The sequence below is a fragment of the Sceloporus occidentalis genome, unplaced genomic scaffold, assembly GCF_023333645.1.
Source record: "Sceloporus occidentalis isolate IW3139 unplaced genomic scaffold, rSceOcc1.0.p SCAF_2, whole genome shotgun sequence".
NCBI lineage: Eukaryota > Metazoa > Chordata > Lepidosauria > Squamata > Phrynosomatidae > Sceloporus > Sceloporus occidentalis.
Genome location: NW_028316982.1, coordinates 49,508,116 through 49,796,473, shown reverse-complemented (window position 1 = coordinate 49,796,473; position 288,358 = coordinate 49,508,116). Strand labels below are relative to the sequence as shown.

Genomic DNA, 288,358 nt, shown 5'->3' with positions numbered 1-288,358 from the left:
CATACACAAATGTCTTATTCAAAATCTTCAAAGCCCGATTCTTTTTGGGGCGCCTCTGAGGGGAAGCACTAAAGAGCTGTCACCACATTTTTCCCGCCCAGGCATTCAAACAGGCCAGAAGTGCTGCTGTGGCAGAGTGTAGAGTGGGTTGGAGCTTCTTTTAGGATGGACTAAGCTCTCACCTTTCAACACTTGACCCAGAGAAGGCTCTTTTTTTGATCAGAGTTAAAGTACAGTACTTACATCGAACCTTACAATCAATGTACATTGATAAGTCAACTGAAGTTTTTTGAGTCAATGTTTTGACTAAAAATTCTAAACTTATACATGAGTATATACAGTAATTCATTTTGGGGAGGGGTGTTGAATTTGAAGAAAACAGATATGAGGATGACCTATGAAGCCATAGAAATCTCCTTTCCTCTCTCTTCCTCAGATTCTCACATAGTAGGAACCACCTGACTTCAGCACGCTGAAGAGTCCACTCTGTTGCTGATAGGAGGAAGGATGGCTCCCCCCCAGCTCCACAAGAACTGTGTCTTGAATCCATCACCATCTCTGCTGTTGGATGTTAACATTGTGCTATGGATTCCCAGACATTTCAGAGCCTTTGTATGTGTGTGTTTTTGTGACCACCCAAGATGGGATTCGCAACACAAATTATCATGGACTACTTTACAGAGCCCTAGAAGGGTAATTTCTACAGTGTATTTCATGGAGGTTTTTAATTGTATCCAATTTTTCTCAGGTCAGAACTCGTTTCAGAGCAAAATCCTGACTGCTGGAAAATGGAAATTCATAGATAAACACATTCCAAAAGGGAAGTAGGACTGTGGTAGTTCCGTTGCTCTTGCCAGAGATAAAGTGTATTTGAGGTTATTGATAAGTGAGGAGGAACTATCACCATGCTGGTGCTAATCCAAGAGAGCCTTGTAATGTGTTCCTCCATAGCTAAGAGAAGATTGGGCTAGCAGTTGCTGAGACAGGTGAAGTTTGCCTTCTCCTTCTCCTATCTGTCTACTTGTTCCTTTTGTGGGGTAGGTTTGACTGCTGCTGTACTCTGCACTAGCCCATTCACTGAAAACAGCTTGGAGCTGATGCTCTCCTCCCCAAGGCCTTTTGCTGCTACTTTGTACCTTACAGATGAACACTCACTCAGTTAAAATATTTTGGCAGAGTATTATGTACTTTTCAAAAAACGGAGGGAAACTAAATGCTTAGTTGCTACTGCAGTTTAGTGAAGGAGTGAGCGTCTACACAAAGTCCTCAAGTTTTGTAGAGGTTTATGATTGTATTAAATTTGGTTTGAGATTTTCAGTTAATTGAAAAATGTGTGGTGCCAACAGCTGGAAGAAGTCCTACCTGACATTCCCCAAACATATTCTGTGTTGTTCCTCCACTGCTCAGAATTAATATATTAAGCATGTCAGATTCCAACTAGCTCTTCCTCTCCAGTGGTAATGTAGGAGACCAAGAGCAGCCACACATATTAAAGATTGCCAGTATGAAGTGTCAGTTCCTGAAAGTGTAGAGGCCTTTAGTGACTGACAGCAATTTTGAGGACTGGCTCTGAGAAGAGCATGTGACTGTTTAATTTTGGGTGGAAGGAAGACTTTTTGGCATATCTTCCATTTATAGTATGAGAAATGTTAATGGAGAAGACTGTATTCATGGTATTTATAGAGTATGCTGGAACAATATCTTAAGAACTGTAGTTGTTAAGTAACCCAGGCAGGAAGATAAAGAATATTTTTCCTTTACTATTATCCCCAGGACTGCTTATGAAGTAGATGGGGTTATTTAGAAGAGGAAAATAAGAAGTTGCTACTTTGTGCTATTCATAAAAGGTACCTTATAGTAACTTACACAGTGTCACCAGAAAAAGTTTTCAAAAGTGTCTCCAATAATTAGAGCAACAAAGACTTAATTTTAAAATGAGCAGTGAAAGGGATCTGCCACTTCCAATAAAATTAACTTGTCAAGTAAATATATGACATTGTGCTTATTTATGCATTAATACCAGAAACACCAAAGCAAGAATAATGTTCCTCCAAAGGGACAAAAACAGTTATTGGTTTTATCTAATATATTGCAAGATTTCAGTTACACTGAACAAAGGCCAGTGATATCTGCTACAGGGCTCATATAGACACCTGCCCCAAGAGTGATATTTTGCTCAGGTTTATGACCTGGATTTAATTGTAGATCACTCATGGCACACTTACAGCTATAGGTAAGTTAAAAAGCTTTTGTTACGGTTATGATCTGCATAGTTATGTATCAGAACCTTAAGAATAAGCCAGACTAGAGTGAGTGCAGGTAGATATTTCTTAGAGAGCTGGAGCACTTTTTTGAAATGAATATTCTCAGTAGGCTATGACAATTATTAGAGTGCCATATATAAAGGTCTACAATAGTTTTATTTCCAAAAACAGGACAACTAATAAATAAAAAAATACATTTAACTTACATTGAATGGCCATTACAATAGAAGTCTTTAGCATTTTGCAGCTTATCAATGAAGACGTCAAACGATAAACACTGTCTTCCCTTTAAGTTCTATGTGGGCACCCACCCCTAACATTTTACCTAGAAGACTGATTCAGACCCATACAATGTTTGGATCAATCTTAGGAATAATGAAGGGACCGGAATCTGAACTTTCCCTATCACTCCCTTAGTCTCCCATACTACAAAAAGCAATGTTAAATATATAAATATTTTTCATCCCAGCCTGTTTCCTTTAAAATACACTACCCAACACCACATTGTTGTTCAATATAGCATAACATGTTAATTAAACTTTGATTTAAGATCAACCATCATCAAACCACCAAGCTACTTTCCACTGCTATCCAAGGGCAACATTGTCTTAATAAAGGTATTGTCCAAAGGTGTATTCTGGATTTCTTTTTCCTGGGCTGACACCACTGTATTTTTTAAAATGACTTATGTTGATGTTTGCCATGGAAGATTTCACATCTTAACAGAAAATTCAGTATACTGTCTGCCATGATGCTTGGTGCCATTGCCCTAAGTTATAGGAGAGATTTATATGACCAGATTTTATCCCTGCTTTGCAGAGGTATATTAACAGATTTCAACAAGCCATGTTACTTTCTGAAGTGTGTTTGTCTGCTTTGGGAAAATAAAAAGGGTGAAGCTTTCAGGAAGACTAATATTAATGTGAACATAAGTTGCAGCATGCAAGGCATGTCTGGCTGGTAGGCTGCCAGAACAAGTTGCACAAGGACTGTTTAGCTAGAGTTCAGCATTAACATAGGAAGCCACTTGAAAGCCATCAAACTTTACAGTCAGCCAGACACCATCACCAAATGCTATTCATTTAAGTTTTAAAGACATATGTCATATAAATTCATCAGCCACAATTTTTCCATGGCAACCAACTTGGCCACAGTAATAGCAGATAACTTCTTTTTTATTACTCTCAGGCTCAGACTTCTGCCCCCTTTCTGCCATGCTTACAGAAAATTAACATATAACAGAGACCCAGCTCTGGTGCTTTCAGTTTGTGGTCTTTCCTTTTTCATCCTTTGGGATGAGGAGACTTGACCTTCCAGGAGAACTTGTGGCTCTCTTTATCACTTCCATCCACCTGATGAGAGAACAGAACACAAGAGCTTAGCTACCTGCCAATTATTCTTTGAACAAGTTATGCAAAATTATTTTCGGTTACACAAAATTATTTTTGGTGAGGATATTAACCCTTTCTACTATTTTTTTGGTATTGTAAGCATTAATAATTTGCTGTGTTCATGATACAAGTAGATTAAAGTGAGAATACTCCTTATCTATATACCAGGGGACTGTCAGTTGATACCCCTTCTCTTCCATTGCTTAGTGTAAAGCATGTACCAGATCACCCCTCAAAAGGAGTCATAGAATAAAGTGAAGCTGCTCTACCTCCGGTTCTCTGTAAATATCACACAATTGTTCTGTCTCACCCAGCCCAGAAAGAACAGGTAAATCAACAAGCTGCCTATTAGTGAATTTGAACAGTGGCATATTGTATTTATGCTGCACCACCCTTCAGGTCTGGCGTATCGATCAAATGTATATTCCCAAGAATCTTGTGGGCATAACTGACCACCAGGTGAAGATACTTAGTTCACATCCCTCTGCACCTACATAGCACAGCCTTGTCAGTTGACTTTATCCTCAATGAAACCCAGTGTAAAACATGTTCTTTAGACTGGATCTGCTGATGTGTGTGATAGAAGGAACTGGCAAAATGCTGAACTTCTAGCAACCCTAGCTAGCATATTCAGTGCTAAGGAACTGCAGTCCAACTACATTTAGGGAGTTTCACTTTTACTGCACCTGTATTATAACATGATAATTAACCCTGACAGCGGTGGGATAATCTGAAAACAATAACTGTAGAGCTGTAGTCCACTTGGAAGATGTACACTGAAAACTGACCTATACACCATTCAAGAACTGTTCTCCATATCCTTTTCCCTTCCTACTTCAATTAGCAATATCAACAAATACTGCTCTTGGCATTTATCCTATATCTTCATGAAGATAAAGCTTGAACAGGATGCTTCTATTCTATTGCCTGTGAAAATAATGTCATTGGTTGGATTCTGTGTGGCAGTTTCTTTGAGGGAAGATCTGAATGTAATGAATGGTCTCTTACTATAAAGATGCAGTAATTCAGATTTACTCATGAAGAGTCCGGTTGACATTTCCAAAAATGTTGAAGACATTGAGGCAGGGATAGTTCTTCCTTAGTTTTTTCAGAAATAAATGGATATTTTATCCTTATCAGTTCTAAGCTTATGGTACTACTTTAAAAACAATCAATCAATCTTTATTAATGCTTAAGCCAAAGGCCTGAGAAGGTTACTTTCCAAACTAGAGGCATTTTGTTCCAAGGAAAAGCTTGTTATCAACTATAATAAAACAAAGGTAATGGTTTTTGGGAAAAGACACTCTGATTTTCGTTGTTCTATTAACGGTCATCAGATTGAACAATGCCGAGAATTTAAGTATCTTGGCATTTACTTCACAGAAAACCTCTCCTGGAAGTCCCACATAGAAGCTAGTAGAGCAGTAGCTGTGAGATCAATTGGAGCAATCCTTAGATTCTATAACCAGGCAGGGGGTCATCTAGTTGCACCTGCTGTAAAAATATTTCAGAGTAAAGTTATAACCCACATTCTTTATGGCGCTGCTGTGTGGGGTTGGGATGATTCCCAATTGGTCAAACTGGAGGCCATCCAGAATACATTTCTCAGGAAATTGCTCCTACTCCCACCCGGCACGCCTGCAGCCTTGGTCCGCGCTGAGGTTGGCCTCCCTCCCATTAGAGCTCGCATTCATTTTACTTTACTTAATTACTGGAGATCTGTTAAAGATTCTACGGTTAAGGTTTTTCCTAAGTTGTGTTTTCAATATTTACCAAGCTGCAAAGTCTGTAGCTCAAGACACCAGAGGCTGCTTGAATCATAGCCTGCTCTAATTGAAAATTCTTCCAGTTGGAATTCAAGAGAGAAGCTCCGTGAATATATTTTTAACCATGATGTGCATCTGGATAGACTGGCTATTAACAATTCGAAATTTTCCAAATGGTTTAGATTATATAAATTGGACCATCAGATGGCTGTTTACCTAGGGAATCTTACATTTCTAAAGCTTAGACAGGCTTTTACAGCTCTCCGCTTTCAAACAATGCCCTCAGCCATGATTGATGGCAGATATTCACATACACCTAAGGATTCCCGTTTATGTATTTGTGGAGCCCCAGAAATTGAGGATTTGCCTCATTATGTTTTTTTGCTCGCTATATACTGGTCCAAGAACTAAATTTATGGGATCTATTCTGTCCAATTTACAGTCTAATACCATTTCTGAAAAGATTTATTATCTCTTGTCTGATATTGATTTTAAGGTAACTTATAAGGTGTCACTGTTTGCCTCAGTAGCAATCAAAATTCGGGCAAGGGTAATGGCAGACATTGCAGTTGATTGTCAGGGGGATGACCTTATCTAAACTTTGAAGTTGTTTTTTTTAAAAAAAAGTTTTAACGATTGTTAGGTGGATGATCTTATCTAAACCTTGAAGTGGTTTTTTAATGTTCTCTTATTTAATTGACAGGAAGTATATTATGTATTAAATTTGGATGTTATTTGATGGAATATTTTATAATTCTGAATTGCTGTCATTGGTTTTATATTTTATCACGCGAATGGCCTTTGGCTTAAGCATTAATAAAGATTGATTGGATTGATTACTTTAAAAACAAAATGCTTCATGTATATAACACATAAACTTGCACTGTTTGAAATAATTTTCTCCTGCTCCCTGCAGTACTGCCTACTGAAAAACAAACCAAATTTTGTACTCCATCTTTGCATATGCTTGGCATCAAATCATCCCTGAATCATCTGGGTTGTGAGTAGCAATTTCTCATATGTGAAATACCGCTATTTGAACTATTTTTGTATAAAGTTCATGCATTAATTGGTTTGAGATAGATTTATACATTATTTGAGTTCACCAACTACTTTGCTCATCAGTGATGTCCACAGAAAGCATACTTCCACTCAAATTCTACAGAATTTTTAGTTGGCTAGCAGGCAGTGAGCAGAATACTACCAAAATACAAACTGGGTCTATGTAGCACATTACCTCTCAAAGGTGTACTTGCTTTCAGCCCTGAAGAAATACACATGGGATTTAAACTGCAATTTGAAGACATAATCCTTCTGAATTCCATCTGCTTCCACAGGGATGCTGACTGCATAGCCAAGAAGTGGCAAACTAGCCAATGGATAGTCATCCTGAGAACAGCAAAGTTTCTTGTTTGTATTACCATTTAACAAATGTTTCTAAAGTTACAAATAAATATCACATACATTTAAAAAGTCTTCCTTCCATAACATCATTACATTGTTTTAAAATGATTCTGTATTACCAAATAAATGGTACCATATATTTTCAACCAGCACACACCTGTCAGTCACAGAGAACAAAACAGTCCTGTTAACACTTCACTGGATAGCCTAATTCATGCCACAGTAGAGAAAACCTGCCTTTCTCTGGACAGATGCAATGGACTACTGGCAATTTTGTCCAATTAGGTGCCTTTAGAGAATTTGCTTTTATTCATCAGTTAAAGAAAGTATACTGTTCATATTATGATCAGTATTGGTTTTCTGTTGGTATAGCACTGGAAAGAACCTTACCTTAGGTGAAAATTACACTTGCCCCATCTAGTTTGCCAAGGTGGTATAAAGGACACTTATGTAAATTAAAGTAAGAAACAGAATGTATTCATAAGATGTGTGTAAATACTAACATGAGCCTAACTGCATCCCAAAGGTTTTTTTTTTACCTGGTGTGTTTTGTAGAAGAACAGACAGAAGTTTGTGAAAACCACCCATAATTTCTGCCATCCGTTGCTGTTTTTGAATTTCCTTAGTAGATATCCCGACAGCTGGTTCTACACAGCATAGAGAGAAATATGGTGTGAGTTGAGGTCATTTTCCCCCATAGCTCAACAAACATCTATTGGTACTGCATATTTAAAAACAAATTGCTGTAGGGTGTGACTCTTTCTAAGTTGAGAAATGCCGCATGGCACTTGCTGTTTCAAAGTGACTTTGCACGATTAGATCCTTTGTGTAATAAATACACACACCAGGCAGCTCTGGTGGCAACATTCATCAAAATAACATATCCTCTGCTTTAAGAATGTCCCTTATTTCCTCCACATATGCCTGTGTGCCATGTAGAACATGGGTGTGTTAGAAAAACCTTGTGAATAAATCTCTCTTACAGAATTAGTGATATATAGCAATATAAATCCAACTTTCCCCTCTCCCAAGTATTGGCATCATTTTAAACCATTTAATCTCTTTCTCAGCTCTTTATAACTTTGTCCTCTCTCATGAAGCTTCCACAATGGAGTGTTCATCCAGCATTTTTGTTTTTTATTGTAATTATTATGTTTTCTAATAATTGGTTAAGTTTTCTTTAATGCAAATTCACATCCATCCAGGTTTTTAGAAGGAAAGAGGGCTGAAAGAACAGCAAACTTATCTCCAATCCAAGCGAGGTACCTCTTTTCCAGTTTGTATAACTCAAATAGCATTGTACTGTTTCAAAGCAGGCTTGTGGAAGTATTACACAAAGAATAAAATATGTAATGCTTTAAGACTAATGTAATTCCTAGTCACAACCACTATTCATACTCCTTTTTGACAGAGTGATCAATTTCCATGTAACTACATACATTTGACATCTTTTTGGGTAAGGTACAGCAATTGTGGATTACCTCTCTGGTAAAATCACAGACCTTAATATACTTGCTAAATCCCCCACCTCACTTTAATGCAAGTGTGTCATCTGCTCCCCAAAACATGGTAGCAATTAGCAACATGTAAAATCTGAATTTGGTTAATGAGACAAGACAACAAAAACAAGGCAAGAAAGAAAAATGCAGGGTCATGGAAGTAAGTGAGAGCAAGGTTCTGAAGAGCACTTAGCAATAATGTTACACTGAAACACCTGATAAACTAAAGCTTGAGCACTACTGAGTGGGTAGTCTGCTATGATTAAATCTACAGGAAAAATTAAATTTAAAACAGGTGTGAAAAATATCTGGCTATCCAGATATTGTTGAATGTACCTCCTAGTATTCATTTGCTGTGCTGATTAAAGCTGCTTAGAGTTGCCATTCAACAACATATGGATAGTAACATTCCCACCTCTGATCTAAATGCTAGAAATGGCAATGTATATTAAGGGGTCTTTTTTGGTTGTTCTTTTTTGATATGACCCATTTTGTTGTATCAGATCCTTGTTTCTGCACACTAGAGCCACTGTGATGGTGATGACACAAGTAAAAAATACATGGTTTACACCAGGGCTGGGCAAAGTGCAGCTGCCCAGATACTGCTTAATTGGAAATCTCAGCAAGTCCTCACTATCATAATCCATGTCAGGAAGAGGTTGGTTTATACAGATCAAGCCTAACAATATTGAGAATGGAAGAGGCAAATTTACCTGAATCATGCACAGATAATCAGACAATGACAGGCTTTGATTGCGGTACCAGCAAACATGGGTGATAGTGTTGGGCCGCTGGGTCTGGCCCAGCAAATAGCGAGGAGGAAGTTCTGGAGAAACAGCAAGGGAGTAGAAAACTGAGCAGAAAAAAAGAGCACAGGGCAGAAAAGAGAAAAAAGATTTAGAGAAAGAAAGGACAGTAACTTGAAAAGGTTTGTTAAAAGAAATAGCATGAACAAAACCAATAGCAGTGACAAAAAGATACGTAGATGCCATAAGGTCCAGGATTTTTAAGTCCTAATATCAGCAATGCAAAGGATCACAGAGCTTTGGGAAGAAAATATGAAGATTATTTTTTTTTTTTACTGAAAGTAGTACACGGGAATTAGTCACAGGCAAGAACACAAATTTTATAGCAGTTTTTGGTGCTTATACTCACTTAATGCTTTTAAGTGCTTATACTCACTTAGGCATAATCAGCAGTTAAGTAAAGAATGAAGGCAGAGATAGGCATTACTTCTTTGGCAGCTTTAAGTGGCCTCCATTCTTACCATTTCCTTTCTCACCTAGCTCAGCAGGGTCTAAAATCCAAACCTTGGTGCTAAACCAATATACATGTGAGCCTCTAGTCCCAGAATAAAAGGATGTTTAATACATTGGTGGAATACAAAGCTGTGTGTTCATAGTAGCAGAATGTACTGGAATACACTTCCACATGGTGTGCAAGCTGTCCTGTTCTGTTTCTGCCTGATATGGTTTCAGTGGTGGTTGGGAGGCTACATTTAGGTTCAGTGCTTCTTCTGTGAACATAGCCAGTCTATTTTTTCCTAAATGTTCAGATCCCATGAAAATCACACAGCTGGCTTTGTCCTTCAAAGCCAATAAAGTGATGATGTGTGATAAAACACTGATCAAGCACGTTCTTACTCTGAGTGCTACACTGCTGAACCCATCTTTCTACATGCAAGTGTGCTCCTTTTGAACTCGGGGGATTGCAAAGATACACATAGGTGTACCTATCCCCTCCATCAGCACCAGCTTAGCAGGGAGGGTTTGAGGTACCCCCCTCCTCCCACTAGCAGATTCTAGCTCTGTATCTTCTGCTTGGGAGACCATATCACAGTTGCTATCTCTCATAAAAATTCTATGAAGATGAGCCTATCAAAACGAGCAGGTACTGTGGAGTGGGGGAAGCCCGCAAAAAGCTAGGCACAACTGGGACCAGGCTGTCTTAAGGTTTCTCACCTTGGTTTTAGTCACCTGCAAGTTTGTAAAAATATAATAGTGCCAGGTTCATTAAGTTACATCCCCCAAAATGACACCATGTAAATACCATGATGTAGCAGAGAGCATCTTTTTAAAACAACAAGAACGTGAGCAGTATAAAAGAGGAGAACCCCAGATAAATACAGACTTTACAGTCCAAACATAAGCGACAGAACAGAAGAATATGCAAAAATGGAGCAATGGCATTTCTTCAGGGGAGAAATTTGGGATCTTGGGCACTAAAAGATTTTGGGATTGTTCTTTCTCAAACGTATTTTTCAAAGCATCCTATAGCTGAGAAAATGATGGAAACATGTAGATAACACACAAAGAATATGTTCAGACATCTTGTAGTCACTCTTTCATTTGCTCTCTCTCACACAGCCAGTGAAATCAATGAAGGCAATGATGAAGATGGGAGTGAAAACCGCACGGATGTATACAGTGCAGAGAAACCAGCAACCAAGACAGACAGAGTGGCAAGTGAAAGTGATGTGTACTCTGCTGCTGGGTACCTCGACGGCCACACTGTGATCAGTCATGGAGACACTGGTGTTGCGGTACCAGCAGACATGCATGGTAGTGTTGGCACGGTGGTGGCTCTGTCTGTCCAGGGAGCTACGAGAAGAATGTATGTCCTCTTCGGACTCCTGTTCTAGAGAAACCTCATCTGAGGATCCTGAGGGAGGAGAAGGGAGCAGACATTTAACAGACTGTGGCACATCAACACTGCTGGTGGCATGGATCCTTCAAGGATATGAGCACCTTCCTCTCAAAAAAGGAAAGAGCATGCATATGTTATTCTACTCCTGGCAGTCATAGCCCACAAAATGTGGAACTTCTATGGATACAGTGTTTCACAACCACTACAGTTAGCCCCCACTTATCTGACAGGTTAGGGACCGCAAGACTGACAGAAAGTGGGATGGGTTGAAAAGCTGAACCCAATTTTTTTAGCCTGCATTTTGGCTGCTGAAAAATGTAACATACCGTATATCACGTTTGAATGCATGCAAAAAGCTAAATTAACATACTATATAAATTAAATAAATCAACACACTATATTTCTTGGTTGCAGGGTTCAGTCTAGATGACCCTTAGATTTGTTTCCTGAAAGGATCAGATTACGTAATCCTTAGATTCCTTTCCTGCAGAGGTTGAGGGCAGGGAATTGTCTAATTAAAAAAACCTGTAAACTGCTCTGAAAGCCTTTGTAGCTGAAAAGCAGGGTATAAATAAAATAAATAAATAAATAAATAGTGAGCTTCAGATTCCTTTCCTGAAGGGGTCAGGCTAGATTACTGTCAGGGGTAAAGGGAAGAGGGAAATCCTGCCCTTGCTGTGGGGGAAACAGGGCTCACCCCCATTCCCTGTAGCTCCCAGGGCTTTAGTCATGACATGTTCCTACAAAAAGGCCCCCAGAGGAAGAAGCTGGCAGGCTGGTGGAGGAGGAGGCAGATGGAAGGCAAAGTAAAAGGAGCCATGCCGCTTGCTCCCAGCCACTTTCCTGCCTTCCCAACCCTCCCTCCTTCAATACAACAGGGCTGGAGGAGAAAGGGAAGAACAGGAGAATGGATGAGCAGTCCATAGGAAGAACTGAGGAAAGTCCATTCTTTCTACACTTGTAAATTACACAAACAAGTCTCATTAATCCAAGGAGAGGCTGTAGACAACTGATGTTGAATTAATGGAACTTGTCTGCTGTTTGACACTGTTGAAAGAGCAAGGTGTCAAATATCAAGGCATCAAAAACCAGTGGATGCCTGTACACAACTACAGTTGGCCCTCCTTATCCATGGATTTTTAATATACGGATTCAAGCATCCACGACTTGAAAATATTCAAACAAAAATTATATATTTCAAGTATCAAACATTGATTTTTCCATTTTATATAAGGGACACCATTTTGCTATGCCATTGTATTTAATGGGACGTGAGCATACACAGATTTTGTTATTCACGGGGGTTCCTGGAACCAAACCCAAGCAAATAAAAAGGGTGCACTGTACCGTATAATGTTTCTGTCTAGAATCATCTCACCTCGATCTGATTTGTAGTGAGGGAAGGGGAAACTAGAAAATATTTTTTTAAAAAAACCCATGAGCAGTTTATAGCAGGGGTTCCCAAGCTTTTTGATTTGCGGAGCCCTTTTTAGAATCACTTTCTATGGCAAAGCCCCTAAGAGGCCTACCCTATCTCTTACAAATTAATGGTGTTTAGTAGTAGTGTTACTTTTTGCTTCGTATTCTTTGATTTAATTCAATGTTTATTTCTTGCATTTTCCTGGAGTAGCCGCAGAGCACCTGGGAAGTGCACGCGAAGCCCTAAGGGCTCCTCAGAGCACAGGTTGGGTAATGCTGCTTTATGGCGTTCTAGGGGACATATGGCAGAGATGAACCCCAGAGATACAGGAAGCCAGTCAGGAGAACACAGAACCTGAAATTTTATTTAATGGCTTCCCTAGATATGAATGTGAGCAGTAGTTTACAGGGATGGATATTTTCCAATGGTATAAAGAGTAAAAAAGAAGATCATACAATGCAAAATTTATTACTATTACTTTAATTGTTGAAGTTTCTTATTTGCCAGACCTGAAATATCTGGAACATCAGAGAAGGAATGGAAGTTTATGAAACCAGAATACTGATAGGCTATGTAATCTAAACTTTTTCTTTCCCAATGAAACATGCAACATACATAATTAACCAAGGCCCAGTACAGATGGACAAGAAGAAACAGTGAGATGGCGCCCCTTTCTGCCCCGGATCATTGCCGCGCCAACTGCATGGGCACAGCAACGATCCGTCCCAAAAAGGAGCTGAGAAAAGTAGCTCCGTTCCATGCCGCTGCCAAGGTGCCATTAGTGCCCTGGAACAGCGCGGTGACATCTTTTGTGTGTCGTCCTATTTGGCCATGGTGCACAAAATACGGCATCAGTGCATGCAGATGCGCGCGTGCCCAAAACGGTGCTGGGAGAGCGCAGAGCGCTCCCCAGCCCTAATTATGGCCCCAGGCCGCCGCAAAGTGGTGGTCTGTACTGGGCCCAAGAGTCATAAATCAGAAGTGACAGAGGCTACTTACTGTTAGAACGATTGCAGAGGGAATTTTCCAGAAACATATCTGATTTCTCAGTGATTTTCTTTGCCATTTCAATTGCCATGTTCAGATCTTCCATCCACTTCCCCATTTCCAGGCGAGTGCTGAAAAACAAACAGTAACTATAATGCTTCCAGAGCTGTGTGTGATTTATGGAACAAGGAAAACACTGCTTGACAAATATTCAGACCAATTTCATGAATTTTCATCAATCCCATATATAGTTATTTTTGTTTGATGCTACTATGATGGCTCCATCGTAAGGAATCGATGGGTTTATTGTTAGATTAAGTTTTATTAATTTTTAAAACATACATTCTGGGCCATTTCTGAAAGTTTATTTGGGGTAAATACCATCTATACATCATCATATATAAGCTTTCTTTTAAATCACAGCACAAAGTAAATTTTATGTCTTTGGACCATATTTTCCCCCATACATCCATATGGATATTATGCCCCAAAATTTGGCCCACCTTATCATGTACTCTTTTACAGGCTCATCTTTTGTCTTTAAGTTTAGAAGCCATTTATACACTTTTAAAATTATATTGTCATTGTCTTTACACAACTCTACATAAATCTCATTTTCTCTAACCTCTATGGCTGCATTTCTCTTGTCATAATTAAATCTGTCCTTAATTTGCATGTAAAGCAAATAAGATCTTCCTTAAGAATATTTTTCTAAATTTAAGCTTCTAGCTAACTTGTTGAAAATACAAAAAGTCATCATAGTGCAACCATCCCCAATTTTAACCCATTCTTTCCTTTAAAAAAATATTTCCTTCAAATCTTAGGGAAAAGTCTGTTTATACTTATACCAAACTTGTAGGAGAGCCTTTCTAATACTATGATTTTTAAATTCAGCATGTGTCTTATCTTTATGGGGAAGGAAGGAACTGATTCGGCCAGGAAAGGGGCGGGATTGATGCATGCACGCTTCCTGGCTGCTCCTTCCTGCGCTTTTTCCTCCCGGGGAAAAGCCGAGGAGGAGGAATGCGCATGCACATGGTGGCCTGACCTCGCTCCTTTGATCTTACTAAATACCTTTATGAACAATCCCATTCCAATCACTCAGGCTAGTCAGATTTTGTAAATGTAGTTCAGATGCTTTTCTTAATATATTTTCATAGAATGCTGATTTCTCATTATACAGGAATCCAGGGATTTACAGTTTAGTGAGGTACTTACTATCCTTGTCTGGAGAGCTCTAGTGCACTCCCCTGAACTATTTTTCCTAAAATATACTAAGAAGAGTGTATGAGGATTATTAAACTCTCCCTTCATCCACCATCTTGAGGGAGAGAGAGGCAGGCCAGCTCTAACAGGCCTGCCAGGAAGAAGATTAACCATCCATTAAGAAGCCAAGTCCTCCCTCTGGTCCATCTGCCTTGGTTCAGGCCTCGGAGGTAGAGAAGAACTACTGGACCTCATCCCCTTCCCCACCACCACTCCCTTCTCCTTTTGGGTCATGTCTTTTTAGATTGTAAGCCCGAGGGCAGGGAACCATCTAATTAAAAAGATTGTGTAAATTTACAGTGCTTTCTAAATAAAGGTTAATAATAACAACAACAACAACAACAATAACAATAACATCCTGGGAAGCGAAGTTCAAGAAGAACTGACATAACTATGTAGTAAGATATCCTAAAGTCTGCAATCAAATTCAGCAGTGTGGTAAATGCAGAAGCTTGTTTCACCATTTGTATATTCCATATACATTCAAATTTTAAAAAACTATGTAACAGTGCAGAAACATCCTCTATTACTCTTGAGATTTGAAGCCCTATGAGGATGAAAGGAAACAGCATGCTAGTATGCACTGACATACCTTAACAATAAAATTGCATGGTGCCACTGTCTTTCCCTGATCTTGGTTGGGAGCCACACAACAGACTAATCATGTGAAAGGAAAGAAGGAAAACAACAGACTAATGGGTACAGACTTAGAAGTGAATCGTCTCCAGCTCTCTTTCTCTCTGCTTAGCTTGAAGCAGAGGTGGCAAGATGCATGTGTGATGATACTGACAGATTTTACCACCCTGCTTTACTCACACCTTTTCATCGCTGAGGGGTCAGGAACTGCTTACCTCGCTGCCACCACTATGGTCTTCTGAGCCGAATAGATTGTAAAGCAATGAGGTACAGACCATTCATTTTCACTCTCTTCCACCTGCAACAAGAGAAACTTGCTTCGTCATTCAGTGAGCAATAGTATAAACATCTATAATTGTGAGTAGAAAGTAATAGCCTGACAACTGTGACAAATCTGCACATCAGCTACTTTTAAAAGCACTGGCAATCCACATCTAATTAGCCTCTAGTGGAAAAACTATCAGCTACAATTACATTGCCACATCAATAGGTGGTAAACAGGGTAGCCATTCTGTGCATTAGCTTATTACTCACCGGAGGATCCAGCACTATCAACTGAAAAAGTAAACACATACACAAAAAAAAAAAATCATTAAGGAGTGAGAGTACATGCAGTGTTTTGGGTAGAAGCAATATAATAATAAAATGGTTAGCAGCCCAGGGGGGACCGGCGGTAACATTATTGTTACGCCGGATAATTAATTCATCTTTGAGGGATGGGCAATTTCCATCGGATCTTAAATTGGCCATCGTAAAACCGATCCTAAAAAAGCCCTCCCTCGACCCCCTGGTACATAATAATTATCGGCCAGTTTCGCTGCTACCATTTCTGGGAAAGGTGATCGAGAGGGCGGTTGCTATCCAGCTTCAGGCGGTCTTGGATGAAACGGATTATCTGGACCCATTTCAAACTGGCTTCCGGGCGGGTTACGGGGTTGAGACGGCCATGGTCGCCTTGGTCGATGATCTCCGTCTGGGCATCGACAGGGGAAGCGTGTCCCTGTTGGTGCTCTTGGACATCTCAGCGGCTTTCGATACCATAGACCATGGTATCCTTCTGGGACGCCTGGCAGAGGTGGGAATTGGGGGCACTGCGCTCCAGTGGTTCCGCTCCTACCTCTCTGGGAGGTCCCAGATGGTGCAGCTGGGAGACGTGTGCTCCGACGAGAGGCCCCTTAAAACTGGGGTCCCTCAAGGAGCCATTCTGTCTCCCATGCTATTTAACATTTACATGAAACCGCTGGGAGAGATCATCCGGAGACATGGGGCGCGGGGTTATCAGTACGCTGATGACACCCAAATAATCTTCTCTATGTCTCCGACTGATGCAGTGACTGGGGATGGCGTCTCTCCTCTCGTGGCCTGTCTGGAGTCAGTAATGGGCTGGATGAGGGAAAACCGACTCAAGCTGAATCCAGAGAAAACGGAGGTACTTGTGGTAGGTTCTTCTGGTCCGGGGATGGCGGTGGTTCCACCTGTCCTGAACGGGGTCACGCTCCCTGTGAAGGACTCCGTGCGCAGTCTGGGGGTGCTCCTTGATTCGTCGCTTCACCTGACTGCTCAGGTGAATGCGACGGTCAGGAGCACCTGTCATCAGCTTCGGCTGATTCGCCAGCTGCGCCCATACCTGGCCCAGAGGGACCTAGAAACTGTTGTACACGCTCTGGTAACTTCGAGATTGGATTTCTGCAACGTACTCTACATGGGGCAACCCTTATACCAAACTCGGAAACTGCAGATGGTGCAGAACATGGCTGCTCGGCTGGTCACTGGCGCTTCCAGGACCAGCCATATAACACCAGTCTTAAAGGACCTCCATTGGCTGCCCATCCGTTTCCGAGCTCAATATAAGGCGTTGGTAATTACCTATAAAGCCCTAAATGGCTTGGGCCCAGGATACCTAAAGGACCGCCTCTCCCCGTATATTCCGCCTCGCACCCTCAGATCGACTGGGCAGCAGCTACTGAAGGTGCCTGGGGCTAGGTTAGCCTCCACTTCGCGGAGGACGTTTTCCACAGCTGCCCCAGCCCTTTGGAACGAGCTGCCCATAGAGCTCCGCTCGTCTACCACCCTGGCCCAATTCAGGAAGGACTTAAAAACCTTCCTGTTTCAACAGGCATTCCCCGAATAGTTATCCTGCGGGCCTCCCTCCTCTTTTCGTGGCCATGAGGTTGGGTCATGGGGTTTTCTTTTGACTTTTTTTTCTATTTGTTGGATTTAAGCTGTTTATGGTGTATTGGATGTTTTTATTGTATTTTTATGGTAATTTTTTATCGATCTGTATTTTAAAATTGTCTGTTTTTACTGTTGTGAGCCGCCCTGATCGAAGGAAGGGCGGCATACAAATAAAATTTATTATTATTATTATTATGCTAATACCTGGCTGCTGTACACTTACCAGCATTCCATGCAGAGGAAGATGACCATGAATTTTGAACTGATTTGTTCCTGTTACTCCTTTGCTTGTGTAGAGCAACATATCTGAAAACTGAAGCAGGAAAGATTGTCAAATTCAAGTTTATGACACTTTAAAAATATTTGCAACTAACCTCTCCCATCATTGTCACTTTATTTGTATACTGCTTTCCCATCTACACTGAGATCAAAATATTCCATAACATTCAGTGACAAAAATAATCAAGAAGTACATACAATATCATTCACTATTTGTACCATTCATTGCTTAAAAACAACATTTGTTTAGTTGCCCTCAAGCCTTCTGCATTATTTCTTTAATGTAACTCAGCATTAATACTGCTTTTAAAAATCAAGCCCACTTCCCTACAGTAATACAGGATTTTATAAATTATTATAATGATTTGTCACTACAACAGTATTGGTTAACAAAATGATTTTAAAGTAATATTGAATTCATATACAGTCCCCCCCCCACACACAAACAAACAAATGTGGGTTTGACATTTGTGGTTTTGGTTATTCTCGAATGTCTCAGACCCCTTCCAACCAGGAATAACTTGAGAGACATTTCTCTCGAGCCTTTTCAGGGAACTGGCTGCTGCGTGGGGGGAGCGTGGGTGGGTTATTCACAGTTTTCCACATTCGTGGGAGTTTTGTTCCCCTAACTCCCATGAATGGAGAGTACTGACTGTACAGTTATGAAGAGCCCTTCTGAATCAAGAAGAAATACTTGCACTTTTTGGTTCATAATGAAGGATGGGGTATAAATACCATAAATAAATAAAAATAATTAAAAAGAAAGTGTCTAAAATGGCTGGAAGTAATTACTTTGTTAAGCCCCCCCCCCCCCCAAAATGGTTTCCCAGGAAGTGACCATTCATTTTTAATTGTCCACATCAGAAAACGGCTCACATTATATTCAAAAGAATATCTTTGTATTAAAAAGTTTCACATAAACAACCCTGTAGGAGAAGATCTACAGGAAGCTAACTTTTAGAAATACCAGCCCTCACTCTACTGTAGCAAGACAGCATTATCATCAATTACAATCTTGAACAAAGATCAAACTCACCAGAAAGAACATCCTTTGCTGTAAACCCTTTTTTGTTAGCTTGTATAAGCAACCTTCCCGGATAAATTCCTGTAGAAAAAGGATAAAAGTATTTTCTTTGCTCAGAGCGTTTCTTTATTTGTATCGTAGGGCCTGTACAGACAGGCTAAAATAAAGCTGCTTCGGGTCACTTTGGAGGTATGCTTTTAAATGATGCATGTGTCCTAAGAGTCCGGAAACCACGCCAAAGCCACTCTCCAGTCCTTAGGATTGGAGTATGGTTTTGGCATGGCTTCCGGACTCTTAGGATGCATGCATCATTTAAACAGCATACCTCCAAAGTGACCCGAAGCAGCTTTATTTTGGCCTGTCTGTATGGGGCCTTAAATGCCTTTTTTCAGGGCAACTTACAAGGAAAATCAAATCTGGTGGCTCTTCAGTTTCCTAAAATTTATAGTACCCTCCAGCTGTTTCCATCCCCATTCTCAGATGAAAGTAAAACTATGGTTAAGATTTTATTTGACTTGTAGTGGAGAGCCTAGATCTTGACCCCATTACAAGATCATTGGTGCACAAGAGCAACCAGACAGCTCCTGGGCAAAGTTCTTTCCATCTACTAAATGGCTGTTGTCGTGTTCTGCATCTATAGAAGGAAACACTACTGTAGCCTTCCAGGGTATCCTTTCCTCCCTGGTGCGAAACGGCACATGGATGGCACCCATGCAGCCAATGAGTGGCTGAAGCAGCTGTGCCCAGGAACCATCTGGTTTACCTTGTACACCTAGGGTAAACAACTACACAAGTATATACAGGATGTGTCCTTCTGCAACACTTTAAAAAGTACTTGGCATATCTAGGGGTTATACCAGCGTAAGTCAGTGAAAGAATCCTGGCCTATTATACAAAATGAAACAGTTCCATGATGTAAGGGGTCAGTTTGAGATTTAGTTTAAAAATCCAGCATGCCTTTATAGGGAGCATATAACCCTTGTTAAAACAGTTTCACTGGCCAACAACAGTTCATTTCTGGGCACAATTCAAAGTGCTGGTTGGGACCTATAAAGCCCTATATGGCTTAAATCCAGGCGATCTGAAAGAGTGTTTCTCCCCATATGAACTCCATTATGAGTCCTAAGCTCTATAGGAGAAGACTTTCTCAGTCTTACCACCATAAGAGGTTCGCTTGGTGAGGACACAAGATATAGCCCACAGAATATGGCTATTTGACATTGCTGGGCTTTAGCGAGCTGGCTACTGAACAACTTCTTTATTACTACCAAGAATAACTAGGTTCATCATAGATTATGTGACTTCTATTTTCTTTACTGATGTAGCATAGAAGTCGGAGTGCTGCGAGTATCCCCATAAGGGAATAGGTAGTAAGATTCCCTCTGTTAAGAAAGACTGCACAATATTGTGCTAATTAGTGTCACCTGTGTGATTGAAAACAGGGAAACAATAACCCTTCAAAGAACCATTTTTCTTTGTGGTTTTTAAAAATTTCACTTTAAAATCTGTGCTAGCAAAACCATATATGCAAGTTTCAAAGATGAAATACATTTTGGCAGGAAGAGTGCAGTATTTGCTAGCCCTAGAGTAAAGCAATAAAACCTCTAAAGCCATCATCTATACTGGAATTAAACAAACAGTACAAATAATAGGAAAGTTCATACATGTTGTTTAAAGCACAAAAGGTTTACATCTAAACTGAAAAAAACTGCTTACTCTGCCAGCTGCAACAAGGTTATCAATGCCAAGCAGGTCATGCTGTAATTCTGTCAACTTCTGGAAATTTTCCAAACGGATCAGGCTGTTTTGAAGATGTGATGTCATTTCTGTGATTTCCTTCAGTGCACCTGCAGAAAAGAATTACAAAAAAGAAAAACACACTACAGACCTTAGTTTACTACCACTTCAAATATAACAGAAATGTTAAAACAATTCAGACATTATCCTGAATTAAAGTAACACCCAAATATAAAGGATACGAGGAAACAGCTGAAAAAACAATTTCTAATTGGAGATGTGATGTTGTTTTATTACTCAGTAATTGCCACTTGGATATCCAAAATTAGTTTCCGGGTTAACTAAGCGCAGGCCTGGGGCCGATTTTAGGGCTCAGGAGAGCAGAGCATCTGCATGCTCCTGAGTCCTACTGTGCCGTCCAGGTGCCGATGGCATGCCATCCAAATGGCATGGTACACAAGGGACATCACTGTGCTGCTCCAGGACGCTAATGGCACCTCAGCAGCAGCGGAGAAAGGAGCCGCATTTTGCGTCTCCTTTTTCTGGGCGCATCGTTGCTGCAACTTGGGTTGCCGCAGCAACATTCCACAAGAGAAAAGGGCGCCGTCTTGCCACCCCTTTCTATCCCTCTGTATCCTCCCTATCATTTCAGCAGAAGCCTCAGATGCCAAAGTCCCAGTGCACTGGCTCTCTCTTCCTGTGTGACAGCTAAAATGCAGTATTTTGAAATCCAAAAAAAATATCTAGGGGTAGCCATGTTGGCCAAATAACAAATCCAATAACATCCAAACAACAATACCTTTATCGGGACAACCAAAATGCACAATACATGTTGCACGCTTTCGAAGTCACACTGACTTCTTCATCAGGCAAACACATCTGATGTTTCTGCCTCCAACAAAGGTAAAGCATTTTTTCCGAATATTGGCACTGTTTGGCATGCTTTCCCGCTACATCACCTAAAGTGTTCCTGATACAAAACTTCAGTGTTCTCTACCTACATAGGAGCCTGTGGCTTCACAAAGGAAGGAGACATGCTGGATTCCAATGAAACGTCTTTGAACTGCAAATGGATATTAAATTTCCTTGATTTTGAAAATCTACCAGTGACCACATGGCCAAACGGGGAAGTGCCAGCCTGCACATAGCCCTCCCCACCATCTGAGCTAGGACCAGAAACAGATCATGCAGGCCCATGACTAATATCTTCAATTTCTTTCTTCTGTTTGCCTGATGAAGAAGCCAGTGTGACTTCGAAAGCTTGTAATAAGTAATTGTGCATTTTGGTATAATTGTTTGGTTGTTATTCGAATAGGGATTCAGTATGAATTCACACTTGTTTATAACTTAGTGACAGCTGTCATCAAAGATCAAATTCAAAAGTCAATACTTTCCAATGGAAGCTGCTCATGTGCTCACTTGAGTAATAACCCACTCAGTGAAGTACAAGAATGTGTAAATCTGCCACCCCTAAATGTCACTCCACTCAAAGAATGCAGCGCCAAATAAATAAATAAATAAATAAATAAATAAATAAATAAATAAATATATAAATAAAGCTCAAGCAATTTTATAGTTGAAACGTTAGATATTTAGTCACAGTTTTGAGGTCCTGAGACAAATTCCAGCAACCTAATAATTTGTAACAGGAAACTTTATAATCTGTTTTAGTTTCTTGTGAAAGCCTAGAGGCCAAAAACAATTAAATCCTATGAAATACTTTTGTGATGAATGCTATCCCCACCAAGACAACTCAAGTGCTGACAACCAGCACCAGAAAACAAGAAAGTAAAAATGTCAGCTAAAGGCTTTGCAGCTATTTGCTTGATCCACCACTCACTTCTGCAGTCTGCATAGTCCCGGTGATCTGGCGTGTAGTGCTTGCAAAGTCTCCCCAGGATCAGTTTGTAGTGCATTAACCTCTGAATGGGTTTGAGTAGGAAAGTGTTGAGTGGCAAATAACAAACTTTCTGGAGTTCAAATTCCTTATAAACCATTTCCAGTTTCTTAATACGCTTAGTTGCTTTCTCCAATTCGGTTAAGACTTCATCATGCTTCTGCAGGTAGCTGGTAAACTCCTATGGGATCACAGAAGATACATTCATGAGCAGACATAATATTTTCCACACATTGTTGTTTAACATTTTACACACAGTTTTCTAAGGAGATAAAGCTGTTGATCCAGTCTTAGGTTATCTGCAAAACTGGACCAATTTCTGAGGGGAAAAGGCTCAGTTGACCAGTAACAGAAACTCCTTTGCCAGCCAGGTTTGGCTTACATTATGTAGAAACCTTATAATAAAAATGTGTTTGTATGTGTGTGTGCATGCGAGTGTGTGTATTGGTGTTTAATCACTGCCTAAGCTGATCCTTACAAGGGACATTCTGATTCCCAGCTATACCCAATCTGAGAGGCAGAGAGCCACAGAGCAGTCTTAGGGCCCAAACAAACAGGCCAAAATAAAGCGGCTTTCAGTTACTTTGGAGGTATCTTAAGAGGCCAGAACCTGCACTCCAGTCCTTAGGACTGGAGCATGGCTTTGGTGCGGCTTCCGGCTTTTTAGGATGCATGCATCATTTAAACAGGAGACATATATTTAGTTGAGATTATATTAGGCTTTCTATGTATCAGTTTAGGAGGGGAAATAGAAATCTACAGCTTTAAGAAAGACAAAGATTGTGGGAAATCCCAGGGTCTTATGCTGTTTCCCTCTAATTAGTTTCAGTGTATAGTAAGATTTCAGCCAAGTCAGACCTGGAGAGAGTATTTTCCTTTGACAAAAAGATAAGTCCACAGAAGAAGAAAGATAAACCCACCAAGAAGAGAGAGCAAGGTATTTGAAAAGGACTGTTGAGAAAAAGGAGATCAGTTTCGTGTTTTTGTGTTATAACCAGTAAAGCTTTTGAAAACTTAAGAAATTTGTGGACAAGTCTTTTGTTCAGGCTGTGTTCCCGAGAGCCAGAGACCTTACTACACCCAAAGTCCATAGCATTGCTCTTGGGACAAAACATGGGTAGAAGAATACCAGATGAAAAATAAAAGTAACATGGGAGTTGATCTATCAAAGTCCTTCTTTGCTTTTGTTTTTTAAATATTTCAACCTGAAATCATGTATGTATGTATAAGATATATATATGGCTATGGTTAGGATTTGCACACAACAAATCTTAGACTGTTTCTTGTGACTTGAGAACTCAAGAGATAATTGATGATTATTGGCTGGCACATAAATGTGAATATTATCACTGCTCTGGACACATCAGAAGATTAACATTGTTGCTCTGGACATAGTCTTTTGACACTCTTGTCAACTGGTAGCAATATTTGACTGTTAATAGAAATTTATGTCAGAACTTCCACAAAGAGAAATTGGCAATCATTTGTGGCCTAGACAAGATTTACCATTACAAAAAGGAAATAAAAATACTTCAGATAAAAATGTTAGGTGTATATTAGTGAAATACTGAAAATGGAAGTGCATGCAGGTTCTTGGGAGTTATTCATATTTCCATACCTTTAGTGTGTGCATGTTTTTCAGCATGACATCGCCAATCCGTTGATAATCTCCTTTTGCAGAAGCACTGGAACGTCCCTCCCTTAAATTGAGAGTAAGAAGTTATGCTGTACAGAAAGCTGATCCCTAAAATTATTCTCCAGAGACAGCACCCCACCAAAAGCTGTTTTCCAGAAAGCAAAGGTTACCAAAGTATGCAAAGGTTATCAAAGTGTAGTAAACCAGAATTGTATTTTTTTTAATTGTCTTACCATGACCAAGCATGTTGGTGCATCCTTATAGAAAGGCAGATCAAGGAATAGAGATTAAGCCTGTGTTGGATGTGGTTACACTCCCCGTGAAGATGCAGGTCAACAGCATTTGCACAGTGCTAGTTTTGATGGATATGCCTTAGGTTCAGGTTATTTCAAGGACAATATTCTGCCTTATGAACCAGCATATGCTTTGAGATCTTCTGGGGAGACCTTTCCCTCTGTCCCACCACTCTCACAGGTACATCTAACAAAAACATGGGAGAGGGCCTTCTCAGTGGCTGCCTCCATGCTCTGGAACACCCTTCCCAGAGAGGTTATGCTGGCACACACACACCTTTTCTTTTCACAGACAAGCAAAGACTTTTCTGTTTAGACAGGCATTTGATTAAGTACTTTATAAGGCCTGTCTTACCTAAACACTGAGCTGGATTTTGCTAACTGTTGTGCTGGTTGTTGGAAGCAAAAAGGCATCAACACTTGTATTTAGTAATCAGGGACAGAGGGAGCTCTAAAATACATGCCTGGCTTTTAGTTTTCATCTTTCTGTTCTTTGATCTATTATAGTCAATATCACACTACACTGCTATAACCCATTATTCCATTTTTTTTACTGTTATGGCGGCCTCCAGTGGAATTCTGGAGTTTGTAGTTTAGTGAGGCCTAAGACCTCTCTGGCTGAGAATTCTAAATGCCCCTCTCTAAACTACAAATCCCAGAATTCCACAGGAGGCAGGCACTGCTATAAAAGTGGAATAACAGCACTATAACAGTGATATTCAGTTATGTGTTCAGGCCTTTTCTGTTTCCTGTCTCACTAGAAACATAGAATCATAGAATCATCCAGTCCAACCCCTTGCCATGCAGAAACTCTCAATCAAAGAATACCCGACATACGGCCATCAAGCTTCTGTTTAAAGATATCCAGGGAAAGAGACTCCACTACACTCCGAGGGAGTGTGTTCCACTGTCAAACAGCCCTTACTATCAGGAGGTTGCTCCTAATGTTGAGGTGGAATCTCTTTTCCTGTAGCTTGAATCCATTGTTCTGGGTCCTGTTCTCTGGAGCAGCAGAAAACAAGCTTTCTCCCTCCTCAATATGACATCCCTTCAAATATTTAAACAGGGCTATCATATCACCTCTTAACCTTCTCTTCTCCAGGCTAAACATCCCCAGCTCCCTAAGTCATTCCTCATAGAGCATGGTTTCCAGACCCTTCACTATTTTAGTTGCCCTCCTTTGGACACGCTCCAGTTTCTCAACATCCTTTTTGAATTGGGGTGCCCAGAACTGGACACAGTATTCTAGGTGGGCCTGACCAGAGCAGAATACAGTGGCATTATTACTTCCCTTGAACTAGACACTATACTTTTATTGATGTAACCTAAAATTGCATTAGCCTTTTTAGCTGCCGCATCACACTGTTGACTCATGTTCAACTTGTGGTCTACTTGGACTCCTAGATCCCTTTCACATGTAGTCTCATTCAGCCAGGTGTCACCCATCTTATATCTGTGCATTTCATTTTTCCACCCTAACTGCAGTACCTTACATTTCTCTGTGTTGAATTTCAAAGGTCATTTCCCCCTTCTTGCAGAGTTAGTCTTTTTACAACGCTTTGTGTGGAAGGGAGCATCCATGAGGCTTCTGCTTAGGATGGCTTACACCCACACACACCAGCTTTTATTGGCTCTTCTGCTAAAATATAAATCTTTTTTTCTATCCCAGGTGGATTTTCTGTAACAATAAATGTAAATTTTACTTTTTAACCTCACCAGAGCAACTTGCATATTTCTATCCTGTTGTCTATCACAAGCTCACATGTACTACACTGGCTATGCTGCACTCTGCTTAATATAAATACCAAATATCCCTACACTGGTTTGTGTGTGTGTTTAATTATGTATGTTTTAACCTACTTTTAATATGTTTATTGTTTAATTTCCTTTTAACTTTTGTATCTTGTGAACTTTTAATGATCTATTTTTAATTTGTTGTAAAGCACTTTGAGTCTGAAACTGGGAAAAAGGTGAGATACAAATTAATAACAACAACAACAACAACAACAACAACAACAACAACAACAGGGATTATTCTCCCTGGGTTCCTCTACCCAGCAGAACTGTCCAAACAATCTGGGGACTCTCCATCCATGGTTTGCTTAGTATGATGTCCAGATCTTGATCTCTGCCATCTTCAAACCAGAGAAACAAGCCAAAGTTTTGAGTATGGACAGTTGCCACTGGCAAGAGGATCCTAGCAGGAATCTAGAAGAATGCATTAGTATGCTTGCTCACTCATAGGAAGCCAGATTATTATTCTTTTAATATTGATTTGTTTTAACATTCAAATAAGCCCAGTAACAATGGCTTGGACTGAGTTGGAAACATTCATTAATGTTGTCAGAGGATCTAGTTAGCCCTTCCCTAGCCTTCGTGTTTCCTCGAGATCGGCTGCAGAAGACTGTGAAGCCCTCTACAGCAGAGTTTGAATGGTACAGAAGGTTGGGGCAGGGAAAGGAAAAGAATATTTAGTTTGAGGTCATGTGAATTAGGAGGCATGCTGATATACAAATCTTCTATATACAAAAAAAAATCTGAGTATTTGGCTAATAAAGTGCAATTTTAAGTTACACTGCATGAATGATAGGAAGTTTCATCAGCTAACAAGAGAATGCCATGAATCAAATGTTCACAATGTTGTGAAAACTCACCACAGTGCTACACGCTGCTCAAGCTCTTTCAGGAAACCACTGTGAAACTCATAGATAGGGTCTATATTAGAGAAGAACAAGGACATGAGTCCTTCTGGCATGGCATTCTCCTTAACAACTGCACTGCGGAACCACTGTAGAGGAAAGAAAAGTAATATGAAAAATAGGAAATAAAGCTTTCTCTTCCTACTATAAGCAACTTGAAAACTATGAAAAACCCAGAAAACTGGTGGAAGACATTTAAAAATAAAATTAAAACAAAGTCTTTGTCATTGGATACACTCATTAAATGAGATGCATAAAAGGTTGCTTACAATTATGCCAACTTTGAAATTTCAATTTGTAACATTTATCCAAAGGCTAAGAGAATGCAACAACGTGTATCTTTGACCCTTAAATTTTTTTCTTCGAGAAGGTCACTACCATTTCCATTTTATAGACAGGAAATAGAGTGAGACATTCAACCAGGTTATATTGGAATGAATTTGGAATTAATAAAAACAAGATCCACACACACACACTTTTCAGAAACCCAAACTCAGCCGATTCCATTCTTCATGCAAATTGTTGAACAAGCAAAGGAACGCAGATAAACAGAGCTTTTTCTGAAAGACTGAACCAGGAAATTATGGCCAATGGCTGACAAATCTGAATATGAACTGGATGCTCAATATGGCTTCTGCATACAGACTTGTTTGGAAGCCACTCACTATGGCTTCCCAGTCTGGATGTGCAAGGGAACTATGTTTAATTGCAATTCTTGGCTTGTTTGCCTACTGGAACGAAAGAAAGAATGAAGCTGCTACATTTGGGTGCCTATCTTGGCTTATTAAGCGAAGGTCTTAACCATCTAAATGGGGCCCACCTAAGAAATAACTTGCCATATCCAGCCACGCAAAAGATCTGGGTTCAGGGTCTTTCAAGGGTGTGTTTATTTCAAATTTTAAAGCAATCACTAGGGATTATAATTTGGAATGGGAATGCAGTTCTGAAGAAAGAGGGAGCTCAGTCATATCCACTAACACTGTTTCCCCAGTTTAAATCCTTCCCTGTAGCTGAACAAAAGCAGGTGTGGGTTAATTCCCCTCTATAGCACACATAGACTTCATATGATGTTCCCAATGAAAAAAAAACACAGATTTATAGACCAATATAAAATTTGACCCTAAAAACAACACATGCTTTTGATTATCAATAGACCTAAAAAAGTTCCAAAAGATATGTTTACTCATAAAAGGAATACTTTAGAATTAAATGTATCTGCAAGGAGACCTTGAGAGAACAAATATTATTGACATACATATTTTGAAAGTATGCAAAATTCATATTTTCTTTCAAATAAAAATGCAGGTGCTAAATAATCATTAGAAGAGAAGAACCTTGATATGAGATGATTAGCCATGTTTGCAGTAGCAAATGGTGAGAGATTTTAGGTGAAAGTGTCCATCAAAACAAAACCACTAAAACAAAATAAAAGTTGCTGGGAAGATGAAGGGAAAAACTCAAGAAGAAGAAACAGGAAATTTTGATCCCATTCTAGCAAATGAAAAGCATGGGATTGCATGAAAACATGGCTGATTAAGGCAATGACTTGTAAACTGATTAAGACAACCTTTTGGGAGAACAAGAGGCCATAGCAGTTTTAATTTACTTACTACAGTTAGTACTTCTAGGTCCTTCAAATAAGTTCGTTCAGTAGCAAGAATTTCCTTTGCAATGAAATATGCTTTGTCTGTTGGATATCTCTACAAGATACAAGCAAATCCCAAATAAATGAAACTGAAAATGCTTCTTATTAAAAAACAAACTTGCTACAGTAAGACTCCTTGAAATGTCCAGATGTAGCAATACAGCAGACAGCTGAAACCATGACCTCCTGCTGCGAATGGCTTTAAACTGTTTTTAAATGAAAATTTGAAGCATCTATGCTTCAGAATTAAACCTGAATCTGAGTTGCATACAGGAGTTACTAAACCACATTTTGGTTCTGATCCAGATATAGGGTTTTTTTTGGTAATAAACTGTTTCCTGTGTCCAACTATCATTGTCATAACCCTACTTCTGGGGGAGTCTGGAGAGGTTGAGGGTCAGAAAAAACAAATTGGGGTGGTGGTGTATGAAGTGTATGTCTATGCAAAGTTATATTGCTTTGAATGGCTTCCATTTCTTAAAAAACACAGACCATGCAGAAACAGGAATAACATGAACACTGGAAGCCACAGGTTCCCCCCCCCCCCCATTATATACTGATTTTTCAATATGATACCAGACCACAGTCCTGCAATGCTGTATATGATTTTTAACAAAAACAATATTTGCACAGAAGTCACATTTCTAATGGGGGTGGGGGGAAAGAGAGACTCCTAGATCTAAAGGTTATTTCTCTCATATGACCTCAGAACTTTGATTTTTGTTCTGGGCAGTTTCACAGTCATTATGACCGAATCACCAGCAGCAATCAATATTGTTATTAATAAATATTTGTATTGTTAATTAAGGATTGAATGAACTTGGGAGACAAACAGCAAACGTGTCATCATCCCATTTTTTAAAAGAAACACGCTTTAAAAATATAATGTTTTTGAAAAGGAATGGCCAAATATTGGACTGTAATATGGTATCTCAGAGATTCAAAGACGGCTGGATTTAAGCCATTTTGTTAAACTATCTTTTATATTACACCATGCCTCCACAGGTAATTTAGGATACAGTTGATGTTCCCAAGATAACATTTAATTTGCATTTAGCTGTGACATGGACTACTTTCTTAGCAGTTTAATGGGCTGCATAAAGTAGGGTAATCATTCTTTGATAGAAAAGATGAATTGGTTGGAAAGCCATGCAGGAAAGGCATTATGCATAATATGGTTCTTTGGAAAACAAACTACAATATAGCACAGAAGTACTTACATTGTACTAATATGCAACATAGAAATAGCAACAGAAGCGGAGAATCATGCAATGGGCAGAAACAGAAATTGCATCTTTTATTAATTAGAGTCCATTTATCAGAAAATTATCAGAGAAATTATCAGAAAATATGAAATATAACTCAAAACAACAAAATCAAAGACCCTTTCAGGAAAAATGGTCTCGCCTTATAAATTATATTAATACAAATTTTATATCCGTTTCTCCTCCATCTAGCCACTGTTCTCTATGGTCAGATTTATTTTAAATAATTTGAACTGTGTAAAACCTTAATAAGGAATACCTTATTAATTTTAATAAGGAAGGATTTTCAATGATTTGAAATTCTTTATACCATTGTTTTATGATTGCAAGATTTTGTATGATATAGTTTGAATAAATTTTATAAGAAGGAAAAAAAGGGTCCATTTCCCTCTGCTTTACCTTCCGCTTTGTTTCATCCTCTTCCTCTACTCTGGCACCACCAACATCACTCAGAACAGGACTCAAAAGAGGAGATGAGCCCTGGCCAGATATATTCATATTCACTTGAAATGGGGGATTTAAGGTCATTGGACTCTTCATTTTAAAAGAAGCCAGCTGAGTACCTAAGCATCATATAAGGAAGGAAATGAGGAGAGAAGTTAGACTAATTTTGTTTACCTCACACATATGAAATCCCCACTCCACTTTCAAGCAGTTTCTATCAAGCCTATTCACTTTTAAAGGCTGTCAACCAGTCTTTGAACACAACCAGAACTTCCTGCAATTCAGCCTGGTATTGGCTGCAAATAAGGTCTTTTGAACAAAATGCACTACAAAATAATAGCCATAGTCCAGTTTCCTCTATTCTGTTTAAATCTATCAAGGGGTTGTCTGCATGGGTCAAAAGGGCCAGGTTTCCCCCACAGGCCAAAATCCCAGAGGCAGGAGCAAACCTGATACAACCTGTCCAGATGTGGATCTGGAGGAACCAACCTGACCCCGGGGTAAATGGCTTTTACCCCAGGATAATTTACCCCTGGTTTTCCATGGAGTTTCTAGGAAATTCCACAGAAAACTGGGCTTTTTATACCACCCCCTGGTGCTCCTTACCTTGTCGGCTGACACTTTTACTTAGAAGACCCCCATCGCTGCATCTGATATAGAAAATGTTAACCTGACTGCACTTGTTTGCATCAGATGCAGTGACTGGAGGGGGGGTCTTCTGAGTGAAAGCGATGGGCATCAAGATAAGGAACATGTGCTGGTCCAAGGTCAGCATGGAGATGGGTGAATGAATACCCACCTATCACTGCACCAACCCTGGGACTGATTTGGGTGATCAGCAGTGCCAGAAAAGCACAGATTCAGCTCGTGTTTCCTTGCTCATCTGTCCACCCCCCAAGAGAACAGTATATGGCTTTAATATAATCCCATTGGATAAGTACAGTTCTGTTTAACTCCTGAAGAGGGGCAGGAAATGCACAAAACCCATGTCTGAGTTAGAGAGACCACAAAGTCATGTTTTCAGAGCACAACTGATTTCAAAAGCTACATGGACATGGACAGGAAACATCTTTCTAGAAATACAGAGAGTACACACTGAATTCCATGTCTCACAGAGTGCAGAGCCAGGGGTCCTAGCTATATAGGAATTAAATTATCCACATTACATACAATTTCCTCCACTGGTGACAAACTACATTGCATTATTCATTGGGTGCACATAGGTTTTCCGTTTGTCAAGAAGCTTTTGTGAACATGCTTAGAAGGTCATGGCAACAAGGTGATTGTCCTGTACCAAGGATCATAGGAGGAAGGCCAAGGAGATTGTCAAGACAATATTTTAACTCAATTAGAGTTTCTAAGCTAAAGTTTCATATTTCTTTTGTAGCTTTCCTATGGAACAATCTAGGGAGTAAAATACAAAGTGATTTTCTTTATACAGGTGATCTCTCATTTTTTAATGCATGGAGCAATAACTTCTGAATTCCTCATTTTCCAAGCAAATGGAATGTGCAGTTTGGCATACTGGTGTTACAAATAGCTTCTACAAAACAGCAAACCAGTAAGATAGATTAAAAAATGGCACTTTAAATATTTCTGGTGCCCTAACAAGTAGTATTTGCTTCTTGGAGCATAAAATTTTGTCTTAGGTTGCTCCTCTCATTCAAAACAAAACAGAACAGCTTCATTACAGATGAATTTTGAAACTTACTTATAAAGCTGTTTTGCAAAGGACCGTAGCACAGTTGGCTCCTACGCTGACAATAGTAAACTGCTCCTAAAGATACATTGCCACTCCCACGCCAAATTCCATTCTCTAAAGTCTCAAGAAAAAGCAGAAATCTTTGTGGTCTTGCCAACATTTATTCTTCATTCCACAATTTATAATTTTTAAAAAATTTACACCAAACTGTCCAGAAATATCTACCCAAAGATATCTTATGGACACAGTAATAAATAGACATAGAATAATTTTATGCTTATTTTACAAGCAGGGATTAAGAAGCTGGAAGAGAGCCAGTAGTAGGCATTATCAACAAGTATTCAAGTGCTGGTCTTTTGACTCAGGAAGAAAAGCCTTTTAAAAATCATGAGTGTGCAAGGAAGAGGGAAGCAGCATTAAAAAAGGGAAGGAAGTTTTAATGCATGTGTTCAGAGTGACTTAGTCAGGAAGCTAAACAATGTTACACTTAGTCACCTGGAAGAGATTCGGACTATAGAGGATGAAGTTAACTATTAACAGGCCAAACAACTATATCAGTTCATGTGGTCCCTGCTTTGCTTCTGACTTTTTGATAGTTCTATAATCCACAGTAAAAGAATTTGTTGGCATTTGTCCCTTAAAGGGAAAAATGTTAAATCAGTTTTAACATGTAATTTAAATACAAAGAAAAGGAGCAAGCAAATGAGTGCCCCACATATTTACACTTTCAGTATTCTGCATGTTCTCTCCAACAGAAAATACTTCTCTTTCAATTGCTATCTAAACTTTCAAAGCTGAACATGTATGTGGGTATGTGAGGACATCGAACATAGTATAGCATGTTGCATATTGTTGCTAAAACGATGGGAAGTTCTCCAATGACAAAACCTCTCCCTTCTGAAAGTGCACTAATTCTGCCACTAAAAAGTGTGGCACACATTTCACACTAGCTGTATTCAACTGAATATTTGTATGGCAGTTGAATACAGCTACACTTTGTAACAAAGGACAGTTTTGAAACTTGATAAAAATCAAAATGAAAGTTTAAATCAATTAAAAATGTATGTTCTCAGAACTAATCAGGTGCTGTCAAATGTCTTCTGTTACAAAGAAGTCAATCAATGGAAGTATTTTGCAGTCTATCCTGACAGAAATTGAATATGAGAGCATTTTGAAGGAAATTTAGAAGGGACATAATTTCTTTAGTTTTGATTATGGCCCAAAGTCTCCTTTCCCAGGGAGAAAAAGTGTGCTTGGAATCCACTGACATGATGGCCCACTAGCTGTTACAGAAGCTAGTGTTTCTGCTTCAAACTTCAGCCTCACAATTTGGTGGGCCTTTTAGTACGTCTCAGTGTTGTCTGTGTGTGAGGAAAATTCCCTTTTGTCACTAAATCCAATTTCTGTCCTTTCACAGAAGGCTGCACTTTGAAGCAGGTGTTTCATGTGGTTTTTCAGGCATATGCTTATAAAAGCAAACACAAATATTGTCAGAGAAGTGAGAAAATAACGAAAAAGGAGTTAGAGTGCAGAACCTTCAGTTTAACATATTTTAATCCATACTTAAAAGGAACAAAGAGAACTATGTGTCTTAGTTCTTGTTTCCTGATATATATCCCTATTAACATTTCCCCCACTAAAATACTGGGAGAAGATAAACTTTTGCTAAATGAACTCTTTATCTTTTAAAGCTGGTTCATTAGTACCACAGACTAACAACACATTTACAAAAGATTAAAAATCGCCAGGATGTGAACACTCCCCAAAGGCTTGCTATTCCAGTACACTAAGAATTGAGAAGACTTCTGCATTAAAAGTTGCAGTAAAGCAAATTTTATTTTCAACATGAATACTACGCTCTCAAGAGATGACACTGGATGAATACTTAAGCAACATGCTCCACCATTTCACTCTTCTCCTCCCTCCAAATTTGCCCTGGAGAGCTGCACAACACTCTAGTGTGGATTAGGGGCTTGAGAGTTTGAGCAAGGGGAGGGGAATCCATTCTAGCAATGGTGTCCATTCTACTGGCGGACAAACATCAAACCTCATTTTTTTTTAAAAAAAAATACTTTAGAGTACTAGATAAAGCCCTTGGCAGGTCTTGACTACAACTGCACAAATGATGTACCCACAAAGAACAAGTGGCTCAGCTACAAAGAAAAGCTGAGTAGCTGTTTATTATATATGTACAATTTCTTTTCAAAATGAAATGTAATCGCTTGTCAAAAATATGGAGTTAGCATTCCAGACCCACACATTGCTTTCAAAATATCAAACCATATCCCATGCTGCACATATGAACCACTGTGGCCAGAACAGCTAGTTTGTAAGATATGTCTGAACAAAAATCTATTTCATAAAAGTTTAGCTAAAGGTTAGCTTCCATCTAACCTTTAGCTAAAGGTTTAGCTAAAGGTTAGCTTAGATGGAAGAGTAAAGAGACACAGAGATGCATGAATTTAAACATTTAGAACATCTTTTAAGTTTATAATGGATATAATATTCTGTCTACACTAGAAATTTTGTCTGCAGAACTTACTGAAGTGCTGCTGTGATCTATTGGTTAGAAGTCTCCAAGTCTTTGCATCAATAGTAGCTCTCCCACTAACTTTACTACATTACCTTATAAAACTCACATTCCCACAGCTTCATCTTCTAACTGTAAAGTAGGGATATGATGAGCCTAATTATTGTGTATTTTGAAGGACGGCTAAGGTATTACACCAAATGCCCCATTAACCTTCAAATTTAAAGAAATTTCAAAGTCCAGGAATACAAAAACACAGCTGTCTCAAAACTATATAGTTTTACTATTACGGAACAATGGATATGCACATTTGATTCCCCTGAAAAATATTCGAAGGTCTCATTCCCTGGCTCTTAAAGTAGTAGTTGTAGGTTCTGATTAAAATAAAGAACCAATCTTTATAATAAAGGACTAATTTAGAACTTGCTATCATTTATAAATATCTTACTATCGATGCAAAAAGCTGTTATTTGGTTTTCTCACCTAAGTGGTATCTGATGAAGTGGGGCTGGAGATCACAAATGCTTATGCTAGAAATGTTTTTTTTTCTCAGTCTCAAAGGTGCTACACAATTTCTTTGTATCTAAGTGATATATGTTCATTATACACTAAAAACTTAAACAAAACATATGGTGTATGTAAAAATGCTATGGGAAACATTTTACTTAGAATCATAGAGTTGGAAGAGACCGCAAGGGCCATCCAGTCCAACCCCTTGCCATGCAGGAAATCTCAATCAAAGCATCCCCAGCAGATGACATTTTAGCCTCTGCTTAAAGACCTCCAAGGAAGGAGACTCCACTACACTCCGAGGGAGTGTGTTCCACTGTTGAACAGCCCTTACTGTCAGGAAGTTCTTCCTAATGTTGAGGTGGAATCTCTTTTCCTGTAGCTTGCATCCATTGTTCCGGGTCCTGTTCTCTGGAGCAGCAGAAAACAAGCTTGCTCCCTCCTCAATATGACATCCTTTCAAATATTTAACCAGGGCTATCATATCACCTCTTAACCTTCTCTTCTCCAGGCTAAACATCCCCAGCTCCCTGAGTCGTTCCTCATAGGACATGGTTTCCAGCTCTTTCACCATTTTAGTCGCCCTCCTCTGGACACGCTCGAGTTTCTCAATGTCCTTTTTGAATTGTGGTGCCCAGAACTGGACACAATATTCCAGGTGGGGCCTGACCAGAGCAGAATACAGTGGCACTATTACTTCTCTTGATCTAGACACTATACTTTTATTGATGCAGCCTAAAATTGCATTGGCCTTTTTAGCTGCCGCATCGCACTGTTGACTCATATTCAACTTGTGGTCTACTTGGACTCCCAGATCCCTTTCACATGTAGTTTCATTCAGCCAGGTGTCCCCCATCCTATATCTGTGCATTTCATTTTTCTGCCCTAAGTACTTACCTGTTAACAATAGTTCCTTAAGAACTAGTTCTGTACATCAAACATTCACAGAACACAGCCATGTAGTATGGGCCAACCTCTTGTTAACAAAAGCTTTCATAAAAGCTCTCAAAGAACAGATCTAACATTGTGTTAAGGTGAAATGCCATTTTTTAAATGTAACATCATTATAAAGAGAACCTATGGTGTATTTCATTTCCCAAATCAAGACAGATCTGTTGTTTTTCCCTCATTTTTTCATATGTGAAGTTATATATAAAACTGCCTAAAAATATGACAAGCTCTTGATAATGTGACAGACAGTGAAATCAGCTATGCTACGGTGACTTCTGTTTCTCCCCTAAGGATTCAGCTTCTGGAGAATCACACCTTCAAACAGTATTAGTGTTATTTATATCAAAGAGGTTGTACCACTATAGCGATATGTTCTTTCTTACATCAGGATATGCTTTAAGAATATAAAATTAAATAAGTAGGACAATTATTTTCTTGATTCACAAAAATGGTAAGTTATGATACCAGTGAAGTGAAGCAAAGTTAATTGAGACCAAGGGCCTGAATAAAATAAATATATTTATTACCTGTATTCTTATTCTCACCGAGAGATCCCTTGAAAGATCTCCTCAGATATCAAAATAAATTGAACAGTCTAGGTTATTATGTTCCTTAGGGACAGAGGTGTCATTTGTCATTCTACCTCAGGCACCAGAACTGTGTGTGTCCTGCCTGGATCTCAGGGCCTCACCAGTAAGAAAGTGGGCACTAAAGCATGTAGATTACTATGCAAATTAAACAAGCAATTAAAATAAGTACAAATGACAGTATGTGTGGAGGACAAAAGGGACAACTTTAAATAAGACAGGGCACAAAAATGTCAGGATCTGCAGAACTCCTTATTGGTACATTCATTTGGAGAGCACATTTAGAATTTTGGGAGAATTCACCAGCTAAGCTAAATGCAGATCACTTTTAAAGACCTATCTGCACTAACAAAGGCTAAGATCATGCAGCAAACATCTACCTATCTCACTGAGCTACCCTTTAACTCCCCATCTGATCCTTGAAACCTGCCTTAAAAGCAATCCTGAGCGATGGAGATCTACATTGCTGCTGAGTGGGGTGCTTCAGGATGACATGACCAGCCCCCTCCCACCAGTAATGAGGCTGAAAGAAGCAGAAACAGGGAGCCCAATGGTCATCTGTTACAACACTCTGCTGGCTAGCAGGAGGGGATTGGTCATGTCAGCCTTAAGTGCCCCACCTGTCAGTACCACAGACCTCCGCTGCTCCAGAAGGCTAACTGGCTTTTAACGTGGGTTAGGGGGTCATTTGCTTTCGTGGCAACAGTGTCACAATCGCAAAGGAGAATACAAAACAGTTATGATGTCCTAAGTCTAACTTAAGACATCACGACTGACTAAAAGGATGCCATCCAAAGTAAGCAAATTTCTACAAGTGTTTATGTACAGATTTTAATAATACAAAAATAACAACTGATGGTCAAAGCTGGCTTATTACAAAAATAGTATCACATAGCAAAAAGACTCAAGAAAAAAACCTGTGTTGTATTCTGTGCTGATTGAAATGGCTTCTACTTTTCTAGACATCATACAGGAAGCTGGAAAAGGGCAATCTTTTTTAAAATAAATTTGTAAACAAGGAAAAAAAAGCTAAAGCATATAGTATAATTCATAATGAATACCTTCTCATTTTATTGTATAAACAATTTCAAAACTATTAGTACAAATTCATAGATATATCATTAAGGCAATTTCAACAGAAAACAAAAGTGTATATAAAAAAAAACAGTTTGAATATGAAAATTATAGAATAATGTATTTAGATATTCCAGTCCAAGAAATATACTTGTCTCTTGAATATGTATGCACTAAGTGACTAATTAACTAAATGCTAATATCAAGGCACAAAACATTTGGTGCATAAAACTTTAATATTCATGTCTTGTATGTTCTGAAGGTTATCCTTCACAATTTGCTACCAGTACATATGATCTGAGTTTTTTGATGTGCTGCATAAACAGAAGTTATGACCTGAATCTGAATATGGCACTTTTGTAGGTAACATTTATTTCACTCATATTCATTTTAATTTAATTGTACATCTGATAGCTAAAATGGTTCTTGGTTACAGATTAAGGCAAGCATGAAGAGCTGCAAAAACCCCACAATATGAATTAGTTCATCCTAATATTGTACCTTAAATTTGCTACAAAAGAGATTTAGTATTTTAAAAAAGTAAAGTGGGAATCAATAGTAAGATTCCTGATGTAGAATTTTTAATATTAAATGTAATACCTGTAAAACAAAGACTTTGCAAAATGACAACAATGGGAATGAATTACCAACAGGTTTTTAGCTAATGCCCTCCTAAAAAGTAAAACCACATAGAGCACCTATTAAGAATATACCTGATGGGAGGTTAATTACTGTTTAAAAGTTTGAAAAGTCTAGAAGTCAAATTGAATGCATAGTACCCCATCCAAAATAACTAACCAATTCAAGTGGCAAATATAAATAATTATTAGAAAATGAGATTACTATAATAACTAATTATATATTTAATTCTACAAAGGGTGCATTATTACAGTTACTGTATATGTAGGCAGTTCTGCTGATGCTTAACTGTTTACAGTTCCAGAAAACCATAATTCCATCCATCAGCTGTTCTTAGCCTTTTAACTGGGCCAAAATAAATATATTTAAATACAGAATGAATATAGACCTAAAATAATGTTTTAAAAAGATTGTTTAGAGTATATCTGATTAAATTCTGAAGTATTTAATACTACCTTCCTATGTACCATAAAGTGCAAATGAATTGTACTATGGAGCAAAACTCATTTCTACAGCTGTTGCTATAACTATAAAAATAGTTAGATATCAGACACATATTATTCACCTCCCCTGGCTACCTCATGTCTCTTCATGTCTGAGAAATACTCTCTGTTAATTTTGCCTCTGCCTGACCCTGAGGCAACCAGCCACCACTTACTATAACAGGCTGCTGCTCACATTCAGATGTTGTTTTTAAGTGAAACAAAGAACACCAAACCAAACAAAACAGGAATTCTACACCATCTGTTCCTTTCAAAAATCAGGTCTGTATTTTTTAAAAGTTGCAAATAAATGAAATAAGTTTCAACATTTACAAACTTAGCAGAATTAAAGAAAATATTGCAAGATGCTATTGGAATTAAGAGGCATCACTTTGTATGCATAGAAGGTTTAAGGCTTAAATAGCTATTGAAGCATAAATTTCATAGAACAAGCTTCCCCAGTCCTCCACATAGAACAGAATAAAATCGGCACCCTTTGATATACCCATATATGTTGGAGGCCTTCATGAGGTCTGCTCGTAAAAGAGATTGAACCTCTGGTTTTTTGCATCATCCAGATCAGGAATTTATTGCCCAATCCTCTAGCTACATCTTCTATTCTTTAAAAAGGAGGAGGAGGAGGTGAAACAAGTTGTCCAATGCTTTTCCATTGAGTTCTGCATATCAGTTCTTATTTAGACCAAAATGATCTCACTAATCTTATGTTTCATAGCTTTTGAGATTAGACAGAAGCTGGGTAACATGTTGTGAAAGTAGCATTTTAATAATATTTTACATAGTACAGTACTATAAAAATTATACTTCCAATAAAGCGTAGGAGCTAAGAATCTAGTTTCTAACTGATAATGGGAGTACAGACAATCTGATATGTTAACAGTAAAAAAATATTACATTGTTGTTATAAAAAGGCATTATTTTTAAATGCCAGAAAGTCAAGAAAAATTAGTCTCAAAGAAAATGGTTCTGAGAATACATTCCTGTGGCCAATCAGAAATCCTCCATCCAAATGAGGTCACTGATGAGGTTAGAGAAATATATCTGATCTTGGATCCCTTCAAGACCTGCTCAACCATCATGAAGATTACTGCATTTTCTTCTGAAGCTAGGATCTTCAGCCTAACAAAGGATTGAAAAAATGTGTTGGAGGTAGATTCACTTAGAGACATAGCGTCTCAGACCCTGACCACATTTCCAAGATATAGATAAATTTAGACCAGAATATATCTAACTCTGTAATGGGAGAAATTTGTTTGATTAAAAAGGGGAAGGGGGCCCTATGGAAGAAGAAACAGCTCTAAGCTGCTCTGTCACTATTTCTATCCTGTTGAATTCAAAGCATTTCCTCTTTCCCTTTAGGATCCAAATCCCTATAAATGGACTGTTTGGGAAGGGTGCAGCTTCAAAAATCTTCTAGAAAATATACTTCTATTAAAAGGCAATAAACGTAAGCTTTAATTGCCATTAGACAGGTCTGTGGAATATTTGCAAAGGGCAATATTACTGGGCCAATTTGGAAAATGTATCCACGTCAATAAACCTCAGTAGTGCTATTTTATGTGAAATCTTTATACAGTTATTGAACAATATATGGGGATGGAAAAGAGATGGCTCATTCCTACCAATTGAACCAACAAAACTGGTTACTTTTAAAAGGTAAGGCAAAATAGCACCTTTATGCTAAGAATTTAGAAGTGAATTGTTGTATGCATCTAGCTCATGAGAAGAAATACAGCTGTTTCATGTTATCATTTAGCAACAGACCTATTTACAAAAACTAAGGCGTGTTACACACGCGCACAAAGTACGCGCTCCGTGCGTACTAGGGTTAGGAAGGGGCGTGCTAGGGTTAGGAAGGGTCTTACCTTCCTAACCAGCCCTGTCCCTGGTACGTGCGGAGCGCATAGTAAATGGCGGCACCTGTCTACATGGGGGCCACCATTTTGACGTCTCGGATGCACAGCGTCTGGACGTCATGTGGCGGAAGTGACGCCGCGAGTGCACGCCTCACGACGCCACTTCCGGGTAGCAAAAAGAAGCGCCATTTCAGCGCTTCTTTTTAGCTGCGCCGGGAAGCCTCGTGCTCTGGCCGCTGGGGCTTCTCAGCACAGCTAATGACGACGGCGGCAGACCGCCCGCTTTTGGGTGGTCTGTAACGCGCCTAAGTATGTATCAGTCTGTGGATCACAGCCCTTATTTTTAAGAATTCCTAGTTTGCATCTCCAAAGCTGCACATATTTCTCCAATAAGTAAGCCCTTTCTAAATAATGATTGGTCAAAAATAAATAAAAATAAATGACTAGCTCCAGTCTAGTATTACAACTTTTAAATTCTTTTTTCTTTCAGCAATTTTGTGGTATTACCAATACAGATACAAAAGAAGCAATCCAAGAATTAAAACCTATGTTCAATATGGACTATGAAAAGCCATGTGGAGAGTACATTCCTGCTCTCCAGTACATAGCTCACGTTGGCTCTATACAGCCCTGGCATCTATTTTGAAGAAATTACTAGAGGGCAAAGATGTTAGAATTATAAATATAATATTTGGGATTGTATTCTACGTTATGTACTATTTTAAGGTGCTACTCCCTCAAACTAATATAATTCTTGCTGATATAATATTTGAAGGAAAGGAGACTATCATCATAGCTACTATAAAAATGCTTTAAAAATTAGAAAAAATAAGTATTTGGAAAACTCAGAAACAAAAAGCAAACTAATAGGTAGGCCAAAGATAATCATTCAGTTGATCCAAGCAACAAACACATAAAATTCATGTAATAAAAAAGTGGTTAGGCAGGCTAAAGTAGTGGTTTAAAAGTGTGATAACAAGTCCAGAGGGAACATTACTTAATTTACCACAGGTTATAAAAAAGTCAGCACTATTCTGTAAATCTTAAAGGAAATATGATAAATTCATATGCTGTATGGTTTTTCCTTTTATATAAACAGGAATTAAGTTCATAGACCAGCAGCTTGGTGTGACCTCTGTCTGTTCCAGTCCCAGTCAGCCCCTGATTAGCATGGGACCACAGAGACCAGAAGGCCTGCTCTGAAAGTGGCCTGCTGCCGTGGTCCCCATTGGGACACTGGCAAAGAGTGGGCCTTCCCTGCTCCTTTTAGTGCCAGCTTTCCCAGCCAGGGGCGCTCCCTGTGCAACCTCCAACCACTGGGGGGGGGTCGTCTGCATGCCCCGCCCCCAAAACTGTTGGAAGCCACTCTTTCCTGCCCCTATGTTTCGGGCCAAAGATACACAAGCCTAATTAACCTTAAGAAGCAGTCCTTTCAGAATTATCCATAATAGTATTCTTGTTTTTTTATTCTTGCATTCATGCTCTGCAACACAAAATCTAGTCTCACATACATATCAGGAGACCAAGTCTGCCAACTCTTTATCACCGTAATACATTCTTCTAGTGCCACATTAATCTGAATAATTTTATGTGCTTCTTTTGGACTAAGATTTGTTTATTTATATTTTTCCAGCAGTCATAATGCCTTTTTTTGAAAAGCACAATTTTCAAATCAAAGCAACAGCAATCAGTTCTCCCATATTTTATTCCTAGTTGTCACAAAGCTAGACTCAAGAAAGTGATTGGCTTCTCTTAGCAGTGTAACTTACTACATTATGATAAAACAGCTACAAGAAACTACAAAATAAGCTAAGTGCCTTTTCTAAACACTGACTCCCCAACTGTTGAAAAAAAAATATTTACAAAATTCTGTACCTAGGTTCAGAACCCACAAAGATGCCCTACATGCAATGAATACCTGTTTGTAAATTCTCTTAAAAATCATCCCTACTTTGATTCTTGGAAGGATGGAGATTTTTCTTGCACAACACTGATATATTTCACTGTCTCTTATATTCAGTTTATATCTGTCTTGATTTCAAACATGGCCACTCTGCAAGACAACCATTTGTGTTTTATGGTAGTTAATATCAGTCCATAGGACACTTGTCATATGATATCTGAGACAACTGTTGGCTTTGACAGATTTTGTTCAACAAAGCCAGGTGCAGTCAATATCAGCTATGGTGCATTATCCCTCACTATAGATGGCCCATCTATCTTCTGAGGCTGAAAACATATAGTGCATTAATAATGTTACAGTGATGTCCATGTACCATTAACACCTACCTATCAACTTGAAAACTTATTTATGATGCCTTAAGAAAAATGAGAAAATGTGAGTATAAAGAGAAGGTGAGCTGCAATATGTAAATTTAAAATCCAATCACAGGAATGAATGAGGTCAGAAACAGTATATATATTCTCTCTCTCTTTTAAAACCTGATTCTAAATAGCATGAATGAATGTGCTATATATTAATGACTTGTCTGTGTATTTTCTGTTTTGTCTTCTTGGGTGAGATTTTTAAGATTATTCTGAAAGTCAAGGGTGAAATTCTCTCCAGCAGCCAGAGCAAAGGGATTGCTGAAAAAGAGGTTTACATCTAATGGGGCCACAGTTTCAGAATCCCATGAGTCATCAGTACTACTTGAGTCTTCTGTAGTGGTAGGAGGATAGCTCAGTTGTTCCAACTGGTCAATAATGTCAGTAAACTGAAAAGCTGAGCTTGACTCAGAACGAACAGAATATGCTGGGAAATTCACCATAGAGCTAGCTTCAGAATGATTAGCAGAACTGTAAGTATGTAAAAATGACATGCCATTTAAGGTTAAATTGTTAAGAGAACTACTTTCAGAGCGATTGTTAATTAGTGAACTAGTTTCAGAAGGGCTCAGAAGACTTTGCATTCTGCTTGCCTGAGCTTTGACTTCAAACAGTTCTGAGGTATCTGATGGCTGCTCGTTTCCATTGAAATCACTCTCTCGTTCAAATTCAAACTCATCATCTATGTTCATATCTACTGCTTCTATGGAGTACCTGTCAGGACTTGACTGACAAGACACAGTATTTTCCTGCAAAATTTGTTTCGTTAAAGCAGTTGAATTTGAGAGACACTTAGATAGATCTGACTCCTGTAAATCTAAATCACCATACAAATAAGAAAATGCTTCAGATCCTCCACCAAAAAAGGACATTTCAGCTGGATCGTCATCAATATATTCTTCTGAAACCTGAAGCTGGGAACTAACAAGTTTCAGAAATGGGGCACCCCTACCTTGAGGCTCATGACATTTGGGAGCAACAGTCACACCTGTGGTAAAATCATCCTCATCATTGTCATTTTTACAAGCAAGCTTACTTTCTTTGCCACACTTTTCTACAGCCACATCTAAACCACAGCTATTCTCAATAACAGCACAAGAGGGCCTGCAGTCTCCTGCAACATTACAAAACCCAACACCTTGGAATGACTGGAGAACTGGTGATCCAGGCTCCTGTATCACATTCTTCCCAGTTTCTTCTGATATTCCACTATTTCCTCCTGCTGACAAGCTCCTTGTATGTGACATTCTGGGCTCCAAAAAGTAAGGATTTCTGTCTGTGAAAGCGGGCAAGCTGGCAACATTTGTAGACATTACATTATCCGAATGTAAGGAGGCATATGTACATGTATTAAACCCAGGGGTTCTTACCCCATCTGTAAACGAGAGACTCTGAGGAGAAAAGAAGAGAGATTTATATTAGATACCTATTTCAGCTGTTACCTAAGCATGTCAGCAGGAACATGTAAACATGCTCTAAGCAAGTATGCTCAGATCCTGGGTCCACAAGACCATAAATAGTACAAAACATACTCAGTGACACTTGAGTCAGGAATTTGTTCAAGATAACTGGTGTGAGCCAACAGTGAGGGCCTGAAGATTCATTCTTGTCCTTTTTCCAAGAAGTACATGCCTACATGGTCGTGCGTGAATGTGCTTGCGCATGTGGTGCAATGGAAAGATTATTATATTGTATTTTCTATAGAAATGTAAGAGCTGGTTTTATCATTTCAGTACTCTCCCTGCATTTAAGTAACTCAGATTACTCTTGCATGTTTAGTCTAAAGGCAGTATTGCCACCTAAATTACAGTAAAGATTTTCAAGATTCTTGCTGCAACCATCCAAACAAGGGCAGATAAAAGTGGCTGATTGGTTCTGTCACTGTGTCCTAATATTGCTTCAGTTCTTTTTTATTTTCACACGCCAAAATCTATATTTTAAAATGTCTGTTACTTAAAGTCTATTAGGGTACTTTCAATAAGAAAGACACAATATGACATTGCTATACGAGTTGGTCATAAATTTATGGTACAGTAGCACCTAAGTCATCATTACTCCAAGTACAAAGTTTTGTTCTGAAGTTTGCAAGCTTCCACGCATGTACATATATTTATGTGGTTTTACAGTTTGAAGATAGGTAAAAGTCTTAAAGCCAAATTAGTTACATGATTCCTGGCTAAAGAATTATCATAGATTCCCCTCACCTTGCTTATCCAAACTGATGTCTTCCAAATGTGCTGGAGAACAGCTCCTATCATCTCACGTACCAAACTTAGACTAATTTTTTGTCAAGAGATATAGGACAAGAAAAGGCTTAGTCCAGGGTGGGAAAATGGATTGGCTCCTGGAATCTGTCTTGTCTTCTGGAACCTATCCATGAGGGCTTGATGATGCCATGGGATAGGTCTTTTGCCCAAAGTACTATTTCCTGGCATGGTCCTTGAGAAAGCTTTGAATGAGACTTGGGGGTGCATGATAAATGGGAGTCCTTCCCATTAATCTTCTTTAGCCTTCTTCCCAAATAACAAAGGGTTAAATGCGGGCAGAGGTACAGTTACATTTTAATGAGGCTCAGCATCACAGAGGGGACAAAAGAGCAATTGTCCAGTGACAAAACATGTTGGGCAGAAGCAAGAACCTTTGAGATGATTCTGAGCAGAAGTTATAAAAAACCTGCAGAACCATGAGGTTCTTTGTGAAGTCGAAGGCTTTCATGGCTGGCATCCATAGTTTTTGTGGGTTTTTCAGGCTATGTGGCCATGTTCTAGAAGAATTTCTTCCTGACGTTTCGCCGGCATCTGTGGATGGCATCTCTGAAGATGCCAGCCACAGATGGTGGCGAAACGTCAAGAAGAAACTCTTCTAGAACATGGCCACATAGCCCGAAAAGCCCACAAAAAACCATGAGGTTCTTTGTCTCTCACCCTGCCTTAACAGACCACGAAGAACTGAAACCAAGGAATATCTGGAGTGAGGCTCCATTTTGGGAAACCTGGTGGAAGCTGCACAATGGAGTCCTGACTCTCAACTATCCCATGAACATCAGACTACAAATCACATCTGATATGTAAGTAAGATTAGGAGAATCTACTAGCTAGTCACATTAGGAGTTTTTAAATTCTTTTTCCTGATTTGGCTGAAACAATCTATCCTGTAACTTGCAATTTCTAATCTTTGCCTATAGGAACATTTCTTTCATGTGAGAGATATCCTTTTGCTAGAGTTTCCTTACTTTAAAAAAAGCCTTTTCTTTAAAAGTACTCTTTCTCTATCATACAGCCTTTTGGATGTGCCTTGGCTCGGCAAGACCTAGCTCCTTCCCAGAACTGGAGGGAGAGAGAAGCATCTCTGCAAGGAAAATGCCAGTGGAATCTCAAGCAACATCCCTCTGTGTTCCCAAATGGGGAGGAGTCAAATCATCTGGTGGTGGTAGTGATGAATTCTTTACATAAAAAGATGGTCTCAAGGGATTCCATCCATCTCAGACAAAAGCAGGAGCAGGAGGGGGACTCAAAGATCCATCACACAGTGTATAATACAGTAAGGGCTAAAGGAATGACACCGCCACACACCACCTGAACACTTTCCTCCATAAAGACAGAAACACAGTGTCTCCTTTCTGCAGGGAAAAATGAAAAATAGGATGGGCCAGAAGATGGGACAATGCTTTGGGTAAAGGCCATAGTCCCTAATATCTAGCCCTTTGGATTGGTTTCAGGAAGGAGACAATCTGACTTCCTTACCATAGAATCATAAAGTTGGAAGAGACCGCAACGGCCATCCAGTCCAACCCCTTGCCATGCAGGAAATCTCAATCAAAGCATCCCCGACAGATGGCCATCCAGCCTCTGTTTAAAGACCTCTAAGGAAGGAGACTCCACTACACTCCGAAGGAGTTTGTTCCACTGTCGAACAGCCCTGACTGTCAGGAAGTTCTTCCTAACGTTGAGGTGGAATCTCTTTTCCTGTAGCTTGCATCCATTGCTCCGGGTCCTAGTCTCTGGAGCAGCAGAAAACAAGTTTGCTCCCTCCTCAATATCCTTTTCCAATATCTTCTGATAACCACTGTTAATCTGATGTTTGAGTTAAGAAATAAAAGTCTTTTTTCTTTAAAAAAATTAGCATAAATAATGAACTGCAACTCCTACCAGTCTGAGTCAGCATAGGCAATGGTGAAGAATTTCAGGAACATCTGGGAGGCTACAATATTCCCACCCCTTTTAAAACCATTTAGTAACTTGCCCGCCATTAAAGCCTTCAACTTTACATTTAATAACTGCTTTATTAGGGCATGGTGTTTCTTAAGAAATACCTACTTTTTCAAATCTTTGTGGGACAAAAAATGTTTTTGTATATTGTAAAATGTATTGGTATTGTGTAAATATGCACACAGCAAAAGAGACACAGTGGTGAATGAGTATCAACATGAGGGAAAAGTAACCAAACACAGATTCCAGTAGTGGCCTTGTGCTATGTGGACTCCATAGATGACTTGCATTTGCTAATGTGTCAAAATATAAATACAATTCAAACACAAAATGAAAGGATCATCATGCTATTGAGAGACACCTACATTCCTTACTGAAACCATTTAATAATACAGTATTAACATCAAGACACCCAAGCAGTTTGGACAGCTTAGCCATTTGCTTCTGAGTACTTTTAACGTTTGATCTGTTTTTCTTTATACATTCCTTTATTTGGAAGCATCTCTGGTTGAGCTTTATGTAGAGGTAGAGGATATTATTGGGAGATGATTATGTTTATCAGATGATATGGAGGCAAATGACCCTTTCATACTAGAGCTAGCGAAGTCACCCACAAACATGCTACCATTGTAGACAAATGGGGACAGCTGGCATGGGAGTTGGGTAGGGTGGCTGTCCTATGCCCTCCTGTTGCAAGAGCCACTGCTAACAGCAAACAGCCATTTCAGGTTATGAAGGTCAAGGCTTCATGGAAAACCTTCCTGCTAAGACCTACATGAGACCTAAAATAGTTTAAAATTCTATACTCAGGAACTAACAAGTTTATTCAATATATGGCTGGGCTCATTGTAACACTGTAATCATGTAGACTGTATTTGCTCTTGAAAAGCTTGTTTACAGAAAAGCCTATCATAGCAGAGAAAAGCATTATTTTATATATACTGATATGTCATGCCCATAATAAATTAAATTTTTTACTAATAAGAGATATCATGAAATGTTTAAGATTAAATCTTGACCTGAATACAAACAATGATATAACTCCATGTGTCAAAATGAGGAATTTTGTTAAAAGTTTGTATTTCTAAAATTATAAAATTCTGAAGGTACAGAGAGTTTCATAAGTTTGTGATAATGGCATGGAGGTCTGGCACTGAAAAAAAGGGAGGGAAGGGGTTAGAACATTCCGTTGGTCATGCTACCAATGCAAGCTTCCTTTATAATGGTGCACAAAGTATACAACTGTGAGTAATTTCAGTAACATCATTAGCCAAATTGAAAATATTAATTTAAAAATAATACATTATTAAAAATGTAAAAAGGTATATCCAAATAATTTCACTTTTTCTTATCTTTCTGATCATGATACTTAAGACATTTTCATTTCAAGACTAACTTGTTTAGCTGCATCAGCATTCAAGGTGTGAGCAGACATTCTGGTTTTGCTGTGCCTCCTGAAAACAAAAAAATATTATGTAAGAGGATAAGAAATAATCTAAATATTTAATCTGTTAACCTATTTTCCAAGGGGGGAAAATTAAAAGGGGACCTTTTTGCAAGATGTTATCACTCAGCCTCATGTACTTTACCAGCTGTTGCAAGTTCAAATTAATAAGTGGTATAAAAATTAATGACAAAAGTAAATGCTTCTTAGAAGTTTGTCATCAACGATTCCCTCAATTAGAAGCAAATCTTGATTTCATATCCTAACTGTAACTAAAAATAGTAATGTTTTCAATCTATACATATATATTCATACAGATACTGGCTACATTGTTGTTGTTGATGTGTGCCTTTAAATCATTTCCATTCTGTAGTAACCCTAAGGCAAACCTATCACATAGTTTTCTTGGCAGGATTTGTTTTATGGTTTATCACCATCTTCCTCTAAGGTTGAGAGAGTATTACTTGCCCAAGGTCACCCAGTTGGTTTCCATGCCCAAATGGGGATTTGAGCCCTGGCCTCCAGAACTGCAACAATCCAACAATCAACAACTACACCATAATGGCTACACTTTTTACATGTAAAATAAATTTATTTATAAAAAATATCTACAAGTTGCTTTGCTGCCAAAAAACTGAACATGATAAACAACTCAAATGCATGAACAATGAAATTAAAAACAGAGTACTGTATATATTCGTGTATAAGTCTAGAAAAACCTGAGTCATCTTATCCACAGGTCAGTGTAAATACTGTACTGTACCTTTAATTCTTATTGAAAAAGGAACAATTCCCTGGTAAAAAGCAAGAGTGTCATTTATTTTGGAAGCACTCACACCTCCTTTATATTCTCTTATAAATGAAGCCTTTAGTATGAGTACAAACAGTTATGCCTAATCGAATTTTGTAAGTTTTCTGGCACTGTTTTCCTTTACTTCATCCTTTGCATCCTTTGTTATATACCCTATGTTTTACTCTCAACTTATCTACAAGTCATTTCAAAACCCATAATTTTGGCCCCAAAACCTGGCCTTGATTTATACATGAGGCTGACTTATAGTTGAGTATATATGGTAAACAATAATTAAAACATCCAAGAATTGGAGTAAAACTGAAATCGTAAACAAATGTGTTTACAACTTGTCTAAAACAACACAAACCTGGGTACAATTTGACCTCTTTAGGAAGAGAGTTTCATAACAGGGTTGTTACTGCAGAAATGTCTCTATGTGCTTACCCACTAAAAAGAGCCTTTTAAGTAGGAGTGGGCAAAGTGTGGCTATGGAGCTGCAAATGGGCCCCAAAAGCTGTTTTTGTAGCCTTTGGCTCCTCCAGCTCCCTGAACTGCCAATAGGGTGGATTTTCTTCCTACGACCCTCCAGGAGACAGAATCCACCCTTCAAATTGGCTGCAGGCTCTCTCTGCACTGTTTAAACATCAGATACGCCCTTTTTTCAAAAGTGAAGTTGACTTCCATTTTTGTCCTTTTGTACCATTTTTGGGAGTCCCATGTGGTCTCTGGAAGATGTCAAGGAGAGAAAATTTCTTCCTGGACCCACCACAGTAACCCAGTCCTGCTCTAAAATGGTCAATTATAGGCAGGTTATATGAGAAAAGATAGTCTTTCTAATACTGTTGCCTCAAATGTATGAGATGATTCAAGGGTTGCTTTTTGTGCTCCCTGTTTCAAATACAGGAGAAATGAGACCAGTATCAGATGCCTGCAACTGTCATTATAATTGCAATAAAAGTGGAGTTTAAAACAATCCTTTTGTTCTCTTGTCTTTTGGGCTAAATAACCTGCATAAAATGTTTTGATAGCAAACTATTGCTCCTTGCAGTCCAAGATAATTCCCAGTGTCAAGAATCAAGAATCAAACTGAAGCTAAAATAAACCAGAAAGAGTTTAACAGATTAAACCTTGGGGTGGAGTGGGGTAGTTTGCTCTGCACAGCAATGAATTAGACAAACAAAAATTCATTATTACAGAATAGTTTTAAAAGCACAGGATGACCTATAAAGGAACAATAAAAGTTCTTCATTCAAAAAATAGCTTGTTACCTTTCATATGGAATTTTTTTCAACCCACTCTCTTTAACATAATCCACTAATTGTTTCTGTGTACGCCCACTGTAAAGCCAAAAAAAGAAAATGTAGAATTGTTACCAAAATGTCTTCATGAGAAATACATATAACTCTAGGCTCATAGCAAAGATATTTTGTACTCCAAGAATAAAATCCTAGATCTTTAATTTAAAGGAATTATGTGAATAATTTGTCTTTAGTTCTTTTTCTTGGAGCAATCTGAATATAATTATATCACACCTGTATCTGAAAGACGATCCTCTGCTGAAGAAGACTGCTTTTGACTTTGGTTTTGGCTGATCAAATAACCTGAAGAAAGTGTGATACTCAACACATATTTTCCAGAAGTTCTTGCATTCATCTCTACTTCCTAAAAGAAATTCCAGAGTATCCTGATACGGGCCCTAGAATTGAAACACAATGAAGCTCAAGCATGCTACCATCGCTCACATACAGACAGACAGACTGTCAGAGTTCAACACAAGGTTTAAGAATTTGCTTTAGAACATACAGTAAATCACTAGCAAGAGGATAAAACTGTTAGAGATACTGAGCAACTCTTCCTCATTTCTTTCTATCACAGGTTAGATAAAACAGAATAGGTAATCTAGGCTAGTACATGTCAAAAGTATAACTGAACAAAAAATTAGTATGCAAAGCAGCCTTGCAGCAACTTTGAAACTAACTGAAAGAAAGACCCCATGCATCTGAGGAAGTAGACTAAAGTCTATGAAAGCTCATTCTACCAGCTTCTTTTCTTCAGTTAGTATGAAGGGTGCTATAAGATCCCTTTGCACGCTGACTTTTCAGACTAACATGGCTGTGTCTTTGAACTGAATAAAAGATTAAGATACACTTTAAAAGGAGAAAGTTATTGACTATTATGTGAGTCGATCAACAGCAAGAGTGAAACAAATGAGCCCACAAAAGTTATTTGCCCACAGCCATTCTTATTAGTCCACCAGTTCATCCATACTTACTTGTGGTGCACTAATTTTAGGAAAGCTCCAGGAACACAGTAACACTCTTCCTATTTATAAAAGCTTGCATATTTGGCTGATTTGAGATTATTCTTACTAGACTTTTGGATAAAAAAGGTGCCAAAAAGGATGAAAAAATTAAGCAAGGAACTAGAGCTAACAGTTACAATGACTTAGTCTGTTTATATTTGAAAAAAGCAAGTTAGAAAAGATATGACAAACTTGTGTAAAATTATGGATACTGCACAGAAAGTATATAAGGAGAGCTTTCTCCCTATCTTAAGGGTACTAGAACCCAGCACCGTGCACTGAAGCTAAATGGTGAAAGACAGGGGAATGAAAAGTAATTTTAAATATGGAATTCATTATCCAGGATATATTTATAAGGATAAACATAGGATATATTTATTTATATTTATGTAATATATATGTACTACAACAGATCTTATGCACTGGTAATACTGAAAATTACATCTGTGTAAAGATTATATGTAAACAAAACAGGAAAGAGTATATAGGCATTTGTGTCCGCTAATTGCTAGACCTGAGGCAAAAGGATTAAGTGAAAAATAATAGCCACTGAGAGGCAGCGAGATGTAGTGGTTTGAGTGTTGGTCTAAGACTTGGGGAGGGCAGGACTCAAATTCCTGCTCAACCACTGAAACCACTGGGTGACCTTGAGTAAGTCACACTCTCTCAGCTTCAGAAGAAGGCAGTGGCAAAAACCCTTTGAAAAAATCTTGCCAAGAAAGCCCCATGGTAGATTTGTCTTGCTAACGAACCTATACCACTTCACATGAACAGCAGAGATGGAAGTGGGCCACTCAGAAACATCCCATGATTTCTCCAATTGGGTCTTAAGAATCTTGGGGGAACTTCCTTTGTGCCACATGGACTGAAAAACCAGAAGCAATCAGGGCCACTGAAGACTGAGGGGGTAAAGACCCACAGCCCATCTGAGAATTTGTCAGTGGCTGATAGGGCTTGCTCAAGCTGAAAGTCCAGAACAAAGCCAAATCAATATCCATATGAGAGAAGCCAAAAAACCATCCAAGAAATCAGAAAACTAACTGAAAATAGCACACAGTACCTTCAATGCTGCTACTGTGGAGAACAAAAAGGATCTGCGAGTTTAAGTAGGAGGCATGCTGGATAGCTGTGTGGAGGGGGGTGAAGCTATCACCAAAAACTTTACATCATAGCTCTAGAAGGTTCTAAATGGTGCACTACATAGGCGCAGATAACCCCATCTGTGTGAGTCACAGAGACCAAGAAGGTGGGTTGGCTCCATCATTTTTAAGCTTCCAGTGTGCAGCCAAAATAGTGCTGTTCCACATGGCATTCAGTGTGTGAAACTGCTGTTTTGACCGTATCAAAGCTGGATTCTAGGATTGTTTTTAGACTCCTTTTAAGAATTTTAAGAGTATTTCAATTTGTTTTTTAAATGGTTTTTAGTATTGTTTTAATTGGTTTTTATTTGTTCATTGCCTTAGGAGATCTTATGGGTTGGGAGGCAATATAGAAATACTTTATAAAACTATTAGCCCCATACAGACAGGTCAAAATAAAGCTGCTTGTGGCACTTTGAAGGTATGCTTTTTAAATGAAGCATGTGTCCTAAGAGTCCGGAAGCCATGCCAAAGCCATGCTCCAGTCCTTAGGACTGGAGCGTGGCTTCTGGACTCTTGGGGCGCATGCATCACTTAAACAGCATACCTCCAAAGTGACCTGAAGCAGCTTTATTTTGGACTGTCTGTATGGGGCCTATAAATACTTGTTTTTTTAAAGACCAAGCAAGAAGACTTGGACTTTAGTTTAGTTGCACAGTTACACAATTTGTCTAAAACTCATTTTGTCAAATGCAAAATGCACTTTATGACTGCATGTGAGGAGGGGAAAAATCAGTTTGTTTTCAGCATGTGAGAATGAGACAAATAGGAATTCACATCCTTAGCTGAAAGTTCTAAAATCCATGTGACTTCCTTTCCCTTTAACTGAACTGGTTCTACAGAACACTGGTGTTTTTTTTTCATTCTAAACATTCCTCTCTAATATTGGCTGTGTCTACAATAATCTAATGTTCTACAAACTTTATAATATACCACAGTACCTGTAAATGGGTTAGGTTACGAACTTATGAATTCATTCTTAATTAATATAAAAAATTGCAAGACCTAGGAATATCTTGCGCAAATAAAACTATGTGTTTACACTCATAGTTAAAAACTGTGGAAGAAACATAATGGTATTTTACTTACATGAACCTCTGGGTGAAGCTTAATCAGGAATCGTTTTCTCTTGAAGCTTATTTTTCGGATTTTGGACCAGTTAAAAGTATTGATTTTTGTATTACCCTATATTAAAGGTAATATAAAACAATGGAAGAAATGTACCTAATATGCATGGTTTGAACAGAATAAAAGCATGTATAGGCCTATATTATCCACTATCCAATCTATCTTCTAACTAGATTCTATGCTTTAAATAAAGATTAGTTCTTCATAATTAAAACAATACGGTATTTCAAAAACTTTACAATGTATTCAAGGAGTGCATAACTTAAAAGTTAAATTATCAAAAATGCTTAGAAGTTACTGGTTTGACCATTTCTCAAATAACAATAAACCTCAGTAAGAAGAATCCTGGACTGATGAGAATTTCTGCAGTTCAGGACTTCAAAGTCTAGGCAAAATCCACACATGATTGTTTTGTGTAGAAAACAACATTTTCTGTGCACCAACCTTCATGGGCAAAAATATTATTTCTTATGTGGAAAATGCTGTTCACTGCATATAGTTTGTTTATTTGAATTGGCTATAGTACCACACTCTGTATATTTTGTTAATAAATCAAACCATGGTTAAAGCTTAGCTGTAATCATCCAAGAGGATTCGGAACAACTTACAGTATCTCATCCACAGGTTTCAGACCTCTTATACAAACTATAGCTCTACATATAGCTATGGTGGCAGCTAACTACTGTATATACTCATGTATAAGTCTAGAAATTTTAGTCAAAAAACTGACTCAAAAAACTGAGTCGACTTATCCACAAGTCAATGTAAGTACTGTACTTTAACTCTTATTTTAAAAAAAGAGAAAAAAGGAATTATCCCCCAGCGAAAGGTCAGAGTGCAATCTGTCATGGAAGCACTAATCCCCTCTATTCGCTCATCTATCTAGCATTTAGCATGAACATAAACATTTATGCCTGCAGGAATTTTGTAAGTTCTTTGGCACTGTTTTCCTTTGTTTCCTCTTTTACATCCTTTGTTACATGCCCCTAGGTTTTACCCTCAACTTTTCCACGAGTCATATTAAAATCCATCATTTTGCCCCAAAGCATGCCCTTGACTTATACATGAGATCCACTTCTAGTTGATTATATATGGTATGCATTGGGACTATTCTATTGCAGGTTTAATTTCATGATAAAAGAAGGCAGTTAAATTGTTCAGTAAATAGTGGCATTCCTTGTAATACCAATGCATAGCAGGTTACAGGGGGAAAGAATCAGAACCAAAATATTTTTTAACATTGTTTTTGCCTTTGCTAGTCCAAGCTCACATATTAAGAATCTTGTCAAATCCTAGATCAATATACTTGTACTTTTGTCTACAAAGAAAAAAAACAAAGTGATGGCTACAAAATGACAGCAAATGAAGATATTACTGCCAATGTTATGAGTATCCCTTTATAAGGGCTGAAACAGACAGCCCTGAAAGGGCGGCCTGATGCTGCCCTTCTGATCGCCAGATTGGGGCCATGGCAATCACATGCTGTGGCCCCAATCTAGCTTTTTGCTAGCCCAAAAAGAAGCATTTCAGCTGGCAAAAAAGCCAGCTTTGTGGCATATAAACATGATGCTGCCAGAGCACTACAAAACTACTCACCACGTGGTTGGGTGGGCAGCTTCACGGTGGCTTCCTGCTGGCTTGGGGGTGTGTGTCATCTAAATGACACACCCCCAAGCGACTGGGAAGCCACCACAAAGGGGCCGACTGTTTTGACTCCTAGTCTTTCTTCTTCAGAGTAATAAACAACAACAGCCTCAGCAGCTGCTTGATTACAACTGTTGGCCATTTAAGGCAAAGAAATCTGGCCACAGGTATGCTGGAGTTTTCCCTCCTCATTAGGTACTTTAACATTGCTTCTCAGCCTTTCAGGGTGGGAAAGAAGATATGAAAGGGCCAGGAGGAGGAGGAGGAGGAGGAGATACAATAATACCCCAGAGCCTTTAAGGCCTCCATCTGCCAGTGATGCCTCTCTCTTAGCTGTAAAGATCCCTGGGCTATAGAGATTGCAGTAGCAAGGAGGAAGTTGGACGATTCATACAGATACAGTTGCTAGACCTAAATCAGATTTGTGACTATTCATACCTTTAAGATAAATCAAAAGTATTGTTGGTGGAACTACCAAAAAGTTATCATATTAAATAATTCTTTCCTACCTGAAATACCAGAACACCCAAATGTGAAACAGCCAAGTTAATTTTTGTCCCCTCACGGTCAGAAGCCAAGTGAAACCTCATGCCATACATCTCTAACTTCCGAGCTATTTCAAGTACTTGGAAATCTGATTCAGCAGGAGTTTGGCCACTATGGTAATCAGAATAAAAATAAAGAAACAATTAATTAATTAATTATTAACAGGAATTAGGAAATTTTAGATGAAAACCCTGACATACTGCCCCAACCATGGCAACAAAACACTAATGAATAATACACTAATTTAAATTCACTGTGCCAGACAAAAGGAGAAAATCTTTACAATCCTATTTATAAATATGATGCAAATGGTAAAGCACAAGGCAATCTATTTGTTTATTTTGAGGACTGATAGTCTACCCATCATTAAAATGATTCTCAAAGTGGGATTCAAGGAACAAATATGCACAAGAAACTCAAACATACAATCTCACAACTCAGCAACCCATGGAAGATAAAGGATGAAAGAGTAAGTTTCCTTTGGGTTCTGCAGTCTTTGGGGAACTGGAACATGGGATGAAATGCTCATTATGGCTGGAAGAGAGGGAGGAAAACTTTCTGCACCTGGTGCTTCTTCTGCTAACTGATGAAGCTGCCACCAGTGCCTAAAATCCCTCCGACACTGACACAGTAGCACATCCTTGATTTATTACATCTGAACATCATTTAATATTTTCCATGGTCACAACAGCAGAGAAAAACCTTATCTCACACTAATACCCTCTCACATTGGGCCCTCTGTATCTATTAAGGTTTGTTTCCAGGACCCCATTTGGATACCAAAATCCATGAATGCTCATGTCGCATTATAGATAGTGGCATAGTAAAATGACATGCCTTATATAAAACATTAATGTTTGCTTTTTGGAATTTTTGTGTGTGTGAATATATTCAAACTGTCCTGGGTTGAATCCATGGATGCAAAATCCATGGATATCGAAGGCTGAGTGTAACTCATTGCTCCATACTTAACACTGATGGACATCGGCCTGTCTTCTGAATGACAAAGACCATACCTGAACTCTTGTGGTTTGCATGCATCAGGTTACGTTGCAGTGTGTTAAATAATATCTGGCAACACTTCATCAGTGCAGTCTTTTATGGATCAGTTGCACTCTTTGTCTAACTTTTTTTTTTTTTTGGCCTGTCTTAGCACCTACAGCAAATACTTCTATAGATTTCTTGTTGCCTTTTACTGTTCTTTTACCAAGGAGTGAAGTATTTGATTTCATCACCTTTCATACCCACCAATATCAGTTTAAAAGTGGAAACAAAAGGATCCCGCTTCCTCCCTCTGGCCTGCTAAAGGGTAGAAGGGAGTACACAAGCTGGGTATTCATGGTTTCCCACTGCATCTGAGTCGCCCCAATATGTAGCCATAAATATCACACTTCTAAGTTGCATAGCTATTTATTGACGTTTCTATCCTATTTTTGTGATATAAAGAATTCAGTACACATGCTTGCCAAACAAGAAAGTGGTTTATATTAACCTTTCTTGAATCTTCAAAAGATACTGTTGGTTAGAAAAATGGTTTAAGTTAGAAGATGAAAGATTACTATCTCTAGAAGGTAATGATTTGAGATTTGGTCTACACACTTTCCTCTGGTATAACAAAGTAAGAGAAAACAGAGATTTTGAACATCACTTCATAAGATCTTTATTGTTGATAGGGAACAACGTAAAACCTCTGTTATATAGACAAATGCCTAAATGGGTGTCTCCTCAAGAAGCATTTCAACAAAGGTCCAAAATCTGTAATAGGACCTGGCTTAGATATTCTGATATTGTTTTCCGGGAAAATGATAGAATGATCTCCTTATAAACAAGGGAACAATTGGAATTTGAGAATATTATAATAGATTGGTTTAGTTACTTTCAAATAGCGGAAAGATTTAAATCAGATTGTGTTAATTTTGGAACTACCATGGAATCTAATGAATTGGATAAGATTATAGAAAATAAAGAGAAAGGACATCTTTCAAGATATTATAGGATTCTGAAAGGTAGAGATCTTGAGGATGAAATAATAAAGAATTGCATGGTGAAATGGTCGCAAGATTTAGGAAAAAATATAGACTTGGAATTATGGGAAAGATCATGGAGAGTGACTAGAAAATTTACTTTATGTCAAAACTTTAAGGAGAACTATATTAAGATGATGTATCAACGGCATATGACTCATGTTAAATTTTATAGGATATATAAAACTGTGAAGAAAACATGTTGGAAATGTGATAAGCATGAAGGTGATTATCTCCATTTATGGTGGTCCTGCATCAAAGCCAGGGAATATTGGAGATCTATACGATTATTGATGATTAGTTTTTTACAATTAGATATCCCACTTAACCCTCGACTGTTTTTGTTAAATATGACTGGAATTTTGGAAAACAAAAAGGCAAAGGAAGCCTCACGTTTAATTTTGTATATGATCACCACGGCCAGAATTTTGTATGCCCAATTTTGGAGAAAAATCTAGATATACTTATCGCCAGCCTGGGAAATAAAAATGTTGATATGGTTAAGGAAGAATGGAATTGTCTAAATATATATGATGGAATGAAAGCAGTGTAATTAGGGAGTTAGATGAAATATAGCATATATATAATAATTAATATTCAATAAAGAGATTAAAATATAGGATCTTTTTTCTTTTCTCTGGCTTAAACGATTGACTGGATATAACTGAAGGGAAAATATATTTTTATAATTTTATATGAATTTTACCCTTTACTCTTATTTCTTTTCCCCATATGGATATTGTAAAGGATATATGTACTAATACAGTTTTTTCTTTTTTCTTGTAGTATTTGCTATAAACTAAAAAAGAGGGATACCAATTGGCTTCCTGGAAGTCATGGAAGTGTTTAGCTTTAGAGAATTACTGATAATCTGTATAATATGTATAGGTATATGTACGTAATGTCTATTTGTAAAATGCTTGTTAGTTTGTTATTATGTGTCATTATTTGTTATTCGTGTTTTAATTAAATAAAATGGAGGAAAAAAACCCCAAAAGATACTGTCTTTCTTAAGTGGGGAGAAAACCAGGAATTATTCCAACTGGTCCACACTATGCAAACAAATGTTTACAAGCATAAAGCAGTTTCAGAGTAATTATCTTCAGATGTTTTCAGTTGACTAATCCTCGCAGACTGGCCTGAAAACAATCTGGTCTAATTTCATTATCTGCTAAACAGATAAATCTGCTTAGCCATCCTACTCCCAGTGAATTGCCATTTAGAGACTTTTCACAAGAAGAAATATATTCCTGCAATAGATTTTAATAGATAAAATGCTGTTGTTTTTAAAATGAGTTTTGTTCTTACATGGTAACCAAGTATTTGAATATTGCTGTAATATTCTATCAATAATGAGGATCAAACAGATGGCAGATACCCTGAGAATACCACAAGAGTCAACTGACCATTATGTATTTTTAACTTGGATAGCTGGAAAATATTGTAAAAGCACATATTGTAAAAGAACACAGGTGAGCAGGATACAACCACTTCATATGTATTCCTAGAGATTCATGCATTCTATGATAGAGAAGTAATGTTTGGCAATGACAGAATAAGCAGAGCCAAGAAGGATGCTCTTTTAGAGGAAATGGGTGGGAAGCTATAACTGCTTAATTCTTTTTTTAAAAATGCCCTCCCCCAGGTTCATTTATCCACTAGCTTCTATTTAAACAAAGGACTTAATTATGTCCACAAGAAAGCATACCTTGTATTAAACAAGGAGTACACAACACTTTTAATTTCACTGTTATTTTGATTATGTTTTATTTCCAATTTAACAAATAGTTAGAAATAATGAACTTTTAAAGCACTATTTTTAAAATGATTTAAAAAAAATATCTGTTTTTCTGAAAGCTCAGAACAGCAGCAAGGGATGCTGATATTAACTTTTAGCTGTTATATGCAAGCAATATGGTTTGAGTAGCACCTTGCTTGCATGTGTTTGTGTGTCTGTGTTACACCATTCTGTATTGCATATCATGTTTATACTTTTTTAAAAAAACTGTACCCAATTTTTAATTTGATAGAACTCCAAAGTCTGTCAGATATCACTGTCAAATAAAGAAACAGATAAAAATGTTATCGGTGGTCCCATTGGATACGGTGTACAGTAAAATTCAAAGACATAGCTGTGTTGTCTGGATCAGTATGCAGACTATTACCCCAGCCCCTGGAGTAATTTTGAAAGTCCCCCATAAGCGATAGGTTCAGATTTCTTGAAAGAATAGCATGGGATGGGTGGGAGGGATTGGTGAAAAAGGCAAAGCTACCAACAGATGGATGGCTCCAGGCAGTGAAGACCCCCTGTAGAATGTAAAGGAGGAGCATCTACTTGTGACCCTGAGTGGATGACCTGCTGAGGTTGTTAGCCATGGTGTTGTCTATTCCAGGAACATGTACAGAAGGACCTCAAATGCTTTTGGTATGGCAAAGAGTTCCAAGATGTTGATATGACATTTTTTATCAAAGGTAGACAAGGCTTCCTTCACAGAGTATGATCTCAGGTGGGCCCCCCTCTGTCCAATGATGTGTCAGTGGCGACAATCCGAGTCAGAGATCTGAGAAGCAAGGGAACTCCTCAAAGGAGATTCCTTCGGTTTGTCCACTAAATGAGGGATTGACAGGTTTTGGCTTGAAGATGGGGGATCTTGAAGGTTTTTTGTCCATCTGTGACTGAAATACTGACACAAATCAGAAATGGAAGAGGGTGCATCCATAGCCTGGCAAAATATGTTACTTTTGTAATGACTGTGATGAGTCCCACAAGTCCCTGAATCATCTGCACCTGAAATAGGAAAAATCCTCATCATATCTTTGCAGTACAAATTCTTGTTGGTACTGGTACTAATCATGGTATCAGTCCCAGTTAGAGGGAGGATCTGGCTAGTATTCTCCATGATATGTTGTGTGTGGGTCTTATCAAGGATGTCTGTCCCTAGCATAAAAGATATGGTTGCTGATGGCATAGCCTGTCGGTTGCCACCTCCTCGGGTAATGGCTGCAGAGGATATTTGACTGACTGGAGAGCGATCAATCCAAGGCTATGGTGCTGCAGAGTTTCAAGGTCTGACGATACACATGGGAGAGTTGATGGCTGTTCAATCACCTTCCTTCCTGAGTATGCACCCAGGCACTGGCATCAGTAGTTTCATTTTTAGATAGAAGGTCTTCTTCAAGGTACTCCAGAATAGATTCCAGAGACCTCTGTGGATTTACAAATTCTGGAGCCATGCATGATGGAAGGTGAGGACCAAAGTATTGTGGTAGGATAGCAACAGATGAATTGGTCATCTTCAGTGTATAGAGCAATTGAGTTCTTACCAATAGACTTCTGCTTCTTCTCAGCACCAAGCAAGTATCTTTGGTCTTCTTTCACGTCTTAGCTTTCCTTGAAGGATCTGTTTATTTATTTATTTATTTATTTACAGTATTTATACCCCGCCCTTCAGCCCTAAAGGCTCTCAGAGCGGCTTACAATTATTATTATTTTTAATAAGACAATTTACCTGGTGTCGGGGGTGGGGGGATGTTGTGGAGGATGAAGCACCTAGGCAGGTTTCCGTATCTGACTGAAGATGGACATCGGGTTGGGCAACAGCAGAGCATCTTGAAGCATCTGACACAGAATCACCCTGTATTTATGCTAAGTGTGTGGTACCATGTTTCATCTGGACAGTATAGAACAGATGGTACTTGAAGACATGTAAAGAAGCTTATTTTGTGCAGTGGATACAAAGGCCTTAATAACTGACCCCTAAAGATGGGCTTTGAATCTGAAAAACCTAGTTGCAATGGGCTTGTTGAGAGAAAGTCCAGATAAGTGTACACACTTATCTATCATACAGGCCTCCCTAAGACAGTAGCCATCTAGAATGGCAGTCAGCCTGGGGAATTTTCTTTACTGCACTTTTAAAGAAAGCCTTCAATGCCATAAGGCTGCAGGTGGGCAGGAAGAGAACAGAAGGCTGCTTAGTTTTTTAAGTTCCCAAAGATGGACTGCACAAGGGCAGATGATCCCATAGTTGTGAATCACAGAGGCCATGAAGAAGATGATCATATCATTCATCAGATTAACATTATATATGCCAAATTTCATGTAACATTTTGTTTACATTTCAGCACGTCAAAAATGAGGCAACTTAACATGAACCAAGAAAATCTTCGTTATAGCATTACTGTAAGGATAATTTTTTCCATAATGTATAACAATGTGCTGTATAACAGAAATAGGACATTGTTTTTCACTCACATGTGTTTCCTGTGAAATTCAAGTATTTTTCCTTGCAGTCTATCCTGGTTTGGAAAATACTGATTATTTTTAAGGTGTTCTCGGTCTCCTGATTCATCAAAGTCTCCAATCTCCGCTGTGATTGAAGAGAAAAATATATACAAAATAAACTGTTCCTTAATACTCAATTCCACAGACTCAGCAAACAAATCTTTGAAACCACTTTCATTTACAAGAACTATTAATTGCTCACATCAACCAGTCCCCATTTCTTGGTTTCCCCCCAGAAATAGGAATACTATAGTCTTGTGGAATTTTCATTTAATAAAATTAGTGTATTCTGTTTTAACCTGTTATGAGACACTTTCGGTTTCATACCGAGACAAAGGCAGGAAGTAAATAAGTAAGTGTGGAGCTAGCACAGTGTAGTGGTTTGAGTGCTGGACTACAACTCTGGAGACCAGGGTCAAAACCCCCCTTGGCCATGAAAACCCACTGGGTGACCTTAGGCAAGTCACACACCCTCATCCCTCAGAAAACCTTGATAGGTTCACCATAAGATTTACATAAGTTGGAAATGACTTGAAAGCACACCACCACAGTAATTAAATAAACAAACCTTGTGAGATGAATAACATAAAGTGTTTTAGGCTATGCATATGATCTGTGTCTAAATGTGAGTCTAGTGTGTTCACATTTTCATGTAGACATCTGCCTACCAGCTTTTCATACAACTGTCACTGGTGATTTTTTAAAAGAAAGGAGAAGAGCTGTAGCTCAGTAGCTGAGTACATGTACTGCATACCAAACATCTGAGATTCGATACCTGGCCTCTTCTAATAGGAAGAGGAAAGAATCCTTCCTGAAATGCTGGAGAGATACTGCCAGTGTTGTGTCAAACAATTCTCTGATTCATTATAAAGCAGCTTGCTATATTAAGATCTTCATTACACACAATTTATAGATGTAATTAAGTTTTCTAGGGCATGTTTTGTCATGGAATCACCTAGAGACAAGGTAACATAGTTCCTAGTGGTGCCCACAATCTGGCACATAATTAAATGTTGCTGAACTATGCAGGAACTGCAAGCACAATGCTGTCAATTCTACTTGGTGATGAAGTTGCCCAAAACACATAGTTCTAGATGACAATATCTAATTAAAGAAAATGCAATCTTACAAAACATGAGAAACAAATTAAAATGGTTTGAAAGAGAGAAAAAACTAAATATCTTCCAGAAAGTGAGTGCTATTTTAGCCTGTATTAGTAGAAGCATAGTTTCCAAAAGGGGGAATTAATAGTCCCATTATATTCTGAGCTGGTGAGGCCTCATCTGGAGTACTGTGCTCAGTTCTGGGAGTCTTGTTTTGAGAAGGATATAAACACATTGCAGCAGGTTCAGAAAAGGTCAATGAGGATCATAAGGGTTATGGAGAACAAAACATATGAAGAAATGTTGAAGGAGCTGGGCATGTTCAGTTTGGTGAAGAAAAGACTGTGGGGTGACATGATTGCACTCTTTAAATATCTCAAAGGCTGTCACAGAAAAGAGGGAACAAACCTGTGCCCTGCTGTCTCAGAAGGTAAGACTAGGTCTAAAGTTTGAAGTTACAGAAAAGCAGATTTCAAATGAACATTAGAAGTAACTTCTTGACATTAGAAATGGTTTGGCAATGGAACCAAGTGCCTACATAGGTGGTGGGGTCTCCTTCTCTAGATGTCTTCAAAAAGAGGTTGGACAGCTACCTACTGGGGATGCTTTATCTAGAGAACCTGAACGGAGCAGGTGGCCCATAGACTTGATGGCCTATGAGGCCCCTTCCAATTCTATGCTTCTACATGGCAATTATTTGAATCTATGAAAATATAAATTTGGGCTTTTAAAAAAATTTCAAGTGTTCTCAGCTGGTTCTAAGGGTTACATCTTTACGAGGCAATGAACAAGAAAGGCAAGAAGATAATCCTGCTACATAAGCAAATGTATAGGATACACTGAGAAACTGCTCTCAAATATTATTGACAATCTCTAATTAAAAGAAGCACTGAAATGCCTCACTAAACGCCAGCACAGAACAGGTAAGGCATGAGTTAAATAGTTTTGTCCACAGTTTTGGCTTCATCAAGAAAGCCCTCTCGTGAACATATTAGTTGGACCAATCTTAATGGCAGACACTCAAGAATTATTTTTGACACAAATATAGGCAAGACTGTAGATGATCCCATAGCAACATGATCCCAAACTACTTAGAGCTTTAAAGGTTAAAAGCAACACTCTCAACTGGCAAAACTGGAGCTGACACTGAATAAGAGTTACTTTTTCAGACTTCCTAGTCTGTACCAACATCCAAATACCTACACTTCATATGGAATGCAATTTCTAGACAGTCCTCAGAAGCAGCCCCAAGGAAGCTGTGTGGAGGCCTCTCTAGGCATTATTTTTTGACCAGGGAAATACCCTCAAACACCCTCTAGTAAGCACCGGGGGGAGTTTTGCCATGTATTTGGTTCTCCTGGGCCATTTTAAGCCCAGGAGAGGACTTTTTGAAAACAAGAAGTTAACAGGAAGTGACATTAGAGACATCTGACTGTTGTTGACTCAAACTCTCCTTATTGCTTCAATAAGGTTGGCTGAATCACATATAGTCAGAGTCCATGCCAACATAATACCAAAATCTTAATTTCTTAGTGTTTTCGATATACTGAGGTGTAGTAACTTTACGTCCCCACAGGCCACATTGCATACTAACATTGCAGAAGGTGAGATATGAGGAGTGCTGCTGTGTTATCATTGCAGGTAAGGCGTTCCTCTGCTAGGTCTCTCTTGATTTGTAATGCAAATAGATACCTAAAAAGAAGAATCAACAGTTTAACATTTGTCAGTTGAAACTATTCATTCTGGCAGAAAAAAGAAGTTTAAATATTAGCTCTAGCCAAGGACAGCAGCAACATGTGTTCATGTTATATGGTCCATGCTATATACTATGGTTGTGTATCTACACAGAGATGACATTGCTTCCAATACCTTAGACTGCTAACCAACAGGAAGTGTATCACCACCATCAACCTGGCAGTTGCTGCGATGTAACAGTTATCAATTACTATTATATCTTCTCAGTGTTTTTTCCTGGCATGACCAGCATACCTGGCATAACCAGCAAAAGTTTGGGAAATTAACCAGCATCAAGTCATACAACTGTGTTATGTCTAAGGATATTGAGCTTTAATCCAAAAGTGGCTAGGAGTTGGGATCCAGCAAGAACCAGAGGGACAGAGACTACAAACTGTATCTTGGAACACATAGTCTAAATTCTCTGCCAAGAAGAATAGAACACATACATTCCTTCATTTGGGTTGCCTTGGCAGAGACAATGAAAGAGACATTTTTCTCCAAACGCTATCATCTCCCATTGACTCTCAAGTCATCCACAGAAGTAATTTAGAAGTTTCAACGAACTGAGAAAAGTGAGACAACAATGGGAAGCTGGCTAGAAAAACAGGATTGAAATTCACTGATAAGATAATATGTACAGGTGGAGTGAAGCAAAGTATACTAGAAACACAAAGCACAGCTTGACAGAAAATTTAGTATGAGCAGCATGGAATTACATAGATCTGCTCAAGTATGTTTCATGGAGTCTCAGGAAGGACACAGAAGACAAAAATATTCCCTAAATACTTCCCGCTCATAACATGCATAGGAAAACAATGGCATAACAAGATAAACTGGATAAACCAACCTAGAATCGGTGAGGCACAATTACATGAACTGACATTAACAGAATAATATACAGACTTTTGCTTAGCTATTACATAGAACTAGTGCTGGGAACAATCAGCTCAATCCTATCCATGTTTACTAAGAAGTAAGTAACAGCAAGTCCACACTATGTGTACACAGAATGACAGCCTCAATTTTCTTCCCAAGGAAACAATGTTACTTAAACAATTTTGTCCCCCTAGAAGTGGCTACTTTTATCCATTTTTGTAGCATGTAAATTATGTTTGTATCTTCCTGAAGCATCTTCTCTTTTACTAGATTAGATTAGGGGGGGAAATTGTTATTCAAAGCAAAACAAAACTAGGGCCAATACTATCATGGGAAATTGATTTCTCAGACCTCTTGCACCCTGTTCATGTTTCTATTGAAAATAATTTATAAATTAACAGTTATTCTTTACCTGGTATACTCCTCTTGCAGCTGACCAGGATCAGGAGGAAAGAATTTTACAGCTAGACGAAGCATTGCATTCTTTGGTCCTATGGGAAAGTCAATACATTTTATTACATTTTTACCTTCATATTTTAACATTCATATTAATGACTGCTGAATTTCAAAAAGAAGGTCATGGGAATTAGCCATTTATGTTGTCAATGGGTTTCTACTGATCAATCTTATGACCTGGAAGTGGCTGCAATCTCAGGCCTTCTCAAGCCTTTGTATAGTGCCAAAAACCGACATATCACTGACATATGATGCATTGTACAGGTGTATTTTGATGCAGCAGCCAGTCTACAACAGATGAAACCAGTTACATTCTTTTAGCTAATGGGTTCCAGAATCTCCTCAGCGAAAGTGTAGAATTGGACTACCAAATAACAAGTTCTATCCAGATCAACCCAGGACCAAGCCTGAAATTCTGCATGGCTGGATAACAGGTCCTTTGGGCTGGGGGGCATCCCTGCCAAGGTAAGGCAGGTGGAAGATAGATTTCTAATGTTTTACAGGGCAGTTTAGTTTACAAAAGGAACTAAATCACATAGGTGTTACCTATATCTCATCCTAACAGAAATGAGAACACTACAAACAAGTTGTCAAGAGGAAGGTTTATTCCTCTTTCTGTTCTCAATGTCTCTATATCCTTCAACTGCCAGATTAAAGCATAAACTATGAAGCAGAACCTACTAAATACAAAATAACCCTTCTTATGTCACTGCACAGCTTCTTAACGTTCGGCCATGATGCCAATAAGGATTCTAGAACCTTGGGGCCACACCCACTACAACCAGTTTTCTTCCCTAGGGCGGCCACAGCTTAAGAGACATCTGCACTGAATACTTCATACCTAAGTACTTGCATTGCACCTGCTTGTCAAATATGGTCAATAGGAAGATTTTCATGGTGCTATAAACTGTATGAATCAACAAAGAAAATGATGTAGTGTTATATTTGTTTAGTAGTTGTGAAATGTCTGATTGGTGTCAATGATCAGGAGGGGAGGAGACACAACATTAAATATACAACGAATAGTGGACAAGTTATACTAATAGCATTTTTGTTATTGAGAACATGACTAAAGCAAGTTGAAGGCACATATGTGCTCATACATGTGCGCACACACAGAGAGAGTAATAGTCAACAGTATTTTATTAATTTTCTACAGTGTTGTTCGCTCTGAGCTGAGAACTCTAAATGAGAGACATAGCTTTCATCTCCTTTCAAAGGAATTAAAGACAAAATAATTCTGAATAACGACATTTATTTCATGTGCTATCAAAGTTTAATAATATACACATATTGGTTGAATCATCACAGAACATTAAATCAAGATATAGTGGGAACATTTGACCACAACTGCTTACTGTACCACAAATGAATACCAGCATGTGAATTATCTCAAGAAAAGACTCAGTGTTTCTGGTCAATCTAGATTTTAAAACCACATATAATTTTCATATATGTTATCTGTAGTCTTTCACAAGACAATAATTTCACTGAAATATAGGACAAATATATTGGAGCAAAAGCCTAGTTACTAGTAACTCCAACAGAAGATTATTCTCCCACAAGCCCAAGGCATAATTTGCAATTCATCTAAAAACTGGTATGTTGTTTCTGCTCCCCCCCCCTTGTGAAATCAGGTTTATCAAGCTCTAATTAAAACCCAACCATTAGCATAATCTTGTAAAAGAGTCATACTGTAAAAAAATACAATAATATAAAATCTACTGAGAATTTATTCTTAGCTAGCTGCAGTGCATCTTAGTACAAAAGAAAAAGATACTGTATATGCAATGGATACTGTCATGCCCCACACAATGTGGGTTGATTTAGGGTTGGTGCAGGCCAGCATGAAAAGCCGACTTCCAGCCGGCTTGGGCGCATGCAGTATATGCACAATACATGCCCCCAAGATGCCCGGAAGCCAACTTCATGTCACCCAGCTGCCCACCTGACAGCCAGCTTCAGGGTGTTCTGGCGGCGCAGCGTTTACATGCCACACAAGCACCGTAAAGCCACATCAGGGAGGGAAAGGCCAGGTTTTGTTTTTTGTTTGTTTAAAAAATTATTAATTAAAATAACATGCTATAAATCATCTCAGTCATACCAATCAAGCAAGTTACATAATCTAAACAAAGATTCAACATGAATACAAGAGCAGGGCATTTTGTGACCTTTTCCCATTTCCCCCCTATAGATCCTCTCCTTCCCTCTCTTGTAAACTTAACGTCAATTTACCATTCCAAAACTTCTTTCTCTCCATACCTTCTCTTATCTTTATTTCAACTTTCTTAAACTTCCTTACACCCTCTTCACTAACATTCTTTATCTTTCATTTCATCTTCTTTCCCACTCATACCTTCCATATAACCTACTTAAACCTTCAACCACAACTCCTATCATCCTATCTTCCTACTCAACTATTTACAGTTTTTCCCCTTCTGATCTAACTGTATTTCCATCATATTCTTTCTTATATAACTTGCTTTTATATCATCTTATTAACATTTCCATTTATTTATTAACAACTTTGCTATTGTATCTTCAAAATATGTCTTTCTGAATCTTCCAATATGTAGAGTATTGACTATTCTCAACTCTTGACACTCCATTATTGACATACTCTCCCCCTCCCTCCCTTCTCCCCACCTTATGTGTTTAATTGCAAAGGACATACTCTTATTGTTTCTATACTAATCGTTGTGGTATCTTCATATCAAAGGGGTCTCTTTCTGCATTGTTTTTTCTTCTTCTCTCTTCCAGATATGCCAAATCTGGTTTCTATTCTTCTTGTACATCCTCCAAGGGTTTTGTTGACAGTTTCTGAGATAGAATGTCCATTTCTAATGTGTCATACAACTTTATCAACCAATCTTCTTCTTTAGGGAGTTCAGCTTCAAGCCGCCCCTTTGGGGTAGTCTGTTTCACCTCTAAGAAAACATCTTCCACATATTTTCTATTTCTCATTATTTTGGCATTCTTTAGCATTGTATCAAAAGGGTGATACACTTCAAGTTACCAGCAGGCATAGAGTACTAGCAATGCTTCTCCTCAAGTTATATTGCCTATTGGTAATGGCTATTTAAAGAAGAAAAAAGAAATTCCCAAAAACTTGTAATACAATTAATTCCTTTGACGTAAAATATAAATTCAGTTACTGTGGGTTCTTACAATGGGTACTTGAGGCCTCTATCATCCCATAGTCAGATGTTATATACAACAGTCAAAGCCAATCACATGCTAAAACTAAGGAAATAACGCATACAGAGAGATTGAGTTTGACTACTAACAGTTCTCACTAAGGCAAATGAAATTGAGGTTTCTTAGCACGTCTCACAATTCCTTACAAGAAACAAATGATCTGCTCAATATGAAAGCACCAATTAGTTTCTGAATAAAAAAAGCAAAGCTGTTACACTAAAAATATTAATAAGCTAATAGTGTAAATCTTTAAATTGGTAAAGCAAATCATGCAAAGAAAAAAAATGCCTTAGTATGAGGTCACTGTATGAACGTTTAGGTAATTATTCAAAGGCTTTGAACTCTGAACATTTCAAACTCCATCCTCCCAGAATGAATGCTACTTTTCAGAATGAAAGGAATACTGATTAAATCTTAAAGATGTAGCTGTACTATACATTGTAACTGACATCCACCAGATGCCTCCAGCCATCAGCACATATACAGAATTCCTGATCACATGTTTACAGCAGGAGTGGTAAAGTGTGGCCTACAGGCTGCATGTAGTCCCCCAAGTCATTTTTGAGGACACCAAGGGCTCATTCCACAACATTCCTCATGTTCCCTGAATATAGGATTAATGTCACTATGTTCCCTCTACTCTTGGGAAGTTTAAAAACTGAAAGAAGTAAAATAGAAATTGACTGAGGGAGACATTGAGGCACTTTATATTAACAACTGTTTTGGAAATTAAAATAAATCAGGAGGAGTAGGTGTGGCTCTCCAGGGACCATCTGGGGGCTAACCCACTCTTGGTTATTTCCTATGTGTGCTTTACACTGCATAGGAGATATAGAACACTGGAACATATACTAACCAAGGTGCCACTAGCATGTGAATGGTGGAAACTGCCAACTGGCTGAAGGCAAAGGATAAAAAGAAGTAACTAATAGGAAATAAAGGATTAAATGGAGTGTGCAAACGTCAACAGTGAAGAGGTCACACTGTCCCCCCAAAAGACCTAAAAGAGCTGCCTCCCCGGCTGCCCACTCTCCTACAAAAAAATAAAAAAATAAAAATGTAAAAACTTTTTTTGCACCTAAATGGTCCCGTATGCCCTGCATGGGAGCCACTCTGTCACTTTTCCACCTTCTCCTGAGATGTTTTGTTTTTAAAAAGCTTCTCCTGGGCCTAAAAGGACCGAAGGAGTAGGGGACCAAAAACCTGGTGAAAATGCCCCACACCCTCTACCAGATGTTTGGAAGTATAATATTATTATTTCTTTCACTTGGGGATTGAGGGGAGTTTTGAAGAATAATCTTCAGGGTTGCTTTCAGCTCATGGTGCACACGTGCCCTCCCCTAAATTTTAAAAAGCTAGAGGAATACAAAATCAAAAAAATACAGTTTGCCTTTGAGTGTAGGAGGTACACAGAAGCACAAATATGGGCTTTATGAAACTCATAAAAGAATATAAGTTCTAAGCCTGAAAAAGAGATGTTGGTTTGTAAAATATGATGATTTTTAAACTGTATTTACAACATATGTTTAAATATTATCTTTAATTTTGTTGCATTTTTATTTTCATTGTAGATTATTATTAGAATAATAAATGTAAGAAGCTAACCCCAAAACATGGGTGTGAATTATCGAATTAGCAAGTGGGAATTCTATTTGTAAACTGCCTTAAAATAGTTTCAGTCTTTTTTGGCTTTTTCATATGTGGAAATGACACCTCTGGCCATTGATTAAACTACCTAGAATAAGTTTGTGTGGCATGCATACTAAGTGACCTACCTTCACGTCTTTGGAAAACAGGAGCTATTAATAACAGCACTAAATAGGTGTATTACCCATTTCCACTTTAATTCTAAAAGGTAATTATTTGAGATAGATACTGTATGTACTTACTTCGTATCTGCTTAATGGTGGGTTTCATAGGCTCAATCCAAATCTAAATAAAAAAATAAAAAAATTAGGTAAACAAGGAAACTAATTGTTTTGACAACTAAAAAGCAAAACTTCCTCCATTAGAGGTTTTAATCACTATCTATGCTTAGCAGTAAGCCTCAACCTAAGCTTGTAAATAATCATTACAAAAGTATAATGGGGCATAAGGACAAAGGAATGGTTTCCTGAAGTTAACAAAGGGAAGGCCACTGGATTCATACCATACAGATGCATAGCATATTTTGCATGAATCTGGGAAGGGGAACTATTTATACAGAAACCTGTACCATATTGTTCATGGAACAAGCAAACTGTGAACTTTCTCTGGAAATGTCAAACAGGAAACTGGGTGAAATCAACTCAGGACAGTTAGGATATTGGGAACTCAGACACTGTCAAAGACCAGAATAAATAACTCTTAAGACCCTTTCTAATGCATATATTTACATGCAAACTTCACAAACAACTTTAGAGGCTTTTTCACCCACAAAGAAAGCAGCTGGCATATCACTAATCACATAAATCCCTCTGATAAATCTTGAAAAATGTGTAGCATGAGTTGGAAACTATAGGGCAATACAGATCAGCACAATATGCTGGCTTCCCAGCGGTATGGGGAATATGGCATATGGATAGGGTTGCCATAATTGTCCACTATTACCAGGGACAAAATGTGGAACAAATTTGAGACCAAACTGTAGGACAACTGCAGGACAAAACTCAGCCCAAAATGTAGGACATTTGGGCTGAGTTTTGTCCTGCAGTTGTCCTACAGTTTGGTCTCAAATTTGTCCTACATTTTGTCCCTGGTAATAGTGGACAATTATGGCAACCCTACATATGGACGATGCATGCCCCGAAGCAGGCGTCACTTTGCCCACCCACCCAGATGGTGGGCTGCGTTGCAGCGCTCTGGCAGTGTGGTCGAAAAGCCTCTTTTTTCTGGTGCAAAAAGAAGCAGCATTTTGCCTCCTCTTTTTGCACCAGAAAAAAGCCAGAGTGGGGCCACGGCATGCACCCACCCAGCTCTTTCAGGGGCACTGTCACGTCACCCCTTTGAGCTGGTCTGTTTCAGCCCTATATACATTGTAAATAGCTACACCGAGACATGCAAATTCTGCCATCAAATTAAGTGCACTCTGTCTGCAAGATTTCTTAAAATCCTACAAACTTCAAACTTTCATTTGATTGTAAAATGTTGAGTTGGAGACAAATCTGACTGATTTGTACATTCAAAAACATACAGATTTTAACTCTCCCTGCCAAAAATGGAAGGGGCATTCAGCAATTTTGAGAGACTATTGGGGTATTCAGATGGTAAAAATAATCCAGGTAGAATCTGGGTTGAATCTTTGCTGTTCATGTATGCTTCAAATGCATCCAATTAACTTAATCCAGGATAATCGATGTTGGATTCCCCCCCCCCCCCGAGTTTTCCTAAAAGATTCAGATTCTCAGACGCACTGGTGGCATAATAGTTAAATGTGGGTACTGCAGTCATTCACAGCCACAATGTTGTGAGTTTGATCCCAGGCAGGGCTCCAAGGTCCGCCAGCCTTCCATCCTTTCGTAAAATGAGTTCCCAGCTTGTTGAGAGCAATTGGCTTACACACTGTAAACCACTTAGGGAATGCTAGTTCACTGATACGTGGTACAGAAATGGAAGAGCCCTCCCTCCAATCCATCTGCCTTGGTCCAGGCCTCAGAGGGAGAGAAGAACCACTGGACCTCATCCCCTTTCCCTCCACCATTCCCTTCTCCTTTTGTGTCGTGTCTTTTAGATTGTAAGCCTGAGGGCAGGGAACTGTCTGATTAAAAATAATAATTGTAAGCCGCCCTGAGAGCCATTAGGGCTGAAGGGCGGGATATAAATACCTAAATAAATAAATAAATAAATAAATAAATAAAATAAAAACTTGCTATTGCTATGAATAACCAATATGAATAGACCCAGGACAAACCAGGATAAAACTGCATGCCTTGAACATGCTTCCAATACATTTGTACCATCAACTCCATCTTTATTCAAGTGTGGACATGTGTGAGCAGTGGAACATGCAGAGATGGACATAGATGAGGTCCCACTGTATGAATAACAAGCCCAAAATGCATGAGTGAAATTATTCACATAACTGCACTAAAAACACAAACTGAAAGAAAATCCATTAAAAAGCTTTTACACTCAGACAACTACGTGTTACATACCCAATATGACTGTGTATTCTGGAACTCAATCCCAAAGTAGTCAGACTCAACCAAATTCAGATGATTAAATACTTCTGTCAGCAGTTTCTGGCCATAACATTTTGACTGGGAAAGTAAGTAAAAATGAGAGCTACCGTTAGTTACAATTCAGGAACAAAATATATTAACTCTTGAAATGAAATGACTCATGCTAGTTTTAAAGTTTCATCATAAAATAAACAAAAACTCCAAACAGTTAATGTCAGTTAAAACTATTTCAGTGAAAATATCCACCACCATAATGTATCAGAAGTTTTTCTTTACATTACTTGCCATTTCTGTTGCTTGCATTCCCAAAGTCAGTGTGATTTCTTGTACTTGTGTTTCTCTGAGAGGTCATCTGTGCAGTTACACATATGGGGGTGCATCTGTTTAGGATCTATTTCAGGAACCTTCTATAGCAAAGGTGCATTCCAGACCAAGAACTGGACTGTATTCCTAGTAACCCGCTAGGGGACTGGATGATGCCTGGGAGTAGAATCCTCCTAAACTCTGTCTGCCTCCTCTCATATCACAGGGGTCCCTTTCTCCACAAAATGGGAGACAAAACAATCACTGCATGTCTCTTTGTTCAGGAAAAAATGGACTGTCCCTTTCTCTCTGCTGAGAAAAGAACAGGATGGCTGCTATGCAGAGAACAGCACAGACAATCCCCTTCAGTGCTAGAGAAAGATAGTCTCTCTCTGCTCAGCACTGGAATATGGCTTTCTCTAGTAATGGAAGAGGAAATCCCACTCATTTCTAATTAGTGATAGAAGATGCAAGTTGGATTTCCTCTACTATTAACACAGGAAGACTTCTCTTCGCTAATCTTGGAAGAAAGGTGAAAGACAGAGAGAACTCCTTGGATTGGTTTTGGCCCACAGGCTATATAGCAAGCGTGGCCAACCTTTTTTAACATTAAGAGCCACATATGATGTTTAACAGTCAGAAGACATGAACTAGTATTACACACATGTTATTACTGTTACAGGTAACATTTTGTAACAGAAATATATAATAAATACACTGGACTCTGGATATCTGTGGGCTTGTCATCTGCAGATTTAAAAAGCTATGGACTGCAAGCCCTGTTGCTTTCAATGGGAGTGTGTGCATGCAGCCACATTAGTGACCACACACATATCGCGTCTGCAACTGAAGACAATGGGACTTGAGGTCTCGCATTTTTCCTTATCCACAGGAGAGGTGGTCCAGAACAGACCTCCTGTGGATAAGAAGGGCGGACTGTATTAAGAAATACACATACATAATAATATTTAATCATTTATATGTAGTTTTTAAACTGTTAATTTGTATTAGTTTCAATAATAACAAAGTGCACACACACGCGCGCACACACACCAAATGTTTTCAAAGTCCTGACTGAATAATGTTTTAATTATATTAAGTATACTGAATATAGTAATGAACTATGGAAACATCTAGGAAAAATATGAAAATTTGTGTGTCATTAACATGAAACAAAAGAGGTAAAAACAGATATTTGTAATATTTATTTGTATTAGTAAACAGCCAATCAAAACACAGAGAAAAATATGTAAACCAATAGTAAGCCTTTGTTGTTATTGCTATGTGCCTTCAAGTTGTTTTCTTTTCAAGGTTTGTTCTGAGGGGGTTGGCCTTCTCCTTTCTGAGGCTTAGAGACTATGTGACTTGACTAAGGTCACCCAGTGGGTTTCCATGGCCAAGCTGGGAGTCAAATTCAGTTCCCCAAAATTGTTTTCCAATGCTCAAACCGCCACCCCCCACAATTTTCTTTAATCCCTGACTATATAGATATACAGAGGTAACTTGGAGATGGGAACCAAGTCCAAACATGAAATTAATCTATGTTTTGTATACAGCTTATATACATATGTTTGTGTACACTGAACCATCACAAAGCAAAGGTGTCACTATCTCAGCCACCCATGGAAAAGGTTTTTGAATATTCTGGATTTTGGAATTCTGGATAAGGGTCACATAACCTTCCTAGGAAAATATAGTAAAAAGAAACAACATGCAAAGAATTGAATTTCTTCAATATTCTGAAACTTTTTGAGCTTAACGCCAATAAATGTGAACACCTATATCAGCTTCTAGTTATTTTAAGTCATGTAAGTTACTTTCTGTTATTTCCTAACAGAAATTCCTAACAGAACTCCTATTTTTATGAGTCAAAAATCATAAACATAAGTATCCTTTATCAGTCACTGAAATTCTGTAAAACTATGAATCTAATGAAGGAACAATAAATAGTAGAATGTGTTAGCAAGGTTAAGTACCCTAAGCAGAATTCATATTATAATTATAACTACCACATAGATGTCTGCTTCATAAGCATCAGATTTTTAAATTCCCCGAAGAAATACTGAAAGAAGAGTATATGAAGAACCTGTAATATCTGATTTACTCAGTCCAAATTGCATCATCCTTTCCACAGTCTCCTCAAGCAGGTTTCAAGTCCTTAATTCTCATGTTTGCTGACTTTACAGACGGATCAGTAGTTTCACAGTCAGCAAGAAATATTGTCCCTGTACTTAAATTGGTAAAGCTTTGCTGCTCATCTAGTAATGTAAATAGCTATCAACACTGAATTTCCACATGTGCACTATCTGAAGTATTTTCAAATACAGTATAGAACAAAAAATATTGCATTGAAATATAAATAGCCATGTAATTAGGCTACAGCTTTGTCAGAAACATCATGTAGAGACCACTTCTTATTGCAGAATGTCTATTTTAAAACTGATTTCACAAATCTAAGTTGTGAGAACTAAAATAAATTAGCCCATGGAACCATCTATTATGATATATATGCCAAAACTAATACATGTATATATTCACCACACTACATTTAATTTTATTTCCTCAAAGTAGCAGACATAGATTTAAAGATAAAATGCAATCATAACATAGATGTATTTATGAAGAGTGAAAATAAATGTGTACTGGCAAGAATGTCAGGTGCTGTAGGGCATGCTGCAGAGGAAGGAACCGGCAAAGTCACTTCTCAGTACTCCTTGTCTAACAAAACCCTAAGAAATTCATGGGGTTGCCATAAGTCAACAGGAGACTTGAAGGCACACACACACACACAATAATAATAATAATAATAATAATAATAATAATAATAATAATAATAATAATACTTCTATTTCTACCCCGTTTTTCTGTAGCAAGACAATCAAAAAAAATATTTCTGGACTCTCCAGAGCAGTAAGAAAATAATGTACTTCAGCAAGCTGTTTGTTGAACTCTTAATGTTTCTACAATATTTCTATAGTACTTCTCTTACCAAGCTATAACTTCATGTAAAGGGCTACTGTCCTTTCACAAATCAGGAAAACTGATATTATACTCTCAGTTTAATGTTGCGTTTCTTTGCATACCAGCTAAATAAAGCAAGAAATCATATTTTACTACATGGTTATAGTCTTGATGAAAATGCAGAAAGTCCAGAAGCTTCTTTAAAGGTCACATTTCATCAGGAATTTCCTATTTTGGCTCATTTCCCAATCTATTGCTAAGTATTCTTTGTACTGTGCCACCACTGTACAGTTAGTTACAACATTATTACAGTTCTGTCCCTAACATTCCAAAGATTTTACTTTAAATTTAATAAAGTAAGGAGTAGGTAGATGACCAAGATAAGCTTTCAAATTTTAAGATGCCAAAAGCCACTGGAATGCAGGTTTCCTAGAACAGGTTTTCTTTTTAGTCAGAAAAAAGATTTGAAATATAGACATGAAAGCATTCATCTCGTGAACTAAATGATAAATTAAATTGATTACTATAATTAAATTAACACCCAAAATGTACACTTCAACAACAAAAACAAAACCAGTCTCTACTTTCCAATGAACAACAAAATCAATTTTCTGTAGTCAGCATGGTAGCTTAGCAATTTCAAATGTACATTAACTTTGCAGATCACAAAGGTATAGCCTTTAAAGCTTTCACTAGCCCCTCTCCTTTTTCCTCCTGCAAAGCAAACCATTTCCTCTTTGTGCACCTTATTTAAAATTTCTTAAAAAGCCATATTGGTTTAAACTCTCCTTCATGCTTTCTTTTTTTACTGCACTGTCAATTTATCCATCACTCATGTCTCTACATCTCCATGACTCTGGAGCACAGTCTTCCCCAAAATCTTATATCAGAAACCTCTTGCCTTCCTACATTCTACTACCACCTTTAGTCTCTCTATAAAAAAAATTAGAACTGAAATTTCAGAAGACGCAATATTTCCAACATTCTGTTGCTGTTAGTTTCATACAGAAACTCAACTGTCAGCCTGAGGAAGGAAAGAGTGGTATTCAAATTATAAGCAAATAACCTCTTCTACATCTACATATTGTACCTAGATTATCTGAAAGACCAAATTTTCTGTATGATCTTGCCCAGGTTTTAAGATACTCAGGAGGTGGGGGTGGGGGGAGGCTTTCTTTCAGTCTCTCCACTGTCACAGGCATGTCTGTTAAATGAAAGGTCCCTTCTCAGTGGCTACTCCCAGGTTGTGGAATTCTCTTCCAGAGGTTATCCTGGCTCTATCTCTCTTTCTCTCTCTCTCTCTCTCTCTCTCTCTCTCTGTTCTCCTTCAGCTTCAGGAAACAAAAATGTTTTCATTTACAGGGGCTTTTGGCTGTTGATTGATGCAGATGGGTCTTTGAATGGGGAAGGGCTATATTTTTATTTGCATTGTTATGTTTTAAAAGTTTAAACTACATGCATTTTAAATTAGTACTTATTTTTAAAAACTTTGTTGTTTCGCTTTAATTTACATTGTGAGCCATGACTGCCCCCCCCCCCCAAATTTGGAGAAAGATGGAATATTAAATAAATAAACTGATATACAATGGGCCCTCCATATTCACGGATTCGGCATCCATGGATTCAACCATGCATGGGTTGAAAATATTCAACAACAACAAAATTGGAAAAAACAAACCTTGATTTTGCCATTTTACATAAAGGGCATCATTTTACTACACCACTGTATATAATGGGACGAACATCCACAGATTTTGGTATCCCCAGAGGGTCCTGGAACCAAACCCTAGCAGATACCAAGGGCCAACTGTACATAATGAAATGTCTTCTGAATTAACGTTACAAAATGAATATAATAAAAGAACACACATATTTTACTTCTCTAAATATATGACTATGCCTTTGTGTACATCTAGAATCACAGAATCATATAGCTGGAAGAGACTGTGTAGGAATACACAGTCAAAGCATTCCTGACAGATGCTCATCCAGCCTCTGTTTAAAAACCTCCAAAGAAGAAGGCATGCCACTACGCTCTGAGGCAGCATGTTCTACTGTTCTTATCATCAAAAAGTTCTTCTTAATGTTTAGGTGGAATCTCTTTTCTGTTAGCTTCAATCCACTGCTCTGTGTCCTAGTCTCTGAAGCAAGCAGAAAGCAAGCATGCTCCATCCTCAATATGACATTCCTTCAAATATGTAAACACCAATATCATGTTTAGATTAGAAAGCTAAGAAGAAGTGGCACTCAGAGAAATTGTAACGAATAAATTACCAGGAACAGACGATATTCCAGTTGGACTGCTACAATCCACACAAACAGAATCAGCTCTAATGTTAACTAAAATATATCAACAAATATGGAAAACAAAACAACAGCCAACAGATTGGAAACTATTGATATACGTCCCCATCCACAAAAAAAGACTATAGGACCATAGCATTAGCAAAATTCTGCTCAAAATTCTGCGACCATCATATATGGAGAGGGAAATCCCAGTGATGCAAGCCAGATTCAAGAAAGCAAGAGGCATTAGGGATCACACTGCAAATGTGGAATGAATAATGGAGCGCACCAAAGAATTCCAGAAGAAAACAGCATGTGCTTTATAGACTATAGTAAAGCCTTTGACTGCATAAACCACAATAAGCTAAGGAATGCTCTCAATGAAATAGGAGTGTCACTACATTTGATAGTCATGATGAGAAATCTGTACTTAGGATCAGAGGCTGCTGTAAGAAAAGAACATGGAGAAACAGAATGGTTCCCAATTGGCAAACAGGTCAGGTAAGGCTGAATTTTATCATCCTATTAATTTAACTTGTATGCAGAAAATATCAGATGAAGAGCCAGTTTAGAATCAGTAGAAGGAGGGGTGAAGCTAAGTGGACTATCAACAATCTAAGCTATGCAGACAACTACTAGCAAAAAGTATCACAGACTTGGAACAATTATTAAGTTAAAGAAGAAAGTGCAAAGACCGGTTTACTGCTGGACATAAAGAAAACAAAAATAATGCCCACAATGGCTTATATCAGTTCAACCTAGATAAAACTAGGTAACCAAATTAGTTAAAGAATTCCCATACCTTAGATTAAACACTGATCAGAAGAAAGGCTGCAGTCAAGAAATAAGGAGAAGATTCAGAATGAGAAGGGCAGCTATGAAAGAACTAGTAAGGTTGTAAAGTTTAAAGATATACAACTGAATACTAAAGTCAGACTTCTCCAAGTCATTGTATTCCCTATTACCATGTATGGATATAAGAGCTGCACAGCAAAGAAATCAGATAGGATGAAAATCAACTAATTTGAGATGTAGTACTGGAGAGAGTGCTGAGGATACTGTGGATGGCCAAAATGACAAACAAATGGGTCCTAGAACAAATAATGCCTGAACTATCCCAGGAAGCGAAGATAACTAAACTCAGGTGGTCATACTTTGGACACATCATGAGAAGGCATGACTCTTGAGAAAAGACAATAATGCTAGGAAAAGCAGAGGACAGTAGGAAGACCACACACCAGATGGCTAGACTCACTCAGGGAGGTCAGAGGCGTGAATCTCCAGAATCTGAGCAGAGAGGTTGACAATAGGGGATCATTGAGATGTCTCATCCACAATGTCACCATGAGTTGAAATCGACTCGAAGGCAGCTTACAACAACAATCATGCCAACCTTAACTTTGTCTTCTCCAGGCTAAAGATACCCAGCTTCCTAAGTCACTCCTCATAGGGCATGGTTTTCAGACTTTTCACCATTTTGGTCACACTCCTTTGGACACTCTCTAGCTTGTCAGCATCCTTCCTGAACTGTAGTGACCACAACTGGACATAACATTCCCTGGTGAAGTCTAACCAAAGCAGAATAGAATGGTACTTCCCTCAGTCTAGACCAGTGATGGTGAACCTTTTAGAGGCCAAGTGCCCAAACTGCAACCCAAAACCCACTTATTTATTGCAAAGTGCCATGTCCCTCTGGCTTTCTAGTAACAAACTCTGGCAAACTCTGTGCTGGGATGACGGCACATGTGCCCACAGAGAGGGCTCTGAGTGCCACCTCTGGCACGCGTGCCATAGGTTCGCCATCACTGGTCTAGACACTATACTCCTATTGATGCAGTCTAGAATTGCATTGACCTTTTTAGCTGCTGCATCACATTGCCTACTCACGTTTATCTTGTGGTTTAAGACTCTTAGATCCCTTTTACATGTACTGCTGTCAAGCCAGGTATCACCCATCATGTATCTGTCCATTTCATTTTTTACTTCTCGAGTGTATATCCTACATTTCTCCATGTTGAAATTCATTTTATTAATTTTGGACCAGCTTTCTAATCTGTTATTAGCTCATTCAGCTCATTCAACATATGAAGCTCTGTTCTAAATACACCTTCATGCATTCCAAGAACACTTTGCATTCTTTATCAGTGACCCAAATATCTCCACAGCTGTAAACTGTTATTGCTTTAATACTAAAGGAATGTAGTCTGATGTTCACAAATAAAAACTCAAAATGAATAACTGACATGCGATGAACCATTTATCCCAAACTTGAAAGGTCTAGATGGCATTATCCATCTGAATGTCTGCTTAGTTACATATGGAGGTACAGTATAATGTTTCTTCCATCACTTTTCCTGTTGTATTAAATTGTAAAGTGCTATTCTAAATCGTAAAGTGATTTGATGTCTTTGGCAGAAAGGGAGCAAGTATGTAACTAGGAATTGCAATGATTTCAAATCTAAATTGGTAACTTATGTATTAGGATGAGACTGTAACAAAGCTAGTTTGTTTATGCATTTAGCATTATGCATTAGCTGTAACTGTAGTATAATAACCTTCTATAAAGTGGTCATTTGTGGAGTCCCACAAACAAGGTTATCCTGTGACTTCAAGAACAACTGTCCAGTATATGTGCCTCTCCTAAACAAAGGAGGCACCAAGAGTGGCCATCAGAATGAGGAATCATCTGATCATACCTGAGGCACTTCTTTAAAGAAGCTCAAGGAGGCCATAAATTTTCAAGTGGGGAGGAAGAAAATTCTTTCAAGAAGAAGAAGAAGAAAGGAAAAACATAAAAGAAAAAGGATCAAAAAGAAAAAGGACAGAAAAAACAAGCAATATTCTCATGAAATTAGTTCTTGCTCCAAAGAATAAGTTCCTAACGCTGGTGTTAACATGGTGGATGAAAAGGAACTGAGGAGTTTTGGCAGGAAAGGACAAGAAGCATGAGCACTGAGGTAGGTGGGGCTGCTGCCCAAAGGACAGCCTAGCACTAGGAGGTTTCTGAGGATGCAACTGCCCAGGATAACCCTATTTGAGTCACAGAGACCAAACAGACTTCTGCAAATAACACTAACTGGCACCAATGTTACCTGGTTTTCACTGAGATGCTTTGAAAATAACACTTCTTTAGAAAAAATTAAACAGCAAATTGGCAGTGTTGTCTTTTACATTCAGTATAACTTCAAATAATAAACAGGTTGTGTGTTCCCTAGATCAAAAGATCTTTTTTTGGGGGGGGAGGGTTTAAAAGTTAGTGAAGGAAATGAAACCATGGCCTGTTACAGACTGCCAAAATAAAGCTGCTTCGGGTCTCTTTGGAGGTATGCTGTTTAAATGATGCATGGGTCCTAAGAGTCCGGAGGTCGCGCCAAAGCCACACTCCAGTCCTAAGCATCATTTAAACAGCATATCTCCAAAGAGACCTGAAGCAGCTTTATTTTGGCAGTCTGTAACAGGCCCATGTGAACATGAAATGAAATCTGTGGTTGTACTTTGCCTTGTTTAGGAGATAATAGTTTTCACTGTAAGTTTTTTTAAATGAGATCAAGCCTGAAATGTAAGAAAATTACTAAGTCATTTTTTAAGACTTGCTCCTAAATAAGCAGCAGTCATAACAACAACACACAAGTGAAACACATCAGAGATTTATCAGAAATAAAACATTTTTCTGTTTGACCTGATAAGCTTGAGGAGCACAAATATTCACTGGCTGCATCATGGTTGCATCATGAGAACTGCCTATTTACTTCTGTTTGTGAAGGTTACACATGGTTTTTGACTGCATACCCCCATACTACATGGAAAACCTCTTTGAAATTGGGGGAGCTTCCTAAGCCGTTCATATAACAAAGGTATCTGCCACTCAAATAAAGGGAAAAATCCTCCAAAGCCATGGGAACTTCTGAAGTAACTCTTTTTATTCTTTTTACAGCGTGAGTGTACAAAGAACTTTCAGAACTGAGATTTAAAAGGAATATATATATCAAAAATGGAAGAAGTGGGAAATTGCCAAAGAGGAATACAGGCAAATAACTGTAGAGTGAAAGTAAGAAAAGCTACCGGTAATGCTCAGAATGGGGCAAAACAGAGCAGCAGCTTGGAGCGGCCTCTAGCTGCTCCAACCCTGTTTGGCCCCTGATTGGTGTGGAATCTGAAAGTGGGCCGCTACTGCGACCCAAAACAAAACACCAGTACGAGCAACTTTTCGCCGCTCTCTTTTGTGCTGGCTTTTCCCTGCTCAGTGCGCCCATGGCACAGCTTCCAGCTGCTTTGAGGGTATGTGTCATCTGCAAACCCCATGCCCAAAGTGGCCCCAAACAGGTGCTTTTTGTCTGCCTGCTTTGGGCCAATGAGCTCAGGTTCACTAGAGAGGCTAAAAATAGTAAAAAGAGTTTTTTGGCTATGTTCAAAGCAAAAGGAAGAACAAGGAAATGGTAGGACCAGATAGTGAAATGTAAATAGGAGACAGAGATGTCAGAACTGTTTAATACCTTGTTTGCCTCAGTCTTCTCTCAAAAGAATAACAGTGTTCTAACTGGTGAAAATGGAACAAACTGTGTAGAAGGACTGCAGCCCTGAACAGGTTAAAAAAAAGTAATAAAGGAATACCTAGCTACTCTAAATTAATCCAAGTCTTCAAGACCAGATGAGCTGCACCCAAGAGTAGTAAAGGAACTTGAAAACATAATCTAAGAGCTATCGTCAAACATCTTTGAGAATTCAAATAGGTCCCAACAGAACAGACAAGGGAAAATTTTGTCCTCATCCTCAAAAAGGGCAAAAAAGAAGACCCAAGCCACTACTGATCTCAGTGTCAAGACCAAGAAAGGTTCCTGAACAGATCATTAAACAGTCAGTCTGTGCACACTAAGAAAGGAATTCTGTGATTACTACGAGCCACCATGGGTTTCACAGAAACAAGTCAAGCCAAACTAACTTTTTTGTGGAGTTACAAGCTTAGTAGATCAGGGATGTAGTATATCTTGACTTCAGTAAGGCTTTTGACAGGGTTCCCCAGGCAAGCTGAACAGTAGGCTAGACTGTTTAACAGTTAGGTGTATCTGCAATTGGTAGTCAAACCAAATCCAGAGACTACTCACCAATGCTTGCTCTTCATCCTGAAGAAAAGTGATTAGTGGGGTGCCCCAGGGTTCTGTTCTGGGCCTGGTATTATGTAACATTTTTGTAAATGGCTTAGATGATGGAATAGAAGGCATGCAAATCAAATCTGCAGATGACATCAAATGTAGGGAGGTAGCTAACATCCCAGAGGAGAGGAACAGAATGAAATTGACAATTTGGAGAGCTGGGCCAAAACAAATGAATTTCAACAGAGATAAAAGTAAAATACTATATCTACTCGGGAACAATAAAATGCACCCATATAGTATGGGCAATACCTGGTTTGAAAAAGTATAAGGATCTAAGTCCAAACACAAATCAACAGTGTGATGCAATGGTCAAAAAACCAAATAAAATTCTGGGCTGCATCAACAGGACCAGAGTGCCAGACTGAGAGAAACAGCAGCAACACTCTATTCTGCTTTGGTCAGACTTCACCTGGAATACTGTGTCCAATTCTGGGGACCACTGTTCAAGTATAATATTGACGAGCTGGAATGTGTCCTGAAAAGGGAAACGAAGATGATCAAAGGTCTGGAAACCAGGCCTTATGAGGAGTGACTAAGGAAGCTGGTATATTCAGCTTGGGGGAAAGAAGACTAAGCAGTCACATGATAGCTATCTTTAAATATCTGAAGGGATGTTAAAAGATACAGCAAGTATGTTTTCTCATCAATCAATCTTTATTTACAATCAATGGACCTAGCTTGACACACTATAATTTAAAAGTATATAGCATATCGATCCCCAATGCTATTCAACATCTACATGAAAGCTCCGGGAGAGATCATCTGCAGGCATGGGGTGGGATGCTATCAGTATGCTGATGAAACCCAAATATACTTCTCCATCAAGCACCAAACAATTCTGGAAGTTGGTATCCAACACCTTATGCTCTCAAAGCTCATACCCCAATTGTGGCATCCCTATAGCGGTATGGGGAAATCATTTCAGGGAATTTTTTTATATCTGCAACGCTACATCTAGCACCCATGACAGATCTACTGAGCTTCAGTTACAAGGAGCGGCACCCTGGGAACCAGTTATACTTGAAAATGTCACCAATCTTATCTCCTAACTCAAAAACGGCATGGCCCCTGGAAATGACAACATTCCTACTGAACTGATTAAAGTATGCTTTCTGCTGCTATAGACACTAGAACCTGAACCAACCAATTTACAGAAAAACACATTCCACCAAAACATTATGAAGATTTTTTTTACTGTAAGAGCTATTCAACAGTTGAATATATTGCCTTGAAGGAAAGTGGACTCTCCTTCTTTGGAAATGTTTAAACAGAGGTATGAGGTGGTATCTTTCAGAAGTTTTAAAATTGTGTATTCCTGCATGGCAGGGGGTTGCACTAGAAGGCCTTGTGGTCCCTTCCAACTCTATGATTCTATAATTCTATGGACCCTGCCTTTTCATTGTCACATAGCATCCACTTTTCTTTGAAGTGATGTATACATGGGCTTTTCATTGCATTATCGAATGAACTCTGTGAAGTAGACTAGATTGGATATAACTTGTCAATTTAAATTTTAAAAACACAATTTTAAAAGTGTAAATGTACCATTACTGTCTGGACATAACTATCTGTATGCATCACTATGCATAAGTCATAGATAGCTAGTTTACAAAGAAAATTATCTAAACTGAAGTATGGTCACTCACAATGTAATTAATCAAGTTTATTGTCTTGACATGAATAGTATTGAATCTTTTTTAAAAAGACAGTTGGGTTCAAGAGACAAAACACCTCATAGCAAATGAAAACATGCTTCGCACATAAACACAAGATAAATGCTAACTTTTCAACTTGTACTATCAATAAACCACCCATGCACTAGAGCAGTGATGGCGAACCTATGGCACACATGCCAGAGGTGGCACTCGGAGCCCTCTCTGTGGGCACACATGCTGTCGCCCTAGCATAGAGTTTGCCAGAGTTTCTTACTAGAAAGCCAGAGGGATGTGGCACTTTGCAATAAATAAGTGGGGTCTGGGTTGCACTTTCGGCACTTGGTCTGTAAAAGGTTCACCATCACTGCACTAGAGGTCTCATACAAATGAAAGAGTGAGTTTGAAACAATGATCTCCTTCAATGCTACTCAAAGTGGGGGTCTCTGACTGGTGCCCATTCCCCAAGTCATCAACTGCCAGTCCTTCCAGAAAAGAAAGAGTTTTAGTCAACATTTGCAAATATTGTGCTGGTCTCTATCACTCTGGGGGGGGGGGGGGCAACTGCCAACCCTTTGAAGTCAGTCTAAAAAGCACAGTATATTCTGTATCATTCCACATATTGGCATAGAAACAACTTAAACATAACTAGAAGCAATGAAACTCAAAAACAATAATACCCAACAGTATTTGAACATCTGCAGCAAAGAATTTTGCAGCATGAAAATACAGCCCCCTCATTAATTACTAACAGTCCTATTTTGAAGATGGAAGACATAAAGGCTGATAATACAAATAAATCACCTCATATACAGTACAAATACTTGCTGTTGTTGTTGTGTGCCTTCAAGTCACTTTTGATCTATGGTGACTCTAAGAAAATCCAATCAGAGCATTTTCTTGCCAACCTTCTTCAGAGGGGTTTGCCATTGCCATCCTCATAGGCTGAGACAATGTGACTTGTTCGGGTTGCCCAACAAATACTTATCTGATTTTAAATTGTGTATTTATTTGTTTTATGTTGTTTAATCTGTTTAAATAGCTATTTTATTTTGTGTTTTATTTCTTATTACTGTAAGCCATTTTCAGTCCCATCTGATGATATATAAATTCAATAAATAAAGAAATCATCAGACTAAGCATCAGCCTATTTTCAGCAGAACTGTATTCTCTCAGAATTATCAGGAACACCTTTAGGGGGTACTTTTGGATTCATTACTTTCATAGGTGACTGATTGTTAGGAACACTTTTTACCAACTTTAGCCAATTATAATTAAAATTAGAATAAAGCTTTAAAAAGTACACCAAATCAACTGTCATGCCAAAATGCTATCTGAACACGGCTGTAGAATTTATAAACCATGTAAAGAACTAATTTGCACTATTAAGTCTTAATTGACCGGAGACAGAAGAACTCTGGACAAAAAACAGGGACATTGTCATGGAAGAATATAAAAAAGAAAAGCTTCATTGGATAACAGATTAAACTCTTTTTCTTGGTCTATAGTGAACCCATTAGTGCCACACCTACACAAAATAAACTGGACTCAAGTCAGACTGACTTCCTTACATTTCCCGTGATCAAATTCAAATTGGTACAAAAGGGATGAACATTTTTCTTCTTCTCAGCATGCTAAAATCTTTCAACCAACAGCCTCATTGTTTACCTGTCAAACCTGCCAGGTTGCATTAGAATTCATTGCTTCCCCATCCAATCCTCACCCTCCCTTTATGTCTCAGTGAGTGAAAATAAGTAAGGGAAGTCCAAATGTCTCCTTTTCCACCATATTTGTTGATTTTTTTAAAAATGTATTTTCAATGTCTCCTGAAGCGCACACACACAGAGGACAGAAACTGTCCATCTCCTTCACTGTGACTGCCAGCAATGGTGTGCTCTACCCCAGTTGCTGTCGCCCCTCCCCAGCACAACCCCACTGATAAAGCTGTTTTGAACTAATGCAATGGTGAGGGGGTAACCCAATCCACTCTGTCACTGTTGATTTCATGCCTGAGGTCAGCTGGAGAGGGAGCAAGAGCAACCAGGGTAAAGTGCTCCACTACAAGCCATTGCAAAGAAAGAAGATCTGCAGCTTTATTCCCCACACTACATCAGGGCCAATGGCACTGCGCTATCTCCTCCCTCTCCCGCCCCACCTGAGTGAGTGAACGAGCAAATGAGCGAGGGAATACACATGTGGGTGGGCAACCCAACCCCTGCTAATAGGGAGAGACGACTGCATGTCAAAAAAAAAAGTTTATAAAATACTAAATATACCTCCACTTCAGATGTCCTGCTAACCTTCAATTACTATGCCCTTAATGCTTTAAAAAATGGTGACACATGCCAAGCTTGCCAGACTAGTCCCACCCTCCAACTAGCCCACGCTGACATGTGTAAAAATCCAGTTTTTCCTAAAACTGTGAAATAAAAATTGAATTTTTATAATTCATATTAATGCCTAAAAGAAGAGATTTCACTGTGAAACAGGGCAAACATCGTGTTTCTTACAGAACCAGAAATGGAGTGAGCACAATCTTTTCGCCTATGTTGACATGCCCTGTGACACTAATAACCAATTGTAAAAACTATGGTAAAATATATGACTGAATGATAAATCAGGAAAGCTGGCATAAAAAGAAAGGATAGTTCTGGATTAATACTAATGCATAGAGAGTTCCATGCATTGAAAGATACCAGGTAAATAATGGATGGCAGTATTCAAAGACACAGCTAAATCCAAAGACACAGACTAATTAAATTTATTTACATATACTTTTAAACTTCTTTCTCTCAGTTAAATTCAAAGACACAGACTAACTAAAGGAAGGCAATGACAAACCCATCTCTGAACAGATTATTATCAAGGAAATTCCATGGTAAGTTCACACTTAAGTTGCCATAAATCAGAAATGACTTGAATGCACACACAACACCACATGAGTAAGACTAGAATGGTATATTTGGTAAAGTGTTCATAACTCCAAGAATCAACCTCTGTCACACAAATAATTTATGTGCACAAACATGTGCAAAGAACCATGGAAACAGTATCAGATATTCTACAGTGTATTTTTGCCAAATGTCACTGGGCTGGGAAACTTTTGACCATATGGATGTTTTTAATGATACCTCCCACAACCCCTTACCACTGATCACACTGGTTGTGACACCTAGAAGCCTACAAATTCCATCCCTACCCATGACCTAAGCAGAATGTTCCTGGTTAAAATTCCAGCCAGCTATGCCCTATTCCCAGTACTATATGATTTTAAGGGCTGAAGCAAGCCTGTTCATTCTCCCCTCTTAGTTTCCCATTGTTATCAAGGATCATTCAAATCAAACATATCCTTCTAACTAGTATATTACAAATATATCTAGTATGTTACAATTGTATTATCAGTGCCTGGGCTCAGACAGGAAACTTATAATTGTGTAAGCCCCTGTGTGCATTCTAAATTCCTGACTTCTTCCTCCATCTGGCTGAACTCTAGATCAGTGAGTTTTCTAGAAATTTCCCCAGTGCTCCAAACAGTATTACGGCTTGAGTCTCCATTATCCAAAATGCTTGGGACCAGAAGTATTTTTAATTTTGAAGTTTTTTGGATTATGGAATATTTTTATACAGATAATGAGGTACACGTATTTAGAAGATGGGACCCAGATCTATACATAGAATTACAGAATACTAGAGTTGGAAGAGACCAAAAGGGCCATCCAGTCCAACCCCCTGCCATGCAGGAACTCTCAACCAAAGTATATTTCGTATACATCTTATCCACATAGCCTGAAATTATTTATATAATGGGCCCTTCCCTTATGCAGGGGATCCATTCCAGACCCTCCCCCCCCCAACATAAGGCAAAAAATGCATATGCTCAAGCCCCATTGAAAACAACGGGGTTCATACATGTGGTGCAGCATAGCGCACATGCCATTCTTTTTATTACAGCGTATGGCGAGGGCACACTGTGCACAATACTTTTAATAATAATTTTGTGTATGAAACCAAACCTGTATACATTGAACCATCAGAAAGCAAAGCTGTCATTATCTCCCACTATTTTGGAATTCTGGATAAGGGAGACTCAACTTGTATCTGATTTTGCACATTCAGTTTAAATATCACATTTAAACAGATTCAAACATTCAAAGCTGTATGTGGACATTACGTTACTGGAATATTTGTGATAAGGTAGAGAGAACAACTTATATTTCCTTTATATTTAACCAAAAATGACTAAATCTGAAACAATAATATTTTTAAGGTCACATACATAAAGAGAGTTGTACCTGACATATTTTATATCAACTATAACTACAGTACCTTCACCCGTCCACCGTCCACACTACTTATCAGTTCCATTTCAATTGGGGGGGGGCAGCCTGATTCAGTACAAGTACCTGAACATTTTGTTTCACTGAAGGATACAGGTTAATCTGTGGGTATAGGCAATTTACCACATTTTGTCTTGACTACTTGTACTCATGATTGAACGAAAACCAAGAGATTTTGTGAAACAGAAATAAGCTTCATTTGTTAGTCTACTACTCTGTGTACTAGAGCTTGTCAATTTTTTTTCTCCTCAGAAGAGTAACTACAATTTCTTATCCTATATTTAGCCAATCTAACATGACTGACTGACTACAAGAGTCCAGACAACTGTGGATAAATTTTATAGGATGTAAAATTTCAGAAAACAGGGTACTCAAAAAATTTTGCACCACACATCTGACCCAGAGTATAGCATTTCCCCCTATAATAGTGAAATGAGTGTCGTAATGCCAACAGAAATGGAGCTGAAACAGAAACGGATGTGTCAGCATTCTGGGGAAGTATTCTAACTTTGAAGAAGTAAAGAAAATCTGAACCTCCCCACCTCCCAACACACATACCATATACAGCACATTAAACAGTAGACAGGCTCCTTAGATTTAAGAGGGCATGGAAGACAAGAACTAGCTGAAGCCTAAATTCTACTTGTGATGCTCATGGGAGGTAAAATGTTTGTCCTCAAAAACTGTTTGAAAGGAATGGTAGGCCATTAAGAAAAATAACAGGTTTTAACAATACAGTATAGAAGACCAAATAACAGGGAGAATGGAAAGCCTAAATTGCTTTTTAGGAGAACCTGCAATATCCACAGCCATGAATTACTAACTCTCCGTTCTGAGGGCAGATAAAAATAAGCTTAAGACAGTTTACTGGCCATATTTAGAGTATTCAGAATCATGAGAGTCATGACAAACATCTGGCAGTGATTCTTTCTGGAATTATTCTATTTTTTCTCTCTTAGGCAATAGGACACTGTGCTCAACAGCATTTAGATCCTTGTAGTACAGTGTTTAATAGGATTTGAAACAGCCCATCCTCCCACATCCTGCATTTTCAAAGCTGGTAATACTTTTCTCAGTGTAGAGAACAGGCTCTGTGAAATATAAGTATTGCACTGCAAAGGAATGACCAAAGAAAGCATTGGAATTTTTAAAACAAGTGTAGTTTTTTTCCTGTAAGAAAAAAAATCCTTCCTTATAAACACTAGGAATTTGCCAAATGCTGTCCAAAAACTACAACATGTAGAAGACAGATATTGTCAAATAGTAATACTGCAACAGAACTGATTCCTAGAATTTCCAAGTGGTCTGTTAATGAAATTATCTTTATATCTTTTTTTCCTCTGTTGACATCTAACTGTGCAGTTTTGTTTGTATATGTATACCTTTTATATTCCCTCTAGTGAGCAGCTGAATTTTTCTGTAAAACCACAGGAAATAATACGGTGGTGTAAAAACTTCCAATTACTTCCTGTACAGCTAAACTTTAAAAACCTTCTAAAATCCAAAAACAGTTCCTGATTTTTAGGCCTCAGAATGTAGTGAGTCATGATCAACAACACACAGTATAGTTTTCAAGTAAATCAGATGGTGAAACACCAGTTTAAAGCAACTGTATCTAAGAGAGTAAATGTTTATGCCATGCCCATCTGAAGCTGTACAAAATCCATAAAAATGTAGAAACATCTGAATATTTCAATCAAAGGCTGCTGTTCAGAATTAATGCAGTTTGACACAACTTTAATTTTATGTCTTTATCATATAGAATCTTAGGATTTGTAGTTTGTTGTGGCACCAGAGCTCTCTGACAGAGAAGGCTAAATATCTCACAAAACTAGAAATCCCAGAATTCCATAGTATTGATCCATAGCAGAAGTTAACAGAAAAAATAATTTAGAATAAGTATTAAGCCATTTTTAAAAATGTGTTGTATCTGGATGCTATATACAGAATTTCCTCTGACAGAACTAGATAAAAAGTATTTATAATGATGGTTTGGATGCAAATGTGTTTAGTGGAGTTCCACTGTCATGGAGAAAAGGGGGCATGGCAATGATTTTCTTTTGTTCTTCTCTCCTCTTGCAGACCCCAGCAAAACTACCCATGCTGTTGTGAAGGGCTGGGCATATTCTGAAACAAGATAGCACTAAAAGCTGCCACTGGAGAGAAGGATTAGAGGGGGGAAATGTCCTCTTACTTCCTTCTTCCAGTGTAATGCCTCTACAGGATTCAGATTCCGTCTGCAAAAAGGAACCTGTTCCTTTTTGGACGGCCAGATTTGTTCAATCTGGTAAATTTAATCAATTTGAAAAACAATGTGCCCAAAAATAACCTAAAAGTACAGTTCTAATGTGCAATATCTATTGTAAAAATCAGAATAGTTTTTGCACACCATTTGGGAGAAAGTGCTCTTCCATAACGTTCATGTGTAAGGGACTTAGAATCCTAAAAGTATGTCAATATATTTTGTCAATCACCTGAAATACCTCATTCACTGCTGTACACATAGCAGCCCTGCAATTCACTACTCAGAATATTAATTACTCGGAATATGACTAGTTTGCATTTTAATCAGGATTGGTCGTGCTGAATTTAAATATCATTGTATTAGAAAAACTCTCCTACAAGTCTGGTGTAAGTAGAAACAAAGAGTTTTTCCCAAGATAATATTAGCTATGTCAACATAGGAAGCCTTTTAAAGGAAACAATAAGTTAAGCATTAAAAACAGTTGTCCTAGAATGATCTTTTGAACAAGATAGCTGATTCTCAAATAAACAAATATCTTAATTGGTTGGCTTATGTGCAACTTAAGGACAGATTTAATCAAGACAAGAGAAATGCAGTCATAGAGGTTAGAGAAAAAGAGTTTTATTTAGAGCTGTGTAAAGACAATGTGGTATACTGGTTTGAATACTGGGCAACAACTCTGGAGAGCAGGGTTCGATTTCCCGCCCAGCCATGAAACCCATAGGGTGGCCTTGAGCAAGTCAGGGGAAGGCAATGGCAAACCTCCTCTGAACAAAATCTTGTCAAGAAAACCCTGTGATAGGTTTGCCTTAGGGTCACCTTAAGTCAGAAAGGACTTGAAGGCTCACAACAACAAAAAACAACGACCATACAATTTAAAAAGTGTATAAATTGCTTCAGAAACTACCAACAAAAGATGAGCCTGTAAAACAGTAAATGATTACATGGACCCAAAATTTTGGGCATAAAGTCCATAGGGATGTATGGGGGGGAAATGCAAGCCAAAGAAATAAAATTTATTTTGTGCAATAATTTAAAAGAAAACCTATGCAGTATTATATATAGATGGCATCTAATCCGAAATAATCTGTCAAAAATGCTCCAGATGGTTCAAATCAATGTTAGGAATGTCAAGATAAGAAGGACTCATTTTTTCATATGCAGTTGACTTGTGATAAGAGGAAAAGATACTGGTCTAAGATTTATATGTTAATCCAAAAAAGCTAGATTTTGTAATGTTACCATGTTTTTGTTGACCATTATAGATGAAGAATTGGATAGTAAATATGGATTAGTTCTTCAAAATATGACATCATTAAAAAAATATTGTTTGCTCAAACTTGAAAATGGACCGAAGCACTGACAATGGATTGTTAAGGCTGCTGGGTTTGCTCAAATGGACAAATAAATGTGGGTTCGAAAGGATAAGGCAACTGAAGACTTTTTGAAAGACTGGAAATGATTTATGGACTTTTTGCACAAGTAAAATTCTAAAGATGTAATAATCTGTGGCAATAGTTATTAGTAACTTTAACGGGATTATTTAGTTGGATTTGTAATGGTAGAACAATTTTTTCTCTTTTTTCTTTATCTTTTCACTACAATCAGGATTGGGGGGAGAAGTCAGAAACCAACCATGTAGTAATTGTATGTCTCCCCCCCCCTTTCCCTTCTCTCTCTTTCCCCCTCTCTTTTCTTATACTTCTCCCCCCCTTCTTCTTTCTCCTCCACCAGTTTATCCTTGATTGTATATTATTTTGATTACAAATTAGATCATTTTTGTTAAAAATAATTTAAAATTTTTTAAAAATAAGGATTGGTCATGGTAGCATATTCTACTACTGAAATCAGGAAGAAACAGGGGTTCAGGAAGACATGAAAACATACAAAACACAGTCACAGAACACAAATAGTAAATCTCTTCTCTACCACAGCATGTTTGAAAATGTAGGTAACTGATCTACATTAAGTAGTGGAAGTGTCCTTTGGCTTAGCAACCAACCCACATTTTTAATAAAGACTGATCTTTCATCTCATCTCCATACAACCAAAAAATTCTGCACTGCACCTCTTAAAAATGCAATTCTTTAATTATATGTTTATTATTCACTGGATTCATACCCCACACTTCCTTGTAAGAGCTCAGAAAAGTTAATAGAGTCCAGTATTATCTCTTCTTTCCAAGTGAGAATACAAAACATGTTCAGTGGCAAAATTCTTAATATAGAAATCCATCACAATGGATTAGAGCATTACCAATGAATACCAACATGACTCTTATGGAGGAAGAGTCAAAAGGCCCTAACTAAAGAGTATATTCTCTCTGATGTCAAAACCAAGCTGCACTCCTCAACACTCCCTTACAACCATTGCAACATGCAGAGATCTAGCTGCAAATAGGGATGGAGAAACATGTTGCCACATCTTTCTTCCTCCTTATCAGAAATCTGTAAATATAAAAGATCATAAGAAGAACAATATCATTCCTCATCTCCATCCTCCTTGAAATTTCCTTTCTTCATTTTTACATTTCAGAACAGGAACACTAGGCAACACACTATTATACTTAGAACAAAATACCTGTCTGTGCAGCACCTCTGTTTACAAAACTATTTACAAATATATGGCAATGTACATAGGTTTTGAGCATAGTGTTCCATTATTATTTTAATTCCCACATTTAATGGAACTCTAGAGAAGTGACAATTAAGCAAATCAAGCATTTTGTTCAATCTCAGGATTCCTACACAATATCTTCATGTGTGGTTCTTATGTATCTCAGAAGCAGATGTGTCACTGGAACAGCCTGAAATCTTTAATTCATTACAGGAAGCATTTCTTATACAGATCTGCCAGCTGAATCTCTTCTTCAAAAGTTATATTAAGAATTAAAATCAAGCAAAAAAAAATATCCCAAACTTTACTGGAAGCTTACCTCGATATCAAGCACCTCCACAGTATTGTCCAAAAGCTTTATTTTGATCTGTAGAGCCCTCTCATGTGCTTTAGCTGGTGCTGTTGCTATGGCAGAGGAGAGGCTTTGTCCTGGTTCCAGCGTACTCACTCCAGAGTTTTTCTGGACTCCCAAACGAGAACCTGGAGTCTGTAATACTCTGTAAGTACCTTCTATTTCCCCCATTTTCACCTCCAAACAACAATCCAGTGACCTAACAGGGAAAGATATAAATCAATTTTAATTTTTAAAAAATATTATTATACAATTATACAATGACACAACAAAATGCTGGTAATAACCCATTTCTTGCAGTGTCATCTTCAGGTTTACATTTTCCTGAATGTAATCACCTGAGATAGATTTGGCCGTTATAACCATCACACAATCTTTATCCTTCGTTTCCTAAAAACTGCCTGCAGTTAGTTCAATACCATCCAAAAGCACCTGTCTATAAAACACAGATAAGAAGAGTCTAAAAAAGACTATGTGAAACCAGGAATGTGGGGATTCTGTGTAAATACCAGGAATCTCACTGTGTATTTTCATACTATGTAGGAACATATATGAACAGAGACAACCGCATATTGTCATTTGATTTTTACCACATTAAAACATATCAATAAAAATAAGAGGCAGAAAATTCTTGAAACCTCTGAAAAGGTAAGTCCCACTGGGTTCAACAAGGTTTACTCTCAAGTAAGAAGATATATAGCTGCAACCTCAGATATCATTTTGGAACCTCAAAGCATCAAGACCTTCTACACTTTTTAATCATTGTACCAGTATAAATTGCAAGATGAATACAATACATTAAGTCTGCTGTAACACAATACAATGAATTTAAGAGACACCATTTACTGTAGTAACTTGACAAAATATTTTTTCAGCTGTCAGGCATACTGATGAAATTAACACCTAAAATAGAAAATGGACCACTCAATCATAATGTTGATTAGTTATAATATAAATGGGTAAGATTGGTACAAGGAATGGAGAGCTACATAAATGGCCACCTTGCATTTAAAAAGAGGCAAAATGTTTTGTAAGTAGCTATTTCCAACAATGTCTCAAGAGTTTTAAGCCAATGAATTGAGAAAAATGATTAACAGACAACTAGTCTGGAGAAAGTATGTCCTGGTTCATTTTAAAGCCATCTCTTTCTGTTTTTGAAAATGGTAAGTGATTGCTGTCTCATTAAAAAAAACAACAACAGAAAATCTAGACTTTGACAATGAAAACCATGCAATCGTGATTAATGGTGATGTCGTATGAAAATGTTAAAGTGCCATTATCCCAGGACTAAACAGGCAATGAACAGCAACAAATCATTCATGCGGAAATCCCATGAATTATCTGTTGCTGTTTATTGCCTGTTTATTCCCGGGATAATGGCTCTTTAATGGCAATGTGTGTTAAAATGTTAATCGCGATTGTGTGATTTCCACGTGATTTTTACTGTTTAAAGCCTCAATTTTCCATATGCGATAAAATCCATACAAATCAGGACACTAAAATAACCCTCAAGTGTATAGCTTAAAGAAAAACTACAGTTCCACCCTTTCACATTTCAAAATGAAATGAGTTAAACATCATGGTTTCTGTGACATCTTTGCTGACGTTTGAGCTTAGAGATCTCAAAAGCTGGCATATTTTGGTGACATTCACAACTGATCTAAAATGGTATTGCTTTAATTTGGATTTTTTTCCCTTTAAAACACAACTAGCTATTACTTTCTGTTGGAAATGTACTTTGGTCTTTTGTTTGTTGCCTAGATAGCAGAGCCTGGAGCGGACTGAAAGCTGTGTCAGAAGCTCACTTACCATATTGCTATATTAACAGTGCCCAAAGGTCATTATGTTGAGTGAAGGAAAGCAAGGAACAATTTCGGTCCTAGCTTGAAAGACTTTCTCTGGACATAATATGTACCCAATAATAAATATTAAGAGTAAAACCTGTACAGATTTCTCAGCAGGCCGAATCTACCTATCTTGCAACTGCCAATCCCAGCTAGAGTAACCAGTTCAAATTTACATCAGTGTTATTTACCAATCAGCACTGATGAACTGGATCTCCTCTTGCTGGGGCTAGCAATTGGATCTCAACTTTGGTGCTGAGGTTTCCATCTCTCTCAAATATTAAGGCTTTCCCCCTGAAAAAAGCTGTAGACATTTGTACAATTCAGAATTCAAGTAATGTAAAGGTCCTGTTATGTTAGGTGATGTCAGAAGGGGCTGAAAGCAATTTGAGAAACAAAACAAACAGTTCAGACTCATCTAGAAGGTGAAGCTCCAATTAAGTGCCAGACTCCATTGCTCCTCTCTACAGAACATTCATCAATGTATCCAAGATGAAGGAAATCATCCAAGAAACTGGGAACCCTTTTCTTGATGTATCATATGATACAGTTTGGGCAATCTCTATAGAAGATTCCACACACTGAAGATAGATAGATAGATATATATATATATATATATATATATATATATTCTATACAGAAAGAGTGCATAATTTATATGAGGATCAGCAAGAACTACACACCCAGTTGCACAGGTTGTACATCATGCATTGTACAAACTGCCCACAGCTTCACAGTACTGCCATATTCATGACCATTAATAAGTAGCTTATATCCTATAAATGTTTATAAAGGAATGTTTTTTCCAAGCAGTAAACCTCTGATCCACAAGATAGGTTTTAATCACCTCCCATGGGATCTTCACTACAGCTCAATGGTATAAAAGGATGGCTTGTGTGGTAAAGGTATCGTGGCATGAATCATTACAACAAAAGGTTTTGTTCAGACAGTCGCCCAAGTCCAGTTTTTAAGCCTTGTATGTAAATGCTCTAAAAGCCTGCTGGAAAAGGAGGGGGGTTTGAATTCAAGCATACCATTTAAAATCAGCGTCTTGGAAAAACTGACGTGCTGGAACCAAATCCGTCCTAATGATAGCCGCGTGCGCCAGATTTGTCAAAAACCGCAATCAGGAAAGGGCGATCTGCCTTTACTTACTAATTTGGGAACAGACTTGAATGGCTCCAAAGGCTCAGATTCAGAAGCCGACTGACTATGAAGCGCTCTTCACGAAATGTCCCTAAGAGATTTTGGATCAGACCGTATGCTCCTGCCTCCGCACGGCAGAGATGGTCCAGTTTGACACCACTTTTCCTCTAATTGATTTTTTACAATAAAACGCACAAAGTCTGTAGAACAATGACAAACACATACGTTTGAGGCCACTTCAACTGCCCTGGCTCAAGCACTAAGGAATCCTGGGGAAACTGTAGTTCGTTGTGGCACCAGAGCTCTCTGACAGAGAAGGCTAAATGCCTCCCAAAATGACAACGCACAGCACTGAGCCAGGACAGTTAAAGTGGTGCCAACGTGGGTCATTTCTGCAACACAGACGCAGCCTCTATGGTGCCACAATAACAACAGCGCTTTTGTTATGGGACTTGTGGCAGAGCTCTGGTGCCACAACAAACTGCCATTCCCAGGATTCCACAGCACTCAGCGATCGCAGTTACAGAAGCAGCATCAAACTGGATTGTTTCTGCCGTGCGGATGCAGCCCAAGGTTTTAGTAGCAAGAAACACAAAGCGCCAGTGCAGCTACAGAAACTCCATTCAGGACCTATAGAGAGGAGGAAAAAGGGAGACGATGGCACTTCTCTTGCCTTGGGAGCCACAAAGGAGGACAACAGAAGGGAAAGCAGCATTTTAACCCCATATAACTGTTATTATTATTATATCCATATTAATTGATATCACATAACTAGAGGCACTTACAAATAAACCAGTTTGCGATCCGGATTGACAGATCGATTAGACACTGGAGAAATAACCCGGTTTGACAGCGCTTTAACTCTTTGTCTGGCTCTCTGCTATGGAACTCCAACTCCCAGAATTCCATAGCCTTTGACCCAGACAAAGAGTTAAAGCGCTGTCAAACCGGGTTATTTCTCCAGTGTGGTAGCAGAGAGGCTTTAAAGCGGCCTCACACCGGATTATTTATACAGTGTGGCCTCTCCCTTCCTTCTCTCCCCCTTCCTCACCTCAAACCGATGCCTCAATGGCCCTTGACGCCAATCATCGCGCGCCTAATTCCTGACTCTCCCGCGCCTTCCGCTCCCCTCAGCATCCCCCGCTCTTCTGCTCTTCGCCCGCCTCAGGAGCCCCGCGCCGTCACCGCCTCTTGCCCAACTCGCCCTCTCATTGGCTGACACGACATTCCAGGGGCGGGGCTTCACTAGGGCCCCTCCTCCCAAGAGCACTCGGCTCCGCCTCCTTCGGCGGTGGGCGGAGCTATGTTAACCAGTGTTTTGAGTGACAGCGTTTTGAGTCCCTGTATATTAGTCCTGTTTGGACGCCGCTTTAACGGCTGCGGCTCAGTGCTGTGGGATGCTGGGAAGTGTAGTTTTGTTGTGGACGTTAAAGTGGCCGTCAAACCGCTCTCTGCGGATGGAAATATTCCCCAGTTTCACACCCCCATCTTTTTAACTGCCAGTGCATACTCCCAATTTGATACCGCTTCCTTAACTGCCTTGGCTCCGTGCTGTGGAATTCTGGGAACTCTGTTGCGGCCCCAGAGCAGAGCAGAGCCGTTGAGCCTCGTCGGCCGTTAAAGTGGTGTCAAACGGCCCCGCAGGAACGATTCAGTTTGTCGCCACTTAATTGTCAGTGCTATGGAATCATGGGAATTGTCGTTGTTGTGGCACCAGAGCAGAGCCATTGTGATTGAAAAACACCACTTTAAAGGCCAAGGCTCAATGACTCCGCTCTGGTTCCACAACAAACTGCATTTCCCATGATTCCATAGCACGGAGCCAAGGCAGTAGTTACGAGAAGTCTCAAACCGTAACTACAGAACAGTTTTGAGAGACTTCTTTGAACTGCCTTGGCTCCGTGCTATGGAATCATGGGAAATGTATTTTACAGTGTGTGTTGATTCCATTGCTATGGAATCATGGGAACTGCAGCTTGTTGTGGCGCCAGAGCAGAGACAGTAATAGAGCCATGGCGGGGAGAATTATATGTGTATTGTGATGCGCTATGTAAAGCCTATGGCGCTATACAAATAAACGCAATAATAATAACAATAACAATAATAGCACAGCACCCATGCTCTCTGACTCTGACAGGGAAGGCTCAATGCCCTTCCCTTCCCAACAGCCCTACAGACAGGGGGCCTCTTCCTCCTCCTCCTCAGCCCCTCCAGACCCGCCATTTTCTGCCTCCTCCTCTTCTTCTTCCCACACAGTCCTTGGCGACTAAGGAACACTGAAGGGGCGAAGGCGGAGGAATCCATAATCTTGGTCCAAAACACACTGCAGAAATAACCCAGTTTGAGGTCGCTTTAACTCACTGCCTGGGAATCCTGGGAACTGTAGTGTTTATGAGACATTGTGCCTTCCCTGACAGAGAGCTCTGGGGCCACAATAAACTACTGTCTCCAGGATTCACTATAAGCACTGAGCCAAGGTAGTTAAAACCGCCTCATAACTGTTTTGGTCCTTTAACTGCCCTAGCTCAATGCTAGGGAATCCTGGGAACTGTAGTTTTGTGAGACACTTAGCCTCCTCTGCCAGAGAGTAAACAACCAGTTCCCAGGATTCACTAGCACTGAGACAAGGCAGTTAAAGCAGTCTCAAACTGGATTAAGTTCTGTGTTTTGGTCCTTATTTGCCCTAGCAAATATTCCCCAGTTTCACACCCCCATCTTTTTATCTGCCAGTGCATACTCTCAATTTGATACCACTTCCTTAACTGCCTTGCCTCCGTGCTGTGGAATTCTGGGAACTTAAATATTAACTTAAGAGATAAATTCATAAGAAATAGCTGTCTTTCAGGACGAGATCAGTGGTAATGGCCATATGTTTATGTTTATGTCCTTTATGTTTACACCAGTAAGAATAAATTCCCAATCACATGTTTATCCCTCCAAGAAGGAATGGAGCCATTGTAAAACAGTGCCTCCAAGGACCATCCTGGTGAAGTGGCCCAGAAAGGTACCTTGAGTGATGATGGTATCAAAAGCAGCTGAGGGGTCCAGCAGAAATACCAGAGAAACAGCCCCCCGAATATGCCCTGGCATAGGTCACCAAACAAGATGGGCAAATCTGCTTGTGTCTCGTAACTGGGCTTTATAAAAGACTGAAATGGATAAAGATTAAATGGATAAACAGAAAAAGAAACATGGGCTGACAAGTAGAGCTCCCAAGAGGAAGAGACAGGAGAAACAAAGATGGAATGAGTGTTACCTGTCCCTAGAGGTAGTTTAAACTTTCAGAAGAAAAATGGGCTTCCAGGAACCAAGCTTCCAGAAGTGATTCTAGTATGTACAAATCCACACCTGCAAATCCATCAGTAAGTATGGGAGGAATAATAATACTTAGCATGAAAAATTATTTGGAACGTGTTTTTTTTCTGCAGTGGATGAGTGCTGCCATTTTCTCCAGGTGTCTGACAATGTCTTTTCCTGTTCCTCTTGCATGGGAAATTTGTACTTTTCCAGGGTGGTGGCTTGGTATATTTTAAAAGCTTGTTATTTCCATTCCCGATAGTGCTAAAAAGCCATAAGCATGCTGTGAAGGGTGTAGCCCAGTGTGCGTTCCAGAGAGGGAAGGGCAGAAATCCCAGATAAAAACCAAGCAAGCATAAACTGTATGACTGTTAATCCTGTTTTGAAGAGATACCATCATGCATGTCTTATCCAAACAATTAATATATGATAATTTGGGGAACAAATGTTTTACTCTGAGAAACAGTTTAATACACAATTAGGTTCCAGCAATATGTCTGAAATCAGTTGTCATGAGTGCTGTCTTTTATTTATATCGTTAAAACACAATTATGTCCAGACTAAAATAAATTTGCTATTTAAGTTAATATCTTACAAGAATAGCTTGTTTTCACCATTAACCAGCCAGTAGGCATCCAAAATGATGAGGTCAACGTTGTATATAATCACCTATAAATATTTAGGGATGGAGAGACAGAGAACAATGTTATAAAAGCACAGACAACTTGTTTAAGGATTATTATCTTCTGCTACTTTTGAAACATAAGATGTTTCCAGATCAGACCAAAAGAACTCTCACTTTAGATCACTAGAACTCTCTAGCAGGGAATTCCAAATGACCTTCTTTAAACTGCAAACCCCAAGATTTCTTAGATGGTGCCATGATAGTAAGGTGGAATCATAACACTATAATTGTGTTGTGTGAAAGATCCCCTTGGAGTATTCCAAGTGTGGTCAGATTAATACATCTGAATAGTAGTTTGGGGCTCGACAGATGGCAGGGACGTAGCCAGGATTTTAGGAAGGGGGGGGGGTCCAGACTAAGTGCCACCATTATAATGGGGCTTGGGTACAGCAGCGCAGCAGCACACACCATTCATTTTTCTGATGGAAGGGGGGGGGGGTCCGGACCCCAAGATCCCCCCCTTGGCTACGTCCCTGCAGATGGGCAGCTCCTTCCACCCGTCTTTGCCCCAAGTCAGTGGTGCAGTGGCCGCACGCTGCAGCACCAACACACTGCCAAAAAGAAGCTGCCTAGAGCAGCTTTTTGGCAGTGCCACAAACAGGAAAAGGTGCTGCCATGACACCAATTCCTGTCTGCAACATGCGGACATTGAGCCATCATGGCGTCCCCCGAGTGGACTGGAGCTGGAGGCCAACTTGATGGTGCTGCCAGCGTGCGCTATGGTTCGGGAGCATGTGGTTGCTGCACGCTCCTGAACCCTAGAATTGGCCCGGTTACGGCGCTTCCTGCCCATATGTACCAGGCCTTTGAAACATTAGTATAAAAGGTTTATTATGTTCATAATTAGCGAGCTCAACAATCTAATTCATTTGTTAACATTGGTGGGGTGGGATAACAGATTAAATGAATTTTCCATTTACATTAATATTAGAACATTAACCTTATCAGTTAAGTTGCCATTTACTTTAACATTAGAACACTAAGCCTTATCAGAAAGAAACCCAAAAGTTCCATCCATGGTTTTATTCACTCATTTTTCCCACCTGTTTCTTTTTATAGCTTGTGCAGAGACAGTAAAGTCTTCCAATTAATGCAGTCAAATATTACTGTAGGCTCACATTTAAATCTGCTGGTCAGTGGTGAAGGCAGTGAATAAATCTTACTTCTCCATTCTGTTGCATGCTCTTTATGCTACCCAGTGGAACTTCAATGGGTCACTTTGGGGCTATTACATGCTGGCCAGAATGAGGATGTGGAACTTTCCAGTGTGACTTGTTTGTGTGATCTTTGGAGAATTACATTTCCTGCATCCACCAGAAACTGGAGCCCACTATAACAGCAGGTAAAGTGAGCAATGTATCCAGAATGCTGTCTTGCCCAGTTTTGCTGGCTGAGTTTCAGCTAGTAAGGCTGTATGGGAAATGGATAGATGCAAAAACTCTAATTATAGGCTTGCCTTACAGTTGCCATACGTCAGAAATGACTTGAAGGCACACAACAATAACAACAACAAGTGTGATTACGAGAAACAGTGATGTGTCCAGTTCCCCTCCAAGCTTAAAGCTCTGTATTTCTAGGCTGGTGGGCCTTTGGGCTTGTTTCTCTGCTATGTTTATGTAACACAGAATCATATAACCTTGAAATTTTGGAGTATCTGGCTAGGCAAGACAGCTGCCGTTAACAAGGCACTGATGACCTATGATACTTGTCATAAACGTTGATAAGAGTCAAGTCAGACTATCAAAGCAGGTGTGAATAATTAAGTAGTTGATACAAACTCAAGGAGATTTTTTTTTGTAAAAATGTCTTTTCAGACTCAGAGTGGTGGGCTTTGACATATATTTTGACTGCTGTGGTATCTGTTGGCTAGCAGCTCAGATGTCTCTGTTGTAACATGTTTGGAGCTCCTGACAACAGAAATGTGAAATAAGATATTGTGGACTTAATATGTTTCTTGTATCCTTTGCCTAGCATTTAATAAAAAGATAGATCCTTTCCTATTTGTGTAGTCTTTACCTTTGTAATAACCTCTTACCATATGGCAAAACAAGGCCTGAAGATCATGGATAAGGTAGGTGCTTGGGCAGGTTTGTGTCACTACTTTCTCTTTCTCTCTCTCAATGTATTAACAAATATATATATATATATATATATATATATATATATATATCACCATTCTAGACCCTTACTTTTACTTTCAAAATGTAAGAGAAAATACTCCAAATCTAGTCTGTTCAACTATTGAGTAATAACTTGGAAATCTGCTTTTAGTCTTCTGTATCATAGCTACTGTATATACTCATGTATAAGTCTAGAAATTTAGGATAAAAAATTGACCCAAAAAGCTGAGTCGACTTATCCATGGGTAAGTGTAAGTACTGTATTTTAATTCATACCCACACACATATAAACTCTGTGTGTGTGTGTGGTGAAAGGCAAGAGCTTAATCTGCCCTGGAAGCACTGACCCCCTTCTACTCTCTCATCCATCCAGCCTTTAGTATGCACACAAATAGTCATGCCTGATGGAATTTTGTAAGTTCTTTGCCATTGTTTTCCTTTGCTTCATCCTTTACATCCTCCATTACACCTGCTTAAGTTTTTCCCTTAGCTTATCCATGAGTCATATCAAAATCCATTATTTTGGCCCCAAAACCTGCCCCTTTAAAAAAAATGTTTATTAATATTTCTATAAACAAATATCTCCTACATTGTATTACATTTTAACAGATTATTTTATATACCCCTCAGTGCCCCCCTTCCCCGGAGCCATTTCCATCCTTATATTCCATCCATCCATTTCAGTTCATCTTCTGGAGGTAATCTTCCATCTTCTTTTCTCAGTACTTTCCCAAAACCTGCCCTTGACTTATACATGAGATCAACTTATAGTCAAGTATATATGGTATTCAATTTCAGCACACTGAGGTAATTAATTTTTGAACACGTGGCACTTGTTTTTAATAATTTCCCTTAATCAGACTGAACAACAATTCTAATGCTAAGTGCTTTCTTTAGCCACTCTCTCCCCTAAAATAATTAGTACTTAAAGCCTCTTGGCTGGCTTCAGCTGGCAGTGGTACATTTGCCTCGTTGTATCCTGTGGTTCCTGGCTGATATAGCAGCTTGTGTAATAAAAACTGGTTACTTGCTGAGTCCACAGTCTCAGGCAACTTGTGAACCACTAAGCCAAAAACAACTTACTGGGTATGTACTCTGGGCTGCAAGACGCTTGACAATGGCCCTTGTTTCTGTAATTCCATGCAGGTGGCAAGACATTTTCTGGTATATAAGCTTAAAAGCTGCATTCAGGTTGGTAGGCTGAAAAGTCATGACGGCCAAGATGATTTTTAATTTTACAGAGGACACAAATGCTGCTCCTTTTAAAAAAGTAAGAAGGTAGTCAGATGTACAGTAGCCATTAGAGAAAGTGAAAACTACAGGAATTAGAAAGGGAAAGGGATAGCATTGAAAAGAGAGGTTACTTCTGCCCTTTTATTTTAGGTAATCTGAGAGTAACCAAGAGCGAGAGCCAGGATGTACATTTTCTGGCCATAGCCAAAATTTTATCTTGTATAGACATCAGGACCACATTTGCTATTCTACTTGGTAATATTGATTTTTGACTTGCTAGTTGGCTTGCCAATGATTTTACAAGGAAGTGCCAAATTTTAATCAGTTGCCAGAGGAGAAAGAAACATCATGTCTTGTACCGTTGTAGCATCTGAAACAAAAATGGCATATGGGTTGTCAAAAGTGTGTGTGTTTTTTAAGTTTCTCTTACCCCACCAGACAAGCATCAACGCCCTATAATTTGTGTTGAAGGAAATGCCTTAGTGGTCCTGCCCACATGAACCAATATAATTTTCTTAGTTCAAACAGTATAATAAAAATACTAAATTGGACATTTGGGCACAATGTTAACCGAAGCTAAAACTGTTTGTGACCAAATGTCAAATTTACTATTTTCTAAGGACTTATATGTACAACTGTTCTACGTGTAATGGCAGCTTGCCTTCCCTAACACAGGAACTTTCATTCTTGAGGAATAACCAAGAGCAAAAATCATAGTTTTGTTCACACTGAGGATTCTACAGCAAAGTTTTATTTTTATTTTTAAATAAATAAACAGGCTTATTTATCCCCGCTCTCTTGTTATATATCCATTCTTCCAGGACATTTTTTTTATTAAGAGGTACTAGGATTTATGCCTCCATTTGCAGTCTGTTTGTAGTCTGAGGGCTCTTCATTTGGGGGTACAAAGAGTAGTAGAGCAGCAATGGGATAATTTTATGCAGCCATTAAAGTGTAGCATAAAGAAGTTGGTAGGATAAGTTTGCATAGCCTTGATTTATTTATTAGTTTGTTTCATTTATATGCCACCTTTCCCAGAAGGGACCCAAAGCAGCTCATGTCTACTTTATCAGATTAGACCTAAGTGTATGTAAGTTTTTGCTACCAACCTCTTTCTCGGTGAATCTCAAAGCTGCTACAAGATCCCTTTGCATACTGATCTAGACTAACATGGCTATGGACTTTATCACACGGGAGGAATTTCTCTTAATTTCGAATGAAAAGAAAGTGGGGCCAGAACGCATTCATATGAATTTGCTAGTTCAGCAAATTTACATGAATTTGAATTGTGTTCGAACTGACTTCCCATTGCCCGAAAATAGCTTGCCATTGCCCAAAATTGTGTGTGATTGTCTATCATGCAATAACGTGAAACCCCATGATTGTGTTTGGACTGACTTCCCACTGCCTGAAATTGCGTGTGAAAGTCTATCACACAATAACGTGTAGCCCCATGATTGCATTCAGATTTCCATTGGATTATACTTCCAATTTCCCTTGTCTGATAACTCCTATGTCTTTGAATAAGTCACCTGAGTCTTCAGTGCCAGAGGTAATAATACAAGTAGCAAGGGTTAATTTTGCACACAAAGGCCCATGAACAATAACTACAGCAGCTCATTCTTCCTCTCAGTATGTTGTTGCTGTGTATCTTCAAGGTGACCCAAAGTGGTCCAATAATGGGGTTTTCTTAGCAAAATTTGTTCAGAGGAGGTTTGCCTTTGCCTCCCTCTGAGGCTGAGGTTACCTACTGAGTTTCCATGATCAAGTGGGGATCTGAACCCTATTGTCCAGAGTTGTTGCCCAGTGTGCAAAACAGTCCCATGCTGCCTTTCACTTCTTCTCATTACCACAGAGCAAAACCTGCTACCATCTGAGGAAGTTGCTCCTCCAAAATTAGGAGGCCCAAAAATATGTCTCCTAGAGGGAGCACTGAGGACAAAAATTGAGTTTTTTCTTGCCAGAGTAGGTGCAGTGGGGAAGTGCAGACCTCAAGGTCTCCTGAAGGGCTAATGTGCATCTCAGCTCTAACCACAGATCTCTGTATTATTAGACTGTAGAAATGATGGTCCTTTAAAGGTACATTCAATGTATCTCAGGAGTGAGTAGATGAGATCCTCTTTTATTCGCAAAATAGCTCAGTATCTGCATTAGCTAGTCTGACATCTGAATCAAGGAATCCCAGATCAACAGCAATAGTCTTAAACAATACACTATTATAACAAATAAACAATGGGCAATTTACTTCAAATCACATCAAAACACACCTTTGAAAATAAGGATTACTCTAAACATGCATGCTTTTACAGAAATATATCAGGAACAGGACAGGCTCATAGTTTTTTGTGGATTTTCCAGGATTCAACTTCACACTGGATGGGAGCAGTTGAAAGAATCTGTCTCTAAAACGAGAGAGGATGCAGTTGAAAAGGTGATAAAGTGATACTATGAAAAAGGGAAGGTGAAAGCAACATGGAAGGTTAAAGAACAAAACCTAACTTGTAAAGATGGGAGAGAAAGAAAAGCTGCTTACTACTATAAAGCTTTTTTATATTAAAGTCGTGAAAAAATACTGCTTATTCCTTTTAAGCTGCCATCATGCAACATCCTAAAAGGGCACATAGGAAGGCTATTTTGAAATGCTTTGTGGTGATAACTGCACAATCTAGTGCATCAGAAATGATGTGCATGTATTTTAGAACAATGTAGAATTAATTGTTTTAAAAATATAATTAAATATAGGAAACTGTTACTGTTATATGACTGATTGAATGATTGTATTATTAAAATTAATTTGTTAATTTAATCATACATTTGGACGACATAGAAACAAACTTGCAGTTTCAGCGAGTTTACAATAGAAAATATATTACTCTTCAATTGTACAGTGTTAAAGACATTTGCGAACAAGTTTATGCACATACTTGCTCTACCACTTGTCTTTCAACAGTTTGCTAGTTCAAGCAGGTTGTTACACCCCTAAAGGATCGGTTTACAGAGGAAGAAACTAAGGAAACAAGGCAGGCACCCACCAAAGTAATCAAACCTGGTGACAGTTAATAATGCATAAAGGGTTTATACTGAAGCTAATTCAACAACAAAAGTAGAATGGAATCGGGGGGAAAAAGACTTGTTGCACTTGCAAACTGAAGGCAAAGAAAAGCAAGGCTATGTTGCCCTCTCGTGGGAAGGATTCCTGACTGCAGGATACCAAATTAACTGTACAATCCCTTTGTAGGTTTTCTCAGATTTAATTCTGAAATCCATACTGTGGTAATATCTTTACTAGGTCACAGAATGAGTCAGAATTAAGGCTCATTATGTTTACTGGCACTCTCAGTTATAAGTGCAAAGTCCAATTTTAGTTCTGGATGTATGTAAAATATATTTATTTCAGCTCTTCCTGTCCCTGTCTCCTTTATATGACAACCATGCACCATGAGTTGGAAAAACAAAACCCAAAACAAGAAATTCCTGATTTGAAATTAGGTTGCTACTTACTTGTATATCCTTCAGTATTTGTTTCAGTGTATTGCATAGGTTCCCAGACATGCCTTTGCTGACCAATACATAAATACATGTGACTAAAACAACAACAAAAACACACAGCAGGAGAAAGTGGAAAGGGTTTTGTTTTGTTGCTTTTTTAAAATGCATCCCCTGCTTGGGGGATGGACTGCTCCTTTAGCTTTCCCAGAATGGTAATTCAGGATTAGTATCAACCTCTCATTCTCAGGCTGGCAGGAGCAATCCAGAACTAGTGGGATAGACCCAAGCTTTCACCTCAAGGGTGGGACTGGCTTATAGTATGGCTTGTGAGATAGTTCTTCCAAATGCAGCTGGTCCTGACCTGAATTTATCATCTTTATAATGCCTAAGAAATTTTGACAGTTCCTTCAGTCCCATAGCCGTAAAAAATATCTTCAAATAATGGATACTCTGAATGCTGTGGCTACCATAGATCTTGGAGGAATGCAACCAGACATGATGTGGCTTAAGTATATTAGCATACACACACACACACACACACACACAGACAACCTTTTATTTATGTGGATAACTTTTAAACCTTGTGACCCAATGTCCTTGGGTGAAAGGAAACAAGGCTTCCATACATGCAATGCCCTTTGTTCTTTGTATATATACTTTCACTGTTCTTCTCTAATGAATACCAGTGGTTGGTTTGTTTTTCTCTAGGGAGTGTGTACAGGGTTTGGACAAAACTGAGCAGTTCTAGAGATTTCCAGCTCTGAGATATAAAGTTTTAGAAAGAAAAGATGGGCCAATAGTGATCACCCCTCTGATTCGGTTTCACTAGATGAAACAAATATTTTGTGAAAAAGTCCTTTTGTTGCTGATTCAGGAGCATGTGTCTCAACTGCCAATGGAAACTTTTAATTGCCTTGATCGTGTGTGTGTGTGTGTGGGGGGGGGGGGGCATTATGGCCGTCACAGGGCTTGTTTAGGGTCCTGTGCAGCTGCTGGGCGAGTGGGAAAGTGCCCTTTGTCATTTGCACAGCATCCATGCCAATGTCCGGATATACCGCACCACCTGGTGACACCCTCCTCTGGGGTGTCACTTGGTGCCATCCACACACACCGCACCCCCTAGTGTCTCCACTGTCTGCAATTACATAGTCACAGTCTTCGAGAAGCCTACAGAAACAATGTCATCCATTTGCCATTTCTATTTCTCAGAAGGCAAATGAGGCTCTTTTCTATCTCAATCCATGTCCTGCAGTTTTAGCATTTTTTTGCCTGAATTTGAAACTTTATTTCTAAATCTATTAGCCTTATTTAATTTATAATTTTTAATTAAGCAATTCAAGAATGAGGAAGAGTGTTAGAAAAGCCTGGCTGATTGGCAAGGCAGGAAAATAATGGATTTTGGAACTCCTGCCTCTGTCAGCTGGAGTGAGAGAATAACCACTATTTGCCAATTGCTCCTTCACCCAACCTGAGAAATATGAGGGATGATGTCAAAGATTTGGGCCCCATATAGAGATCTATATTGTGTCACACTGTTCCTGGAAAAGGAAAACCAGCTTTGTTATGCAGATCTCTAGGCCTAGGTGGGTTGGGACAGGCACCTATTAAATTTCCATGTTAGGTTTGTCTTTAGCACTTCAACTGAAGCTATGCCTACTTACTGCCAACTTAAAAGGAACAGATTTGTTGTAGTACAGTTCAAATGCCCCATAGTAGCTAATAGAGAGTAACCAGCATTAATATGCTGAATGTAATGATATCTTAGAATGTGGCAGGCTCTAGTGTTTCAAAGTCTGTTATATACACCAACATTTTGATAATATACACTTCTTTTTTGTTGTTGAAGTTACTGGTAGGTGTGGCATTCAGAAACTAATAAGAACGAGTTACCTTAACTCACATTGTCATCAGTACTATTTACAAAACAAATCTTTAACTTGAGCAGAAACATATATTTTTTTACATTTTACCTACTAGTAGCTGTCCAAAGAATTCAGCAGACACATTCATTATAATATGTTATGTTTATTAATAGTCTTGGCTAATGTTGAGAGTACAGGAAACCAATTTTATGTTAATATTGTTTTATACAAAATTAGCCCTTTTAAGTATCCCAATACAAAACAGTAAAAGTGTTAATAATATACTCAAAATTGTAACTATGTTAACTTTTATTAAAGAAAAGTGTTTGGAATGCTCTGTAGACTGGCAAGTATCCTGAAGGAGGGCAGAAGCTATTCTGATGCCAACTATGTTTTTTAAGGTTGAAGAATGCCTGACAAAACTAGTTATTTCTACATTTCTTCAACACTAAATATTAGAATGTTGCTTACTGCAGAGAAAGGTACTGACAGTTTTTCAAGACTAAGCCAGGCACAGAGTAGGGAAATACTGATCAGTCCCCTGGAACTTACATTTCACTTCAGTACAAATATCATAAAACATCAAATCAAAAGATAAATTCAAAGTAGTAATCCATAAATGTTTCTTATTTTTAAACAGTTTGTGGACACTTACAAGCTAACATAAAAAGCCAAGACACTTCAAAATACAATTCCACAGGCAAAGACCATAGTATGTAATGGAGGTCTATTCACAGCAACCAGGATACAAATACAGAGGTACATATTAGTTCAGAATGTATGTAGGAGTTTCTTAGATATTTAATGAAAACAGATATACTGTAACATAGTTAAGTTTCTACTAATTATTTGGCACACACGTTCAGTTTTCACAGTTTTCCTACAATTGGTAAATTCATTCAGTGCTCTATGGTTTGTTATAATAAATTTATACACAGAATACTAATATTAGTTCAGACATGATCCGGACAAATGAAAAGTTCATGAAGCGTGTTCAAAACAAGTAGTGTAACTTAACCCCTCTCTGTATATGTGATCATATGTAGGACACAAAATACTGTAGTGGCTACTTTTGAGGAAAGGAGAAAAATAAAGAAACATATAGCCCAAAGCTTTATTCCATTTATGATTAGTTTTTGTAATAGTTTGTAATATTTTAATACAAATTTTACTGTTTCTGCCAAGTATATGAAAATTCTGGGTTGAGCCCAGAGATGGGTGGGCAGAACTGTGGTCATTGAACACTGGCTAAGGGAAGAGGGCTGGAAGTTTGTATCAATTTCCTTCTCCCTGCAGCACCATACATCTATCAAAAATCTGTTCTGGAAGGCTGGGAGACTTGCTTGAACAGTGTGCGGTACGACATAAGAGACTACAGAAGAGAGGAGCAACTAGCAAAGATAGTTGTTGTGCCGGCTTTGAAGGTTTTGTTTGATAGCCATCTATCACAATTCTATGTAGAGCCAACCCTGTCTTTATGTACATTTCTTATTATCCTTACTATGGATACTACAGTGGGCCTTTGGTATCCACTGGGGTTTGGTTCCAGGACCCTCCATGGATTAACAAAATCCGTGGATGTTTAATGGATGTTCCATTAAATAGAATGGCACAGTAAAATGGTGTCCCGTATATAAAATGACAAAATGAAGGGTTGCTTTTGGGAATTCATACATTGAAAAAATATTTTCAACTCGTGGATGCTTAAATCTGCGGATAAAAAAATCTGTGGATAGGGAGGGCTGGCTGTATATTATAAGGAAATTTTATTTTTTTCATCTAATAACAAGGTAATTAACAAGGGGCTTATTTTTGCCATTCAAGGTCAGCTATGACAGCTTTTGAGGCAAACCCAGAGTTATTACCTGAGCTTTAAGCTTTAGTTTTAAATTTCAAGTGACAGTAATTAGGAACCCAAGACTGTTGTCTATAGAAGTGAGAATGTACTATATAAAAGGAAGTCTACATAATATAATATTAGAAATGGTTTTATATTCCAAGTACCTGTGCTCAGTTGTTTGGCACTGAGTTGTAAACCGTTTCAATTACAAATTCTACAATAGCAATGATTGAGTTGAACAGATTCTCAAAAAATAGGCAAACATTAAAAAAAAACCCATCAGAATGTTAGCAACCTCTCCCCTACTGCAGTCCTACTGTATATTGTTCTAAAGCAATACAAGATTAGCCCACAAGTGTCTTTTATTGCCACAAAGACAATGAAAAACCAAGCAAGTCTCAAAAGGCAAACACACACCTGTGACCTTCGGATAATTATTACACCTCTAAGGAAACCAGGACTTTGATATAGATATCTATCTATACAGACCTGCTTTCAGAAGGAACATTTTAAATAGCAATTATTTTAGAATTAAAGCTGTTATCTGCCTAAAGAGTAAATTTTTAGACTACCATTAACTTGTTTTGTTGCAGGGAGAAGCATTGTCTTCCTTTATTTTCCTGAACAGCTGTCAAAATACAGTATAAAGACATGAAACACTGTCAGAAAGCAATCAGCATGTAGCAGTGATCAGGAGAATGATGTCAGCACACAACCTGTATACTCTCAGGGATTCTGCATATTACTGAAGATGGAAGACTAAACTATGTGAGAACTCATTTCCTTTCCCCATAGTGCAAATGCCAGTGCCTGAGTAAATCAGAGCCAACTAGTAGCAGCCATTTTCCTGACTATGGCAAAACCTCATCTCTCAGAACAACATATGCCCGATGGTGTATTTTGGTCTTTTTTTTTAAAAGGTTAAATATATAAAAATACATATCCCTGAAGATGTGATAGAAATTGCTTCCTAAATTGTACCATGATTTTAAAAGTTATACTTTTTTTTCTTTTTCTTAGTAAAGACAAAAATTACTTGTGTGGTAGTGACCTGGTAAAATGACACTATAGTCATGGAAATGAATAATAGATCAAGCACTTTAAGAGGCACACAGGACTAATATCCTACTAAATGTATGAAGAAATGGCACTAAAAAAAACCTGTCACTTGCATTGTTGCTAGATAGCCTAAAACCAAAGGATTCAGTCCCAAGGCCCAAATGTTCACTCACAACCTTCTTTATAGTTTTCTGCAGCAAAAGTAGCCAATACTGAACATTCACGTGAGCAAACAAAGTTTGTTATTTCTGGAGATAATGGTTTAATTTTTTTTGTATTTGTACACATATTAGACTACTAGGTTAACAGGAAAGTCTACATAAGAAATGCAAAGCATACATGCAATTTTTGGACCTTTGGGACTATGGTCAGAAGCAGGTGATCCCTTCAGTGCAAACAAAGAATCGCAAAATAGTGGTAGTAATACACATCTTCACATAAACAGTATCAAATTAAGAAATATCTGGAGTATTTGTGTAGCCAGAATAATTTTTAAAAAGCTCAGTAAAAGAGTAAACTATCAAAGTTAATAAATCACCAAGTAACATTGTAGCATTAAAATAATGACCAAGTCTGTTTACAAAAAAGGCATTACAAAAATGACTACAATATACTTCCATGTTGAATGAAATATAATCTTCCAGCTCACACTAAGATAAGAAGCATCTCTTATGATGAAATACACCACTGCATCACATCTCAAATGTCTTTACTTAATGATGGTATCTGAAAAAAAAATTGACACACTAATATTGAATAAAAGATACTTAGAAATTGAAAGCAAGCTGTAGAGCAAATATAAATTTAGATAGGAATGATCCAACTTCTCAGCCACAGATCCATTGTCTTCTCATATACGTTACTTTAGAAAACAGCATTGACATGTGGGCTGGAAAAGATGAAATGCAGAGTTTATCTTGGGCAGGAAACCTGAGTCCAGCCATAGCGACACTGTGTCTGCATCAAATTTGCAGCCAGATGGGGCAATGGATAAAGCATTGAGGGCGGGATACAGACTGCCCAAAAAGGGCAGTCTGCCTGCGCCTTGTTTTGCTGCGCAAGGGAGCTGCAGCGGACAAACCGCGCAGCTGCCTCGCACAGCAAAAAGAAAACCCGCAAAAAGCGGGTTCTTTTTGCAGCAGTGCACCAATGGCACACTTGCAATGTCACAATGGGGGCGCAGCGTGCGGACACTATGCGTCTGTTGCGTCAAAATGGCAGCTCCTGTGTCTACAGGGTGCCGCCATTTTGTCGCCCTTGTCACATGCTGGGGTGAGGCACATATGGGCAGTGCACCCTCGGCCATCCCCTAGCATGTGATGAGGGCGCCGCAAAGGCCCGTCTGGAGAGGGCCGAAATTTCAAACATTTCTGACTGAAGTGACCACAACCAGAAACAGGACCTTAATATAAAGAATCCTGAGGGAGGCTTAGTTAGGGTTATGAATACTTTGTGGAGGTATCAGGGCAAGAACCAAGTGAATCACGGGGGCCAGGCGCTGAAGAAACTGCCCCTCTGAGAAATCTCCTAATGTGAGGATAAGATGAAAGAGAGTAAGATAAAATGGATGCTAGTTATGGTGTTTGGCAGCAAAGTGTGCCAAGAATTGTGAAGTATCCTTAATATTTGCTGTTTGGGGAAAAACAAATTTTCTACAAGATCACTGCAGAAAAGCCTTCCATCTTATCTCATAAATTCAAATGTTGGACTTTTGCCAAGATAGGAGAGTGTTTACAACCCTGTGGGATTAGCCTTGTTTTAAGTATGTTCTATGCGCAACTGGGAGGCAGCTAAGTGGAGCCATTCTAGATCTGGATAGAAAACTGGACCCTGACCTTGAAGATGCAGAAGTGCTGGAGCACTAGCCGTGCGTGAGTGGATAGATCTATGAGACGGAAGAACCAATATTTGGCCAATCTGGGGCCACAAAGACTTCTGACACCTGTCACCCTGAACCTCCTCAGCCCCCTGGATACAGTCCTTGAGGCCAGAGATTCTTCATGGCATCCTGGGCTTTTGTCTTTGGAGAGCAAAATCTGATAAAATACCAGGTTGACCTGAAGGTGGCCAAAGTGTGCCTGCAGTTGGCTGAAAATGTGCAAGTCTATTCCCCTGGTTACAGAGTGTGGCAACTGAGGAAGTCCACCTCTGTGTTCAGGATTCCTTAAATGTGTTAAGATCTTTTCTGCCCAAGACAAGAGAAGGCAAGCCTCCCTGTGAAGTGGGTGAGACTAGGATCCTCTCTGGTTCAGGATGTAGGATTTGGCTGTGTCGATTAGGATGTGAGTGTTTATTCGAACATGTTGTAGTCGAATGAGGGCTAATGTGATGGCCTTTTCCTTTCCCCCTCTCCTTTATGAACGTATTTTAAACATGCAGTGAATGAAAAAAAATACATTACAGCATTTTACATATATTAGTTTTTCTATAAAAAGTAATCTTACCAAATAGCTTAAACTTTATGCCCATGAATCACAGCACTGTCTCCCTCACCACCCTGCCTCTGCATCTGCATCTGCGCTTGCATCCTGGCAATCATCTCTTGCATGCGACGGAGCTAAAAAAGAAAACAAAACCAAATCATTACCATCATATTTTCTCTGAAAACATGGCTTCTCTAAGTATATTGCAAGAGAAGAAAAACAACTGCTTTTACACGCATTCTCTGACATGGTAACATACCAGCCAGAACAGTTAACTTATAGCAAACTGGTGAATTCTTCCCACTCATAAATGATGTACAATGCAGTCTTAAAATACTTGCTCTGAAACTATAGCGAATTCCCTGGAGTCCAGTGAAATGAAATAAAGCAGTTAGAGAACTACAGCCTTAGTTAAGTTAAAGCTACTGTTTAAAGCTTGCCACTTCAAAGACAAGAATGGTGATTAGTTCTTGGCCTGCTCCACCTCCCAAATTCTGTGAGTTAATTTGTCACCGTAGCTTGAAAGAATGGCTTCTTGTATTATTAATTGCTAATATGCAAGATCATGGCTCTAATTTTTTAATTTTTCACATCATTGATAGAACCATATCAATGGAAAGTGGATTTCCAAGTACTGAATTCTAGGTTGTCATGAGTTTCCTGTTACTGCAGAAGAAAAATCCAAAGAAAATCCACAAGTGCATGTTGCAAATGTTGACTGGTACATGTCTATCATATTCAACTGTGAAGAAGTGGTGTACCAACTTTCAGTGTGGAGATTTTAAGACTGAAAATGCAGCAAGGTCTGGGAAGCCTTCAACAATGTCAACTTCTAAAACAGTTGAGCATGTTCATGTCCTGATTTTGGCAGACTAGTGAATCTCTGCTAAAAGAATCGCTGACATAATAGAGATATCCTGGGAACACATTGGGTTTATAATTCATGAGCAGTTGGCTATGCAGAAGCTGTCATTCAAGTGGATGCCGAAATATTTGAATGCTGTCGAGAAATGACATTAAGTGGATACTAATACCAAGTAATCCAAGTTAATTTTGCAGCATTTTGAGTGCTCAAGTGATAATTTTTTTGGAATGACTTGTCACTGCTGAAGAAACATCATATATCACTGTGATCGAGAGACCAAATAGTCTTTGAAGTGGTAGCACTGAAGTTTTCCATGGCAGAAGACATTCAAGATTCAAAGATCAGCAGGAAAGATCATGGTCATACATTTTTGGGATAAGGAAGGTATCTTGATGAGTATCTTCAGAGAGCTAAACAGTTAAGGCAGAATACTACTATGACTTGCTATGCTGATTAAAGGAGGCACTGAAGCTGTGGGAAGCAGGGATGCTGTGGAAAAATTTTCTCTTTTTGTGGGACAATGCACCTGCTCACAGGGCTGGCAAAGATGGATGTTTTGAAGAACTTGAGCTTTGCATTCACAGACCCATTCACCCTACTCAACAGATCTTGCTTCATCTGACTGTCCTGTTTCCAAACCTTACAGTGATCAGACATCAGAATTTTTTCAAATGTTTAAAGAAATGTTAGAAACTATGTGCCAAATATGTCAAACTTTGGGGTGAATACTGTATGTGAGCATGTAAGGCTCTAGGTAATTTCTTACTACTAAAACAAAAATAACGAAGATCTCATTTATGCTTTGTGAAGATAGAGACCTCCCATGTGTGTAACTGCACAGAGATTAAAACAAACAAATGAACAAAAACAAAACAAAACAAAAACCCAAAACAAAATTGTGCCATACACTATAGAATGAATACTCGGCTTATTTCAAGAAATCATAGTAATATTAACCATAGTTTGCCAGATTTGGATGTGATGGTAAACAGCACTTAATCTTGCCCCTACACCAAATGAGAAGGGGACTGTGGAGGAGAATTCCAGCCTAAATCTTGTTGTAGTTCATTCTCATAATACAAAAGTATAGCTTAGCATTATGTATGACAGGATCATTGTTAAATATCAGATAAGACATATACAATTTAAAAAAATTATCTAAATGTCACCAAAAATTACTTTTACTTCAACAGTGTATTTGATTCTTAACCAGGTATCATATTCACAGTTTGCCCAAATATCCTCATTTACCTCAATCTCGATCACCTACTATTTACTCCAGGAGAGTCAGACCCAAAATAAAACAATCTAAAGTTATGTTAATAAGGTACATCAGTTGCAGAAATGGGTGTGCATGGGTGAAAGTATTTGGCATACTGACATTTGGTCATTTGAAACTAGATTGGGAAAAGCAGGTGAAAAGTTTTGATATTCAAGGCTGAAATGTATGGTCACAGATTAATTGCAGATACCATTTTAGTTGGTCTAAAGTAGCAGATCAACTAAATGTTTATCCATTTTCTCTAAAGTATACTTTATATGTGAGGGCTTAGAAGAGCTGCAAAGGAAAAACTGTAAAGCTGTCTGAGGTGTGATGAACTAGTAAACTACTCTGATGGGTGATCATATCTTTGCAACAAACTCAAAATATACATCATCTGTGTCTAGTGTGGTTTTTGCAGGCCATGGCCCCACAAAACTTTTGTTTCCTTGTGCTCTTGATGGAAAACAAAGAAAAACATCTCTTGTAAAATATTAAACATATTTTAAGTAAAAGTAAAATCCTTACTTCAGCTTCCTTTTCCAGTAAGATCTGATCTTTATTAACTTCCTCATCTTCTACTTTCCTATATTGGGGGAAGAGGAGGCATAATTATAACAGGAAAAGAAATTTCCCTTCAGTTCCTTTAGAAAGAAAAGTATCTGCTTACAACACAAAGTAATTAAGAGTATTTCATTAGCATCAGCCACTATTTTTAAATTTATTTTTTAAAAAGTAACAAACCTTCCCCACTTATTTTAAATTTTAATTTTTTAAATTTAAAAGCATTTTAAATTTTAAATAAGCAGGACACTGGAAATACACTTCAGAAAATAAAGTTCTGATCCAATGGATGTAGACTGACTACATAATACATCTTCATATTAATCATATTTTTGTCTCATGATCTTTCCTGATTATGATTTTCTTCCATGATTATTTTGATGCATTATTTTAAAAGTTACTGTATATACTCAACTATAAGTCAAGAAATTTATGCCCCAAAATTGACTCTAAAATTTGGGGTAGACTTATATAAGGATCAATACACCAGTAGTTCTTAGAAAGGTCCTAAAGCAAGCAAGCCTAATGTCCCAGTCTCCACTGAACACCAATTCCTTCCTCCTCCAGTCCTTTTTGCGAGCCCTTGCTTCCTATCGGAAAAGCTCCCCATTTAAAAACACTTGCTTCTTTCTCTGGTACCTTTTGCAAGCCTTTGCTATCTATGGAAAAACTCCATTTTAAATCCATTTGTTTCTTTCTCTGGTCTCTTTTGCAAGCCCTGGCTTAATATGGAAAAACCTCTCCATTTAAATCCTCTTGCTTCTCTCTCTGGTCCCCTTTTGAAAGCCCTGCCTTTGTAAGGAAAAACCTTTCCATTTAAATCTACTTGCTTCTCTCTCTGGTCCATTTTGCAAGCCTTTGCTTCCTATGGCCCCCCCCCCTCCCAATTTAAATCCACTTGCTTCTCTCTCTGGTCCCATTCGCAAGACTTTGCTTTCTATGGAAAAAACTCTCCATTTAAAACCACTTGCTTTCTTTCTCAATCTGATATTAAAACTCTCCTCCAGCACCTGGGAATTGGTTGGGAGAGGTCCAGAGAAGGAGAAGGAGGGACGGAAGTGGTACTTCCCCCTTTCTATCCTTCCTTATAGCCCCGTTTTACCCTAGACTTATCCATGGGTCATATCAAAATCCAGTATTTTGACCCTAAAACCTCCCCCCGATTTATATGAGATCAACTTGTACACAAGTATATATAGTAATCCACTCTGCTCCTTAAAGGTAGAGCAGACCAGAGACTGAATACAGTTACTTCACTTTCAAAGAAAGTGTCAGAAAATGTGGTAAACAAAATAAACTTAGTGAGGGTTTTTTTGTTTGCTTAATATTCAACACTATATGCATGAACAGATTCTTAATCAAAACATGCAGAGGGAAAGCAAAAAAATTAATGAAATTTTGATTCAATGGAGGTACCCACCTGCCACCTTTTTTAAGTCTTTCAGAACGGAAGTTTTCATAGTGAAGGTCTTGAGTAACTTCTTGGAGATCCTGCATGTGGGTGCTAAAACAACAACCAGCCCACATTCATTATTAGTTGATTAATGTCATTTTATCTCCTAACATTTGCTTCTTTCTCTGGTCCCTCCTAACACAGGGCTAGGCAGGGCAAAGGTGGAAGAAAAACAACAGGAATAACAAAACTAAACCTATAAAATTCAACATTCTAAAATACAATTTATTTCCACCAGTACAGTTTAATCTAACTGCACAGGGAATTTCAGCTTTTACAGTTGTGTATCAGATTGAGGTAACCAATTTTAGCTCTGGGACAAACGTTAAATGTGCCTTCAAAATTTCTGATAAATTCTGTCTAGGACTGCCAGGTGGTATAACAGAATGATTTTGGACAGTTTTGTGCTAGGTTCTTTTAGTGACATAAACGATCAGATTTTTCATCCTTGAATGTTCAACAAAACAGATTACAGTTGGCCCTTCTTATACACGGATTTTTTATACACGGATTTAAGCATACACGGTTTGAAAATGTTCCAAAAAGTATAAATTTACCTTGATTTTCCATTTTTTATAAGGGACACCATTTTGCTATTTCATTATATGTAATGGGACTTGAGCATACACGGATTTTGTTATACACAGGAGATCTTGGAACCAAACCCCAGCGTATAACAAGGGTCCATTGTATTATCCCTTTTCAGTGGGAGACAGAACATGGGATGAACTAACACTACATTAAGCAGTACGCAGGTAAAGGCAAAATGCTTACATTAGCATGGTTCTTAGTTTCAGGAAGTCATTATGTTCGGGGTTTTCCACTTCAACAACTCCCCAAGGATAGAGACGACCTCTAACCTTTTTACCTTTGGCTTCAATTAGTTGATTGGATCCCACTACACAGAACGGAATGCTGGTCTGGAATTGAAATCAATAGATGAAGTTTAACAGTATTGTATTATCTGAAGTGGATAACATTTAGAGGGAAGCAACTACTTTATTAGAGATGGAAATTCAGGAACATAGCCCTGGATAAGCAGGTAGTGGGTAGGATTTTAGAATCTAGGAATCTAGAATTTAGGCCTGTGGCAGAGCAAAGACCCCAGCTCAAGATGTTTCATTTACACTCTGAAGACAACTGGGAAGAGTTTAATAAGAGGATAGCATAAAGAATATGATATGTGCAATGAAAACAGTCACCTTCAAAAGCCTGGTCTGTTCTTTAAATTCCTCATCCTCATCTGATTCAGCATCAGGCAAGTGATAAATCTTGATGCTGTGCTCTTCAATTTCATCCAGAATCTGGGGAAAAAAATATGGGTATTATGGACTAAGATCCAAAGACTACAAGCGCAACAGGGCCTCTCTTCTTCTTTCCTCAAAGCAGTTCCTGATGGTCAGGGGTGTCAAAAGCATAAAGGTCTGCACTCTCACACAAGTGCTTTTCAGTATGTGCAAAGGGCTGTTTTCATCTCAGAATTCATACACATATCAACTTTTTCAAGGTGAACAAAGGAGAAGGGGACAGGATGAAAGCATCAAAAAAAGGTCAAAGGGCACACTGGGTTCACAAAGTAGTACCAAGCCAACAATAGTGACCTTAAGATTTAAGAAATGTATTTCATGTCTGTTTGATTGCACCAAATATTATTCATTAGGTATCACATATTTTCCATGTTTCTGTGAAAATAAAAGCTCACCCTTTTCTTCAGCCTTTCCCGTTCTTTCAGAGTAAGAGTGTCAGCTTTTGCAATTACAGGTACAATGTTTACTTTGTTATGGATGGCTTTCATGAACTCAACATCTAAGGGCTTGAGTCTAAAAAAGAAAAGATTAGGTTTTTATGGCATTTGAACCACTTTTCTTCACAAACAAAAAATTATTTATACAGTTAACACAGGAACTTATCTTTCAAAACATAAAAACTACCAGACAAAATATTTTTGCCTTAGATACACAACTAATATAATACCTACCCATGGCCAAATGGCGAAATGAAATAGAAGCAGCAGTGAACTCGATTATCGACAATATGGCGTCTGTTCAAACCACTCTCATCATGAAGATAGCGTTCAAACTGCTCATCAATATAGGAAATAATAGTCCTGAAACTATTATAAATTATGAGTTAAGATTATTGAAACATTCCTTCTTTGATGTTCTTAGAAATAGTTGTTAAACAACTGTTGTTTAAAACAAACAATTCAAAGAGATTTTAAGAAGAGATGATTTTACGACTGAGAACACAAAAACATCCTAAATTCACAAAACAGTGAATAGGGCCAACAAAAGTGGATAAAATATATGATATCTTGTATTTTATGGATTTTGGATGTTATTGTACTTTGTACTTATTCTATAACTAAAGTACCTATTGTACTTTGTTGTATGGCCAACATAGCTTCCCATGGATATGAAAACTGAGTCTGTTAGTATATAAAAATGTCTGTAACTTGATTATTCAAGTCAGCCCAAGAATTTCCCCTAACTGTTTAGAACAGGGTTTTCCCAACCTGGTGTGCAAAACTGAATTTCAGGGACTGTGAAAAAAGTGGCTTGTGTCCTTGAACAATGAGCCACAAGTCATCATTCAGACAGCTAGATGTGTGTCTTGAGAAGTGGTATTAAGTGGCTGTGTTTTGTAGATAGTAGTCTTGTTATTTAATCAAAAGAAAAGAATAACAGAATTAGCATATAAGTAAAGTAAGTAATGTATTGTCAGAGTACTGCTTTTAAAATCATTATAACACAACATCTGGCATAATCATTTAATATTATTTAACTCATAAAATCATGATTGCGAGGGTTCAATGAGTACTTCTCTCAGGGTCTCTCTAGTTGAATTCACTCAGCCAATCCTATGCTTACTGCTGCTTATTGTGCTTCTTTGTAAGTATCTGAAAACAAACACAACTGCAAAGGATGTGATGTAACTGCTGAAAGACCGCTTTGTAAAAAATGATTTAGATATCAAACTCTTTAGTTCTGTGTATACTGTGTACACTGACAGGGCACCGGCAGTACTTGGAAATAAATCTGGCTTTTCTACATTGATAATAAAAGAGATTACAGACTTGCAAGTTACCCATTGGCATGCTTTGGCATCAAAAACACTGACTCCAACTTTAAAGAAAGCCCTTAATACTTGTGAAGATCATCAGCCGGATTAGAGGGCATGCTTTGAATCATCACATCCTCAAATTATTTTTGAGGATCTGAGAAGTGAGCATTCAGTTTTGCTTTTCCATACCAAAGTCTGTTGGCTGTCATGAAGACAAGCTTTAACCCACTTTTTGAACTGCAAGAAGAAATCCAAGTTTTTCTGGAGGAGCATAAATATGATCTGACTGGGGCACTGGAATCACAGGAATTCAACTGTGGACATTTTCACTTTTCAAGTGGACATTTTCACTTGTGTGAATGACCTGAGTGTTACTCTTCAAGGAAAGGAGTTGTGAAAAGTTGAATGCCTTCAAAAAAAGTTACAACTTTGGCATCAAAGGATGGAAATAGGCAACCTCTCAAAGTTTCCTTCACTAGAAGAGATGGTTGATGATGCAGGATCCATAACTCCTACTGTGCATGAAGACACTGTGACTCATTTGGAAAGGCTGTTAGACTTGTTTGAAGGGTATTTCACTCCTGGACAACTGAAGATTTCAGAAGAATGGATCATGAATTCATATTCTGACAATTTGGAGAAAATGTCAGATGATGAAGAGCTGAAGGAGGAACCTATTGATCTGTGTACAACTCAAGCTCTTGAAATACAATTTAAAAGCAAGACTTCTGAAGTGTTACGGTGCGTAGCACTGGATATGTTATCAAGACTTGGTGGAAAAGCATTAAGTATGCATTAACATACTTGTGTGAATCTGGATTCAGTTCTCTTTTGTCAATCAAGACAATATCTAGGATGTTTATCACACTATACTCTTAAAGTGCTACTATTCCACTTTGACTCCTCTAGCTGCTTCCTGTTGCATTCTGGGATTTGCAGTTTTAAGGAGGGGTATTTAGAATTCTCAGGCAGAGGGCCTGAGGGCCTCAGGGTGTGCATCCGGCAAAGCCGGGGCTTGCCCGAGCCGAGTGGAAGTGAGCTCACCCGCTGGCCTGGCCTCTTCCTCGTCCGCCATGGGGGGGGGGGGGGAAGGAGAAGAGAGAAGGGAGAGGAGAAGGGAAGGGAAGAAAGAGAGGTGTTTTTTTTAAATAAGGAACGGAACAAAGAAGGGTCAAGCCAGGCAAGTCTGGGGAGCCAAGGAAAAATCAATGGAAGGAATCCAGAAGAAAAACGTCCTAGCAGGAGCTAGGCAGGAAGAAGACTGAGGTTACTAGGGGTTGCTCCGCCCATGAGGCGGGGTCAGACCCCTGGCCTTTGTTTTTGATTTCCTGCCTACAGGAGCCTTTGCAGGCGGAGCTACCCAAGATCAGGATGCTCGGCCCCTTCTCTGCTAGGAAATAGTTCATTTCTACATTCAATAGGGCTAGGGAATGGCAAGAGCTGTATATTCAATTGTATGAGGGGCAATGAAATATAACAAGAAAATTCATGAACCAGTGTATTTAGCCAGAGAAAACAGAACAGATATTCATCCTGTTTACACAAAGTACACTGCCATGTCCAGTAGTAATCCAGTATTTCCAAAGCAGACTGAAAAATCAGTTTTTAAAGAGTTCAGAAGAGAGAAAAATAGAACTGCTAAACACAGGATTTTTTTTCCTGCACCTGCCTGAAACTGGAATGTATTGTAACACTGAAATGTATTGTAAAATACTATCTTACATTCCCGTGTGTTGCAGCATTTCCACAAAGCACACACATGAAAGTTGAAGGCTTCTAGAAGATTTTCACTAAATACATACCAATCTCGACAATTGATGGCATCACCATATCCTGGTGTGTCCACTACAGTGAGACGGAGTTTCACACCTCTTTCTTCAATTTCAACTGTTGAAGCTTCAATCTGCACAGTTCTTTCAATTTTCTCTGGAAGACAATAAAATCTAATCTCAGAAGACTGATGGTGAAACTTTGAAGCAAGATTTGAGATTAACAGTAACTAAAATTCAACATAATCTGATTAAAATACAGGCAAATGAAAAGAAGACTAGGGCTTGGAAGGGCAGCTATGAACGAATTAGACCAGATGCTGAAGTATAAAGATATATCACTGAATACTAAAGTTAGTATTATCCATACCATTGCATTTCCAATTTATATGTGTAGTTGTGGAAGCTGGACAATGAAGAAAGTTGATAGCAAGAAAATCAACTCCTTTAAAATGAGGCACTGGAGAAAAATTCTATAGATACGGTGGACTGCAAAAAAGACAAGTAAATGGCTCCTAGAACAAATCAAGCGTGAACTCTCCCTAGAAGCAAAGATGACTAAACTTGGACTGTTGTACTTTGGACATATCATGTGAAGACATGACTTAGTAGAAAAGGCAGTAATACATGGTAAGGTAGAAGGTTGTAGAAAAAGAGAAAAACTACCTTACAGGTTGATAAACTCAAGTCAAGGAAGCCCTGACTCTGAGTAGGATTGTTGATGATTGGGTGACCTGGAGGTCTCTCATTCATAGGGTTGACATAAATCAAAGGCAACTTGACAGCAGTTAACAATAAATTAATTATTATACTGCAACATTATGCCTAAAGACCAGATTTTGTGGTTCAGCAAATACATTTAGAGGGCAAAAGCAAGATAGTATTAAACTACAAAAGGGGAGGAGGGAAGACATCAAAACCAATCAAGGTTTAAAATAATCAAAATGAGCACAACTACTATCACTCCTCATCTGGAATACTGCATTAAATTCCTGATCCTAGAATGTGAGAAAAAATCTGTACGTTAAAAAAAGTGATGGAAAATATTACAAAGGAATTCAAATTAACATTTAAATAAATGTTATATTTAAATCATTCAATAATAAAAAAATTTAAGAAGTACTTAATTATTAATCTGCCAATATTGAATATGGACACAGAAGCATGTGTGAAACAGTTTTCAAACCCACAAAATCCTGCAAAAAGCCATAGGTGTTTCCATGACAGTAAAAAAAGTAGCAAGAAATTGGACCCCCCTGTGGATACCAAAATCCATGGATGCCCAAGTCCAATTGACCCCAATGGTGGTGTGGCCACGCACCTGTGCCACCACTGGGGACAATGGGACTGAAGTCCTCCTTCCTGCCTTCCTTCCCCTCCGAGGCCTCTGCCCTGGGGCTGGCTTCAAGGGTGGAGGCTGGAGCCCATTGACTGGAGGGAGCTGGGGCTGAGGCTTGGGTCTTAGAGCTCTCTGTTCCCAGGCCCAACACCCAAGCCCTTATGCTGGCTCTGGCTCCCTCCGGGGCTCCAGTATCCAACCTTCAGGCAAAGCCTGGGGCAGAAGGCTTGGAGGAAGAGGAAGAAGGAATGAAAGAAGGAGGGAAAGCAGGAAGGAGGGCTTTAGTCCCATTGTTCCCAATTGTGGTACAGCTGCGTGCACACGCCACCATTAGGGACAGTGCAGGCTTGCCATCCGCGGATGCTCAAATCCACAGATGGCAAGTCTGTGGATATGGAGGTCCCACTGTCCATTTGAAATGTTAGTATCCATTAATAATTTTATAGCATGAAAACATTAAAATACACAAAATTCTCATTTTACCAGCTGCTCCTGGGATTATCCTTTCTGGGTAGAGATCTGTTAAGAACAGGCTGTTTATCAGAGTAGACTTCCCAAGTCCAGATTCACCTATGAATCAGTATGAAAACAATCATTATGAATCGCTAACATATATAACCTGGTTAAAAATATGTTAATTCATGGCTAAAAGGGATTACATCTGTCTCTATATCCATTGTTACTGACTGCTAATACTGAAATTAAGTTGGCAGAGAAAAGAGTTTACACAGAACATCTTCTAAAAGTAGTTAAGAATTTAGTATTGCCACATAACTATTTATTATGTATTTCTGAATTTCTGAACCCTCAGAATGCTTAATACATTTTTTTACATGAAAGGATGTTTGCGTCAAGAGTCTTCTATTTTCTGCAACTTCATTTACTCTGTAAAACTGTTCAGGTTCAGAAGTCACCACTAACTTTATAATTTTGGCCTGTCATAAATGAGCAGTGAACTCATACGTGCAATTCTGTTGCTCCAACCTGGTTTTGCCTGCCAGTGGTAGTGACTAAACACTCCATGATTGTGCTTTGCCACTGGGCACCCCAATACACGGATGCACTGTAGAGGAGGTGTATCACACGTGTAACCGATCATATATGGGCATGTGTCTTAATGGAATCGTATCTGAGCAGGAAGAGGAAAGTAACTGAGGTCACTGATGGTGTATTTCTATAATGGTGTGCATGCATGCCAGACAGGCAGCAAGAAATAAAATTGTATGGCACAGCCCATGGGTGTTTGGCCCACCTTCGGTGCAGGCAGTGCAGACAGAGGGATTTCAACCCTGCTGATTCTGGCTGATTCAGAGAAACAAGCCACATAATGTGGTTCCGAGGGAGTATGATACTAGGAAATCCTGGGAATTGTAGTTTATTGTGGCACCAGAGCTATCTGACAGAGAAGGCTAAATGTCTCATAAAATTACAGTTCTCAGAATTCCCTAGCATTGAACCAGGGTGGTTAAACTAGATTATTTCTGCAATGCATTTTGGACCCAGGGCAGCCCTATATAAACCATATTAAACCAGTCCAAAATAGATGCAACTAAAGCATGTGTCACCACCATGAACACGCATAGTTAGCATACTAACTTTAACTCTACAAATACATTCTTTGCCACTGCTGAAACCTGGACATTAGTGTCTCAGACTGAACCCAGGAGCACAGCCAGACTACAAGCTGGATCTTCAAGGAGCATGTAGCACAGCCTGAATATTTCCCCCGATCTGCCTTTCACCTGACCAAGACCATCTCTGTCTTGCTTGGATCAAGTTTTAATGTATTTGCCCTCATCTAATTCACTACCAAAATCAGCCACTAATTTCGAACTAGAATTTATACTATGGCTGACAAATGTGGTGTTCTAGAAGTTTTGGGGTCACAACTCCCATCAGCCCTAGCAACCCAACATGACCAATATGGGATTATGGGAGTTGAAGTCCAAAAACAAGGCCACAAATTGCTGCCCACTTTACACAGAAAGGAAAGAAAGATTGGGTATCATTAGCATAATGGTGGCACAGAACCCCTGAACTACAACTGACTTCACTTAACTGTTTCACATATATGTTAAATAAATATAGGGGAACAAAATGGAAAGCTGAGGAACATATATGTTAGGAGCGGACAAGTTGTGAGTACTGGAAAAGCACCACTATCACTTTCAGTAAACTGATGTTCCTGCCATTTAAAAAGTTGGTTTTTTGTTTGTTTGTTTTAGGGTATGAGCGAGCCCCTGAAAGAGCATTCATAGACCAAGCTGTGACACCAGCTGAACAGTGCACTTTTGGCCAATTAAAAAAAGGGGGATCTGGGGATGTAAGAACCCCACATCCTACTCCAAAGGACGACTTGCAGCCTACACAATTCTTATCAGCCACAGAGACCAATAGCATAATCTTCCGAATTGAACTGCAGGAGCTGCCAGAAAGGTTAAGAGCAATGGTTAAATAACGTCTACTCTCTCCATTCGAATTAGGCAACTCAGAAGGATACCATTGTTGACTGTACTAAAAACTGTCAAGAGATCCAGTACAACCAACAGATACTGCTCTGTCTAATTTCTACCACAGACTGTTCAGCGATGTTGTTTTTCTCCCATAATCAGATGCAATTTAAGATATGGAATCTACTTCATCCAGAAACTCCACAATGACAGTGCTCTTTCATTTCAGAGCATTAAAGGGGTTATGTAGAAATTCAGTTATTCATCTACTGATTTCACTTTAAATGCCTGATCTGGAAATGAATTTATACCCATTTTTTTTTAAAAAAATCACACATAAAAAGTTAATACCAAGATCATTTGGCATCTAGAACTAGAGTCCCTTTAACATTTGTCTCCAACACTGCAGCCAAAAGAACAGAAAGACCTAGTTTCAAACTAAACTAAAGACACTTGAAGATTCATCACATATTATGGGACAAGCTTCTGCATTTCCATTTGTTCCATGATAGCTTCTAAGGCCCAGATATCTTGTGATAGATGTTTTAAAAGACCAGGAAACAGGTGAGGGCTCTCTCAGACACTGCTGCTAAGATTCCTGGTGCTTAAAAAAGGATAGAAACAGTCCAAGACTCTCTATGGTACTAATAAAAAGTCATGAATTTAAAAGGCAGGAAGCAGGATAACAGACTGCATGGCTCTCTTTGGGATATCAGGTACACAGTATGCCAATGCTGGGTATACTTCAGCTACTGATGAATGAATCAGGCATGTTTAAATTGCACTACACTGATGATACTTTTTATTGGAGAGAGAAAGATGAAAAGAAAAGCTCTTACCAACCACCATAAGGGTAAACTCAAAACCCTTTTTCACAGACTTTCGATGAACCTGGTTTGGAAGATTTGCAAATCCAACATAACCAGGAGTTTCGGGGTTCGTAAACTTTTCAGTAGGCTGTTGCTGAAAATAAACAGAATTTTAAATTTAAATAACATAATCTTATTAGAGATTAGATACTATCACATACAACAAACCAAAAATGGATATAATTCTCATGTTTCCTGCCCTCTTCTCCATGTCATTCCCCATTGTTCTTCCCCTTGGTTTCACCATGTGTGAGGGGCCCTCAGATCTGATAATATTTATATTATTAATTACTGAGAAGTAATTTAATGTTATAATATTTCATGATAATATTACTTTTGAACAGTTTCAAAGGCCCTAAATTAGCATAACAGTCCACTACAGCAGCTGTTACACACTTTCTCTGCTTTTAGGGAAACAGCAGCGGCAGCAGCCACTTCTGAATGGCTTATTTCCAAATGCCTGGCCTCTAGGAAGTAGGTCTTCAGAGCTAAGTATGGTAGCTTATACAATTCCATAGATCGGAGGAATTCCTAGAAGCCATGCATTTGGAAACAGATTCAAACAATGCTAGGATTTGTATTACCATATGCAGAAGGATTATCTTGCAGTCCTGCCACACTCACAAGTGTGGTTGGTGAGGACTTGTAGAACACCCTCCCATGAGATGCCAGGTTCGCCCCCTCCCACCACTCTTTCTGTCAGCAGGTGAAGACATTCTTATTTAGGCAGGCCTTTTGGATTTTAATTATGGAATTCTATATGTGTATAATGTGGTGTGCTGTATTTTAAAAAATTATATTGAAAACATTTTAAGTATTTTTAATTGTTTTAACCATGTTTTTAAAAATCATACTGCTATTTAATTCTCTTTTAATCTTTATAATACATGGTTTAGCTGTTAATGTTTTTAATCTATTAAAAGCCACTTGCATCCCATTTTGGGAGCAAGGCAGGATATAAATACAATAAAAAAATGAAATACATTTGTCCCTCCACATTTGCGGCTTTGACTTTTGTGGATTTGATTATTCACAGATTTTATAAGTTTGTTCTCTCTAGGAATATCTAGATACTCCAGCACAACTCTATGGTCAACTTTGACCAAAAGTCGCACTGAAGGACCTAGAGATTCCTAGAGAGAATACTCCACTAGGCATTGGTAACTCCTCCACTGCAAATCTATGGTCAAAGTCTCATAGATGTTGACCACTGAGTTGCACTGGAGGACCTAGAGATTCCTAGGGAGAAGTTCTCTCAGGTAAAACATAGTGTTTTTGTTATTTGTGGTTTTTCTACATTCACGGGGGTCCAGTGCCCCTATCCCCAGTGAATGTGGAGGGACGAGTGTAATAAATCAAACCAGGCTAGTCAGAATGAGTAGCCACCTCCTTCTGCAGGAATTTTTTGTGTTTCTGTCATTGCTACACAACACACTGCAGAAATAATCCATTTTGAGACTACTTTAATTGCCTTGGCTCAGTGCTAGGGAATTCTAGGAACTGTAGTTTTGTCAGACATTTAGCTTTCTCTGTCAGAGATAGCTCTGGTGCCACAACTATACCTTTGCTTTCTGGTTGTTCAATGTACAGAAGCTTTGTTTCATGTGCAAAATTATTAACAATATTGTGTAAAAAATTACCTTTAGTCTATGTTTATAAAACAAATGTTATATTTAGGCATAGGTCCCATTTCCAAGATATTTCATTATATATACGCAAATAATCTCAGATCAGAAAAAATCTGAAATCCAAAACATTTCTGGTCCAAAGTATTTCAGAAATTGGAGGCTAAACCTGCAATATTTATTACAGTTAATTCATGTATATTTATGTTATATGTAAGACATCTAAGAATGATTTATATCCTGAAAAGTAGGCTACAAATAATTGTAATAAATAAATATTCTGAAATTAACCAATATACAAAACATGCTTTACCTTTGCCATTTTTATGGAGGTTCACACAATCTGTTAAAAAAAACAACATAACAATGTTCAAAATATTACTAGTTGTAAAAGATACTATAAATATGTCAAGACAATTTGTCTTTAAACCATTGATTAAAATGTATGTAATCAAATAAATTGTGGGATCAGAGAAGACATAATTGAGTTCAGTTCAAAATGCTGTCTGTAGTAAAATCTGGAATTGTAACCCCTGGGAAAAGGTATACAGTATCTGTTGTGTTTAACCTTAGAATACAGTATGGGATGGGGAAAAGGCACATTACACAAATACTTAACTGTGATCCATTTCACAGAAAACTTCAAATTATGGTTTGTCTCAAAACAGTAAAAAAAGTGTTGCACACAAGAAGAAAACAAATGAAATTGGATAGATCTCAATAATAAATGCTGATATTTTTAAAAGGTTCTCTGCCACATAAACTGGAGTTTTACTATTAACATGGGCGGGTTACAGACCGCAGAAAAGCGGCAGCCTGCACCCGCCCCTTTCCCAGCCAGATCGGGGCCTCAGTGGCTAGAGCAGCAGCCGCTGAGGCCCCGATCCGCCGCTTTCCAGGCTGCGGGGAAGCGGCAAAAGGCCCCTTCCCCGCAACCTGGAAAGGGGTGTCCTTGGGGCTTCAAGCCCCAAGGACACCCCACGGCAGCAGGCAGGAGGAGAAAGGGGCCGCTTGGCCCCTTTCTCCTCTGCGTCGCTGGGCGCAGCTGTTTGAAGGCTGCGCCCAGCAACGCAAACGGCAAAAGGAGCTCCGTTTCGGAGCTCCTTTTGTGGCCGGGGAAGGGGCATACTATGCGCCCTGGCGCGGCGTGACAACGTCACGTCCGTGCCGCCCCATATAGAGGCAGCACAGTCGTGACGTCGTAATGGCGGCGGCCGTGTGGAATGGCCGCCGCCATTTTGTGTGCGCTCCGCGCGTGCTATGGTTGGGGGCATCTGGAAAGGACACCCCTTTCTAACCCTAGCACACGCGGAGCACACACTTTTAGGCCTGTTTGTAACGGGCCATGGTTATATTTAGAGTTCTACTACTGTAGGCTTTTCTTTTAAAGCTTATTTATGTATGAAAACGTATGAATTTATGACAGATTATTCTTTGGGAGAAGCAGAGTATTTCATGTACTTGAAATAGCCGTGATATTAAGAACTTCTGGCTGAAATACTTTTAGCATTTGTACCCCCAAAGACGAAGTCTTCATTCATTTCAAATCAAAATGCTTTTATGATAATAGAAATTAACAAACATGCATTTTTGAGAGCCATTATGGTGTAGTGGTTTCAGTGTTGGACAGAAATTAAAACCTCACATGAGAGAACATAGGACTACTGTAATATTTTTAAAAGGTAAAAAACACAGAACAGAACGCGAGATCTTCAGAATACGCCTTAGACAGCAACTTTAAAATTACTAATTGTTCAAAAATTGGTATTTAAAACAATTAAAGCTAAAAAAAGAGGGGGGAATTGCTTAGTGGTCAAACAAAAGGAGATGATTTATGATAAACCACATTCTGAACAATGCAGGCATTTCCATGTTTTTGTTTTTTAACCAGAGAGACAATGCTTTCTGTCTTAATACTTCCCTTTATCCCTGTGTAACAGAACAGAAAGAGGCAGCTTTGTTGCTTCTGAAGCGCTTCCCCCACTCTTTAAAATTCTACACCAGAGGAAACAACACGCTCCAAAGCTGGATCAGCCCAAATCAAGATGGATTTTTCCCTTCATAAAGTACCAGATCATTTATCTATTTGTGCCATTCTAAATGATCTGTCACTTTAAGGGGGGAAATCCCTTTAAAAAAGAGTAGTACCTATTATCCTCCTTATTCTATAGATGCATGCAACTCCAGAGAACTTGGCAACTGTCTCCCTTCAAAAGCTGCTGGACCACAACACCCAAAATTCTTTCGTACTGGTTACGCAGTTGCAGTCTGACAACCTCTGGAAGTCCAGTTATCTACCTATGCCCTGGAGGAGTGACTCCCAAAGTGGGTGGTATTGACACCATGGGAGGATGGAAAGAGGGGGTGTGTGCAGAAAAAGGAGGCAGCAGGCCTTCAGTCAAAGCACTAACACACAAGAAAGACAAGGGGAACCAGCAGCCTTTAAGACCACTGTGGGGACCACAGCTGCATGAAATTTCCCCTTTCAGGGTCAAATAAAACCACCACGTAGCCCCAGAGTGCTTTGCGTGATGGTGTCACATGATGCCATTTTGGAACAAACTGGCTGACTAGAGCAAGGAGTTAAGAGTATGTGGCAGAGCTTTGACTCGACTTGGAGGGCAGATTGGAAAGGCACTGCTCCTCCTGCTTTCTTTCATTAGATAGGCCAAGTGAATTGTAAGCAAAAGAAACAATGCTTAGCTGTGCAAGGATGACTTGAAGCTGTGGGGAAGGAATGTATCTGGGGAAGAGCGGGAGGAATATCTGGGGTCGAATCTTCAACTCTCATAGACCGAGATTCCTTCCTTACCCTTTCTCCCAGTCACCTTGGGAGCAGAAACCAAGAAGCCTCTCACTTGCTACAGCCTTTGCTGCTAAGGCTGACATGGGCAAAAGGCTTCTTGGTTGCTGCTCAGCCAGTTGTTTGGTTGAGCACCCAAGGTGACTGGGTGCAAAGGGAGCAATAACCAAGATTGGTTGTTTTGAATGTGCAGTAGAACACTAGACCTAACATCAAGAAATAGTCATTTGGTGGGTGCTAGGGTTGTTATCCAAGAGGAAAGGGGGTAGTAGCTCAAAAAAGTATGGCAACCTCTGCCCTATAGCAACTGCTATACAGCAGTTTCCTCTGACCTAGTACCTTCTGATGTTTTGGACCTCAATGTCCAGAATTTCTGTCCATAGGCTGTTCTTGCTGCAGACGATGGCCGCTAAAATCCAAAAGGTCTGTCTGGGACCCAGTTGCATTATTACTGCAGGGGAAGAATTTGCACTTTTCCCAACAGTACAAAAACCGAGGGTAGGCAACTGTGGCAGTTGGAGGAGTCAGTTTTCTGCCCCTTGGGACCCTCCAACGGTTAGAGGGATGAGCAAAATTGCCCAAATATGAAAGTGGATTGAAAGCCCACTTGAATTTTTTTTTAACATTAAGTGATGTGTTAAACAATGATTCCCAAACTTTTGTCCTCCAGGTGTTTTGGATTTCAGCTCCCAAAATCCCTGACAGTTGACCAAGATGGCTGGGGCTTATGGCGGTTGAAGTCCAAAACAGCCACAGGACAAAGGCTTGGGAACCACTGCGTTAAGTAATGTGTTTTTTGCTGTGAAGATGTATCTGGAAGGTCTGCAGTTGGTCTGCTGGAGGCTTCTTGTCAAGAAAAGAGTGACCGGAGGAAGCTAGACTGGTTGAGGAGGAGGAGGTCAATGGAGAGGGGGTGCCACCATGAGTTAGTGCACCTGGTGATGCCAACCCTGGCGACGCCACTGCTCACCCGCACCCTGGAGCTAAGGGCTGGGAAATGCTCCCCTCCATTGTGCGTCCTCCCCTCCACATCCTGTATGTAAAAGGAAAACAGACTGGGCTTGAACCTCCTCCTCCTCCTCCTCCTCCTCCGCCAACACATTCCGACCCCCAACCGGAAACCTGTCAGATGCAGCAAGAGAGGCCACAGCTGCTCTGCTCTTCGATGAAAGGGCATTGCTCTCCACTACGGCACATGCCTTCCCCTCTTCTCTTCCAAATGACCCACTTTGGCACCGCTTTAACTTTGTCTGACTCCTTGCTATGGAATTCTGGGAGTTGGAGTTTGTTGTGGGCTCCGCTCTGGGCCCCACAACAAACTCCCAGAATTCCATAGTCTTGAGCCAGAAAAGAGTTAAAGCAGTGCCAAACCGGGTTATTTCTCCAGTGCGGATGCAACCCTTTTGAGGCAACACTTGAATTATCCGAGTGGCCTCTGGAGACCAGAGTGCTGGCCCTAGAGCTCCACTGGGAGGCTCTGGGCGTGTCACACTCTCTCAGCCTCCTCAGGGGATGATGGCCAAGGCAAGCCTCCTCTGGACTCATCTGGCCAAGAAGACCGGCGACAGGATGGCCTCGGGTTCACCGTTAACTCGGAAACAACAGGGAGAAACCTCCCTGCCCCGTTTTGTAGGTAGAACCTGTATCCGTCGGGAGAAAGGCGGGCATAAATAAATTGTATCTATACGCCCGAAAGGCCCCCGCCCGCCGCGGCGCTCATAGCGGTCCAGAGAGAGAGCACGGACAACGTCTTACCTGCCTCCCGCCGCCGCCCCAACTGACTAGTCTTCTTAACCGCCGCCGCCGGCCTTCGTTCGAACACGCCCGATTGCGTCACAGAACCCGACGACAGCGCATGCGCAATAGCTCCATCCCTCTTTAACCGCCCCTCCCGCAGCGTGAAGCGGAAAAACCTCACGCGCAGGCCACGCCCCCAAAACCCTCTGGTAATCCAACCGTGTCACGGAAGCCGACAGCGCATGCGCCGTGGCTCCACACTCGGCCCCTCCCTCCTCCGTCTTTAACAGCCTCACAGCATGAAGCAAAAACTTCCCCCGACTCCTCCTCACGCGCAGGCCACGCCCACAACCCCCTCTGGTAACAAAAGCGCCTGCGCAACCCTCCTCTTGGTTGCCATAGCGACACGAGGGAGCAGCGATGGGGCGGAGCTTGCCTCCCCGCCTCCCCGCCCCCTCCCTTATCTTGGGCTCCCTCTTCCTTCCCCAAGATGGCCGCCGGCGCTTCGTATTCGGCGTAGCTGTGTGTCGCGAGCCCCGCGCGAGGTAAGGCTGGACCGGCCGCCCTCGCTCCCTCTCTTCCCTGGGCCTCGCCTGGGAGGCGGATAGGGAGAGAGAGAAGGGTGGTTTTCGAAACCGCTTTAAGTAAAGGACCGTAAGGACACGAAGCACAGGGCCTCGAGCGCCGCACCTTGCGGCCCCTCTTTCCTTCGCAACTCTATGGTCTTCTCGGTCCCCAATTGGCTCCCGAAGGTCACGTGATGGCGCCTTCTGGCAGCCATAGAGATGCGCGGGAGAGAGAGGTTCCCAGCAGGGAGGTAGGCTGAGAGGGTCAGTGTGAGGGAGCAGTGTTTTCTTCCTAAACACGATGTAGAAATAATCCCCGTTTGAGACCCCTGGCTTAGTGCTCGGGAATTCTGGGAACTGTAGTGTTGGTGAGACATTTTTAGCCTTCTCTGTAAGAGAGAGCTCTGGTTCCACAATAAACTACAATTCCCAGGATCCTCTGAGCCAGGACATTTAAAGGGGTCTCAAGGTGGATTTTGGAGTGTAAAGACCTGCGGAAATAATCCGGGTTGGCGCTGCTTTTGACCGCCGAGGCTCCGTGCTGTGGAATCCTGGGATTTGTAGTTTGGGGTGGCGCCTGAGGTCTGTGACAGGGAATGTTGACTCTCTCACCAAACTAGAGTCCCCAGGACTCCATCAAGTTTGAACCATGGCAGCTAAAGTGGTGTCAAACGGGAGTACAGTGTTCCCTGCATTCGCTGGAGTGAGGGGTGGATGTGGAAAACCACAAATGAAGAAAACACGATTCTATTTACCTCAGAGATCACCTCTCTAGGAATCTCCACTGCAACTCCGTGGTCAACATCTGCCAGAGGTTGCTCCTAGAATCATGCTGGAGGAGAGCTTTCTCTAGGAACCTCTAGGTTCTCCAGCACAACTCTATGGCCAACGTCTGGCAGAGTTGCACTGGAGGACCTAGAGGTTCCTAGAGAGGACATATTAATCAGAACCACAAATAATCAAAGCCACAAAAGTCAAAGACGCAAATGTGGAGGGCCAACTATACAGCCTTGGCCTTTCCCCTTCCTTTTTGTTGTTCTTAAGTGTCTTTGAGCCATCCTTGACTCATAGCGACCCTGTGGATGAGACACCTCCCAGACCCCCTATGCTCAGGTCCTTCATGCTCAGGTCCATGGCCTCCTTGATTTAATCTAACCTTGCCCTGTGGTCTTCCTCTTTACTGCTGCCTTCCATCTTTTCTGGTGTCATTGCCTTTTCTAGTTACACTCGTCCCCCTACATTAACTGGGGATAGGGGCACTGGACCCCTGTGAATGTGGACAGACCACAAATAACAAAAACACTGTTTTTACCTGAGACAACACCTCTCTATGAGTCTCTAGGTCCTCCAGTGCAACTCTGTGGTCAACAGCCGCCAGACATTGACCATAGAATTGCACTGGAGGACAGCAAATGCCTATTGGAGTGTCTCTATAGGAATCTTTAGGTCCTTCAGTGTGACTTTTGGTGAAAGTTGACCATAGAGTTGCACTGGAGGACCTAGATATTCCTAGAGACAACATATTAATGAAGTCCATTAATGATCAAATCGGCAAAAGTCAAAACCGCAAATGTAGAGAGACGAGCGTATTCATTTTTCCTCATGATGTGTACGACAGTCTTAATTTAATTATCTTGGCTTCCAGGGAGAGTCCAGGATTGATCTGTTCTAAGACCCATTTGTTTGTCTTTGTGACTGTCCACAGTATCTCAAGCACTTTTCCCCAGCACTCAAAGTACTTTATTTTCTTCACATTGACTTTTTTCACTGTCCAGCTCTCATATCCATATATAGTGATGTGAGGCTTGGATGAGTCTCTTACTAATGTTCAGGTTCATGCTTTTACACTTGATGATCTTGTCCATTTCTTTCATTGTTGCCCTTCCCAATTCTAGTCTTCCTCTGATTTCTTGACTGCAGTCTCCATCCTGATCAATTTTTGATCCAAGGTATGAGAAATTTGTATTTCAATGTTCTCATTGTCTAAGGTGAATTCTTGTAGATTTTCTGTCGTCATTATTTTTGTTTTTTATATTCAGCATTAATCCAGACTTGGCACTTTCCTCCTTGACATTCTTCACTAATTGTTCTGGTAACTGTTCCTTTATAATTTGCTAAAGAGAGTTGAAAATTTAGTATCTCAGGTCTGTCTTTGCTGATCCCTGTCTTACCAACTGTATTGTACACTCGTTCATCCACATTTGCAGTTTTGACTTTTGCAGATTTGATTATTCATGGATTTTATTAATATGTTCTGTCTAGGAATATCTAGGCCTTCCAGCGCAACTCTGGTTACCTTTAACCACAAGTTGTACTGAAAGCCCTAGAGATTCCTAGGGAGAACACTCCACTAGGCATTTGTAGCTCTTCCAGCGCAGTTCTGTGGTCAGTGTCTGTCAGATGTTGACCACAGAGTTGCACTGGAGGACCTAGAAATTCCTAGAGAGGTGTCCTCTCAGATAAAAGCATGGTGTTTTTGTTCTTTGTGGTTTTTCCACATTCACGGGGGTCCTGTGCCCTGACCCCAGTGAATGTGGCAGGATGAATGCATACTATTCTGCACTATTTCCTGGCTATATTTAAAGGAAGACCAGGCTGGAATACCTTTAATGGTAACATAAAATCAAGTTGCAATTTTTCACATCTCTCAGTGCTAAACTATGTTGTAAAATATTAATTAACTGTTCTCTGGATCTTGCCACCCTGTTTCTTGCACTATTCTCTGTGTTTTATCTTTGGCGTTGAAAACCTTTCACCTCAGTTTTGGATCGTTTTGAAATCAGTAACAAAGAAGTGTTCTCGTAATGCTGATATTGGGAAGGGTTGATTGAAGGTAGTGCTACGGATTGTAAATTTAAAAAACCAAAACAATAAAAAGTGTTGTTACTAAAGAAGACATTAAATTGAAAGTCAGACATTGCTCATAAATTGTCAAGTTGTGGGACATGCATCCTAGTCCCCCCCCCCCCCCCCCGGTGTTGTGTGTATGTGCACATGTCTTCAGCTCGCCTATCAAGTTACGGGGACCTCATAAATTTATTGGTTTTTCCTAGACAAGGAATCCTTAGAGGTGGCTTTGCCATTTCCTTCCTCTGCATCTGATATGGTGGTCTCCAATCCAAATATTAACCAGGACTGTTTAGCTTCCAAGATCAGATAGAATCTGCACTTCAGTGGTTCTGTTCCTTCCTCTCGGGCAGATTCCAGAGGGTGGTGCTCGGGGACAGTTGCTCGGCAAGGAAAGAGCTTAACTGTGGTGTCCCACAGGGCACCATCCTGTCCCCGATGCTTTCAACATTTACATGAAGCCACTGGGAAAGTTCATCCAAAGGCATGGTGCGGGGTGTTATCAGTACGCTGATGACACCCAGACATACTTCTCCATGTCTCGGTCTTCAGCTTTGACTTCAGATGGCGTCTCGCCTCTCAATGACTGTCTTAAGGCAGTAGTAGATTGGATGAGGGGAAACAAATTGAAGCTGAATCCATTATTATTATTATTATTATTATTATTAACCTTTATTTATGAAGCGCTGTAAATTTACACAGCGCTGTACATGCAATCTTTTTAGTTAGACGGATCCCTGCCCTCGGGCTTACAATCTAAAAAGACATGATACAGAAGGAGAAGGGAGTGGTGGAAGGAAAGGGTAAGAGGTTCCTCTCTACCTCCAAGGCCTGGACCAAGGCAGATGGACTGGAGGGAGGGCTTGGCTTCATAATGGATGGTTAATCATTTTCCAGGGAAAATACATACTCTCAAGTAGGATAATGCATATACAGTACATAGCAATACAGGAAATGGTTTGATAAACAGGCACCAAAAGAACATCAAATAGTAAGCGACAATTATGCAATGCCTGGGAAGGCTTCTCTGAACAGGATGGTTTTCAACTCCATTTTGAAGCTGGTTAAAGAAGTGATGGCTCTTGCTTGTGGGGGAAGAAGGTTCCAGGAGTGAGGGGCAGCAAGTGAAAAGGGGCGAATCCGGGATGGGGCAGAGGAGGTACTTACGGTATCGGCTATGAACCCAGGTATCGGGATACAACCTCCAGTCCTAGAAGGGGTCACACTCCCCTCAAAGGACTGTGTTTGCAGTCTGGGAGTGCTCCTAGATTCGTCGTTTCACATGACAAATCAGGGGAATGCAATGGTCAGGAGTGCCTGTTATCACCTTTGGCTGATACTCCAGCTGCGCCCTTTCCTGGAAGTCAGGGACCGTGAGACTGTAGTACATGCACTGGTAACCTCATGCCTTGATTTCTGCAATGCACTCTACATGGGGCTACCCTCGTGCTTGGTCCGGAAACTTCAGTTAGTTCAGAACATGGCAGCTAGATTGGTCTCTGGTACTTCCAGAAGAGACCATATAACACCGATCTTAAGATCACTCCACTGGCTGCCCATCAGTTTCTGGGCCCAGTACAAAGTGTTGGTTATCACCTTTAAAGCCCTAAATGGCTTGGGTCCAACCTATCTTTGGGGCTGCCTCCTTCCATATAATCCTCCCCATACACTTACATCCTCAGGGAAAAATTTGTTACAACCTTGTAAAACAAGGCTGTCTATGACCTCCCAGAGGACCTTCCCAACTACACACACTTGTTCTTAGCCAAAAGGCCGAGAACCTTCTCAACTGTTGCTCCCAGATTGTGGAATGGCCTGCCAGACGAGGTCCGTCACATTACCACTCTAAATAGCTTTTAAAAAGCAATAAAGATGGATCTCATCCGGCAGGCCTTTCCTGAATAGTTCTCCGGCTATCAGAAAGAAAATCTAATTGCTGACCTCTGACTTCACCACAGTTATTGTATTGTTTTTAAGTGTTTTATGTTTTAAATTCTACATTGTTTAATTGTATTTTAAGGGGTGGGTGGGTTGAGGGTTCGGACTGTATATTTTAATCTTGTAAGCCTCTCCAATTGCATTTTGTAGAGAGGCAGGATATAAATAAATTATTATTATTATTATTATGCCTTTAGGGCAGCAGTTCTTAACCTGTATTTCATGAACGCTCATGAGACCGCAGTGTCCTCATGCAGGGTCTGCAAAGGCTTGGAGAAATATTATGAGCATTTACATTTAAAACAAAGAAAGAGTGAATGAAAGAAAGGAAGAAAAAAAGACAGACAGATGGACAGGTCTACATTGATCCAAGGAGCAGGAGTCTCTTCCAATGTTAGACATTATTTGCATAAAATTTTATTACCATATGTAAACTGTTCAAAAAATATTGGAATTTATTATTATTATTATTATTATTATTATTATTATTTCTTATATCCGGCCTTTCTCCCAATATAGGGACTCTAGGCAGTGAACAGCAGATTTAAAACAATACAATTTTAAAATTGTATGGCATTAACATATATATGGTAAATATAAGTTTTTAAAACAACAATTAAACCATTTTCAAAGATAAAACAGTTATTAGTTAAAATTGAATGTTACAATACAAACCTTAAAATTTTAAAAAGCACAACATAAACTTTTCTTTAAAAATTCCAAAGTTATTTCAGTGACATTTACAAAGAGAAAAGATGGACCGACGGATGCATAATAAATAGGCTTCCTTTGGAATTTTCCACCCCACATTTTGTTAAGCTATATTAAGTGGTTCAGCAGTTATGTGATGGACAGACATAGTCAAAAGCTCTAGTGAATTCTGCCTTTCAGGACCCACTAAAAGGAAACAGAGAATGAAATCTTAATTTATCTCACTTGTTCGTGTAAAAACATGGTATTTCCCAGCAGAGAAGGGGGCGAGCATCCTGACTCCAGGTGGCCCCGCCCACTTGGCTCCTGATAGGCAGGTAGAGAACAAAAGACACAATCGGGGCCCTAGCCCCGCCCGTGTGGGCGGAGCTACCCCAGAAACCCCAGTCTTCCTGCCTCTCTCCTGGTAGGACGGAATTTTCTTCGCTCTTTCGAGCCTTTGGATTTTTCCTTCTCAGCTCCCCTGGACTCACCTGGGTCCCTCTCTTTCGCTCTCCCTTCTAAAAAAAAAGGAATCCCCTTCCCTGTTTTCCTCCCTTCTGCTTCGCCTTTCCCTACTCCACTTTCTGGACCAGCATGGCCAGCGACAACGAGCCCAGGGCCATAGGGGAGCTAGCTTCCACCCAGCCCAAGCCAGCCCTGGCTTTGCCGGCCGCTCGCCATGCGGCTTCTCCACCAACCGCTCTGGCGGTGGAAGCGCGCCCGCAGCGGCCGGAGGAGCCCACCCTCCCTGCCGCTGACGAGGCCAGGGCCTCCCAAGCGACCCAGTCAGGGTTAGAGGAGGGAGAGCCCTCACCAGAGACCCCAGAGGACAGCGAGGAGGATGTGAGTGGTTCCCCCCTGCCGCAGATGCGGCGGTGGTTTAGGTCCTTCCTCACCAGGGAAGCCCCGAACTTCCGCGGGGCCTCCTGGGGAGACAGCGACCCCGCATGTTTGCGCCCCGCATGGGGAAGCACATTCCTGGGGGGTCCCCTTTCCTTATGTGGCCAGGGCCCCTTGTACCTGGCGGGTGAGGGCTGCCGGGAGCCGTGGAGAAGCAGCAAAGTGGCACTGGCTTCAAGATGGCCGCCTATGGGGGCGGCCATCTTAGTCCCAAGATGACCCACCACCTTTCGGCTGACCCGGAAGTCAGCCATCTTGGCCACGCGGCTGCGGATGGGTGCCACCATCTTGGCCGCGCGGCCGTAGATGAGTGCAGCCATCTCGGCCATGCTGCCGACCATGGGCGCCGCCATCTTGGGGACGCCCACCTCCAAAATCAAGCCATGAACGGGGTCACGGCCATGGACCGCCAGCTTGGGGGGCGGGGGAACTCCCCTACACCTCACTTTGTGGTGCCGTGGCTGCCCAGGCCCGCACTGACAAGGAGCGCAGCCAGCCTGGGGGGCGAGAGGGGTGCGATAGAGCCGCCAAAGGGAGACCACCACCTAGGGTCGGGAGGCCTACTGAAGCCTCTACCACCCAACCAGCCCCAGACTCTGAGGTAGCCCACAGTTCGGGGGAGGAGGAGGATGTAGCCTCATGTTCCTTCTCCAACTCCGAGCATTCCTATCGGCCCCCATCCAAACGGCCCAGGTTTGCCAGGGTCTCTTCCTGGAAGCGCCCCCGCACTTCCCACTCTTTGGGCAAAGAGGTTTCAGATTGCAGCCGAGATTCCTCAGCTTCAGAGGCGGAGGAGGGCGAGTTGTCACAAGATGAAGGGGAGGACAACAGGGACCCTCAGGTTTCCTCCCACCTATTCAAGCCAGAGGATTATGCCCCACTCATTAGAAAGACAACCAAAACTTTGGGCATTACCTTGCCTCCAGGGCAGCCCACTTCCTCAGATTCTGATCTCTCCAGGATGAGTGAGGAGCTGTTGCCAGTCTCAACGTCGCCAGTCTGACAAATCCCGTGTCCGCTAAACATCATGCAGATTGTCCGAGACCAATGGGCCAGGCCAGCCTCGGCTAGGTCTAACCACAGCGTTATCCGTAAACACTACATTCTCCAGCCAGCCGTCATGAAGAAGCTCAAGGTCCCATTGGTGGATGCTCCCGTTTTGGCGCTAGTATCGTCCGCCGTGTTCAGTAGGGATGGGGAGGACACCCTCCGTAGCCCGGAGGACAGAAGGGCTGAAGGGGCGCTCAAAAAGGCCCGCAAAGCCATGTCCATAGCCATTAGGGCGGCAACTACAGTCTCGATGGTGATGCGCGCCAGCCTCCGGTGGTCCTGCCAACTCCTTGACACCATCCAGCAGTGCGCCAGAGCCCAGGCTGCGGCTGTAGCGGTCTGCAGGCAGTTCTGGCTTAAAAACTGGAGCGTAGATTCCAGATCCAAGCAGAACCTGGCCTTCACGCCCTTCCTTGGGTCCAAACTATTTGGGGAATCCTTAGATCCCGTAAGGGTAAGGATAAGAAGAAGTCTCTTCCCTCAGCTAAGAAAAGAGACGATAGGAGACAGTATAGGTACCGCTCTTCCTTTCGCTCCTCTCAGTCTTTCTACCCTTCCAACTCCCACTTCTTTCGAGCCAGAGAGTCCCGAACCAACAGGTTGAGATGGGGAAACTCCAAGTTCTCCAAACAGGGCAAATCCTCCTTCCCAGCCAAGGATGGAGGAGGGCCCAAGCAGCCCCGCAAGAATGCCCTGCAGTCACGGGGTCCCTCCAGTAGGGGGCAGACTTCGGGAATTCAGCCACATCTGGGAGAGATCCACCTCGGACAGGTGGGTCATAGACACCATCCGCCAGGGCTACAAGATACAGTTCCAGTGCAAGCCTGGCGACATGTTCATGCCTTCTCCCAGATCCTCGCAAGCATTGCCTCCTGCTGGAAGCCATCAAGCGCCTGCTAGCCACCTGCGCCATCGAGCTTGTGCCAACAGAAGAGAGGGGACGGGTGCTATTCAACCCTTTTCCTGGTACCCAAGAAAAACGGTTCTTGGAGGGCCATTTTGAATCTGAGAGGAGTCAACCGATTCATCTTCAAGAAGAAATTCAGGATGGAGACGCTGAAAACCATTCTAGACAGCCTCCAACCCAGGGACTTCCTCTCTTCGCTGGACCTACGGGATGCTTACCTACACATTCTTATTCACCCTTCCTCGTGTCGTTTCCTCCGCTTCAGATATGGCAAGCTGCATTTCCAATACCGGGCGCTTCCTTTTGGACTGGCCTCAGCCCCCAGGGTCTTTACCAAGATCATGGTAGCCTCGGTCACCCATTGGAGGACACTCCAGTTCCACGTTTACCCATACCTCGATGACCTCTTGATCCAGTCACCCTCCAGACTTCAGGGACTCCACGACACCAACCAGATCCTCACGTCCCTACAAGAACATGGATTCCTGATAAACCTGGAAAAGAGCACCCTAGTCCCAAATCAGCAGATCCACCACCTGGAAGCCCTCATAGACACTCAATCAGGGACGGTACATCTGCCTCCGGACCGGATCCAATCCATTCACGAAGCCATATCGGGAGTCCTGAAGGCTCCGCGAGCCAGTCTCCAGCTCCTGGCTCACCTACAGGGTCTCATGATTGCAGCCATCCAGTGTCTGTCTACCTTGGGTGCGTTTCCACGCCAGGCCACTGCAATGGCTCCTCCTGCCTCACCATAGACCAGGGAGAGTGGAGCCTGCACCCGGGGATATTTCAGCCCATCACAGACAGGTTCGGCGAGCCGATACTAGACCTTTTTGCCTTCCCGTCCAATGCCAAGACACCCAGGTTCTTCTCCAGGTTCTGAACAGAGGGAGCTGAAGACGTAGACGCCCTCAACTGCCCCTGGCCGGAAGGGCTTCTCTATGCGTTCCCTCCAACTCCTCTACTCACAAAGCTGCTATCCAGGATACACAGGGCCAGAGCTCAGGTCATCCTTGTGGCCCCAGTGTGGCCCCGTCGACCCTGGTTCTCCGACATCCTCAGCATGGCAACCCAGAGTTTTCCCCTGCCAGCCAGGCCAGACCTTCTAGCCCAAGGGCAAATCCACCATCCAGACCCAACCTGGCTACGGCTTCACGCCTGGAAATTGAACGTTACATGCTGATGGGCTACGGCTACACTCCAGAGGTGGTAGCATCCATTCTGGCATCTAGGCATCAATCCACTCTCCAGATTTACGAATACACCTTCAGGGCATTTAAAAGGTGGTGTAAACGCAAGAACAAGGACTTCATCAACATTTCAGTCTCTACAGTCCTTCAGTTCCTCCAGGACGGATTCCTCCAGGGGCTACGCCCTAACACCATAATGAGACAGGTGGCAGCTATCACCTCCATCCTCCCTCATGAGGACACAGTGAGGATATCTCTTCACCCCCATATCCACAGGTTGCTCAAAGGGGTTGCCAACAGGGCACCCCCAACCAAACACTGGTTCCCTTCCTGGGAGCTCCACAAAATTCTTAAAGCTTTGACTGTCCATCCTTTCGAGCCTCTGAGGGAGGTGCCCCTCAAGTTCCTGACCCTCAAGACACTGATGTTGACGGTGCTCATGTCGGCAAGGTGTGTCTCCGAGATGGGCACCCTTTCAGTCCACAAGGAATTATGCGTCATCAGACCAGACTCGGTCCTCCTGAGACCCGATCCCTAAGGTCAACTCAGTCTTCCACACATCTCAGGACATCATTCTCCCTTCCTTCTGCCCACGGCCTTCCAAGGACTTGGAGAAGATCTGGCATACCCTCGACGCCCGCAGGGCCATAAAGATCTATCTCAAGAGGACGACCACCTTCAGGAAATCTAAAGCCCTATTTGTCTCCTTTAGGCCGAACTCTAAGGGAAAAAAGGTGTCAGTCTCAACTCTGGTGAGATGGATTAGAGAATGCATCGTCCTATGCTACAAGACACTCAACCTACAACCGCCAGAGGGTATTACTGCCCACTCAACCGGGAGTGCAGCTACCTCAGCAGTGCTGACCACCAACGCCCCGCTGGCCGAAATTTGCAGAGCAGCCACATGGAAGTCCCCTTCCACCTTCATCAGGCATTACAAGCTTGACCTTTTCCAGTTGGCCGAGGCGGCCTTTGGCTGGGAGGGTATTGCAACAGATGGTGCCTAATTTGCTCTCCGCACCAGCCGGCCCTCCCTAGTATTTGGCCTGCTTTTGTACATCCCGGAGTCAGGATGCTCGTCCCCTTCTCTGCTGGGAAATGGAACGTTGGACTTACCTGATAGACATCCCTTTCCAGCAGAGAAGGTCCGAGCATCCTCCCCACCCTAACTTGCCTACTGGCACGGGTGGGCGACTTTCTAGTTTGGCATACAGTTAAGACAAATTTTCCTCAGCTTGGAATCGACTGGGGTTTCTGGGGTAGTTCCGCCCGCACGGGCGGGGCTAGGGCCCCGACTGTGTCTTTTGTTCTCTACCTACCTATCAGGAGCCAAGTGGGCGGAGCCACCCAGAGCTAGGATGCTCGGACCTTCTCTGCTGGAAAGGGACGTCTATCAGGTAAGTCCAACGTTCCATTTCTAACCTACCATCTCCATTAAAAACAAGTACAGGTAAACATTGGTTATGAAAAGAACTGCTTGATAGCAAAAAAATGTGCTCAGCACATGCTACTTCTGCATGTGGTAACAGCATGCAAATGAATGACACCAAGTAGCTGACATAGAGCATGCAACATTTCTTGTTACTGTGCACACAGCCAGAAGCCTCTTTCGTAGGTGCACTGAACTCCAGTGTTGTCCATGTTGTGCCATCACATTCTCGGAATGTCTGTTGCTTCCAAGAATTCTGTAGCTGTGTCAAGAATACTCTCAAAGAAATTCATGTATAAAAGGAGGACCGTGTTTGTATGAAAAGAGAGGTGGAGTCAGTCTGAGTGAATGACTAAAGAATGATAACCGTGGATTATTGAAAAAGTTCATGATGCTTCCTTGATTTCTATGAATAAAAGATTTGGTTATTTTCACATAAAGTGACTTCTTAAGATTATTATGGTGAATTTTGTAACAATACATATTGGCTGAGCCTCAGGATGGATGACTGGCTGAAACTGAAGTGTAAAAGTACTGATGATGTTGATGAGGGTGCATTCTGTTCAAGCAAAATGAACCTTCAGTCAATTTTTTTCTAAATTTCAGGGTTCAACTTGCAAGCAGATTTTCCAGATGCCTCACATAATCACATACTTGTTGAAAAATCATTCTCTGCTCTCATTTATGTTAAAAATAAATATAGCAACTATCTGAAAATGTAGAGTCAGAACTCAGAATACAAGTTTTCAGCTATTAAGCCAGATATAACAAGGCTTGTAAGTGAAATTCAGCACCAACCTTTCCATCAATTAATTAATTAAAATTAACAAGTACTATTAGGCTATGGTTTGGTTCAAGTATTGTTGTTGTTACTTTAAATTTGTATGGAACCATTCCAGTAAAAATACTGTGCATATTTACTTACTTCTTCCTTCTCTCCAGATTTGAAGACCCTTGATGAGCAACTTTAAATAAATATTTGATGCACTTTAGGGTTTTAAATCTTGACTTAAGTTTTGGTGGTCCGTGACAACAAAAATTAATATTTAAAGGGCATCTGTGATAAAGAAAAGGTTAAGAACTTCTGCTTTGGGGTATTTAGGCCAAAGATTTCGACCACATATCCATGGGGATCTGCTTCCAGACATACCACAGATAGCAAGAGCCATGGATAATGGCAAACCCTGTTTCTGCAGGAAGTTAATCATAGTGTTGTGCTGGACAACCTCCAGATGCTTACAGAGACCCCCCTTTTCCCCCATATGTGGGTAAGTGAAACCACAGAGTACTGACTGTAGTGTTACAACTTAAGTCCTACCTCCTAGTCTGTGGACAAAAATCCAATATGCTAGGAAGAAGAATAAACTGTATCAGAAGGATTTTCTTTCTTTTTTTTAAAGAAAAAAAACTTCTTTCTATAAGCATGGCAGTATAACTCCTCCAGTAAACTATAATTTTTCTTACTACCACATCCACTGATGAAGAGGTTATTCTGTTTCAAAATGTGTTTGATCTCAATTGATCACATTGAATCTCCTTCAGCAGGTGCTTCTCTCTTGCCTTGCAATCTAATGCACATTGAAGAGCTTCCTAGATAATTCAGGATACTTCCTGAGGAGATAGTTGAATTTGCATTCTCTCTTTTTTTATCTCCTGTAGAAGCTGAGCGATCTTGATTCACCCCACCCCTGGAAATACTTGTTCTGTTAGTTTTAGCTCTTCTCTTATGCAATGCATATAGCTCAATCATTTATCAGTAATCATTTATTCAGATTCAGGAACCCCTCTAATATTATAACTGCTTAAATAATTTCCAGTATGGGCAACCATATCTTACCATATTAAGCTGTGTTGTGATTGTTCTTTTATCTGTGCACGCAACATTTTAGCTCCTCCCTTTACAGAAAGTGTAGGAAATTCCAGTAGGTCTTGAGGTCAGTTTTGATCCCCATGTCCACTGGGGATACAGCACTGCTGAAAATTTGTTTTCAGGCTATTTTTTTAAAAATCAACAACCAGAAGTCATTTCCATGTTAAGAACACTTGAAAAAAATAAATTTGTTAAAACAAGGCCCTGCTGAAACAGGCTGGAGACAGCTGGTGAGGTTGGCTAGTGGTGTCACTAGGGGGGTGCGGTGGTGCAGCCCACACTGGGTGTCACCCCAGAAGAGGGGTGACACTCATTCCAGCCCTCCTCCTGTGCCATCCTGTTCTTTTCTTCAGAAGGAGAAGGACGGAGTGGCACTGAGAGAGGCTGTGCAAGCTGCCCCTAGAAGCCTTGCCCCCTCCCAAAACTGCCAGACACTGTTGTGTTATTGGTTGGCAGGAAGGGATCCATTTAGCAGAGCCACCGGCCATGAATGGCAACCCCGTGCTGTTCCTAATGGCAGTGCGTCCATGCAGCTGCGTCATCACTGGGGACAATGGGACTGAAGTCCTCCCTCCCTTTGTCCGTCCGTCCGTCCTTCCTTCCCTCCCTCCTTCCTCCCCCTCTATGGCTTCTGCCCTGGACTTGGCTTCAGGGGTGGAGGTTGGAGCCCCTGCCCCCAGGCCCAACACCCCAAGCCCTTATGACGCCTCTGACTCCCTCTGGCTGACAGGGCTCCAGCCTCCACCCTCAAAATCAAGCCTGGGCAGAAACCTCAAAGAGGAAGGAAGATAGGAGGTGAGGAAGGAGGGAGGGAGAACTTCAGTCCCACTGTCCCTAATGGCAGTGTGGCCAGATGGCCGCACCACCATTGGAGTCAATGGGGCTTGACTATCCACAGATTTTGGTATCTGCAGGAGGGGGGGTCTGGAACAAATCCTCCAGATACCAAGGACCGACTGTACAACGAGCAAGGGCAAGATTTGGTAACTTGGTAGAAAGATTGTTGACTATAGTGTAGTCCTGTATGCAATGCAGAGTGGGAATTGGGCATCCCTTCAGATGTTGAACTATAACTCCCAGCATAGCCAATACTGGGGACTGCTGGGAGATGCAACACCAGGAGGAATGCACATTTCCCACCCTGATATAGACAAGTAGTCAACCGAAAACTAACAGTTCCTTTCAATCTGACTTGCTATAAGTTGTTGCAGACAAGAGGCTGGAGGTGTTGCAGTTGACGGGTAGACCGACATTTCAGTAGTCTTTGATTTAAGATGCTGTGTGCCTAGAGTCCCTCAAGAACTGTTTCTGGCAACAGGTAGACAGGGCATTTTATCCCTCAGACACAAATGTTTTAATTACGTTCTTTGAACATTAGAATTTAATAAAATTATTGGGCTTATGTTAATGAGATAATTATTACTGTCTGGATTTCGTTTCCCTCTAAGCTCATTGTTCACTGTTCTTAACATTTGTATGTATGTATCCTTACTTTCAACTCTGTATGTACTTGCCAGGTGAAGTACAGGCCAGTCAAGATTATGTCATTCTTCCCCACACCAGCATCCTCAGAATTTTGAAGACTACAGTGCCTAGGATACAGGCAGAATAGATATTGCCTGGGAAGATTGCAGTTGTAGTCTGGAGGATGCTGGGCTGAGGAGTACTGGCTTAGATCATAATGAATTTGTTCTTCTTTCAGGCAAGGATGGGAATTATGCCACTCTTAGGCTCCTCACTGAACTCTCCCCTGAACCCTCCCACAATTCTTCAGCCCATCCCACCATTTTCTTTGGCTGAAAAACATTTAAAATAGTGTAGATTACTTAAATGTACTGTTAGGGGGAAGAAAAACTGTATCTCCCTGCCAAGAATACTCCAAAAGGTGACTTAGTCACTTTCAGTCACCAAAATGGCAGCTGCAACTGCACAGCTGTGGCTCTCTGGATGCAATGAAAATTAGTGGGTGTGGTGCTCCTTCCTTCAGAACATGCCCACCACTTCTTTGTGTGTATGTGCACACACACACCTGCAAGTCATCTGTATGATTATGGTGACCCCATAATTTCATAGTTTTCTTAGGTAGTTTTTTGAGTATTAGAAATACTTGGTTCCTTCCTCTGAAATAGAACCTATAGTAACTTGCATCCCATCCAAGTGTTAATCCAGGCAGACCCTGTTTAGCTTCCAAGAGCAGACTGGATCTGATGCCTTTAGGGTATTTAGGTAGACCCCTCTTTTAAGGTGTCACAAAAATTACACCTTTTGTTGCAACAATCTAAGAGGTCTGCCCTCAGGAACTGTTCATTAAAGGGACTAAGTGCATTGAGACCACCATTTGATGTATTGAGGGTGTCCTTTTTAAATGTCACCTCCTCTCTCTTGGAATGTTATGGTACAACATAAATAAACAGCTTTTCCTGTGAGGAGAAAATTGGAGTAAACAATGCTACTTTTTTTTTTTTTTTACTGAATTTCTTTTTGAAGCTCTTGCATCCATTCCTTCCCTGAGATTTCTTCTCTTTATCCTCCTACAGTACATGACTGATCATGATGTGTGGAGGAGGCACAACTTAGGACAGGATGTCCTCCCTATTTTGAAAACTAATTTCTATTGCAAACATGCTGTGTCATGTTCATACAACCAGACATTCCTAGTTCAGGAGTAGCAGCAATGGGATGTGATGGAAGCTTCCAGATTTTTTGCCTAGTATGGATTTGGTGACATATTCTTGCTAAAATCATACATTTTGTTGAATGTAAAATACTTATACCAGAAGTATTTGTTATACAATATATGCACTAAACTTTTTTTCTTTATTATACAGTATAACAGTAGGTTGAATATATCTATTAACAGTACAGATGTAGTGTGGATTTCCCTTTAGAAAGCTGTTTAGAAGGAAGCACAGTGCCCTGGTTTAGTCCATCCTAGATGTCATGGTTTATAAATCTGGGAACAAGTATTGAGCCCCCCAAATGCTCTCTTAGCCTCTCTGCTTCCTGTCACATGCTGGCTTGGGTCCAGAGATTCAGGCTTTGGTTTAATATTTGGGAAGTTTGGCTTAATGATGGTTTGCAAACCAGAAAAATAAGCCAGGATGCAGCTTGCTTGTTAAATGGCATTAAACTAGTTTCCTTCAGGTGCAGTTTGGAACTCTGTTGTAGTGCAGTCTTGGTACTTTGCAATAAGTTAGCATGTGACAACAAGAGGGATAAAGGCAGAACACACAGCCACTGTGTTTGTCTGAGGCTTTGGACTGTCCAAATATAGCCAGAGAAATGGAAATCTGGTGGTTGAATGTCAGCAGAAGTTCAAAATGAATAATCTGAACACTTGCATTGAAAATAGTGGAGGGAACACAGCCCTGTGATGAGAAGAGTCTACAGCTGCTGTTGTGAAAGATCTGGAAAGATGGTTGTAACTACTGATATGATTATTACCAGACCAGTAAAATCAAACTGAAGAAGACAGTCTTGTGAATGTCACTGGAGAATCCTTCACTGCATCAGCACAAATCCCAAGATGGTTCTGTTTCCAGTGCAGATCAGCAAGGGACCATTATGGACTGAAGACTTTAGTGACATGGCAGTGTATCTAGCTTCACCTTTGTACCCCATACTTGTAGTATTTACACTAAAAGTGTGTGTGTATGTCTGTGAAATGCCTGTGAATTCTTTTTTTAAATTTCAAATGCTATACAAATGTTAAATACTATTACAATTACTGCGATTATCTTTTTGGATTAAAAGTAGTAAATGTAGGATTAATTACAACTGAACTAATCTTGCCAAGAAAACTGCATGATAGGTTTGCCTTAGGGTCTCCATAAATCAGAAATGACTTAAAGTCACACAACCAGTACATGAATGAGTAATGAAGTCAGGCGAGATTCTGTGAAGTTGAGACCTACTGTAGACATGTGATGGATTGGTGTTAAGGCAGAGATTGAAGTTTCTGATCATATCTTATCTTGAATGAAGTATTTGACATGTATTTGAAACTGAAATTAGAGTGTTTCTCTTTGACTTGGAACTCTGTTGAGGATTTTGACCTACTACATAAAACATCAGGGGAAACTAAGTTATTAGGAGAACCTTGCTATTCACCTATTGGCTCAACTACAGTAATTTTGTTTCTTACTTTTAGCTAGACAGCATTTACTGTTTTTTGTTTTTTTGGAAGAATGCCAAATGAGATTACAGCTGCAGTTTTAAGTGCATTGAAATAGAGAATAACGGAATTTTATTTAGGAGTATGTGTGCTTAGGATCATGCTGGATATCAAAAGTGACACAGAAGAAGTCAAGATTACATACTGGTTATATTTTCCTTACTTAAAAAACACTGAGAGCAATCAGAACAAAACAGAAGCCAAGTGGAATAAGATAGTGTTATTTTCAGGTGAGAGGAGCATACAAAGGAACATCATCCTTTTACTGTAGTTTAGTCCTCCCTGTTCGCTGAGATTGAGCTTTGAAACATTACCTCGATACACTGTACTTCTGAAATCTAGCATCAGGGAGTAACAGAAGAGAAGCTCTTGTCATGGTCCCACAACTCTCACAGGTCTGTCTGGTGGGAATAGGAAAGTGGCCTCACTCTTTGGCTATGCCTGGGCTCTGGAATTGCCTTGGTAGCCAGTTTGGAATTTTTGCTGTCCTTTTGTCAGGAGGTGAAGACTCTTTTCATTCCAACAGGCTTTTGAGAATTGACTATACTTTAATAGGGTGTGTTTAACTATTTATTCTTTTAATGTGTGCTTGAAATAGCTTTTAAGAGTAGTTGAATTACAGCTTAATGATCTTTTTATGTTTTTATCTATATGTACCTGGTTTAATAGGTAAGCTGTTTTAGGTCCCAATTCTGGGGAGAAAGACAGAAATGTTAAAAGAGGGGAGTAATAATAACAAGAAAGATAATGCATTGCATAAAATCTACTAGTTCAGTGAGCCCTTGGTATCCTCTGGGGTTTGGTTCCAGGACACCAAAATCCACGGATACTCAAGTCCCATTAAATACAATGGATAGCAAAGGTGTCTGTTATATAAAATGGCAAAATCAAAGCTTACTTTTTGGAATGCATATATTTTAAAAAATATATTCAAATCGTGGATGCTTGAATCCATGGATAACAAGTCTGTGGATACAGAGGGCTGACTGTGGTTTGTATAATATAGCCTTACCAATGTGTCCCCCTCATCTTTTAAAGAACACTGTTTATTTCTGACCTTACTTGGGGGCAGGGGGAGAGAGAGCAGGCAGTGAAATGGAGCCTGGGTCTGCCTTTGGCACAAATGGCTGGGATGTGCTGACGTTGCATTCCAGGATAACTCTCTAGGTTTCTGCCTGCTGAGAGTGCCTGGAGATTCTAGGAAAAGGATTTCAATTTGGAGAAATCTTTGGTGACCATAGGTAACTTGACCATAAGTGCATTGGTGATTCATGCAGAGCCTGATTACTCAGAAGTCAGCCCTGCTTGGTTCTGTAGGGTTTGGTCCCTTGTTGGAGAGCTTATGGCCCAATCTTTTCCTTTTAGGAAGCTACTCCTATACAGTCCTGTGGAGTCCCAAGTTTGCTGTAGTGAAAGAGCTGAGGTCTCTTTAGGTGAGTCTCAGGCTGCATCTGCACTGCAGAAATAATCCAGTTTGACACCCCTTTAACTGCCATGGCTCAGTGCTATGGAATTCTGGGAACTCTAGTTTGTTGTGGAGCATAGTAATCTCACGTGTTCCCAGTTTGTTGTTTGCACTATATATATCAAAACCACATCTATTTGAGGTCTATTGTCCACACGTATCAGCACTGTGAGTAAAGATGGAGTTGATGGTGAGGATGTATTTGAAACACATTCAAGACATGCAGAATTTTATCCTGATTTATCCTGGATCTATCCACATCAGTTATTCACACAGCCAACCATACAAATCTTTAAGGAAAACTGGAGGTGGGGGGGGGATCCAAAATAGATTTTCCTGGGGTTTTGTGTTGTTGTTTTGGCAGCCTCCCTAAAAAAAAAAAACTTACTCAGATGCATTTGAAATCCATGAGAACAACACAGATTAAACCCACGTTCTACTGAAATTACAGAGGGTGACCAGATGCCATAACCACGGAGGAGGAGAAGGCACTGCAAAATGTAGGGCAGTCAAGAAAAATGTCAGACATAACCAAATAAAAGTTAAAGACACTAATATAAACATAAATTCATGTTTCTTAGCTATGTTCAACATGGAGAATATTTTGAAATTCCTCCTGGAGAGAAGAGTGCCATGTCCTGGAAAATGACATTTTTGACATTCCCCCCAAACAAAGTTGTAGTGTAGGACATGTCCTGGAAAAGGAGGAGCATCTCTGGTCACCCTGAGCTAAAAACACTCACATATAAGTGTAAATCCACGTTTCTTAGCCATGCTCAAAATGGAGGATGCTTTGAAATTCCTTCTGGACAGAAGGTTGAAGTGTAGGACATGTCTTGGAAAAGGAGGACACTTGGTCACCCTTGGCCAAAAACACTCCTAGAAATGTAAATCCATGCTGCTTAGTCAGGCTCAAAATGAAGGACACGAGGGAATTCCTCCTGGAGAGAAGGTTGGCATGTCCTGGAAAAGCAGGACCTCTGGTCACCCTGAGTTGAAGACACGTATAAATATAAATCCACGTTCCTTAGCCATGCTCAAAATGGAGGACCTTTGGGGTCTCCTCCTGGGCAGAGAAGGCTGAAGGAAGACTTGTCCCGGGAAAGGAGGGCCCTGTGTTGACCCAAAAGTGGTGCCAACCCGGATTATTAACCCCTGCAGTGCGGATGCACTCCTTGGCTGCATCCAGACAGAGCTCCGCTCTGGGCCCACAATCAACTCCCAGAATTCCATAGCCTTGAGCAGAAAAAGAGTTAAAGCGGTGTCAAACTGGGTTATTTCCCCAGTGTGGATGCAGCCTGAGTGTGTGGCTCCAGCTCCTCCTCTGGGTCAGAAAGGAGGGCGGTGTCTTGCAGAAGCGCCGCGCTGGCTTGGCTTGCTCTGGGCCGGGCCTGGTGGAAGGGAAGGGAAGGGAAGGGGCCCGGCTGGCCTGACGTGGGATCCTGGGATTGGCAGCCTCTCTGCCCCGATATAACCGAGGGGGAAGGCGGCTGGACGCTTTCCCGGGAGCCCTTTAGAGCTGCTATTGCTGCCTCTGCTGCCGCTTCCTCCTCCTCCTCCTCCTCTTCCAGCAAAGTGGGCCGGAGTCAAGAGAGTGAGTGAGTGAGTGGGAAGAGAGAGTGTGCCACGTCCCAGGGAAAGGGGGAAGGGGAGAAGAGGGCTGGGAGGCTCTGCTTTGGATGCCTTCCCTTTCCCCACTCCCCCAACAAAGCAGACCTCGGGGGTTTTGTTGGGGGGGGGTCTCTCCTTAGCAAGCTGTGGTTGTTTATTGTGCTCTGTCTTGGAAGGGAGATCCAGGCGGATCCGAAGTCCTGGGGAATGGAGGACCTGGCCCCAGGAAAGCAAGGAACACTCTTAGAAATCTTAAAGGGAAAAATTGCTGCTACTTAGCTGTGATCAAAAGGGAGGAAGACCTTTGGGGTGATTCCTCCTGGAGAGAAGGGGAGATGGAGGACAGGTCCCTGGGGAAGGAGGGCGTCCGGACACCCTTGAGTTTAAAAACACTTATGTGTATGTAAATCGGTGCCTGTTTAGCCCCTGCTCAAAATGGGGGGGGGGCATTTTTTGGGGGGATTCCTCCTGGGCAAGAAGGGTGAAATGGAAGAGGAGGGGGGGTCCGGGGGGTCCGTGCTGTTTAGCCCCTTGCTGGGAATGGAGGGCAGTTTTGGGGGGATTCCTCCTGGGCAGAAGGGTGAAATGTAGGACGCGTCCGGGGAAAGGAGGACGTGGCCCGGGCAGTGGGGGGAGGGATCGGGCTACGTGTCACAGGCGCTTCCCAGCCGGATCTCCTCCTCCTCCTCCTCCTCCTCCTGCCTGCGCTTTCCCGACTCAGCCTCCAAACTTTGCACCAACTTTTTCCGGGCCAGGTTTTCCTCGCTCCCTTCGGAGGAAGGCCGGGCTTAGGACCCACAGGAGACCGAGAAGAAGGGGTTGAGAGACTGGCTGCATCCAGACTGGAGACATAACCCGGTTTGGCAGCGCTTTCACTCTTTTTCTGGTTCAAGGCTATGGAATTCTGGGAGTTGGAGTTTGTTGTGGGGCCCAGAGCGGGCCCCACAACAAACTCCAACTCCCAGAATTCCATAGCCTTGAGCCAGACAACAAGTTAAAGCGCTGCCAAACCGGGTTATGTCTCCAGTCTGGATGCAGCCCTAAACACACTGCAGAAACAATCCACTTTGAGAACCCCCTGCCTCATTGCCAGGGAATCCTGGGAACTGTAGTTTTGTGAGACATTGAGCCTTCGCTGTCTGGTGCCACAATTAACTACAGTTCCCAGGATTCCTTAGCACCGAGCAGTTAAAGCGGTCTCAAACGATTGTGAAGAAGTCAAAGGCTTTCATGGCCAGCATCCATAGCTTTTGGTGGGTTTTTCAGGCTAGAACGTGGCTGCGTAGCCCAGAAAACCCCACCAAAAACTATCAAACTGGATTATTTTCACAGTGTGTTTGGGATCTGTGTGTATGAAAATGTTACATCTTCATTCTGTACCCCCGCCCAGGAGGAATTCCTCAAAAGCCCTCCATTTTGAGCAGGGCTGAACAGCACCTGAGAGAGAGAGAGAGAGAAGGTGAGTCGGAGGAAAGGAGCCGGACAGTGCCATCGTGGCACAGTGGTTCCCAAACTTTGGTTTTCCAGATGGACTTCAGCTCCCATCAGTCCTGAATGTTAGTCAAGCTGGCTGGGACTTCTGGGAGCTGAAGTCCAGAACACCCAGAGAATTAAAGTTTGGCGACTACTGTTCTAGCAGCTGCATGCCTCTGCATATTTGCTCTCCATCAGAGTCATAGAGTTGGAAAAGACCGCAAGGGCCCTCCAGTCCAACCCCATTCTGCCATGCAGGAACTTTCAATCAAAGCATCCCCAACAGATGGCCATCCAGCCCCTATTTAAAGACCTCCAAGGAAGGAGACTCCACTACACTCCAAGGAAGAGTGTTCCACTGTCAGGAAGTTCTTCCTAATGTTCAGGTGGAATCTCTTTTCCTGTAGCTGGCATCCATTGTTCTGTGTTCTAGTTTCTGGAGCAGCAGAAAACAAGCTTTCTCCATCCTCAGTGAGACACCCCAGTGTCTGCAATTTCCAAGACAGAAAGGGTTGGCATGTGAGTGGGCAGACATGGCTGCACTTGTCAGGAACAGCAAACCTTACACTCAAGTGCATGTGTGCCTGCATTTTCCCTCTGGACAGCCCCACAATGGAAACAGCCCATAGCGTCCAACCTTTCTTATCCCACAACCCAAGGAAGGAGAGGGGGAAGGAAGGTGCAGTTGCTGTTGCTTTTATTGGGGCAGCTGCGTGGCACCTAATCCCTGGGCTCAGTGCTGGTTGCCACCCTTGTCCTAGTATGTATGACATGATCCTCTGGCGGGCACGAAGAGCGATAAGCTTCCTTGCAAGTGCACCCTGGGCAGGGGACATCCAGGCAGTGGTGCAGATATTTCTGCCAGCTCCAAAGCTAGGAAGAAATGTGGGGTCTGCTTGACAGCTAAATGGCCAAGCTGCCAAAGAACTTTAACCAAGCCTAATGGGTAGTTCCTCTCCAAGATGGAAAAAGGATGCTTTAAGGTGCTCAGAACACCTTGAAAGATCAAGCCGTTGATGCTTGAGTCTGTGGATAAAAAAATGGTGGATACGAAGGATTGACTGTATAAATCTTTGTGTTTTTTTCTTTTATTACAGTTTTATATTAGATACATGTTCTTTACTTTTCTTGTTTTCCTGTTGTTAATGTCTGCTTAACTTCATTGAAGACCTCCTTTCCTCACTCTTCCAAGGTTGATTATCTTCCTTTTAATTTTCTTCACCTCTTCCTTATGTATCATTTTATAACAATGATAAAAGCATTTACACTTCTACTATTCGTTATAATTGAGTTGTTCCCTGTCAATATTCTTCAGCTATTAATATGAAAATAATACTCAGACATTCTCATCAAAACTCCTTCCTTTTCTTTTATTATTAACTTGTATACATTGTTTCCTTCCCCCTTCCCCCTTCTTTATTTTACATCGCTGTTATTTTTTCCTTTCATTCTTCTATTCTCTTTCAATTGTTTCTATCATAGGTTTCTAGTCTCTTTCCCATTCATCCATATATTTTTTTATTTATGATCACCGTCAGTCTATCCATTTCTTTCATTTTGTAAATTTTTGTTTTCCAATCATCTGCCTTCGGAGTTTGTTCCTTTTCCCAATTTTTTGCTATTATAATCCTTGCTGCTGTTATTAAATATAAAATAATGTTCCAACATTTACTTTCCTTTTCTTTTCCCAAAACTGTAGTTACGTTTAATAAATCTTTGGTTTATTTTCCAGTTCTTCTTGTGTTATTTCTGTAGAACTCTTCAGCATACAGGTTGCTTCATAATGCCTAATTCCTCTGAGAGGGTAGCTAGCCTTTTAAGATTATCCTCTTGGGAGAGCACTGTGATGACATTTAGGTAACACCAGTTAGCATCACCCAGCATGGCGCATTGCCCACTGGCCCTTTGGGATGGGAAGGGGTACCAAGAGCAGGCCCTACTGTTGTGCTACTCAGAAAGGAAAGCTCAAGCAAGCAAGCAAAAGGTGATGCCTGTTTTTTTCCTTTGGCCACAGCACAGATAGAGGATAGAAGGTAGACCTTGCTGCAGGACCACACAGATAGAAGTAGGAGGCTGTGGCAAGTGGGCAAAAGCTCTAACATGTAAGCATATTTCTTGGACAGTACCATGGGCCCAATTCCTCTTGCTGCCAGGAGAGAGAAGAGGATTGTCAGTCTCTGGTTTACTTGCACATGCTCTCTATGCCACGCAGAGACTAAGAGAGAAGTGAGTGGATTCAGGTGCTACCTCTTCTTGTTCTTGTGCATTCCTTGATGTGGCCACCAGACCCTGTTCTTATTGTTGCATCTCCCAAAGTGAGAGAGTAGTAGCAGCTCTTGTAATCACCACTCACCAATGTCGTGGGACCCAGAATCAGCAAGTGCCCCTCTGCAACATCTGGTCATAATTGGTGTCAGTCAGCCTTTGGGGGCTAAGGAGATAAAACCACTATTGCCTGGTATTCAGACACTGTTAGTTCTGGCTGCTTTCCCCCTTTATTTGAGCTTCCATACCTATTGGCCAACTCTAAATCCCACGTGAACAGAACTGCCTTGCTGTGGACAAACTGTAACTTTCTATGGGCTGCCTGCTGCTCTTAAGTTTATATGGGCACTTTTCCAGAGATTATTGCGAGCTCCTCTGTCGGAGCCAAGAATTTTGAAGCATTCAAAGCACACTGTAGAATTCATGCAAACTTCTCTTTTTCTCCACCACCAATCTTTTGAGATTGCCTTTGCCCACAGTTCTTTCATAGGCTGTCTGTACAGCAGTACCTTCCCAGGAAGACAGTGGTTGCCTCTGTGGGTAGGGCAGGCTTTAATTGCTTGCCTTGACCTTGTTCCCAGCACATGGAAGAAACAGTGAAGTAATAGTGAGAAATAAAAGTAAGGCCAAGCAAATAAGGGTCAGGATTAACAAAATATGTATTCTGCTCCCCCTGTAAGCATGAGAATAAGGGAAGTAGATTCATAAAGCAAGGTCAGTATCACACTTCTTATTCTTATTTGTTTCCCACTCTTTCCCAGACCTGGGACTCAGAGCAGCTTACAGTATTAAAAGAACAGTACAATTAAAACATTAAAAAGTAGTACACTAAAATGGAATTAAATTATTACAATATTAAAATAGATTGTTTATTAAAAGAAAAAATACAGTTTAAAAAGATAAAACTGTTTAAACACTTTAAAACAAGACAACACCCCAAACCGGTCCTTTAAAAACCTTCTGTTTTAAACGCCTGTCTAAACAGGTAGATGTAGCACTACACTGTTACTGTACTATTATTCCACTTTAACTGCTATAGCTGCCTCCTGTGGAATTCTGGGATTTGTAGTTTAGTGAGGCCCGAGAGCTCTCTGACTGAGAATTCTGCATTTCCTTTCCTAAACTGAAGTTTCCTCCTAATCCCAGGATTCCACAGGATGCAGCCATAGCAATAAAATGGACTAATAGTGCTATAGCAATGTAGTGTTATATTCAATCAAGTGTTCTTAGTCAAAATTTATTTGCATGCACAGATAATGTTGGGAGACCTTGCTGTTCTTTTGAAGTTCTTGGGCTGGGTGTCATCTAGGAAAATGTGTGTATGTGCCAATAGTTTGAGTAGCATTGTAAATAAATTGGACATAGAAAATATCTTCACCCTGATCTTATACAGTTTTGCTTGTGTTTGTAGTTGTTCACAGATCTGGAAGTATTTTGATAAAAATGAATTAATCATGATATTGAAGGTATACTTATGTTTGTGCAGCATTAAAAGAATATTACTAGGGTTTGGTTTGGGAATGAGAAGGTGTTTGATTTTCTTCTTGGTTTTGGAAGAGGTTAGCGTGTATGTGCATGCTTTTCTGTTCTCCTTTTAAAGGTGGTCGAAGCAGTGCTAAAGTTTCAAATGCCATATACTGTAGAACCTACTCATGAGCCTCTGGTTGGTATTTGATTAAGTATATGAGATTTTAAAAAAACCTTGGTTCTTTTGGTCTATGATCTGTGTCAGATTTGTCTTGCAAAATGCTTATTATCCCGGTATATTTCAGCATTTCAAACTTCTTTCAGTTTTTGACAGTATTTGGCTTCTCTGGAAGCCAAACCATTTTGATTTTCATCCCTTATGTTATTTTTCACCACTTATATTATAGCAATAGATGATGGCTATCTCTTGTGTCTATATATTATGTAACCTTAACACAGATTTCAGTATTTAGTCTTCTGTAAATGTTTTTGAATTTGCATTACACATGCATTATTACTTGTACATTTTATGCAGATATTCCTGATGAGTGTCACCTTTATTATTTCTTCCTGAAAAAGCTGAATAACTTTACTTATAACTTTTTCATTCAAAAAGGGTTAAACAAGTCTTGCCATAGTGATAGCTGGAGCTTATTCTTTGGATAAGTGATCCATGGAAGAATGCTGCTCTCTTGGAGAAAACATTTGTGTCACCCAACTCTCTACCAACTCTCAACTTTCTACCATATTCGATTGTGCTTGCATGACATGTTCTTCTCTGTGTGTATGTGTGGTGTATGCTGTGTTACTTACCCTTCATTCAGCTGCTACCCCTTATTTTAAGTGTTACATGTGTAATATTACAGTTGTACGGTTTTCACTCGCACATGGCTGCTGATTATGGAACTGAGAAAGTTTAGGTCTGAGATGCATGAATTAGAAGAAATGCTTGAGTTAAGTTTGAAACTATTGGTTAAAAAACTGCACATCAAAAAACGGTACTCTGTTTGGGCCTTCCTAATGCTGATATGCAACTTTTATTAGCTAGTCAACAAGTCTCAAATCCCTGGAAGACATTTATTTTGCAATAGAGTGAGCCCCTGGTTTCCACTGGGTTTTGGTTCCAGGACCCCTTTCCCCCCATGAATATCAAAATGTGTGGATGTTCAAGTCCCATTAAATACAGTAGCATGATAAAATGGTGTCCCTTATATACAATGCAAAATTAACTTTTTCTTTTTGGAGTTTATATTTTTAAAAAACATGTTCAAGCCATGAATGCTTGAATCTGTACATAAAAAATCAGAGGGCCAACTGTATCAATCTTTGTTTTTTCTGTGAGTGAAGCTAGTACCAATTGAAGTTGTTCTTCTCATGTTATTTCTGTAGAACTCTTCAGTATACAGGCTGCTTCACATCATTCCTAACTCCTCTGAGATGGTTGCTAGCCCTTTAAGATTATCCTTCCCTTCCCCCTCAAAAGCTGTGAATGGTTGCTGGTGCAGGCAGTGCTGAGGTGGCATTTGTGAAAATTACACTCTGCTCTCTGCTGACACTGATACGCCACTGGACACTTCTGAAGTTTCCCCTCTCTAAATAATGGAATAGTTTGGGAGATGCATGTGCACATTCCTGGGTGTCAATGCACAATAATTTTTCTGGGAACTTTGGGAGGGGCAAGTCCATTTTCTTGTAAAAGAAATTTTGCTAGTTAGGGGAAATGTTTTCTCATTTCAGTGTTTTAGAACAAAATTATTGCGTACCCTCTCTTCTGATCTCACTGTTCTTTACACACTGATGTTTACACTGCTGTAATAAAGGTCCAAGGCATATTTTAATATCAAGTATATATTTTCTTGACGATTTGTAGCTGAATAAAATTCTAAACCTGTGAGGAGAGGGTTCAGCTAGCTCTCCCTTTTCTCTTGGCACTTTGCTCATGTGAATATGAGTCTGGGGAGCTTCTTCTTTCTGTATGCTATCCAGAATCCTGAGAGAATCCACATATACTTGACACTTTTCATATGAGCAAAGTGATGGGGTTTGGGGCAGAGTATACAGTTGGCCTTCCACATTTGCGGCTTTGACTTTTGCAGATTTGATTATTTGTGGTTTTGATTAATGTGTTCTGTCTAGGAATCTAGGTCCTCCAGCACAACCCTACCAAAGCTTGACCATAGAGATGTGTTGAAGAACCTAGAAGTTCCTAGAGAAGACACTTCTCTCGGCATTTGTAGGTCCTCCAGCATGATTCTATGATCAACTTCTGGCAGATGTTTACCACAGAGTTACACTGAAGGACCCAAAGATTCCCAGAGAAGTGTTCTCTCAGGTAAACAGAATAGTTTGTATGATTCATTATTTTTGTCCATCTAACCCATTATTATTATGTTTATGTTTATTTATACCCCGCCTTCCTCCCAGTACAGGAACTCAAGGCAGCTTACAAATCTTAAACATTCCAAGTTAAAACACTATAAATATACAAAATACAAGTTTAAAAAACAATTAAATGTATAATTAAAAACATTACATTATTAAAATTAAAATTTTAAACTCTTTAAAACAAACAAAAACAAAACAAAATAGCATCCCTGTCATTCAAAAGCCTGGTGGCATAGATCAAAACCAGCACTTTGAATTGTGCCTAGAAATGGACTGGCAGCCAATGGAGCTGTTGCAACAAGGGAGTTGTATGCTCCCTGTAGCCAGCTCCAGTTAACAGCCTGGCTGCAGCTCTTTGGACCAGCTGACGTTTCTGAGCACTTTCCAAAGGCAGCCCTATGTAGAGTGCATTACAGTAATCCAAATGGGATGTCACCAAGGCATGTACCACTGTGGCTAGGTATGTCATCTCCAGGAACGGGCACAGTTGGTGCACAAGTTTTAGCTGTGCAAAGGCATTCCTGGTCACCACCAATACCTGGGCTTCCAGGTTCAGTGCTGAATCCAGAAGTACCCCCAAACTTCCATGGTATCCTTCTGAGCCACCTCTCTGGGATGGGGCTTGGAGGTACTGTTCTACAGTGGCTCCAGTCTTTCCTGGAGGGGCGCTCCCAGAAAGTGATGCTGGGGGATACCTATTCAACTTCTTGGCCATTGGCCTGTGGAGTCTGTCAGCGTAGTAACCCTAAAAATATGGAATTAACTTTACCACCGTAAGCCTAGACACACCTGCTCAGAAGAAACGTAAGCCTGGAAGTGTCTGCCCAACTGATTTCATGCTTTCTCCCAAGCACATATTTACGGCTCCAATCCAAGTTGTGTACTGCAGACATTTTACTTTAAAAAGGGGACAATGAAAATTATGAACAAACAATAAATTCTAAACAAATGATGGGGGCAATGTGGAGAACTAGAAAACTGACATACACATCTGAAGACATGTTCTGTATGCAGACCTTCTGCGAACAAGTTCATCAATAAAACACATAAAGTTCCTATAAAGATGTCATCCTCTTGCATGTCTCTTATATAAAATGCAAAATCAGGCTTTGCTTTTTGGAATTTAAATTAAAAAAAATATTTCCAAATAGATGGTCAAATCTGTGGATAAACAGAGGGACAGGGCAGGCTAACTGTACTGGGGAAAATGGCTTTAATGATAAGGAGGATTGATCTTATAGTACAAGTACTCAGAAATGGACAGAAGAAAACCAACAAAGAATCAGCTGGGGATAATGATTCATGGTCTTATATGTTGCTACACTAATGCATAGACTGTGGGAAATAAATAAGATAAGCTTGAACACTTAGCACAGGAAACTAAATACAGTCAGCCCTCCATATCCATATATTCAGCAATCCATGACTTGGGAATATTCAAAAGAAATATAAATTTCAAGTAGCAAATCAAGGTTTGCTATTTGGAATTTATATTTCTTTTGAATTTTATGCCATTTTATATAAGGGAGACCATTTTACTATGCCACTGTATTTAATGGGACCTGAGCATCCTCACATTTTGGTGTCCAGGGGGGTTCCTGGAGCCAAACAGATAGCGAATAGCGAGGGCCCACTACATGATTTGATAGTTATCACTGAAACCTGATCTCATGATAGCACTGTAGTAATGAAAGGGTATAGTAAAATATACCAAAGAAGAAAGGAGTAGGAGTAGCATTCTATGTCAAGGATATGCACACCTGTGAGGAAATCTATGGCTTAGAGCAGTGGCTCCCAACCTTTGATCCTCCATTTGTTTTGGACTTAAGATCCCAGAAATCATAGACAACTTAACCAACAGTCAGGAATTATGGGAGTTGAAGTCCAAAATATCTGGAGGACCAAAGACTGAGAACTACTGATTTATAGAAAACAGTTTGATAAACTTTGGTTAAATTAAAGGGGGTGTGTGACCTCATTGTGAGTATCCACTATAGACTTTGGTTAATGCATTCCTGCAGCAAATGACAAAATATTTTTTTAAAAAAAACCAGATAGTTGGAAGTCACACTCTGTTAAGAGTATAAAGTGTAATAAATTCCTCATTAATCTTGCAGGCAAGGCAATTTCACTGTATGAAAGGAGGAAGCAACAAGGGAATCACCTATTTTGGATTTGTTCCTAATGAATAGATACATACTAGTCAATGGAGTGGAAATAGTGGGATCCTTGGATTAGAGTGACCATGTCCTCTTGGGATTTGTTATACAGAGGAAAGGGGAAGCCAAACATAGTCAGACATACTGGACTTCAAGAAAGCACATTTTGGTAATCTTAAGAGAATTGCTGGGTTAAACTGCATGATCAGAAATGCTAAAAAAAAGAGGAGTTTATGGTGTATAGGAGTTTCTCAAAGGTGAGATATTAAAGGCACAATTGTAAGCAACCAGTGAGGAGGAAAACAAGGGTGTGTGTAAAGAAACCAGGGTGGCTGTATGAAGAACTTTCAGAAGAGCTGAGATATAAAAGAGAAATATATAAGAAATGGAAGAAGGAGGAAACCACGTAACATGAATACAGACAAATACCCAAGACTAGTAGAGAGGCATTAGATAAACTAAAGCTCAGAATGAATTCAGACTTGTCAGGAAGACTACATATAATAAAAAGGGTTTGTTGTTGTTGTTGTTGCTGTTGTTGTTGTTGTTATGTTTGGAGCAAGAGGAAGAACAAGGAAATGGTAGGGCTTAAAGTAGAGGTTGGGAGGTCTTTAAGTAGAAGTTGGATGGCTGTATTTCCTAATGAAAGCTTCCATGTTAACAGCATCTGTTATAATAAAATTTCTCTTTCTTGTCATAAACATTCATAAGAGAAAATTGGACAATTTATGGGCTGTGGATTAGGATTGATGCTGTGATGTATTTCTCCCCTTTTAATCCCACAAGAGCAGAATGGTTAACAAGTGAAATCTTGGAGAAGAGCAATGAGAACAGCTATTTTATTAATGTGGTAACAAGCTTGCAATGCAATCCTTACACATATTTAAGCACTATTAGTCCTTAGTGATGTTGAGTTGGCATCTAGCCATGTTGACATTTTTGGGTTGGCAGGATTGCTTGCAAAGTCAGAGGAGAGAATTCGAAACACTTGGTTTGGGATAAGCAGTGTTAGACAGGAAGTGATGTGGTTGACAAATATAAATAATAGAGCTGTGACTTTCTGGAAGGGAGACAGCCTTGCCTAGCAGTTATGTTAATAAAGTGATGAAATTCAGTAAGTAATGAAATACTGCACTTTAATAGGAAATCTGATAAGGGAAATGTTCATACTTGTGAGATTGCACAAAAGGACATGATCTTCAGCACTCCCCCCCCCCCAATTCAAAATGAAAGTTGAAAACAAATCTGTAAAGCTGAACCAAGTTGCATTGTCAAGTCAAAATTTGATCAAATAAAAGATATATATATATATATATATATATATATATGGTGTCTTTAAAATGTCTTTAGTAAACCTTGGTATGAGAATGGCCGGAGTTCCTAAGACATATACTGTGCAAAATAAAATGATTATATATGGCATACTGCCTGTCATACCTGTCTTCCATCTTTCTCTCACTTCACTGTCATGTTTACAGTTCTTGTCTACAGCTAACTTTACAAGAAGGCCACTGAGTTGAAGTTGATGGGCCAACCCCTCTTAAGCAGGTGTCCAGCACTTCCATTGCCACAACCACTGCTGTTTCCGTATGTTCTTCTTTCCCTTTGATTTGTAACCAGAGAATCATCTAAGGTTCTGGTTGACCTGGGCAGATTTGGCCCTGGGGTTATCATTTTCTGACCTTAGCATCTTTAAAGTTCCCTCTGCTATTACTGTTATCTTACCCCAAAGCTACCTCTTAATTGCTCCTATTGTTGCCATAATTCAGCCTTCTTCTCTTTCCTGCCTTCTCACTAACCTATCTGAGACCTCTGCTGGTTCCACTGTTGTTTTCCTGACCATTCTTTTTCCATGTCCCTTTTACTTTATCATTGAGCTTGTTTTGTCCCTGTATACAGTTAGAAAAGTGAGGAGTCAAGCACAAGTGATTTGAAATCATTGCTTAATTCATATTGATATGTGTAATGGAATGTTATATCCATTGTTTCTATGATGGAGAAGAAGGTGCAGTTTTGAGTTGGGTCCAAAAGGATGGAAATTCTTGAAAAATAATAAGTGCTTTCAATACAGCTAAATTAGCAAGGTAATGTGAAACACCTGTCTTGATTGTATAACATCTTCATTTTACCATAGGATTTCCGAACTCTATCTGCCCTTCTGTCCACATTTATTATTTTACAGTTTGATGCTCCCAGCACTTTAGAAAACAATTATTAGCAGGATGGCAAGATGGTCATTGAGACAGCACTAAGCCACCTTAAGCAGTGCTGAATAGAAACACTCCTGACTCCAAGAGTTGTGGAAATTACTTTGTTGTGTTTTCATTTTGTAATTGAAAGAGCTCTTTTTAGTTCCTATCAACAGATCTTAACCTGCCAAACAGATAAGTAAATAGAAAGGCATTTCTGCCATTAGAAGATAATAGAGCATAACCTTTATCCCCTAGACACATCTTTGAGTTAAGTTGAACTGTAACTTGAATTTTAATGTATAGTTATTATTTTAAATATCATGAAGAATTTGACTCTTATCATCCTGAAGAGGTGTATTAAGTTACAAGTGGTGAATGTTTCTAAAGGCTGTCCAGCATTGGGGGTTTATTCCAAATGGTAGATAAAAGGTGCATTCTCAAGATTGTAATAATAGCATATTAATAGCAATAATAAGAATTCCAGGGTCATTCAGCTGATACTCTTGGATTTTAATTTTAGCAGTTTGGGTTGGGCTGTTATGCTAATGATTGAGTACAATAGGTCAGCTCTTTTTTAGTGAATGAAATTATCATTTGGCAAATGAGATGGCTTGTGAAATTAAAAAAAGACAAAGTAATCCTTTGATACCTTTTTTGTATGAAAAGGAGACAGTAAAGTTAAAAGTTACAGAAATGGAAGGTGAAGAGAGCAAAATGCATCACATTCCCTTTTCAGTAATGTGGCATATTGTTCTTTTTAGGATTAAATGAATGGTCAAGAGGTGATGTTTGAAAAGGTAATGTCCTGAGAAAGTTGTAATTAAAGCCTCTAACAGCGCCATCTTAAAGCTTTTAACAATGCCATCCTATACATGATTACATGGTGTCCTAGTGGTGCTTGTTCCGTAGCATGTGTGTTTCAGATTATGATCTTAATGCAAATGCAAATGATCTTAATGCAGAGCTACTGGGGAGAAATGAGTTAATCGGTTTTGTGTCCTTTGGTTTTATGGAGGGATTGCCGGTACTTGTTCTGTTTGACCTTGTGGTAAGCAGCAGGACTTCAAAGTATACCAGTGTACTGGTTCAGCTCTTTTCTAGTGCATTTAATTACATATAAAGGCTTGTGTTAACAGAAGACTAACCATTTAAATTAAAATAGATTAAAATGGCACGTGATTAGCCCTTGCTTGAAAATGCAGGTCCCATTGAAAATGTAAATGATGGGTAGATGTGTAGTGTGCATGAAGGTGCATGTTTTGTATGAAAATAACAAAGTAAGTCATTTGCTAGAAGACAAAAGCAAAATTTCTAAAGCAGTGGTTCCCAACCTTTTCTGTGTCCCACACACACACCTAGGAAGCTTAATTTCTTAATTTTTAAAACCACAAATGGAACCATGTACAATATTGCGGGTGAACAAATTGAACTATAAAAAAATAAGCTTTTAACTCATTGCATAAAATGCCAGTCTAAACTGAGCAATTAGATTCTAATTTATTGAGAAAAAATTCTAAACTATTGTAAGGCACGGGCCTAAAAGTGTGCGCTCTGCGCGTGCTAGGATTAGAAAGGGGCGTCCTTTCCAGACGCCCCCAACCCTAGCATGCGCGGAGCGTGCACAAAATGGCGGCGGCCGTCCCACACGGCTGCTGCCATTATGATGTCACGACCACGCCGCCTCTATACGGGGCAGCGCGGACGTGACATTGTCACACTGCGCCAGGGCACATAGTGCGCCCTTTCCCCAGCCGCAAAAGGAGCTCCGAAACGGAGCTCCTTTTGCCGTTTGCGTCTCTGGGCGCAGCCTTCAGATGGCTGCACCCAGCGGCGCAGAAGAGAAAAGGGCCAAGCGGCCCCTTTCTCCTCCTTCCCGCCACCGCGGGGTGTCCTTGGGGCTTGAAGCCCCAAGGACACCCCTTTCCAGGTTGCGGGGAAGGGGCCTTTTGCCGCTTCTCCGCAGCCTGGAAAGCGGCGGATTGGGGCCTCATCGGCTGCCGCTCTGGCCGCTGAGGCCCCGATCCGGCTGGGAAAGGGGCGGGTGCAGGTCGCCGCTTTTCGGCAGTCTGTAACCCGCCTAAATTTCTCTCCTTTTGATTAAATAAACAATGGCACTACTATCTATTCAACACAACCACCTACTACCACTTCTCAAGGCACACTGGGAGCTGGCTGAATGATGACTTATGGCTTGTCACTCAAGGACACAAACCACTCTTTGTCACACACCCTGAAATTCCATCTTGCAGTCCCTGGGGGTGTGGGCACCCCAGGTTGGGCACTTCTATTTTAAACCTTTATGGTTTATTTGGTCTCCTCTCTACAATTTCTATTTTCCTTCCTCTTATGTTTTCTTGCAGTGCAGATCTCCCTTGTTATTTCCCATTTCATGCACAGATACTTTATTCCTTCCAGCTTCTTTTGAGGTTTTTGCAGTCTGATGTCCATTTCTCAGTTCAAGCTTTTCTTTTTGTTTCCCTATAACATTGCTCTTGAGCATTCTGTTTCCTTCTATTTTTGGTGGTGCAGGTTTATCTTTATGACATGGCAGATCTAATAGAAAGTGGATTTGAGGATTGCCTGCAGTAAATGCTCCACATTTTGGGGAGAGAAGGGTTGTCCAAGAGCACAGTGTTCTTTCCCCCCATATATAAAGCAAACAGATGAGGCACAGAGTCACAGATTACATTATTCTGTTGCAAAAATAAAGCTGAATGGGTGGTTTAACTAAGAGATAAGCAGTGTTATCTATTATTTACTTTTTTGCTATGTCACCTGAGGATTTTGAAGTGAAGAGTTATTTGACCTGCCCTGCTAGTCAAGATAAAGTTGTGTAACTAAGAGTCTCCTGTACCAAAAATCTACCAATCTTAGGACAAAGCAAAATACCAAAAACAAATGAAGATTTTTAAAAATGTTTATTTTAACAAAATTAAATTCTATTAAACTTTTTTAAAAGTAATTGTTAAAAGTAAGAAGATTTGAAACAAGTAGATCTGTTTTAAGATCTTCTCTTTTAATCACATAAAATGGCATCATAGCTGTGCAGTACTTTGACCTAAATTCTATATTTCAGTCATAGAATCGTAGCGTTGGAAGAGACCCCAAGGGCCATCCAGTCCAAAGGCCATGCCGGAACTTTCAATCAAAGCATCCCCAACAGATGGCCATCCAGCCTCTGTTTAAAGACCTCTAAAGAAGGAGACCCCACTACACTCCGAGGGAGTGTGTTCCACTGTCAAACAGCCATTACTGTCAGGAAGTTCCTCTTAATGTTGAGGTGGAATCTGTTATCCTGGAGCTTGCATCCATTGTTCTTTGGAGCAGCAGAAAAGAAGCTTGTTCCTCAATGTGACATCCCTTCAAATATTTAAACAGGGCTATCATATCATTTCTTAACTTTCTCTTCTCCAGGCTTAACATCCCCAGCTCCATAAGTTGTTCCTCATAAGGCATAGACCCTTCACCATTTTAGTCGCCCTCCTTTGGACACGCTCCAGTTTCTCAACTTCCTTTTTGAATTGCCATGTCCAGAACTGGACACAGTATTCCAGGTGAGGCCTGGCCAAAGCAGAATATAGTGGCACTGTTACTTCCCTTGATCTAGACACTATACTTCTATTGATGCAGCTAAAAATTGCATTGGCCTTTTAGCTGCCGCATCACACTGTTGACTGATGTTCAACTTGTGGTCTACTTGGACTCTTACATCCCTTTCACATGTAGTCTCATTCAGCCTATATCTGTGCATTTCATTTTTCTGTCCTAACATTTCTCTGTGTTGAATTTCGTTTTGTTAGCTTTGGCTGAGCTTTCTAGTCTATTCAGGTCTTTTTGAATTTTGATCCTATCCTCTGGGGTATTAGCTACTCTGCCTAATTTGTATAAAGTAATCTCAGAAATTCCCAGGTTGGTTGTGTAGTGATGCACAATTTATGCTTTTGATTGTTATGGATTTTCTCTTGGTCCTAGGGACTGGCTTGAATCTAGGAGTTTCCAGACTATGGATCACCAAGATTATCCACAGAGTTTAACATTGGCCTTGTTGTGCTCTGCTTTAAGACAGGCAGTATCCTACACTTTTACATTCCTCCTTGCACTATAGAAGTCTCTTCTAATAGCAGCTGCATATGGTATATTATTAGTACACTACAATTATGTGCATCCCTGCTCAGAAATCAAATCAACCCACCCTGAAATACATTTTTGCCAGTAGTTGCATGAAATTTGAAAGCAGATTTCTTTGCTGAATCGTAGTGACAACTCACTCAATCAATAAATGTATCATAATCTTCAAAGAACAGTTACTTGTGCGTGGCATTGTATTGGGAAAGTATTGTTATTAAAAGATCGACATTTTCACCAATTGTGGCTTGACATCCAATATGTCAATGAGGTTTTAATACAGAATAGTTTAACAGAAAAATGTACATGAAGTTATACTGTATTTTAGTTTTGGGACTCAGTACTCTATTGTAGACTGGTTGTCCATTCCAGATTTTACTTAGCATTGAGCTAAATGTAGACTTAGCATGGAGTTCTTTTGTTGGATGCACAAATATCCATTACTATGCCTCTTTCTCTGCCCTGCCCTCAGGCAGATCATATGAACCAAATGAGTGATGACTTGCCTTCATTGAAGGTTACTCCTTAACTTACTTCACGAGATCTTTTTTCTTCTAACATCCTTTTTTAGAATGTGAGACAGGCTCAAAACTAACATGGTTGCGAGCCAGCATGGTATAATGGTTTTAGTGTTGTCTTATGACTCTGGAGATCATTGTTCGGATCCCTGCTTGGCCATTGAAACCCACTGGATGACCTTGAGCAAGTCACATTCTCTCAGCCTCAGAAGAAGATGCAGGCAAACCTCCTCAGAACAAATCTTGCCAAGAAAATCAAATTCTATAACCTTGATTCGCTTTCCACAATAGCATTTGATTACATTTGCTTTTCCCTTATATAAAATGGCAAAATTAAGGTTTATTTGTTTTTTTAATTTATATTTTTTTAAAAAGTATATTTTCAAGCCATGGATGGTTGAATTTGTGGATAAAGATTCCTTGTATATGGAGGGCTGACTATTCTGGCAGGTTAGATCACAGGTCTTCTCACTCAGGTTTTGAAGTGTTGTGTCTTCCTTTGACTAACAGTGTGGTATACAGTGATGCATTGCTTTCTCCTCCTTGCATCTTGGGTTTCTAATTGTTTTCCTTTATCCAGTGAAAACTAGTTTCCTGCTATTGTAATGTTCAATACTGCAGCTGCTGTTCCCTGCTTCCCTTTTATCTGTGTTATTCTGTCCAAATGCGTTTATTGTCCAGAGTTCCATGAAGGAGACCACAACCAAGCCTTGGAAGTGGATTGTACCGTAAATAATTTGGATGTTAGTAGAACTGTTACATATATGAAGCTAAATTTTCCTGCTGTATATAGAAAACTAATTAGCCTTTGTAAACCACTGGAGGCTTTGTCTTGAATGATGACATATATTTTAAATGGATACAGTTCCTTTTGCCCACTTTCCCCTTTATATCATCCTTGGATTTTATTTTCTCCTTTACAAATCTTGAGTCAGGGTTATCTTTCTTTTTGATGCAAAATACCTGTATTTTTTCCCCAACTGGCTGCATCTCACAACTGTTTTCCATACCTCTAAACCTTCCACCAAGCTATGTGAAGTATTGTTAAGATATCACTTTCTTTCCATTTCTGCAGCCCCCACCCATCCCCAGTAATTTGTTCTATCATTTTATTGGATCAGTGTGATTATCGTGTCTTGTGCATCACTGCACAGTTTTACTATCAGGGCTTTTGGTTAACATCCTGGCAATTCCCTTCCTTTTTGCTGTTTGTTTTGTTTATAAAGGTTAATATACACCTGAAAAATCAGACAGGTGTTCAGGCTTCTTTAGATAGTTCATGTTTTAATACTTCAGCTTTCCACAATTGTGTATGCCTGCATAATTTAATGTCTGCAAGTTGAGAAAAAAAGGGAGATGCCATCAGAACCTAGCTCAGTCACCTTTCTGTCTTCGGTTACTATACCATCCTTTTTGGGGTACTGCAAGGCCTGAAGGGTGCAGCTCTGACATTTTGCTCAGTCTAGCCTAAATCCAGGTGTGGAGCATGGGAAGCATGTTGGCTGTCCCAAATTGACTTGACAGAGTAGTTTCACTGCAAGCATTTGCATGTTCAGTTTATGATTGCTTATGCCTTTGTCATTTATTCCTCCTACTGTATCACTTTTCAGTCTTAATAGTAATTACCACTAGTTTTTGCCATCTGTAGCCTCTTTTAACTTTATAATTTTTTAAAAAAATGTTGTTAATGAATAGATCAGTGTTTAGGATTTATTAATTCTTACATGAGTTTTTCCACGAGTTTGTTACTAAAAAGACATCTAGTAAACTTGTGATGATTGTTAGTCTGATAGCAATAGTTCCTTTTGACCTAGCATGAACTTTTGAGGATACTCTTATTTCCTTTTGTTAATGCTGCAGCAGTAATTCACTCCCGAGAGATTTTATTTTGTTCGTAAATATGTTGTCTCTAGTCTCTGGTGTTGACTACTAGGCAAATCTCTGCAGCTTCTGTGGGCTGTGCAGTGAAACTAGCAGCTGTGCAACAAGGTTATATTCCTGTTGGGCAAGCTCTAAATCAGGTGACAGTACTCATACATTTTGACTCAAGTTTGGTCTTCTCAGAACAAAGCATTAAACTCATGCCTAGCTCTAAAGAAGTTCCAAGAAAAGTGCCAGGGCAAGAAGAAACTGCTCCTCTCTGCGTGGCATCGGACGTGGTAAGAAGAAGGGTGGAATGACTGTTGACACTTTGGTGTGAAGCTGCTCTTAATAGTAAGGAGAGTATTGCATGATAGCTCCTGTTTTGTTCATCATGGCTAAGCCAGAAGTACCAGGACCATTTCCCTGAATCTCAGTAAAGAGTTTAATTAAAATCCATTGGAAAGCCGATAGCATAGTTAAAATGCTCCTTATTTACTTTACTGTATTATTTCATTCAGAGTTATAGAGTCGATATTATATGATGCAAGTTTTAGTATTGCCCAGATGCACCAACAGAAGTGTGTTCTGTTCCATAAGAGTCTTAAGTGCTACTACAGTTTCCAGCCAAACCCCACTTCTTTGAAACAGTAACCTGTCTTGCAGATTGACAGAGCACATGCTCTTCTTGTCTATCCTGAGTTGACCTTGTGGTAAAAACTCTGCTTACCCCACTTTTGTGTTTGGTCACAATTCCTGTGAGCAACTGTATATCTTTTCAATTACCATTTGGACCCTACTTTTTTAAAACCAGTATCAGGCCCATCTTTGTTGCAAATATGTGGTGCCCAGCTCAGGTTTATGGATTTGAATTAAACCTTTGTTCTGTGCTGCCCCGAAATGACTGTTTTAAGCTTTTTGTCCTTTCTTTTTTCTTTTGGAGTACTGAGGGCATATTACCTAGGTGACAAAATTACACATTTCAAATTTAGTTTTAAAGGTTAAGGAAATACCGAATGCTCCCACTTCTTTCAAATTGAGAATGCTCCTATTGTTGCAATGTTCCAAGTAGATAGTAGCCCTACCAATAAACACTGAGTAGACTTTCTCCAAAGAGCCAGCATGGTGTAGTAGTTTGAGTGTTGGACTTGGAAGTCAGAGTTCAGTTCCCCATGGAAACCTGCTGAGTAAGTTTGGGTGAGTGACACACTCTCAGCCTCTGAAAACTCAATGATAGATTTTCTTTAGGGTCACCATAACTTGGAAATGACTTGAAAGCACACAACAACAAAGACTCCATTTCTGTGACTGTTTGCTTAGTTGTTTGAGCAGGTTGTCCCAGTGACACAGGTATTTGCAGTTTGACTGTCTGTAAATGTTATAATAAATTCATTAGTTCTTAAAGTGTCATAGGACCATCTGTTGGTTTCGCTGCAATAGGCTAATGTGGGTAGTTATGGAGTCTTGTGGGTTAACCACTCTTCTCGAAAGATCTTTGATTAAGTTGGAAGTTCTTCTCATGTGCAAAAGTATTTAGAGTTCAAGAAACCAGGCAGTTATACTGTACTGTATAGTGCATGAGTTGGGCATTGTTGGGGTTGGGGATCTAAAATTGTCAGAGCTAACTTTATAGAGCTCTTTGCTTTTCTCAGTCTCCAGTTTTAAGTGTGTTCTTGATTCAGTGAGGCTCCACTAAACTACATTCCTATCTTCTGACTGATGTAAGATTTCTTGGCAGGTTTTAATATCTTCTGGTTTCTCTGACTCTGTATGTCACACAGTTGGAGATGCTTTTGCAGCCAGAAATTTCATATCTGACATCTGCTACTAATCTACAGTTTCTTATCCTAACTTGGGGTACTTTTGTGCAAAAAAAAGGGGGGGGGCTGAGGGGAGCTGTGTCCCATCACCAATATGGAAATTAACTTTAATTGGTCTTTACAATAGGATTTGATAGTATGATGTGGACAGTGCATGACTCTTTGCTGTAGTAAGTGCACCCAAGAAATAATTGACACAAAGATCGGTTTCTTTAAAAAGTTACGTTGGCAGAAACTTGGTTTTAAGACAGGTTAATTGTATATTATCCTACATTGTTATAACACTCTGTGAACAGCAATAGTGAAGTACTGAATGGATAAATTACTTTAAAACTTAAACCAGTGTGTTGGCTGCTGTTATTGTTTTACTGTATTCTTTTGAGGAGGTCTTGTTGAACTGTGTTACAAACTTTTTAAAAAATGCAAAGTTGTTATTCACTTTTAGCATAGTGTAGATGTAAGACACCATGTTACACTAGATCCCACAATTGCACAACTGATTGAGCAATAGGTGCCATGCCCTTGAGCTTACCCATTGTGCCACAATCAATTAGGTCTCCACCCACTGTGTCAGAAGTAGAGGAGAAAGGTGTGTGTGTGGTACACGCTTGAGAAATGACTGTCTGAGCTAGGAGTCCATATTTCTGCACTCTCTGAGAAAGTAAAACTACATTACAACTACATTTATGTGACCTTAATTCCTCAAGAGGATTCCAGACAATACTTTACAGATTGGATCCTAGCTCAAATTTATCTGAGTAACTTCCTGCCCAGTAAAATTATGTTATTACATATATGATGATAGAATTTTAGTACTTTAAAGAGCTGATCAATTTCCCCATTTTTTGAAAACAGAAGCTGGCAGGCTGACAGACAGCTCACAGGACGGACTTTCTGGCTACTGACCATTTAGCTGGTAAGTTTAAAGATATGTGTACAGTGGACCCTGTGGGAGTTCAATTCCAGGGAGCCCTGCAGATGCTAAAAATGTGGATGATTGCACCCCATATGATTCAGTGGTGGTGACATAAACATATACAGTTCAGCATGTGCACATCCATGTTGCCGTCGATGAATAATATAGGATGGGGCATGATGATCAATGGGAGGCAAATTTGTGGATTAGAAGCCCGCCTATAGGGAAGGCCCACTGTATAAAAAGAGTATGCATATCAGACTCATAGAATAATAGAGTTGGAAGAGACCGCAAGGGCCACCCAGTCCAACCCTGTGCCATGCAGGAAATCTAAATCAAGCATCCCTGACAGATGGCCATCCAGCCTCTTTTTAAAGACCTCCAAGGAGGGAGACTCCACTACACTCCGAGGGAGTGTGTTCCACTGTCAGACAGCCCTTACTGTCAGGAAGTTCTTCCTAATGTTGAAGTGGAATCTCTTTTCCTGTAGCTTGCATCTATTGTTCCGGGTCCTAGTCTCTGGAGCAGCAGAAAACAAGCTTGCTCCCTCCTCAATATGACATCCCTTCAAACATTTAAACAGGGCTATCATATCACCTCTTAACCTTCTCTTCTCCAGGCTAAACATCCCCAGCTCCCTAAGTCGTTCCTCGTAGGGCATGGCTTCCAGACCCTTCACCATTTTAGTCACTCTCCTTTGGACATGCTCCCATTTCTCCACATCCTTTTTAAAATGTGGTGTCCAGAACTGGACACAATATTCCAGGTGGGGCCTGACCAGAGCAGAATATAGTGGCATTGTTACTTCCCTTGATCTAGACACTATACTTTTATTGATGCAGCCTAAAATTGCATTGGCCTTTTTAGCTGCTGCGTCGCACTGTTGACTCATGTTCAACTTGTGGTCTGCTTGGACACCCAGATCCCTTTCACATGCACTTTCATTCAGCCAGGTGTCCCCCATCCTATACCTATGCATTTCATTTTTCCGCCCTAAGTGCAGTACCTTACATTTTTCCGTGTTGAATTTCATTTTGTTAGCTTTGGCCCAGCTTTCTAGTCTATTCAGGTCATCTTGAATTTTGATCCTGTCCTCTGGGGTATTAGCTACTCCCCCTATTTTTTTGTCATCTGCAAATTTGATAAGTATGCCCCCAATTCTTTCATCCAAGTCATTGATAAAGATGTTGAATAGCACTGGGCCCAGGACAGAGACCTGTGGGACCCCACTGGTCACTTCTCTCCAGGATGAAAAGGAGCCATTGTTGAGCACCCTTTGGCTTCGGTCAGTCCTTGTACAATGGACCCTTGATATACTGAAGTTTGGTTCTAGAACCCACGTCGATACCAAGGCCATTGATGCTCAAGTCCCCTTAAATACAGTGACAGAGTAAAATGATGTCCCTTATATATAAAATGGCAAAATCAAGGTTTGCTTATTACAATTGATATTTTTTAAAAATACTTTCAAGCTGTGGATTATTGAATCTATGAATAAAAATCCGTGGATACAGAGGGTCGACTGTAGTCACTTTAAATTTTGATTCTTGCAGTGCCCATCAGTCCTTCGTGAATTTCACAATTCTCTATACAGTAATCTTGTTTAAAGAAGGTATGCAGTGAATTTGAGTATTTTAATTATTTTCTCAGTGCTTATATTTAAGTTACACATAGCACTTTTTTGAACTATAGTGCACCCTTTTTTTATGCGGAGAATCTGTTCTGCTCCCTGTTCCCCCCTCCGCGTAAAAAAACCGCTTATGCTCAAGCCCCATTGAAAGTAATGGGGCTTGTGCATGTAAGTGGCATGCTTGCCTCGGGCCCGTGCCCCGTTCATCTAAATGGGACACGCTGCCCCTTGCGTCCCACGCGGCTCCCTCACAGCTTTCAGCGTATGCTGAAAGCACCGTATAATGCATTCACATATAACGCGGGTGCACTGTACTAAAATTGCAGAATGTGAAATGTAATAAAAAATCTTCCTGAGTTGTATTGGGAATACAGATTGACTTGTCAAACTGAATGCAGATACAGATTTTAACTCTTCAGGTTTGTTTTAAAGCTAGCCTGTCAAATACTGAAGAGAGCCATTATGATATGAAGAAGGCATAGTATTGCTTGGAACATACACTAAATATTACTGTTTTATGTAGCGTCTCTCCCTACATAATCCGCCCCACACCCTCAGAATAACAGGGAAATATGTCCTTGAATGGCCAAAAGTAAGATTGGCAGTGACACACCAAAGAGCTTATTCTACAATGGCTCCAACTCATTGGAATGCGCTTCTGGAAGAGATTCGCCTGAGCTCGACATTGGAGACCTTCAAGAAGGCATTAAAAACTTATCTCTTCTGGAAAGCATACCCTCCCAATTTGTAGAATCTGGTCCCTAATGGATGAAGTTTTTTATCCAATGCCCGACTGTCGTTATATATGTTTTTATTTCTGGAATTGTATGGACTGTTTGATAATTGTACTATGACTTGGATCATAGATTTTAATGATGTAAACCGCTTTGATCGGAAGGAAAGGCGGTATATAAATAAAAGTTTTATTATTATTTATTATTTAAAACAATATGCACAGTTTTAGAAAGACAGGAGAAAGTTAATAAAAGAATTGAAGAAAGTGTAGATAGTCTCTTTAAATATCCAGATTACTTTAAAAAGAGATGTGCCATATTTGAATCAGTTAAAAGGATTTATGTACAATTTCTCATAATTTAGATGGGTATTGCTCAGTTCTTATAATTGACAAGTAGTAGGGTTAAATGGGAAGTGACTCTCACATAACATGCAATCAGTTTCTTTCATTAGATATCTGAAGACAATTTGTCAAATTAAGAGCTAGGCACCTTTTGACCTTGTCAGCTTTCTGAACTGCAACTCCCATCACTCTTAGCCACCATAGCTAGTGATGAGAGCTGCAGTTCAGCTACCCATGGAAAACCACTAGTTGTCTACTCCTAGTATAACAGGATTTTTAAAAATGCTATACGTTTCTAGTTGTTGTTATGTAACTTCAAGTCATTTCTGACTTATGGCAACCCTAAGGCAAACCTATCACAGGGTTTTCTTGGCAAGTTTCTTCAGAGGAAGTTTGCCATTGCCATCCTCTGAGGCTGAGAGAGTGTGACTTGCCCAAAGTCACTCAGTGGATTTCCATGGCTTTAGCCAGAATTCTAACCCTGGTCTCCAGAATTATAGTCTTGTGCTCAAACCGCTACACTGACTGATTTGCTGTGTTCTCTGGTGAATACCTATTAGCCAAAATGGCTTGCATGCTACAAGGTAATGAAACAAAACAAAATGGACACCTATATTTATTTTGACATATCTGAAACTGGCTGTTGTCAGTATAATGAACTAGAGGCTCAATATCCTATACTAATATAGCATTTCATAGATCAGATATCAAAATTCAGAATATTGTTTCATGTACAATAATATTGTTTCTAACATATCTCGTGGAAGACCCAGGTCTATAAGAAACAACAAGGATGCTTAACTCACAAGTATGTAGTTGTGGAAACAAGTGTTTGACTCATGCTAAGTTGCCTCTCTCACTCTACCTGTAAACTGGGGCTTATACACATAAATCCATATATACAGTCCATCCTCACCTTACGCGGGGGATCCGTTCCGGATCCCTCCGCGTAAGGCGAATTCCGCCTATGCTCGAGCCCCATTGTTTCCAATGGGGCTCGTGCGCGGCGGCGCGGCGGCACACAGGGCACAACGGGCACGCTCGCCCATTCAATTGAATGGGATGCGCCGCCCCTTCTGCCCCGCGCGCGCCTGCGGCTTTGAGCGCGTATGCTCAAAGCCGCGCAAAAAAAGACAGCGTATGCGGAGGCGCCACTGTACAGGGATTCTTAAGAGCCAGCACATAGTAGTGGTTTCAGTGTTGGACTAGGACAATGGGAGACCAGTGTTTGAATCCTTGCTTGGCTATAGCAACCCACTGGGTGACCTTGGGCAAATCACGCTCTCTCAGCTTCAGAAGAAAGCAAGGGCAACCGCTCTCTGAACAAATTCTGCTAAAAAAAAAACCCATGATAGAGTCACCTTAGGGGTCCCATAAGTCAGAAATGACTTTAAGGCACACCATAACACTAACAGAGGTTCTTGCTTTTATTGAAAGTTCATGGAGAAGGAGATTATGTAGCCCCAGTTTTCACTCCTGCTCCCTGATATGTACACACAGAGAGAGAGAGAGAGAGGGGGGGGGGTCTGGAATTATATCTGTAATAGCACATTATGGTAGATCTAACAGAGACACATTGTTTTAGTCAACAGTTTCCTTAGGTGGGAATATCTTTCACTTTACATTGAATCTTATACATAGAAACTGTTGATACTTTGCTATTCTAGCCTTTTGTCCTTCTAAGTTGTGAAATTCCTTATTCTCACAGAGAAAAGTACAGAGTTTGGATATTTTGGACTACTGAATCCCTCCACTAGTGCTTCTAGTTCTCTTTAAGTGCCATGATGCTATTATAGAGACTTTCCCAGCTTTGGAGAATTTATAGAGGTAACACTATGCAACAATGATAGCATACACCACTCTTTTGCCAAGGTAGTGGACAGAGTTTCATGGCACAACTTATAATCTCTGAGATAAATTGTTGTGCTTGGGAACTAGTGATTCCACTTGCTTACTAAACCAAGGAACTTTGCTAGTTTTGTTTTGTTCTTAAAGCGGTGACTATCATGACAGTCTCTCCTTTCTTATCACTAGTGGCATACCCGGATTGTGTGTGGGTGGGAAATCGACCATGAGCTCCGTGGCAGTTTTGACCCAGGAAAGCTTCGCTGAACATCGCAGCGGTCTTGCTCAGCAACAAGTGAAAGGTAAGGTGAAAAGACAGGTTTATTGTCAAATCCTAGTTGCAAGTTGCTAAACAAAAGTTGTACCACCTACTGCAGTGCTTAATTACTTTTTGCAGAAGCCATTTTTCTTGATTCTTGAATGGAACTGTAAAATGTATACTAACATGGCACTAATCTTAACAATCAAACTGCTTTAGAATTCAAGTTACTGGATATGGAAGAAGTTAATGTTAGTTCTTTTAATTTTGCTAAGCTGTTCCTGTGTGTATGGCACTATTATTTCAAACCTTTTTCCATATAGTATATTTGTATACTCCACATTTTGAATCTTGTGTTTACAGATATTGCTGTGCTATTAACACCAAAATCCTTAATCCGTGATCATACTATCTAGGGCTTTGGGGAAATGGAAATCCAAGAACATCTGAGGTCCCAGAATTGGGAGTCACAGTTCAAATGTTGAAATGCTTCTGCTAAGGCTAAGTTATTTCTAGTAAGAGCTTTAATAACATGTGCTGGCATTTCTGGTCCCAACCACTTACCGTTAAAACGCAGACTCAGAACTTCTCTAAAATTTAATTGAGGCCTTGGGTTGAAAAAGACAGGATTCTTACTTAGAACAGAGTTTGAGCTAAATTATCTTATAAGTCTTAGTAAATGGAATTTTGTAAGTGTGAGCAAATAGCAGGATATTTTGTCAATCAAGATATGGTCCTGATTGGGAATGGAGAATGGGAATGGAGAATGTATGTCCCTCTAGATCAGTGGTTCTCAACCTTTGATCCTCTAGATTTTTGAGACTTCAACTCCCAGAATTCCTGAACAATGAGCATACTGACTGGGACTTCTGGGAATTGAAGTCTAAAACATCTGGAGGCCCAAAGGGTTGAGTATTCATGCTCTAGATGGTCTTGGGCTACAACTCCCATCATGTTTAACCAGCATAGTCGGTGAGTGATCATGGTAACTGCAGTACAGCAACATCTTTGTAGCCACATGCTCCATGTCCCTGTTTTCAATAGAGGATAGATGAAACTGTGTGAAAGTAGCATGAAAGAGTTGGAGTGATAGACAAAGATTCTTATGCGTCGATGGTACAACATAGCTGTGTCAGTGGTCAGAACTTGCAAGCAAAACTGGAGTTATTCGTGAATGCGCTACTCCACTAGTAAATATTAACAAAACTACATGGGAACAGGTGGCCGTATAGGGGCAACTTGACACCACCCTTTTGAGTGCTGGATTGGGACTGTAACAACTGCACACTATGGCTCTAATCCAGATTTTTTTCTGGTGCAAAAAAGCAGCAAAATGCTGCTCCATTTTGCTCTGGAAAAAGGGTGGCTTTTCCTCTGTAGTTACAGCTTTTCTGCACTCGTGGAGTGTATGAATGCTAGAGCACCACAACACTATCCGCTGTGTGGTTGGGCAGGCAGCATGACACCAGCTTGGGGGTGGTGTTGGGGAGTGTGTCATCTAAATGCCATGCCCCCATACCACCCCCAAGCTGGCATATTGTGCAGATCTGCTTTGCCCCTTAGTCTTATACTTGTTCTTGCTGTTCTTACCCCAATATGAAAATAACTTGCTAATTCAACAGGCAGTTTGAGATCTGTTACACAACAGCTTAGAAATAATTATCAGGTGAGCTATTCCAATCTTCGAAGTAGTTAAATTGGTCATCTGCTTGCTCTTTTCAACAAATTTACATGCCACAATACTTTGGTTGTAATGAGGAAGAGGTGCAATGTGCACGGGTACCAGAATGTGTCTTGGAGCAGAAAGAACTATTTTTAAGAGATGTGGACTTCCTCATCTCTTAATTGACAGAAATTACTACTTGTGGCTTAGAAAACTGAAAGCAGCCTAATTTTAAGCCAGTTATTCTGACTATGTAACCAGGGTCTGTTTTTCTTCCATAAAACAACAGAGTACGTTTAAAAAGAAATTTGCAGTGTTGGGAAGGAGAATAGTGGTGATGACTGTACATCCATGAAATCTTTCTTTGTTTCCTTGGTTTCTCTACTCTAGTTACAGCTTTAAATGCTGAAGAAGAGAATGACCCTCCAACTTACAAGGACGCTTTCCCTCCTCTCCCTGAGAAAGCTGCATGTTTGGAGCCAACCCAGGAACCTACCGGTGCCTGGAGCAAAATCCGACCAATCAAGGCTTCTGTTATCACTCAGGTTGGGTCCCCTCTTCTTCCCAATGGCTTGTTTTGCTACCCTCAGAATGCAACACAGGCACTTTTTGAAAGAAGAGCTGAAGGCAGATACTTTCCCTCTCTATTGTAGTGTTGTGAATAATAAAGTGCAAGAGGATTGCTTGACCAGGTCAAATTAATTTGCTTGCAAAAGGCAGCATATGTTTGATGTTAACAAATTCTTTGGGTATGTAGAGAAAGACATGATTGAGTAATGGTTCCATTGAGCAACTAAAAACATGGCCCTGGAACAAGATGGCACAACATTAGTCCTCTGGTAGGATATGTACTTACCTCTTAAAGTCATTTCCAGTCTGAAAAAATAATTTTTTAAAAAATTGTGATACAATACAAAACTTCCTTATTCACACTTTTTTTAAATGTTGTGTCCAGAATTTTTTCTATTAGTTAGATTCTTGGCAGTACATGTACATACTGTATAAATTAGATTACTGGGACTTACTCCCAGGTAAATGAGTGTAGAATTATTGGAAACATCTTCATTAGTACTTAATATTTATTCCTAATGGAATAAAACATTGCTTTACTTGAGTTAGGTGTTCCATGTACCACTGGAGGAGAGGAAATACAAGGACATGAACCAGTTTGGAGAAGGTGAGCAAGGCAAAATCTGTTTGGACATCATGCAGAAGACAGGTGCGCATCTGGAACTCTCTCTTGCAAAGGATCAGGGACTCTCCATCATGGTCTCTGGCAAGCTAGAAGCAGTGATGAAGGCTCGGAAGGAGATTGTGGCTCGGCTTCAGACCCAGGTAAGTGATTCAGTTGTCATATCTTCTTGTTTGGCCTTCTCTGGTCATGGAACTCTCAAAGTGTGGATGCTCATAAAGCCAAAGATAGTTTTTAACGGTCCAACTCACCTGTGCGTTGCATATTTAGTGTGCTGCTGATAAGCTGGAAAGATGCCAAACTTTTAAAGTTAATTATGGCGGGGTACAGACCGCCAAAAAGAGGTGCCTCCTCGGCGCCTCTCTCTGTTGCGCAGGAGCACCGCAACAAACAAATTGCACGGCACTGCTGCCCAGCAAAGAAGGAGCTCCCAAAAGTTACTCCTTTTTGTGGTGGCGCAAAGTGCCAAAAATGGCATGGTTATGTCGCAGCTGTGCAGCGCCATTTGGAGGTGGCGCAGCTGCGACGTAATTGTTGCGCACGCCGTATGTATGGCGCTGTGCAACTGCAGCACATGCATGACGTGCTAGGGTTGCGGGGTGTGTGTACACACCACCCCAAGGCAACCCTAGCGTGTCGTGGACGCGCCGCAAAGGGCCCATCTGGATAGGGCCTATATTACATAGTTTATAATCCATCTTGGTTTCCTCAGTTATTTGCCAGCAGCCAATCTCAGGCAAGTAATGCCCTTCCAGAAGCTCAAATCTCTTCATGCTTATATGTGCTGTATTCATTACTTTTTCTCCCCAAGGACATTCGTTGGATTCAGTTTCCATAGTAAAATGTGATATATTGATGAATGGGAAGTAGATTTCACCCACCCCCACTTGAGCAGTGTTCCCTATTGAAAAAAATGGGCATTGAAATCAGAATTCTCATTTTTTTTGACAAAGGATTTGTCAGGATTAGAGAAGGACTGCCCCATGACTCAGTGTGCATATGCTACCTCATATACCTTCACTTGAATGAAATGAGAAATTGCTTATAAATTCAGGATGGATAAAACAATGTACTTATATGTACAATGCAGAAGTAACTTCTGATATTTTCTATTACAAGAGATAGTAAACAGGGACTGGTTAACCTTTAAAATATTAGCCTAGTTCATGGAGGATAAGTCTGTCTATAGTTATTAGCTGTAAAAGTTAAATGAAACCTCTGTGTTCAAGTACAGTATGTCATTAGTAAATGTTCCAGAGACCTTGGGCCATTGCTGTCCTTCTAAGAAGCTTTGGAGGCAACTGACTGTACATTGCAGAAAATAAGAAACTGGAATAAATTGACTTTTGGACTGAATCAGAAGGTGTCCATGCATTCTTATAAAGCAATTTGATCCAGAGGCAAGAGCTGCAAGTATTTGACAGTAACCATGCATTTTAGCTCTTGTTCCATTCATCTTAATCATAGACACTTAAAGTATTTTACTAGCACAGTACAAGATGTCTGTTCAAATGTATGACTACAAAGGGCGTTGACTACAAAGATAAATATTGTAGAATAATGGAGACTGAAAAATCCTGATTGAAGGCATCACTGTAACTTATCTGGCTTCCCATTCAGGGTGGGTGAAATGTGACCATCCAGATGATGTTGGACTCCTCATGACTGGCTATGTTGCTTGGACTGGTGGGAATTGCAGTCCAACAACATCTAGAAAGCCACGCCTTCACCAAACCCAAGTTTAACATTAGTATTTTAACATAAGCATAATTATAATGAATAAATGTGCAAAGTGTTTGCTAGATACTTTTCTAAATCTATTAAATTTTATTAAGAATAAATTACTATAATTTCTTTGGTCAGAGTTAAAGGCTAAACTGAGAGTTTTTCTATGCCAGAGAGGGTTGTGTAATTAACCAATATATTACAAAGCCCTGAACAGTTTGTTCATTAGCCACACAGTTCCTGAAAAAATTTCACCTCATTGGGAAGTGATAGGAATTACATTCTAGCAGCATTTGTAGGGTCCCAATTTAGCCACCCCTGGTCTAGATAATACAGTCAAGTTACATATAGGAAGTAATAAAGCTTATTCTAGATTGTTGGACTTCAAATTGAAGTCTGGACAAATATTTTTTTTCTTTGTTTGCATGTCTGATTGCTCCTTCCTTGAATGTAGAAAATGTTTATTAGGAAAATACAAGGTGGAACCTAATAAAATTTAAAACTAATAAAATAAGTGGACATGATGTATGCATGAGAGATAAAGGTAGGAATTTTTATTTTTAATATGTGGAAGAACTCAAACATGCAGTTTCTGTCACTCGTAATCTGACATTACAGTTCAGTAAAATCTCAACCATTGAAATTAAAAATTGTGTTGAATGTGTGGATAGACTTCTGATCTCCACCAGCTGCTTACAGTTATGAACTTAGGAAGATACATGTTCTCCCTATTCTGCTGTTCCATTGTGTGCTGGGATAAGATGCCCCTGTTCACATTCTCCATTCCATGGTAGCTGAAGAAGCAGAAGACAATTTTCCCATATTGAAGTCCAGCCTCAAGTTGGTGGAGATGTGCCTAGAGTAGGACCTAGCTTTCTTTTTTATTTACTCTTTGATGTAGGCTTCAGCAACAGTGGCCATTCCCAAGGAGCATCACCGCTTTGTCATTGGAAAAAATGGAGAGAAATTGCAGGACCTTGAGCTCAAAACTGCTACAAAGATCCAGATCCCCCGCCCGGATGACCCCAGCAACCAGATCAAGATCACTGGCACCAAGGAAGGGATTGAGAAGGCTCGACATGAGATCCTGCTGATCTCTGCTGAGCAGGTAAACTGTTGCACCTGTGAGAATAGTTAGCAATTCTTCTTTTGAGAGAGTATTCTGGATAAGGTAGTGACTTCTGCAGAGCATTGGTATGGCTGAAACAATACATATGAAATAAAGTAGGTTTTTTATGCATGTATACTGAGCAACTCAGACAGTGTGGAAACTTGCTTTTCCTGTACATTTAAATCTGTAATCTTTGGTGCACTTATTAGAGTATTTGCTCCAGTAACATTAATTAAATGTACTTGGGAACAAACTGTGCTGAGAATTGGAGTACCTAGGTGGGTAGTATGCAGTGCTATATAGGACCAGTCTGCGTATGCACTCCTGTCTACCTTGTGGAGGAAAACACAAAGGTGCAATCTCGGTACCTGACCTGTATTATTGGAATACATTTCAGTTTGTACAGTCTGATGTGGGCAGGATCCTTGAGGAGGTGAGGACCACCACATGTACACTGGAGCTATGACTGGAGGGAGACTATTCAAGTGGGGAAGGGGAGTGGTGAATGCCTTACTGCCTAAAAGAGGTTGTGGTGAAGCCATTACTTAAAATTATTGGTTAGTCTCTTAACATTCCATTTTTGGGCAAGGTTCTGGAGTATGTGGTGGCCTCCCAGTTCTGAGGGCTTCTGGCTTAGACAGATTATCTAGATCCATTTCTATATCACTTCAGATCTGATTATGAGACGAATGCAGCTTTGGTGGATGGCCTACACACGGGGAATGTGTTCCCGTTGATTCTGCTAGACCTCTCAGCGGCTTTTGATATCATTGATCATGCTATCCATCTCATCTAACTCTCTGGGATGGGACTTGGGGGCACGGTTATGTAGTGGTTCCTGTCTTTCTTGGAGGGGCAAATTCAGCTGGTGGTGCTGGGGAACTCCTGTTTGATGCTCTGTCCATTGGCCTGTGGGGTCCCTTGGGGTTCTGTTTTGTTCCCCATGCTGTTTAGCATCTATGTGAAACTGCTGGGAGAGGTCATCTGGAGTTTTGTGGTGTGGTGACACAGATAGCTGATTTCACCCAACTCTGCCTATCCTTCCCATCTGATTTCAAGGAAGCTGTTTTGGTACTGAACCATTCTTCTTTGTGGTCTCTGTGACTCAGAGAAATGAGGTTATCTGCACCTGTGCAGTGCATCATTCAGACTCTTTTAGAGCTAGGAGGTAAATGTTTTGGCAGTAGCCCCTCCCCTCCTGGCACACATAACCAGCACCATTCCTGTTTAGCTCCTTTCTGTCTGCCACAGCATTGATAGGAACTGTTCTCTGAGCATTTTTTCTGCTGACTTTCTCAGTTATCAGAATATAGATTTCCCTTACTTCCCTCATTGTGTTTTGGCTTCTATATTTTCAGCCTAGTTCATCATTTTGGGAGCATGTGCCCTCAGGAGCTTATGGCTTTCTCTGTCTCCTTCAAGAAGTGCTTGTCCTCCAGGGGTAAGATCCCATAGAAGAATGACTATTCAAAGTGCCTTTTGTTCCTGGGAGAAAGGCACAACATAGGGGCTTGTTTGCATTGCCAGCCATTCACCCCTCAGGCATGATGTAATCATTTTTCCTGGCTTAAATTCTCCTGAAAGGCACAGGCTGCTCAGCTGAGAGTAGAATGCTGTATTCAGATTCTGTTGGGGTCTCCACCAAGGAGCCCTGGTGGCGCAGTGGTTAAATGCCTGTACTGCAGCCATTCACTCAAAACCACAAGGTTGCGAGTTCAAGACCAGCAAAAGGGCCCAAGCTCGACTCAGGCTTGCATCCTTCCGAGGTCGCTAAAATGAGTACCCAGACTGTTGGGGGCAAATTAGCTTACTTGCTAATTAGCTTACTTGCTGTTCACCGCTATGATCTTTGGAATAGCGGTATATAAATAAAACAAATTAATTATTATTATTATTGGCTCTCCCCAAATCTGTGCTCCATATAAATAAGGACTTCTTTGGGATTGTCAGTTTGAGTGGCCCTCAAGCGGTCTCTTCAGGAATTGGTATCCAGGCCTGAGAGTCTGTGGGCCATCCTGTGTTGGAGCCAACTGCTTAATCCTGAGCCTCTTCCTCTGAACAGATCCCTCGATACTCTCTGCTGAACCTCAGCAACCCACTCACAGGAGGTTTAAGAAGAGAGGCAGGAAGGTCAATGTTTTCTCACTGACATTCCAAGTACTGGTGCCACAACGTCTGGAGCCATTTCATACTCTAGCCTAGCCAGACCCTCTAATCAGGGTGCTCTGGATAGGGAACTTTCTACTCCTGTCTCCATTGAGTTTTGAACCTCTCGGTCCATCTGGAAGACAGCATTGATGCTTTGGTGCAGGAATAGACCCCACAGACTATCTCGGTGGGAGTGTAAGAAGAAAAGATTCTCAATTCCTCCTCGTGATTCCCACTCCTAACTCCTGATCTGTACTTGACGCAGTGTCCAATCACCACCTTAAAACAGCGCCCATATCCTACCGTTCTCAGTCTTATAGCCCATGGGCATACTGGGCTCTATCTCTGCTTTAGTACCACTTTGATACTCTGAGGGAAGTGCATTGATACCACAACAGAAGGACTCGGTACAGAAGATTGGATGCAGAAAGAGTTCAGGACCTTATGTCATTGTGTCAGGTATCACTGCTATTACTATAATAGATTTCCAGCTCAAGATTGTTTCGGCAAATGGGGCTATGATTATCCTCATCTCCAAAGTGACTTTGACCCTCCTTGCCTTGCTCATCATCATCATTGCCTTTAAGTACCAATATTGGTACTATCATCATGGTACCTAGCCAATTATGCTTGCCCTTGCCAACTCATTCCCATACTACAATTCCTAGCTGACAGCATGCACTGTCTCCAAGGTCTTATCATGCCATGCTTCTGAGCCATCTGCATTTGTCTCTGTCTACAACACCTTGTCCCTTGGCTCCCTTGATACCATTGTCAGATCTGAAGCACACCTTGCTTTCATCTGCATCTCCATTCTGGCCTCCCAACAGAATCATCCAGTTGGGATGGAGATTTGCATAGCTAAAACTGGTGCACCAACTGCACCCATTCCTTGAGACGTTAAGTCTGGCTACAGTTATACTTGCCTTGATTATATCCTGTTTGGATTATTGTAACACATTCTATGTGGGGCTGCCTTTGGAAACTCTTCTGAAATTTTAGCGGGCCTAAAATTCTGCAGCCAGAATGTTGACAGGCCAGTTCCAGGGAGCATATAATCTCCCCATATGAATCTGCCATGCTTCTAAGATCTAAAGGGGAAGGATTTTTCTCAATCTCTCTCCCCCCACCCCCCTCCCCACAGGCTCACTTAGTGAGGGCACAAGATAGAGCCGTCTCAATGGCTGCTCCCACTCTCTGCAATCCTCCTTCCATGGGAGGCTAGGTGGACCCAGTCTCTGCTCCCCTTTCAGAGACAGGCAAAGATCTTTTTGTTTACGCACCTTTTTAATTTATAAGCAGGAGAGCTTCTTTCTGAGATGTGTTATTTATTTATTTTTAACTTCTGTGTGTCTTTTAAATGATTTTACTATTTTATGTGATGATAATTGTTTTTAATTTTTTATTGTGAAGATTTATTCATTGACTCTCTTTGGAAGCCATGTTGGTTTCCACTCTGGGGGAAAGGTGGCATAGAAAGGAAATAAATAAATAAAGTATAAGTCTAGTCACATGGAAAAGTTTTAACTTTTGAGTTAGACTCTAGGCCACTGTACATGTATGTGACCTAAGGGAAACGGTAATATAATATCATGTTTCCCATAGCAGCCATCACTACATAGAGCTATCCCTGAACCATGGCGCTGCTCAAGACAATTAGATATGGTTAGACAACAAGGTTTCCTGGGGCAAATGGTTGCTTATTCGTAAGTTTTTCTGGAACAGATATGCTGTTCTTTTGTCTCCTAACCATAACATGTTCCCATGAGAGATTTAAAATATATTTCTGTTTGTATATTTAATTACATTTCTGTAAGGAATTACATCCCTGGCTCCTTTGGCCTCTTCAGCTGTCAGAATATGACAGGCAGTTGCAATGCTACTTGCAAAGCATCCTAGACCAAACCAAAGTTCCTGTGCCATTCTCAAATTATTTGTTTCATGTGGAGTATTGCATTTAAACACTGATGCAGTTTCAAAAACTCAGCTGACTGTATTGCATCATGCTGTCATTCCACCCTCCCTCCCCTTTCCTTATACTTCTGGACTCTGTCCTAAATTACTTCTGTCTTCAAGATCTTTCTCACATTCACAGATACTTTTTACAGCAACTTATCTTCAGCTCACTCTGGTTATAAACAGTACCACACTGTGTAGGATGAAGGTGGTGGTGGTGGTGGGTAATCATTCAGAACTTAGATATGCAGAAACTGAAGACATGTGAACCTTAGGCTCAAGGGCTTCATACTAAGGTATGTAGGGATTTCATTAAAAATAAAGGCTAGTCATCCTTTCGTAATGGTCACTCAGAACACTTTTCTAATGGTGACTAATACCATGCTGTAGAATTTTGTGTGTGTGTGTGTAAATAATATATACATGAAACTTTATTTCTCAGGATAAACGTGCAGTAGAGAGGCTTGAAGTGGACAAAGTGTACCATCCTTTCATTGCTGGCCCTTTCAATAAGCTGGTGAGTGAGATCATGCAGGACACAGGGACACGAATAAACATCCCACCTCCTAGCGTCAACAGGACAGAGATAGTCTTCACTGGAGAGAAAGAACAGCTGGCCCAAGCAGTGGCTCGTGTCAAGAAGATCTATGAGGAGAAGGTATGTCTTTGTGGCCTTTGTGTGATACCATATTGAGCAGCTTTGAAGACTCAGAGATCCTCTCATCATTGTAGTGGTATTTTTACTGTGTCTTCTCTCTGATTTGTGGGGTGGTCTTCTGTGTTTAGCTTTCTCTTTGCCCTGAAACTTTATGTTGTGGCTAGCTCTTAATTCTTCCATAAGAACTAGTTTTGAACAGCTTAGCTACAGTTATCAATTCATAAGGGCATTTTGTGGTCATGAGCATGAAAGCACACACATAGAACCAGTGATCATTTGATTAGCTAACTAATCAAGATTATTTAGCTGTGGCAGGATTCTCAGTCATAACAAAACCACAGGAAGTGAATATTCATTACTAGACTGCACACAGATATTACTGCACCTTTTTTCCCTCCCTCTCTTTTTTCTTTTCTCTCTGTCTCTGATATGGAAGAAGACAAAGAAGGAAAAAAGGAAAAAGGAGATGCTGTCTTACTATATTACATGGTTCTTTTATAAAAGATGTACAGGTTGCTATATGTGTTTGTGTGTCCTTGCTCTGCTACTAATCTGCTATGACTTTTTTGATGGATGATTTTTGTCCCCACAGAAAAAGAAGACTACTACCATTGCTGTGGAGGTGAAGAAGTCCCAGCACAAATATGTTATTGGCCCAAAGGGGAACTCCCTGCAGGAGATCTTGGAGAAAACTGGAGTCTCAGTCGAGATCCCACCCACTGACAGCAGCTCGGAGACTGTGATATTGCGTGGCGAACCTGAAAAGCTTGGGCAGGCACTGACTGAGGTCTATGCCAAGGTAAACAGAGTGTGGCTCACATAGAACGTTCTGGTATTCCCCTTTTCCTATTTAACAAATCCTTGTTACAATAAGTGTGTCATTAAGGTTGTTTGCTGAATTCATCAGATGCAATGGTTCGGAATACACACAGTGTATTCAATAGTACAGTAAACCTCCACCAACCCAACAAAAATGTTTGTAGTTGGTGGCCAGAGTCAATAGAATGATGGCCTTACTGTGTCCATGTGACTTGCTGGAGGCTGCAAGTTCCTGTTTGTTATCTGGCTTGAGAATTTGGCAGCAGGATATTGGGTTGGAATGGAAAATGGAATAGTCAGTGTCTGTATAGTTAGGAATAGTGTATATTTTTCTTGACATTTTATTGTTCACTATGCCAACAATGTCTTTTCCAGGCCAACAGTTTCACAGTCTCCTCAGTTTCTGCCCCCTCTTGGCTTCATCGTTTCATCATTGGCAAAAAAGGACAAAATCTGGCCAAAATCACCCAACAAATGCCAAAGGTATGAGCTTCTGAAAGTGGCTCATTGGGTTGGAGAAATTGCTCCAGAGTAATGGTTTAGTGTGCATGCATGTCATACGCGGGTGTGCACAAGCCCCATTGTTTTCAATGGGACTCCATCATACATGGGATTTCCCTTACGTGGGGTGGGGGTGGGTGGGGGTGGGAGTCCAGAATGGATCCCTGTGTAAGGGAAGGACATACTGTATATGCCCTGTAACTGCAAAAAAGCTTATGATTTGAGGGAAATTATACATCTTTAGCAGGAATAGAAAAAATGTGTTAAAAAACTTTGAGGAAGAGCACACCTTCTAATAGTTCTGATATATGAGGCCTCAGCTACAGCTGAGAAATCAGAAGAGAGTTCTCCGACAGTAGGAACTACAAGCACAATTCTCACAGAAAGCCTCTACATTAAATACCATCCAGATTTGGGGTACAGTTTCAATTGCTACCTACATTTTAGTAAAGGAGAGTTCTGGTGGCTAAGGAAGGAATTCCACTAAGAATATTCCATCACTGCCCTGGTGGTGCAATGGTTAAATGCCTGTACTGCAGCCATTCACTCAAAACCACAAGGTTGCGAGTTCAAGACCAGCAAAAGGGCCCAAGCTCGACTCAGGCTTGCATCCTTCTGAGGTCGCTAAAATGAGTACCCAGACTGTTGGGGGCAAATTAGCTTACTTGCTAATTAGCTTACTTGCTGTTCACCGCTATGATCTTTGGAATAGCGGTATATAAATTAAAAAAAAACTAAAAAAAACCAAACAAACTAACAAAACTGTCCCAAAGAGCCACCTATCCCTAGCCAATCCATGAACATGTGGTTGCTTAGACAAAGTTTGTAGATTTTAATAAAATGAAGTTATTTAGACTTCAGTTATTTTTAGCCAGTGGCTTAAAATTTGTTTCTATGAGAATATTCTATCCAACTACTATCTTTAGAAAGCCCAGATAGGAATGCATTGCACTATCTCTTCTTATGAGAGAAAGTCATGTGTACTCACCTGCCATTACACTAGGTTGATTCCAATTCAGTAATTTTATCCTGATTATGATTTTTTTGTCCTTATTCAAAGGTTCACATAGAATTTACTGAAGGGGAAGATAAGATCACTCTGGAAGGACCCACAGAGGATGTGAATATGGCTCAAGAACAAATTGAGAGCATGGTCAAGGATCTGGTGAGTTGACAAGCCATTGCCTTCATTGTGTAGCCATCTTCTGAAATGGAAGATAACATCAAGTGATGCAAATTGCAGATCAGCTTTGTCTTTGTCCAAGTCTGGATTTTTGCATTCTATTTAGAATAAATATACAGGTTATATTTTGTGACAAACCAAAACCACTGTTTCAGAAAGATTTATATCTGTTATGTGTGCTTAAGACTGCAGTCCTCAGGACAAAAGGAGGCTGTTAAAGTTTTTCAATGGCAAGGTCATAAGGAGAACAAAAGGCTGTGTTAGAATGTGTCCTGGGTAAATTAGTGGTGAAACTGCTGAGTGTCCCCAAGCTGTGTGCTTTTTATTCAGGCTTGAGCTATTTAGCTCAGTGAAACATCTGGACTTAGTTTTAGCTAGCTAGCTATTGTGTCATGGTGGATATTGCTGTCCGCTTTTATTCCTTTGTTTTTGGGCTAGAGGATCATGCAATTGCTCCTGATTTTGTCTAACTGGACTTCTCTTTGCAGATAAATAGGATGGATTATGCTGAAATCAATATTGACCATAAATTCCACAGACATCTGATTGGAAAGAGTGGAGCCAACAGTGAGTTAATTATTTGTTATTCCCCCCAGCTCTCCGTAAAATAGGTTTGATTGTTGTTTATGCTAGTCATACATTGCTTAGAATATAATCTCTTATTGTTCATGTGGACCTCTAATTCATGAAATTCTCTAGAACTGAACTGTCCCAGAAATTTAGTCATGAGTTAATTAACTGTAAGAATGGCTCATTGACAGACAATCAATTAACTGATTGGAGAACAATTTGTGTGAAACAAAATGGTGCATTATAGAAGATGTGGGCAGTAAATATATGAATCTTCAGAAAAGACACTGCTGGAAATATCACTTTGCCCCACCACACATTTACCAATGAATGCTTCCTGTTTTCAAAACTCCAGTTGATTGAACATTGAACTCCTACTCTCTGTCTCCCAGCACAGGGTCTGTAATAATAGCCCTATGTTTCTTAGTCCTTGTATAATCTTTAAAAGAGGGGCCATCTTATTCTGAGGTTTTTATTGGAAAGGTTATGCAGTTGATAAGTATTTTTAGCAGAATCTTTATATTTACAGTCAACAGGATTAAGGATCAGTACAAAGTGTCTGTGCGCATCCCTCCAGACAATGAGAAGAGCAATCTCATCAGGATTGAAGGAGACCCTCAGGGAGTTCAAGAGGCCAAGAGAGAGCTGCTGGAACTTGCTTCACGTATGGTGAGTCATGGAGAACTGGATTCTGTTCTAGATGAAAAGAGCTAACCAGCAAGTATTTCTGCCAGTTTTCTCTCTCTTTTTCACATGCATGTTAACACAAATACACAGATCACGTGCAAGTAAGAAAGTTAATTCCTCCTCTCTGTACTTGGATGATAGATGGGTGTGAGGAGATTTGTGGATTGTCAATGTAGTTTGTAAATCACTACCAACTACAAAGTGTGGGTGAGTAGAGGAGAATGTTGTTTTAAGCCTGTAGAATATACTTGGACTTTTTACCCCTCAGGAAAATGAACGCACTAAGGACCTAATCATCGACCAGAAATTCCATAGAACTATCATTGGGCAGAAAGGGGAACGGATTCGGGATACACGGGACAAATTTCCAGAGGTAAAAAAAGACATTTTCTTAAACTCAGGTGTTACATTTCTTAATGTTTATAATGTTTGTGTTTCCATTGAGAGCACTGATGGTTCACATATATTTACAATACATTTCTGTCATAGGCTCAGCTGAAACAGCTTAGCCTGTCATGGTCCCATTTCATACAGAAAATAGGCTAGAGATCTTAGGCTTTCTCCATTTCATTTCCCATTATTAATACTGATAATACCCATTATTAATACTTACCTTAAATAAGATAATGAAAGATAAGGCAAGTCACTGCCTTATCTCAGTGACAGACATAGAGCCTTATGGATTCCACAGTAGAAATAGCCAACGGGAACTCAGTAACTTTTATAACCTTGCTCTGGTTTAAATATTTCTTGCAGGTTATTATCAATTTCCCAGATCCATCACAAAAGAGCGACATTGTTCAGCTTAGAGGACCCAAGAATGAAGTTGAAAAATGCACAAAATACATGCAGAAGATGGTAGCAGATCTGGTAGGAAACAATTTTCATGTCTTTGGTTTTCTCACTTTGACTGTTCTTTAATTGTATTAGGATTGTGGATATGATTTCTTAAGAAATGTGTGCACACAAAGTGATGGAGATAACTTGTTCACCTGTTCAACGTACTTACCTTATACATTCAATGATGAGTTGAGAAGTTTTAGTTTAAAAATTTACCCTGAAAACCTGGGTCAACTTATCCATGGATCAGTGCTTGATTTTTTTAGGGACCTCTGGGGAGCCCATGTTTCTGGAGGAGGGCTTGAGTGAACAGATCATCAAAAATCAACCTGACAGTATCTTCCTGGCTTGAAGTATGCAGAAGGTGGGCTCTAGGGCCTTTTCGGCAGCTTCAGCTTCCTCCTTCCTTGGCCCCCAACCTCGGCCTCCTGTGCCTCAAGCCAGGAGTTTTCTGTGTTTGCTTTTCAACAATCTGCTCCTTTGACCCCCTCTTTCCAGTGACCCAATATGGGGTAAACATTCTGCATGGGTTTTTTGGGGGGGACCTCTGGCGAGCCCATACTGCTGGGTCAGGAGGTTGAGGGAATAGATCGTTGGAAAGCAACCTGACAGGTCCTCAGTTTGAGGCATAGAGCTGTAGGACCCTTTCAGTACGACCTCCATTACTTGCAACCAGATGTTATTTATCATCAGAAAAGAAGGCCTTATTTATGGTACTAAAGACTTCAGTTATATATGTTTAATATTTCAATAAATCCTATAATAATTGTACAGTCAATCCAGTGGTTGCTATGCTAACATAAAATAGAACTATAACTTCTTATCCTGTATCACCCTATTTGTTCAACATGTATGCAGAAAATGTCATACGCAGAGTGAGTTTACGCAGAGACAGGAGGAGTGAAGATCAGAGAAAATAACATTAACAACCTAATATATGCAGGTGATACCAGGTAGCGCAGCGGTTAAATGCCTGTGCTGCAGCCACTCACTCATAAACCACAAGGTTATGAGTTTAATACCAGCCAGGGGCTCAGGGTCGACTCAGCCTGACATCCTTCTGAGGTTGCTAAAATGAGTACCCAGCTTGTTGCGGGCAATTAGCTTACACATTGTAAACTGTGTAGGGAGTGTTTAAGAGCACTGATAAGCGGTATAAAAATGTACTTGCTATTGCTGTTGCTATACCATACTGAGTAAGTCACATGCTCTCAGCCTCAGGGGAAGGCAATGGCAAATCTCTGGATAAATCTTGCCAAGAAAATCCCATGAAGCCTTAGGCTTGTCATAAGTCAGAAATGACTTGAAGGCACACAACAACAACATAGCAAACCTGCCCTTGACCTATCCATGAGATCAACTTATAGTTGAGTGTGTGTGTGTGTGTGTGTGTGTGTGTGTGTGTGTGTATATATATATATATATATATATAGTAGTAATGGTATTATAAATTGGAACTTACAGCAACCCATCCAAGCTGTATTTAGCCCTAAAAATTATATCTAGTGTTGATTCAAAGATTGTAAATGGTGAACTCCCCTACATGAAGCATATCAAAACTGACTTCAATACGACTAACTTTCTTTGCCTCCTTTTGACAGTAATCCATGTTTTTCTTCATCATTTATTGTGTGTGTTTTTTTGGTCTTCTTTTCTTGATCTGTTTCCATGTCTGTGGTTGGGATTTTTAGCTCTCCTTTTGAAACTGAACTCGTTTAGACAAAGATAACTTGTTCTCACTCCCAAATCACACCTGTTGTCAAAGGGCACCTATGAGAAAGGGATTCCAAAAACCATATAGGGAGATGCGTTCCCGAGTTACTTATGGGAACGCATCTCCCTATACAATCTGCCCCGCACTCTCAGAACAACAGGGGAGAATCTACTGGAAGTAACAACTACCAAATATGTTTCAACTTCCCAAAGAGTTTTCACAATAGCTGCTTCGAGATTGTGGAATAGTCTCCCGGAAGAGATCCATTTTACTACCTCCTTGGAAACCTTCAGGAGGACAGTTAAGACGGAGCTCTTCCTGTGAGCATACCCACCCAATTTTATATAAGACACGAATCCACCTCCTTGAACTTCAGTGTCGCTTTGTGTTCTGTTTTTAATAGCTAATTGTTATGTATTTTATTGAATTGTTGTGTTTTATTCTGTATTATACCCCAAATTAGGTTGTGATCCTGCCTCGATCCACCTGGGAGAGGCAGGAAAATATTATTATTATTATTATTATTATTATTATTATTATTATTATTTAATGAAGGAGAATTCCTCAAAATTGGATGCAACAGCAGTGTGGTTTGCTACAGTAAGCTGTGCAAGAGCATTGTTATACCAAAATACACTTGATAGGAAACATTCTGGTTTTGTTCAGAATGTAACAAGAGCCCTCTGCGGTCCGGAAAAAAAAGATTCTTCTGATCTAGCATTCTGTTTCCCACAATCAGGAAATTTGGAAACGGAGTCTGAAAGCAATGCTCCTATCCTGCTCAAACTCTATGCAGCAGCTGGTATTTTGTGGCATTCTGCTTTCCAATATGAAGGCTGCATTTAGATGGCACAAATACAGATAAATCTGTAATTCATAACTGTGTCTAGTACAGACCTTGAAAAGTGTTTTTTTAGGCTACAGCTCCCAGAATCCCCTCAAGCCATCTGGCTGGTGTATTGTGAAAGATGGAAGTCTTTCCAAGCTCTCCTGTAAAGGCATCTAGTAGTGGCAAACCATGTCACTGAGAGCTGGCTTGCAGCATGGGACAAGATGCATGATCAGGGACTTCCTCCCCCCCACACACACCCTAATATTTACCAACAGTTGTTATTGCCATTCTGTGGTCTGCTGAAGTACCAACATTTCTATTGTACCGTATTGTTTGTTTTGTTTTTCACCATCCAGGCCCTAGAGATTTTGCCTTCCCCTCACACTAGTGGCATATTGCATACATTAGTTTTGCATGTTATGGATTTTTTTTTTTAATCTGCCATTAATCTACTGGCAAAAAAAGTAGAGAGGAGGAGAACAAGTCAGTTTTTCTTCATAACGTAAGGTTTGGAATGCTTGCCTTCCCCCAGTTATGGTTCTTGCTCCTCGTGATTTGTGTTTCTCTGGTTGTTGTTCTTTTTGGGATAAGCTAATAGAATGGTACATACTTGATATTGTAGAGAGCTACAGTTTTAAAAGAGAGAGAGGGAGAGAAAGAGAGAGGTGAATAAAACACAAATGAAGTCATGTGGTATCATTGCATGAGAAATAAGTGATAGGTCTTTGCATTCACTATTTACTTATTCAGTTTCTTTTTTCTTATAAGGTTGAAAATAGCTATTCTATTTCTGTTCCCATCTTCAAACAATTCCACAAGAATATCATTGGCAAAGGTGGTGCAAATATTAAAAAGGTGAGATTTTCTTAGTGGTTCTTATTAGATCTGGGGCTGTTTTGCTCTACACAATTATAGTACTGTAATTCTTCTTTAGCTGCTGTGGTTCCATCCTGTGGAATCCTGAGATTTGTAGTTTAGGGATGGGTATTATTCTCCGACAGAGAGCTCTATGCCCTCACCAAACTATAGAACCCAGGATTTCATAAGAAGAAGCCATGACAGTTGAAGTGGAAATATAGTACTATAATTGTGTGGTGTGGAAGGGCCCCTAATGTTTTTTAATTGCTCCTAAGCATTCCTGTCACCTTCAGTTCTAGACTGAGTTTCATTTTTGCATCCAAAGCTGCCATTTCTAACATTTTTCATTTGCACTGTAGATCCGGGAAGAATGCAACACAAAGATTGATCTTCCTGCCGAGAACAGCAATTCAGAGACAATTGTCATCACTGGGAAAAGAGCTAATTGTGAAGCTGCTCGCAGCCGCATCCTTGCCATCCAAAAAGATTTGGTGAGAGAAATAGCCTTTCTGAGTGCATTAAAGTGATGGCTCTCAAACCTTTGGTTTAAATTTATTTATTTAAAACAGCATGTGTACCAATGCCCATTAGTCAGGAATTGCACCTCCAAGGCAATGTTTGTTTGTTTGTCATAGGTAAGGGTTCCAGCGATACAGATTCCAAAAATATATAAATGCAGTCGCCCCTCCTAACTAGTGGATCTGGGATCTGTGACCTTGACAATCCGCAGAAGCAACCTCTGCTATTTTCAATGGGGCGCACACCCTGCACACGCACACAGGCCCCATTCAAGCCTGTGGGACTTGAATATGCGCAAGCCTCTGTTTTTGCATGGGGGTGTGTGTTCTGGAACGGATCACCCATGAAAACAGAGGGCCAGCTGTACTAATACACTTTTCAGAAATGCCTCTCATTCCCACTCCAGCACAGAATTAAGGCAATCAACAGCGTCTACTTAGTCATAGTTAGCAATAGCCACATCATCAAAGGGTCATACTCTATGTTGACATGCTCAGCTGGTACTCAGAAAACCTTCCAGTCAAAAGGAATTTCCTAGTTACAGAATATTTGTGCAGAGTTCATGTATTTATATGCAGTGAAAATTTATGGTGAGCACTTTGTGGAAGGTGATTTAGAAATGCATTTTATGTACTTGAATCACTATTATTTTTATATTCTCTGGAAGCTTTCTTTCAGGAAAGCTTGTACTGTGATTTTTAAAAATAGCTAAACACTCTCTACTATAGCAACAGTTGTTATCTAATTGAAAAGTAATTAGGTTTGGTAAGTAAATAAATTAAGGTAAATATACAGAATGAACACTAAGCTGGAAGTCTTTTCACTATGCTGAAGATGGCAATGTATAAGTAAAATGCCTTGCTTTATCAAGATTAGTCATGGTCTGCTTTTTCCTTTTATTTTGTAGGAAATCATTGTACTTGTTAAAAGCTTCTCAATTAAAAGGAATTGCCCTGCCTTGCTTAGCTGTTACATGATTGGTAGTGTAGAAAATGGGCACATCCTTGACTGTGCAATCAACCAAATTTTGTGAATAATTCATGTAATGTTTGGGTATGAGCAACCAGATGTGGTTGAAGTGATTTAACTGAACTATTGTATTTTCCTCTTTCCTCCCCCCTTTCAACCTCTTTTCACATAAACATAAGAAAAGAAAACACAAGCAGACCATTTTGTATGGATTACAGTGAATTGGAGACATCCATTAAACATCTAAAAGGATGTGAAAGGACAGAATTTTGCAACGTATTCTGTACTCTTTGTTTTAAACTTGTAACTAGATTGTATTTCTGAATACTGTAACTGGTGCAGACCACTAGAAATCTGCTTGAAGTATATAGAACTTAAGCTTCCTTGTGGTGAATGTAGCTTGATGCAATCAGTGACTGTCATTGGTTGACACACCCAACTGCTTCTTGGCGCATGTCCCAGATTCCCCTCAGTCCTCATCAGTCTGAGCTTTGAATAAAAATGAATGGGAAACTTCCTGAGGTCATTGCTGTGGAGAGAACCTTTTTGTACCTTCCTGCTATTTTTCTACATGAGGGAAATGGTGAGGCAAGTTTTCATACTTCTCTTCCTCATGTCCCATCCCCCAGGCTAATATTGCAGAGGTGGAGGTCTCCATTCCTGCCAAACTACACAACTCACTCATTGGTGCCAAAGGTCGTTTCATCCGCTCCATCATGGAGGAATGTGGAGGAGTTCACATCCACTTCCCCACAGAGGGCTCAGGTAGCGATACTGTCACCATCAGGGGACCAGCCCAGGACGTTGAGAAGGCGAAGAAACAACTTCTGCAGCTTGCAGAGGAAAAGGTGAGAGCCAGGGAAGTGGACCAGGGTGGGTGGGATTGCAAGCCTGTGAATTTCTGGTCAGGGCACAATTTTATGTTAGAGTGTAGACAGAAGGAACTGAAGTACAGTTGCCCTTCCTTTCTCATGGACTGGAGGTCTGTGGTCTTGGATATTCACAGAGGGGCAACTTCCATTATTATCAATGGGGTGTGCTCCTGTGGCGCATGCCCTGTGCATGCTCACGGGCATGTGCCCCAGTCAAGCCTATGGGGATCCTCTTGCCAGAACTGTGTTGAGTGGTAACACTGTATCACATCTTTATGGGCGAGCAAAGCAGTAGTTTGCTTTGCTCCTGTCTTATTGGCTGTTAGAGAGCAGCTCAAGGTATCCATCTTCCAGAAAGCTATTAGGTTGCTCTGGTTGTCTTATTCCAGCCCTTTTTCAGTTGTTGTGGCTACTAATTAGCTATTACCAGGGGGTTCTAAAATATGTTAAGTTTTCATATGAATATTTTTGTTAGCACTTTGTAGGCTTTTAATCAAAGGTTGAGTCGTAATGTTTCATTAAAATACTTTTGTCCTCCCATTCTCTCCACATCTAAGACTCTCAAGCCAGCTGACCAGTCTCAATTTCAAAGATGAGTAATGGCAAAGCAGTCAGCAAAAATAGTCAAATAAAAGCAAATAAAAAGACGCAGAACAGAAACACACAGAAGTATCAAGACTAATAATCCGTATGCAGCATATAAAAGCCACAAATTTTCAGCTGCTTCCCAGGGAGGGTTATGTGCACAGCTACTAATCATGACGACTGTATGTGAAGCCAGTGCTGAAAGGCTATTGGGGAGCAGTTGCTCTGTCTTCTCATGTTCCCTTGGTGTGTGCTTCTCAGAGGCATCTCATGGGCCACTCTGAAAAATAGATTGCTGGGCTAGACAGTGGGGAAGAAGAGCCAAGTTATTAGCCAACATGGTCTGAGTAAAGCAAGCCAATCACGGCCCTTGGAATGCTGGGGGAGGCTGTAGGGAAAAATATAAAACCAGAGGCTTGTCTGTTACATTGACAGACAGGGCCATTTAAGAATAGAGAAATGATCAGAGCCATAAATGAATAAGATCACAATAGAGACTCTGTAAGTTGAAGAAGCTGGTTTGATGAAAACTTGAGAATGTGGAAAGAATTCCAAGGAGAAGTGGTACTTTGCCATAATTAAAGTGTAAGACTCTTTTGTGTGTGCAGTCGGCCCTTCTTATGCACTGATTTTTTATACACGGAGTCAAGTATACTTTGAAAATGTTAAAAATAAGTATAAATTTCAAATATCAAACCTTGATTTTCCATTTTTTATAAGGGATACCAGTTTGCTATGTCATTATATTTAATGGGACTTGAGCATACACGGATTTTGTTATACATGAGGGATCTTGGAGCCAAACCCCAGCGTAGAACAAGGATCCACTGTATATGGAGCCAGCATAATGTTAGTTAGGTGTTTTGTTACACAATAAATGTTTACTCTTTTTATTATCTATCTGTATATATTTTCATTTTTGAATTAATGAGATGAATCAGTCTTGCCTTGCCAATGCGATTCTAACGTTAAACACTTCACTTGTCCAGTATGTTGGTCACCTTGGTGCCCTGTACTAGATCCAATAAGGGATATTAAGGTTAAAAGGACAAGATGAGTGATAGGAATACAAGGGTTGGAACTGTAGGACCGCCCTAAAGAGGGGATCCATCCCCTTGGTCTTATCTACAAATACCCATCTTCTTAAAGTAAAACAGGATAGTTATATGATCTTGAATTAAAAGAAACAGAGTAAGGAAGTACTTCTGTGAAGGTCTTAACAAAGTGTGCATGCTTTTAATTTCTTCAGAATTCTTCATCAGACTAGATAGTAAAAAAAAAATAGAGAATGGGGAAAGAAACAAAAAGTCCAAAATTTGGCCAGATGTTCTGCTATTAGGTCTGCAGCTACACTAATTCCTACAATGGACATTGAAGTCTGAAAGTGGAAAAGACAGGTAAAAGGTTACAAATTAAACTAAGTGTGGTTTGCCAGGATGCATCCTCATCTTCCCTTTACTTTTCTCACAAAAGGCTCGTGCTTCAGTCAGCATCAAGGGTCTTGCCTAGTTCACCTCTGCATATCTTATTTTGTTGTGCCTCTACAGCAACAGTGGGGTTAATGAGGCATTGCAGATGTTACTGGGCTGCTGTTCCCATGTGTGCTGAGCCACTCTAGCCAGCGATGGGAGCTAGGAAATTGTAGTTTTATCTGTAGAGCCATGTGTTTCCTATCCCTGCTTTAAGTCAGCCACCTCTTCTTTCCCTGGTATCCTCCACTGGTCATGCTGTCTAATGGTGATAGGAATTGTAGTTCACATTTGGAGAGGACTTGGACAGGCAAAATGACTTTAAACTATCTTTTCTCATGAATAGTTTGGCTTTTAAAAAAAGGAGTGTGTATTTGTAGATTTTCAGTGAACTAAAAAGATTCTCCTTGGACAGCTTGGTGGACCTGGAACTGAATATGGAGTTTTGTCTAGTCCACATCATGATTTTGAAGGTGCATGTTGCTTTTAAGCATGTATAATGCATTGGGATAATTGGTAACACTGCTGTTAAAAGTACAGCAGACCAGATAGTCATTTTTAGTTGACTCTTCAATATTTTTGCTATTCAGTGTGAAGGCCTTTGTTCCCACTTCGAAAATAGGTTAATGCAATGCTATTTACCTTTCTGTATGTAGTTGTGAACACCAGTGTGTGAAACATTCCAAGAAAGTGAGCTCCATCTGTGGTGGACATTGAGGCTTGTGGTACTTGACATTTGTGGTGTTTTAGGGTCCTTAATGGAGGTGTAGTAGGTTCACATTCAATTTAATCTTTGGCTTTGGCTCTTACGATATGAATGTGAAGCCTTCTATTAAGTCAAATGAATGCATAGTGGTGTTGCATTTACCTTAGTATTGTATGTTCTGATTGGCATCAGCACTCCATCATTTCACGTAAGAATCTTACCTGGACCTGCTGTTCCAGTGCAGTTTAATTCCAAATTGCCAGCTCGCGCCTGCAACAAACTGGGGTTCTACCAGTGAGCTGTGGTTTCTCTCTGTGTTTGATTATTTTTGGTTAATTGCCAATTCAGCATTGTCAAAGGCTATTGAGCATGTCATTCTCAAGCAATCTGCTATAGAAAAATCCCCTCTGGCATCTATGTGTGAATATGGGGAGGAAGTCTCTAAGCAATGGGATTATTGTTTTAATATTGATAGGATGACTATATTTAAAGCTAGACAAGGAGCTATTTGGGTTTTCTCACTCTGTCCTGCCTTTACTCTTTCCTGCGTCTTACAGACATAGGAGGTTGTCTTGTCCTCAGACACATAGGCCTATGTATTTTAGTACTGCCAAGATAAATTGGCAGTGACTCTTCGAAATTTCAAGCAAGATTGTTTCCCATCTTTACCTAGAAATGGCAGAGATTGAACCTGAGATCTTATGAATGTAAAAAGGCCCCTCCCCAAGACATTTCCCCTACATCTGAAATAACTTCACAGTCGGTCCTACATATTCACAGGGGTTGGGGGTGCAGGACCCCCACAAAAGTGGGAAAACCCCGAGTAGCTACAGTGCCTCCTCTTCCTTTGTGGGACACTTTCAGGGGTAGAAGGGGCTGGGAAAGGGAGATGGGTTACTGCTGCCGCTGCCATGGTCCCATGGGGGTTTGCTCATCTTCCCTGCTGCTTTCTCTCACAGCTGGGATGTACATGGAGGCACTGGATGCAGTAGAGGGAAGGAGCGCCCAGGAGGATGGACAGGACAAGTGGTGTCGAGACCATGATGGAGACATGGGGAGCATGGCTCTCTTTTCTACTGGGCACTGATATGATCCCCAGGGGGCTCACTGATCCTCCCTGCCTTTTCCCCCCACCCACCTGTTTGCCGTCCTGCCTCTTTCCTCACCCCTTGTTCACCTCTTCCCCCATTTGCCCCCTCATTCACTTCATTTCTTCTTTAGCAGTAGCAAGCAACTCCTCTTGGGATACAGAGGCAGGGGGCAGGTGGGGGAAGGAGGCAGAGGGTGAATGGACAGAGGCGGGGGGGAATATGCTAGTGAAGAAAGAGGCATGGAGGGTGAGGGAGCCCAACCCTGGAGACCATGGTGGCGGTGCCAGTGGTACCCTGCAGAGGACGAAGAGAAGGGGCTTATCTCCCCACATACCCCCTCAAGGCCTTGACCCCAGCCGCTCCTCTGGACTTCTTCTCTCCACTGCACCTGGGGCCTCCATGTGCATCCTAGCTTCAGGAAAAAGAGGCAAGGATGGCAGGTAGGCTTGCTGTCCATCCTTTCCTTCACTGCTTCTTTCTCCCATGCCAGTGCATACATGGATTCCAGGTGCTTTCTCTTTCTCACTCTTTCATTTGCTTTCATCCCTTCTCCACACTCCCTGTGGACAGACTCATGAGTAATCAAATCCATGGATGTTAAACCCACAAATGTGCAGAGCCAACTGTAGTTTGTCTGGTATGTTGGGTTCTTTTGATCCCTTCAGAATAATTTCCTCGACCTTGACACTGACATGCCAGAACGTCATTCTGAGTTACTCAGAACTGACACGCTCTGTTTACTAAGCAATTAAACAACCTTTACATGCAAGTTATTGTTTCTCCCAAAGTTCTAAAGCTGCAGAACAGGTGGATCTAATTTAATGTTGGTGAATTTGGTCCTGTCAGTTTACTTCTGGGATTTGTGGTTGTCTTTCTAGCATTGTCTATGTAACCAGGATATCTCAGTCTTACGTGGGGGTCAATTTAGATGGAATGCATGCATTCAAAGTATAATTAATTTGGCATATCTTTTCCCCATGGTCTTTAGCTTCTAATACAGTAAATACTTCATATTTATATATTTATTATGAGAAGGGGTCGTAATTGAGGGTAGAACAGGCTTTGTATGGAGACATTTTCATGTGCAACCCCTGGTGTCTTCAGATAAAGAACTAGGAGATACTCCAGTCTGAAACCCTGAAGAGCTGCTGTCAATCATTGCCGACCATATTGAGTTAGATGCACTGAAGGCCTGACTCAGTATGAGGCACTTTCCTATCCTCTACCATGGCTTTATTATTCTGGCTTTACACAGATCAAGATGTCTCTTGAGTTGAACACAATTGGCTATGCATGGAAGGATTGTTCTAGAGCCCAGTGGAATGATCTCTGACAAGCAGAAAATGTTGATAAAGACCACAAATGTATTTAATGCATCGTGATTTGTACAGACAATTAAATTTGGCTTTTCACAGAGCAGAATTTGTTTCAATAACAACAACATAATCATAATCATAAAGCTTTGCTTTTGCAGATATGTATTGCTTATTCCTATCTTATATGTCCTAAAATAAGTTTTTTTACCTGATTTGTTTTGAACATTTGGATAGCAGCATTGTTGTGCTCTGCTGACACATATTCACAGGTATTTTCTGCCAAAAATGTCAAAAGGAATTGATAAAAATACAATATACTGTAATTTTACTGTATTGACTTTTACTTACTTATTTCACGTAGCAAACAAAGAGTTATACTGTGGACTTGCGTGCCAAGCCAGAGTACCATAAATTCCTCATTGGGAAAGGTGGTGGTAACATTCGCAAGGTCCGTGATAATACTGGTGCCCGGATTATCTTCCCCACCTCAGAGGACAAAGATCAAGAGCTGATTACTATCATGGGAACAGAGGAAGCTGTCAAAGAGGCCCAGAAGGAACTGGAGGTGCTCATTAAAAACCTGGTGAGGAGAGGACCTTTCATTTATTACATAAGAATTTTTTTGCTGTTGACGTCAGTGTAACGAATATCATTGTACCACAAAATTCCATCTAATGATTTGCCTTGTGTGTTCACAGGACAATGTAGTTGAAGATTCCATGATTGTGGACCCGAAGCATCACCGGCACTTTGTTATCCGGAAAGGCCAAGTACTACGAACCATAGCTGATGATTATGGGGGTGTGATGGTCAGTTTTCCACGTCCTGGCACACAGAGTGACAAGGTCGCCCTTAAAGGAGCAAAGGACTGTGTTGAGGCTGCAAAGAAACGCATCCTTGAGATTATTGATGACTTGGTAAGTTTTCATCCTAGATGGTTTCTCTTCTCTGTGGTGACTGCTTTCTTGCCTAGCATGCTGATGCATTCAGACATAACATTTTTTGGTGTGTCGAATTACCATATATACTCGACTGTAAGTCTACCTCATGTATAAGTCGAGTGCAGGTTTTGGGGCCAAAATTATGGATTTTGATATGATGGATAAGTCGAAGGTAAAACTTAGGGGCATGTAACAAATGATGTAAAGGATGAAACAAAGGAAAACAAGGCCAAAGAAATTACAAAATACCTGCAGGCATAACTGTGTGTGCTCACGCGAAAGTATGGAAGGATGAGAGAGAGCAGAAGGGGGTCAGAGCTTCCAAGACAGATTGCACTCTTGGTTTTCACCAGGGGATGGTTCCTTTCTTTTATAAGAGAATGTACAGTACAGTACTTACATTGACTCGTGGATAAGTCAATTTAGGTTTTTTGGATTAATGTTCATAGAGACATTCTGTCTACATGATTCCAAGTCTTAGAAATCAAGTAGTTACATTGTAATAAAAACGTACTTCACTTTTTGTTTCTTGTTGTTAATCCTTATTGAAAGTGATATTGGACATTCCAAAGAAACATGATGTCTATTCCCCTTTAAAGTGTACTGAAAATATGAAGGGTTTTATTGTGTCAGATTATACCTCCTCATACAGACTGGACTACTCAGGTTTTTATATCAAAGCACAACATGTGTGAGAGAGAATAAATAATTGGCTCAAGAGATTTTGCCTGAATCTTTTTGCACAACTATATATATTACTGGGATCCCTCTGTGTTTCAAAATGCCTTTAGTATATGAGGTTTTCAGAGGGAGAAATTATTTTGAGGATCACACATAAAAATCTTCCTTCTCTTATATTTGTAGGAAGCCCAGGTGACAATAGAATGCACCATTCCTCAGAAGTACCACCGCTCTATAATGGGGCCCAAAGGTTCCAGGATTCAACAGATCACTCGTGACCATGGTGTTCAGATCAAATTTCCAGATCGGGAGGAAAACGCTGGTATGAGATCTTTCTAGTCTGTCTATGAGAGGGAGAAACTGCAATATTTGTTAAGATGTTTTTGAGTTGTGCAGTCTGTAATTGTATGAGAAGGAAAGTGACATTTCTTTCCAAATTTTTAACAATATAATTTCCATTTCATTTTGATCAGTCTGAGGTGAGCAAAATATGGTTTTTAAATAGGCTTAAGAGCAGCACATCCAAAGTTGGTTAATCATCTACCCAGTCTGTAGGTAAAATGAAGATGTGTCAGATCCACATTGCTTCTTTACCTCTTCAAATATTTCTATCCAAAAACAAGTTGAAAACTGATTATTTAATGGATAACTCTTTTTAGTTCCTGAATACCACTTAGATTGTTACTGCTTAAGCCTACTGTTCATGAATTGGTGGCCCAGATACCATTTTGGGAAACCAAAGAAACTTGGGTGCAGCATGGAAGTTGTCTATTGTGTTTTTAATAGGGGATAACAATGGTGTACATTCTAGACATGGCTTTGCAATCATATATTGGAGACTGGAATTTTACAGTCTGTGCTTTCATGCAGTATTCATGTACTGCAAGTTCCACAATAGGTGAGAATCTCAGGGCTAGCTGGGTGCACGCTTATTTCATTTCCTTTTCTGTAACCATAGTTCCTTCTGCTGAGCTGGTAGCCCAGGAGAATGGCAAGGAAAGCAGTGAAGGAAAAGAATACAAAGAAGGTGATCCTGGCTCTCCAAAAAAATGTGACACCATCATCATCTCTGGTCGTCGAGAGAAATGTGAGGCAGCAAAAGAGGCCTTACATGTAAGTAAGATTGATGCTGAGTATCTTTAGAATTTTAGGGTGCTAGCCATGTGCTGGAAAATGTAACTTGCTTTGTTTACTGGGCAGTGTGGCAGAAAAGAAACAGAATTTGAAGTTGTGTAGAAGCACTGTGATGAAATAGTGAACCACTGGGGTATGAGATTTATGAAGTGTATTATGTAATATGTGCACATACTATTTTCCTGGCACTTGTGGTTTGTTAGCTGAGTACCTAGCTTATTGGGGGCAATTAGCTTACAGTTGTAAACCGCTTAGATACTGTTAGTTCAGTATAAAGTGGTATATAAATGAAGCTGTTTGTTTTCCCATTTGACTAGGGATGAGAATTTATTCACAAGTTATTTGATGCACTTCAGATTAAGTGAAACTACAACAGTGTTGACAGACTGATTACTCTGGATATAGTTTCTGTGCTTTATGTAACTTTAACACATTAATTTCAGGCTTTGGTTCCAGTGACTATTGAAGTGGAAGTCCCTTTTGACCTTCATCGTTTCATCATTGGTCAGAAGGGTGTTGGAATCCGGAAAATGATGGATGAGTTTGAGGTGAGCAGGCTATTGATGTCTTGTTTTTCTTTAGACTTTGGAGACCTCATGGATTGTTCATTTTTGTTCTACTTGCAAGAAAAATGAAATTTGCCAGTAGATGCCTGGCTTATGAATTAACTGAGAGCCAGAGAACTGCTCCTCTTCCCACTTATCCAGAACCTGGCAAAACAGTTGAAAGAATATAAAAACAATTTTCTTGCCATGTGGTTGCAAATCAATCAGTTGTGCAGTAACATCCTTCAATATACAGGGCGCTCGTGCCTTACATGGGGGATCCATTCCGGACCCCACCCACCCACCCGCGTAAGGCAGATATCATGTATACTTGAACCCCATTGAAAACAATGGGGCTCGTGTATGGGGTGCGGCACCACGGGCACACATGCTATTACCTGTTCTATCGCATGGCTTTCAGCATAAGCTGAAAACTGCGTATGATTGCGGGTGCGCGGTAGTTCATTTTCTATCATATTTTGTGTTGTGGAGGAGTAGGCAACGTAAATATAGTAATGATGTTTCAAGTTAATTTGTTTTGTTTTCTTAAACACTTGGGAGAACCAGTTCTTTGAAGAAATGGAGACAGTGAGTGCTGTAGTTCATAAGAATCATAGAATTGTAGAGTTGGAAGAGACCACAAGGGCCATCCAGTTCAATCCCCCGCCATGTAGGAACTCTCAATCAAAGCATCCCTGACAGATGGCCATCCAGCCTCTGCTTAAAGACCTCCAAAGAAGGACACTCCACCATACTCCCAGGAAGTTCCTCCTAATGTTGGGGTTGAATCTGCAGCTTGCATCCATTGCTCCGGGTCCTGTTCTCTGGAGCAGCAGAAGACAAGCTTGCTCCCTCCTCAATATGACATCCCTTCAAATATTTAAACAGGGCTATCATATCACCTCTTAACCTTCTTTTCCCCAGGCTAAACATCCCCAGCTCCCTAAGTCAGTCCTCATAGGACATGGTTTCCAGACCCTTCACCATTTTAGTCGCCCTCCTTTGGACACGCTCCAGTTTCTCCACATCCGTTTTGAATTGTGGTGCCCAGAACTGGATACAATATTCCAGGTGGGGCCTGACCAAAGCAGAATATAGTGGCACTATTACTTCTCTTTATCTAGACTCTATACTTTTATTGATGCAGCCTAAAATTGCATTGGCCTTTTTAGCTGCTGCATCACACTGTTGAGTCATATTCAATTTGTGGTCTACTTGGACTCCTAGATCCCTTTCACACGTAGTCTTGTTCAGACAGGTGTCCCCCATCCTATATCTCTGCATTTCATTTTTCTGCCCTAAGTGCAGTACCTTACCTTTCTCCGTGTTGAATTCCATTTTGTTAGTTTTGGCCCAGCTTTCTAGTCTATTCAGGTCATTTTGAATTTTGCTCCTGTCCTCTGGGGTATTAACTATTCCTCCTAATTTGGCGCCATCTGCAAATTTGATAAATATGCTCCCAATTCTGTCATCCAGGTCATTGATAAAAATGTTGAATAACACTGGCCTCAGGACAGAGCCCTGTGGGACCCCACTGGTCATTTCTCTCCAGGATGAAAAGGAGCCATTGTTGAGCACCCTTTGGGTTCGGCCAGTCAACCAATTACAAATCCATGTAACAGTTACCTTATCTAACCCACATTTTACAAGCTTGTTTGCAAGAATGTCATGGGAAACCTTGTCAAAGGCCTTACTGAAATCAAGATATACTATATCCACAGTATTCCCTTCATCTACCAAGCTGGTAATTTTATCAAAGAAAGATATCAGATTTGTATAGCATAACTTCTTTCTCTGAAACCCATGTTGACTTTTTGTGATTATGGCATTGCTTTCTAGATGTTCACAGACTCTCTGTTTAATAATCTGCTCCAGAATCTCTCCTGGTACTGATGTCAGACTAACTGGATGATAATTGTTAGGATCCTCTTTTTTTCCCCTTTTGAAGATGGGGACAGCATTTGCCCTCCTCCAGTCTGCTGGCACTTCTCCTGTTCGCCAGGAGTTTTCAAAGATTATTGCCAATGGCTCCGATATTACATTTGCCAGTTCTTTTAATACCCTTGAAAGTAATTCATCTGGTCCTGGAGACTTAAATTCATCTAGATTACCAAGATATTCCTGTACTATCTCTTTACTTATTCTGTGCTGAAATTCCCTTATTCTGTCCTCTGCTCCATTATCCTCAGGTTGAGTAGCCTTTTCCTTTTCTGAGAAGACTGAGACAAAGAAGGTGTTGAGTAATTCTGCCTTTTCTCTGTCTTTTGTTAGCATTTTGCCATCTTCTCCACGCAGTGGCCCTACCATTGCCTTCTTCCTTTTGCTGCGGACATATCCAAAAAAGCCCTTTTTATTGTTCTTAACCTCTCTAGCAAGCCTGAGTTCATTCTGCGCTTTAGCTTTTCTGACTTTACCCCTACACATGCCTGCTATTTCTTTGAATTCCTTTTTTGTGATTTCCCCCCTTTTCCTTTTCTTATACATGTTCCGTTTCAAACTTAGCTCAGTTGAAACTTCCTTAGTCATCCATCCTGGTTTCTTGAGACACCTCCCATTTTTCTTTCTCACTGGAACTGTTTGAAATTGTGCCTTCAGTATCTCCCTTTTGAGAAACTCCTATCCATCCTGAACTCCCTTATCTTTTAGTATTCCATACCATGGGATTGCCCTCAATATTTCTCTAAATTTAGTGAAATCCGCTCTCCTAAAGTCTAGAAACAGGAATTGATTTTAAAATCTGACAAGATCTCTGAATACATACACCTTTTATCTATAATTTTCAGGGCCTTATCTGGGTTATTGCCTGTATTTATTGTTGTTTTGGTGTACTGTTTGTTGTCATGTTTTTGTTTTAGAATGTATTAATAAATTTTAATTTTAAAAAATCTGACAGGTTGGCTAGTCTTAAAGTAATGGTTGGTTACTTGCTTGGATTTTTTAGGTCAATATCCAAGTCCCTGCTCCAGAGCTACAATCTGACATCATCTCTATAAGTGGGCTTGCTGCTAATCTTGACCGTGCCAAGGCCAGACTTCTAGAGAGAGTGAAGGAGCTGCAAGCTGAACAAGAAGACCGGGTATGTATTGTGCTGTCACCACTATGAATTTTGACATCCTTCCCCAGCTGCAATGTTAAAGATGCTGCCAGATGAAAGGCTCTAGAATCTTAGCAGCAGCTTTAAGTGGGCAGTGTAGGCAGTGTTTTAGGTCCTGATGATGGAGAATGGAATGGAGATTCTGAACAGGTAAAGGATTTGTGCTATATAAACTTTGTCTTAATGCTACCTCTCTTGACAGAACATGATCAAAATCCCTTATGTTGTGTAAGAGACACAAAGTGCATCTCTGTGAGTGGTAGAAATGAGTGTTTTAGAATGTTTGTATACTGCCGTTTAAGGCAGTGCTTTGTCAAGATAATTTACAGGGTAAATTATAAACAACGAAATAGAAAACAACTGTAGGAAACATACTGTCTTTTCAAAATAATAGTAAAACTATTATGATAGTAAAACTATTGTTATCTCTTCCATGCCAGCATTCTCTGAAGATGCCAGCCACAGATGCTGGTGAAACATCAGGAATAAACTCTTCTAGAACATGGCCACATAGCCCGAAAAACCCACAAAAAACTAATAGTAAAACTGTTTTTCAAAAACCTGCTTATAAACTAAAGATTAGCATTTATTCATTTAAAAGCAAACTAAACATGCAGGTCTTTTAAGCTTGTTGGTTAAAAACAGCCAACAGTGCTAAAACATTCCATAGAGATGGGGCTACCACAGAAAAGGCCCTTTGTCTTGTGGCACCCAAACAGGGCTTCATAGCTAAGGTTAGCAGGCTCATTTAAGTCCAGCTAGTACTTCAGAAATAAATCATCTGAGAATTCACCTTTTAGATACCTGGAATTAATTTTTGTCAGTATAAATTCTTATCAGAGCAGTGGTTGTGTAGATCATTAAACATATTCCTCTTGGTGATTCTAGGCTTTGCGGAACTTTAAGTTGACCGTTACTGTGGATCCCAGACACCACCCAAAAATCATTGGCAGGAAAGGGACTGTAATCACTCAGATTCGCACAGAACATGATGTGACCATACAGTTTCCTGATAAGGACGATGAATCCCAGGTGAGTGACTGTTGGAGGGGGGGTGGTGTAGTGGCATGTTATCCACACAATGGATAATGGCTTCTCTTAGAGCGGCATACAAATAAATCAGTGCCATCTGCTGTTTCTTATGTTGCCTCCTCTGTCAGTCACCATTATTTATCAAAGAGGCATGTGTTCTGGCTTTGAGAAACTTGACCCTAATTAATCAGACTTCCTATTCAGGCCCAGGATCAGATCACCATCACAGGCTATGAGAAGAATACTGAATCTGCTCGAGATGCCATCATGAAGATTGTTGGTGAACTGGAGCAAATGGTCTCTGAAGACATCACTCTGGATCATCGTGTTCATGCTCGCATTATTGGAGCACGTGGGAAAACCATCCGCAGAATCATGGATGAATTTAAGGTAAGGGAAAAGTGAAATGTGTGTACTGTCTGGTAAATAATGAAAGCTGGATGCATTCATTTTTAATGATACCACTAATGCAGGTTTTGCTTTATTTAAATGAAAGAATGCAAGAAATCCTAGCCCTGAGCTGGTTGTACAAAGAGTGGCCAAAAAAGAAAGGATTGAGATATATTTGTGATCCTAGAATGAAGAGAAGCATACTGTCCTTCCATCCTTACTTACAATACCTGATGATTCAACTTAATCACTCAGTGTAGACCAAGGTTTCTGCTTGATTCTTACACAGTAAATAGGATGCTACTTGATTAATTGACTTAGGTGTCTGCAAATATGAACAGGCCTTCCTTTATATGGGAATCAAGTCAAACCAAACCAGGTGATTGCCTTCATAATCTCTCTATGTATAGAACACAGAGTAAAACGGATATGAGACAAGCAAAGATCTCTTTGCCACCAGTTCTGAAATTTTCCTAAAACTTACCTTTCCAGGTGGATATCCGTTTCCCCCAGAGTGGAGCTGCTGATCCAAACTGTGTGACTGTTACTGGACTCCCTGACAATGTGGATGAAGCCATTGACCATATCTTGAACCTGGAGGAAGAATATGTGAGTGTCATACTCAGTGTGGCTTAATATCCTCACAGGGGTTGGATTTCCTAAGTCCAAAAATATAAATAGTATAGAAGCAATAAAAGCAAGGAGAAACAAGCAACAGAAAATGAAGGATGGTAAGAAAAAGGAGCAGGAGTTCCAAGAACACCAAGTGATATTATTACATAGTCCTGTCATCTGAATTTAGTACAGGTTGAGTCTCCCTTATCTGAAATGCTTGGAACCAGACGTGTTTTGAATTTTGGAGCTTTTGAGTTTGGAATATTTGCTTATACATAATGAACTATCTTGGAGAGGGGACCCAAGTCTAAACATGAAATTCATTTGTTTTTTTTTAAAATATACCTTATACATATAGCTTGAAGGTAATTTTATATGCAATTTAAAAAAAATTACACATGAAACAAAGTTTGTGTACATTGATTGATCAGAAAGCAAAGATATCATTATCTCAGCCACCCATGTGCACAGTTTTGGATTTTGGAATATTTTGAATTTCAGAATTCTGGATAAGGAAAACTCAGCCTGTATTAGCAAGTTAAAGGTATTGTGTGTGTGTAGCTTGGTGTGCCAGTCCCAAGATTTCTTGAGATGTGTCACAAGATAATGACAGAGGATATTTAAATTTCTCAAGGCAGACAGCTCATCCAGTACAGATGAGAGCTTCCATCCAACCACTAGGCTTGACCATATCACGTGAAGTCATGAGACACCCACAGTCCAAGACTGCCAAACTACAGAGGCATTCAGCACTCTTGATACAATTTTTGCTGAATTAGCCTTAATTTTACATTGGGTGATGCAAGATACACAGAGGTCAGCTTCATTGTCCAGTGAGGGTTGTAAGTAGAATGTTTCAACTTCCTCTTCTATTCTTTCCTACTCTGGATATGAGTATCCTAAAAGATGCTGTTCCAGCTCCCCACCCTTGTTGAAGAATAAGAAAAGATGGTTGTACTGAGATATGCATCACTAATTGCTTTATATTTCTCTGTGTTGCAGCTGGCTGATGTAGTAGACAATGAAGCAATGCAAGTCTATATGAAACCACCAGCTCACGAGGAAGCTAAGGCTGCATCGAAGGGATTTGTGGTGAGAGATGCCCCTTGGACAGCCGGCAACACTGAGAAGGTATGTCTGGCTTTCTGAAGCTGCTACTTATACCAAAACAGGTTGGAGACTAGACATGCTCTTGGGATGTGCCCATCTAAACAAACAAGGACAGGGAGTTTTAGGGATTCCCTTCTTGCCCACTGAAATTTGTGGGTCACTGCAAGTGGACTTCTGCAGTGGGAAAGTTTGCACTCCACAATAGCAAAATAGTGAGTGAACTACTACTGTGAGTTATTTGTGTATTTGTGGCCAGGTAACAAATTGATTTCTAGAGATAGTACATTCCTCTTTGTATATATGTTAACTGATGTTGTATGTAGGTTTTCTGTCAAGTTTGACTTTTCCAATTGTTTTCCTGCAGGCTCCTGACATGAGTAGTTCTGAAGATTTTCCAAGCTTTGGAGCTCAGGTGGCTCCCAAGACTCTACCTTGGGGTCCCAAGCGGTAATGGCTTGGAAACAGCAATCTTGTCCAGCCACCTGCCACAAGGTTTCCTTTCTGAATTCTGACCTCATGGCTGGATCTAGTGCAGATTGCCCTTGGGGGGGGGGGGGTCTCTTAATGAAACTAGAGTGCTACCCTTCTTGAGGTTCTCTACTGTTCCTGTGCTTAGGCCTCACTTCGCTTCAGTTTGACTTTTTTTCTTTCTCCTTTCCCTGGAAGAAACTTTCAATGTTGATTCCTACCTGAAATACATACATTTGTTTTTTCCGTTCCAAATTTCAACTTCTTACTTCACATTGGCCATGGTGTTGTAACCAAACATCCCCATGTACATCTTACAAAGCACTCTAGCCTCCATTAGGAGATCTCCATGCAGCTAGGAATCTACTTCCTGTTTCTCAACCTCAGGAAACACATTTCCTTGACTTTCTACAAAGCCAAAATATTTGCTCTTTCCCCTCCTTTCCTGTTTCTCCAAGGCCTTACCTTTATAGAGTGCAATCATTTTTCTCCCTTTCAACTGCCATCTGCCCTCCCTCCATGTGAAATCTAATACTGCTATTGGAGTGGAGGTGAAATTGACCAGAATGAATGGGTAGAGAGGGAGGTTTAACCCAGTAGCTGGAAGCCCCAGAAAGCATTGACAGGGCCTTGGCTACGCTAGTCTGCAGCACCAAGTGTACCAAAATTCTTCCCTTGTCAGTGTGAGTGTCGGATTGGAGCTCATCACCAGTGTTCTCCCACATCACTTTTTTGTTCTTCCTTCCCAACAGTAGTATGGCTGAGCTTAGCCAGAAAGCTGACAGTATTATGGGGTTTCACAGAACTTGGTTCAACCAAAAGTGCCATGGTAGCTACAGATGGTGGGTGATTAGCTTAGTGATAAGAGGGCACAATGCCCGCCCCAGCTTGATTGTGATGGCATTTAAGTACCAGGATTAGGGTGTGTCTTTTGCTTTTTACTATTGCCTTCTTTCTACCTCAAGCCAGTATGACAGTGGCCTGCTTCTTCAGACAGCCCCTCTTGCTTCCTGTTATCATGAATATTGTTCCTCTCCAAGAAGAGGAATGTATGTGTGGCTTTAGACAGGATCTAGGGTATCAAATATCCCCTCCAACAAAGATGGTCTTAATCGCTGCCACATGATTTGACCTATAGTCTTATGTGACAAAGGTTAGGCCTTGGAGGGAGGCAGGCAAGGAGTGGCTCTCACTTAAATGGAAGAAGCTGATTGCAGTTCAGTCTTAAAAATGAAGCCTCTCTTGGAGGGAGGGGAGAAGACTTAGTTCAGGAATGGGGAACCTTTGGCCCTCCTGATGTTTTGAACTTTCAGCTCTCGAAAATCCCAGCCAGCTTGACCCATGGTAAAACATAAAATGGGGGTTGTAGTCCAAAATATAAGGCAGGTTGAAGGTTCCTCAACTCATGATTTACTACATTCTGTAAAAGCCTTCTTGTAGTGTAACAGCAAGTGTCTTGTCCTGTTGTCTTAGCAGCAGTCGTTGCTGCTTTCTAGCTGCTGCCATAAAACTGATACAAGGTTACTTGTATTTTAAAGCTGCTCTTCCAGCCATTACATGGTTATCTATCTTTTTCTGCTGAAGGTGCTGGCTTTGGTGCCAACTCTGCTCTGTCTACCCCTTCCTCTCTCCCCCCCCAAGAGCTTTTCTGAGCCATTAGCTAGCATCCTAGCCCCAGGTTCACTTATGCCCCATAGTGCATACTGGGGAAAGGTCTGCAAAGCTCTTGTCTTTCTAGAGCACTCACTTGCCTGACAGGAAGGAAAAGCCTCTCGTTTCAAGTGAGTCTGAGTGAAGGGGGAGAAATTATTTCTCTAGGTAATTCCATGTAGGGCCAGGATGAGCCCTATCACCACCTGAGCAAGAGAATGAAACAGGGTAGTAGTGTGCAATGTCTTGCCAGTGGTACCTGGTGTCTGAATGTCACACATCACTTGCACGTGTGTTTTAGGCTTGAACTGCCGTTGAGCATGGCTCAAACCCTGCCATTTGTTCAAACTGTTGAGAGTATTCCCTCCCCCTCTGTCCCCCGTAGTGTGCAGCAGATGCTCTGTGGAGGTGTGCTCCATGTCCTCTTAATGTCTTCCATATTATGTTTCCATGGCAATGATCCCTTGGCCTTAACTTTGGAATTTGGAGATTATATGCAAAACATGTATAAAGGCTCATGAGTATGGATGACACTGGAATTTTATAAATTCTCAAAAATAAAATCTGAAACAGCTTTCATTCGTTTCTCTTTATTTTGTGTATGCTTCATTTTTTATTTTAAAAATACATTTCAAGATGCCTACTTTCTAATGAAATTGAGCTGTTAATTCTGATGTTTCTAAGTCCTTTCCAAACTCTAGTCAAGCAACTTACAGTATACTTTACGTCAGCAGTTCAAATTGAATGATTAACAGGCTCTGTCCATTTGTGGTGAGGTTTTTTTTTGGGGGGGGGGATTCTTCAGGCATGATTAAGATCCGTGTGACATGGGTCACATTACTAGTAAACTCCAGATGGATGCACTAAACATAATTACAGTCCTGTATTGTTTTTGCAGGGGGAAGGGAAGAACAGGTACCTTATGTAGCTGAGCACAAGCCATCTCACAATTGCCCTCTTCTTAGTCAGTAATCTATATTAAGCTTATCCTCACATGCTAAGAAGACTACACAATAATCTGCACTTAGTTCATTTTCAAATGTGGTAGGGTTATGATAACAGCTCTCACTCTTTGGAAAAGTCTTGCCTTGATGTTTCACAGGATTTCCCCCCCCCCCCCCCCACAACAAATAGGAGAAGAGCACAGTCCTAATCCATTCTTTCTGATAGACTTAGACACTTTTATAGTTATGGAAGTACTTCCTTATTTGGTGGTAGTGAAAGAGTGGGGGAAACACTAAAATTTCTTCACTTAAAAGAGCAACTGAAAATTTGGCTGCTGGGCTGGTTGGATTAATCTACTGTCACAGTTTGTTTTGTACTTCCACTACCACACAACTTTTCTTCACAAAGACTTTTTGGCAGCTACATTGACAGGAAGACAGGTAAAATTCCCAAGGGCAAATTCCCAAAAGTTTTCAGTATAGTTCTACAGTATGGGAAATTACAAGCTGGGCCACTGCTTTGTCTTCCACCCATGAAGCCTGCTTCTTTAAAACTTCACAAACTGGCCAGGACAAATTGTAGTCACCTTGTCTGATTCTTGAGTTTTCCACTATGGTGCCTTTTCTGCCAGAGGGGTTGGATTTCTCACATCTATCACCTCAATGAGGGCCTGTTCCAAGAGAATGATTAAAGTTTAGACATGTAAGTTGCTTTTACCATTCATGCCACCTGGATGTTTATGACAAATCTGTATCAAAGTTTGGTGAAAGTGGGAAGCTGAATAGTATGATGCCGTTATATCTGCTACTGTTAGTTTTAGCTAATGGAATTGGAGGGGGGAATCACAGACATTTGGATCATCCTCCACTAAGTGTTGTGACAGTTAGGTTGCATCCAGGACTGTCCCTGGGTGTGAGGGGTCATGCAATAGTTTATTTTCATTTTGAAAATTCTTATTTGAATTTTAACATTGGTACCAAAAAATGTCCTTCACTTGAAGTTATAGGAAGAGATTCTGCATCAAACTTATAGCCACAATGTCATAGCTATGTTTTAATTCTTCCGTCAGCTATCTGTAAAGATGGAGGTCTGTGGTGCTGCTAAATTGTTCTGCAGGAAGACATGGCCTGCCCTCATCCCAGCAATGAATGATGCTTTTGATGAAGAGTTGGGAAGGGTACCTACTTCTGCTTCTTGCAGTGTTGCTTGCTGGTGGGAGGGACTAGTCACAACATCCTGGAGCACCTCATTCAGGAGCAGCACAGATTTTAGATGCTCTGCATGTCTGACTGGGTTTTAAGGTGGGTCTTCAGGGTAATTGCAGTGCAAAGGTTGCAAATGAGAAAATGAAGCACTTGAGATGTCCTAATTCTACCTTACAACATAAGTGACTAAGAGGATGCTGGCTTCTGTTTGTCCTTTCCCAGTTAGTAAGTCAAAACATCAATTGACTGATAAAACAATTCAAACTTGGAACCGTAGCACTAAGAAAAGTGAGTGCTATAACTTTGCAGTGGTGTTATCTCATGCAGAATGTGGGAAATTACTTAATACATGTGTATAAGTAACATTACAGAGTCCTTAATTTGTCAACATAGGCGGGTTACAGACCGCCATTTCGGACGTCCTCAGGACGTCCCAGTTTGAAAAAGGGCCGTCTCTTCTAGACGCCCCTTACCCTGTTACGGACAGAGTCCGTAACAAATGGCAGCGGCCATTCCGCACGGCCGCCACCATTTTGACGTAACGGACACTGCGTCCGCACATCGTGCGGCGGAAGTGATGCTGCGAGTGCACGCTTTGGCACTTGTGGCGTCTTCCAGGTTGCCGGAAGGAGCGCGATTTTTGCGCTCCTTTGCAGCGCGGAGGAGTCGTGCGGTTTGGCTGCTGCAACTCCTCCGCGCTGCAACCGGCAGCGGCCTGAGACTGCCCCTTTTGGGCGGTCTGTAACGGGCCATAGATACTGATGCATAGACTAGTTACAAAAGCTATAATGTATTCAGCAGCATCCCAGGAAAGAATGCTTCCGTTCATGTTTCAATCATTTTCCAGAAAGGTATCAAAAGAAAAAGAAAAAAGCTTTAAACTGCTCTTTTAACCTAACATTCCTACTTCTTGGTGCTTACCAGATCCTCCCCAAAAGTACCTCCAAGAGCAATGATTAAAGAGGATAGTTCTAAGAAAATTGTAAATGTAGTGCGGTGCAATATCAAATGAGATAGAACAAGGCTGTTGAGTAAGAAGAATACAATGGAAATAGAAATTCTGTTTTTTCTGTCTGAACATTAAGATTTTCTTTATCATCTTCCATAATTCATTGTGTGGCTGTAATCACTTCAGTTCCCTGAAGACCAATGGAAGGAAACTCAAATGTCAGATCAAAAATAGGCAACTGAAGGACACCAGTGTACTTAGCATGTTGCAGCTTTGAAGAAGCTGCTGTATTAAATCCCACCTGTAGATTAAACAGGCACAAAAATGAAGTCTTTTCAACCAGGCTGTCAAGCTCTTCACGAAGGGGAGGAAAACAGGCCACTGAAAAAGGGCTTAGCTTCTCTGTCATCTAGTAGTCAACATTGCTACTTCACCTGGGTGTTTACAAAGAACTGTCCCCACTTCCCATGAAGCCAGATAAATAAAGATTAGTAATCATAAAAATAAGGACCAGTGATGTTGTTAGGCAGGCATCTGAATTCTTTACCTTATTTTCAGCCAGAGCTTGTTTTGCTAGATATTGTTCTCGCTTCACTTTTATTTCCACCACTTCTGGGATGTCAGGCACCATCATATCTATCATGCGTGCAATGAAGAAAACTACATGCTGGGAGGAAAAGAAAAAAGAGTGACAATGTTTTGCTTTACCCTGACTCAGCAGGTCAGTGCAGGACCATGCAACTCAACTGTGAGGATGCAAATGGGGAGCGCAGAAAGCTGCTCTATGTACTACCCCTATTATTGCACCTTTCCCATTGATGATTATAATAAAGTATCCAGTAGAAAGATGAGTAGTTTTATCTGACTAACTCAGGACTTCAAAGTACCAAAAGAGGGGAATCCATGCATCAAATATAGTTCAGCTTACTCTGTTCCAACGTAACATCTCTGAATTTCTTAGCCCTTGTGAGCATGTGGGGTTGCGAGTGGTGTATTATTGTTGGCTTTCCCCTTTTAAAATAAAACTCATTATTTGGTTAGAAACCTGCCTCTGGAATTCTTCGTGTCTCTGAACTTGGTATACATAGGGATTGGGTCCTTAGCTAAGTAATCTGGCCATTAAGCTTTGCTACTTTTGAGCTAATACATAATTCCCGAGAGCTCACATTGGTATTTGAGTCTCCTTTTTGGACAGGTGTCAATCCCAGGGTTATGCAATGTGTGAAGTGTATAAAACTGTAATAGTTTAATTTTATTTTAATGCTCTGTTTTTAATTGTACTGTTCTTTTAAACTGTGAGCTGTGTTTTTTGGGAGAAAACAGGATATAAATATAATAAAACAATACTAATATTGCCTACAACAAATTCACCCTGCAAGGAAATGTGGTCTTTAGCCAAAAATTGTGGGGGGGACTGCACACCCCATGGCTCTCTTCTTACGAGTCCTACTTCCTCAGATGGAAGTTGACTTAAGTTTATGGAAGCTCATGCTGCCAACTTCTTTCTTTAGTTAGCCTCAAAGGTGTTACAAGATCTCTCTACATACTGATTCTGCAGACTAAAATGGCTATATCTTTGAATTCTCCCTCTATGTTAAATTTATGCCGCACATACCAACCCACCCATTCCTGTAAAATAAAGTCTTCACAATCCTAACTGCCTACATTGTTATTAGACTAATTCTTAACAGAGTAACAGTAATATCACATCAGATTTGGTTATATGATAGCATTTGGGTGAGTTAATATAAATTAGCAAATGAAAATGTCATTTACTGCAAAGTAAGGGTGTTTTTAAATGAATGAAAAAGCTTGAGACAAGTGAGGCAGCAAGCAATAATGATGCAATAAAAAGATGAGTTCAGTGTTCTTTCAAAACCAGTAAGCACTCTTTTCACACTCGCTTCCTAACACACATTACAGAGATGGAAAATTGGATTTCCAGATGTTTTGAACGACAATTCCCATAATGCTATGTCACTGGCCATGATGAGTGATACTGATGGGAATAGTAGGCCAAAACATCTGGAGGACCAAAGGACACTTATACCAGAAATTCAGTCTCAAGCAGGACTAAAATTTAACCATTTAGGTAGATGAAAATAGGGACTCTAGAATGTAATTAATAGAAAAAAACAATGTGAAGACATTTGGAGGGAAACGTACCTCAAATACAATTATGAAACCAAGACGAATTGCCAGTAGATTCCAGTAGGCAAGTGAATATCTGCCACTTTGTTCTCGGTAGGCTCGGTATCTGTGAAGGGAAAATATGGTTTCTAAAAGTATGCTAAATAGCCATCAAGTGATAAGCACAGCATTCACATTTCCAGGACCAAATTAAAACTTCCTGTTGAGGTTTTTTGCAGCAAAAACAACTACAGTCTTATTGGACACGTTAAAGACTTTATAGTGGCAGACGACCACCATTTGTGGTTGTCTCTTTCCATGTCTTCCTATATGCCATCACTGAATTCCCTTTAGCTGAATTATCACAGACTATGGCTACATCCACACTACAGAAATAACCCACTTTGACACCACTTTTAACTGCCATGGCTCAATGCTATGGAAGGCTGAGAACTGTAATTTGTTGTGGCCCCAGAGCTCTCTGACAGAGAAGGTAAAATGTCTCAAAAAACTATAATAATAATAATAATAATAATAATAATAATAGTTTTTATTTGTATCTTCCTGCCTCTCCCAATGGATCAAGGCAGGATCACAACAGAGTTAAAAACACTTGTAATATTACAACATTAATTACAATTAAAACCACAGCTAAAAACATAAAACATCAATCATCAATCAATCACGGGGTCAATCATGGGGTCAGGTGCTCTCAGTCCGTACCAATGGTCTTCATAAAAGGTCAGGAGGATATGCGCGGCAGAAGAGCTCTGTCTTTACCACCTTCTTGAAAATCTCCAAGGATGTAACAAGGCAAGTCTCCTCAGGGAGTCCGTTCCATAGTCTAGGAGCAGCTATACTGAAAGCTTTTTGGGAAGTGGAAACATGTTTGGATGATGGCACCTCCAACAGGTTCTTCCCACTTGTTCTAAGAGTGCGGGGCGGATTGTATGGGGAGATGAGTTCCCGTAAGTAACCCGGGCCCAAGCCATGTAGGGCTTTAATTCCCATAATTCCATAGCATTGTGTCATAGCAGTTAAAATGGATTATTTCTGCAGTGTGGATGCAGCCTCAGTAAATATGTTGCAATAACATCAGCTGTCCACTTTCTTATGAGCAACACAAGAAGCCAAATATTTTAGTTTTCATGGCTGCAGTTCTAAGGCCCACTGAATATATTTGGGATTTGCCACAAAGTAAACACATAGAGTGGGACAGCAGATGTCACTGTATTCAATTGCCACATATAGAGTACAAATATCATTGTATTAAACTAAAGCTTCTTGGTGGACCTCAACCTCAGTGTTACAGTAAGCCACTTTGCACACAAGGGCTGGTTCCCATACTTGACACACACACCCAGGAATTCAGTCATGTGCCCATTCCACATGCAACAGTATCAGATCTTCCCTTAGACCAAAAACCAAACCCAAATTCCCATAGTATCTGATCTTGTGAGGAAACTTATTTGTACCCCAAATACAATCTATTTCCTATAAGCTATTTTTGAGACCCAATGTCTACTGTGCCTTTGAAATAATCATCTCAACATCCTGCAACAGCCAGGCACCCAAAGAAAAGAGCAAGATGTCCTACCTGCATGTGACATTGTACTCTGCAACATAAGATTTAGGGGCATAGGCCAGGGTGAAATCAATGTAGCCCTGTAGATCGCTGCTAGTAGTGTATTGGTAATATAACCGAGGGAGAAAGTCAGATGTGAAGGCAATCAGGAAGGCCTGAAAGGAAGAGGAACTAATTTAAGCTCTCTTTCTCCTGTGTTGTTTAGTGATATAATCAAATTTTTCTGTCTCGTTCCAACTCTTGGCACAGTAAACAAACTACACTTTGGCAGACATCATCATGCCTATGAATCACCTTATGCCATAATGTGAGAATCATTCAGTCCTCCAGATATTTTGGAATGGCATCTCCCAGCATTACTTAAGAGCAGCTCTGCACCCTAGAACTGCTGGGAGTTGCAGTTCAACATCCAAAAATGGAGGACAGCACATTTCCTACCCTGTTATACTAGGTGAGATCACTGACCCATTTAGCACAGCCTTGTCGATATACACTTCAGACTTCTGGGATCTTTCTTTTTTTTTTCTTTTTCTATTTTTTAAAACTAGAGAGGTTATATTATCCAGAGCTGGGTGCAAAAAAGTGACTCAAGTAGATGGACATATGATAAAATTAAGAAACACGGTCTCTGAGAACATGCTCAGACCAGGAATTGTACTCAGTATCAAGAACAAGTGTCCAAATCCTCTCGCACAAACATGCTTTTGGTTTTCCCCAAACATTTTCTCAGTGACCTAACTTGGGGAGGGATATGTTTTCATTGATGCTTTTGTTTGAGCTAGAGTTTCTTGGTACTGTATAGCAAACAATCCAGATTTTTACCAATAGTTCTCTATTTTCCTGTTCCCCACTCCTTTTGTCTACACTGACCAGCAGGGTTTCAAACAGGAGCATTTGCCATGCTTAGCTGGAGGCACCAGGGACAGGATCTCAGACCTTTTGTGTGGAACCATCTGCTTTGCTAGTGAGGTACAGCTCCTTACCTTCTCCATAGGAACTTAACTGTTGCTTTGGTAATTTTAAATTGGCATTGTAGGCTGCCTTTAATGTTGGGTATCCCAGATGTTGGGATATTCAAGCTACTGATTAAGTCAGTTAAAAATTTACTGAGGACTTAATTCCAACAGTTATTTGCTACATCTAAGCTAAAATTACACCTGACCCTTTTGCTTCCAGTGACTTTAGACTCTTGGGATGGGGAGAACAAAGCTGGCCCTTTTCCCAATAGCCTTGCAGCCTGACCACTTTGAATTTTTTTTTAAAAAAAATATCATCATCATCATCATCCCACCTCTTCCCAAGGCTCGAGACAGGGAACAACATATATATAAAACCATTTAAACACACAATGTAGGGCACATTAAAATCATCCAGCATAAAATTAAAATATCCCCATTTAAAATTCATAGTTTAAGATCAACTGGGTAGACCTGCCAGAAGAGATAATTCTTTAGAAGGAGCCCTGGTGGTGCAGTGGTTAAATGCCAGGACTGTAGCCACAAGGTTGTGAGTTCGATCCCAGGGCTATATGGTTGACTCAGCCTTCCCTCCTTTCATAGGTCGGTAAAATGAGTACCCAGCTTGTTGGGGGCAATTGGCTTATAGATTGTAAACTGCTTAGAGAGTGCCGAGTTCACTGACAAGTAGTACAGAAATGTAAATGCTATTGCTGTTTAGTACTGTTTTAAATTCAGACAGCATGTTAAGCTGTTGAATCTCTCCCGACAGGTCATTCCACAGTCTAGGCACAGCTGATGAAAATATCCTCGGTGACAGTTGCCAATTTCGTTCTGGGTAAATATCTCCCAGAAAGTCTGAGAGTACCAGGCAGATTATATAAAAAGAGGCAATCCCATAGGTGGTCTGAATCCAAACCATGTAGAGCTTTAAAGGACATTGGACCTTAATAGGAGGCAGCAAGAGCCAATTTTTTTCTACTTTCCATACATCCTGATCTTGGTTCTGTTTCCATGTCACATTTTAAACCTGTCTCTAACATAAAATAGGGGGAGGAAGGCAAAGACAACCTCAAAGTAAACTGCAATTGGACTGACCCGATTCCTTCCACCATGAGTCCAACTGGCAGCAACTCCCCATGGTAGTGCTGGTGGTAATGTTTATATTTATTTGTATCCCACCTGCCTCCCAAAATTGGGACTCAAGGTGGCTTACCATTCAAAAAAGAACAATACAGCTAAAAACATACAACTGAACATTAAAATGGAATTACACTATCCACACTATTAAAACAACTTAAATATATATTTAAAAAGTTAAAATAATTTTAAAATAATATCGTACCTTTAGCCTGTCCTTTAAATGTTTCTGTTTTAAAAGTGTTTCAGAATAAAAGGCTTTTTAAAATTATTCTGATAAATCACTTTTCAGTATTCTATTACTCTCTCTCTCTCTCTTTTAAAAAAAAATTTCAAGCTGACATAGAAAAAAGTTTTTATGTCTGAAGGTAAGATACCAGTACTTAATCATTAATAATAAATATACCCAACAACAGGTTGAATGTGTATATAATATGACAACAGCTGTTCGGGTGAAAGATTTTGGGAGACTTACTGTAGTCCAAAACTGCAGTGTTCCCAAGCTTTTCCTAACTTGCCTCAGAAAGGGAAACTACAAGGTAAGTAAAGTCAGCTCTCCATAATCATAGATTCTTTATCCATGGATTCAACTATTCATGGCTTGAAAATATTTTTAAAATATATACATTCCAAAAAGCAAACTTTGATTTTGTCATTTGATATAAGGGACACCATTTTATAATACCATTGTATTTAGTAGAACTTGAGCATCCATGGATTTTGGTATTCACAGGGGGTCCTGGAAACAAACTCCTGCCAATACCAAGAGCCCACTGTAAACAAAATCAGTGTTAAGCATCCTCGGAGGCAAACAACAGTGCAGTCTAGCTACAAACTCTCCGAAGTGGAGCAGTTGTTCCTACTACGGATTTCCAAATAGTCTACCATTTCCTTTTTAGATTGCTTACCCTCCAGCCCCGTCTAACTTACATTGCTAATGACTGCCAAATGTGTGATGACCTCTAGAATATGGAACCAGATACCAATGCCTTGGGCTCGTTCTGCCACTGGACGTCGGTATTCACAAACAAACTTCTGGGCATCCAAGCGAATCTCCACCCAATTGTTGAGCAAGGCAAAAAGTGGTGCCAGAGGGCAGGCAGCCACAAAGATGGTAATGAAGCCAAACTGTAGGACTGAAGGGAAATAAGAAAATTATAACTACTGGATACTGAAGAAAGACAAGAACCAAAGAATCCCATGGAAGAGAAAATGGTTATCTGACATCTTCTGTATTGATTATTCAACCTTCTAGGACAGAATCCCTCAACCTGGCACCCTCCCTATGAACCTGGCACCCTCCCAATGAATTGGACTAAAACTGGTATCTGAGAGAGACATTACAGCAGACCAGCTCAATGCAACTCAAAGTGGTGGTCCATGTACCAGAGCTGGTCCCCAAACCATTGGCTGCTGCTCCCTGCTGAATTTCCAAGAAAGAAAGAATCAGTTGTAGTCAGTGAGCACAAGTATGGTACTTGTCCCTGACACATTGGCAAACAATAATTGCCAGTCCACTACATCACATAGCTCTAGAAGCACTGGACCAGATAGAAGGTACACCATCACATTGATAAGGGCATGCTTATCAAATTAGCAGAAGATACCAAGTTAGGAGGAGTAGTAGCTAATACCCCAGGGGACAGGATCAAAATTCAAAATGACCTGAATAGGCTAGAAAGCTGGGCCAAAGCTAACAAAATGAATTTCAACACAGAGAAATATAAGGTACTGCACTTAGGGTGGAAAAAAATGAAATGCACAGATATAGGATGGGGACACCTGGCTGAATGAAACTGCATGTGAAAGGGGTCCAAGCAGACCACAAGTTGAACATGAGTCAACAGTGCGACGCAGAAGCTAAAAAGGCCAATGCAATTTTAGGCTGCATCAATAAAAATATAGCGTCTAGTTCAAGGGAGGTAGTAGTGTCAGTCTATTCTGCTTTGGTCTGGTCCCACCTGAAATATTGTGTCCAGTTCTGGGCACCTCATTTCAAAAAGGATGTGGAGAACCTGGAGCGTCTCCAAAGGAGGGTGACTAAAATGGTGAAGGGTCTGGAAACTATGCCCTATGAGGAATGACTTAGGGAGCTGGGGATGTTTAGTCTGCAGAAGAGATGTAAAGAGGTGATATGATAGCCCTGTTTAAATATTTGAAGGGTTATTATATTGAGGAGGGAACAAGCTTGTTTTCTGCTGCTCCAGAGAACAAGACTCGGAATAATGGATGCAAGGTACAAGAAAAGATTCCACCTAAATATTAGGAGGAACTTTCTGACAGTAAGGGCTGTTTGACAGTGGAATACACTCCCTCAGAGAGTAGTGGAGTCTCCGTCCTTAGAGGTCTTTAAACAGAGACTGGATGGCCATCTGTCAGGGATGCTTTGATTGAGAGTTCCTGCATGGCAGGGTTTGGACTGGATGGCCCTTGGGGTCTCTTCCAACTCTATGGAGTTTATCAGACAAGGGTAATTGGAAGTATAATCCAATGGCAATCCGAATGAAATAATGGGGTTTAACGTTATTGCGTGATAAACCACCATACGCAATTTCGGGCAATGGCAAGCTATTTTTGGGCAATGGAAAGTCACTTTGAACGCAATTCGAATTCATGTAAATTCGCTGAACTAGCGAATTTAATGTGTTCTGGCCTCACTTTCTTTTCATTTGAAATAATGAGAAATTCCTCCCGTGTGATAAACTCCTATGATTCTATGAACCAGATTAACTCAGGAAGATAGGGTTTGTAGATTCTGGGATCCAATGCATTTGGAGAACACCATGTTGGGGAAGGCTGCTAGTATAGGAGTTCCTGATTTTACAACGGCTAGATTTAGTGAGTCTTAACTGACACAAGTTGGTTCATTCAGTCAGAAAGGGGGATCTAAGGCCCGTTACACACGGGCCTTAAAGTACAGACTGTGTCCGTACTAGGGTTAGGAAGGGGTGTCCCTTCCGGACCCCCCTAACCCTAATACGGACCCAGTCCGTACAAAATGGCGGCGCCCTATGTAGACGGCGCCACCATTACGGCATCATGAGTGCGCCGCCTCTATACGAGGTGACACAGACGTGACATTGTCATGCCGCGCCAGGGTGCATAGTGCGCCTTTTCCCCGGCCGCAGAAGGAGCTCCGAAACAGAGCTCCTTTTGCTGTTTGCATCGCTGGGCGCAGCCTTTACATGGCTGCACCAGCGACACGGAGGAGAAAGGGGCCAAGCAGCCCCTTTCTCCTCCTCCCCGCCATCGCCGGGTGTCCTTGGGGCTTGAAGCCCCAAGGACACCCCTTTCCATGCCGCGGGGAAGCAGCCTTTTGCCGCTTCCCCGCGGCCTGAAAAGTGGCGGATCGGGGCCTCGGAGGCTGCCGTTCTGGCAGCTGAGGCCCCGATACACCGGGGAAAGGGACGGGTGCAGGCCACCCCAAATGGGCGGTCTGTAACCCGCCTAAGACTCTATGTGCCATATATATATATATATATATACACACACACACACACACACACACACACACACACATATAGTGATTGGCTGAAAAATGCTATCACTCAGCCACAATTATCTTAAACTATTTCCAGTTTTAAAAGGCATAAAGTATATCTCTTCTTCCTTACTAGATCTATGGGAAATACTGGGACAGCTGCAATTTAAACTTCTTTCTTGTTTTGTTTCATTAAAAGACCTCCAATTTTACCATAAGCAACAAATATAAGAAGTCATATTCTTATTCTTTGTGCCAAGATTTTTTTTAATTGAAGAATTCCATGTGTGTCCTCTCTCATCTGAAAGAAAACATTTTTCTCTCTCATACACATGGAACTAAAGACATTACACATTCATCATGGTGCTTCTTATTTTCTAGGTTTAAACCAGTTAAAGAACTTTGGTCCCCTGCACCAACATTGTATATTTTTGTCACTGTTGTGAATAAGAGGCTTTTAAGCATTTTGCCCACAGTGTGGCATGGTACAAAGGAGAGACAGCTTTTTGATAGCTTCTATGTGGGAGTTGTAAAACAGCAGTCATCCTAAAATAATACCTCCTTTGGTAAGCCTTAATTTCTTTCTTTTGTCTTTTTTGCCTTTTTGCAGTGCAAAATAGATGTTTTCAGTGAATTGTCTTGAGTGCTTTCCCCTGCCCCGAGATACTGCATACCCATTTCCAAGTATTCATCAAAGAGCCCAACATAGGGCAGCAGTTCATAATCACTCTCCCAGAGCTGTTTGATGAGATTTTCTCGACCTTTCTTACTCCTTTGGGAGAGATGGCCTCGCTTATGCCACCATGTTTTCAACTTCCTGTGGAGAGCAAAACAACATGATTATACCCACATCCCCTCCATTTATGGTCAATAAGTGACCAATCTGGTTTGCACCTACACCAAAGCATGGTTTTGTCTGGCACACACAGCAGAACATATAGATGGCAGATATACTGAAATTGGAGCTGAAAAAAATTGTTTTGAGCTTATAATAAAAAATTATTTTGAGAGTCTCCACCCAATGTGGTTAGTATCCATCAACACTAGCCAACATGGCCAGTGGCCATGTTATCTTAAGCTCAAAGCAGAGAGAAAGAAAACATCAGGGGATACACTAGAATCAATAGGCATAACTGGTGAGTGATGAGTTACAGCCCAACACAGCTGGAGAACATGATGTTGGAGAAAGGTGCTATAATGAATGCCTCCTGAGGACACATATGGTCTTGGTCCTAGAGTGGGATGGATGGGGACAGCATAGCAAGAGTCACAGCAGATTACATCTGACTAATTTTCATGAATATGGACATTGTTTATAGCTTCTCCTTCCACTGTGGGAAATGTGTTCCCCTCTTCTGTGAGCTGGCAATAGTATCATAGCTGATAGATCTCTGAGATGCTTCCAAAGGGATAGCTATATTAATTTGTCATAGCATTAAAAAAAGGAAAGAAGGTGGTCAGAAAGAATCTAGCAGCACTTTTAGGACAAACTTATTTATTGTAGTGTGACCTTTCTTGGATGTCTATCCATTCTTCACATGCTTGTTCAGTGCATTTGATGAAGTGAAATGAAATCTATGAAAGTTTATGTTAAAATAAATCAGGTGGTTTTAAAGATGTTGTTCCACCCCTTTACTAGATTCCTTCTTTTTTATTCCTGAGATGACGTCTCTGCAGCAATACTATAACTGCACTAATGTAACAGGGCTGCAACTGCTGCAGGAAGAGATGCAAAAAACAAAACAAAAACAAAACACAGACCACATTACTTCCTCTAAGAAGCTCAAAGCCATGGTTCTTGCTTGTGCATATTTATTACCTCAACAGCACTAGGCAGTAGGCTAGGCTAAGAAACAGTGACAGGCCCAAAATCACCCAGTGAACTGGAGATTTGAATTTAAGTCTTTCCAGTCTTAGTCCAACATGCTAATTTGCTCTACTGCAGCCCATAGGAGATGCTAGGTGGCAACAGTAGTGCTTGGGCCAGAAAAGATTGTATGCTGAGCACATGCTTTTTTATTTTGGAGTTATTTTGTCACTGTAAAAAGGAGTTGAAAAACTGGAGCCTAATACACTTTCTTGCCATAATCACACTGTGCTGAGGCCACTGACAAACAGATGTTTCTCCTGCAATGGCAAACATTTCCCTCATTGATAGAAGGTACATTCCTCAGGTAGATAAATGCTGAAGCTAGTTACTAGCAGGATCAAAATAAAATAATTTTTAAAAAAATCATAAAACTGGAACTGTATGAAAACTGTTTTGGTTCAAAATTGGCAGGAGTGGATGGAGACCCAGGGTGCATCTACAGTGGCCACTTAATCTGGAGTCAGTCCAGAATATTATGCCCTGAACTGGATCCAAACCAACAATGATTGTGACCACATGTACTGGGCCAAATCTGATGTGATGCCACATTGTTGGACAGGTTGGTCAACTGGGCCGAAACCAAATTGACCTCCCTAGACCATCCCATGTTTTTGGAGCCACTGCTGGCAATTCCTTGTGAGCAGGAGTTCTGCATAAAGCCTACCTGATGCACCACTACTTCTGCTAAGGACAAAAATGGGCACCTGGACATGTGATCAACAAGGAGCCCAGAAAGCCAAGAGCTGTGCCATCCTCTTTCCCTGTGCTGATTGTTGTTGATCACATATCTGGGCACCTGTTCTGAATCAGAAGCTCAGAAGCATCCCCTTCCCCTGTGCTGCTGAATGTATGGAAGGGAGATGGTGCAGACAACTCAACTGGGCCAAATTCAAGTCTGATCCAGCTATCCACACATCAAAAGAACTCAATGTCATGCTAGGGTTTCCAGGAAAACCGGAACTTTCCCCAACTTTCCTTAGTTCAGAGCAAGGTCAGGTTAAGAGCAGAAAAGGCATGGACCTTTCCAGGAAGTAGCCATATATCATCAGCACTACCAGCAGTAGCTTTGGGGTGAGTACAGCATTTTTCAATGTTTTTATTTCTATCTTTTTAAATTTTTACCTCGAATCCCACTGTGGGAGAAAGATGGGATATAAATCCTTGAAATAAATAAAAATAAACAAATGTTTCACCATAGTAGGCAAGCCCCAAGTCATTTGGTTCAGTCCCACCTTCTTTTTAGTGGCATCTGGTGGCTCCCAAGTCAGTGAGGCAGCAAATCCATTCCTGTTTTTTTTACTGTGAATCTTAAATGAGTTGTCCAAGACGCTGGGGGTTGGAGTTCAGCATCTTGGATAGCTCCTTTAAAGTTTGTGCTATGCCTTGGAATGAATTCACCACCTCACTAGCATGGAAGCCACTAGCTGCCATTGCTTCCTGTTCCTCACATGACCAAGATAAATGGTTTATTCTCTGATTATAAAACTACTCCATTTCTTTCAGTCATTCTAGCAAAGCCCCCAAAACATTCTCTTGTACTGTGCATAATTTGTTCCATTCCAGCAAAGGACATGATCAAAAACAATGCACTCACGGTATGATGATCTCCTGCACATTATTAATTATTTGCTTTCCCACCATGATGACCAGCAGCTCCTGGGCAAGTTCAATGAGGCAGCCACCTGGACCACACTGGGCAAAACAGAGGGAAGCTTCAGGTAAATAGGGTATAGCTTATGACAGATACAAACTGACATTTCCTTGAATTTTAGGCCAAAACCTCAAGCAGTATTGTTAGAGAAGTAAGCATGATGGAATACTCCTCCATGAAAAAGAAAAACACACAAAGTATTACTACACGCAGGAAACTGGAACCCTTCTCTCTGAAATCAAGGATTTCTATATACTGGCGATTAAAAAAAATAACGAGTATTCAGTCATGTGTGTGTTGTTTGCCTTCAAGTCATTTCCAGCTTACGACAACCTTATCACAGTGTTTTCTTGGCAAGTTTATTCAGAGAGGGTGTGTTATCTGAGGCTGAGAGAGTGTGACTTGACCAAGGTCACCCAGTGGGTTTCATGGCCAAATGGGGATTCAGCCACATGAGCCCCCTTCTGCTCCACAGAACTATGAAAATTTACTGTTTTGAACTAAAACTCCCAGAATGTCTATGGTGACCGGTGGATTCTGTGAGCTGTACTGCAAAAACCTCTGCTCCAGATGCAAGTTAGCCATGTCAGCTGCTGTTGGTGAAAACTAGGCTTCAATACCCCTTGTAATGCGCCTCCAAGTCAACTCTGACTTATGGTGAACCTCTCATAGGATTTTCCTGGCAAGATTCATTCAGAGGAGGTTTGCCATTGCCTTCCTCTTAGGCTGAGAGAGTGTGAGCTCCCATGGTCACCCAGGGGGTTTTCATGGCTGAACAAAGATTCAAACCTTGGTCTCCTGGAGTCCTAGTCTAATGTTCAAACCACTGAACCTCAAAGGTCCTCTTTCAGTTCCCCTACTCCTTCAGAAAATGTCATACAGTGCACCATTGGAGTACAAGTAAAGTCTGCAGTTGGTTCTTTTATAGATCATTTTACAGCATCATTCTGACAACCATGTTCTCTATGGATTGATAGATTAGTGCCATTCGTTAGGCCTTCCCTAAATAAGAGGATATTATGAGGCTAATCAATTGAGATATCTGATAGAAGGTATGTTGGGTGGGATAGATTTAGAATGGCTGGAAGTAGATACAGAAGAAGTAGATAGGAGAATATGGAATATTTTTTTTAAGAACTTTACTAGGAAAGAAATAAAAATTATTGGAAACCCTCTCATGAAAAATATAATAGAAATATGGTATAAACACAAAAAAGAATTAATGAATGAAGATTCAATAATAACACCAATAATAATGGAAAAGAAATTCCCAAAGAATTTGAGGGGATTGTTAGACAAGGAGTTAAAAGAAAGGAAAATAGACAGAATAGAACATTGGATAGATGTAAGAATAGAGAAAGGAAATATAAAAGAAAAACTTATGGGAATAAAAATTTCATGGTTTCACTATATACAAATAATAATAATAATAAATAAATAAAACTTTTATTTATATACCGCCCTTCCATTGATCAGGGCGGTGAACAACATAATACAAATAATACATACAGTAAAACATTTTAAAAAAAATCATAAAACCCCCGGTCAGCTCTCCAAATTGCCGTCAGCAAGAGAGAGAGGCCATCTAGGACTTCATTCAGGGAATGCAGTTCGAAATAGGAGGGTCTTTAACTCCCTCCTAAACTGAGCCAGGGAGGTGGCCGAGCGGAGCTCTGTGGGCAGCGTGTTCCAAAGGGTCGGGGCAACGATGGAATACGTCCTCCTCGATGTCGAAGAGAGTTTAGCCCCAGGTACCCTAAGTAATTGCTGCCCAGAAGTTCTGAGGGTGCGGGGCGGAATGTATGGGGAGAGGCGGTCCTTCAGGTATCCTGGGCCCAAGCCATGTAGGGCTTTATAGGTAATCACCAACACCTTGTACTGTGCCCGGAAGCAAATAGGCAGCCAGTGCAGGTCTTTGAGCACCGGTGTTATGTGGCTGGTCCTGGAAGTACCAGTGACCAGCCTGGCCGCCATGTTCTGTACCAGCTGTAGCTTCCGGGTATGATACAAGGGTTGCCCCATGTAGAGCGCGTTGCAGAAATCCAATCTAGAGGTTACCAGAGCATGTACCACCATTTCTAAGTCCCATTGGGCCAGGTATGGGCGCAGCTGGCGAATAAGCCGAAGCTGGTAACAGGTGTTCCTGACCGTCGCATTCACGTGAGATGTAAGGTGAAGCGACGAATCAAGAAGCACCCCCAGACTGCGCACGGAGTCCTTCACGGGAAGCGTGATCCCGTTCAGGACAGGTGGAACTACCGCCATTCCTGGGCCAGGGGAACCTATCACGAGTACCTCCGTTTTCTCTGGAAATAAAACAATGGATTAAAAATTGGAGGAAAAGGAATGTAGAAATGAAAAAGTATACACAATTTGAACAAATAGTTCAGAAAGGAAGAGAAATGGAAGAAAATGAGAATATAAAAGGAACTATTAGTAAAATTTATAAAATGTTGATGGAGAATAAAGGAGGAAAAATAAAAGGAAATACTTTAAAGGGATTATGGGAAGAAAAATTAGGATATAAAATAAATGACAAGGAATGGGATAGAATTTGGGAATAAAGACACCTGAAAAATTTATCGGTTCGGATAAAAGAAAATTATTATAAGTTGATTTGGAAATGGTACCTGACTCCAGTGAGATTACACAATATTAATAAGAATAATTCAAAGGATTGTTGGAGAGGCTGTCAAGAAATCGGGTCATACATCCATATGTGGTGGCAATGTAAATATGTACAAAGTTTTTTGGGGAAAGTGTTATTAGAAATAGAAAATGTTATGAATATAAAAATAGATAGAAGGCCAAGTATTGTTTTGTTATCATTATATAATTCAGAGAAATGGAAAAAAGAAGAAAAAGATTTGGTAACAAATTTGCTTACAGCAGCGAGATGAATAATAGCAAGGTGTTGGAAAACGAAAATGGATGTAGGAGTGGACGATTGGTACAAAGAGGTTTGGAAATTAGCTATTAATGATAAGTTGACATGTAAATTGAAAGTAAAAAAAGGACTATGGAAAAGAAATGACTTTGAGGGGATTTGGAAAGAATTTGTCGAGAAAGTATTGAGAAAAGAAGATGGAAGGTTACCTCCAGAAGAAGAACTGAAATTTTGGATGGAATATAAGGATGGAAATGGCTCCGGGGAAGGGGAGCACTGAGGGGTATATAAAATAATGTGTTAAAATGTGATAGTATGTAATAGAATATGAGAAGACATTTGTTTATGAAATATTATAAAAATTAATTTAAAAAAAGATTAGTGCCATTCTAGAACATCCCTAAACAGTCACTATTTCATAACCCCATGCCACTCTCTTGTTTCATCTAAGATACTCACATCCTCATTACGGATGCCCAGCAGTGTAGTGTAGTGGCCTGGGTAACCTACAAACCTAAAGAAAAAGAAAACAGAGACAATTACTTGGAAACCCTGACGCTGGCTTTCTTTCCTACTGGCTTAAACACCTCAGACTGTCCCACATAATGCTCACACACATAGTGAGAAACAACCAGAAAAGTTATCATAGGTCATGCTTTCTGGGGCAACACTGAAAGCTGTAATCCAAAGCAGTATTTCCAAGATCTGCAAGCCACGCACACAGGCACAAGCTTGTAGAGACTAGCATGTTATTCACTTTATCCCCACCATTCCCACCATACAGAATATTCACCATGCTATCCTGGCTTGGGTAACCCAATCCAGGTTTTAAAATTGCATAAGCATTAAAAAAAGAGCCCTGTATCAAGAAGAAAAAGCCTTTCATTTTTTAAAAAAAGCCACTAAGTTTTGTTCTTGGTGTGTAATTTTCAATTAGGCCTGACATCATTTTCTAGGTCTTCTGCACCTTTCAGTTACTGAGATCCAAAGCTTTTTATTATTCAGTATACAAGGGTATTGCTACCATAATATGCTAAGATATCTGATACAGGCATCCCAAAATGTAAGTTTTCCCACCCCTGTTTTACGCTGCTATATTGTATTTGGGCTGTAGATGGCAACAGTACTTTCCCCTCCTCATCATACCAACACACCAAGAAATGCAGGCAAAACCATTGCCTGAATTTGCATTTCTGCTATATTTAAGCATTCATGTGAAAAACTGCTGACTGCATGAGCAAATAGTCAGATTGGTCCAGGACGGGTCAGAATGCCCCCTCCTGGAGCAATCCATTGGACCAGAGGATGTCAGAGGTAAGGCCCACCAACCCAAGCTCTTCTGCCATGATATTATCATGTCCTTTCAAAAACCCATTTTAACTTTCTCCATGCAGAAAGAAGCATTCTCTGCATGGAGGAAGGGATTTGGTCAGCATTTGGAGGAACAGCTCCTCCAAGCATTGTCTAGCTTGTGTGCCTGTTTCCCATGCCTCCCATTGTCCTAACTGAGATGGTGCATGAATAGACTCCCCATTGTTCTCTCAGAAACAACAGTGGGGTTCTCCCTCATCTGCTGTGTGTGACCCTCATTGGGATGGTGAACAGCCATCAGAAAGGCTTCTGTATGTGTATTGAGGGAAATCCTTAGTAAGAAATGGACCACCCAGTATGGAAACTCATGACAGGCACACTCCCACTCAACATGGTAACACAATACAACACAGCCAAACACTAGGCTGGTTGCTTTCTTCTCTGTTCAGTAATGCAAGAATCCAATGATAGCTCAGTTTTTGTGCTACTGTTTGTAGAAGAAATGTACCAGTGATCACAGAATCTTCATGTTAGAGGCTCCTCTAAACGGGATAAATGTATGCTGTATTGGCTGCTGATGTTCTCAGGCTTTTTCAAAACGAAATATCCAAACAATGTTTCTATTGTCCTGGAGTATTTTCTGACAATTCCCAGCAACAGCTGCAACATTTCATTCCCACCCTTGGATGTGTTTCTTTTTCATTTCAAAACAAAGCAAAAGAAAATAGTTTCTTTTCTACCTTTCTCTTTAAACAAACAAACAAACAAACAAACAAACAAACCTGTTTTACAGTTTTTTGTGGGTTTTTTGATGCCAGGCACAGATGCTGGTGAAACGTCAGGAATAAATGCTTCTAGAACATGACCACATAGCCCAAAAAAACCACCAAAAACTATGGATGCTGGCCATGAAAGCCTTCGACTTCACATTGTTTTAAAGCTACTGTGCATCAACAAAATGGCACTTTTGCACTATAGTTCTAAATTTTTAAAAACAACAACAGAGAATAATTTGCCCTTCAAACTATAGGACCACCTCAGCAATCTACCCCCAGGTTTTAAAAAAACCTGCTGGAAGAACTGTAGTGCAGATCCAAAAACTGGTATGAATAGCCTACAAAAGGAATGGAACAACTGAACAAATGGAGGTGACAACAACTGGTAAAACCCAAGGGGCTATATGAAGATAAGGCATTGTAAAGGAGGCCCTAGACAGACTTGAATCCAACACAGCCAAGGGCAGGGTCCCAGTGTGGGTGAGAATCTGTTAGGAGTTCAGTTAGTGAGAGGTGAAAGATAGAGTTGAGAGGAAGAACTGCTTGAGTTTGTTGAGAGAGTCTGTAGGGAGTGAATGTGTACTGGTTGACCGAATTGAATGAAGGGTGAGGTCTGACATAACTCATGCTGAATATTATTATATTGCTGTAACTAACTACTGGAACCTGTCCACACAAAAATCACCTGTAGTCTCAGACCACAAACCCCAAAGAGGGAGTTAAAAGGAGAACTACAGAGCAAGGTGAGAGTGGCAGTCACTCCAGGCCATGAATTGTAGGACCTGGATAGGCCAACGTCACAGTCATGTGTTATTTAGACCCATCTGGAAAAGCCCATGGTTTTACTTTATTAATCGTTATCTGAATCCTTACTGTTTCTCTCTCCAGCCATGGAATAATTATCTATCCAGCTTGTGATTTTTCAAGGGGATAAGCAGTATGGCTAATCCTTCCTCATTTGCCATGGAAGCTGGACTATTCCCCATGACAAGCAGACAAGATATCATCTTATAAAAATAACTCAGCATGATGAGAAGCTACTGTACTAATGTGCAAACATGCTTGGTGCATATTTGTTACAAATAATCTTTTTTGCATGTGCCTGTGTCACAGAGGAAAGCTGCTTCCATTTTAGGCTCAGCTGCTCATTCTGTAAAAGAGCTTACCTGCCTTTAAAGAAGGCAATGTAGATAGGAGAGGAGTAGAAGTTGACAAACTCAAAGACAAACACCTTAAAGGTGAAGGCATCTTCAAACATGGTCTGGGTACGGTGCATCTCTGTGGATAAGAAAGGTAAAATGGACACCATAAAATGATGGATGTTATCCAGACCTATCCAGTGGTATGCCATGATGGGCATCTTCAGTGGATTACCTGAACCAGGTTTCTGGCTGACCCAAAGCCTATCCACCCCTATCTTCAATGGTCTCAATTTCACAGAATTCTAATATACACTGTAGGTTGCTAGTACATTGTAGTTTTATTATTAAATACTAAATAAAAGGGCTAGAAATAAATTCTGATTTTATCCTGGTTCACATATTCCTTCCATACACAAGGCTAATGCATGGGACAGTAGAATGGGCCATACCTTCTGGCTCTGCCTAGAGTTTCAAAAAGTAGCTTTCTGTACTACACCTCCTAGAATACCCAACCAAAATGGCCAGTGTCCATGTTGGTCAGAAGAATCTTAGAGTTGTATTCCTAGAAAAGTAACATTTCCAAGCTCTGGCCGCATCCCAACATGGACCCCATGCCACATCCAGTCTTGACACCTGCTAATAATATCTGACGTCTGCTTACAGAGAACAGCTGGAACTCACCCCACTTGGTAAGAAAACGTGCCAGTGCAATATAAATTTTGGAGAGGATAAGAATGAAGATGAGGTTCACCACTGAGCCTGTGATGCTAGCAATACGAGAAGCCTAAGAGGAACAAACAGAAGAAAAATGGTCCAAATGCAAATGACACAACAATTCCAAATGGAATGGGAGCCCCCCCCCCCCCGGTGTCTTACCGAAGCCACAACAAGGAAATTCCCAGACCTGGATACGACTACAGCAATGATGGCCCGGTAAAGGATGATGGAAATGAGAAACATCACCACAACAGCAATCTGTAGATATAGCCAGTCAGAATAAATGGCAATAATATGCATTTGTTGTCTCATTACTGTCATGGGTCTGACACTATGGCTTAGTTTGATGAGAGTATGTTTCCTCAAAAAGATGCTCTCCAGATGTGATGGATCACAGCTCCTACCATCCCCAGCCTGCATGGATTAGAGAACTGCATAGAACCTATAGCCTGCCAGATGCTCTTGGACTGTTTCTCATCAACTCAAGACAGAATGTCCAGTAGTCATGTAGTTCAACAACATCTGTTTCAATCGGCCGCAATCAATTGGCCATGCTAAATCAGCTGGACTGAAGCAACCATGATGAATCACCACAATGAATTGTCCAAGGCCAGCAGACAGATATATATTCAAAGATATAGCTGTGTTAGTCTGGAAAATTAGTATGCAAGGGGATCTTGTATCACCTTTGAGACTAACAGATATATAGATAGATTAAGGGCATTAAATGTAATGACAATCATCTTGACTTCAGACCAGAAGGATATTGGCAGCCAGTTAATTCCTTTAAGACATTTCATCAGCCACTTCAATAATCTGTTTCACTCCCACAGGCTCCAGTAATGGCTTATTAAATAAATCAGAATGGAGTGGGTGGGGGTAAATTTTGAATGTACTGTGTGAAACAACTAGTTTGCCCCTCATATAGACAACTATTACTTCCTCATATTTCAGGTAGAGAGCTAAGAGAGAAACATCAACTTTTCTAAGGCCAACAAATATATTTGTAAACATGCAGGTTTAGTTGTGTTGGCCATTTAGCAAATACAAAAATTCATCAGTGATACCATTATTGGCCAATCAAAATGTGCAATATACTTGTTGCAAGCTTTCAAAGCTCCATGGGCTTCTTCATCAGGCAAGATGTTACAAACCAAACAGGAAAAGAGTGGCAACAGGTTTGTTTGGTTTGTAACATCTTGTCTGATGAAGAAGCCCATGGAGAAAGCTTGCAACAAGTATAAAATATATTTGTAGTTAAAGTTAGATTTGAACTTGAGACTGTACCTCCCACTCACTGTGCTAAACCACCATCTAAACCATGGGAGTCTCTGCTTCATATATACCCCATAACAGCTGTTCTTTTACCATCATGATGATGACCGTTGATCCAGCCATGATTCTTTTGAAACGGTTCTGCTTGGGGAAATAAGGTTCTTCCTCTCCAGTAATTGGATTTCGAGTTGTCATAGGGGCCATGGCAGTAAACTCGGGGCGTGGACGTTCCTGCAACAGAGAAAACCTGAAGTGATTCAGACCAGACAAATGGAAGTACTGCACATAGCACATAGTTAGGCAGTGCCATTTGGTACCACAGGATGTACAGATGTCTGCCATCAATTTGGATACCAGTTAAATAGACTAATGGAGTGCAAGGCCATTGAGGGCTACTAGTTATTATGGGCATATGCTATCAATAAGAGCATAAGTCTCTACATACCAGTCACTGGGAAACATGAGCAGGAAAGTGCTTTGGCACTCATGTGTTGCTTATGGATTTCCCATAAGACATCTGGCTAGCCACTGTAGGTACAGAAGAATTGTAGTGATGGTGGTGGTGATGTGCCTTCAAGTTGTTTCTGACTTATGGTGACCCTAAGGTGACCCATACATGGAGTATTTTGGACAAGATTTCTTTAGAGGGGGGTTGTCTTTGCCTTCTTCTGAGGGCAAGAGAGTGTGGCTTGCCCAAAGACTCAGTAGGTTTCCATGCCAGAGTGGGGATTTAAACCCTGGTCTCCCAGAGCCTAGTCTAACACTCAAATGCTAGATTAAAAAAAAATACCCTCAGTCTGATCCATCATGATTCATATTATGTTAAATGTAGTATATGTTAATGTTGAGCTGTAATTTTACTTGAGGGCTCCCCCAAGCTAATACCTCAATATCTTCAAAGTCTGAACAGTCCCAGCGATATGTTAAAGTAGCATTCATTCGCTTCCAGTACTCAAGAAATGTAACTGCCCACAGAGACATGAAGATGCTAAAGAAGACAGTCCCACCATGGTCAAAGAGACGACCAGCCTGAAAAAGACAGATAAAACTATGGTGGAGTATGTACCAAGAAATGCACATGGGCTGGAAAAGAGTGGCAACAGAAATAGTAACAGGGATCCACTACGTAACTGCAGAATATATGGATCCCCAAATGCAAGTGTATCCCAATAGCAAATAGAATAGAAGTCTGGAGATGCAATGTAAACATGTCCAGCCCATGTATCATATCTGCACTTAAAAATTCATATACCTACCCCACTTTGTGCATGTGTAAGACAAGCATGCATTTAAATACAGAGGGCTACTGCTGACGTTTATAGTTTGGCTCTCAAAACTACAAATGGGTTACTTTGTATCATGCACTAAAACACAAGCACACTAAATTTCCAATGTTAAATTAAAGAACGTGAGAGCTGATATATCCATTTAAAGCTGATGATCGCCCCATGGATAGAAGCTGAAACAAGTTATTTTGTGTATGGTGTTGTCAATTTCTGGTGATTTCCTCCACAACAGCACAACTGGACAAATGCAAATACACAGAGAAAGCAGGTGAAGTAAAACAAATTGCTTAAAACAAATGAGAGATGAATGCCACTCAAAGATACTCTTCAATCCATTGCAAAAAAGTAAAATATGACTTTTTTTCTGTAATACTTCAGATGATGCAGACACTGGAAGTCTAATCTGGCTATCAAATTATACCTGAAACATTGGGCAGATGCTGGAGAGGTTCCAGTAAGGGCAGACTTTGCAGAGTGGGCACATCTGATATTTACCACCACTGGTACAGATCTCCTGCCTGCAGTTTGTAAAGAGTACAGAAATAAAAATAAGAAGAAATTATTTACCTCCTAGATTTTACATAATTGATTTTTCTGATTTTTTTTAAAATGTTTCTGACGCTCCCTATTTGTGTTCCTAAGGTCCCTTCTTCTCCAGTTCTTTCAAGAATAAGCATGACTGTTTTAGGTCACACTTACCACTGGTTGTAGAGGAACCAACTAACTAGTCAAACTACCATTCATTTTCTATCTATTTCTTGAGTAACAAATTCACAACCGACACTATTAATCTAGAACTGAAAAACCAATCTATTCTGTATTTATTAATGGAAAAATCTAAGAAGGTGAAGCCACACTCTACTTACAAATCTTTGTGTGAAAGTCAGATATTACACACCCATATAGCTTGACTGTAGAACAATGGACAGCCTTCCTCGACCTGGTACCCTGAGACTAGTAATAAATGAGTAAAAAAAGGGGGAAGCAAAAAGTTGACACTTACGTAGGAATATCATCAAACATCATAAAGATGCCTATGATGAAGACTATTGTTCCCACAACAGCTGCTGGTAGAAGCCACCCAGTGTAGAAACCTGAAGGAAGAGAGGAAAATGAATACTGTACTGTAACTTCAGAAGCAGATGCACACCACTGGCCAAGGCTTCCTGTTGTCCTTCATTAGCTTGCTTGACAGAAAATCTGAAACAATTTCATATCCTCTGATTGTCCTGATTTCCGGGGTCAGTCCTGATTAATCCTCCATCTTCCCACTTTTTCAGTGGCTTTTAAAATGCCCAATTTTCCTCTCCTTCTCCCGCTTTCCCCCTTCATTCTCAATTTACTGAAATTGCTACGAACTGATTTCAAATTGCACATACCATCCTTTTTACAATGCCAGTTGGGGAGTAAATATAAAAATTTCTTGACGCTTTTCAGAACTACAGAGCTATACTGCAGCTGCCTTAATGCAGCAATACAACTGTATCTATGTTAAACCAACAGAGAGTCTTATGGTACCTTAAAGACTAACAGATTTATTATGGCCCAATCCTTAATGGACTGCAGTCCATTTCATCAGATTAATGGAGTGTTATCCTGTGATAATTACCTTATTAACAATTTCCATTCACACACTAGTTTTAGGGTAATGGCAGCAGAGTCACTTGGACCGGGCTCTACAGGCTAATCGTTATTCCAGCTCAGACATCAGAAGGGCTGCCAGGCCCAGGAAAACCCAGAGAAGTGAAGATAAGCAGCTACCCAAAGGGAAGGTATTTTTATCATACATCAAAGGAGTCACAGACAGAATAGGCAAAGTGATGAGGAGGCACAACCTTCAAATGGTTTACAAACCGACGAAGAAAATCTAGCAAATGCTTCGCTCAGCCAAAGACCAGAGAGACCCTCTCACAGCCGCAGGAGTTTACCGCATACCATCCAGCTGCGGACAAGTCTACATAGGGACTACCAAACGCAGTGTGCAAACAAGAAGCAAAGAACACGAGAGACACTGAAGACTGGGCCAGCCAGAAAAATCAGCAGTAGCAGAACATGCCACAAACCATCCTGGGTACAAAATACTGTTTGAAAACACTGATGTTCTGGACCATGCCAACCACTACCATGTCAGGATGCACAGGGAAGCCATTGAAATCCACAAACATCTGGATAATTTCAACTGGAAAGAAGAAACCCTTAAAGTGAACAAAATTTGGCTACTAGTCCTGAAGAATAGCAAAATGAAGACTCAGCAAATGCAAATGGGAAACCACTCAGAGTCAGGGGCTTTCCCAGCAGATAATGATCACCAGTTAGCAGACATTAATCTTCTTTTGCATTAGCCTCCCAGCCTGAGGCCAGCCATCAACACAGAACAATACACATGCAAATCACTCCTGCATTCCCAGGCTCACACAGTATATATACACCCAACTTTTTCCAGACAAAGCATTCTCTGAAGATGCCAGCCACAGATGCTGGCGAAACGTCAGGAAGAAAAATTTCTAGAACATGGCCACATAGCCCAAAAACTCCACAAAAAACCAGAGTCATCCTTGCTTTGATGAGTTGATTAACACATGCAGTGTCATTTTAAGAACATACAATATTGTTCCTATCCAAGCCACAGGAAATTATTATGACTGATCCCTCATGATTCCCATTCTCCTTGGCTTGTCCTTCCCACTGATAACATCATCATCACCATCATCATCACCACCACCATCACTACCACCATTGTTTTAGAATCAGATAACCTGAATAGTAGCACTAATTAAAATGGTAGTATTAAGTATAGAATCAAATTTAAGTTCCCCTGTGGGAAGGAAAAGGCTGGCAGGAAAAACGTAAATGCAGAGAATGGATCATACATGAATTCTGCAGAAGACAGTGTGCAATAACATCAAACATACTAAAAATAGGATACTGTGCAGAGTATAGAACATAGAAAGCTTGTGTATATTATGAAACTGTTGGCCTATCTATATCTGTATTGCATACTCTGACTGCTAGGAGTTTCGTCAAGGCTTCAGACACAGGCTTACTAAAATCCTTTAACTGGAGATTCCAAGGATCGAATTTGAACTTTGAACATAGGACAGTAGACTCAGAGTGCTTGACCTGAATGGTAGCATTAATTACAAGGGGCCTTTAAATCAGACAATCCTATTATGAATGATGTATCTTCTCCAACTATTCATTAACATTTAAAACAAACCGTTCTATCTTTTTATTCTTCACAGAAGTGTGACAGAAATGCCGACATAATGGGAGCAAGTGGGAAACAGAGCTTTTGAGTAACACTATCATTCTGGCATGTTCTCTATAAACATCAAAAACTAGATCATTAACAGCTAAAGATTTCATTATACAACAAAACAAAGCAACCAGAAAAGGGGCAGGGATGTTTTATCACACATGCATACTGCAAACAATTACCAATCTCTTACCTGGTTCAGGCTGTTGTATAGAAATGCCCCAGGACTCTGCTCATTGCCCTTGTTAGCTAAAATATTCCTTTTCTGCCAATTTGTAAAATATGTTACATTTCTCCATTGAGTGACATAGCCCCAGCAGTACAGCAAATAGGATAACCTCTTGCATTATTGAGAAGAAGCATAATGCCACTCAAACAACATACCCTTTAACTGGCCTGATTTAGCAGTGATTGTCTTGATTAATCTTCTTTCATCCAACTTTTTCAGATGTTTTCCCAACATCCAGTTTTCCCTCTCCTCTTCCCATTTTCCCCCTTTGTCCATGGCTTATTTCTGTTGCTGCAAACTGAGTTTAAAGTGCAAAAAAAAGCTTGAATCCAATAAATCAGCAGTGGGGAGGGGAAGGAACAGAATCTTGTCCTTCTTATTAGGCTCAGGCAGAAACAATCTCTCCTAGCTTGTGTGTTATTCCCGAGTAACTTTTGCCATCTTGACCACATTCTGATGTCCTTAGCCACACATGTTCCAGTTTTCAATAGTGTGAAATGCTGGAAGGTGAGACCACAGTTGCTAAGGAGTACATTCAAAGAGTCTTGTACTCACCAAGCCAGGCAAAGTAGAGAGCAATCTTCTCCCCAAAGTACCTCCTGATGTGGTCCAAAGGCTGGTACTTCTTCCACTTACTCCACTGGGCCCAGTAGTGGAAAAGAATCTGTCTCTGATTCAGTGGAGGGGGGACCATCTCTTCCGATGGCATCTTGTAGGGACCCTTTTGGAAAAGTGTGATATCCACATCATGGATAGTTTTGTTTCATACGTGTTCTATTTTATATTAGCTTTACCTTCAAGACTTTAATACAGGAGTAGGCAAATAGTAGCCCATGGGTTAAGGGCAGCACCCCAAAGCCATTCTTGTGGTTCCCTGGGATTAATCACCCCCTAATGAGAAGTTGTACTTACTGAGAAGGTTCATTCTGGGATGGCAGGGGGGACAATCTGCTACTTTTGGGTTTATCTCATGCTCCAAGTTGTGCTGGTGTCAGATCCATATGCATGGTTCTGCCATGATCATATGATGTAATGATGATATGGTGGTAAGATGACATGGTGATATAGCATTAGGATAAAAGCTGGTTTATTGAGAGGGGAATAGGAATCCTGTGGGAAGCCAAGCTTGGGAAACAATGGAGGGGAGACAAATGGCCAGAGGCAAGAGAGATTTGTGGTTTTATGACCCTGTTGATTCTATAGCGGACCAGGGCTATATAGGGATGCTCTCCTTAAGTGCGATTGAATGATAATGCAGGAAAGGAAAGAGGAAACATTAAAGGTCATTTTGATGCAGATCAAAGGCTTGGGATCATAGCTGAGGAGGGGGGCTAGATGATGGGAACTCTTAAGTATGATCCAGGGGAAAACTTTTCAGTTCTGGCACAAACCCTGGACAGAGGAACTTCTGTCCCAATGTCTGGAATAAAATCTTTTGTTTTAATCACATTAAGATGTTCTCTTGGTTATTGGGAACTGAGTTCGCTGATCCTGACAACTGACAGGAATCTTCGTTCTTTTTCAGTTACAGCCGTTTAGACTCCTTCCTTCTCTGTTTAATTATCTAGCCCTGCCTAACTTACTATGGCCTGTTACAGACTGCCAAAATAAGGCTGCTTCAGGCCTCTTTGGAGGTATGCTATTTAAATGATGCATGGGTCCTAAGAGTCCGGAGGTCGCGCCAAAGCCACACTCCATTCCTAAGCACTGGAGTGCAGCTTTGGTGCAGCTTCCGGATTCTTAGGGTGCATGCATCATTTAAATAGCATACCTCCAAAGAGTCCTGAAGCAGCTTTATTTTGGCAGTCTGTAACAGGCCTATCTTTCTTAAAGTAATTTTTCCATTCCAGATTTTGTTTCACTAATTCCTATTTTTTTTTTATGGGAACCTTTTCGGTAAGTACTGCTTCTCATTGCCCCCAGTTACATTTGTGGCCCCCACAATCAAAGCATCCTGAACAGATGACCATCCAGCCTCTGTTTAAAAACCTCCAAAGAAGAGGACCCCACCACACTCTGAAGGAGTGTATTCCACTGTCAACGTTTGGGTTATTTCCTGTTAATTAACTCCTGGGCCTAAAACAGCCCAAGATGGTCAAAAACATGGTGAAAATTTGTTCAGAGGACATTTTGGAGCAAAACATTTTTTTTGTGGGAGGGGTGCAGCAGGAGGTGGACCCCTCCCTGTTTCCCCAGGGAGTCAATGCAGCCTACTAGCCTCCAACAGTTGTCTACCCTACTTTAATGAATCTTCATAAAATACAGAATCATAGAACCATGGAAAACATTCAAGGCCATCAAATAATTTACTATTACAGTATGCCCTCCTTATCTGCAGGGGTTCCAATCCAGACCCACCCACTCCCACAGATGGCAAAAAGTAAAGAAACTCATGTCCCGCAGTATTCAATGGCCATGCACATGAGTGGGGCTGCTTTGCCGGGACAGCATGCATGCATGGCCATTGAAGTCAATGGGGCTTGCCATCCATGGACGATCAAATCCACAGATGGCAAGCCTGCTGTTGGGGCATGCATGTTGTATAAGCATTCATGAATTCAGCTAAGTTATAAATGTATACTCATAAAATACTTCATTGTCCATAATAGCAAAAATTAGTATTACATTTTTTAAAAAATGATATCAAAGTGCTGGAACATTTTAATCAGCAGGGACAGATGATAGATGTGATCCTTTTTGTCAGTTTACTACACTGCCCTTGGATAGTTCACTACTCTATGACTGTCAGCTGACAGTATTTTTTTAAAAAATCAGGTATTAGGCTATTGTTACTGTTGTAAGAGAGAGTGTACAACATAGACCAAAAATAATATAAAATAAATGTTTGTTCAGGAAATACAAAATGTAGTCGATGAAGCATATGCAATACCTTACTAAAGCCTCCATTTGGGTGCCATTTGATAACACATCATCTTTGTAACTCCATGATCTGGCATGCAGATGTGCATAAAATATAGTACAGATATAATATATATGTGAGTGACTAATTTTGTCTTTTCCTTAGAATCCTCAAGGTTTTCCAGGTCATTGTCACAGCCCCATCTTTGCAGAAACACTCAATTGTTCATTCATCAGAGAGTTTGCAGAATATCTGCTAAATATTTTCCTTCATGTTTTTGTTGCCACAAGGAAGATATCTCTTTTCTAATGAATCAGGAAATATATAAATAAATGGGAAAACTGCTTGCCAACTTACATCATGCATTGGAAATGCAGCTGTGAAGACATTCTCACTCAGAAGTCTTTCTATTCCAACCTGCCCTGCTTTGGGGTTGCCATATGATGTAGTCGCCAGGATCTCATAGAGCTGAAGGGAAACAAAAGGAGTTAAACAGAGGTCCAAAACACATTGCAGAAATAATCCAGTCTGAGACTGCTTTAATTGCCCTGGCTCAGTGCTTGGGATCCTGGGAATTGTAGTTTATTGTAGCACCAGAGCTCTCTGACAGAGATGGCTAAATGTCTCACAAAAGTACAATTCCCAGAATTCCCTAGCATTAACTTTAATTAAGTCAGGGCAGTTGAAACGGTCTCAAACTGGATTATTTCTGCAGTGTGTTTTGAATCAGAGTTGCATTTTGTCTTCCACTCTTGGCAGCCATCGCCCACATCACATTATTCCAAGTCTGAATCCTAAGATACATCTGCAAGATCTCTCCTCCATTACAGTCCTTAAGTATTTGCTTCCTATAATATAAAAACAGCACCATTATTGGCTGTCTACTTGTTGAAGGACAGGTTCTGCTATTTATTTTGCCTGTTATTTTAAATAATTACAAATGATGACAAAGACAGCTACATACTCCTCCATGGGAATAGTTATTCCTTCATGGGAGTAATTGTGTAATTAAAACACAGGGAAAGGAATTTTGAGACCCACTCAATTAAAAAATCACAAAAGTGGTACAAGGAGATGGGCTTGATTAAACAAAAGAGTGGCAACAAGATGTATAGATGGATTAATAGATAGAGAGTATAAAAACAGACTGCAAAAATTAAAGACTAAAATATTTGTTAACAATTAGTTACAAAGGGACAGAATAAGGGCCAGGATGAAATAAGGGTACCATTTCAAAGACTACCATTAATAAGCCAATTATGATTTTTTGCATTTCACACATCTGATGAAATGGACTCCAGTCCACCCAAAACCTATGCCCCAATAAATGTGTTAAAGTTTGTACAAGGCCCTTTGTTATTTGGGCTGCAACAGACTAGCATGATTACCCCTCTTGAAGTTGTAAAATGTCTGTCATAAAGGGACATCACAGTCTTTTAGGACTAAGGACTGCATTAGCACTAATATTTGTGTGTGTGTGTATGTGTGTGTAGTGTTAATAGGATGGGATACAGAATTAAACAGAGGCTTTTGCTTTGAAAGAGTCAGGACTACAGGTAGGTTGGATCTATCCCACTGCTCAACAGTGTACACTGATATACATGGGCCTGGGTGCAGACCAGGTAGGAGGAACCTGTCTCAGGATAACGTGTACTATTGTGCTAACATACCTTTACTTATCTTTCCCTTTCTTCCAAAGTGCAGCTTTCAGCATGCATTGCCATTATAAGACTTATAAGAGTATGGATGAATATGAACATTCAACTGCAGTCCTGAGATGATGTCAACAGAGCAGCAGGGAAAAAATTCTGCAAGTACCAAGCTCAGGTTGAAATCAGTGTGTCTTCAGGGTTGTTTTTAATAAAAGTCAGAAATAATGAGGCAATCCACATTTCTCTGGAGAGGGAGTTCCAAAGATGTGAGGACACTGTACTGAGAAAGCCCTGTCCTTAGCATTTGTGACCCAAACTGATCTTTCTCATGGGTAAGAGACAATGGATTCCCACATAACTTAAGCAATGCTCTTCTCTCAGTCTCAAGAAAGAAAAAATACTAAATTATTTGAAAGGGATATTCACATTTTTCACTCTCAGTTACTTTGTAAGTTTGGCTTCTTTACCTCCATAATGGTATTGCTGTTAGGGCTAGCAGCAAAATACTATATGAGGAATTCACAGAGTTCAAAGTCATTTAGTCGTAATTACATTGGTTGGGATGGCAAAGATGCCCAGAGTGAGAAAGCAGTAGGCAAGTCTGACTGGGTACGCAGCCACCCACTGTATACTATGAGGTGGAAAACACAGCATGGTGGACTTCCATATGTTGCCAAACTACGACTCTCATCAGCTCAAGCCAGCATAGCCAATGGTGAGGGAAGTTGGGAACTGCAGTTCATTAATATCCCTGGCATGCTACTTACAACCTTGGGTTTGCATCAGCCTAAGCATCAGACTTACTATTCTGTGCCGTTGTGTGCTACTGAAGAATGTCTCATGGTTATCACTCCCGAGAAACCTGAGAAGAAAAACTTGAATGAAAAGATATGGAATATGAAACTCCTATTCAACTCACATTAAGCAGCAGGATGCTCTCCCAACCCCAGTTTGGAACTTTAGTAGCTATCCCCAAATGCTAGTCCAATGAAATCTAGAGATTGGTCAGAGATCACAGACATCACTATAATTTGGTGGCGCTGTCAAGAACATATTAACTAATCTTCCTCCTGTGGCTAGCTATTAGTGCAGATTCAAGTACAGAAGAATATTGACCTGTGTGCAGATGTTCAGTTTGGAAGTTAAATCAAATCCAGATGTTCTAATTTAATTAACTGCTTTATCAAAATCAAAGCTATTATTTTAACAACATTGTTTTTAGGGCTATCTCTGTCATTAGGAACAGTGGGGTAGCTGTTCGGGTGATATATTCCTGTCTAGCACATCATGAAAGAAAATAAGATATTTAATGTATATACTCATGTATAAGTCTAGAAACTGATCCCCAAAAAGCTGACATCCATGGGTCAATGTAAGTACTGTACTGTAACTCTTATAAAAAAGGAACCATCCCCTGGTGAGGGGCAAGAGTACAATCTGTCCTGGAAGCACTGATTCCCCTTTATTCTCAAATCCATTCAGCCTTTAGGGTGAGCACCAACAGTTATGCCTGCTGTAATTTTGTAAATTCTTTGGTAAGTCATTGTTTTCCTTTGCTTCATCCTTTAGCTCTGTGGTTCCCCTTTCACAGGGGTCACCTAACACCCTCGTAAAACACATATTTGCATGTAGCAATGAAAATAATTGTATGGTTGGGGGTCACCACAACATGAGGAACTGTATTAAAGGGTTGCAGCATTAGGAAGGTTGAGAACCACTGCTTTAGATCTTTTGTTGCATGCTTCTAAGGCGGGTTATAGACCGCCGCTTTGCGGCGGTCTCCCGCCGGCGCCATTTGCTCCGTGAGGGAGCTGCAGCAGCCACACTGCGTGGCTCCCGCGCAGAGCAAAAAAGAAGCTCCATTTTGGAACTTCTTTTTGTGGCGCCTCTATGACGTTGCGAGGCACCTGGGGCGGACTCGCGATGTCATAGACGCCGCGCGACGTCCGGACGCACAGCGTCCGATACGTAAAGATGGCGGCGCCCGTATGAACAGGGCGCCGCCATCTTGTACGTATTCTATACGTACTAGGGTTAGGGGGGTGCGGAAGCACCGCCCCTTCCTAACCCTAGTACGTATAGAATACGTACTAAATGGCGGTGTGTAACCCGCCTAAGTTTTATACTTGACTTATCCACGTGTTATATCAAAATCGATAATTTTGGTCCCAAAACCTGCACTCGACCTATACATGAGGTTGACTTACAGTTGAGTATATAACAGTAATTGTGTACTTTGGTATTTTTGTATTTTGAAAGCCAAAAAAAAAAAAAAAAAAAAAAAAAAAAAAAAATGGGGGGGGGTTCATAGGATTTTCTGCTTCAGGAGCTAAAATAATTTAGCTGCCTTGGGTAAATGGGAGTTAATTGGGTACGTGGGAATGCCATTTGCTGTTTTGCCTCGAACAGGAAAAGGTTTTGAACTACACTTGATAACTGTAGTTATTAAGTAGTACAATACAATACAGCATGGAACCAGTAGTAAAACATTAATCTGGACTGTGGTAGAAAGAAAACAGATAAATTGTGGATGATGGATGTTCCTGCTGCAGAAATGAGACACATCACAGGGTACTCAAAGAATAATAGAGCTGGAAGGGACTGCAAGATGATTGCTTGTTAGTAGAAAAGCTGAACACATTTTGGCCTGTGTGTACTCTTAAGGTAAGGTTTTCACTTGTCTAGTAAATGGTTTGAGAGTTCCTGGTTCAGACATTTGATTTCAAATAGCCCCCTGAAGAAATACTTAAAAGTATGCAAAAGCAGAAATGCACAGGCCTTTTTTGCTAATAAAACAAATATGATTTGACTATCTTGATATGTCTTGCTTCTCCTGAGGATTTCCCTGGATACCTCCCAGCCTGCTTTTTCTGTGGATGTCTTTAGCACTACAATATGGAAATCTCCATTTTCTTTGCAAAATACTAACAAGATCTGGGAAAGGGTTTGGTGGGCAACATGGCTGTTTCCTGTCAAAAGATAAAACAGCTCTTCAAAGGACAATTTTGTTTTTGCTTTTAAAAACTGGCAGGCTGGTGGAGGTTTAACATCTTGAATGGTTGCAATGTTTTCTGAGAATGTATTCTGAGGAGAGCCGATTATTATGTTACAAGTTGTAGCATTTTATCGTTCAAAGTAATTGATGAGATAAGGGAAGGACAACAGATGCTTTTGGTCATGGGAGCAACAGACATTTGGGAAAAGAACAGCTCAAGGAACAAGAACAAATTCCTTAATCTTACCAGGGTAATTTATTTGCCTTAAAATGACAGGTATAATAATCCACAGGAAGGTCAGGAACCTCATCATGAAGCAGATTAGAGATGCCCAGTTTTAGCAGAATCCTGTGAGACCAGTTAGTTACATCCTGATTGGGCACAACCTGGAGATAAAGTCACAGTGAATTATGCTAAACAGAAGGAGGGCAACATTGTTAGCAGTATGTATGCAAGGGGGGGGGGGGAGCAAAGGTCCAAAACACACTGCAGAAACAATCAGTTTGAGATTGCTTTAACTGCCATGGCTCAATGCTAGGAAATTCTGGGAACTGTACCTCTGTGAGACATTTAGCCTTCTCTGTCAGAGAGCTCTGATGCCACAATAAACTACAATTCCCAAGGTTCCCTAGCACTGAGCCAGGACAGTTAAAGCAGTCTCATACTGGATTATTTCCACAGCGTGTTTTGGACTAAAGAGCAAAAATTAGACTTGGGAAATGTCACTCTTCTGGGCTACAACAGTATGTCCAAAACAGTTGTGCCCAGTATGGATGGATGGGGGAATTCAGAGTGTTGCAGCCCAAACAAGTAACCTTTCTAAGCTCTGACTGCAAACAATGCACAGAGGTTGAAGAAGAAGTCAACCAAATCTAATACACTATAATAAAAACCTTTATGAGTTAAAGCAGGTTAATTGCTTCTATAGCCTGAGGATTCAGGCCTAATTATTACCTGCAGTAAAAGATATAAAGGAACCACATGGCACCTTTGGGAAAAAGAAATTTCTAGCATAAGTTTTCATGGACAATAATAGTCCACTACAAGAAAACAAAAACAAAAACAAAACCCAGATGGCCTACTCATCTGATCTTCTATAACTGATCTTAAAGAATCTTCCACACTTGATTCAATAGTACAGAAACAGATGACGATTTGGCTAATGACTGTGTGCATGTATTTTTGTGTGCTTTTATTGACATTTTGTAACTGTATTATTAGATTTTATCTGTTGTAATCCCACCTCGATCCGCAGGAAGAGGAGGGAAATATAAATAATAATAATAATAATAATAATTATTATTATTATTATTATTATTATTATTATTATTATTATTATTATTATTATGCTACACATTGCCTCTTCCCAGTTAGTCTCAAAGCTGCTGCTGGATTCTCTTATGTCTTTCAATGCTAAAATAAAATAATTTTTAAAAATGGCTAGCTCTTTGAATATTACCTGGACTATGAACCTGTGTTTTTATCTTGCAAATAAAAGCAATTTTGTTTTTTTTGTTTGTTTGTTTGTTTTACAAGGTATTTTTTTATTGTTATCACAAATAAAAGCAATTTTGGCTGAGAGATAGTTGCAGAAAATTATCCATTTCTGTGACAGACAGCACATTTCAGCCTTTTAACCATGTACGTATTTAGATCCTATATTTCTGCCCAGTAAAAGACTGGAAACCTGCCTCTTGCCCATTCAATGCCCATACGCATTGCAATACAATCTACTTCTATTTTAATGCTGTGTGTTTGCTCTTGTACTTGTCTTTGCATGAGAGTCTTGGACTCTATGCGCTGTCTTCCTGTGACCTCAGATCCTCCTAGCTATTGGTATGCATAGCTAGTTTAGCCATGTTGTTGTTTGTCTCAAAGTGTGTCCTCGGTTTTTCCTTTTTGTGGCTGTTCTTTTTTGCTTACCATGTGTATGTAAATATATTTCCTCAAGAGGACAGTGAGTGTATTTATTCAGGGGTTTCCTTTTGTGTTGTTGTTGCCCATTGCAGCATGTTTTTGGCATCTGTTAAAGACCTTTCTTTCTACCAGAAACCTTCCCAAACGTGCACAGTTTAAGAACTGCAATTTCAGCCTCTGCTTTTAAATATTTTAAATGTAACTGGTAGTTGTTTTAATTTGTTTTTATTTGCTTAATTCATTGTTTGCTTTTTGGTGTGTTTTAAATGTTTTTGTTTATTAAAATGATTTTAAATAATCATTTTAATCATTTGAGAAATATTTATTCTCTAGTATAGACATTTGCATTATGATTATGTTAGAAATAATAGATGTCAGTCCTCCTGGTAACTGGGCTTTGTACACAATCCAGTATAACAATTCACCCTCCCCAACATTTGTTTAGAGTAGGACCTGGTGCACAACCTATACTGAGGGCAAAGTGTGGTCTCATGACATTAGGCTACATAATATCGTCTCACCTGCAAAGGAACTCTCAGCCTGAGATCCTCGGCATAATAACAGAGGACACTCCAGGGCGCACTTAGCAATACAAAATGTACCAGCTTCTTTGCATTCTGGGCTACGTGCTAGAAAGGAAGGAGAGTAAAAGCATCGGGTTAGATTATTTGCATGGAATTCCAATTCTGTATATGACCTTCCAGAAATGCTGTAGCACAGAGAGACAAAAGTATCATAGCCAATGTACTTATCAGCTTCCTGCTGACAAACAGCTATGTGTCCTCATGAGCTCTTTCCTACCACAGAATTATAGCACCATGATTCCATTTTGACTGCCATAGCAGGGCTCAATCCTGTGGAATGCTGGGGTTTGTAGTTTGATGAAGCACTAGAGCGCTCTGTCTAAGAATGCTAAAAACTGTTGTTGTTGTGTGCCTTCAAGTCGTTTTTGACTTATGGTGACCCTAAGGTGAACCTATCATTGGCAGGATTTGCTCACAGGAGGTTTGCCATTGCCTTCCCCAGAGGCTGAGAGTATGTGACTTGCCCAAGGTCACCCAAATAGCCCTCCCTAAACTGCAAATCCCAGGATTCCATAGGATATTACCCTGGGAGTTAAAGTGCAACCATAGTGCTATAATTGTTTTAGTGTAAAAACTGTGTCCAAACCAGACTTTAATTGTGCAATCACATTGGGTCATTCAGATTCTTACTGACAGACCAACCACTTGTCACTTTCTGTTTGTAGCTCCCTCTTGTTTTTCCACTGCTTTTTCTATCTTTTTTTCTTCCCAGAGAAAGTTGAAAGGAAGAAAAGGCAGAATTATCTCCTGGTACTCTTTGAGAGACAGTGTGGTGTGGTGGTTTAAGTGCTGAATTATGATTTCAGAACTCAGGATTTGATTCTTTCCTTGGTCATGGAAATCTAATGAGAGAGTCACACACTCACAGCTCCAGAAAACCCTTTGCTAGGTTCACCTTAGGGTTGCTTTGGTTGGAAATGACTTGAAGGCACATGACAACAACAGCAGCAGCAGCATCAATAATGGCTGGAAGCACCCTCAGGGTGCAAGGAGAGGGAATGCTTAAGCCCTTTTCCTGCATAGTCCCTTCAGATCAGCCAGGTTTTAGCAATAGGAATCCCAGCTTGAGAGAACCCAAACAGGATGGAGATTTTCTGAAAAAACTTGGCAGGCAAAGGATAAGTGGACAATTGTCTCCTATAGTTGCTTCCCTGCTTCTGAATTACCAAGGTTTTATTCATAGGGGCATGAACACTTTGGGAAAGCACATTCCATCACTTCCTAAACTGCTAGCTTTTTGGTGAAAAGTCAAAAGCTATTTCATTTTATAGGACATTCACAACTTTCTGAAATGATAGAACATTGGCTCTTGCTGCTGGTTATATTTTATATTTTATTGCTTTGCTGCTGCCTATTGTTTTTATTTTATGTTTAAATGTGCTTTTCATAAGTCACTGGAGTGGAGGCACAAATTGTGAGGTATAAACATTGTAAAAAATAACTCCATAAAATACAGTTTTGGATTTGCAAGGGTAACATGCCCTGTCCATTGTTTTGTGCCTTTGTATTCAGGCTTGCAAAGTCATCAACCACCTCCCCAGTTTTGAGCAGTGGGACTTACTAATTCAAGAAGGGCAAGGCCAATGCATGATAAATTTCTCTTTCTCTCTGAGACACAAAATACATTTCTCTTTCTCTCAGAGACTAAGGGCCCATACAGACAGGCAGGGACGTAGCCAAGGGGGGGGGTCTCCTTGGGGTACAGAACCCCCCTTCCATTAGATGAAATGAATGGTGTGTGCTGCTGCACCACTGCACCCAAGCCCCATTATAATGTTGGCACTTAGTCTGGACCCCCCCCCCCCTTCCCAAAATCCTGGCTACGTCCCTGAAGCAGGCCAAAATAAAGCTGCTTAGGGTCGCTTTAGAGGTTTGCTGTTTAAATGATGCATGCATCCTAAGAGGCCAGAACTTGTGCCAAAGCTGTGGTCTAGTCCTTAGGACTGGAGTGTGGCTTTGGCGTGGGGCCCTAAGATTCCATTGCACAACAAGCATCTTGCTGGCACTAGGAGCTCCATCCTCCAACATTCTGGGATTTGTAGTTTTGTGGTGCTTAGACCTCTCTAGCCTACTACCTTGAACTACGCCATTAGAGATCTCTGGAAGAAATGTCTAAGTAATTAAACCACAAATCCCAGGATTCCTTAGGACAGAGTCAATTACTATAACTGCACTGTGTAGATATCTCCCCAGGCCAGGACGCAAAGAAAAGGTAAACAACAATTCTGTTTATTTCTTTCACTCTCGCAAAAGTCCCACAAATGCACTGGCATCAGTAAATTGGATTACCTTTTCCATTTTGAGACCTGCCATCTGGAGTTTATTCAGAAACTTCTCTCGCCAGACCCTATGCAACTCCATAGATCTCTTTTGCCTGGATTTCTGTGTCTCAGCTTCTTCACTTTGACCTTCCCAATTGTGATGATCAGATTCCCATACAAGTATGAAGTCTAAGACAAAGCACATACACACAGTACATACAAATGTTATGTCAGCTACCTTCTCAACAGCAAGCAGTGTGAGAAGGCATTGAGCTACCATATCATCTTCCAAATCCTAGACTATAAAATTGGGCAAGAACATGGACGGTGAAAGGGGAATCCAAAGGTAGTGAAGTGCTACAGAAAGGGTAAAAAAGGACTGGTGACATTCTGCGCCCTTCCTGTCACCCAACTAGAGAACATATAAGGTAGAGAGAAATCATAATTATCGACCCATAAAAATCAGAATGTAGAGCAATATGTCACAAGTAATAATGTTACTTGTACCATATTACTGTTAGGGATAAGGAGGCCATAATTAAATCATTTTAGGAAAGTAATATGAATAAATATAATAACTAATAGAATTTACTAATTAATTCTAAAATTATTTGGAAAATCATTTCATTTTGCATAATTTCTAGCCATTTTTTCCATTTCAAAAGTACGTTTTTAGAAGAGAGAAGCAAGAGAAAAATAACAGGAAAAATAATTACTAACGGTAAGATGTTATTGAAAAAATAAATTCATTCTCCAAACTTTGAGAAAGGTAAAGAGGGAAAGGAAATAAGAATGGTTAGGTCACAAAGTGCTCATTTTAAGCTACAGATGTTTGAGACCAAATGCGGTATCTTGGGATCTTCATTAATACTGTCATCATAAACACTAGGCAAGTCATGTGTGGATGGGAAAATTTGACAAACCTCCTCACACAGGAAATAGAGAAATATTTATAAAACCTTTAAATTCTGAGATATCCAGTGAGTACCAAACAGAAAGGAAAGTTCTTCTCAGTGTAGGGAAGGAAAAAAAACCTGAACATCTATGGTTAGCATCTCCTGCAAACTCAGGACTAGGTTTAATATTTATTCTTTTATGTACAATCACAGCTGAATGGTGCCCAAAGAGCAAGGGAGACACTTTCAGTGCAGGATCTGTGAGATGCACAATGGTGTGCTTTCCACGGCCCCTTTTATACAATATGATTATAGTGTTATGACTGCACTTTAACTACCATGGCAAAATCCAATGGAATTGTCCCATCTGTCGTTTAGGGAGGGGTACTTATTGTTCTTTGCCAAAGTGCTTTAGTCCTCACCAAACTCCAAATATTAAGATTCCATAGGATGAAGCTATGGCAGACAAAATAGAATCATAGCGCTATAATAGTGTAGCGTGAAAGGGCCTCAAGAGAAAATATGTGGTTTTTGAAAAGGTTCAGCACACAATTATATCGATAGATTCTCCCCTTCAGAAACTCTTCCTGACCTCCTGTCAGTGTTACAAGCATAGTATGGGGCTTAGAACCCCAGATTTACTTCACAGTGTGTATCCTGGATGTAGGATGTTCCAAGTCCTTTCTTGCACTCAGGAGTACAAAGTCCTATTCAAACCCAGATTCCTATCATTGTAGTTCTGGACATAATTTTTTAAACAGTGATGATATTTTCCTTCCACACAAACTGAATGCAAATTAACAATTCGTCAAAACTCAGTACTTATATAAAACTTTCTGATTAGACAAATGGTAACTTCTTATAAAAGGAGGAGAAAACTAAGATAAACTAACATCTCTTCCATGGAATCCTTTCAAAAATAGATTTTGGTCAGCTTGTGTATGAGATGATTTACTTTATTTACCTATCCTGGTTTTCTCATCACTGAAGAAGTTCGCAGTGCTCTTGACAACATGGCCTACTGGTGTTTGTTTATTCCACTAAAAAGAAATAAGAAAGCAGATGGAATCAGGTTTCTTACAAAATGAACCCCCCCCCAATATAAAAAAAGGAGAGCAGAAAAGAGTAATTGATCAGCCCACTGTACAGTGGACCCTTGTTATATACTGGGATTTGGTTCCAAGATCCCCCGTGTATAACAAAATCCATGTATGCTCAAGTCCCATTAAATATAATGACATAGCAAAATGTGCCCCTTATTAAAAAATGGAAAATCAAGGTTTGATATTTGAAATTTATACTTTTTTTGAACATTTTCAAACCATGTATGCTTGAATCCCTGTATAAAAAATCCGTGTATAAGAAGGGCCGACTGTACTGTCACCAGCATTTGAACAGTAACTATTCTCTGAGTAGTACCTATTCTGCACTACTCAGGCCTCCACAACTACTGATGTTTTTTCAAAGAGGACTACTCAATAGCCAGTCACATTACAGAGTTGGGAGATTATTATATGTAGCTTTTAAACGGGGATGAGACCCAGAAAAATGTGGCTTTGGTGATACCTATCACACAACGTCACCTCTGACCTGTAGTTTCTGCTTTCCCCAAGTATAGTGGGCCCTTCCTTTATGCAGAGGATCCATTCCAACCCCCCCCCCCTCACATAAGGGAAATACCACGTATAGTGGAGCCCCATTAAAAACAATGGGGTTCGTGCCTGCGGCACGGCATGGCACATGCACCATTGCTTCTTTCGGCACGGCTTTCAGCATATGCTGAAAGCCGCCCGAGTATGGTACGCCCACATATGACACGGGCACACTACAGTTAGGGCATCCTTTTTCATTGATGGGGAAAACCATCAATGAGGTTGCAATGGTGCTAGTCCTCAGGTACAAAATGTCATTGCCGGGCAATTGCGTTATTGACAGTCATGTGGTGTCAGTGTCTCCTCTTCTCCCCTTGTCTGTCCTCCCCTTTGCTATTCTTTGCTATTACCTTTATTTATTTTTTCTGTTTCCTTAAGTTAAAAGCACTGTGTAAATTGCATTAGTAATGCTCTGAAATTGCACGAAAAAGTTAAAATAAAAATAAATAAAAATAAAATTTAAGAAAATAAGAAGGCATGCTGGATAGGGCAAAGAGTCAGGAAAAGACCATGATGGCAGCAATCACGTGATTACAAAGATGTGCAGTGATGTAGTATATACAAACAAGTATACAGTTGTCCCTCCATATTCGCTAGGGTTAGGGGAACAAGACCCCCGTGAATATGGAAAACCGCAAATAACAAAAACACTGTTTTTACCTGAGAGGACACCTCTCTAGGAAACTCTAGGTCCTCCAGTGCAACTCTGTGGTCAATGTCCAACATACACTGACCATAGAATGGCACTGGAGTAGCTACAAATGGTCTTTCAGTGCAACTTTTAGTTAAAGTTGACCACAGAGTTGCACTGGAGGACCTATACAGTCCTAGAGAGAACATATTAATGAAATCTGTGAATAATCAAATCTGTAAATATCAACGCCACAAATATGGAGGGATGACTGTAATTCCATTTTCATTGACGAGTGCGACTGCGGTGAGAACAGTGCTTGTACGACAAAGCTCTTAGAAGAAAGAAAGAAATCTTTAAACAGTGCCAGTCCAAAATAATTTGTTGCTTGAAATAGGGCACACCCTGCCCTTCTGCCCCATTCCAAAATACTGATTTACGACAAAGGAAAGAAATGCAAGAGAGGACACAAATTTGTACAACATTTGTATATGCCAATGGGTAACCACAGTGCAAAGTCTGAAACAATTACTATGTATTAAATAGCAGGACAATTCATCTCACCATAGAGAAGACTATGACCTAGAGACCCATCTGCCTTCTTGATCTGTTGTTCAGGTGTTGAAGATTGATGGGCTACTTCAAGGCTGCTGTTGTTCTCCTTAGTGTTCTTTCTCTTTAAACTGGACTTGGGCTGGATAGCCCTTCAAGCACTTTCAAACAAATGAATATCTTATGCAAAGCCTGGTAACAGCCACCCTACTGCTTCCTACATGGAAGGTCCATCCTTGTTATTATTTTGCTTCACTCAGACCCAATTGGAAATTGCCTTAAGACAGCATGTCAAAATATGTGACTTGCTCTTCCTTCTCCAGAATGAGCAGCCTCATTTGAATAATATACAAGTCAGATACAGTAACCATGTAAATTATTCTATCTAGCAGTTTCCTGCTGCCAGAGACTAGGAGTGGCTCACACCAGATCTGGTATCCTAGTGCTTGTGGATGAAGAGGTGGGTTGTTCGGTCTTAATATGCTTTCTTTTCAAAATGCTCAAGTCCATAGGCCAAAACAGCAACCTTCAAAACCTTCCCCCACAACAGCATCGGACTAATATTCCAGAATATATTTGTTGTTTTGTTCCTTGAGGTTGTTTCCAACTTATGGCTAACTAAGGTGAACCTATAAAGGAGTTTTCCTGGCAGATTTGATCAGAATAGGCTTGCCTTTGACTTTTTCTGAGGTTTAGGAGATTATCACGAGGTCGAAGGCTTTCATGGCTGGCATCCACAGTTTTTTGTGGTTTTTTCAGGCTATGTGGCAATGTTCTAGAAGAATTTATTCCTGACATTTCACCAGCATCTGTAGCTGGCATCTTCAGAGAAATGATGCCAGCCACAGTTGCTGGCAAAACGCCAGGAATAAACTCTTATAGAACATGGCCACATAGCCCGAAAAACCCACAAAAAACTATCACATGAGGCTTCACAGCAATCCATATTTTTGAAGTGCAGTGTAACATACCAGTACTGAAGCAATCTTTATTGCACATCCACGTCAGTACCTGTATGGTGCTGCACTGTATGGTGCACTGGTATTCACATTGCCTTGCCTCCACTCCTTCCCCATTATTGCCCTACTTAGGGCATTGGGATTGGGGTAGTGAGTAGGGAAAGAGACATCAGGAAGCAGGACTGAGATGGGGAGGATGTTGGCAGTCAGGGCACTCCTTCTTCCCCCCTCCCAAAGTGTGAAGCTGCTGTGCATATTCACACAGCAGCCCCGCACATGTGGAAGAAGCAATGGGAGCAGGTAATGCAAGCTGCCAATGCCTTCCTGAAGTAGGCTGCTGTGTGAATGGGCACACAGCAGCTGGTTTCAGGATGGTACTGGCAGCTGTGATCATTGTGAGGCGAGGGAGAGGATCAGGGGAACAGAATCACATCCATTCACACCAAGTCCTAGTAGACCACAAGTTGAATATGAGTCGTGTGATGTGGCAACTAAAAAGGCCAATGCAATTCTAAACTGCATTAATAGAGGTATAGTGTCTAGATCAAGGGAAGTAATAGTGTCACTCTATTCTGCCTTGGTCAGGCCTCACCTGGAATACTGTGTCCAATTCTGCGCACCACAATTAAAAAAGGATGTGGAGAAACTGGAGCGTGTCCAAAGGAGGTCTGGAAACTATGCCCTGTGAGGAGAGACTTAGGGAGCTAAGTATGTTTACCTTGGAGAAGAGAAGGTTGAGAGGTGATATAATACCCTTGTTTAAATATTTGAAGAGATGTCATACTGAGGATGGAGCAAGCTTGTTTTCTGCTGTTTCACAGAACAGGACCCAGAACAATGGATGCAAGCTATAGGAAAAGAGATTCCACCTCAACATTAGGAGAAAGCTCCTGACAGTAAGAGCTATTTGAGAGTGGAACACACTGCCTTGGAGAGTGGTGTAGTCTCCTTCTTTGGAGGTCTTTAAACAGAGGCTGGATGGCCATCTTCAGGGGTGCTTTGATTGTGAGTTCCTGCATGGCAGGCGGGTCGGACTGGATGGCCCTTATGGTCTCTTCCAACTCTATGATTCTAAGATACTAAGTGACTGCCTGGGAAGCAGAACTGCCATGGAAGAGAACTACCACAGCAATGCAGTGATGGAATAGCAACAACACTGAGAGCCTATTCCCCCTTCCAGGTCTGATGGGGCTGCAAACCCACCTGCACTTTTTCCTACTGACTTGGCTCTCTCAGCCAAGAGCCAGGAGGCAGGAGCTATGGAAAGGATGAGGCAGGAGAAGGGGCTGTCAGGCAGCAGCAGCCCACCCTACCAGCTGCCCCAGAGGGGGACAGCTGAGTGTGTGTGCCAGGCAGCTTGGATGGTGTGGGATGGGCAGCGAGGTGGTCAGAAGGCAGAGGGTGGATGACGAGAGCTCCCTTCTGCCTGGTGCCACTTTTTCTTCCTCTTCCCCCTTCCCTCCTGCTCTCTCCCCATGTTTTTTCCCCTGGAGTTTTTGATTGCCTGGGGGCGACAACATGAGTTTACTGCAGTGGGGTGACACCAACCCTAGTGATGCCACTGAGGAGGGGAACACATTCTATTATCAAGTACAAATGAAAAGATGATGGAAACAATAGACAGAAGAACTACAGTTGGCCCTCTGTATCCACAGATTCAACCATCAACAGTTTGAAAATATATATATATATATATATATATATATATATATATATATAATATTCCCAAAAGTGAACCTTGATTTTGCCATTTTACTATGCCATTGTATTTAATGGGACTTGAGCATCCACGGATTTTGGTATCCACGGGGGTCTTGGAACGAAACCCCACCACATACCAAGGGCTCACTGTATATTAAGGAAATCAAAGGATGACAGATTCCTTAAAGGAAGAAGCATTTGAAGGTGAACCTACAATTTTAGAAAGTGAAATGGAAGTTGCATTCAGAGTACTTGGGAAAAATAAATCCCCAACAACACATAGAATCATAGAATCATAGAGTTGGAAGAGACCGCAAGGGCCATCCAGTCCAACCTCCTGCCATGCAGGAAATCCAAATCAAAGCATCCCCGACAGATGGCCATCCAGCCTCTGCTTAAAGACCTCCAAAGAAGGAGACTCCACTCCGAGGGAGTTTGTTCCACTGTTGAACAGCCCTTGCTGTCAGGAAGTTCCTCCTAATGTTGAGGTGGAATCTATTTTGCTGCAGCTTGGATCCATTGTTCCTGGTCCTGTTCTCTGGAGCAGCAGAAAACAAGCTTGTTCCCTTCTCAGTGTGACACCCCTTCAACATGACTACACTTTCCCCGGATCAGGAATCAATTCTTCCATGTGAAGTTCATATTTGTTCCGAATCTGTCACAATCCATTTCGAGACATGCACCAGAGTTCTGCAGCAAATGCCCCTTAGCCCGGGACATTCAGAATTGGGTTAAAAGCCGTTCCTTTTGAAAAAAACTCAGGTTCTGCTGAATATGAACTTGCCCCCGATCATGATCGGGTCAAGTTCAGGGGAGGGATTTAGGTCAGAGGGCGGGCAGAGGGCAGAGCATTCCCTCCCCTCTGAGGAGGAGGAGGAGGAAAGAGCTGAAGGAAAAAGGGGAATCTGACAGGAGGCAGGGTGACAGAAGGCAAAAAGGGGAAATCGGTGTGATGGGGGCTGCAGAGGGCAGTCAGAGGGAGGGCAGGGGGGACTGGAGAAAGTGACGGAGGAGGATGAGGATGAAAGAGCCGCGGGAAGAAGGGGTCCATGGAGGGCATTCTATAATGGAGCAGGAGGAGGAGGATGAAGTAGCCAGTGGAAGGGTCAATTCAGGGCAGCTCTGAGGGAGGGGAGGGTCGGAAGGATGGAGGAGGAGGAGGAGGATTGCCAAGGGAAATTGGGCTGTGGAGCCAAGCCGGAGGAGGGATATAGGGAAATCAGGCTGAGGAAGGAGCATCTCTCTCTTTTTATTTTTTATTTTTTATTCTTGACAATCTATGAGCATGATTTTTTGGGTGACATGGAATGTGTGTGTGCTTGCTTGTGCTACTTTCATTTCCTCTTGCTCCTGGAACTTAAGAGCCTTTATTATTATTATTATTATTATTATTAGTGTTATATGCGGATGCTACAGTCAGAATGCCTGCGCTGCATTTAGCTTTTATTCCCAATTGATTCCATGGGTCTACTTTAGTTGGAACTGACAGGTCACTCTCTCTCAGCCTCAGTGGAAGGCAATGGCAAACCTCCTCTGAAGAGAATGTAAGCAGGAGGAAAAGGGTCAGTTCAGTTCAGGTCAGAGGCAGGGCATGAACGGAGCTCGCATCAGTCACCTCCCCCCCCCCCCTTTTTGAGTTTTTAAAATTATTTTTGACAAAAAATGTGCATGTTTTTTTACTTCAGGTAGTAGATATATATTAGATAGATAGATAGATAGATAGATAGATAGATAGATAGATAGATAGAATGTGGCTAGCTGCTTGTTCACTTTCCCTTTAATTTCCTTGCTTCCAGCAAAGGGGAAATGTTGCAAAGGGTACTTTGCAAAAAACTTTTTTTCCTTTGCAAATGAATGCTACAATGTGAATGTTACAATGTTTCTCTTTCCAATTTGACAAATTGGCAAATTGATACATGCTTTTGCTACTGTCTCTAAGGAATTCAGGGGTAGCCTAAAGAATGCATGGCATTGCTTCCTTTTCTGGCATTTCCAAGGTGAGGAATTTATTATTATTATTATTATTATTATTATTATTATTATTATTATTTACATGTGTATGAGGCATTCTGGGGTGGCAAGGAGGGGGGTACAGGATGCAGAGATGGCATTAGCTTGCATTTTGGGGTTGAAATGGGGCCAAGGGCAGATCATAACTTGCACTGACCCAAATGCCCACAACATACACACACACACACACACACACACACACACACACAAGGTTTTTAATTTCACAGAATTTGCGCATTCTGGCGCCTGGCTCTTTAAAAAAAAGGAGGGGGGAGCACACTTCCGATGCCCCAATTAGTGCTGCAAACGTCACCTATGACAATTGCAGAAATAATTTGATTGACAGCCAGGCACCTTCATGTGAAACCCAATTTCTCCAAAAGGGCATTTGGGTTAAAATGCCCCTCATTGTGGGCACTTGCTTACGCCCAGAGAGATTTGGGAGGTATCCCCCCGAATATGTCAGTTCCTTCCAGGGCAAAAGTGCCAGAGAGAATGGGGCTGATATATCAATAGACTGCTTCAAGGTACAGAGACAAAATTTTACTCTAGTTTTAACTAAAGCCTATGAACGAATATATAAAACAAAAAACTGGTCCACAGGCTGGACTAGCTCGATATACTGTACATTTCAGTCCCCAAAAAAGGGCATACTAGAGACTGCAGTCTCTATTCATAGGGTCACCATAAGTCAAAGCAGACTTAACAACAAGAACCACTCAAGAAAGAAACTGAGTGCTTTTGATCCCTGCCCACATCGTTTATCAGAGCCAAGCAAATATGTGAATTCTTGGGGGAGGCAGAGGAACTCCATGAACTGCCAAGATGCTTAAACGCAATAGTCTTTGCAGCGTATCTAAAGGACAGCATTATGATAGTTTGAGCCTAACTTTAATTGCTATGCCTCTATCCAGTGGAATCCTAAGACTTGTAGTCTTTTAAAAATATTATTTTATTAAAATATTTACATCCCACGTTATAGTCTTGTATCTCAAGGCAGTGATTTCAAATGTTTAAAAAAAGTGTGTGTGTGTGTGTGTGAAATAATTCAAATATACTGAAAGTGTCTCCAACAATTAGTTTACAAGATATAAGAAAAGCAAAACAGATGCAAATTTTCTGCATGCACATTTTTCTTTTTTGGGGGGTGGAATCAGTTAGGCCCCAAAAGCTTTTTAAAAAGCCACATTTTTTTACTTGGTGCTGGAATGAAGACTGCCAGTGAGGCCATTTAAGAGGAGGTCATTCCACAACCAAGATGCTACAGGTGAGAAGCCTCATCCCATATTCTCCAACACAGCTCATCAGTCCTCAGACAGGGATGTATAGGGAGAGGCAGTTCTTCAACTAGCCATTTAGGACATTGGATTTCACAAGCACATGAATTAAGACCAGAGGTGTATTGGTAACCAGTATAAGGCCAGTGTATAAGGTGTCTATATGGTACTCCGATCAGTAACTCAGCTGCTGTGCTACTTGTCAGTGGCATCACTAGGGGGTGCAGTGATATGAACCACACCAGATGACACTCCAGAGGGAGGTGTCACTGGGTGTGGTAGTACACCCCATGGAGAACGAGTGGCTGCCCTCTGGGTCCTGCACAGTCATGGCCTCATGGGTCTCAGAAGGCCGGGGGAGGAGATGGCTGCCTTCTGGATCCCTTGCTACCATGACCACATGGGACACAGAAGGCTGGAGGGGAGAGATGGCTGCTTTCTGGGGCCACATGGGACTTGGAAGGCTGGGGGCATTGCTTTTGGTGCCACCCCAGAAGCTCCACCCCCAGAATCCCCGCCTACCCACACCGGGTGACACCTTAGGCAGGAATGCCTCTGCTACCTGCAGCCTCTGAATCTTCTTCAAGGGCAGCCCCACTTTGGGCATTTTACAGTACTCTAATCAGGCAATTTCTTTGACCTCAGATTACCCCAGGTTGTATCATACCTACCCAGGGCCCATTCAGACTGGCATCAAAGATCTGGAAGGAACTGGGCTGATTTGGATGCCCTTCCTCCGAATCTCTCCGTTAGCAAGTGCCCACTACAAAAGAGAGGCATTTAAAATCGAATGCATTCTGTGCCTGCTGCCAAAGGTGCCTGCTGTCAATCAAGTGATTGTCATGGTGACGTTTTGCAGGGGCATCGGAGTGTCCTCCCCCTCTCCTTTTTTTTTAAAGAGCCATGCACAAAATGCCCCAAGTGTCAATTTTTTAAAAACCTTTTTTGTGTGTGTTGTGTGTATGTGTGGGCATTTGGGTCAGATTTGCCCCTGTCCCCTTTTTCAATCCCAAGCAAGCTAATGCATCCCCCACTCCTTGCCCCCCAGAATGCCTCTTACACATGTAATAATAATAATAATGATAATGATAATAATAAATTCCTCACCTCGGAAATGCCAGAAAAGGATGCAATTGCTATGCATTCTTTTTTTTTTTTGCTTTTAAAAGCAATTCAGGGCTGCCTCTGAATTCAGTAGCAAAAGCATGTATCATTTTGTCTACAAGAGCAAAAAATGTAACATTGATTGTAAGTCTAGCCTTTTGCAACATTTGTAACATTCCCCTTTGCTGGAAGCAAGCAGATGAAAGTGCACAAGCTGCTAGACCTGCTCTATCTGAAGAAAACAAACCATGCACATATTTGGTCAAAAATAATTTTTTTAAAATATGAAAAGGGGGGGGGGGGTGCCTGATGTGAGCTCCGTTCATGCCCTGCCTTTGACCTGACCTGACCCTTTTCCTCCTGCTAGAGGAGCTTTGCCATTGCCTTCCAGTGAGGCTGAGAGAGTGTGACCTGTCAGTTCCAACTAAAGTAGACCCATGGAATGAATTGGGAATAAAATGGAAATGCAGCACAGGCATTCCTGTAGCATCCTCATATTATTATTATTATTATTATTATTATTATTATTAACCTTTATTTATATAGCGCTGTAAATTTACACAGCGCTGTACATACAATCTTTTAGTTAGACGGTTCCCTGCCCCCAGGCTTACAATCTAAGAAGACACGACACAAAAGGAGAAGGGAGTAGTGGTGGGGAATGGGATCAGGTCCAGCAGTTCTTCTCCACCTCCGAAGCCTTGACCAAGGCAGATGGACTGGAGGAAGGGCTTGGCTTCTTAATGGATGCTTAAAAGGAGGCTTCCTGGGTCAGAGAGGGGCTCACCTCTGGGAATGCTTCTCTAAACAATATAGTCTTTAACTCAGTTTTGAAACTGGGTAGAGAAGTGATGAGGTGTGCATGTGGGGGAAGAAGGTTCCAGGAGTAAGGGGCAGCAAGCGAGAAGGGACGAATTCGGGAGGGGGCAGTGGTAGTCCTACACTGACAGGAGATTTTGACTACCAGAGCGGAGGGTGCGAGTAGGAATGTAAGGAGAAAGAAGGTCAGATAAGTAAGGAGGGGCCAATCCATGGAGGGCTTTGAAAGTCAATAACAAAAGCTTGTACCGGATGTGGAAGGGGAAGGGGAGCCAATGAAGGGAGGATAAAAGAGGAGAAACATGGTCAAAGCGGCGAGCGGATGTGACAATACGGGCAGCTGAATACTGGACAGAGATTAAAGGATGGAGGTGTGAAAGAGGAAGCCCTGTCAGAAGGAGGTTACAAAAATCTAGTCGCGAAACCACTAGGGCATGGACCAGAGTCTTGGCAGTAGAGGCTGAGAGGAATGGACGGATCTTGGTAATGTTGTGGAGAAAGAATCTACAGGCCTTGGCGGTGGCCTGGATCTGAGGAATAAATGATAGAGAAGAGTCAGAAATGAAGCCAAGACTGTGGGCTTGATGAACCGGTTGAATAGAAGTGTCGTAGACAGAAATAGAAAAGGAAGAATGAAGGGAGGGTTTAGGTAGAAAGATGAGAAGCTCAGTGTTAGACATGTTGAGCTTCAAGCGCCGAAGCTGCATCCACTGAGAGATGGCAGTCAGACAAGAAGAAACTTGCTGTTCAAGCCCCGTTGAAAGGTCATATAACACTAATAATAATAATAATAATAATAATCCAGGAGCAAGAGGAAAGTAGAACAAGCAAGCACCCCAAAAAGAATGCGCATAAATTGTCAAAAGAGGCTGATTTCCCTACATCCCCCAACTTGGACCCACAGCCCTACTTCCCTGGGCAATCCTCCTTCCTTCTGACCCTCTCCTCCCTTTCAGCTTTCTCCACCACCCCCACCTCCCTCTGACAATAATCCAGGAGCAAGATGAAAGTAGAACAAGCAGCCTGATTTCCCTACATGCCCCAGCGTAGCCCCACAACCCAATTCCCCCTGGAAATCCTCCTCCTTCCTTCAGACCCTCTCCTTCCTCAGGGATGCCCACTGACCCTTTCCCCCAGCTCCTTCATCTACCTCCTCCTCCTGCTCCGTTTTAGGATCCCCTCCATGGCTCCCTTCCTCCCACGGCCCCTTTCTCCTGCTCCTCCTCTTCCTCCTCTTCCTCCTCTTCCTCCTCCTCCTCCTCCTCCTCCTCCTCCTCCAGCACTTTCTCCACCCCCACCTCTCTCTGACAGACTTCTGCAGCCCAAAAGTCACCCCTGATTTCCCCGTTTCAGCTGTCACCCTTTGCATCCAGCGATTCCCCTTTTTTCGGCTCTTTCCTCCCCCTCCTCCCCCCTCCCTTCTGATGAGGGGAGGGAATGCTCTGACCTCTGCCCGCCCCCTGACCCTAATCCCTCCCTGAATTTGCCCCGAACATGATCGAGGGCAAGTTCATATTTCGCTGAAACCAGGTCTTTTGAGAAAAGATGGATTTTAGCCCGATTCTGGATACCCCGGGGTAAGGGGCATTTCCTTGTGCAAGCCTCAACATGGATTGTGACAGAATTGGGACCAATATGAACTTCACGTGCAGGAATCGATTTCAAAACCGATGTAAAAGGTAATGTGAATGGCCCCCCAGTAAACCATTTCTGTGTATTCATGTCTGTGTATGTGTGCCTGGGAGCCCATTCTTTCTCAGTGCTAAAGAGGGCAGTAATTGTTTGCTTACCTGTGGGATCTCTAGGGAGGTAATGGTTAGTCTCCTTGGCTTATCATCCTTCACATTATGTACAGATCTTTTGTCATCCTGTACAGAGTCATAACCTACAGTTTCATAACTAGACAGCTTGATAGGCTTCTCAGGTAGTTCTACAGTTCCATAAATATCGTCTTTTGTTTGTGGCTCAGAACTCTTTTTGAAGCTCCCGTAACCAAATTCGTTGAGATCTTCCTCCTCTGTAATCAAGTTGTCGTCTTCTTTATGTTTTCTTCGTTGCATTTTTTTTCTTCATGCCACTGGCAAGCAGGAAGTCTTGGAGGTTTTCAGCAACAACCTTGAGTTTGCACTTTTAGCACTGAGCTGTCCAAGCATGAAGACTGCAAGAGGAGCATTCCCCTCTCTTTCCTCAGGGGGACATGGGCTACTACTCTTCCTTGTCCAACTTGAATAATACTACTGCTGGCAATCTGATCCTCGTCCAACCAGTCCCACTGCTTACAAGGTCAGCAAAACAGCCCTGTAAATTCACACAAGACTAGTTAGGAGAGGGTCCTGTGAGCAGGTAGTCGCCATTCATGTCTGAGGTCTGTTCTACAAGGAAAACAGGAAGAAGAAAATAACTTCCTCAAGTCACATCTAATCCAGCTACTATTGCAACAGTAACCTGAGGCTCAGACATTAAAGCTTCATTTTGTATTAATGCAATATGGGCTGTGAGAATTAAGGAAACAGCCTAATGCTATTTATGGTCACCAGACTAGCCAGCACTGTATTGGAATATTAAAACAGCTTTGAATTTGAAGAATAGATACTTTTTTTTAGGCAATTACTAGTCAAACTGTGGAGCTCAATGTGGATTTGACTTTCAAATGCCAGGGAATCTGATAAAGACGCTATCCCAAACAGCTTTTTTCACATAGTATTTTAATCCTCCTTTATACAGCCTTGCATCCTAACAAGGAAGGAACACACTTAAGAAGACATGCTTTTAAATCATGGATCAGCAACTTTCACAGGTTCAGGGAGCAATTTTCTACTTCTGGACCATCTGGGCACTACATGCCCAAAATGCCAAATCACACACCTTGAGGTGGCCAGAGGTCTATTTGTGGTTTTGGAAAATGATTGTTTAAAAAAAGTAACACAGCATAGGAGCATCCTACAACCTCATTAAAATGTGAATAGACACTCTTGGAGGCTCCCAAGAGAGAGAGGTAAGTGTCATCTTTTTTTGCCAAAACAGAGCAGTCTGAGTAAAGGTCCACAAAAGCCTCTTCAGGGATTGCATGCAGCCTTAGAGGAGCATCCCATCTGCAACCATAAGCCAGCTAAGGAAATTTAGATAAAAATTTTCTCAGGTCTCCTTCTGGCCTCTGCTTTTTCTGTAACCAGGGCAATCTGTCCACAGGATCCAGGTGACTTCCTGAACAATGCAGGTTAGGTGGTGATATATTATTTAAACCTGGGTTTGCAGTCCTAAACTACAGTTATCTTAAAGAAATCCCAGGGAGGCAAGTTTTCAGTCTGCTCTCCCCTCCCCAGGAGTCTACTCTCAATACAAATAATTCAGGAGGGAATCAGAGGGTTTTTTGGGGGGAGGGGGATAGGGATGAATATAGCTACCTGAAGGAGGAAGAGCTGAGAAACGTTTTTATTAACTCTTGTAAGAGGTGAGAAGAGCTTCAAGTAATGGTGCAGCTGTAACTATTAACTTTTTGGGGATGCCAGTTTTCTCCAGGGCTTTTGCAAAGGACATGCCCACCTGTCAACCACAACCCTACAGAGGATGGTGCTTGCCAAGCCTTTGTTCGACGACGTTGCCACACACTTAAACATACTAACAGCTAAGATAATGGAAGAGCTATCTTTCTGCAAAATTAGTCAACTTTATGAAAAATAAGTATGGAGCAAAAAATAGCAACCAAAAACAAAGGCTCTCTTCTTCAGGACATACTGTTTCAAGCTGTAGTTTAGCAATACACACTTGGGGAAATGTCATCTTGAAACACCCTGATGTGTATCTCTTTCAGTGAATTACAGTGACATAATCTTACCCAGACTAGTTTAAAAATCAAAAACAAAAAGTAGGGTGCATTCTAAAAACAGTAATATATCCCACTCAGTATATTTAGGTCTTTTACACTTTGAAATTCAAATTATGAGCCTGAATTAGAAATAGAGGAAATACAGGCAATATTCATCCCCTGTTGCAGCTTCCTGAAGTTGCCACATGGCAGCAGAACAGCTGGGGCAGGATCAAGAAGGTGAAGGAGCAGTCAAACATGTCTGTCCAGAAAAGAGTTAGGGAAAGTACAATAGGCTATGTAGTATTGGTTCTGCTATTTCACATTGAAATGTATATACTGGCTGGGGGCAAAGTTAGAAACAAAATGTTGGTATCCAAGTGTGGTGGGTAATGGACCCACGCAGCAGAGCCTTGGGGAGAACTATATGCCAAACATCTAAGGGCCTATCCAGCAAAAAGAGCACACTGTACAGTAAAGAGACAGATCCCCCCTTGTTAATATAACCAGCCAGTGTGGTGTAGTGGTTTGAGTGTTGGACTATGACTCTGAAGACCAGGGTTCAGTTTCCAGCTCAGCCATTAAACCCACTGGATGATCTTGGGCAAGTCACACACTCTCAGCCTCAGGGGAAGGCAATGGTAATCCTCCTCTGACCAAACCTTGTCAAGAAAACCCTAGGATAGGTTCGCCTTAGCATTGCCATAAATTGGAAATTATTTGAAGGCACAAAACATCAAAACAAACAACCTAGTTAGACTAGTTTAAGGAGCTGTCCAAGATATTTGGGTCATAGGTCACTTGCTCAACTCACTCTGGATGATATCACACAGGAGGAATGTCTCTTAGTTTCAAAAGAAAAGAAAGTAGGGCCAATTTGAAATGAACACTATTACGCGGATGGTTATCAAAGGCACAGAAGAACACAGCACCCATCCCAAAGCCAAAGTAGTGCGAATGCAAAAGACATTATCATATGAGTCGTACTCTTTGTAGTCTAGAATTTGAATTAGCATCCCTGCACATGCACAGTGAGGGCAGAATTGGATTGTGACCTTTTTACACTTCTGGTGGGGCTTGCCTCTGGTCCCCGTGGTTTTGCCTTGTTTCACGTTATTTGTCTATTCATTACCCTTTATTTCATGTTATTTAGGCAATTCATGTTATTTGTCCATTCATTACCCTTTATTTCACGTTATTTAGGCAATTCACCAATTCAAAACCAGTCCAAAGCAACCTTGTACTTGGTTTAAGTATTGGACTATGACTCTAGAAAGCAGGGATGGAATCCCACTGGGTGACCTGGTGTAAGTCACACTCTCTCAGCCTCCTCAGAAAATGGCAATGGCAAACCCTCTCTGAATAAACCTGCCAAGAAAACACAAAAGGTGGGGTGGGGGTCTCCAGATGGTTGTGTGTGTGTGAGAGAGGGACTGTGTTTGTGCCTTTAAGTCCCCAGCTGTGGGGGGGAATGGGGGGAGAGAAGGAGTCCCTCCCATTTGGGAGAGCTTGGCTGCAGTGAGGTTGTGGGGGGCCTGGGTCCTCTCTGGTTCTAACCTGGCCCATTGGGAGTCCCATTGAAGGCAATGGCACTGCCTCCTCGCCAAGAGCCAGAGGAGGGGGAAAGGGGAGGGGAAGCTGGGCAGGAACCAGAGCTGGCGACTTAGGCTTCATCCACACTGGAGAAATAACCCAGTATGGCACCGCTTTAACTCTTTGTGGCTCAAAGCTATGGAATTCTGAGAGTTGGAGTTTGTTGTGAGCCCAGAGCGATGCCCCTCGGGGGGGGGGGGGAGAAACAGACCCCCATTCCCCAGGCTGCCCCACTCCATCATTCCCAAAGGAGGAGGAATGAGGGAAGAAGAACAACGCTTTAGGGCTAATAAAAGAGGGGGGAGTTTTCTCTCTTTTTGAAGCCCCCTGGCCCTGGAGGGAGGAAGGGAGGGAGTGTGGCAAAAAGGTCCCTGAGGGGCACAAGGGGCAAGCCCCAAGCCCACCATTTTGGGCAGAGAGAGCTTGCAGGACGCCTCATGGAGAGCCTCCCCCCCCCCTCTTTCCTGTCAAAAAGAGCTGCTTTTCCTCCTGGCTGCTGGGGAGGAATTGATTTGGGGGGAATACCAGGGCCACAGCAGACATGCATATCACACCAAACAACACCAAATTGAATGTGAAGTGGCCTGGGAATAGTATTTGTGAATTCGCTAGTTCACCGAATTTACTTAATTTTGGATTAATGTGGAATTGCATTCAGAATGGGTACCCATTGCCAGCGATTGCGTGTGGTAACCTATCACGCAATAACGTGAATACCCATGATTGCATTCGGGATGACTTCAGATTATACTTCCAATTTCCGTCATGTGATAACGACCTCTGGTAGTTGGGATGGGATACTTATTTTATATATGCAGCCACAATGCTGCAGATGCTTTACTTGGTTCACCTGGTCTTAAGGTTTGGTACACTGGCCTACATTGGAGGTTTGTAGTTGGGATCCATTCTTGTATTGCTTATATCAAGGAATGGGGCATAAAGCATAAAGGCATGGAATTAAACTGAGGTTCTTACCTTGTCCTTTCTAGGGTATTGTCAAATTTTCAGCTGAGGACAAAAATGGGAGAATAATACAGAGGTTTTGAAAGTTGGAGCCAACAGAAAATTTAAAAAACTGCAACTCAACATATAGCAACTGCCCAAGCAGTCTTGCATAAACATCTTTGCATTCTTCTGATGTATAACATGCCACACTACAGAAATGCTACTTTAGAATATACCTGATGATAGTGATGGGGCTATTGCATCCACACTTTCTTTCCTTCTGATGAGTGGCTAATGGATGGCAGTTCCATTTCACAGATCCCTGAGAGAGTGCAAGGAAATGGTGTGCAACAAGCAGTCTTTTCCTCTCTTCCTCCCACTGTCTTCCTTCTCTTTAAATCCAAAGAAAGTGAAACATCACCACTTTGCTGTGAAGTTGTTCACCATCCACTCCACCAATCAACGCCTGCTGTGGTAGATACGTGGGTGTATGCATAAGGTGGAGGAATCTCAAACTTGCAGGCAGGTTCCCAAGAGCATTTCTGTGTAATAACTTTTTAGTTAACCTTGCCTTTGTTTGTCTTGAGGGTGTGGATTTGCAGATTGGTGCATAAACGTAAGTAGCCACTTTTATGAAAGCTTTCCTTAAGGCAACTATAGAGAAGAAAGGATCTACATGAAAATAAGAGGAGGACTAATGTTAATGTTTCAAACCTTTGTCTGCTTTGGCTACTCTGAAAAAAGGTATAGAAGACAAGAAGAAGCAAAGAAAAAGGAACTATTAATTCTCCCTTATCCAGGGGTGTAGATATGGGAAGGGGGAGCAACATGAGGACAAAATGGGGCCCTAAGGATCCTGCTTTTGTTGTTGTGCACCTTCAAATTATTTCCAACTTAAGGCGATTCTATCATGGGGTTTTCTTTGCAAGATTTGTTCAGAAGAGGTTTGCCATTGACTTGCTGATGAGAGAGTGTGACTTGCCCAAGGTCACCCAAAGCATCTCATGGCCAAGTGATGAATGAAATCATGGTCTCCATAGTCACAGTCCAACACTCAAACCATAACAATCATTACATTTTCCTCCAGTCTCCAAATTTCTAGCATTGCAGTAATTTAAAGCTTCAGTTGAGCCTTTAGAAATAGAGTTGGTTGCTTTGGATCCAGTACTAGAAAAAAGGCAGGCTATGAAGAAAATTAACTACTTAGGCAAAGTTCCCAAGGGAATCTAAATCCAGCAGGTTCTGGATGTCACTGATGCTCATTGCTTCACTCTCTGTAATGTAGAAATGTGGGGAGTGAAAGACAATTTCTTGGGGCGCACAATTTTTTTGGGGGGGGTACAATCTCCTAATTTTGTCCCCCTCCCTGTCCTAACCCTGCATCTCTTTCCTTCCCAATTTACCCAATCCATAGCATTTAGATTGTATTTTTAAACCATGTGAAGCTATGCGTACATACTGTGTATGGGACTAACATCTACAGATGGTTTTCAAGCGCTAGATTAGTAAAATCTTTTTCCCCTATAGCAGGGGTGGGAATCATTTGGTTCTCCAGATACTGCTGGACTGCCACTACCAGCAACCCTCACCAGCATAGCCAGTGTTGAGGAATGCTGGACATTGTAGTCTAATATATGGAGGGCCACATGTTCTAAGGGTTTTGAAGGGAGGAATTACATTGGCCAGAGGCTGCACCTCCCCAAACCGGATTAGGCCTGAAGGTTGGAAATTGCCCTCCTCTGTTCTATACTTTTCTTGAAACTGAAATGCAGTATGGTGGTCCCTCCACATTCACTGAGGTTAGAGGCACAGGACCCCAGAGAATGTGGAAAAATTGTGAAAAAAATCCCTATTCTTTTTACCTGATATAACACCTCTCTAGCAACCTCTAGGTCCATCAGTGCAACTGTGTGGTCAACTTCAGCCAGAAGTTGACCACAGAAATATGCTGGAGGACCTACAAATGACTAGAGACGTGTTTTGTCTAGGCACCTCTAGGTTCTCCAGCACAACTCTGTAGTCAGCTTCTGGCAGAGCTGCGGTGGAGGACATAGTGATTCCTAGAGACAATATATAATCAAAACTGCAAATACTGTATATACTCATGTATAAGTCTAGAAATTTAGGTTAAAAAAATGACCCAAAAAACCTGAGTTGACTTATCCACAGGTCAATGTAAGTAATGCATTTTAACTCATATATATATATGGTGAAAGGCAAGAGTTTAATCTGCCCTGGAAGCACTGACCCCCTTTTACTTTCTCATCCATATAGCCTTAAGCATGAACACAAATAGTTATGCCTGCTGGAATATTGTAAATTCTTTGGCATTGTTTTCCTTTGCTTCATCATTTATATCCTTATTAAATGGCCCTAAGTTTTATCCTCAACTTATCCATGAGTCACATCAAATTCCATAATTTTGGCCCCAAAACCTGCCCTCGGCTTATATATGAGATCGACTTATAGTCGAGTATATAGGATAATCAAATCCGCAAATGTTAAAGCTGCAAATGTGAAGGGCCAACTGTGTTACAGCACCAGCTAATCAATATGAATCAACACTTAAGATGCAGAACTGTGTAGGTATGAATAGGCAAATGTTTATTAGTTTTTTACAGTGTGACCCTATGTCTACACAGAAATAAAAGCCAATTAAGAAATTAGTGGATTTACTCCTAGGTAGAGAGATATAGGATTGCAGCATTAATGTATCACTCCGACAAGGAAGTAAGATTTAAGATGCAAACTCCTGTGGGAATTTACATAACTAAACTCTTTATAATCCGATTTATAATAATGACCATATTACTTTATGTAGTTTAGCACGTTAAAATTCAGTTACTAGAATGCTGAGAAAAACACACATGGCTGCATACATATGGCTCTAGATATTGTTTTGTGTGGTAAGGAAACTGTGAAGATGTAGAATGGAAGGCACTAAAACTGTTAGATTTGAGGCAAGATTTGCCAACTTCAGCCAGCACACTACGGGTGCTATTGGACATAGCCAATGTAGAGGGAGGAGGAGCGTTCATTTTGTACTGGGACTTTGGCAATGCAGCTTTACATTTTCCACTAAGCTATGAAATTTACTTGGCAATCTTGAGCCACTTACTGTCATTCAGCCTGACTAGGTTATGATGAGGATAAACTGGTGAGGAAGACTGCCTTGTACAAAGACTTGAGCTCCCTAAAGGAAATGTGGGATGTCGATGCAACTAAGAGATAAGTAATATTTTCTGGAAAATAAATTCTGATGATCAGATTCTACAAAAAACTGGAACCACAGATTATTTGGAATGACTCAGCCATAACCCTTATGCTATCAAGAGAAGTTCATATAACTTTCTCTGATGTATTCCCAAACTCTGCTCATGGGGGAGGTAGATAAGTTTGCAAACTAAACATTTTAAAAATATCTTTTGATATTGGTGGATCTTACTTGCATATAAACAAGAGATCTAAAATTGAAAGTCAAGCCAGTTCTACACTCACATGGCTCTAATTAGAGTGAGTTCAAGCATTGCCTAAACATTTATGCGTGTCTTTCACTGTTCTTGCCTGAAGTTCAAAGGAATAAATAATCAGTATTACGAAAGAGGGGGAATGTTGGGGACAGAATCTGTAATGATTTTACTAACATTATCCAGAATGTCTGTGGGAAGAGGACATATTTGAAACCTGATTTCTCTCCCACCCCTCACAATACAAACTGGACCTTAGCTATCTCAACAGCTATCTTTCCTACAAAGAAATGTTAAAACCTCACCATCTGTTGCTGACTTGAGAGTTCCAATGTGATCATCTATGAGATCATAATTGAAGAGTGATGGAAAACCTGGCAATAGGGAAGCTCGTCCTCTTTAAAAGCAACCAAGCATATTCAGAGCTAATTTTTCGGGCAATGGAAAGACCTTCAAAAGTCAACTCGCCAACTTCTATGCAAAAGGTATTGGCAGTAATTTATAACTAGGAAAGCACTACATGGCTCTGAAGCAACCCAGTACTAGTAAATGCTTTGGATCAGTTGCTAAAAACCAACATGTATATAAATTAAATTTATTCAATAGGTCTACTCTGTTATTATTAGCCTGAATAGACTAGAAAGCTGGGCCAAAACTAACAAAATGAAATTCAACACGGAGAAATGTAAAGTACTGCACTTAGGGCAGAAAAATGAAATGCACAGATATACGATGGGGGACACCTGGCTGAACAAGACTACATGTGAAAGAGGTCTAGGAGTCCAAGTAGACGTCCAAGTAGACCACAAGTTGAACATGAGTCAACAGTGTGATGCAGCAGCTAAAAAGGCCAATGCAATTTTAGGCTGCATCAATAAACGTATAGTGTCTAGATCAAAAGAAGTAATAGTGTCACTGTATTCTGCTCTGGTCAGGCCCCACCTGGAATATTGTGTCCAGTTCTGGGCACAATTCAAAAAGGACATTGAGAAACTGGAGCATGTCCAAAGGAGGGCGACTAAAATGGTGAAGGGTCTGGAAAACATGCTCTATGAGGAACGACTTAGGGAGTTGGGGATGTTTAGCCTGGAGAAAAGAAGATTAAGAGGTGATATGATAGCCCTGTTTAAATATTTGAAGGGATGTCATCTTGAGGAGGGAGCAAGCTTGTTTTCTGCTGCTCTAGAGAACAGGACCCAGAGCAATGGATGCAAGCTGCAAGAAAAGAGATTCCACCTCAACATCAGGATGAACTTCCTGACAGTAAGGGCTGTCCGACAGTGGAACACACTCCTTCCTTGGAGTGTATTGAAGTCTCCTTCCTTGGAGGTCTTCAAACAGAGGTTGGATGGCCATCTGTTGGGGATGCTTTGATTGAGATTTCCTACATGGCAGGGGGTTGGACTGGATGGCCCCTGTAGTCTGTTCCAAATCTACGATTGTATGATTCTATGCCTTTTTCCAGTTTGGGACTCAAGGTGATTTATGACACCAGTAAAAATAAATATAGCTAAAAATCCACAGCATAGCAAAACTAAACTTGTAACTAAACTATCAAAAAATTAAAAGGAAAACAGCAAACAGAGTATCTAGTACATTATGGAAGGCCCTTTCTTCTTGAACAATCTTCCAAGACCTGCTGTAATAAAATACCAGCCTGAAGGGGTGTCATTAGGGGAATGCTGGGGATTCAGACTGCACCAGGTGACACCCCAAGTGAGGGTGAAACCACAGCTCCCCAAACATCTGCCTTTTGGGAAAAATGGGCCGTGCATTTGCCAGCATCCCTTGAAAATGCAAAAGAGGTGGTGTGAGGGCAGTGAGGCACAGTGGGAAGAGAAAGAAGAGGTCCCAGGTTTTAAAAATTTAATGTTTCTTAAAATAATTTTAAAATTATTTTTAAAATTTATTTCAAAAATCACATCTTACAGAATGGTCACTTGAACCACATGAAACTATGTACATGTAAATACATTTAGGATGTGTGTATGATATTGTTATTTAAAGGTATAATTTTAATTTTGCTAGCTGTTTATGTCACAACTATCACCATTGCATTCAGTGATATACGGGAATTAGGATCTATGAGTAATATTAGTACAAAAAACATTACTAAGGATTGTGGTATGGGAGAAGGTCACTGGGAGGTGGGAGGTTTGACATAATGAGTTACAGCATTAGGTGACAGCAACCCTACTGCTTGCCTGGGGAAAGATAGCAAGGAAGGTGCCAGTCTATGTGAAAGATGTTCCAGAGCTTGGGTTCAACTACTAAGGAGGCCTTCTTCCTTATTCCTACCTGATGTACCTGTGAGGATAGTGGAACAGAGAGAAGGGCCTCCCTAGATTTCAAAATACAGGCAGATCCATGTTTACTCAGTTTGGGACTTGCTGTTGGATTTAAGACTACCAGTGCTTTTTTGCTTTCTGTCTAACAAGAGAAAGAAATCTGGAGGGAATATGATCCATTTGATAGTTAATAAATTTGACAAGCTCATGTAGATCTCAAAGAGGAATGGATATTTTATCATAGTCGAGGCTTTTTGGATGGAGAGCTATCTGTAGGGTGTCACATTCTGTTGCTGATGGAGGCTGTACAGTGGGCCCTTGGTATCCGCTGAGGTTTAGTTCCAGGACCGCTACATGGATACCAAAATCCATGGACACTCAAATCCCATTATATACGGTGGCATAGTAAAATGGTTTCTCTTATATCAAATGGCAAAATCAGGGTTTGCTTTTTGGAATGTATATATATTTAAAATATTTTCAAGCCATGGATGGTGAAATCCATGGATAACAAATCCATGGATATAGAAAACCGGCTGTATTAAAATAGCAGATGTGACAAGAACTATAGGCACCCTTGCCTTGCCTCTCCACTGATTTAGGTCACCATGGAAGGGCCAGTTACACCAGCAGAGGCTTGAACTCATTAATTTGTAGAAGGAATTATTTGGATTTTTTTTCTTCATAATTAGAGTAGAATCTTGTGGTCTCTTGAAGACAAATAAATTAATTATGGTACATAATTAAATTAATTATCATTGTGTAGATTGCACAACACTAGGCCTAAATACCCTAAAGGCAGCAGACTCACTCTGATCTTGGAAGCTGCCAGGGCCAGCTTTAATTAGTACTTGGATGGAGACTGTCAACCAATACCAGGTATTATAGACTATATTTCAGAGGGCGGACCTGGCAAAACCACTTCTCAGTATTCCTTGCCTTAGTAAACCCTATGAAATTCATGGGGTCACCATGAAGTCACACATGCACATATTCACAGACACAGTGAGACACAATAGTGATTTGTTGTGTGCTTTCTAGTCATTTCTGACTTATGGTGACCCTGTCATGGGATTTCCCAGCAAAGATTTGTTCAGAGGGGATTTGCCTTTGCCTTCTTCTAAGGCTGAGAGAGTGTGATTTGCCCAAGGTCACCCAGTGATTTTTCATGGCTGAGTTGGGATTTGAACCCTGGTCTCCAGAGTCCTAGCCCCAACACCTGATACTCCAGAATATTTTGGCATTGCACTCTCTCTGTCCACTGACAGAGGAGAAAGTTGTAGCTGCCAAATATTCTCTGAAGATGCTAGCCACAGCTGCTGGCAAAATGTCAGGAATAAACTCTTCTAGAACATGGCCACATAGCCTGAAAACCCCACAAAAAACTATTGTAGTGTTAATTGGTCGACACTCATTAATGAAACTTCGTTACCCCCAACCACTGAGAACAAAACCAATTTGTCCATACAGCTTAACTGTTTTTGATTCTTCTAAGCAAGCATTGGCTTGCCTAAGAAGAATCAGTGGCTTTCCTAGAAAAGCCATTATTCTTCTAAGCAAAGCAGTGTAGTGCTTCTCAGGCTATTTAATGTGGGGAGCTGGCAATTATTATTTTTTCACCACTGTGCCAGGGACCAATGCTAAATTTGTGCTCATTGGTTCAATTATTACCTTCTTTCCTGGAAGCCTACAAGGAACTGTACAGGGACTGCCACTGGTCCAGGTCTGAGTAGCAAAGGTGTAGTGGAAACCATATGTGATCAAGATGACCTGGGTTCAAATCCTTGTTCTGCCATAACATTTATAGTCTATTACTTCTTTGGAGAAAAGTGAGGTGCAAAGCTGTTTTTAAAAACTGTATGCTCTGAGCCTACAACATAGTTATAAGATTATTAATTTTTTTAACAAAAATAACTTGCCTTTCACAGTATTTGTGCCTTTCACAATACAGGTTTAACTTTAATTCAAGAGGCATGGATATGCCTCCACAAAAATAAGAATCAACCGCAAAATCATGTTTATCTTAGGTCAGTCACTTGTATAATGAACATTTTTTTTGCCTACCAAGCCTAGAAGATGTTTACTTTTCAAAAACTAGGTCTTACTTTTCAAAGGTATTTTGCACCATCCCAACATATCCATAACTGACTGGTTGGCAAGATTAATCACAATTCAGTCCTTAGCGCCAGATTGTTTACTCTCCTCCTCCCTATACAACACTAAAAGGTAAATCCCACACACTGATGACGTGGCTTGTTCTGCCATGTTTTATAGAAGCCACAACAGTACGAAAAATCTCAAAAGGATACCTAGCGTGTTAACAAATGGCAACTTCAAGCTGCTAAGCAGAATTCCAGAGGAATGTAGGTTTATAGATAAGATGGCTAAAACAGCAAATAGAAGCATATGAAATATGGTCATATTTGTAGAATGAGAAACAGCAGGATGTGATTATCCTTACTTCACAATGCAAATATTGACAAATTTGATAGCAAACGAAACTGTTCAACCTTGTTTATATCTTGTTACCT

The 288,358-nt window shown here is 40.4% G+C and overlaps 5 protein-coding genes across 18 annotated transcripts in view; 2 read left to right on the top strand and 3 right to left on the bottom strand.

Moving 5' to 3' along the window:
• STK25 (serine/threonine kinase 25) overlaps positions 1-3,169 on the top strand; it is a 29,359-nt gene extending 26,190 nt beyond the window's left edge. For both annotated transcript variants that reach the window (XM_089509322.1, XM_089509323.1), the window contains one exon: positions 437-3,169. In XM_089509322.1, the coding sequence (XP_089365448.1) occupies positions 437-476 (40 nt within the window). In that variant the 3' untranslated portion in view covers positions 477-3,169. The remainder of the gene's footprint in view (positions 1-436) is intronic.
• FARP2 (FERM, ARH/RhoGEF and pleckstrin domain protein 2) lies at positions 3,062-100,118 on the bottom strand. 5 transcript variants are annotated; one of them, XM_089509317.1, is made up of 28 exons: positions 100,034-100,118; positions 95,960-96,191; positions 74,061-74,165; positions 71,817-71,859; positions 66,686-66,764; positions 65,255-65,352; positions 62,528-62,642; positions 56,215-56,362; positions 54,023-54,118; positions 51,025-51,188; positions 50,761-50,829; positions 48,652-48,709; positions 44,186-44,438; positions 30,329-30,492; positions 28,630-28,719; positions 26,975-27,108; positions 24,010-24,091; positions 22,335-22,572; positions 20,474-20,604; positions 18,770-18,838; positions 17,678-17,767; positions 15,814-15,834; positions 15,495-15,577; positions 13,390-13,508; positions 10,822-10,985; positions 7,365-7,472; positions 6,659-6,810; positions 3,062-3,616 (listed from the first exon to the last, which is right to left on the bottom strand). In XM_089509317.1, exons 2-28 carry the CDS (start codon positions 96,161-96,163, stop codon positions 3,526-3,528), a joined length of 3,168 nt encoding a protein of 1,055 aa, XP_089365443.1. In that variant the 5' UTR covers positions 96,164-96,191; positions 100,034-100,118; the 3' UTR covers positions 3,062-3,525. The 5 variants fall into 5 exon arrangements, with proteins under 5 accessions (XP_089365443.1, XP_089365445.1, XP_089365447.1 ...); XM_089509319.1 differs by lacking the exon at positions 10,822-10,985 and adding an exon at positions 9,038-9,177; XM_089509321.1 differs by lacking the exon at positions 15,814-15,834 and having other exon boundaries at positions 44,000-44,438.
• An 11,697-nt stretch (positions 100,119-111,815) lies between these two features.
• SEPTIN2 (septin 2) lies at positions 111,816-137,052 on the bottom strand. 2 transcript variants are annotated; one of them, XM_089509315.1, is made up of 13 exons: positions 136,807-137,051; positions 132,562-132,591; positions 130,594-130,717; positions 127,788-127,874; positions 125,999-126,122; positions 123,112-123,246; positions 122,836-122,953; positions 122,336-122,437; positions 121,908-122,053; positions 121,101-121,184; positions 119,645-119,702; positions 117,012-117,124; positions 111,816-115,293 (listed from the first exon to the last, which is right to left on the bottom strand). In XM_089509315.1, exons 2-12 carry the CDS (start codon positions 132,568-132,570, stop codon positions 117,020-117,022), a joined length of 1,092 nt encoding a protein of 363 aa, XP_089365441.1. In that variant the 5' UTR covers positions 132,571-132,591; positions 136,807-137,051; the 3' UTR covers positions 111,816-115,293; positions 117,012-117,019. The 2 variants fall into 2 exon arrangements, with proteins under 2 accessions (XP_089365441.1, XP_089365442.1); XM_089509316.1 differs by lacking the exon at positions 111,816-115,293 and adding an exon at positions 115,305-115,456 and having other exon boundaries at positions 136,807-137,052.
• Positions 137,053-137,232: 180 nt separating this feature from the next.
• HDLBP (high density lipoprotein binding protein) lies at positions 137,233-221,646 on the top strand. 5 transcript variants are annotated; one of them, XM_089509309.1, is made up of 28 exons: positions 137,235-137,333; positions 178,551-178,611; positions 183,354-183,466; positions 185,477-185,631; positions 186,206-186,421; positions 188,905-189,111; positions 193,661-193,876; positions 194,469-194,675; positions 195,071-195,178; positions 196,257-196,361; positions 196,868-196,946; positions 197,479-197,618; positions 197,905-198,009; positions 198,393-198,506; positions 201,791-201,877; positions 202,240-202,371; positions 203,998-204,216; positions 209,769-209,990; positions 210,106-210,324; positions 211,213-211,351; positions 211,988-212,142; positions 212,607-212,711; positions 215,650-215,784; positions 216,691-216,834; positions 217,039-217,224; positions 217,717-217,833; positions 218,842-218,970; positions 219,314-221,646. In XM_089509309.1, exons 3-28 carry the CDS (start codon positions 183,391-183,393, stop codon positions 219,398-219,400), a joined length of 3,804 nt encoding a protein of 1,267 aa, XP_089365435.1. In that variant the 5' UTR covers positions 137,235-137,333; positions 178,551-178,611; positions 183,354-183,390; the 3' UTR covers positions 219,401-221,646. The 5 variants fall into 5 exon arrangements, with proteins under 5 accessions (XP_089365439.1, XP_089365435.1, XP_089365438.1 ...); XM_089509312.1 differs by lacking the exon at positions 137,235-137,333 and adding an exon at positions 137,548-137,605; XM_089509311.1 differs by lacking the exon at positions 137,235-137,333 and adding an exon at positions 139,264-139,303.
• A 15-nt stretch (positions 221,647-221,661) lies between these two features.
• ANO7 (anoctamin 7) lies at positions 221,662-280,454 on the bottom strand. Of its 4 annotated transcripts, none has more exons than XM_089509305.1 (25): positions 280,309-280,454; positions 280,103-280,135; positions 275,520-276,027; positions 263,989-264,064; positions 262,157-262,317; positions 259,805-259,912; positions 257,613-257,752; positions 255,175-255,232; positions 253,076-253,186; positions 250,414-250,579; positions 247,377-247,467; positions 246,795-246,891; positions 245,973-246,116; positions 245,181-245,318; positions 243,972-244,070; positions 243,777-243,879; positions 243,120-243,231; positions 240,326-240,380; positions 236,923-237,020; positions 234,133-234,275; positions 230,908-231,113; positions 227,894-228,036; positions 226,333-226,423; positions 224,714-224,833; positions 221,662-222,682 (listed from the first exon to the last, which is right to left on the bottom strand). In XM_089509305.1, the coding sequence occupies exons 3-25, from the start codon at positions 275,787-275,789 to the stop codon at positions 222,623-222,625; spliced, it is 2,790 nt and encodes a 929-aa protein (XP_089365431.1). In that variant the 5' UTR covers positions 275,790-276,027; positions 280,103-280,135; positions 280,309-280,454; the 3' UTR covers positions 221,662-222,622. The 4 variants fall into 4 exon arrangements, with proteins under 4 accessions (XP_089365431.1, XP_089365433.1, XP_089365432.1 ...); XM_089509307.1 differs by lacking the exon at positions 275,520-276,027 and adding an exon at positions 265,872-266,020; XM_089509306.1 differs by lacking the exon at positions 280,103-280,135.
• Between the last annotated feature and the right edge of the window lie 7,904 nt (positions 280,455-288,358).

Bases quoted from the DNA above. Each gene is read 5' to 3' on its own strand.
- ANO7 (XM_089509305.1), bottom strand. From the start codon at position 275,789: ATGCAACGAAGAAAACATAAAGAAGACGACAACTTGATTACAGAGGAG. The intron at 245,319-245,972 runs GTATTAGCTTGG...TCTCTGTTGCAG, and splicing joins CAGACTTTGAAGATATTGAG to GAACGTCCACGCCCCGAGTT. The intron at 228,037-230,907 runs GTAAGTTAGACG...TCTTCCTTTCAG, and splicing joins ATTTGGCAGTCATTAGCAAT to GCCTTCCTGATTGCCTTCAC.
- SEPTIN2 (XM_089509316.1), bottom strand. The intron at 126,123-127,787 runs GTAAAATGAGAA...ATTGTCTTCCAG, and splicing joins GATAATCCCAGGAGCAGCTG to AGAAAATTGAAAGAACTGTG. The intron at 123,247-125,998 runs GTATGTATTTAG...AATTTATAATAG, and splicing joins GCCATCAATTGTCGAGATTG to TTTCAGGACTATTATTTCCT.
- HDLBP (XM_089509309.1), top strand. From the start codon at position 183,391: ATGAGCTCCGTGGCAGTTTTGACCCAGGAAAGCTTCGCTGAACATCGC. The intron at 212,143-212,606 runs GTAAGTAAGATT...CATTAATTTCAG, and splicing joins CAGCAAAAGAGGCCTTACAT to GCTTTGGTTCCAGTGACTAT. The intron at 212,712-215,649 runs GTGAGCAGGCTA...TGGATTTTTTAG, and splicing joins AAATGATGGATGAGTTTGAG to GTCAATATCCAAGTCCCTGC.
- FARP2 (XM_089509321.1), bottom strand. From the start codon at position 96,163: ATGGGGGAAATAGAAGGTACTTACAGAGTATTACAGACTCCAGGTTCT. The intron at 7,473-10,821 runs GTACCCAGCAGC...TATGCTGTGTAG, and splicing joins ATCACAGTGTGGCCGTCGAG to AACCAGCTGTCGGGATATCT. The intron at 3,617-6,658 runs GTAATGTGCTAC...TTCTCTCATCAG, and splicing joins AGCAAGTACACCTTTGAGAG to GTGGATGGAAGTGATAAAGA.